At 36.9% G+C, this 288,358-nt stretch overlaps 4 protein-coding genes and 1 pseudogene across 10 annotated transcripts; 4 read left to right on the top strand and 1 right to left on the bottom strand.

Moving 5' to 3' along the window:
• The first annotated feature begins 6,648 nt into the window (after positions 1-6,648).
• On the top strand, positions 6,649-79,531 carry FAM81B (family with sequence similarity 81 member B). The gene is made up of 11 exons (XM_035291898.3): positions 6,649-6,785; positions 15,680-15,842; positions 18,734-18,798; positions 37,835-38,078; positions 41,734-41,787; positions 49,141-49,259; positions 57,176-57,305; positions 64,011-64,117; positions 75,327-75,462; positions 77,041-77,236; positions 79,239-79,531. Exons 1-11 carry the CDS (start codon positions 6,649-6,651, stop codon positions 79,370-79,372), a joined length of 1,485 nt encoding a protein of 494 aa, XP_035147789.3. The 3' UTR covers positions 79,373-79,531.
• LOC118148972 (RNA transcription, translation and transport factor protein pseudogene) lies at positions 68,027-69,801 on the top strand (annotated as a pseudogene).
• A 13,596-nt stretch (positions 79,532-93,127) lies between the features above and the next one.
• Positions 93,128-198,728, bottom strand: SKIC3 (SKI3 subunit of superkiller complex). 6 transcript variants are annotated; one of them, XR_013532223.1, is made up of 42 exons: positions 198,687-198,728; positions 192,459-192,529; positions 188,884-188,974; positions 172,085-172,228; positions 170,731-170,822; positions 170,262-170,337; positions 169,958-170,098; positions 166,112-166,210; positions 165,887-165,995; positions 155,875-156,015; positions 154,850-154,951; positions 153,882-154,021; positions 151,405-151,491; positions 151,214-151,317; positions 150,277-150,403; positions 149,477-149,656; positions 149,025-149,149; positions 147,847-148,100; positions 146,555-146,657; positions 142,973-143,149; positions 142,737-142,881; positions 142,494-142,572; positions 142,351-142,412; positions 142,176-142,232; positions 140,699-140,767; positions 139,229-139,303; positions 138,132-138,273; positions 135,192-135,285; positions 132,571-132,648; positions 129,679-129,803; positions 128,760-128,883; positions 124,029-124,250; positions 123,097-123,169; positions 120,697-120,750; positions 120,410-120,521; positions 117,011-117,139; positions 111,173-111,302; positions 108,916-109,074; positions 104,735-104,887; positions 99,256-99,386; positions 97,360-97,483; positions 93,128-93,920 (listed from the first exon to the last, which is right to left on the bottom strand). XR_013532223.1 is itself a non-coding variant. In XM_035291194.3 (42 exons), the coding sequence occupies exons 3-42, from the start codon at positions 188,971-188,973 to the stop codon at positions 93,846-93,848; spliced, it is 4,695 nt and encodes a 1,564-aa protein (XP_035147085.3). In that variant the 5' UTR covers position 188,974; positions 192,459-192,529; positions 198,687-198,728; the 3' UTR covers positions 93,128-93,845. The 6 variants fall into 6 exon arrangements, 2 of the variants coding, with proteins under 2 accessions (XP_035147085.3, XP_078221282.1); XM_035291194.3 differs by having other exon boundaries at positions 111,181-111,302; XR_013532225.1 differs by lacking the exon at positions 120,410-120,521.
• Positions 198,729-198,900: 172 nt separating this feature from the next.
• ARSK (arylsulfatase family member K) lies at positions 198,901-254,182 on the top strand. The gene is made up of 8 exons (XM_008991790.5): positions 198,901-199,156; positions 206,521-206,650; positions 208,420-208,579; positions 231,893-232,175; positions 235,913-236,084; positions 240,583-240,807; positions 249,551-249,775; positions 252,365-254,182. Exons 1-8 carry the CDS (start codon positions 199,031-199,033, stop codon positions 252,652-252,654), a joined length of 1,611 nt encoding a protein of 536 aa, XP_008990038.4. The 5' UTR covers positions 198,901-199,030; the 3' UTR covers positions 252,655-254,182.
• A 14,276-nt stretch (positions 254,183-268,458) lies between these two features.
• GPR150 (G protein-coupled receptor 150) lies at positions 268,459-270,525 on the top strand. Of its 2 annotated transcripts, XM_035291193.3 has the most exons (2): positions 268,459-269,530; positions 269,729-270,104. In XM_035291193.3, the coding sequence occupies exons 1-2, from the start codon at positions 268,658-268,660 to the stop codon at positions 269,963-269,965; spliced, it is 1,110 nt and encodes a 369-aa protein (XP_035147084.3). In that variant the 5' UTR covers positions 268,459-268,657; the 3' UTR covers positions 269,966-270,104. The 2 variants fall into 2 exon arrangements, with proteins under 2 accessions (XP_035147084.3, XP_008990037.4); XM_008991789.5 differs by having other exon boundaries at positions 268,459-270,525.
• The last annotated feature ends 17,833 nt before the right edge of the window (positions 270,526-288,358 follow it).

Genomic DNA, 288,358 nt, shown 5'->3' with positions numbered 1-288,358 from the left:
TCTTAGGAAGAGAGGGTTCCTCAGAAATAAGTTTTGTACAGAAGAATCATATATTTTAATGACGGGACAAAGGGGTATTCCCAGAGCACAGGAAAACTTCCCTCTTATGGCTCCCATTATTCTTTCACTTGATGAGACAAAACAGAGACAAAATTAACTTCTGTCCTAGAACCATTTGCCTAAATGTGTAGATGTCTAGGGCCAAAAATACATCCATTGATTTTTGGAATTAGAGTCTGTTTATATGCATTTCAAACAGATATTTCTGGACACCTTGAAGCACAGGTGCTTTTGTCAGCCTGGAGAGTTGGGGACACCAGTCTGCTACACAACAAAGATAGGATCTTCATTATTACAGCAGCAATCTAGGATGGCCGCCTACCACCAGCCTGGTCCTGGTGGGCTGATGTCTCAGGTATGCTGACTCAGGGTTTTTCAGAGCAGACTGCTAGGTCCACAAAGGCTTGCTCAGAGCCTCTCTGGCAAAAACTTCTTCACAGGAAAAAAGATTTTTGCAGCTAGAATAAATATTCCTACTGCCATATTTTAGAGATCCTGTAAACTAATTTAACAACAAGCACAGGTTTTACTGACCCCACAAAGGCCTATGATTTCTATACCTGGTGGCAACATAATAAATAAATAGCCTCAGGAGTAGTCATTGTCTTTGAATTGTTAGTTCACCTATCTTTGTACTGCATTTGCTATCACATGAGATTTTGTCTGGTTTTTAATCATTTTTTGTTTGTTTCACTCTGCACATGTGAATATGTGTGACAGACTCTGCCAAAGACAAATACATTTCTCCAGAGTATATTTTTCTCTTGCATTTTATTCCTTGAAAATTATCAAGGTCAGTATATCTTAATGCAATTGCACATGTTAATTTGGTTATTCAATTCATCTGGCTGTTATTAGCCAAAGCCGGATAAAGGGCAATGGGAGTTGAAGGCAGGAAATGAAATGGGAGGTAAGGGAGGTGGGATTTAATGTCATAGCTTGGCTACAATCCTGTGTCTGGGGAGATTTTGTTCAGAAGCAGGGAAGATAGAAGTGAAAAAGAGTACCTCACTGAGAGTTGGAAGAAGGGCTAGTAACAAGGTATAAATGCAAAGCAAAGAATGAAAGCAAATTGCTATTTGGCAAGGAAGAGGGACTTCACAGAGGCTGTGGTTTGGGAAAGATGGTCTTGGGAAAGATGCAGATGGTAATCAGGATCAGGGAAATTGTTTTGAAAGGAAAGATCTTCTCTAGCACCGCTACACTATATGAAAATTCATTTAAACACAGAATCTGAAACAGATGATGGATAGATGGGTGGATAAACAGAGAGACAGAGATAGAGATAATGACAGTTATAAAAATATAATAGCAATTTTAAGGACACCAAAGATGCCCCCTGGCCAAAATTATCTTCTCCATAGGTCTCAGGGATGCCATTTTAGAAATGGCATCTTGGAGAGATCCAAGATGGCTGATCACTAACAGCTCAGGATTGTAGTTCCCAGTGAAAGCTCAGAGAACGAGAGGACACCACACTTTCAGATGAATTTTCGTCACACACAGACCAGCAGATTTCTAGTGGAGGAGCCCCACGGGTCGCCAGCGCGACTCTTGTGGCTGGCGCAGCAGTTTTGCCGGCGCCTTGGTGCTGCAGCTCTTCATGCAGAGTAAACGGGACTGGTTCCCTTACTGACCGGTGTTTGGAACTCTGGGAAGGCAGAGTCACTTGTTGCGGACTCAAGAAGGAAGCCAGACCAGAGATCCCCAGGCAGAAGAGCATCATCAGTCTTATCGCTGCTATTTTGGCCGGCGCAGTGGGTTGCTTGAATCCCAGCACTGGGAATCAATAAATTGGACGTCAACTCAGAAACATAATTAGACAGGCAGTAATTGTATAGATGACAGATGAATAAATTTATAATAAAGGGAAAAAAACAGCCTAAGAAGGCCGAGCATACCCAAAATCAGAACCCCTCTCCCTCTACAGGGGATTGCAGTTCCTCATCAGCAACGGAACAAGCCCTGATGGAAAAGGACTGTGTTCCATTATCTGAAGTAGGCTTTAGAAGGTGGATAATATGAAACTTCTGGGAATTAAAAGAACTTGTTCTAACCCAATGTAAAGAAACTAAGAACTTTGAAAAAAGGTTTGACGAAATGCTGAAAAGAATAGACAATATAGAGAGGAATATAAATGAACTAACGAAGCTGAAAAATACAATACGAGAACTTAGTGAAATATGCACAAGTTTAAATAGCAGAATGGATCAAACAGAAGTAAGGATATCAGAGGTTGAAGACCAACTTAATGAAATAAAACGACAAGACAAGAATAGAGAAAAAAGGATGAAAAGGAATGAGCAAAGTCTCCAAGAAATATGGGACTATGTGAAAAGACCCAGTCTATGTATAATTGGTGTACCTGAATGTGATGGAGAGAATGAATCCAAGCTGGAAAATACTTTTCAGGATATTATCCAGGAAAATTTTCCCAATCTAGCAAAGCAGGACACTATTCAACCCCAGGTAATACAGAGAACACCACAAAGATATTCCTCAAGAAGAGCAACCCCAAGGCACATAATCATTAGATTCACCAGGATCAAAACAAAGGAGAAAAATACTAAGGGCAGCCAGAGAGAAAGGCCAGGTTACCCATAAAGGGAAGCCTATTAGACTTACAGCAGATCTCTCAGCGGAAACCCTACAAGCCAGAAGAGAGTGGGGGCCAATATTCAACATACCTAAAGAACAGATCTTTCAGCCTAGAATCTCATATCCTGCCAAACTAAGCTTCACAATTGAAGGAAAAATAAAATCTTTTATGAACAAGCAAGTACTCAGAGATTTTATTACCACCAGGCCTGCTTTACAAGAACTTCTGAAAGAAGCATTATACATAGAAACAAACAACCAGTATGAGCCTTTCTAAAAATATACCAAAAAGTAAAGAGCATCAACATAAAGAAGAATTTACATCAACGAATGGATAAAATAGCCAGTTAACATCAAATGGCAGTAACCCTAAATTTAAATCGACTAAATCTCCCAAAATCTAACGGTGTATCCAAAGATACACAAAGACTCAAAACAAAGGGTTGGAGAAAAATTTACCAACCAAATGGAGAGCAAAAATAAATAAATAAACAAAAAGCAGGAGTTGCAATTCTCACATTTGATAAAATAGATTTCAAAGCAACAAAGATACAGTGGTAAAAGGATCAATGTAACAATAAGAGATCTTAATACCCAGATACATAAGACCCATAATGAGATTTAGACTCAACGAGACAGAAAATTAATAAGGATATCCAGGACTTTAACTCAGATCCGGAACAAGTAAACTCAATAAATATTTATAGAGTTCTCCATTTTAAACACACAAAATATTGATCGGCCATTATTAATACCCATTTTTAGAATAAAGCAATATTCCTGTTCTCTCTCCCTCTTTTTCTTCCTCTTTCTTCCTCTTCTTCTCTCCTTTTTTTACTTTTCAACATCCTAGTTCCTCACCTCTACTCAATGCATTCCTCTGAACACCTGATTCCTTGTGATTCTCCCATCCCACTGAAACCTCCAAATAAATAAATAAATAAATAAATAATAAAATAAAATAAAATCACCAGAAGAGCTTTCAAACTGTATACTGTACCCATGACCAACACTATTTGTATTTTGGGGTGAGGCCCTAGGAATTTTTTCAGAAGCACCTAAGGTAATTCTAATATTCATCTTAGTGTAGACACCACTGCTCTGTTGAATCATATGATGCTCAATGTATCTTGCCTCATTGAGTCATACCTAACACTTGAACTTGGATTTAGGAAAATGAGGAGGAAAAATCACAAAGCACATGTTTTTTTTTTAATGTTGTGGTACTTTTTGGTATCTTAAATATAAAGAAGACATACTGTTTGTTGTTGTTATTAGAAAGCTTTTTTTAAAAATTGTACTTTAGGTTCTCGGGTACAGGTGCATATCATGCAGGATTGTTACACAGGTACATACATGGCAAGGTGGTTTGCTGCCTCCATCCCCCCATCACCTACATCTGGCATTTCTCCCCATATTATCCCTCCCCAACCTCCTCACCTCCTGCTAGCACCCCCGCCAACAGACCCCAGTGTGTGATGCTCCCCTCCCTGTGTCCATGTGTTCTCATTGTTCAACATGCACCTGTGAGTGAGAACATGCAGCATTGGATTTTCTGTTAAAAAAAAAAAAATTCTTTTCTTTGAGTTTTTTAGTGTATGGATCTCTGGATCCAAATGAACTTGTTTAGAAATCCATGGGGTGGGGCCTACAAATCTATGGTGTAAGAGGTTCTCCAGGTGAGTTTTACACACACTGTTTGAAATGCCTGGATGAAGGTAGTGTCCCTTGTCAGGTGTAAAGTCTATACTGAATTGATTAGATTCTTTCTAATAGACAACTGGCTGAAAACCAAACAGGAAAGAGAATACGACAACGAATTTTTGGTGATGAGAAGAGAGGGCTTCCCTCTCTCCAAGTGTCAGTGGAGGGTCCTCGGCAGTAGGAGCTCCTGGAAGTATCCTTAGGATTGATTTGTGGGGAAGGAGTCAAGCAATCATGAGTGCCATGTAGACTTTATAGACCTCCAGTCTGAACATATTTCAAAGTTCAGGTAAAAGGCCAAATCCTCCATAACTGATTGACCTGACCCCAGAGAGAAGTCACCTGTGCTTCTGAACTCCTCTGTAGAATTTGTCTACGCTTTTTTTTTTTTTTGAGACAGAGTCTTTCTCTGTCACCAGGCTGGAGCGCAATGGTGCAATCTCAGCTCACTGCATCCTCTGCCTCCCAGGTTCAAGTGATTCTTCTGTCTCAGCCTCCCGAGTAGCTGGGATTATAGGCATACATCACCATGCCCAGTTAATTTTTGTATTTTTAGTAGAGGCAGAGTTTCACCATGTTGGCCAGGATGGTCTCGATGTCTTGACCTCGTGATCTGCCCACCTTGGCCTCACAAAGTTCTGGAATTACAGGCATGAACCACTATGCCCAGCCAGAATTTGTCTGCACCTTTTAAGGACTAGGTAATGTATTCATTCTGTTAAAAATATTTATTGAGCACATACAATGTGCCAGACACATTGCAGGCATTGAGGCAGAGCAGTGAAATAAAAAGACACAAATTTTTACTCTTATGGAGCTTAGATTCTAGCAGGGGAAACAATTAAAAAGAAAAGTAAAATGTGTATTGACAGAGCAGAAGCATCACCATCTTGGACAAGCACTGCCATTTTAAAGTTCCCCTTGATCAAAAACCACCTAAATCCAACCCAAAGGGCATCAGCCTAATGGTTAATGTCAGCATGACCATTAACCACAAATGATATCTGCAACCAGAAACATTCCAACCCTAATACAAACCCCTCCCTGACCAGAGACAAGCCAGCCCCAATATAACCTCCCCTCCAACCAGAGAGATGTCAGCCCCAGGATAACTTCCCCTCTGACCAGAGACATTACAATTTCACAATAAACTTCTCCACACAGAAACATTCCAAGCCTGTGGTAATTTCTCTCACCTTGAACTCTTGATTACTCTTTGTATGAAAGAGTGCTCCTGACCAAATGCTCCTGAGAGGGCTCCAAAAGCCCCTCTCATACTTATTCTCCAAAATATACCCATATTGACTGTTGAGCCACTTTCTGTGTTTCTTAACTCTTTCTTTAACTCTTACATATATTAGGTAGGTAAACACTCAGAGGGAAATAGTAACAGGAAGTATGTGTCATATGAAAGGAAACAGTGGTTTTAGATAGCTGGGGGAGGGCTGTCTGAGAAAGTAACATTTAAGTAAAGTCCAGAAGCAAGTAAGGGGGTAAAGGGGGAATATCTAGGGAAAGTGCATTTAAGCAGAGGTAACAGCAAGGTCAAAGGCCCTGAGGCAAGGGCCTGCCAGTGTGCTCAAAGAATCATAAGGGGGCCACTGTGGCTGGAGGAAAGTAAGTAAGGGAAAGGGTAGCAGGAGATGGGATCAGCAGCTATGGAGGACCCTGTCACATCACCTCAGAAGGTTTTTCAGATCTTAGAAAAGTTTTGCCCTTTACTCTGAGCAAGATAGAAAATCTTGAAGGATTTTGAATACATGAGTTTCATATTCAGTCTTAACATTGACATCATTGACTATTTTGTTGAGAATAATTTATGAGAGGGGACAAGTTTGGTTTTAGAAAGCCATTGCAATAAGAAATGCATTAGAAAGACATTGCGATAATCCAGGGGAGAAAGAATGATGCCTTGGGCCAGCATAATGGTGGCTTGGACTAGCAGAGGAGGCAGCTAGAAACATCTGGATATATTTTAATGGTGGGGCAAACAAGTAGGACATGAGAGAAAGAGAGGGGTGAAGCAGGATTCCAAAGTTTGGGGCTTGAGCAAACCAGAAAAAGGCTATTGCCATTTACTGCAATGGGAAACACTATACAGGGGAGCAGGATTTTGGGGAAGAGGATCTGAAGGAACATCAGCTTATAGCCATTAGGTTGGGGGAGATCATCAAGGTAACAAGTGCAGAAGTCCAAGGATTGAGCTCTAGGGCATTTCAACATTCAGAAGTAGGTGAGAGATTCCCAAGGATGTGGGATTTTTCAGGAAAGGTCTAGGCAACTGAAATGATGGATCAACGACTCAGAAGTCAGGGATATGAACGAGAAATCCATGAAAAAAAGCAGCAGAAAAGTGGAAGAGAAGTAAAGGAAGAGTATCAGGGAGAAGACAGCTGTCAACTCTGTCAAAAGCTGCTAAGGGGGCAAGTAAGATGAGGACTGAGAATTAACCACTGGATTTACTGATAAACAGGTCAGAGGGGATCTTGACAAGAGAGCAGTATCAAGGGATAGATAGAAAGCCTCTACCCAGTGGCTCAGCATCAGGAGATTCTCTAGGACTTCTTTAAGAAGTATTTCAAGCACCTCTTAATTTAATGTATCAGTTGTGCTGAGATCATTGAGAAATGTAAGGAGAAATACAAGGATGGGGAAAAAAAAGCCCCTGTCCTCAAGAAACTTAATCTCTCTGTAGGGGAGAGGGTGAGCCCAGAGCTTGCTCTAAACCAAGGCAGCCAGGGCTACATTATATGGTCAAACAGTGTCATCATCCTGTGCTTCTCACGCTTCCTCAGACTTTCTTGGCTAAACCAAACCCTGATTAAATCCATCTCTCTGCTTACTCCTGCCTCTATCTGTACAGCAGAACATGGCTGGGGAAAACAGTGGTTCAAGAGCATCTTTGTCTACTTGGATTGCCCTAACAAAATACCAAACTGGCTGGCTTAAACAACAGAAACTCATTTTCTCACAGTTCTAAAGGCTCAGATGTCTAAAATCAAGGTACTGGCAGATTTGTTTCCTGGTGAGGCCCTCTTCCTGGCTTGCAGACCCTGCATCTTCACATGGCAGACGGCTAGCGATCTCTCTTTCTCCTTCCTTCTTTTTTATTTTTATTTTATTATTGTTTTTTGAGACAGGGTCTTGCTCTGTTACCCAGGAGAGACTGCAGTGGCGCAATCATAGCTCACTGCGGCTTTGACCTCCGAGGCTCAAGCAGTCCTCCCAGCTCAGCCTCAGCTGGGACTATAAGCACCCACTGCCACCATGCCCCGCTAACTTATTAAATTTTTTTGCAGCAATGAGGTCTCACTATGTTGTCCAGGCTGGTCTTGAACCCCTGGACTCAAGTGATCCTCCTGCTTCAGCCTCTTAAAGTGCTAGGATATAGGCATGACGGCGAGCCAGGATACCAAGACTCTTCTTCCTCCTCCTCCTACTTCTTTTAAGGCCACGGTTCTGTCAGACTGGGACCCCGCCCTATGACCTAATTTAAATACAACTACCTCAAAAAGGCCCTATCTCCACGTACAGTCACACTGGGGGTTAGGGCTTCAACATAAGAATGCAGAACACAAGGCCGGGCATGGTGGCTCAAGCCTATAATCCCAGCACTTTGGGAGGCCGAGGCGGGTGGATCACGAGGTCAAGAGATCAAGACCATCCTGGTCCACATGGTGAAACCCCGTCTCTACTAAAAATACAAGAAATTAGCTGGGCATGGTGGCGCGTGCCTGTAATCCCAGCTACTCAGGAGGCTGGGGCAGGAGAATTGCCTGAACCCAGGAGGCGGAGGTTGCGGTGAGCCGAGATCGCACCATTGCACTCCAGCCTGGGTAACAAGAGTGAAACTCCATCTCAAAAAAAAGAATGCAGAACACAATTTAGACTGTGGCAAAGATAGAAACTACAAAGAGAAAAATATAAGCAAGACTTCAGGGAATGTTTCTGTGCAGAAAAGGAACAAATTGAGTGATAGCTAGAAGGGGATATATTATAGGATCAAGAGAAGATTGTTTATTTGTTTTAAGGTGAGTGGGAGAAAAAATGTATGTTTACGTGCCAATGAGAATGAGCTAATTGAAAGGAAAGACAGGAAAATCCCTGGAGCAATGTCCTTGAATCGTTGAGAGGGAGTAAGATCTGAGGACCACTGGGCCATTGGCCCTAATTGAGGAGCACAGATGGTTCATCTGTTGAAACAAGAGGAGGCAGAATAATATATGGACACGGATGCACTAGATCATGGATAGATTTGGGGGTGGGGATGGAGCTTGTCAAAATTTCCTTCTGATTATTTCTGTTTTTTTGGAGAAGTAAAAAGGAAAGGTTAGCAGGTGACAGGGGAGTTGCTGGCAGTTTGAGGTCAGAGGAAAAGGCAAGAGAGTTATGTAGGCAAGTGGAAGAATGATTAACTAAGGAAATCTGATACTGTCATTGCCAGGAAGCGTTAAGGACCCACTTAAGGTTTGTGGGGGTGAATTTTGAGACCAGTCAACATAGTTGTATGTTTTCTCCCAGCCATGTTCTGCTGCAAAAATACAGGCAGAGTAAACAGAGAGATGGATTTAGGCTGAGTTTGGTTTAGCCAAGAAAGTTTGGGTTAGCCAAGGAGAAGAATGAGAAGCACAGGATGATGAAACTGTTTGACCATGTAATGTAGCCCTGGCTGCCTTGATTTAAGTCAGCTGTGAGCTCACCCCTCTCATCTACAGAGAAATGAAGTTTCTTGAGGAAAGGAGACTTTCAACATTTTCTTAATGTTCCCAGAACAATCAATGCCTTAAATTAGGAGATGCTGAGAATTGTTCTTAAATAAATGGTTCTAGAAATCTTAGAGAATACCCCGATGCTGAGTCAGTGGTAGAAGTTCCTAGAATGAGATCTGTGGCAACAGGAAACGGGCCAGTTACAAGCACTAGGAGATCGGCTGAAGCCATTCAGAAATAGTGCATGGAAACTGGCCTCTGGCTCCTTCCACAAGCAGGGCTTTTCACAGCTAAAGCACAAAGGCTTTCATTTATTCATTTAACAGCTATTGAGTCCCTACTAAGAAACCTACCTAGAAAATTCAATGAAACAAACATGGTTAGACCTAAGAGAACATGAGCTAATGTCTATTGAGTGTTTACTGTGCTCTAGCCCCTGTTTTAATAGCTTTACATGTCTGATTAATTTTCATAATCTTTTATTGCTATGGAATTATTAATATTGTGCTATTATCATCATCTATTTTAAAGGCGGAAGGCAGGATTATATCATTTTGCAAGACTATCCAGCTGGTAAGCAGCAGAGAGGAGAGATGAATTTGGCAGTCTGATGCCAGACTACCAAATTTCTAACTACTTTACCAGATGATCCATATCATCTCCCTCGAGACTAGAGAAGTTAATCACTCAGCTTGAGGGGAATGAAAATATGCCTTGCCTCAAAAATACCCCATTCACTGAAACAGCAACCCTAGTCTCTCCATTGGGTTCAAACATAGAATGGAACAGAATGGAAGTCAACCCCCCACACTTGAGTGGAATTCAGTATGGTGCATCCCAGGAGGAATGGTACGCAAGACTAAGAGTCAGCAGGCCGGAGGTCTGGTCAGTTTCACCAGTTTCTTCAGTGAGTCATTTGACTTCTCTGAACCTCCTTGTATTTTTATCTGTAAAATCAGGATATTCACACCTGTGCAGCCTCCCTTATAAGAATCGTGAGGTGAAACACAAAGAATGTCTCCTAAATATTAAGTACTAACCACATTAGAGATTATTAGAAGGCCAGAGAAGATAAAATCAGAATAGCACAAGGGAAGTTGAGAAGCTCTAAGGGAGACCCAAAGGATAGCTTATGAGCTCCTGAGACAACAGGTAGGAGGTGAGGCAAAAGTAAGAAAGGAAGCAAAGGGAGTTGAGGAGGACACAGCCTGCCAAGGACGACTGGCTGCTTTGGCCCATGGTTAGTTAAGGCCAGTTTAACAGAAGACACCCAAAGTACTGGCTGTCAGTGGCTCAAATACAGTTATGCATTGCTTGATAATGGTCAAACAATTGACAGGTTCTAAGAAATGTGTCAAGTGATTTCATCATTGTGTGATCGTCATAGAGAGCACTTACACAAACCTACATGGTTGGTAGGCTACCATATAGCCTACCAAACACCTAGGCTATATGGTATAGCCTATTGCTGTCACACCACTGCACTCCAGTCTGGGCAACAGAGCAAGACTCCATGCCAAAAAAAAAAAAGGGCAAAGGATCTAAATAGATATTTCTCAAAAGAAGGCATACAAATGGCCAACAGGTATATGAAAAAATGCTCAACTGCTCAACATCACTAATCATAAGGGAAATACAAGTCAAAACCACAATGAGATACCACCTCACCCCAGTTAGGATGCCTATTATCAAAAAGATAAAAGTTAACAAATGCTGATGAGAATGCAGGGAAAAGAGAACACTTATGCACTGTTGGTGGGCATGTGAATGAGTAGAGGCAATACGAAAATCACTGTAGAGGTTTCTCAAAAAACTAAACAGAGAACTAACATATGATCCAGCAGTCCCACTACTGGAAAGAAAATCAGTATATCAAAGGGACATCTGGATTACCACATTTACTGCAGTGCTATTCACAATAGCTGAGATATGGAATCAACCTAAATGTCCATCCATAGATGAATGGGTAAAGAAAATGTGGTTTATATGCCCAGTGGAATACTATTTAGCTATACAAAGGAATGAAATCCTGTCATTTGCAGCAATGTGGATGAGCCTAGAGGACATTATGTTAAGCAAAATAAGCCAAGAACAGAAAGATAAATACCTCATGTTCTTACCTACATGTGGCAGGAAAAAAAATTGAGCTCATGGAAATAGAGAACAGAATTGTGAGGCTGGGAAGGGCAGGGGGAGGAGAGAATGAGGAGACGGTATTAATGAAAACAAAATTACAGCTAGAAAGGAGACATGAGTTCTGGTGTTCTGCAGCACTGTAGGGTGAGAACCGTTAACTCTAATTTACTGTATATTTTCAAAAAGCTGAAAGAGAAGATTTTAAATGTTCACAACACAAAAAAATGATAAATCACTGAGGTGATGATATGCTAATCACCCTGATTTGGTCATTATACATTGTATATATGTATCTAAATATCACTCTGTATCCCATAAATATGTACAGTTATGTGTCAACTAAAAATAAAATAATAATAAAAAGTATAGTGTAGTAAATACATGAACCAGTAACATAGTTGTCTGTTATCATTAGCAACTATTATGCACTGTACATAACTGCACTTGCTATGCTTTTATACAACTGGCAGTGCATTCAGTTTGTTTACACCAGCATCACCACAAACATGTGAGTAATGCATTGCACTGGAATGTTATGATGGCCATAACATCACTAGGTAATAGGAATTTTTCTTCTTCACCAAAATCTTATGGGACCACCATCATATATGCAGTCTGTCATTGACAGTGCCTAACTGTACACTCCTTGTGTGAGTTAAAAGTGAGTACCCCTTTCTCAAGACTCTTTACTTTCATGTGAGAAAACTATCTTGACTTTCTTTGTTAAAATATTTTTTTGATATATACCCAAAAAATTTTTGTAACAAATATGAACATTCACAGTGTTACCATAAGCGTGGTGCCCCAGAGGGTTGTGTAGTGCACAACACATAATGTTTCTGTCTTAGATGACCCTCAACTCTGACTATCCCACATCATTGACCACCATGTCAAGATTATGTCTTTAGGTCTACATTAAACATATCATAGTATAAGGCCACTTTTAAGATTGAAATTGAACATTTTTAATTTCTGTGCTTTTATTAGCCCTAGAATAGGAAACATTTGAAGATTATGGGCTTCTGGGAAGGATTTTACTTACACATTTTAAACAAGTGGGAAGCTGTCTTAGTCCATTTTCTTCTGCTATAACAGAATACCATAATCTAGAGCCTGGCACGGTGGTTCACACCTGTAATCCCAGTAGTCTGGGAAGCTGAAGTGGGTGGATCACTTGAGGTTGGGAGTTCAAGACCAGCCTGGCCAACATAGTGAAATACCGTCTTTACTAAAAATACAAAAATTAGCCAGGCTTGGTGGTATATGCCTGTAGTCCCAGCTACTTGGGAGGCAGAGGCATGAGAATTGCTTGAACTTGAGAATCAGAGATTGCAGTGACCCCAAATCATACCACTGGACTCCATCCTGGGCAATAGAGTAAGACTCTCTCTCTCTCTCTCTCTCTCTCTCTCTCTCATATATATATATATATATTTATGTGTGTGTATGTGTGAATGTGTGTGTATACCATAGTCTGGGTATTTATTTGGCTCATGGTTCTGGAGGCTAGGAAAGGATAAATCTTTGTGTTACATCATAACATAGCAGAGGGAAATAGGCATGCAAGACAGAGAGAGAAACTAAGCCAAACTCATCCTTCTTATCAGGAGCCCACTCCTGGGATAACTAACTTATTCCCACAATAAGGGCTTTAATTCATTCATGAGGACACAACCCTCATTTCCTAATCACTTTTTAAAGCCTCCACCTCTTAATACTATTAGAATGGCAATTACATTTCAACGTAAGTTTTGGTGGAGACATTCAAACTAGAGCAGACATTAATAATATACATATATGTTATGTGTATTTTTGTGTTAAAATTGAATAGCCATTTATGTTTAGAGAAAAACATATTACAATTGTCCATTTTAGTAGGGCCCATTTTTCTAGCCAAATACCATGGATTAAAAGCTGAATTTAAGAAAAGAAAGAATCTCAAAAAGTTGTTAAGCAAGGTTAAATCCAGTTTTTCTTTCTCTCACAGACCTTGCGTATGTCTATTTCTTGGAAAATTGGCACCTTATGAAATAATCACTAATAATAGTTATCTTTTAGTGGATTCCTGGCATCGCCCTCAGCTGAGCACTGTAAGTACATTACTACATTTAATCCTCTCAGCCACCTTATGGGATCGATATTATTAGCTCATTTCACAGAGGAGAAAGCTGAGGCTTAAAGAAGTGATGTAATTTTGCTCCAAGTAAATAGCTGGTAGATTGAGGAGTCAGGGTTCCAACCCACTCTTTTGGAATCTGTAACCACCTGCTCTTAGTCACTGCTGTGTGTCAGTCTCCCTTGGCACAAGATAAAATGATGATTAGGGTAGTGTAATGAGCCTTTTGGACTGCTTGCAAACCAAACTACTGCATCTTTGAGTTTAAAGGGCTTAGTTTAGGACTAGGAGATATGCCACAGAAGCCAAAATCATGGGTGGCCTTTATCTGGGGGATAAAGTTTGTCACTCAGCATCCTGAATACTGTATGCCTTTAAACAAAGCAAATCTGATACCATAATGTGGACAATAACTTAGCCAAAGCATCATTTCTATATATGAAGGCCAAGTAGCATTAACAAACATGCAAATTCTAATTTTAAAATTCGGACATTTTAGAGCTAAAACAGTCCACTCCTTTTGGGCCAAGTAACTGAACAAAATCTTTCCCACAAAGGTGAAGTTCAGTATTTTTATTTCTTTAAAACTCTGACCCATGTCCTTTTTCATTAATGTTGCACTATCTGTGAGAGTCCCTTTGTGGCCCAGAAGAGTCAGTTTGCTCCCTAACACACTTAGAGAAAGATTTGGGAATACTGCAGCATATCATTTCCTCTTTGTGTAGCTTGATGATAACTGGTCTCTTTTCAAACTGTGAAGATGAAATCCGGAGAAGAGTATGAAATATCAGTTTAACAATGACCACTTCCTGCCCCATGAGACAAAGAAGTGAAGGGCTTAGTGATTTTTATGACGATGGGCACTACAGAAAATATTAAAAGCTTCTAAATCCCAGGGACTTCATGACTTTAATTGTGAGGGCCAGCCACATCGACATCACAGATCCTTCCTGCAGTCACAATGCTACTAAGTCACCCTTGGGAAGATGCCCCAGAATCAGAAAGATCTTAGTTAGGATGCAATTATGATTCCTTAGTACTCTGGCTTCCTGAGAAAAAATTTTAAAAATCACAGAGATTTTTTTTCAAAAATATCAAATCAACAAAAAATAAAGTGAAAAATCAAGCATCATGAATTCAGATACTTATGGACTATTCAAGGTCTCTAAATTTCTCCTACTTCACTACTTTTCTTATATTTATTTTTACATATAAACAATAAATCCCAATGAAGACCCTCAGAAGGTCTTCTTTGGTGCCATAGGGTAAGAACTTAAACAAATTTACGAGAAAAAGAAACACCATCAAAAAGTAAATGAAGGATATGAACAGACACTTCTCAAAAGAAGACATTTATGCAGTCAACAAACATGAAGAAAGCTAATCATCACTGGTCATTAGAGAAATGCAAATCAAAACCACAATGAGATGCCATCTCAGGCCAGTTAGAATAGCGATCATTAAAAAGTCAGGAAACAACAGATGCTGGAGAGGATGTGGAGAAATAGGAACACTTTTACACAGTTGGTGGGAGTGTAAATTAGTTCAGCCATTGTGGGTGACAGTGTGGTGATTCCTCGAAGATCTAGAACCAGAAATACCATTTGATCCAGCAATCCCATTACTGGGTATGTATCCAAAGGATTATAAATCATTCCACTGTAAAGACACATGCACACATATGTTTACTGCGGCACTGTTCACAATAGCAAAGACTTGAAAGCAACCCAAATGCCCATCTATGTTAGACTGGATAAAGAAAATGTGGCACACATATGCCATGGAATACTATGCAGCCATAAAAAAGGATGAGTTCATGTCCTTTGCAGGGACATGGATGAAGCTGGAAACCATTGTTCTCAGCAAACTAACACAGGAACAGAAAACCAACCACTGCATGTTCTCACTCATAAGTGGGAGTTGAACAATGAGAACACATGGACACAGGAAAGGGAACATCACATACCTGGGCCTACAGGGTGTGGGAGGCTAGGGAAGTGATAGCATTAGGAGAAAATAGCTAATGTAGATGACAGGTTGATGGACGCAGAAAACCACCTTGGTACGTGTATACCTATGTAACAAACCTGCACATTCTGCACATGTATCCTAGAACTTAAAGTATAATAAAAAAAATTATTCTCTATTATTTTAGAGTTGTTTGATCTTAACAAAGTTTCTAAATGTCTTATAGAATTATCTGTAAAGATATTTTTCTAGCTAACTATAGATGTTATGGGGGGGATGGGGGAGAATTGGGGTAAGAGAGGAAGGGGAAGTGTAAAACAAATTGAAAGCTTCCCTTTAAGGTAAGCCATATGTACAGAAACTGCCCTCAATTAAAAAAAATTCACAGCACTGCAGAAATTGCACTTGCCATAGATCCTGACCTGATTCAGCATTCTGGTTACCTAGATACGGATGTAAACAAAAGTGCCTCTCCAACTGTGACTGCGGAAGAACAGCCAGATGAACCTGATGGCCCTCTTCCTGGCTCAGCCAATGACCAAGAAAAGAAAGCAAGTACTTTTCAATCTTCACATTAAAATTAGAATACTTTGCTCAGCTTTTCTAAAGCTTAGAGTGCTTAGAGAGTTTAAGAAGTCCTGGAAGATTAGTTCTCACACATTTCCTGTTTGTTCTGTCTTGGCAAAATGACTGCTGACAACACAGCTGAAAAGAAAAATGGCCTCAATTTACAAATTCATTAATTAGACTGATTTTTAATACATGGGGCAAAAATGTTTTGAGTTAATCATGATGTATTTTTATGTAGATTCAAAAGGAACCATGATAAACTCAAGGTGCAGACTTTATCTCTAACATAAAAACAGTATAGCTAAATAGAATATTCCTTAGAATTTGTGATATTTCTCCATTAGCTAAAAAGAATATTTTTTAAAGTAAACAGTGTTTTTAGACTGTTTTTGTACTTCTCTTAACACCTTGTAATTTATATAACAAGAGGCAGATGCCGTGTCATGTTACATAAAGAACTAGCACAATATGAAACATTGATTTTCAGTAGGTATTATATAGGCTGTACCACATACGAGCTGTGGGACTTTGGAATGATTACTTAACCTCTCTGTTTCTTTTTCTGTAAAATGGGTGCATTAGGCTTATCATGCAAAGTTATTGTGGGTTTGAATGAGTCACTTAAGTAAGTGCTTAACAAGTAAGTAGGAAGGTCTATTGTATGATTATCATCATCATCTATATGATCTTGGGTAAGTCCAGTACTTCTCTGATCCTGAAAATCTTCACCTATAAAAAATAATCATCTTTATTTCTTTCCATAGTAAGGGTTTCAGCTACTTAAGGTAACTAATGTCATCCTTACACTAATGTAAAGGTAATGATACCACTTTGTAAGGCATCATGTCAAATAAAATTATGTCATATACAAAAAAGTATTTTGTAGCACATAAAACCAAAAAGCTATAACATATTAAAGTATTATTATGAAATGAATAAAAACTGATACATGAGAAAAAAATTCCCATAGTAGCCATCAAGTTGTTTGATTGTGAGACAATTTTTAAATATAATAACATGCTAGTTTGTAGGAATGAGGACAAAACAGAACTCCTATGCTTAATTAGCAAAGATATAAAATATAAATACTGTCTTAGATTAAAAGACAGTATTTAAATTAAACCCTAAAAATTACAATTAAAAATATGCACCAAAAGCCAACATTAATGGCTCTTGTTCTAGGTAGCAAAACTACAAGTGAGGATTTTATTCTGTATCTTTAACCATTTTATATTTTTCCAATATTCCTCCATTGTTGGGCTTAACATTTGTCACTTAAAAAGTGTGTGTTGTAGGTGTGCTTTTAAGAAGATGCTACTTATGGTCTTTCAAATAAGACTTAAAAATCAATAAAGTAAAAATAAAACATAAATTTAATTGTTACACTCCAGAAGGAGAAAGGAGTTAGTGCCTTTAGACACAGTATTCGTCTTACACTTTAATTCCACAAATACTTGGAGAGGGCTACTGTTTGCAAACCTATAAGGAAGTACCAATCTGGTTGCTGAGGAAATACCAGAAATAGACCCCCCCACAGACCAGAGGGAGCAGTGGAAAGGTGGCCAGGAAAGAACTGACAATGAAGTGGGTGAGGGTCTCAGAACCCAGTACTGTTCCAGTGGGAAACAGGAGTGAAAATGCCCCATGGCAGAAGGCATCAGGACCTCTGAGACTTAGGACCGTTTCCATAATGTGGGTACCTGAGTACCCAGTGAATCTGTAGATCCATTCTCTAGGGTAAGATGTAGCTTAGCAGCATCAGACCCATTGCAGACCCCATTCAGTAATGGGGGGAGGGTAAAGCTCTCTCCCCAGGGCTCACAGAAGCCTCCAGCTTGTGCTGCCTGCCCACCACCAAGAGGGCTGGGTCAGGAGAGACAGTCAGGCATTCTTTATTAGTGTCCTTGATAATGAACTTAACATTTTTTCTTTAAGTGTTTTTGGAGGATGGAAGTATCCAATTAAGTTTCTTAGAACTTAAGAAGTAGTAATTCCTTGGGCATTTGAAAAAGGAATGCTTTCTGTATGTGAGTCTTAGCCTATGCTGCCCACCGTTACAGTACACAGTAACATAAAGCAGGAAAAAATATCCTAGGAATACATTTTGTTAAAGTTTTTAACTGAGGTGGAATACCACTCATATTCTCCATATTGGCTCCAGTTCAGCAATAGGCTATTAAAATTAGGATCAATCTGTCTTATTTTTTAAACTTAAAAGAATATTAGAATTTAAGGCATTTTGGGGATACGCAAAACAGTGAGTACATTGGGTATCTTATTTCCTGTCATAAAAATGCTGCAAATTATCAACTTTCAGGAAAATAGAATTTTCTAGTAGTAGCATTTTATTGAATTAGAAGTTATCAGTTAAATGTACATGTGACCAGCTATACTTAATGTTAGTAAATTATGTATATGACTGTGCTCTAAATAATAATCTGATATCCAGGTACTTGGACAGGTTTGTTTTCTAGTTTAGAGGTTTGATTTTGAAAATGAGGTGTCTCTCCTTAGAAATCACAATGTTAGGAATCATTCACTCTGTGAAGACATGTTTAGTAACTGAGTCAATAATCATTAGATATTTCATTTAAAGATTATCTAAGAATAATTTATGGCTTTGGCTTTTCCAGAAAGGGTTTCTTGACTGATACCAAATCTATGAAATACAACTCTCTAGTATCTCCACAGAACTTAATTTTGGTTTTAGTCATTAGCAATACAAAGGGGGCATGCGTAAGATTAACTGGGCTGATTATCTGGTCGATGGTATATATTTTGTTTAAAATTAAAATACTTTAAAGATAAATTGGATAAAAGTAATCTGTAAAGAAACGGATGATATATTCTGAATCTGTAACGTTTGTTTTAGGTAAGACTATCTCCAGCCAAAATGTCAAGCAAGAATTCTGCAGATCTAGTTGAATATGTTGACAAGTAAGTGTGTAAATTACAACTAGTTTTAACTATTAACTGCATAACTGTGACAAATTTCACACGAAAAAAACCCTGCATTTAATTATTCAGTCAGAGACTAATGTGCCTGAAAGAGACCTTTAAGTTCTCTGCGTTCAGAAGAGACAAAATCGTGTCAGAAAGACAAACCTCCTGACCCTGCTCCTTTCTGATTGACAGAACACGCCGATTTAACTATCTTTTCTTTAAATTACCTCTATAGGTTCCCATAGATTTACATGAAAAGCAATGCAACATATTTTGTATTGCGACAATATCAAACATATATAGCTAACATGACTTCAAGTAAACCTGTTAACATTTCATGATAAAAACTCAGGAAATGTTGAAATGTATTTCATTAATCACCAGAAAATGTTTCTGCTGTTTACAGTGCCATACCTGGAGTTCACCCAGGAAAGGTGTACTGCAGAGAAACAACTCTGGGCACTTGGAAATAGAGTAACACACTATTAACACGTGCACATTGTCAAAAATACCCGAGAATGCCAGTTGATGAAGGTGGCATTGCAGAGGCAATGCATATCAATTTGAGTTGTTTTCTATTCTATATGTCAAAGCAGGATTTGGTCTAATGCTGCCATTCACGTTTTCAGGGCACTGGGGATTTAGTCTCAGTCCTTCTACTACTTTGCTGTGTGATGTTAGTCAGTCCCATAAAGTCTCTGAGCTTTAGTTTTTTCATTTAAAAAACAAAGAAGTTGGACTAGAAACTTCATAGAATTTACTGAAGCTTTGAAATAATTCTGATTTTAATAATCATGACTAAAGAAGAAAAAAATGGCCAAATGAATGAAATGAGCTTATTTGAAGAGAAAAATCTGAATACATATTAAACTTTGATTTTTTAAAAAAATTATCTTTAACAATTAAGATGATAAAATATCTTCACTAATTTTTACTTCATTTTTTCCACAAGAATTCCCCTGTCCCTTGGCCAGTGAAATTTAGTACATTCCAAACAGTTCAATCACAGCATCTCAGCCCCTTTTTTCATGTTCCCCATGACTTGTATTTGTTTATATAACTATGAGTCTAGAATTTAGAAAAAAATTAAACCAAGCATGGGGAAAATATGTTTTAAATGTTTAAAAAATGCAATATTTGGATAGATGACATTATTTTCTGAGTTGAGGACAATGAATGTAGTATGCACAAAAATAATTATTATAAATAAATATATTAGCTACCCTCATCTTCCAAGGAGAAATGGGAAACTTGTCCCTACCTGACTCTCTACATGACAAATGGAAAATAAAAGTCATTCTTCTGATCTGTCAAATTCTATTACAAACACACGTGGATTTCTTTAGCTCAAACTGGTGACCTACATTCCAGGAGATGAGAAAATAAATTCCTGGAAAATGGTAATAAACTAAAGCATTCTAAGATAAACTTTTTAGATTTCTTGGCTTTCAGATAAATTAAAATGAAGACAAAGAGGAAAGAATAGTCTGTAATGCAAAGCAAAAGCATGATAAAGATTACTTGACTCTAACATTTATTTCCACCTTGATCTCTCTCTTATCCCTTCTCTTACTATCTAAACTATATATCTAGAACTTTCTATTTATGACCTCACATTGTTAATTCTCTTCTGGTCTTTCTCTTCTCATCTCTCAGAAGAGGCTGCAAACTTCCTAAAGGCAGGCACTCTACGACCTTATGATTTTTGATACCCCTCCAGTAGTTTATCATGGTGTACTTGATGAACTATATTTGACAGACTTAATGGAGAATAACGGTAGAACAACTGAATCATTAGAGCTCTGCTTAAAGCAGCTGATTAACTGGAAAAGCAAAATCGCATTTGGGCATTTCGGTAATCACTGTGGACATTTTGAATTGATGTGTTTAATCCAATAAAATTAAAATAAAGAGCAATGGTTTTTAAAATAACTTCACTGGCTGGGCACAGTGGCTCACATCTATAATCCCAGCACTTTGGGAGGCCGAGGTGGGCAGATCACCTGAGATCAGAAGTTCAAGACCAACCTGGCCAAGATGGTGAAACCCCGTCTCTACTAAAAATGCAAAAATTAACCAAGTGTGGTAACACACACCTGTAATCCCAGCTACTCCGGAGGCTGAGGCAGGAGAATCACTTAAACTCGGGAGGTGGAGGTTGCAGTGAATGGAGATCACATCACTGCACTCCTGCTTGGGTGACAGAGTGAAACTCCATGTCTAAATAAATACATAAATACATGAAATAAAAAACCTCACCCTTCAACTCAAGTTTTCATTGGGTGACAACAAGTGGATTGACATGAAGAGTACTTAAGTAAGGGTCATTATCAACTCATTAAATGGGCTGAATATGTATTACAGGTTTTCAGAGGTTTGGTCTTAAAACCTATATGGGTATATTTACAAGTAATACTGTCAGCAAAGTATAACAACACAGAAAGTAAAAATCCAGGAACAAAAGAGGTAATTCCCAGCCAATGAAAAAGCTAGTGCTAGAGACATGCACGTTTAAGAGACAGGCAGATAGGGTGTGTTTTTACAAAGCCCTTCCTGCCTCAGACAGCTGGAGCAGCATCCAAGCATTATTAGTACTTGATAAATGTTAGGTCATAATAATCCATGGGACAGGGTGAGAAGGGATGCTTGCAGTCTTTGATAGGACAATTATGGTAACATTCTGTTAAAGGTAACAAATAATTCTGATTTCCACATGTGTTCATTGATTCACAATGAGCAGACATCCACTAATTTTATTACAGTGTATCCAATGCTCATTTAACTGAGCAGAAAAGTACCTAGAGCTTTTTTTTTCTGATTCTTCTGCTGCTGCAGTCGTGGAAGGAGCACTAAATGGAGACCAGGGCACCTCAGGCACTCTTGAATTTGCCTCTAAACAGCTATATGACCTTAAGAAAAAGAAAATTTCTTCCCTGGCAGTATCTGCCTGTGCTATAAAATGGGGTGGGGGGGTTCGAGTGATCAGTGATGAGCACCTGCTACTTCTCAACTCTGCCTGCAATTTCTCATCAACATTCTCCTATGAAATAAAGTAAGTGGTTAAGCTTTAGGAATGTACATTATTCTGCCATGGGATTTAATTTTTAATGGAAAATAAATTCTGCCCATAAGTATCTTTCTTTTCTTTAACTGACTCTCCTGGGGGTGGGGGAAGTTTTTCCCCATGGAAAAAAATATTTTCTAAGGTCTCTTTCATTCTTATAATTCTTTGATCTTCAAAAACTGGTTGTCACCTTTTACTTACTTAATATATATTTATTAAGCATGTGCTATGTGCCAAGAACATGCTAGGCACTTGAAGAGACACCTGTGAACAAGACAGACAAAGATTCTCAAATGTGAAAATAATTTGACAAGAAGCTCCCTCGGGGAGCTATCTTATAATGCGTTTGGAGCCATTCTAGCAGGAAGGAGAGAAATGAATTATTAGATAGCTAACCGGAGTAGGCTCATTAAGAAGTTGGCATTTGAGAAAAGACCAGGAAGTGAGGAATTTGGCCATGAGAACATCTGGGGGAAGAGCAAACTTTCTAAGGCAGGAACAGTTTTATGGTCACAGGAACAGAAAGCGGGCAAGGATGGCTGGAGTGAAAAGGAGGAAAATATAAATTTGAACTATGATAGCATCTGGGATTCTGTTTGACAGTCTCTGGAGAGAATGAATCCTGAGTTTTTGCTGCCCGTGGAGCCAGTTCCAACTTTCCTGAACAAAAAGGAGACCAAGGAAATAAGGTTTTATATTGGGGAGTTTTCCAGGCTGGGCTACAGCCAATATCTATCTCAGGAATTATCTCGAGTACATTTTGTGAAGATGGGGGTCTGGCTGACAGCCAAAGAACTGTATTTAAAATTTGGATACATAAAACTTTCAGCAAGTCAAATGGGCAAAATAATAAATGATTAATGACTTCCCTTCTTGAGTGGAATATGGAATTCAGGGTCTGAAAAAATTCATTTTCAAGCTTTTTCTTAGCACCATGGCAGACATTTTATTATTCTGTGATGCATTGCTTTTGTTGCTACATGATGAAGACAGATATTTCACATTACAATACATGAGAAAAGAAGACAAAACTCTGTTGGTAGAACTTTCTATGGATAGATCATGTGAGGTTGGATGGCACTGCTGTCAGCCACAGTGCAGTCTTTTACTCTCTCTCTTTCTCTTTTCATGCCCCCCGCCCACCTGTGATGGGCAAGGCTCTGCTGTGAGTGGACACAGTCACAGAAATTGGACATTACCCGTGGTGACCCCCAGTTAGTGAGGGCAGGGGCTGCCCAAATGATGTTTAGTCCCTCTCAGGAGGTTGTCTAGATTCTTGCCCCATTTGAGACCTTCTGCTCAAGTGTGAGAACTCCACTGAGGTCGGGCTGATGCGGATCTTAGTTCTCCAGAGCAGAGAGGGAGCCCTTTCCAAACTCTGGGCCTCTGAGAAGACCCTTAGGACTCCAAGAAGAGGTGTAAGCCAGGCAGGAAAGGTGAATTGGTGAAAAATTACATGATATTGGCAGCAAGTTACATATTAAGAAGCTGAGGGAAAGACATACCTTTCTCCTCTGAGAAAAGTGCAAATGTAACAGGAAGAGCCACTAACTAGCCTAAGCAAAGCTGCTGTGATAAAAGAGAAGGGGAGAGGTTAAAATGTTTCCCTGCTGTGTTACTGAGAGCTGCCAAGCTGGTTTCCTCCTAAGTAGAGACCAATTTTATTTATGCCACAGGGTAGTGGCAGGAATGCAATGAAAATGATACCTTGACTATAAGCACTAAATAGAAATAAGATAGTGTTGGAATAAATTCCCTACATTTCTTCTGGGCTAGGAACTCCCTGCCACAAACTGGGTGGCTTTAAACAATAGAAATGTGTGACCTCACAATTCTGGAGGTTGGAAGTCCAAAATCAAAGTGCCAGCAGAATTGGTTCCTTCTGAGGGCTCCGAGGGGAATCTGTTCTTTGTCTTCCGCCTAACATTTGGTGACTGCTGGGAGTCCCTGGCACTCCTTGGCTTGTAGATGTGCCACTCCAATCTCTGCCTCCATCTTCACATGGTGTCTCTCTGATTCTGTCTTCATTCAGCCATCTTCACATATATACATACATACATGCACACAAACACACACACACATACATACATATATATATACACACAAACACACATGCGTGCATGCACACACATACACATATAAACACACATAAATGCATACACATACATATATGTAGCCATCTTCATATACATACATACACCCATATGTACACACATACATACATACACACGCATGTAGCCATCTTCACACACACATACATATATACATACACACATACAGCCATCTTCACATTCATACACACATATACATACATACCGCCAATCTTCACATACACACATATATACATAGACACACATATATGCATACATACATACAGTCGTCTTCACAAATATACACACATACACACAGCCATGTTCACATCGACACCAGCCATGCTGGATTATGGGCCCCCCTCCTCCAGTAGGACCTCACCTTAACTAATTATATCTGCAAGACCCTGTTTCCAAATAAGGTCACATACTGAGATATTGAGCTTTAAGACTTCCACATTTCTTTTTGGGGAACACAGTTCAATCCATAACAGCATTTAATAATTATAAATAATTATAAGAACACACATGTATGACACTGTACAAGACATATTTATAAGGCATTGCAAAGTATTTCAGGTACGCATCCTTTAACTTGATCTCCTCAGCCAGGTGGGAGGGTCAGGAGTCATTCTCTCCACAGGACAGAAAGGGAGCCCTCTTCTGGGCAACCTCTGAGAAGTTGAAGGTAGCATGTGGCAGAGATAGAACTTGAACCCAGGTCTTCTGACTCTGAGTACAGAATTCTTTCCCCTGGATACTCACATTAAACACTCCCCCACCCCTACCCCCAGAGAGCTAGTTAATATGGGAAGGTATCTCAAGAGGGCCAAAATGCTACAGGAGCTCCCAACATCATCAAAACAATTGGCTACTGCAGTTTGCATATGCTTTACCTGTAAGTATGACCCAAACATCCACCCTGCCCTCACTGACAGAGGGACTTTATGTGGAAACTGTCAACCTCGATGCCACCACGTGAAGGAAAACCAATCATACCAGGCACAATACTCATTCTGCAATCTTATTTAAAAATTCTACCAAACATGAGCAGCCTGTCTCATAGAGCTCATCACTTTTCATTGGAAAAGAATCACAACTCGTTCTTTCTCCAGTCTCTTCTGAACTGTGCCACTAAATGGAGTTGTCTCTTTTTGGGCCCTTCCTGGTGCTCTGCGCTGGCCCAGCCTCTTGGCCTGGTGTATTTTCTCCTGGACAGGGCTCACCAGAACTCAAATTGCCTGCCTCACCCCCCAGAGCATTCAGCCCTACCTAAAACTCAGCAATGGAGGCTTCTCCGGCTACAAACATCCATCTGCCAGGATGGTTATAAACAAGCAACACAGCTACTATAGAAAATGTTTTTTTCTATTTCATCACTCCCCACACACACTCACAGATTATTTTTGTGAGGCATCAATATATTCTCTGAGATTTCACTTTAGATTTTTGTGTGTGTGGGACTCTGCACTCAGACTAACAAGTCATATATTAGATCTCATAAAAATGTTGAAATTTTTCTTCAGTATGCCTTTTTGTGTTCTAGAAAAGGGTTTAAATTTTCTAATTTGATGTCTGAGTATTACAGGTTGCCAAAATGGTTATCAGAATCTCCACAGTAAATTTAGGGCTCTATTCACAAGAACAGAACAGGCAGGGAAGTGAGAGGCTCCATGTACCGGCTGGTCTGCCAGCTACAGCACAGCTGGTGTAAGTCACACCGAATTACAGAAAAATAGAACTCAGAGTTTGTGGAAAATCTGTTCAGATTCAGTTGTCAGCTACATAATCAATGATCTAAGTGAAGCCCAAATCTCTTTCCGAAAAGGCCCCCTAGGAATTTTTCCTCCTGTGATTAGTGACTCCATCTGCAGTAGTCTGGAATATTCAGTTATTTCTTTCCTTTTATAGTTAAATCTAGTTATAGGTCCCACTGACATACAGAACATACTAAGAAAGCAGTGAGGTTCTTAAATTTACATCTTACTAGTAGGGAAATGCCTCTGTTTTTAACCCTTAGGAATACCTAATGATTTGAATAATGGCATTGTAAGGAATCTCTCTTAGAAAATTGAGACATGCTCCTGTGTTTGTTCTTCCACAGTTAATGTAGAAAGGTCAATTGGAAAACAATATTCTCTGTCCTTGTGGCAATGCAAATAGGGAAAAAATACAAGCTCTCTGTTGATCTTGCAGGAATCATGTAAATAAAACCAAACAGAGCCACCATTCCGTGCTTCATTAAAGGTTAGGAATTAGCAGTAATAATAAGACTCCAGTTAATAGTAAATCCCAGGCTTGAAAAGAAATTTCTAAAAGGAAAGTTCTCCACTTACATATAAAATAAATTTGTAATATAAACTTTAAAAATTAAGGAAAAGAAATAACTACAGTCCAGCATCTGCCTGCCGCTTCATGTCTCCATGGTTGCAGGCAAATAGCTTTGCATAGCAGTAGGTGCCAGCCTCCTAAGAGGCTTCCTTCAATGGACCAAGTAGCCACAACATTGAAATCAGTCCTGACAGGACGACAGACCTGCTAGCTTGGTGTGCCCCCTCATTGCCCTTTCTGGATACAATCTTGGCACTAGCCAATAGCACCTCACCCCACAAGAGTGAGGCACTGGGACCCTCCTAACCCCAGACATACAGCTGTATGGGATTGGTTTCACTGCTGCCCCACTCCTGCTACTGTGTACTTCTTACATATTGTCTCAGAACTTACAACCACACAGCAAAATAGGCCTTGTTTTCCCTGTTTGCAGATGAAGCAATTAGAACGCTTGGTTGGTAAGTGCCAGAGCCTGTGTTGCCTTCAGTCTATCTCGCTTTCCAACCTGCCAAGCTGCTTATGTCAACAGAATTTGCAAGCTCAGATTACATATTTCACTACTTCAGCACTTCATTATATATCCTGCCTTATATTATTCACTGATTCACATGACCAATCTTAAACCAATCAGTGGTGTTTAGTCTTTAGGGTACATTAGAATCACCTATGTCCTTGCTTAAAATGCATATTCTTACTCTCTCCACCTACCCTAAAATTGTGATTCAGTAGGTCTGTGTTAGCGTGCAGTAATCTGTATTTTAACAACTTCCCTCAGTCACCCTCCCCTGTGATACCAATTTAAGTATGATAAATACTGTATTAATCTAAGTGCCTTGAGGGACAGAGCCATTGTATATAAATATGTAGTATTACAGGTGTGGACTAGAGTAAATATTGTATATGAACTAGAGTAAATATTTAGTAAACACTTAATATATCTTTATTTTAAATGACATATTTATTGGTTAGTGACTAGATACAGATACAGTGCTTTCAGCTGCACGTAATAGAAGCACTAACCAAAAATGGTTTAAATGTAAGAATACTGATTAGCTAATACAACAAAAGAAAATCCAGAGTTTAGTAAACTTAGTAGCTTCAGAACATAATTAAGAAGCCAGGTGTTTTTTTATCCTTTCTTCCTGCCTTTTCGTTTTTCCTCATGAACACAAGATTGCTTTGGTAGTTCCAAGCATCATGCACAGACAGGACAACATTCAGCAAAGAAGAGGAAAGTTTCTTCTTGTGTATCCCTTCTTGAAGGCAAAGACACTTTACCCAGAAGCCCCATAGCAGGCTTCTCTTTGCATCTCATGAGCCAGAATTGCTTCACATGCTCTTACCATAACCAATTGCATCTCAATCCACAAGAATGGAATCATCACGATTAGTTTGCCCCCTCAGAAGGACTTGGGGGACAGGAAGGATGAACCAAGTCAGGCAGAAGTTGGGGGTGGCTCTTGGGAGGGTAACAACAGTATCTGCCATACTGAGAACATCTAGGAGAAAACAATTTCTGAATTTTGTGGGAAATGCAGCATAATGTATAAGTACAGTATCTGTACAGAACTGAAAACTAAGAGATCAAATAGCTTTGCTGGAAAATGTGGGCTGTAGATTGTCTAGAGGCCATAAAGCATCACTGGCTCCAAGAAAATAATGAGCAAATCTGCAGTCCACCACTAGGCTATGTGTCACCTTCAGCAGAGCCTGGCGTCTTCTTCCCTTTTGCCTCTGACTCATACATCCAATCCAGGGTAGCACTGTCAGCATGGTGGGGGTTTTAGAGAAATGAATTTTATATATGGTAGGTACCATTTGGTGATTTTCCAGAAGAACATTTTTGAACCAAATGAGTGGGAAATGGAATCTGACTAACAAAACCACTTGGCAAAGTTTTCTTTGCTCTTCAAATTTACAGGTGATAGAAAAGAAGAATCTCACTGAGTGTGCGAGTGTGTGTGCACATGTTACAAAAACAACTACCATTTTAATAAAAAATTCAATTTGAAAAAGAAAAAGAAAAGAAGAATCTCACCTAGGCTGAGACTATTTCATATTGCTCAAGAGAGTAAACTATGTCTTGAGGCTCCAACAAGCTGTGACTTTATAGAGTCTTTTTTTTTTTTTTGGTCTAGTTTTCCAACAACTGAGCCTTAAGGGAACAGTCTAGGTGGAGAAATCGGTCTGTCAATCAAGAAATATTTATTGACCACTTACTAGGTGCCATGCACTGTTCTCGGTGTTGGGGGACTGTGCAGAACAAGTTAGAAAGTGCCTATGTGGTTGAATGAGATAAATGGAGGGAAGAGTGGGAGGAGATGAAGTTAGAAGGGAGAGAGATAGGATTTTATTCTAAGAGAATGGATAAGCCATAGGAGGCTTTTAAGTAGTACCATTTACACTTTAGAAAGACCACTCTAGCTGCTGTATGGAGGATGTACTGTTTGTTAGGAGGCAAAAGTGGAAGAGATAATGGTGGCCAGGATCAAGAAAGGAAGAAAGAACTGGCTGGGCACAGTAGCTCATGTGTGTAATCCCAGCACTTTGGGAAGCTAAGGCAGGAAGATTTTGTGACCATCCTGGCCAACATGGTGAAATGCTGTCTCTACTAAAAACACAAAAATTAGCTGGGTGTGGTGGTGCATACCTGTAGTCCTAGTTACTCGGGAGGCTGAGGCAGGAGAATTGCTTGAACCTGGGAGATGGAGGTTGCGGTGAGTCAAAATCATGCCACTGCACTCCAGCCTGGTAATAGATTAGAGTGAGATTCTGTCTAAAAAAAACAGAGAAAGAACTAAGGAAACAGTGCATTTGGTGCTTAAGAACACTTCTGAGTGTTACTTCTGCAGCTACCCTATTAGGTCACATGAGTAGCATTAGTGTCCCCTGCTTATTGTTGGAATGATGAGAAAATGTGGGAGTTAATGTTAACATTTGATTTCAGAATCCATGAGTTTCAAATTGTGACCCTGACATCTCCAAGTTGTGTGACTATTCCTTGTTTTGTCTGGTAAATTTCCTCAATCTGGTCTTCCAAATCACTAATTCATTCTTTAGCTATTTCCCCTATTATATTTATCCCATCTTTTATTTTTTATTTAAATTATACTTTCCATACCTAATGTTTACTTGTTTACTTTTTATGTTTTCTCGTTTTTCTTATTTTACTAATACCTTCTGTTGTCTTCTCTCTTAATATGTTTATTAGCCTTTAAAAATTTCTGTGTACATTTTAATATTTTTCTTCTGTGGAAATCCATAATCTAGCAGGTTATTTGTAGGTTAATTACTTTTGAAAAGGCTGTGCTCCTCAAAAGTCCTGTTAGTTAGTTTAAAGGCTTCAAAAGGCCTTTAAACTCACTTTCCCCTGGGCACTTCAGACAGACCCTGCTCTCCAATTGAGGCTTATTAGCTCCAGTGAGTCCAGCAGTGGGGTAGGGATGAGCCCCAGGCACCAGAAAACTACTTCGGGTTCCACAAGATAACTTCTCCTGTCAGGTCTTCACCTTTTGCTTCCCAGGAAGAAGCAGGTTTAGGAGGGCAGTTGCTTTCCCACCCTGGAGGCATTTAGAAGTGGAACAATGTGGCAACAACTCCCCAAAGTCAGTTGTTTCCCAAGTTTGTGGTTATTATTACTTCTCCCACTCCCTACCAACTCAGGCCCTCTGCCCTGCCTGATCTTTCTTTAGAGGACACCTAGAACAGTTTGACATTTCACATGAGTCAGAGCAACTGGTCCCAAGGCAATAGAGAAGAAGAGCAGACTTACGTTGTTCCTCTTCCCCATTTTATCCTCCCACAGCCCTGCCAAGCTGTCTCTTGCCCCAGGCTAATGCAGCCATCTGACTCAGGTTGGGTTGCCCAGGGAATAGACTCTGAGATAGAGATTGGTAAATAGAAGGCTTATTGCAGAGCACACTGGGATCAACACCTGTGGAAAGGAAGGGAAAGGAGTGGAATTGGGCAGAAGGAATAGTTGAACTATATAAAGTTAGTTGAGCCAACTAACTTCAATTAGTTACATACGGATTTTATATATATTAGGTACCATGGCTCTAGTAGTTGAGCTTATGAAGACTTCAGCTAACTTGACAGGAAGTTCTGGAGCTGCGACAGCCCTTCAAAGTTGTTCGGTGTTAGAGTGAGCATGCTAGGCCTTTATACCTACACACTGTCCAATCACTGAATGAAGCTGCCCCAGAAAGTGGGCATGACCTTGACAAGGTAACACCCTTCACCAAGGCAGTTCCCAGAGAAAGCCAACAGCTGAGATCTGCCAGCTGGCAGCACTCCCAACAGTGGGGGGATAAGTCCTTCCTTCTTGAACAGGGAGCTGGGTGGCACATCACGGCATCCACAGCATCACCCACACATGCACCAGCTTAAAATACCCCCACTGCCCTAGGGGTTTTTCACTTTCTCCAAGTCCTCCAGGATTTTATGGGAGAGAGAGGATGGGAAGCCACATTAATTCAACATTTTTGTCAAAACCAGAGTCAGCCCAGGATTTTTTTTAACCTCTGAATAACTGCATAACTCATTTCCTTTCTTTCTGCACTTTGTCTCACATGAGCTGTCATATCCCTCTGGGGCCAATTTACTTTAGCTCTTATGTTCTAGCTAACCCTCAGTTCTGTGTCCCTTGTTGAAAGCTTCATTTTCCCAGGAGGCTGAAGCTGAGTGAGTCCTCTGAAGACCCAGCCAGAGACAAGCAGAGGTGTGCTGGCTGGCTCTGCAGAGACAACAGGACCCCTGGGCCTGGAGGATGGCAATATTTTCCATGGGACCAAAGTCCGCTCCGTGAGTCCCACAGAACCCCCCATCATTTCTCATGTCCTAAGCCCCCATCCCACAAGACAGTTGAAGTACTGGGATGTGGAAGGGGCCAAAGCGGGCAGAGGTGGTATGACTCTTCCTTTTGAAAGCTACCTAAATGATTCTAAAAATGCCTGTTCTCTATTACTTACACACACACACACACACACACACACACACACACACACACACACGCCAGCTCAGGTAATCTCATTTTCTTCATCCAAGTCTTCGACCACCATTTATGTCTCTAATAACATCCAAATCTGTAACTTCAGACACATTTCAGACTGTTCAAGGGGTATCTCCATATGGATACCATATACAAAATCTCAAATTTCTTTTCTTCCCCCTAAACCTAACTCTTTTTTGTTTGAATTTTCAGTCTTGATGAAGAGTGGCATCATACATTTAGCTCAAACCCAAAATATCAGAATCTCTCCCTCCTTCAGGATCATTTCCAATCTGTCTCAAAGTTCTATAACTTCTAGGTTCATAATATCAGTAACATCTATCCTCCCTCTTTATGTCCAAGATCACCACCTGAGTCTCAGACTTTCCTCATTTTTTCATGTACCTTACTGTACTGTTAGTTATCTATTGCAGTGTAGCAAAGTATCCCAAAACTCAGCAGCATAGAACAGCAAATATTTATCTTACAGTTTCTCAGGATCAGGAATTCTAGGATGGTTCACTCATATAGCTCTTGGTAGGACACCCCAGACTCTTGCTGGCTATTGCCAGGACTTTTCAGTTTCTCACCAGATGGACCTCTCCATAGGGCTATTCAATATGACAGTTGGCTTCCACCAAAATGAATGAGGGCGGGGAAAGAGAAAGAAAGAGAAGAGAAGGAGGGAGAGAGAGAGAGAGAGAGAGAGATGGAAAGGCAGAGGGAGAAGGAGAGGGAGAGGGATAGGGAGAGGGAGAGGGACGGGGAATCTGAATATCATAGGGTGAGGAGCAAACCACAAATACAGAAAGGCACAGCAAAACTAGCTTGCTTGCTTCTTCAAGAAGCTGATCTGTGAAGGGAAAGAGTAATATACTAATTCCAAGAGGGGCTATCAGGATTTTTATGTTTCTTTCCTCTTACATGAAATAGCCCTGGCCTTTGTCTTTTCCCGCTTTTTGACTTACTTTGTTTACTTTTCCTTGAACTTCTGACTCTTGTGTTCATCTTTGCCTTTAATCTGTGATTTCTTTGAGCCATTAGTAGGCAGCCCTCTCCTCAACATAGAAGTATCAGGTATTACATTTATATGCATCCAGAAATCATCCCACTTGTCTTATCAAAATAGCGGGTAAATTGAATAGGAAGCACATTCCAACGGTGATTTGGAGGCGGAGTTTGGAGGGGACCACTTCTCTGCATGTAATGTAGTGTGAACTCCAGGCCGCTTAGGCTTGAATACCGGTCCACCACTGTTAGCCGGGTAAAATCGGACAAGTTATTCAGACTTTTCAAGGCTCAGTTTCATTATCGTAAAAAATGGGGTAATATTAATAGATCCTTTATGTTATCATGAAGATTCAATAGATGAATCATTTAAAGTGCTAGCTACAAAGTCTGGCTTATATTAAATGCTCAAAGATATTAGCTATAACTGCTCGTAAAGTGCAGGAGTAGCGTATGGACGAGGTGGTAATACTTTTGATTGCTCAGTGATGTTTTCTTCCCTCTTTCTAATTCTCAGTTTCTAGAATTATGTTATCCCAAACAGTAGCCATGGGCCACATGTGCCTGTTGAGCACTTAAAATGTGGCCTGTCCAAATTGAGGGGTGTACAATACACACTGGACTTCAAAGACTCATTTTTAAAAAGAATGTAACATATTCCATTAAAAAGTTCACATTAATTACATGTTTTAATGACATTTTTTATATAATGGGTTAAATAAATTATATTGCTAAAATTAATGTCATCCGTTTTTGTTTTTTTGAGATGGAGTCTCACTCTGTCGCCCAGGCTGCAGTGCAGTATGTCAATCTTGGCTCATTGCAACTTCCACCTAGCAGGTTCAAACCATTCTTGTGCCTCAGCCTCCCAAGTGGCTGGAACTACAGGCATGTGGGAATATGTCTGGCTAATTTTTGTATTTTTAGTAGAGATGGGGTTTCATCATTTTGGCCAGGCTGGTCTCGAATTCCTGACCTCAAGTGATTGGCCCACCTCAGCCTCCCAAAGTGCTGGGATTACAGGTGCTGAGACACCATGCCTGGCCTGTCATTGGTTTTTAAAAAATGTTTCTTAATGTGGCTATTAGAGTTTAAAATTGTCTATAAGGTTTGCATTACATTTCTTTTGGGCAGTTTTGTAAAGATAAAATTGAGCTACTAAATTAGAAAGAAGTAATATATTTCTATATTTTCTTTATCTGCATAGAATGAGCCCCTCTTCTTCCTTTATGAGCCAACTGGTTTCTGTGGACCTTCATTGGCAGTTAATGCCTTGCTGTCGGCACACACTGATCCTTGTGACCAACCATCCATCACTAGGGTCATAATAATGATAACTGCCGCCAACTTTAGCCAGCTTCTGTGACTGTCCAAAGAAACTTAGTTGCAGATTAATCCTCAGACAGCAAACAACCAACAGGGAAGAAACAAACTTCTTATTTTTAAAATTCCTTTGCCAGAGATACTTGATATCAAATTGGAGAAAGTTGCAATGGCAAATAAAATAAAAATAAAAAGGAGAAAAATTGCATGTGGCAAATACCACCAGTAGTCAATCCTGTACACATTTTCTCCTTCCTCTTTGCTAATAAAAGTCCCAATTTTGTTTAAGGCTACAATGTACCTAGTTCAAAAAAACAAATGACGGTATAAGAGGTGGCCATACAACATAGCTTCAGCCAATGAAATACAAAAAAAAGTGTCACGGTGCATCTTTTAGAAAGGCTATCTTGATTTTTAAAAGGATGGGTGGGGACAAACTCAATGGATGCACACTTTTTTTTTTTCCCTTCTGTCTTTTCTATCTGGTACAGGGACACAATACTTCAAGGTGGAACAACAAGCTTGAGACCTGAGGGTAAATGTCACACACTATGAGTGGGCCAGGAAGCCAGAAGGAGCTGGGCACCCAATGACTTCCTTGGCCAGCTGCTCTGGCCCTGGGTCCATCTACCTCTCGACTTCCTGTTACAAGAGCCGAATAAACCCTACTTGTTTAAGTCACTCTCTTTGGGTTTCTGATAAACACAGCTAAACACAACCCCAGCTGAAACTTGCAGTCCAGAAAATGCTAGTGTTCACAATCTGGTCCTAAAATCTGCTATCCTAAGGACATTTTCACTTCCAAGAAAATTCGTCACTATTGGACTAAAGCAAATAGTTATTTTGGCTCATGCAATGAGAGTAAGCATGAATTATTTGGCCTAGGCTTCTTATGATCCAGCATACGTAACAGTCATCATTTTGAAAGATATATACTATACATCCATACATCTACTTAAGTATATAGATACAAATACATATTTTCAAGAAGGCAAGGGCTTTATCTATCTTGTTCATCATTTTATTCCCAGGCCCTAACAAAGGCCAAGTCCCCTTTTCCTTTTAAAGCTGACTTCTCTTCCCAGCGATATTCACAACATATGTTACTACCATTCAGAGGTAGCAACATGGAAGACATCCTAGGCTAAGTTACAGGAGACCTAGATCTAATCCTGGCTCTGCCAAATAAACAGTTCTGGGACATTGAAACATTTCTTCAAATAAAAACTCGTGCTGAAGTTCAATGTACTAAGCAGGTAAGATTGAAGAGAGAAAACCCACAGCCCCTTCTACTGGGTCATAGGATAATAAGAAATCCCCAAGAAACTTAATAGCATTGCAGACAAATTTAAAGTAAACTTCTAACTCAGTTACATAGATTTGAAGGAATGTTGCCATGTTCATGTATACAAAATGTGACTTGGTATGCGATCAGAAATCAGTGCACAGAGGCCTTTGGAAATGACCTGTATTTGGGAACTATATAACCAAGTGTTTTAGCACATAGGCTTTGGATGACCTAGGACCAGTTAATTATCCCATTAATGGGATTGATGATACTCCCAAAAAACACAATCCTGAATGCCATAATTAAAGTGTTGAAATCTCAAAAGATCAAAATTCCCAAAATATAATTCTGGAAAAAAATAATTTAAAAGACATTTATTTACATTTATAAAAGGAGATTTATTTGATTTACTTGTTTTCTGTCATATGAAAACATGACAGAACATTTCACAGGCCACTTTACACAATAAAATAGGCAATAGTAACATCTGCATTTTTACAAGAATGAACACATGGGTATACCAACAACAGGCACATGAGTATAATGTTATGAGCAGATGAACCGTATTCATAAATAAGTCAAAATTCAAAATGTATAAATACACAACACTATGATGGTAATTGTGCACACTTTATAACTGTAGACATCTGAAATACAATGACAGATAATCTAAGTCTTTTCATGAGACTGATCAAAAACTTCAGTGAGTCACCACGGCATATGCAATTGCCCAAAGAGCTGAGATCTTGAGAAATTTTATGTTTCACAAATGCAGATGTACAAAAAAGACATCTCTTCACTTATTGGGAAAGTTTCAACATTTTTACATACACGAAGCTTTTACACAAAGTCATTGTTGTGATGATGCACTTTTGTGGAGTCAAATTTGCAAAAAATGCATGAAACAAATTAGAACTTTCTAAAAGTCTTTATATAATTTATACTGCAATATTGCAAATGATGTGATGATGAAATACATATATAGCAAATTGTGAAAAGTAATAATAATGCTGACATTTAAAATAGTGGGGGAAAACCAGAAAGAAAATTCAACATTTGAAAAGGTGTATTACAGGGCTACATTATGAATAATTGTATGGAGGTAGTCCATAGAGCTGGCCAACTTTCACATTCATATTTTGAAGTCTTGCATGGCAATAAATTGCTAGTTTTTTTCTTTTAAGACATGGCTTTCCTTAGAGAACATGTTCATATTTCATTCATTTTTGACATAGCACTGCTCTTTTTGAAATTCTTCTATGATTCAATATACACCAACATAAGCATTCCCTATTAAATATTTCCATCTTTGCATAATTTTTCTATGCTGTTTTGGGTACACAGAAATTCATTCCACATGCACTCATATGCAGAAGCAATACTGATCATCAAATAGTCACATTATTGTGTGTCTTCTTATCTTACTATGTGCATAATTATATTTGAACCAGTTGGTAACTTTGCTGGCTTCTTCAGGCAAATGTGGCTTTAATTCATTAAAATCTCCTAAAATGTCATTAGCTGGGAGGAATTCCATGCAAACAAAGGAAGTATTTTTAAACCATATGGGGTGGCCAATTCACTTGTCTCAATTTTTCACCAAATGCCTTGGGCTGAATGACAAAAACAAATTTTACTGATGACACCTTGAGATTCACATTTAGAAGCCTTGATGGGAACTAATTCCAAATCTGTTATGGTTTGGGGATTCTACTGAAATCCATTTTCTTCCGCAAAGTCCACCAAATCTTCAAATAAGTGTTTATAAAGTGCTTTACTTTTTCCAGTCATTAACATATAAACAAGCGTAAGTTCAAGAATATTTCATGAATTGTATATAGTTGATAAGAAATATGGGGACAATTTTGAAAGTGCCATTCTTCAGCCAAAGTAAAGCATGCACTAGTTTGTGTATGTTAGATTTAGTGGCAAATATAGGAAGTCTGTCTTCTTTGACAGTCAAATCCCTAACTAAGAATATTTCACCATTCAGTGAGTTTCGGAACACTGGAGGAACCTCTATATCAGCAAGTGTCTGGTTCAGAAGGTTGCTCAGCTTGTGGAATTCTTTTTATTCTCTGATGAAGAGTGTTTTGGGAAGGCAAGCATGACACTATGTGTGAAGGGGCAGAAGTCATACATGATTGAATCATTTGGCAGGGGACTTTTTTTTTAATTTTTCACCTATGTTTTTATTCTGTGATTTTCAAAACACTCAGAACATTGAGGACAGATCCTTCTTGCATAGTGCACTCAGACTCACACACTAATCTCCTCTGGAAACACCCTCACAGATACACTGCTTTACCAGGTTCTAGGTATTCCTTAATGCAGTCAAGGGATTTTAGACTTCAGGAATTTCAGTGTTTGGGATTATGTCTTCTTGGTTATGATTGGTGCCATTCATGAACTACTTCCCCTATCTATAAAATTAGAATAATTTTGTTAGACAATATGAAAATGCACAATGTGAATCTCCAAGGGAGAGACATATGCAAGGTTTTCTAAATGTATTTGATGATAGAACTCTTTTGTGGTAGCCTATCCTCCTGACTGCTATTCCAGAACTCACACCTTGGAAAACTGTCACAGTCACTGTTGCATCTTTACAGTTATAAAAACTTAATTTTTTTCTAGATTAAAGTAGAATTTTAATAAGGGGTATATAAAGACGTCAGTCTTGGAAGAAGTCTTCTAACACCTTCTTTCATGAATCCCCCTAACTACCACCAATTGGCTTAAAGCATGAAAAGTACATCTGCTTCTCGGATGAGACATTCACCAAATTCTAACCATGGCAAGTGTTTAAAGTCCTATCAAACTTCTCACAGGGCAAAAAATAAAAGAGCAGAAGTAAGGATTCTAGTTCTGGTTCCCGGCTCCTCCAGCTCATTCTTGTAATGCCCCCGGTGCTTTCTTTTCCTTTTTCTGATCAGGAGTCATCCTTTTCTTCCTCACATTTCAAACGCCCAGAGAGGTCAGCTAGAAGATAGACTGAACAACCAGGAGCGTACTGTAGCTTTCCTCCTTGAACAAGCCTTCCGCATCAAGGAGGACATCTCTGCTTGTCTACAGGGGGCCCATGGCTTTCAGAAAGAAGAATTGCTCGCCAGGAAATTACTGGAAAGCCACATCCAGACCATCACCAGCATCGTCAAAAAACTCAGCCAAAACATTGAGGTAGTTCTCTGTTTTTACTTATTTAGTTATTGTATTTTGGTAGCATTGCTTGATAAAGATTATTAACCATCAGTGTCATTTTTCAAGTGCAGAAACATCACTGTTGCTTAAGTTTAGATAATTACATTTTAGTGGCCTGAGGGAAACAGTTCAATTTTTCAGCTGCTCATATATACCAAAAAGTAGAAGGAACATCTATTCGAGAAATATTTACTGTATATTTATTTTGTGACAACAAAGCCATTATATCAGACATTGTGCTAAGGTGCTTATGTTAGCATAAATCTCCAAGATTCTACTAATGTAATAATTTCAAATAGAGGTTGTCATGATGCATGTTGGTAATGTTCCATCGAATAGCCAGTGCAATCTGAGGCCAGTAATTTCTCTGGCCCCATCTTCTACCGTTCTTTCCTTCACTCTGGCCACACTGACCTCCCAGCTGTTCCGAGGGCATTCCAAACACGCTCTGGACTTGGGGCCTTTGCACTCATAATTCACTCTGGCTGGATCATCTTCCCCTAGATATTCCTATGCAATGTCCTTTATTCCTTCAGTTCTCTGTTCAAATACTACCTTATAAGAGAAGACTTGCTTGACATTTTATAAAATAGCACCACTCCCCACATGGTTTCAGTCTATCTTAAAGCCTGCTTTATTTTTTTGTCACATAGCACTCATTGCAAACTACCGTGGTCTATATTTGATTTGTTTGTTTTCTCTTTATAAGATATAATCTCTATAAAGGCAAAGGGTTTATTTTCTTCATGCTAAATCCCATATCCCAGACCAGACAACAGCACTATTGTAGCTAGCACCCTAAATATTTCTTAAATAGATGGGTGAATAAATAATTGATTTTTAAGACATTAAAGTAAAAATAGAGTTTCTCATCAAAAAAGAAAATTCTTTGTCTAAATCAAGATAAACATGCTTGTGCAACAGGTCTTTCAGAGTTGTTAAGGTGCGAACGTATGTGATTAATATGGGTTAACAACTTTCATGCAAGGGCTGCAGAGAATATACTTTAGGAAACTGACCCAAAACTTGCAGCGTTATCATGAGAATTGACCACAGTGCCCTCACAATACTTGTCTTTTTCTACTATCAGGGAGAATACTGGATTTGACTAAAATTATTAATTTATTTTTTATCTGCAGGGTTTAGCAGACCCGATTATACATCTGAGGCAGTGTAAAAAGTTTAAAAAACTCTCAGTGAACTTTTAAAAGGCATTTATTGGTATTTAGCCCATTTTGAATCGACCCCAATGCCTCAAAGGTCAATGCCACTCAAAAGGTAATTAGAAGTATTTCCATGCCTAATGAAGTATCATGAAAGTGACAAGAGGCAAGAAGCCCTGTGCCTTTTGAAATAACTAGAAAATTAAGTAAGTATAGCATAGTGCTAAAGTAAGATTCCAATTTAGGAGTTGAAACTTCCTGCTAATTGGAAAAGCCAACAACATTCTTAGAAACATCGAACTGTTTCTAAGAATATTCTATATTTTGATCTGGATTGTTATATAGTTGATTACACTACATTGGGTCAAGATCCGCCCAGATGTACACTTTGACTTGTTCATTCAATACATGTCAATATACCCCAGTAAAACACTATTAGCAATAAGAAGAAAGTCTCCAAACCTCTAGAAATCTTATTAACAGTTTATTTTCTTATAATAGTGGGTATCTTAGATTAGCTCTCTGAAAAAGGAAAAAAAAAATCCAAAACATTTTCTAAAATAAAAGACAAAGACAAAAACCTCAAAATACCTACAATCCTGTTAAGGGTTTGGCATATATGGGGAAATGAAAAGGACTGGTTTGAGTGTATGGAAAACTGAACTAGAAAATATATTAAAGGCTGTAGATAACATAGTTACATTATGAAGAAGAAACTGTTTGGGCTAACTTTAGTAAATAACTGTAAGCACTTTATAGAGAAATGGATGCTATTTAAGTATGTTAAAAGAAGCTAACCTCATTAACCAAGTCAGCCCATTTGCAAGTTGGCTAACCAAATCAATTCAAGTGTGAGCTAAAGCTTAACACAGGTCCTTAAAAGAAATGGTTTTTTTTTTTTTAATCTACCACAATTGCATCAGTTAAAGTGCTTATTTCTTTTTAAAAATCAAATGATTCCTTTTTTTTAAAGGAGGCAGTTGATTACAAGTTTTAAAATTAATTTATTTTTAACTCAAAGAAAATTTTATGTATAACATTGTTTTACTATGGGTTTTCTCCTCAACTTACAAAAGCAATACTTGTTCATCATAATTATTTTGAAAGTTCAGGAAAAAAATTTAAACTTGGGGAAAAATTATCTCACAATTCTACCACCAAATGGTGATCTCTACAAATACTGAAATGAATCTCCCTCTAGTCCTTCCAAGTATTCCATTTAGGAGACTGAGACTACGTTTGTAAGCATGATTTTTATTATAACATTCATCCTAAACTCTATCATATCTCATTAAAACCTCTTTGCATGGTGCATACACCATTATTTATTTAATTATTCTCCTAATGTCAAAATATCACTTTGGAGGGCTGAGGCAGTAGGATCAATTGAGCCCAAGAGTTCTAGACCAGCCTGGGTAAGTAACATAGTGAGACCCTGTCTCTACAAGAAAAAATAAATAATTAGTTGGGTGTGGTAGTGTACACCTATAGACACAGCTCCTTGGGAGGTTGAGGTGGGAGGATTACCTGAGCCCAGGAGTCAAGACTGCAGTGAGCTATGATCATGCCACTGCACTCCAGCCTGGGTGATGGAGTGAGACCCTCTCTCAAAATAAAAATAATTTTAAAAAGAAATATCTTTGTGCATAAATATGTATCTGCATTTGGATTATTTCCATCATATCTATTCTTGGAAGCGGAATTACTAAGGTATGAATACCGTGAAAGCTATTGATACATGTTGCCATAAAGTTTATACTAATTTACACTTTCATCAGCATTCTCTCAGTGCTTTTTTCACTTTATCTATGCCAGAATTGAAATGTATTACTTTAAGTTCTCTAACCTCATAGAACAGAAATAAAATTTTCTTCTTCTTAGTGAAAAAGTGTTGAATCCACTTTTTTAAGTGACTGTTCTAAAGTAACAATTTTGGCTGAGTGCTGTGGCTCACACCTGCACAGTGGTTTTGGAAGCTGAGTGGGGAGAACTGCTTGAGGCCAAGAGTTTGCGACCAGCTTGAGCATCAGAGCGATACTCTGTCTCTACCAAAATAATAATAATAATAATAATAATAAAGTGACAGTTTCATTTCCTCTGCTAATGATCTACTTGATCTATTTATGTCTTTTGTTAATTCATCTTTTTGGGTTTTAGTACTTTTTAATTTTTGTTGATTTGATGAGTTCTTTTATTTTACATATTAGAGATAATAACTGGTAATATGTTACTAAGTGTTTAACAATCAACAATCAGTTCTTTTCTACAGGAAAAAAAAAGCCTGGCTTGTAGTATTTGCCTATTTCTATGGTGCAAATACTCCTACTATGATTTCAAACAACCAGCAAGATGACACTGCCCACAAAGATGAGAAGAGGCGTACATAACCCACTTTCACAGACAGATGCAGGCTGCTTGCAGTACATCACTGAAACCCTTGGCAATAGCATATGTTATTAATGTTTTTCCAGTTTGCTTTTTTAGCCTTATTGTATTTACAGTGTTTTCACAAGTTTTACACTAAGGTAAATATTCAAATATTTTGCTTTGTAATTGCTCTCATTACTGTAGTCCCTGTTTATCCATGGTTTTACTTTCTGTGATTTCAAAAATTTCCAAAAATATTAAATGGAAGATCCCAGAAGCAAGTAATTCATAAGTTTTCAATTATATGCTGTTCTAAGTAGTGGGATGAAATCCTGCATATCCTGCTTCATCCCACCCACGGTGTGAATCATCCCTTTGTCCAGTGCATTCACACTGTCAACACTCCCTGCCTGTTAGTCACTCAGTAGCCTGTTGGTTATCAGATCAACTGTTGAGATGAGATTTCACAATACTCATGTTCAGGTAACCCTAATTTTACTTAATAATGCCCCAAAGCATAAAAGCAGTGATGCCGGCAATTCCACTATGGCAAGGAGAAGCCGTAAAGTGCTCTCTCTAAATGACAATGTTAAATTTCTCAACGTAATAAGGAAAAAAAATCATATGCTGAGCTTGCTAAAATGTATGATAAGAACAAATCTTCTATTCATGCAATTGTGAAAAAAGGAAAAAGAAATTCATGCTAGTTTTGATTTCTCACTTCAAACTTCAAGAGTTACAGCCACAGTGCATGTGATGTTACAGTGCACTGTTATAATTGTTCTATTTTTAGATATTGTTAATCTCTTACTGATAAGTAACTTGATCATAGGTATGTATGTAGGAAGAAACAATATATATAGGAGTCAGTACTATCTGAGGTTTTGGGAATCCACTGGGAGTCTTAGAACATATCTCTCTTGGATAAGTGGGGACTGCTGTACTTCTAAGGTTTTTTTTTCTAAAATCTATAATGATATATGAAATGAGGTAAGAATCTAAATTATTTTCTTTTTTTAAATTTATTTATTTTACTTTAGGTGCATACTATATCTGGCATTTCTCCCCATGTTATCCCTCCTCACTCTCCCCTCCCTCATTACCCCCCATTGTTTCTCCCCTACCCCCTTCAACTGTCCCCTGTGTGTGATGCTCCTCTCCCTGAGTCCACGTGTTCTCATTGTTCAACACCTACCTATGAGTGAGAACATATGGTGCTTGGCTTTCTGTTCTTGGGTCAGTTTGCTGTGAATGATGATTTCCAGACTCATTCAAGTCCCTACAAAGGACATGAACTCATTGTTTTTTATGGATGTGTAGTATTCCATGGTATATGTACCACATTTTCCCTGTCCAGTCTATCATTAATGGGCATTTGGGTTGGTTCCAGGTCTTTGCTATTGTAAACAGGGCTGCAATGAACATATGTGTGCATGTGTCTTTATAGTAGAATGATTTATAGTTCTTTGGGTATATACCCAATAGTGGGATTGCTGGGTCAAATGGAATTTCTATTTCTAGATCCTTGAGAAATTGCCACACTGTCTTCCACAATGGTTGAACTAATTTACACTCCCACCAACAGTGTAAAAGTGTTCCTATTTCTCCACATCCTCTCCAGCATCTGTTGTCTCCCAATTTTTTAATGATCGCCATTCTAACTGGTGTGAGATGGTATCTCAATGTGGTTTTGATTTGCATTTCTCTAATGACCAGTGATGATGAGCATGTTTTCATATGTTTGTTGGCCTCATATATGTCCTCTTTTAAAAAATGTCTGTTCATATCCTTCACCCACTATTGAATGGAGTTGTTTTTTTCTTGTATATGTGTTTTAGTTCTTCATAGATTCTGGATATTAGCCCTTTGTCAGATGGGTAGATTGCAAAAATTTTTTCCCATTCTGTTGGTTGCTGATTCACTCTAATGATGGTTTCTTTTGCTGTACAGAAGCTCTGGAGTTTAATTAGATCCCATTTGTCTATCCTGGCTTTTATTGCCATTGCTGTTGGTGTTTTAGTCATGAAGTCCTTGCTATACGTATGACCTGGATGGTTTTGCCTATGTTTTCTTCTAGTGTTTTTATGGTGTTAGGTTTTATGTTTAAATCTTCGACCCATCTTGAGTTAATTTTAGTGTATGGTGATAGGTAGGGGTCCAGTTTCTGCTTTCTGCACAATGCTAGCCAGTTTTCCCAACACCATTTATTAAATGTGGAGTCCTTTTCCCATTGCTTGTTTTTGCTGGGTTTGTCAAAGATCAGATGGTTGTAGATGTGTGGTGTTTCTTCTGGGGTCTCTGTTCTGGTACCAGTACCATGCTGTCTATGTCTCTGTTTTAGTACCAGTACCATGCTGTTTTGTTTACTGTAGCCTTGTAGTATAGTTTGAAGTCTGGCAGTGTGATGCCTCTGGCTTTGTTCCTTTTGCTTAGGATTGTCTTGGCGATGTGGGGTCTTTTGTGATTCCATATAAAGTTTAAGGTAGTTTTTTCCAGTTCTGTGAAGAAGGTCATTGGTAGCTTGATGGGGATAGCATTGAATCTGTAGATTACTTTGGGCAGTATGGCCATTTTCATGATATTGATTCTTCCTAACCATGAGCATGGGATGTTTATCCATCTGTTTGTGTCCTCTCTTATTTTGTTGAGCAGTGGTTTGTAGTTCTCCTTGAAGTGGTCCTTTACATCCTTTGTTAGTTGTATGCCTAGGTATTTTATTCTCTTTGTAGCAATTGTGAATGGGTGTTCGCTCTTGATTTGGCTCTCTGTCTGTCTGTTATTGGTATATAGGAATGCTAGTAATATTTGCACATTGATTTTTGTATCCTGAGACTTTGCTGAAGTTGCTTCTCAGTTTGAGAAGATTTTGGGCTGAGATGATGGGGTCTTCTAGATATATGATCATGTCATCTGCAAATAGAGATAATTTGACTTCCTCCTTTCTTAATCAAATATGCTTTATTTCTTTTTCTTGCCTGATTGTTGTGGCTAGAACTTCCAATACTATGTTGAATAGGAGTGGTGAGAGAGGGCATCCTTGTCTAGTGCCTGATTTCAAAGGGAAGTCTTCCAACTTTTGCCCATTCAGTATGATATTGGCTGTAGGTTTGTCATATATAGCTTTTATCATTTTATGATACGTTCCATCAATACCTAGTATATTGAGAGTTTTTAGCATGGAGGGCTGTTGAATTTTATCAAAGGGCTTCTCTGCATTTATTGAGATAATCATGTGGTTTTTGTCTTTGGTTCCGTTTATGCGATGGATTACATTTATGGATTTGGGTATGTTGAACCAGCCTTGCATCCCCAGGATGAAGCCTACTTGGTCGTGATGGATAAGCTTCTTGATGTGCTGTTGCAATCTGTTTGCCAGTATTTTACTGACGATTTTTGCATCGATGTTCATCATGGATATTGGCCTGAAGTTTTCTTTTTTCGTCGAGTCTCTGCCTGGTTTTGGTATCAGGATGATGTTGGTCTCATAAAATGAGTTAGGGAGGATTCCCTCCTTTTGTATTTTTGATACAGTTTCAGAAGGAATGGAACCAGCTCCTCTTTGTATGTCTGGTAGAATTTGGCTGTGAACCTGTCCGGACCTGGACTTTTTTGGTTGGCAGGCTAGTGATTGCTGCCTCTACTTTAGCCCTTGTTATTGGTCTATGCAGGGTTTCAGCTTCCTCCTGGTTTAGTGTTGGTAGAGAACAAGTGTCTAGGAATTTATCCATTTCTTCCTGGTTTACTGGTTTATGTGGGTAGAGCTGTTTGTAGTAATCTCCGATGGTAGTTTGTATTTCTGTGGGATCAGTGGTGATCGTTTTTTATTTCATCTATTTGATTCTTCTCCCTTTTCTTTTTTATTATTTGAGCTAGCAGTCTGTCTATTTTGTTGATCTTTTCAAAAAACCAGCTACTGGATTTACTGATTTTTTAAAGGGGTTTTTGGGTCTCTATCTCCTTCAGTTCTGCTCTGATCTTAGTAATCTCTTGTCTTCTGCTAGCTTTTGAGTTTTTTCGATCTTGCTCCTCTAGCTCTTTCAATTTTGATGATAGGGTGTTGACTTTGATCTTTCCTCTCTTCTCTGGTGGGCATTTATTGCTACAAATTTCCCTCTCGATACTGCTTTAAAGGTGTCCCAGAGATTCTGGTAAGTTTTGTCTTCATTCTGGTTGGTTTCAAAGAACATCTTCATTTCTGCCTTCATTTCATTGTTTATCCAGTCAACACTCAGAAGCAAGTTGTTCAGTTTCCAAGTGGTTGTGCGGGTTTGAGTGTGTTTCTTGAACCTGAGTTCTAGTCTGATTGTGCTGTGGTCTGATAGACTGTTTGTTAGGATTTCTGTTCTTTTGCATTTGCTGAGGAGTGATTTGCTTCCAATGATGTGGTCAGTTTTAGAGTAAGTGCAATGTGGTGCTGAGTAAAATGTATATTCTGTGGATTTGGGATGGAGCATTCTATATATGTCTATTAGATCTGCTTCGTCCAGCTCTGCATTCAAGTCCTGGATATCGTTGTTAATTTTCTGTCTCATTGATCTGTCTAATATTGACCGTGGAGTATTGAAGTCTCCCACTATTATTGTGTGGGAGTCTAAATCTCGTTTTAGGTCATTAAGAACCTGCTTTATGTATCTGGGTGCTCCTGTGTTGGGGGCGTATATATTTAGGATAGTTAGCTCTTCCTGTTGGATTGATCCTTTTACCATAATGTAATGTCCTTCTTTGTCTCTTTTGATCTTTGTTGGTTTGAAGTCCGTTTTATCAGAGACTAGGATTGCAACCCTGCTTTTTTTTCTTCTTGATTTGCTTGGTAAATCTTCCATCCCTTTATTTTGAGTCTATGTGTGTCTTTGTATGTGAGATGGGTTTCTTGAATACACCACACCGATGGATTCTATTTAATCCAGTTTGCCAATCTGTGTCTTTTGATTGGGGCATTTAGGCCATTTACATTCAATGTTAATATTGTTATGTGTGAATTTGATCCTGCCATTTTGTTACTGGCTGGTTTTCTTTCTCATTAGTTGACTCATTTTCTTCATTGCATTTTTGGTCTTTGCCAACTGGTTTACTTTTGCAGTGGCTGGTACTTGTTCCTTTAGATGCTTAGTGTTTCTTTCAGAAGCTCTTGTAGGGCAGGTCTGGTGGTAACAAAATCTCTCAATAATTGCTTGTCCATAAAGGATTTTATTTCTCCTTCACTTATGAAGCTTAGTTTGGCTGGATATGAGATTCTGGGTTGAAAATTCTTTTTTATAAGGATGTTTAATATCGGCCCCCACTGTCTTCTGGATTGTAGAGTTTCTGCTGAGAGATCCATGGTAAGTCTGATTGGCTTCCCTCTGTGGGTGACCTGACCTTTCTCTCTGGCTGCCCTTAGCATTTTTTCCTTCATTTCGACCCTGGTGAATCTGACAATTATGTGCCTTGGGGTTGCTCTTCTTGAGGAATATCTTTGTGGAGTTCTCTGTATTTCTTGAATTTGAAAATTGGACTGCCTTGCTAGGCTTGGGAAGTTCTTCTGGTTAATATCCTGGAGTGTGTTTTCCAGCTTGGATTCATTCTCCCTGTCATATTCAGGTACACCCATCAAGCATAGATTAGGTTTTTTCACATAATCCCATATTTGTTGGAGGCTTTGTTCATTTATTTTCACTGTCTTTTCTCTTGTATTGCCTTCTCTTTTTACTTCAATAAGTTGATATTCAATCTCTGATATCCTTTCTTCTGCTTGATCGACTCAGCTATTAAAAATTCTGTTTGCTTCACATAGTTCTTGTGCTGTGTTCTTCAACTCCATCAAGTCATTTATGTTCTTCTCTAAGATGGTTATTCCAGTTAGCATTTGGTGTAACCTTTTTTCAGGGTTTTTGGTTTCTTTGCATTGAGTTACAACGTGTTCCTTTAACTCTGAACAATTTGTTATTATCCATCTTCTGAATCCTGTTTCCGTCAATTCTTCACACTCCATCTCAGTCAAGTTGTGATTCTGTGTTGTTGAGGAGTCGTGGTTGGAGCTAGGAGATCTCTGGGTTTCTGCATCTCTTTCGCTGGGTGTTGTAAGTTGAGTTGTGTCTAACCTGCCATCTTGGATCCAAGCTCTAAATTAATTATTTTCTAAGTAACTAGAGACCCAACCCACTTGTGAAATTACTCCCCCATTGATTTGTGAGTCACATGTAGAACATATTCCTTTCTTACGCTTACCAAGATCTTCATGACATCACAGTTAGCTACATACCTTTACAACACTGATTTACTTATCCTTATTTTAGAAAATATTTTAGTATATCGTAGAGTAAGTTTCCTTTCATCACTATCTTTACCAAAATAGAAAACAAAATGCCTGCAAACACACAAAAAGACAAAGCCAAACTCTAGTTACTGTTTCTGACATTTTTACATCTTCAATTAAGGCTCTTTTGTCCTTGGGTTGTCTCAGTCTACCAGTTAAAACATGAGCAAGAGTCTATCTGTGGCCTTTGAAATTCCTATAATTTATTTGCTATAAAAATTTTTCCTTACCTAGTAAAATTCATAACCATAGTTTAAACATAAATTAGGACTTTGTCAGACATAATACTTAAGCTGGAATGTCTCCCCAAGTAACAGATTTGTGTTTTCCAAAGGCCTACACAGAACTCTCACTTTTTTCTTAATAAATACCAATTTCTTATATGTTTTCATTTTACATAGGAATTTATTTAAATGTCAAGTATAATATAATTTTTTCTATGGACAAACAGAATTTTTTTATTTTTAAATCAATACTTATAAATAGGTACCAAAAAATTAAAAACCACGGTTCTCAGGACCACTCAGCCTGGTAGTACAGGAAAGTTGGCTCAATTTCCAGAACACCAAAACACAATGAAAATGTGACTAACAATACTCATGGTCAAAATCTGGACATAAATGAGTCATAAATCTCTCATATTCTCTAAGAACTCTAGATAAACTCTTTTTCAATGTGTATGAAACAGATTGATTCAGATTTGCTTGCTTTGTATTAACTTCATTGTGGTTCTGATTCAATCCATGAAAATCTTGCCTGATGCCATACTGAAAAAAATCCTTTTATAAACTTATGGCACCAATTGTGAAATGCATTTTTGTGAAAAGCTTTTATGTCAATGATGGCCAATGGCAACTCATGACCATATTAACACAATGCATATGCTCTGTTTGGCCCATATAGTGTTTATAAAAGATCTTGAATAATATGCCAATATTGTTAATTTGAGCAATTTCATATAAAATCTGGATTTCTAGCTTTCTTTAAAACACTATTGGGACATCTTTCCCACCTGGCAATAATCAGCTAGAATCAAACCACTGCAGCTTCCGTCAGATAAATTAGCAGTGATCACTTCTCTCTGAGATAGGACTCTCATTCATTTACACCATCAGCCTAACTACAAAATGCATTCAATTAGGTAACCTCTGCTTTAAATGATGTTTCCTTATCATGTGTGATGAAAATTAATGGGATATTTAATTCAAAATGACAGATTTTAGAAGACCAAATAAGAGCTCGAGATCAGGCGACCACAGGAGCTAATTTTGCAGTACAGGAGATAAACCTCAAACACCTACAAGGAGTTGGAGATCTTCGAGGAAGAGTAGCCAGGTGAGAAGAAGCCTGTTGACTAATGTTTAACAGTCAATTCTTGGCCAGTGAATTCTCATTCCCAAACAAGTTCCATGTCATAGAAAAAAGATATTGTCTACACATTAAGCTAAACTAATGAGATGGCAATTGGGAAAGTGTACCACAGAACTTCGAATGCCTCATGCTACCTGTGAGATTCAAAGTTTCTATAAAGACCCCTTACACAGCTTGGTTCCAATGCAAGTGACCAGAGTTCTGTCTTTACAGCCTCAACTGTGCAAGTACCAACATCCATACACAGACACACCTTCACAACCATGTACAAAATCCCCATATGTGTCAAATGCTAATGAGTAAAACATTGAAAATATACGAGAATTATATTAAAGAGTCTAACAAAAGGGATTTACTGCCTAATGGATAAAGTTCTGAATAGCTCTTTTGTATAAGATTTCTAAATCAAAAGAATTAATGGCATGCAGTTCAGCAAGTATGTGTAGGTATTGAGAATGGCAGGACCACTCTGGTGGACACATCAAAGACGACCTGTGAATGGCTGACTGTGGACACCTTTCCCTCTCTACATCTTCTGCCAGTACCTCATTCCTCTCTCCTATAACACTCACATCTCCATCTGGTTGATCCACTTGGACGTGTTCATGACCAAATAGGAATTAGATAATTACTACCTAAGACAAAGCTCTCCTAGGGTATTTACCCATTTTATTTGACAAAAATGTATTAAGCACTGATCTTATGCCAGGTAGTGGTCTCCTTCCTATAGTTGTTCACAGTCTACCAGGGAAAACAAGCCGTGTCGATAGCCAATGAAGTGAATGCTGTACTAAAAGTCTGGGATGCTATGGAAATGTCCAAATCAGGCCCATGTGGAGGACAAGCTTCCAGGGGAGGTGACACTTGAGCTGAGTTTTGAAGGATTTATAACAGTTAACTAGACAAGAAAGGGTGAGAAAGATACTTTACCTGGAAGAACAGCATGTGCAGAAGAACTGAGGGAAAGATCACTGTGACATAGTCATGGGCTACCTGTGAGAATGGCATTTTAGTTATGATATTTTGCAGTAGGAATTTTGAGAAAGTTGGGAGATGGAGCCAGAGAAGCAGTCCAGACCTAAAATATGAGGGGTCTTGTAGGTTAAGGTAGAGTTTGAACTTTATGTAGAAGGTTATAAAGGACCATGGGGAGATTTTAAGTAAGGGAATAGTATATCATATTTTGTGACATTCTAGTTTTAGCTGAATTGCTAGGATACAAAAGAGGGTGTGGAGATCAGAGGAAGGCTATTGCATCAATCGAGGTGGGAAGTAGCAGGGCCTAAACCAAGGCACTAGTCATAAAAGCCCAAAGGAGGGGACAGACGACACAAGACACTAGGGAAATAGAATATACAGGATCAATGCATGAATAAACACGGAAGATGAATTAAGCAGGTGGAGGTCAAGGATATTCCACAGAGAAGGAAATTTGAAACAAAGCGCAGTTATAACAAGGAGGTGGAAAGAGACACAGGGAGTAATAATGTGTTTGGCTTCCATCATGTTGTATATGAGAAGTCATCAGACTATTAACTAGAATGGGCATGGAGTTCAAAGGGGAAGAAGGAAGGAGGTGTCAAGGATGCCCAGGTTTCTGGTTGGCCCACAACAGAAATGGCTTTGGGAAAGACTTTGTAGTTCTGGAGTGTGGCTTCATTCCTGTTAAAAATAAAAGATGCCATCTAGGAAATAATACGTATGGTTTAAAAACTCTCATCAGAGAAAAAAATAGCCATTGGCCAGTCCAGAGAATAAACATGTTAATTTATATTGTATATAAATATATAAATAGAAAAATATATATATAAATATATATTTCATTATTTAATATTTGATCAATACCAAAGAAGTTTTATAATATTTGGGTAAGTTATGAAACAAGATAAAACAAATACCAGCAAACCCACAACCCTATTTAGGTGTGCCAAGATTTTGCAAGAAGATAAAACCAAACATGGCTTCTTTGTTTGTTTCTTTTTTGAGACAGAGTCTCGCTCTGTCACCCTGGCTGGAGTGCAGTGGTGCAATCTTGGCTCACTGCAACCTCTGCCTCCCAGGTTCAGACAATTATCATGCCTCAGCCTCCTGAGTAGCCGGATTTACTGGTGCATGCCACCATGCTTGGCTTATTTCAAACATGTTTTAAATGAAATATAATTTGGTTCAATTTGGTGGTATGCTGATGACACTCCTACCAATTATTTCTTTCTGCAAACCACTTACAAACATATTTTATTTTTATAAATCCTGTTTTATTTGTAAGACAAAATAGCAAATGGATATGAAAGAAACTAAGAGATCAATGAAATTACATCAAGAAGATGTGCAATTCTTTTTGCTCTTGTTGCTTTTTGTTTACCTTCCCCTTCAGTCATAAGCAGTGATTTCAGGACAAGGTCTTAGTTTTCCTTGAAATGTCTCCCTTTTATGGAAAATTTCTGAAATCTATTTGGCAATCTGAGACAGAATTTGGCTAACAGCCATGAGACTTAAATTCACCCTCCCTCTCCTGTTTCTTTTCTGTGCTTTTGCCAGGCAAATGACTAATGGACAAGCTAAGGCAGATTGATTACTGTCTCTCCACATAGAGGGACCTCAATTCCAATGAGCATTTTGGCATAAGTAAAATTAAGTTGATTGTTTTAACATAATTGTTAGCAAATATTTTACTGCTTCATAAATCAAGCTTAATATTGAATAACTACAATGAGATTTGAATTTTACACCTTATTTTCTACGGCAATACATTGCAGTTTAAAAGTTAAGTGCTCCCAATAAGATGAGTTTCTCAAAGCTGCCAGCCTGCTTTTGACATCCCGTCCTTTATTTGATAGACTAGTATCAAGTGCAACAAAGGAAAAGGTGAGCATGCCAAGGGCACCCATTGGGATGGATGGGACTTACAATTCGTAGCATCAGTCAGAGGCCCACTCTCTAGGCCTCATGCGGCTCTTTAGGACTCCAGAACAAACCTACATGTGGGAGGGAAAAAAGATAAATTTTGTTAGCTTGTGATTAAAAGCAAAATCATGTTCTCTAAAGAAACATAGGTTAGGCACAATGGCTCACACCTGTAATCACAGCACTCTGGGAGACCAAGGTGGGGGGATCACAAGGTCAGGAGTTCGAGAGCAGCTTGGCCAACACGGTGAAACCCTGTCTCTACTAAAAAAAATACCAAAAAATTAGCTGGGCATGGTGACACATACCTGTAATCCCAGCTACTCAGGAGACTGAGCAGGAGAATTGCTTGAATATCAACTTTTGAAAATTTAAGAGAAGACATGCCTGCTTATATAGAGCAGAATAAAGACATTTTATTCCACTCTCTTACTTGAGACAATTCAATGTCAGTGAAAAATAAATGAAGGAAAACAAAAACTCCAACTTATTAATATATTATGGAAGCTGCTGCAGCCACTAAGCACAAACAGCACACTTACCAAATATTGTGACATTTGGACTGATACAGTCCTTCTCAGATTTTAAACATAATAATTTCCCACTAGTCAACAGTCATAATTTTGAGACACTGGCAAAATGGAATAGAGCAGCATTACCTAGAGGCTCGGGTGGGTCATTAGAGAGAGAGGACATGATGTCCCCTTAAAGATTCAGGTCAGCAACACCGAACAGCTGGGAGGTATAGCCAAAGATGCAACCATGTTTTTTATCATTTCTGTCATCTAGAACCTCCCTCCTTGCCTACTTACACCTGAGAGAAACTGGCTGAGGAGGGAGAGCGATTTGATACTGCAAGCCTGAATAGAGGATGAGATCTACCTGCCACCAAACACACTCACTGATCCTCTCCAGGTGGCCAGAAACATTCAAATATGTAATAGTGATTATTAGAATGCAGTCATGATTATGAATCACTTCCACTTTCATCCCCAGATAAACAGAAGACAGATAGATGACAGATCGACAGACAGATACTAGATAGATAAAAACATAGGCAAAAGACCAGCGAATACATTTCATGAAGGAATTACCAGAAAAGTATGGGAAGAGTTCAAACCAAAAGTTCTCCTGGTTTCAAAGAAATTAAGAATAAAAGAATTTTAATTTTTTTCAAAAAGGTTACTTGTAAACAGTCACATGTAATTTGGCCCTTCCAAAAGCTTCACTGAATCTACAGTAAAAATATTTTATCTTTAAAATATAAACCCATAAGGACAGGGGATATCAGCATAGAAGTCTTGGAACCTAGAAAGCAGATGGAAACATGAAAGCTGCCTTAGCAGAATTAAGGCCAATTTTAAAGTTGTAGGATAAGCTGAGAACAACCTGACTCTATGCAACAGAATTCTCAAAAGGCGTCAGGCCCTTGCCTCTAGGGAGGGGAACAAAGAGAGGCAGTGAGAGGAAGGGTCAGAAACCACCGTAGTTTATTATTAGCTTTTTAGTTATTACTAACTTTCAAATTACAGGCATGTTTTACCTTGATAAAATAAATAATAATTTTTAAAATAAGGTATAAAAAGCTTTCCCTCAAAAGAGACTATCAAATAACGAAAGGAGATAGATAAACTGGAATTGCTCATGGATAAAGTAAAAGAAAAAGTTAAGCTATTATGAAGATTAATATACTTTAGAAACTCCTAAAATAGAACAAATACAAACAAAAATAACAAGCTATAAAAAGTAAAAACATGAGTAAACCACACGAAATGAAAATAGATATTTTCCATATAAAAATGATTATAGAAAAATTGTTATATGATAGACAAGGAAAACTCATCCAACATAGAAATAATACAAGGCCCTAAAGAAGAAACAGAAATTCTTTCAAAAAAATTCATGAATATAAGAGAAGAAAGCTTTCTTGAAATAGAGATTTGAGTCTATAGATTGAAAGCAAAAACTGTGAGTGACCATGGAAAAAATTATATAAGAACAAGGAAACCAAGATATCCTGGTTGAAGTTGCTGAACAGCAAAGATAAAGACTCACACAGCATCCAGGTAGACAAAGCAAGTCTCATTTAAAGAAAGGAAAGAAATGTTATCACCTCAGACTTGTCCACCTCAGCCAATGCCAGAAAAGAATGGATTGACTGTTCCAAAAGAAAGAAAAACAATGTTATCTTAACTAAGTTACCTTTCAATTACAAGAGAAATTGGGCATTCTCAAGAACTTGAGAACTCTAGCACTCCTGAGCCCTGCTTTTAAAATCTGGATGACAAAATATGGCCAACCATGGAATTAACCAAAATAAGGATTTTAGAAAAGAAATCACGGTTTGAAAGGATTATCAATGAACATATAATGTACATATAGAGTGAACATTAAATAACCATAGGCATTCTAGTGAGAGAACACCATGCAAATGTCGTAAAATTTAGCATTTTAAAATTAGCAAATTACATTTTAAAATGTTGAAGGCACAAGTATATAAACATTTCTTTTCTCATTTTTTGGCATATGGTCGACAGACAATATCTAAAGTTAGTAATATCTAAAGTTGGTATTGAGATGGTAGTTGTGAAAAGTATTAACAATTCCAATCTATAATAGCTTTTTATAGCTTTCTTTTTTTAGAGAAAAATCTCTCTCATAGTGAAGAAATACATATCTGAAATTCAACAATTTCCTCATTTCTCACTAAGAAATTAACCTAAGAAGTTACCTTTTCCTAAAGTAAAATTAAATGTAACATTTTAAAGTTGATGAATATAATATAATCCCAGTATTCTAAATTATGTTTCTTTCTTCCTATCTCTGTATATACATATATATATACACACACATATTTTAAGTATATAATTATGAACAGAATGATAATCAAATATTAACAATGTTATTTTTAAGAGGGATTTGGAAAGACGTTAACTTTCCTCTTTGTTCTTTTAGGCATGAAATTTTTTGTAATGATCATGTACTATTTTAACAGAAACAATAAAATCATTCTAAAGAAGGAGTAGACAGAGGAACTCCTTTTGGAATATAAAGTGCAGCTTAGAAAAGCCGTGAATCAATCCTTGACTTCAACATGTGGGATTAAGCTGGTGGGTGGTTGGGGAGGTGAGAATGAACAGGCGGCAACTCTTGAGATGAGTAAATAAATCGTAGCTGCTAATCTTGTGTGGGTGCTCCCCCCTGTGTCAGGCACCGGCTAAATGCTTTGCATGCATCACCTCCTTCCATTCCTAAATAACCTCCCAATGTAACACTATTCTAGACAGCCACTTAACAGTTTTGAAGGATGAGCCCCCCAGAAGACACTATTCACATTGTCAACCATGTGTTTCTGGCACCCCTGGAGTTGTGTGGTAGACAAATTGTGCAACCATGGCATCATTACCCCTTTTTTTCAGATGAGGAAAACTGAAACTTGTAGGCCGTAAGAAGCTCGTCCCAGATCATAAACCTAGCAAGCAGCAGAAGCAGGATGCAAAGTGTCGTCTATCTGACACCAGAAACCACATTTTTAACCAGTAGCCTCCACTGCACAGGCCCTGCTGTCCCTGAAGATGGGAAACAAGAGAAGGATGGAAGGGAGATGGCACGAAGTGGTGGTCGCAGCAGCCACTCCTGAGTAGTCTTTGGGGGTTTTAAAGAATGTCCTCACATCAGGACATTCTAATTAACCAACAATAGAGGTGCCATTCTGACAATGACAGTTTGTATAGGCAAAGGTGTAAAACAGCTTCTGACCAGTAATTTTGTGCATACCATCCTGCTCCCCCATTCTTGATCAGATTAATTCCTAATTTTTTTTCCCAGCAGCTTCTTTACCCCCACACAGTCAACTTTAATGGTGTTGCTAAAGGAATACCTTTAGTATCCTTTTAAAGAAATGCTTAGGCAAAATTGTCATCTTGACTTACCTTTGCCTCAAATCTTTAGCACCAAAAACTTTAAGGAAAAAAGATTCATTCTGGGACCCTAAAAATGTTGATGTCATGAAGCACACAATATTTATAGCACTTCGTATGATAATATGAAAAAGTAGTCCTAATATTATTTGATGACAGTCAAAACAGTTGACAAATATCAAAATGATCCCAGATAACTCAGATATACAAAAGATAGTCTTTCAGTGCTCTTCAACCTCTCCTTCATGCCTATGTGAAAATATACAGAAGCTGACCACTAATACACTGTGCAATCTGCTGTCTCACAAGAGAGGTCATGGGTGATGGTAGTGGGATGTGGTTGTGTGTTTGCTTCATACTGGGAAGACAGTTAATCTTCAGCGCACCTCACTAGCTCCTTCTGACTAGACTTCCTTCGCTTAATTATCACATGCAACTTTATGGACCAAAGCTTCATTCATATGTTAGTGTGAATTGGTTTTGTCCTAATATGACAATGCCTGACTGAGACCATTCAAGGAACAGGAGTTTTGTTTGAGGTTAAGAGGGTGAAAAATTGGACAAGATGGATTGGAAGATTTTGGTTTGCCAGGACACCTTTTCTAGCCAAAGAAGAATTGATAGTCTGGGGGCCAAGAAAAGAGGATAAAGAGAGGAAAGTGGGTTTAGAATGTGATATAAAAGAGGAACACATTTTAATTTTGCCTAACCATAGGCAGCAGCCTATATTTCCAAAACATTAAAGTTTGTTATAACTCCTAAGACTAAGTTAATATCAAGCTGAAAATGTTAAAATTTCCCTCAATTTACCACAATAGCCCTCTGTAAACTATTTCCATTTCTATTCTGGTTTGGGCCAATGCATTCAACCTGGTTTCTCTCTCATCAGAAAGAGAGGAGAAAAATAAAGGAGATTCCTGAAAAAACTCATATCTACCAACTCATTCTTCAAATGACTTTAGAACTTCAGCCATCAAATGAGTGTGCGGTGTCTACTATAGTACTAAAAATGTTATAAAGATATTGAACTCACCCCAATTTCCATCTTGCCATTAGATGTGATTCAAGCATTGTCAAGCTTTCTGGAGACATTCACTTCATCAGGCAAGAGAACCGGCAAATTGAGAAAGTCATTCAAGAATTCATGCCCGCCCTGGAAACTCTTTCCAAGAACTTGGACATGAAGGTAACTGAAAATAGATGGGACTTATATTTTGTGTTACTGCAAGAAGTAAGTTCATTATACCTTATCAAAATGCCCAATCAGGTGCTAATTTTTTAAGAGAACTCTTCTTCCAAAGGGTTTAATTCTGACAGCTCACTCATATACACTGTGGGAACAGTCAATTCCATCAACGAATGTTTAATGTATGTCTGTTGTGTTCCAACACAGCCATCTACTCTAAGCATTCATTGCTTGAGTCCACCATTCCTGTTATTTTTTTTTTCTCTCTGGAAGTAGTAAAATTATTTTTACTCAAAGACTATGGAACCAAAGAATATAAACAAAAGAATGTCCCATGGAAGCTATTATTATTAAAAGTCCAACATAAATGTGAATTGTTTATGTTACATCCCTGCTTAAAACCCTGCAATAGGTTATATCGCTTATAAAATAACATGTAAGTCCTTTGATTGGTCTGGATTTTAAAAGCCATCTCTACACTGGCCCCTGCTTCTTGACTCACTCTTTATGCCCAGTGATACTGAGCTCCTCCCTGTAGGTAGGTCCCTACTCACACCAAGATATTACACATCTTCCCCTAGTTCATGCTAGTTTTCTTCCTGAAGCGTCTCTTTTTCATCTTCCCAGTCAATGGTTTCACTAAAGTAGAGCCCAATGCAAAGATTTCTGTGCTCCACTTTGTCACAAATCTTATGCAAAACAAGCACTTCTCTTCTCCTCTGAAGTCAGGAGGACTTATTCAGAATTCTCCTTCATTTTTCTCTGTCCTTTCTAATGAGAGAGAAACCAGGTTGAATATCTTGGCCCAAACCAGAGCAACAACTTGAAATAGTGTAGATGGGGATATTGTGGTAAATTGAGGGAAATTTTACATTTTCAGCTTGATATTAACTTAGTTATAGGAGTTATACCAAATTTGGGAAGAGCAAAGTAGAAATCCTCTGGACATTGGGAATATGAAAGTTTGTTGTTTGATCATTCGTTGGTGAGAGCCCGTTAGTCCAGAGGAGGTATTACTGAGCACAGAGTTTACTCCAGTCCCATCTCGTTCTCCTTATCTACCTCCTTCTCACCCATCTTATTAGGCCCAATAATTTTAAGTTCTCTTTGTTTTTCAATACACCCAATCATATCAACAACATATTATGGCAATTTTATCTCTGGTTTTCTGATTTAATTCTTAATCGCTTTTCTTAAAGTCTTGACCAGAAATTCCAGAACAATGCTAAATAAAAGTGGTCATAGAAGGCAGCCTCTCTGCTTCCTGATTATCCTGGAAATGTCTTTGCTGTTGGTAGCCGGCTATTGGTTTGAAATATTTTTTATTCGTATTAAGGAAGTATCCACTGATTCCGAATTTAGTTTTTTATAAGGATCAAATGTCTACTTTAGTCAAATGCCTTTTAGATATCAACAAATATCTAGAACCACCATATTGGTTGTTTTTTGGTTGGGGGATCGGTGTGTTGTTTGCTGATTTCTTTGATCTTCTAATGTGTTAATACATTTCCCAATACTGAAACATTCTTGCATTTCTGTAATGAAAGCTATACAGTTATTGCATAATAATTCAATATTTAATTTGGCATCAGGATTCAAAAGTGACATTTGACTATAATTCCTTACTCTTTCTGTTAATATATTTTTAAATATAACACATACATATAGCTCAAAAATCAAAACTACATAAGAAAATATAGACAGAATTTTTATTCCCACCCCTTAACCATTCATCACATTTTTTTTCACGATCCTCACAGGTAACCATTTTTATTAGTCTATTGTGGATGCATTCAGTATGCCCTTTGCAGATATGAGCAAATGCAAATACATATTTTTATTCCCCCTTTATTGCACAAAAGATAGTATGTATACATATATATATACACACACATATATATGGCTATGCCTTAAAAAAAACACTAAACAAATATATCCTGAAGATCTTTCCATGTTGTTACATGGAGACGTTCCTTATCCTTTTTTACAACTGTATACTCTTTCTTTGGATGTAATAATTCATTTAACCACTCTTGCATAGATGGATATTTGGGTTCTTTTAAACATTTTGCTCTTTCAAAAGATGCTACAATAAATAACCTTGCACATAGGTCATTTTGTATGTGTATAGATATATCTGTAGAATAAATATCCAGAAGTTGGATTCCTGGATCAAAAGATACATGTGTGTTGTTTTGAAAGATCTTGCCAAATTGCTTTCTAAACAGCTTTTACCTCATTGCACACCCACTAGCAATATGTAAAATGTCCTGTGTCTCCATTGCCTTGCCAATGCAGTGTTGTTCAACTACTGAATTTTGCCATTCTTATAGGAAAAAGGCAGTATCTCTTTGTTTTAATTGGCCATTTTTATTATGGAAGAAGTTGAGCATCTTTTCACATATTTAAGGGCCATTTGTATTTCTTTTTTGGTGAGCTATCTGTTCAGGTCTTTTGCCAACTTCTCTATTGGGCTTTTTTTCCTCTTTATCTCTAGGAGTTCTTTATATGTCAGGAAAATGAGCTGTTTTCTCTATGACATGAATTGAAAATACATTTCCCAGTTTGTCATAGGTCTTTGATTTTGACATGCACAAATAGTTCTCTAGTTGTAGCTGAATTTATCAGTTCTTTTGTGGCTTCTGGAATTTCAAATCAGTTAGAAAGAGCATCCCTACGCAAAGGCTTGAAAGAATCATGGCTTTATTGTTTATACATAAATCTTTGATCCATTTGTAGTTTTCCTAATATGTGTCTTAATTACTGTCTTAATTATTGAATCTTTATAGTGTTTTTATATCTGCTAGGGCTAGTTCTTTCCATTACTTTCTTTTCTCAGTTTTCCTGGTAAAACTAGTTGATTTTACCTATAAAATCAAACTATCTCGTTTCAGTAAATAAAGCAAATAAACTCTATTTTAATCTTTATTGAAATCATGTTAAATTTGTAAATAAATTTTAGAATTGATACAGTCATAATGCTGAGTGTTTTATCCAAGAATGTAGTGTGCTTCCCATTTGTTTGAGTTTGCTTTCATGTTCTTCAGGAGTATTTTCAAATACTGTAGACTGGGCATAATTTCTTATTAAATGTATTTTAAGATTTTATAATCTTTTTCTTTTTAGTTTATTGTAACGGGGCTTCAATATGCCTTCTAATTCATTGTTTGTTGTACATGATGAAGGTGATATTAATTTCATATTCTACAGTGAATTCTCTTGATTACAGTAATTTTTTAGTTTCCCTTCCCCTCTAGGAACACAATCATATGCTCTGTAAATGGTAATAGTTTTAGCTCATCTTTATTCATTTTCATATACATAATTTGTCTTTCTAATTGCTTTGACTAATAACCCCAAACAATGTTAGACAGTAGTGTGGGAATAGTGGACATCCTGGTCTTGTTCCTAATTTTAACAGAACTGTCTTCTGTTCCCCTTATGATGGGGGAAGTAAGTTTCCCTGTTAAGCATGTTTAATACCCAACTATTCCTATATTTTAAATATTTTTAGAAATAAAAAACAATTACTGAATTTTATTAAATACCTTTTTAGCATTTATGGAATGATGTGTTCTCTCCTGTTATACTAGTATTATTATTTCCTGTTATTAAACTATCCTTGTGTTTTCTAAAATAAATTACACTGATTATGATGTATTTTGTTGTTCTGCTGGATAATGCTGCTGACATTTTACTCAAGAATTTTGCATTAGTGCTTATGAGTGAAATTAATCTATTTTATGTGCTATTGTTTTCAGATTTTGGAGTCCCTGTTATGCAGACCTCAAAAATAATTGGAAAGATTTCCTTCTTTTTCTATGTTCTGAAATAGTTTAGAGTATTATAAGTATACTTTAAAGATTTGGTAGCTTTGCTTCTGATGTATTATCTGAGCTTGATGATTTGATGAGGAAGAAAGTTGTTTGATAGCTTTCATTTCTTACATTTTTTTTTCTTGAGACAAAGTGTCTTTCTGTTGATTAGCCTGCTTAAACTTTCTATCTTTTCAGGGTTAACTTTAGTAAATTGCTTTTTCTTGGGAAAAATATTTCTTTCTTTCAGATTTTGAATTTGCATAAAGTTATGCAAAATGCTTTTAGGATTGTTTTAATTCTCTGTGCTTTTATTTATTCTATTATTTTGTATATTTGTGCTTTTCTTTTTTTCCCCTTGATTAGTCTAGGTTTGCCTTAATTAGTTGTTCTACAATGAACCAATCCTTTTATGTATTTTTTTAGTTCTGCTTCTGTTATCTTTCTTAGCTCATCAATTTCACCATTTATCTATATTGCCTACAGTGTGTTCTGTTGCACATTTTAAAACGTTTTAAAACAACATGTATTTGTACTTTTTGCTGACATAAGCATTTATGGCTATGAATTTTTTCTGAGCATCCCTTTATTCTTTTTCCTAATATCCCCCAGAGTTTGACATGTAGTTTTCTCATTATTTCCTAGAAATTCTGCAATTGTGTGTGGTATTTTCCCTTAAATAGTTAAGAGGAGTTTATTAGTCTGTTCTTACACTGCTAATAAAGACATACCAAGACTGGGTAATTTATTTAAAAAAAGAAATGTAATGGACTTACAGTTCCACATGGCTGGTAAGGCCTCACAGTCATGGTGGAAGGTGAAGCAGGAGCAAAGGCATGTTTTACATGATGGCAGGCAAGAGAAGTGCCTAGCAAAAGAGGGAAAAGTCCCATATAAAACCATCAGATCTCATGAGAACTCACTATCATGAGAACAGCAGCATGGTAGAGGGGGGAGGTAACTGCCCCTTTGATTCAATTACCTCCCACAGGGTCCCTCTCACAACACATGGGGATTATGGGATACAAATCAAGATGAGATTTGGATAGGGAGACAGTCAAACAGTATCAGGGAAGTTTCCTTCCCACCCTCTGAGTTGAGGACTTTTTGTTTTCTTATGCTGGTATTCATTTTTAGTTTCATCTCATTGTAAGTAAACATTTTCATGTATACAAGTTTTAGTGTTTGGAATATTTTGAGGGTTGTTTTTGGTGGCTGGATAGTCCATTTTTGTACATGTTCTAAAATAATGTATATTCTGTATTTTTAGGGTACAGACTTTAATTAGTACCTATAGGGAATAACTTAATGGTTAAATCTTCTGATTCTTACTTATTTTTTAGTCTACTGCTATCTTGGATTGAGAGGTAAATTTAAGTCTCCTCTGGTTATCAGACATCCATTTCAGCTATAATTTCAGTTTTGAGAATGTTTTTGCTGTTATTTGGCTTACAGATATTCACAACTACTCTTTTTTCATTCATAATTTTAATACTTAAGTTTTCTCTTTTCATGTGTAGAGTAGAACAAACTTTGTCTATTATCCTTTCAAAAAACAGCCCTTGGATTTATACATCAATTCCATAGCTTTTTGTTTTTATTCATTTGGTTTTAAAATATTTGTATGTTAGTTTTTTCATTGCTGCCTTAACAAATTACCATAAACATAATGGTTTAAAACAACACAAATGCATTATCTCATGCTGCCTGTAGGTCAAAATTCAGGGGGCTTAGACTGGACCTCTACTCAGGGTCTCACAAGACAGAAATTGAGGTGTCTGCAGAGTTGTGTTTCTTTGGGGAGGCTTTGGAGATGATTCCTCTTCCAGGTTCATTCTAACTTTTGAATCCAGTTCCCTGCAGCTATAGGACTGAGGTCCTTGCAGGCTGTCAGCAAGGAGCTGTCTGTCAGCTCCTTGCTCCAGAGGCTGCCTACCTTCCTTCTTGTATTTTCCATGCCTATTATTGTATTTCAAATATTTCCATCTTTAGCCTGTTTTAAGTGTATGTTTCTCCTGTAAATAGCCACTCAAGTGCTATTGGTTGCCCATCCAACACTTACCTGTTAAAATCCTTCCATTACTCCCATTTCTTTCATAAGAACTCAGATTTTATTAAATGCCCACTCTTCTCCATACAACCATCTATATTAGGAGCTGCATTCTGTTTGACCAAAGCCAATCATGTAGTTTCATTCTCCTTAGCAGTGACTGGTTGAGACATGATTATGCGCTGCAATTCTGCATCTATTTTTTAATCCAGTTCTTTTACATAGAAGAATTTTCTCAGTGTTTCTGGCAATTTGGAAGTTACTCTAATCTTAAATTCTAAAACTGGAATTTGCTTTTTTCCTATCCTTAAATGCCCTAAGTGATTTCACTTGGGATTCACCTGTGCTCATGTCAGAATGCTATCTGGAAATCTTGGGCCAGTCATGTGTGTTTTCCTCAGAGCCTGACTGTGCATTTAAAGGTTTATTCAGCATTTGTTGAGCATTTACCATTGATCACCTAATGTGCACTGAGGATATGGTGGTAATAGCATACAGTATCTTGTATTGTAACTGGGGAAACAATAGAGAAGTAGAGATATAATCAGATTAACAGAATAATAAACAAACTAATGGAAATAGCATGTTTTTGTTATGTCATTAGATGGCCTATGATAAAAAAAAATATTCTAGATAACAGAATGGAACAACCCCTATTATCCTTTCCTTGAGGACATTGTAACTATAATACTCATTTGAACACAGGTCATTTTCAAGTGTAATTATGCTTTAGGTTCAAGTCTGTTTCCTGGCTCCTTAAGGAATGAAGTATATTAATGTGAATGCTGGTGATTTTGTTCATATACCCACACAAAAAAAACTCTCTTGTACTTTCACTAGGTGATGCAGCTCTTAGGAAAGATAGAGACTGCCAGTTCTGAGCAAACTTCAAATTTAAAGATGGTCCAGGGGGATTATCACCATGAAATGAACCTTTTGGAATTCAAGTAAGTGAATAGAAGATTTTAATTCTGTTAAGTACATTCCAAAGAGTTTTGCCTAATGAAAGCATTGGCATGAAATAAAAACCTATTCCAGGAATTTGAACCTGGCCAAGAAATAAAGCAGTGAACTAATGCAGAGAATATTCTACACTAAATTAACTTATATAATATTTATAATAAAAGAAGAATTATGAAGATTAGTCTTGTCACTTTGTTTGCACAATATCTCAACTGAATTGAAACATTTTTACCATTCAGGTGATTTTTACTTATTATAAATTGCATATTAAAATGTCTCAATGTAAAACACTATAGAAAATAATTTCATTCTCCAAGATTATCATATATTTTTAAAAACAATTTTGATATGCAAGCTTTTCCTTTAAGATTCTTTCCATATTATGCAGCCATAAAACAGGATGAGTTCATGTCCTTTGCAGGGACATGGATGAAGCTGGAAACCATGTTCTCAGCAAACTGACACAAAAACAGAAAACCAAACATCACATGTTCTCATTCATAAGTGGGTGTTGAACAATGAGAGCACATGGACACAGGGAGGGGAACATCACACACTGGGGCCTGTTGGGGGGGTAGAGGGACTAGCAGAGGAATAGCATTAGGAGAAATACGTAATGTAGATGATGGGGGGATGGATGCAGCAAACCACCATGGCACGCATATACCTTTGTAACAAACCTGCACGATCTGCACATGTACCCCAGAACTTAAAGTATAATAATAATAAAAAAAAGAGTCTTTCTAAGATCCTCTATTTACTCCTTTACATTATTTCTTTTTAAGACTGGTCTCTACCCCATCTTCAACTGAATATTTTTTCCCCCACTCAATGGAGGAAGCAGTAAAGAAGACAGAGCTCCACAAATGTTCAAATTACTAGCTTCCTTATTATCAAATCTCCCTTTTTTCTTTCAATGATCATCATTTCCCAGAGTCATGGTGCAGGCAGAGGGAAATTCTAGTTACTTGGATACTATTGTGCTGTCTCTTATGCTCTTATCCTTTTTCCTCTATGTCTCACACCATTTGGGTTTAATGCCCTGGTCAAATTTGGTATCCTGACAATACTCTACTTTCTCCATGTTTCCTCCATCGCTACTATATTTTATTAAATCTAAGTGCCATTGAATATAACATGCACCATTATAATTTTGTACCTGTAAGATATGCAGCTAACAATTAAACCATAGCATATCATCATTTAAAGATATCTCTTGATTTTGGAGATACTAAAATGGGAAATACGTGTGTCTTAGAAGTCGATGTAAAACAATAGTCATCACTAAAACTTGGACAAGCGGTTGTCCTGAGTAAACAGAAAATACTCTAAGAAAGCATTTATATGTTCTTAAATTCTAGCACAATGAGGGTGTTCAGTGAATAGCTGTGTGATACTAGATCTAATGTCTTTAGCTTGTAATTAAGATGACACTCTCCAAAGAAAAAGTAGAAAAGTAGTATGTTTCTAGACATAAAGACTAAGAATTGATCGTGTAGGGAAGGGATGGCATTGACACTGAAATGGAAGGCTGACTTAAAGGGATGAGGTTTATTAACAAGTGGAAAAGAGAGAAAAAGAAGATGCTTGAGATCAAGGGCTAACTGCTTCAGGACTAATGATGCTTATATTTTCTGTCTTTGGTATTGTGGGAATTTGGCTTATAGAAAGTCATCTAAGTAGTTAAATCTGAATCTGGACGCTTTTATAATAGTGTAAACTTGAATTTTTTTCTCACTTTAAGTAACGAAGTCTTAACATTTCAGTAGTATTACAGTAGGTGATAGTAAATCTAAAAACCATACTTTTCCTCAGGCAAATATTTATGAGACCTAATAATTCACTTAGTGATACAATTGACTCTTTTATATTTAAATTTTCTCCAATATTAAAAATTAACAATATGCATTAATTGTAACAAAAAAACAAAAATGAAAAAAGAGATTATCATCTCAGCTTTCTATTGTAATCAACGTTAACACCAGGGACGTATCCTTCCTCAATTTCCTCCTTGCTAATATAAACATATAACAGAGAAAGGATATGTATATATTATATGTATAGAAGCAGCATGGGTTTAAAAAATAATTTCTATACATATTACTCAATTATTTGATTTTTCTAATACATCCTGTGTGTCTCTCCAAATCAGTGAATATTATTCTAACTTTATTTTTCATAGCTATACGATCTTTTAACTTCTATATGTGCCATAATTAATACAACCATTTATCTTATTGCTGAATTGATTATTTCTAGTTTATGACCACCAAAAAAAAAACTAAAAAAGTATTATGTGTATATCCTTAGATATCCTTAAATACTGGCACTTTTTTTCTATAGGCAAGCTTCCTAGGTTAAAGAACATATAGGCCAGGCACGGTGGCTCATGCCTATTATCACAGCTCTTTGGGAGGCTGAGGCGGGTGGATCACAAGGTCAAGAGATCAAGACCATCCTGGTCAACAAGGTGAAACCCTGTCTCTACTAAAAATACAAAAATTAGCTGGGCATGGTGGTGCATGCCTGTAGTCTCAGCTACTCGGGAGGCTGAGGCAGGAGAATTGCTTGAACCCAGAAGGCGGAGGTTGCGGTGAGCCAAGATCATGCCATTGCACTCCAGTCTGGGTAACAACAGCAAAACTCCGTCTCAAAAAAAAAAGAAAATATATGTGTATGTATGTATGTATGTGTATATGTGTGTGTGTGTGTATATATATATATATATATATACACACACACACACATATACACATACATACATACATACATACACATATATATGTCTCTGCATTTTAACCAACAATGAATGTGTTCTCTTTTTAATCCTGGCCAAAGGATGAAAAAGCATTTGTTTTAATTTGCATTCCTTTTTCCATTTGAATTTTCTGTGAATTGCCTATTATTGTTTGTCAAATTTTGTATTGGGATTTTTGTCATTTTCTTATCAATTTGCAGGATTCTTTCATGTTAAAGATATTAATCATTTGAGTGAGATATGTATTGAAAATGTATTTTGCTCAAAGAGAGTAACACAGGGCTTTTTTATTTCAATCAGAGGACTTCTGTTTCAATCAAGAATACTGTATTTAGTTTTTAACAAGGTTAACTTTGAACAAAAATAAGAATAAGTAGTTCCACTACTTTAAAAAAAGTAAATTGCTGCTAATGTTGGGATTTTGAGGTACATATAAATCCAAAAATAAAGTAGATAGTGTATAGAATTTGCTTTTTTAAAGAAAGAACTGTCTCTGAATAAAGAGAATAACTTTTAAATAAAAACGTTGTAATAACATTAAAGGTTAAGTTTAGCCAGGCACGGTGGCACACACCTGTAGTCCCAGCTACTCAGGAGGTTGAGGCAAGGACGATCGCTTGAGCCCAGGAGTTCAGGTTACAATGCACTGTCATGGCACCACTGCACTCCAGCCTGGATGACAAAGCAAGACCCTGTTTCTAAAAAAGTCTTTTAACAAAGGTTAAAGTTAACCTTTGTTTGGCTTGAAGACCAGAAAACCAGATACTACAAGATTGAAGACAGAGGTAATTTAAGAAACACTCACAGCAGTGACTGGCCCAAGTTCTTTGAAAAGTATCTCAGACCAATGGAGAGAACAGAGGCCTCGGAAATAACACCACACACCTACAACCATCTGATCTTTGACAAACCTGATAAAAATAAACAATGGAGAAAGGATTTCCTATTTAATATATGGTGCTGGGAAAACTGGCTAGCCATATACAGAACATTGAAACTGGACCTCTTCCTTACACCTTATACAAAAATTAACTCAAGATAGATTAAAGACTTAAACATAAGACCTAAAACGATAAAAACCCTAGAAGAAAACCTAGGCAATACCATTCAGGACATAGGCATGGGCATAGACTCGATGAGTAAAACACCAAAAGCAATGGCAACAAAAGCCAAAATTGACAAATGGATCTAATTAAATAAAAGAGTTTCTGTATAGCAAAATAAACTATCATCAGAGTGAATAGGCAACCTACAGAACGGAAGAAAAATTTTACAATCTAGCCATCTGACAAAGGGCTAATATCCAGAATCTACAAAGAACTTAAATACATTTATAAGAAAAAAACAAAGAACCCCATCAAAAAGTGAGTGAAGGATGTGAACAGATACTTCTCAAAAGAAAACATTTATGTGGCCAAGAAACACCGGAAAAAAGCTCATCATCACTGGTCATTAGATAAATGCAAATCAAAACCACCACAATGAGATACCATCTCATGCCAGTCAGAATGGTGATCATTAAAAAATCAGGAAACAACAGATGCTGGAGAAGAATGTGGAAAAATAGGAATGCTTTTACATTGTTAGTGGGAGTGTAAATTAGTTCAACAATTATGGAAGATTCCTCAAGGTGGTGTGGTGATTCATAAATGTGGTGATTCCTCAAGGATCTAGAACCAGAAATACCATTTGACTCAGCAGTCCCGTTACTGGGTATATACCCAAAGGATTATAAATCATTCTACTATAAGGACACCTGCACATGCATATTTATTGTAGCACTGTTCACAATAGCAAAGACTTGGAACCAACCCAAATGCCCATCAGTGATAGACTGTTTAAAGAAAATGTGGCACATATACACCATGGAATACTATGCAGCCATAAAAAAGGATAAGTTTATATCCTTTGCAGGGACATGGAAGAAGCTGGAAACCATCATCTCAGCAAACTAACACTAGAACATAAAACCGAACACTGCATGTTCTCATATGTGGAAGTTGAACAATAAGAACACTTGTACACAGGGAGGGGAACATCACAAATCAGGGCCTGTTGGGGGCTGGGGGGCTGGGGGGAATAGCATTAGGAAAAATACCTAATGTAGATGACAGGTTGATGGCTGCAGTAAACCACCATGGCACGTGTATACCTGTGTAACAAACCTGCATGTTCTGTATATGTACCCCAGAACTTAAATTAAAAAAGAAGAAGAAGAAGAAGAAGAAAAGTGCCTGAGAGAGGTTGGCTGTCCTTTCAAGATTTAAGATCAGCAAGAAGCTATTGATAGCCTTCTTGGTTTAGCTGATAGGCTTAAATATGAATGGAGATAATGCTGAAAAATATAAGGACTTAGTACCTGATCATGCACAAACTGCTGTCAATGCAACAAAAAATACTGAAACCTTGATCAATCTGGATGTAAATAATCCTGATTTTAAGGCTGGTTTGATGGCTTTGGCTAACCTGCTTCAGATTCAATGTCATGATGATTATATGGTAAAGGTAAAGGCAATTTGCTTTTTGGCTCAGGAGCACCTGACATAGGATGCAGTTACCAAGGCAAATCAAACAAAAGAGGGCTTGCCTATTGCTTTAGATGAACATTTATTGGTTTTGACACAGGAGATGCAGTTCTTAATGAAGCTGCTCAAATTCTGTGATTGCTGCATAGAGAAGAGCTCAGAGAGCTACCGAGAAAAATTAATGAAGCCATAAGTAGCTGTTCAGACAATTATTGCTGATCTAAGAACAGACCACAGACTGGGAAAAGTTGAGAGATGAACACCTGACCTATTTAGCACAACTTCTTCCTGCCTATTTAGTACAACTTACCTATTAGTACAACTGGGAACCATGTATACTTCTGCCATGTTTGGAAATCAAATGTCACATTTTGGGGGGTGGAATCCCAGAAAAATGACTATGTTCTAGAGATTTACCACCATTGCTTTTTTCTTTAATAAAGTTTAGAAAAGTAGAAAAAAAACAACCCAGGAGAGCTGCTGCAGGCTGGGGCCACCTTCGACTCAGGATCCCTCTGTGGTTACCAGATGTCTGTCAATCAAGGAAAATGACCCAGGTGCCTTGAGGGTGGCAGAGAAGAGACAAACAATACTGAAAAAGTTTCCCCACACCTTATCTATACCCAGGTGTCTTGGCGGGGACCCCAGGAGCAAATGCCTTCAAAATGCAGAGGTAATTCCATCTCCACCACCACCGTCATTAGTAAATTGAAACCTGAGATGATGGCTTTCATGTCACCTCACTTGCCAAGATACAAAATAAAACCTGTCCAGACAGGTTGTCAAAATGGTACCAGTGGCTAAAACATACAAAGAGCCTTGGCTTCCATCACCACCATTCCTGGTGGCTGAGCACCAGAAACGCAGCTGCAGCACCTCAAAGTTTACACGCAAATTTTTCAAAATCAAAACAATGCGCCTGCAAATCAAAAAAAAAAAAAAAAAAAAGGTTAAATAGACAATCTTCCCATTTAGAAACATTTACAAATTCAAGTTTAATGGTCAACCAAACTTACATTGAACTTAAAAGCTACAATGTTTTCTGAGGATTTTCTAGTGAATTGATGGGATTTGGGCACTGATCACCAGATCCAACAAAGGACCCACACTGAACCCCTCCACTGTGACTCCTGCTCAGGTTCCTCCTTAGAGCTTCTGCTACGTAATGTCCTTAGCCAACTACTTAGAGCTTACATAGCAACAGTCTTGGCCATCAGGAAATAAAGCTGTCTTTTAACAAGGGTTTGTTTGGCCGGGGCAGCACTTACCAGTCACTCCCTAGATAGCGCTCTTACTGCTGACACTTGTTTAGTAGACCGTGATTTATATGAAAATAAAAAGTATTTGGTCAATGGGGCAAATGCATAGACCCAAATAAGATCATCCAACTTTGAAAACACTACCACAGTAGAAAGTTAAAAATTACCCAAGGTGGAGATATGCCACATTCAACTTTGTATCTTTAGCACCCAGCACATGGAAACACAAGTAGAAGTCAATGAATGAATGAAAGATTTCTGAGCACCTATATTATGTAAATTGTGTCTTAGAATATCCAAACGTAATCCTTGCCACTTACAGTTGGGAAGAAAAAACAGAAGTGAAAAGCTAAACACAGGAAAAGTAAAAGTTAAGACAAGGTTAAATGAGATTATCGTCAGGCAGAAATAATAAATATAGTAATTGTCATTTATGAATGCCTACCAACCACTAGTGCTGAAGATACTCAATGCATTCAGCTCTGCAGGGTGCGTCTTATTTACCCCTATCTTTTTTTTCTTTCATTCTCATCTGACATCCAGGAAATTTATCCCTATCTTAAATATTAGGAGATTTATAATCATGAAGATTAATTTGCCAAAATCACATAGCTAGAAAGTACCTGACTCTAAAGTTCAAATGGTTTTTATCAATTCATGGAGTCTCAATCTCACAATTCTATCTATTGTAAACTAATTCTGCCACAGAAATTTTAAAAAGGGAAAGACCAGATCTGCTTGGATGGCTGAGAAACAGGCTACGAATGTACTGGGATTTTAACACTTTGAAATAGCCAAGAAACAAGAGTCTTTCTATCAGAGTGGAAGTAGAATTGATTTTTAGTGTCACTAATTAGAAATCGTATAAAATTAAGAAGAAATTAGTTTGAGAGTTCTATCTATAGGTGTAAAGTCAGTAGAAAAATAACATGTCTTAGAATTTTTGGTTTCTGATGTGAAACTTAGAATCTTAGACTCAAACTCCAAAGAAATAATAGCATATGGTCTGTCTGAAGCTCTTTTTCAAATATGATTACAAAAAATAAATATATCTTCTGTTTATCAGCAAATGAAAGGCCACTAATTCTTTTTACATTCACACTTGGTCAAAGACCTATCTAAGTTCTTGAGAGCCTGCTAGCAGTAATAGTTTCCAAGAATTCAAACTCTTGGAAAACTTCGTTCAGTAGATGTTTTTAACGCAAGATACTGGGTTTGGGACATAAGTGTACTGGCAAAACTGGCCTGGGATGGAGTTACATCCTCATTTCTGTATGTCAGCCATGACCAAGCAAGGCAGACCCTGGCTGCCTTCACCACCAACCGCTCACCCAGCTCTCTTCCCTGTGCTCTACTATGCCTGTAGATCTTCATTCAGCTTTCCTTCACTCTTCTGTAACTTTCTCCCCTATAATTGCTCTTGGTGTATATTTTAACTTGATTAAATCAGCATAAACATTTAAAAACAAAAACATAAAGACAACCAATAGCCCTCATCATCCTAGTGAGGTCTCTAGCTATAATTTAAATGTCTGGCTCTTGTGTTTGAGGAAAAGGAAAGAAAAAGCTCCATCTAATCACCTATCTATCTACAGCTGATAGAAATACTCTTACGCCTATTGAAATAGAAGACTTGGGATCTAAAATGTAAATGTCATCTAAGATAGATTCATACTGCTGAGATTCTGTAAGTTCTATAATTAATGCATTTCTAAGTTCTGTAATTAATATATTATGGCAAATTATGTCCATTATGTCTGGGAAAAGCCTATGCAAAAAAAAAAAAGCGTTATACAAACATCTATTTTATTTATTCTTTTTATCTCTCAAGAAGACTGCTGATTCTAAAAGACTTCCAAATTTTAATAAACTACCAACAGAGTCCACCTTCTGAATGTTACTAGGAAAATTAATCCCCAACTGCAAGCAAATCTTGAATAAAAGGATCATAAGTAGTAATTCATTCTTTATGGCTTTAATTTCAGAATTTCAATTACTGATATGCCTTTCCAGAGATATTACATGGGCATATTTAATGGTTTCTTGGTTTTCAAAGGGATGTTAATATTGTATCAATGATAAAAGAGTGAATGCTCTCATTTATTTACTATACAGTAAAGGTGAGCACTGAAGGCTGGATTCTCAATTGTGAAGCTATTTCTTTACTGGCTCCCTTAGCTATGACTATTAATTAATGCTTCCACCACAGACAGGGAAAGGAAGATGAAAACCAAAGCAGATTAGATTTTGAAATAGTTTAACAAATCTGATTTGTTATTTGTCAGCAATGCTAATAAAAGATACTTAATGAGAAAGAATGGTCCATTTGTTCATTTAGCCAACAACAATTTATTGAGCACTTACTATATTCTAGGCATTGTTCACAGCCATCAACAATGCAAAATTCTTGCTTTCATGGAGCTTAAGTTTTAGTGGAGAAGATAGAACACAAATTAGTGTACACCAGATGGTGATGAAAATTTTGGAGAAAAATTAAGTAGGGTAAGAATAGGAAATTTCCAGTAAGTAGAAGGAATTCTATTTTTTTAAAGGTGGTGTATGAATGTAAATCTGAATGAAATGAAGGCAGGAGCCAATGGATATTCTGAGGAAGAATATTCCAGATAGAGAAAACAGTTGGACAAAATGAGGGAGTCTACATATTCAGTGGGTGGGCTTATTTGCCTGAGATCCAACAGCTGTTAACCAAGAGCACAGGTGATTGGGAATCATGAATAGACTAAGAACACTAATAGAAACCAATTTCATCTTCTTCAGTGCTGAGGTACTCAACAGTCAATCAAGATATGCTCATATCTATGTGAAAAATATCACCAGAGAGCCAAAAATAATGTGAGAATTCAGAGGACAAAGATCAGAATTTAGCTATCAGATTGTAACTCATATAACTATTGGAAAATGAACTTACATTTCTCATTCCTTGGTTTCATTATCTAAGTCAAGTTTTCTCAACCTCAGCACTATCGGTATTTCGGCTGCATCATTCTTTGTTGTGGGTCTCTCCTATGCATTGTAAGATGTTTAGAAGCATCCCTGGTGTCTACCCACCAGATGCCAGTAACACCTCTCAGTTGTGACAACCAAGATTGTCTCCAGACATTAGCAAATGTCCCCTGGGGGTGAGAAGCTGGGAGGGGGCAACTGCCCCCAGTTGAAAGCTATTAGCCTAAAAATAATGATTTCACAGAACTTGTATCTTCTAATTATTAGAGGAAGAGAGGCATGTACATGCAGTGTAAGTCCAGCATGACTTAAGCAATTAATTTCTGATGATAAACATTGCAAACTAAATTATCTGCATATAATTTTGCCTGAAAACATCAGAGCAATTATTACTTTATCTGTATCATACGTTGTAAGGTAGAATGAATGTTTTCAATAACAAACATTATTCTTGCCAACCTAATAGTTTACCTATTCTAAAAGGGAATTTTAAGCCAACATCTTATCATGAACAAGTCACATGCAGAAAATACATACAGAAACCACTCACAAGTCCTCTTCCTATCCCACCTCTTCCCAGTCCCATACCTCATTTAATTCACATTGGAATTTCCACTGAAACCTTCAGCCACTCTAGACTTTTCAACTGATGGTGTATGATTCCAACCCTTTTATCCACTTCCATTTTTTAAAATCCTTGATTCTCTGTTATTTAACACTTCTATGGTGCATCATCTTGATAGTCCCAAAGGTCCCTTCCTGTACCTCTTTTACTTCTGTTATTGCCCCACATGAGTCATTCAGGGCCTCTTTAAACACCCCCTAAAAAAATCCACTCACACAGACTCATTGGTAGAACTGGGACTTTATGGAAGATTTTGCCTGACAAAGGCAACCTAAAGTCCCCCTTGGCACCTTCCCAGGTTCTCTTGGGCCTTTCTCCCTCCACTCTCCTGCCTCTGACCTTTCTCTCCTCTGCTAAACAATGCAGGTCCTCTCTGCCCCTTCTCATCTCCCAGCCACACACTGGCACTTAGAGAGCAGGAATCAGCAAACTATCACCTTAGCCACATTTACCCACAGCTAAGAACAATTTCTATGCTTTCTAATAATTAAAAAAGAATTCTATTTCATGACATGTGAATATTACATATAGTTTGATTAGAATATAACCACACTCATTTCTTTATATATCATCTGTGGCTGCTTTCCCACTGCAATGGAACACCGAGTGGTTGCAACAGAGACCAAATGACCCACGATACCTATAATACTTACTATCTGGCGTTTGACTGACAACTCCCAGCATGAGTAATAGTTCCCACCCCAGTGAACTTTTCAAAGTATTTCCTCCACACACAACCAGTGAGCCCCAGGCCATGAGAGGAATTCTGCATGGATAACACTAAATTTCGGTGTAGCTGTGATTAGCTCCTAGCCAACAGAGCTCCTGTCACTGTGATGATGTATTTTAGGGTATGTAACAGTAGCTGGACTGAACTCAAGCTCAGGACAGGAACACAGAGTGTACTTACCTTGCCTCTCCACCTCCCACATCACCCCACAAATACTTGGCTAGGCACATGGAGTCTCATTGCCTCAAACAATGCCAACTTTTTCAACACTAATTTTTTGTTTTATGTTTAAATTCACTTATTAAAATGGAACAAAACATTTTTTCCCTTAGATTTAATTCACTTTCAAGTAATCTGTATGAAGAAGTTGAGAATAATAAAAAATGGACAGAAAACCAATTTATCAAATATAGAAAAGACCACCTGGGCCATATAAATGAATGTCTGAAGGTCCTACAGGAGAAACTGGTGAGGAGTTCTGTTATTTTGTGAAGTAAACACCTGCATGGTCCTTGTCTGGATAGTAATGAGTAACGGTCTGGGAGGTTGCACTTCCATATTTATGGTAATCCTCACTGCTTCAGTAACTTTTTTTTTTTAAGCACTACAACAGGAGTCCAGAGACCTGCCTTCTGGTCCTGTCTGCTACTCCCCAACTCTGCAAACCTGTGTTTCTCTGAGTGTGCTCTACTTGTACCAAAAGAATCTGAAGAGGTTTAAAAAAAAATACAGACTGCCATCCCAGACCTAGGGAGTCTGACTCTCTCGGGGCCTCCTCTGGGAGTCAGTGCTTCGTTATAGGCTCACTCCCTGGGTGATGTGCAGACAAGTCACTTCACTTTTCTGGAGATCTGTTAGTAGATTAAAAGTTTTCAAAACTCCTTTTTCAGATCAGACCATGTAGAGACAACCCAAGCTTTGGAGTGAGGCTACCAAGGTATATGAGAAGTATACTTATTTCAGGGGCCCCCTCTCCCACTGCAACCAGCACATCTTACCCAATGGGAAGGGCAGCACAGAGCCATGACTGTGGTAAATGACTGCCAGCCCTGAAGGTGATCAAAATAAGATGTTTTGAGAACTTGAGGTAGAGAGACTATAGGCAGAGGCAGCTCAGGAAATAATGTCCCCAGCTCCAACCTGAGTTTGTAAACAGCTGATAGAGTGTCAAAGGAGTCCAAGAGTTGGAGATAAACATAAAGCTTTATCACTGGTAAGGCTATCGAAGTATGTGTGGTGAGATCTGCGGCTGCCAGGTGGGCCTGCTAGCTCTTCACTCCTGAATTAGGCAGATTTCTTTACCAGTTATAGGCAGCACTAGGTTAACCATGGGGTCATCTTGCAGCCAGAAACCTCCTACCATAAGGAACACAGAGACCGGAATCCACCATTCCTGAGGCAGATGGGGCCAAAGAGAGGAGAACCAAAGTGGTCATACTTGCCATGCCCAGTTCCTGCTCCCAGATTCCCTGTGGAGAAGTGAGGAGAAAAGCAGCTAATTATCCTAAGGCTGCCTCTGCCCTCCCTACCTCGGTTACACATTAGAATCACCTGGAGAGTGTTTAAATCGTATCCGCTCTTGAGCTCCATCACAGACCAATTAAATCTGGATTTGATTGATTTAATTAAGTTCTGGGGGTGGGGCATAGTCCAGGTGATTCTAATAAGCTACTGGCATGGCAAGGGACTATTCTAGCTGAAGTCTGTCCACACAGAGGTATGATATTTGAGGGAGCATCTCCAGAGAGCTCAGAAAACGCGGTATCTAAAACGTCTTTGAAGATTAGACTAAAACACCAAATTCTCAAGACATTTCAGCCATGCTACAGCCCTTTTCTTTTATCCCATAACATGTTGAATTCCATAAACTACAAATGAACAGGGCCAAAGGGATTAACTCTCATGAACACAGTTTTAGATACAAAAAAACTTGGTTTGAATTTTCATGCTTAGCATGGAAAAATGAATGTTAAAAACATTTTCTCTAAGCTGAGGGGTAAATCCATGTAAGTTTTCTGAAGTTTTATCCCATAATCTCTTTTACAGGAAAAGTCTGAAAATAAAATGGAAGAAAAATTGCTGCAGCTTTCAAGCAAAGTAGAGAATTTCATTAACACACAAAAACAGGAAACACAACTAAGTAAAGTAAAGCATATGGAAAATAAATTGTCCAAAAAGATGGAACTAATGGAAAAGCAGATCTGGGGTGAATTAGAGACAATGCAGAATGAATATCAATCAGGTGAGCAGATACCTTTTATTAAGTAAAGAGTATCTGCCCTTTTCTGTTCAATCCCTCAGTCTTCCACTTTGAGCTAATGGCCAGGGATTAATCTTGTCTTTAGTGACATCCTTATGTATTTAATGCACTTTTGTAAATATCCTAAAGAATGTGAGTATTATACTGGAAGGAATACAAATAAACTTTCTTCATTCATACTTGGCAATGTTATAGCCCTGCCATTGGTGTGTGGGGTTTTTTTTGTTTGTTTGTTTTGTTGTCTCTCTCTAAGATCATAGAATCATGGAATTGTCAGACTTGGAAAATCCTTGGAGATACCCAAGATGTGACTTGTGGGTATGTTATGAAATTAGGGGCCTAAATCAAATGCCCTTCTCATTGAACTATAAGTAATGAGCTTGGACAGATGTCAGACTGGAGACCTGACCTTTAGAAGTGAGAAAGAGAGATGAATTAGCAGAGTCCAGTATAATGACTGCTTTTCTTTTAAAGAAGCTAATGGCAGCAGTGTCAAGCTGAGCTAACATCAAAGAGGATTAATTTGAAAGGCTCATCTAATTTGTCAAAGGGAAGGACATGGGATAGGTGCTGTAGAGCAGCCATCTGCCTTGAGTCATAATTCTGAGGGAATTACCAGGACTCAGAAGAGTTTCTTTACTAGAGAAAGCTCCAAGTCACTTTTTTCTAGATCTCAGAAAAATTCATGTGTAAATTCTACCAAATTTGGTCCTGTGTAGATACCTTGGAGGTACCTTGGGAGGACATGATGGTCTCTATCTGCCAGATGTTTCTGGCATATAAGTAGAGTTTGCTACCTGGAAATTCATCCTTCACAATACACCCACTCCCACCATCATATCAAAATAATGAATTATCTGGCCAGGAATCATGTCCCAAACTTAACTGGCCCTTCTTTTTTTTTTTTTTTTTTTTGAGGCAGAGTTTTGCTCTTGTTACCGAGGCTGGAGTGCAATGGCGCGATCTTGGCTCACCACAACCTCTGCCTCCTGGGTTCAGGCAATTCTCCTGCCTCAGCCTCCTGAGTAGCTGGGATTACAGGCACGCGCCACCATGCCCAGCTAATTTTTTTGTAATTTTTAGTAGAGACGGGGTTTCACCATGTTGACCAGGATGATCTCGATCTCTTGACCTCGTGATCCACCTGCCTCGGCCTCCCAAAGTGCTGGGATTATAGGCTTGAGCCACCGCACCCGGCCATCTGGCCCTTCTTTTAAAGGCCCTGCTTTGTTTAACTATCAGAGATTTAATTTTACTTATTCTACTAGTAAAACTTCAGGGTGAACTGGAAAAGAAATTTACCATCTACAAGTTCTTTCATTTTACTAAAGAGGAGTTCTAGAAAGTGGGAATTCCAAATTAATGGGTTGCTGCTTTATGCCTTTAATAAAAATGTGTTAAGAAATGACTATATGAAAGGCCCCAGTGAATAACAAAAAGGTTGTACCCTAAGACATTGAGGTTTGGTGTCTGTGGTCATAAGTGACTAGACATGCATAAGAGAGATACAAAGTGCCGGGAGAAAGGAGAGGAACAGGTGGCCACTCTTAGGTCCCTCAAATAGGTTACTTTCAGAGAAGTTTTAAAATCTCATCTGTGATCTTTACCTTCAATTTGGTAACCAGACTGAAAATGAAATCTTAAATCTCTTGTTAAAGCACACAGAAAGAAGAAAATATTTTAAATTTTATTCTTGCAATATAGAATTATGCAATATATTTGGGGAGAGGAGATGAAAAATAGTTAAATTTCATAGTGAAACTAGATAACCAGATACAAGTTGAAACACTATTGTGAATGGATTTTCATGACATACAAGAAATAGATTATGTACAATTTTAAGCTGGTCTTAATAGAATTTAATGTGCTTTCAATTAAATGATAATTATGGCAAGACTGCCAATTAGCCACTTTGGTTTTTTTTTTTTAATTTAAAGTTCTAATGTATTGTTTTAAGTATACCTATTCTTTTACCTTCCCACAGGATTTAAATCAATTCATGACTCTCTCAGCTTCCTCCAACAAATACAGAAAACAAAGATGGATTTAGAGAAATATAAAGTCCAGAAAGACCTGAAGAAATTACAGCGTAAGATAGTGGAACTCCAGGAAGTATAAATCTTTCCAATCATCTTTTTTTTCACCAGCCAATGGAGTGATTTGTTGGGAAAAGTTCTGAAGAAGGAAGTTAGTATCTCTGGGATGTTGACTGCTTCTAATGTCTCCTTTTAAGGAGATGAATGTACCAGGAAAACAATAAAGCAAAGAAGATTTCAATCTCTTGAATTTATCAACGAAAAAACTAAGAAATTTCTTCATCTATCTTCCTTTTTATATATTTAGCTACAAATAACAAAAGAGGAATCTATATAAGGTACATGAGTGAAGTAGGCCTGCTGTAGTGTATTAAAGAATTACAGGAGCTCTGGCAAATTGGAGAGCACTTACTCTGTCTAAAAATAATAGCTACTATGTAGCTACAGTTCATGACTAACATATATGTAATCCATTATTATCCAAACTTCCATTTTTCAAGAGAACTCTCTCCATTTTTTTTTTTTTTTTTTTTTTTTTGAGATGGAGTTTCGCTCTTGTTACCCAGACTGGAGTGCAATGGCGCAATCTTGGCTCACCGCAACCTCTGCCTTCTGGGTTCAGGCAATTCTCCTGCCTCAGCCTCCCGAGTAGCTGGGATTACAGGCACGTGCCACCATGCCCAGCTAATTTTTTGTATTTTTAGTAGAGACAGGGTTTCACCATGTTGACCAGGATGGTCTCGATCTCTTGACCTCGTGATCCACCCGCCTTGGCCTCCCAAAGTGCTGGGATTACAGGCTTGAGCCATCGTGCCCGGCCCTCTCTCCATTTTTAAGTGTTAGCAGCTAGTTCAAAATAGTTCTCAAACTATGAGAGACATGTCTGTAAAGCAGACATACTCAGTGGTCAATTTGCAACTTCTAATCTCAATGTTTTTAGCAAATCTAACTTATGCATATTTAAAATGCATAAGTTCTACCTGTACTCAATATGTACCACATTTCCCTTGTACTCAATATGTACCAGAATTATAAGCAATTAAAAGCCAACCCCTGCAAAATAAGAGAATACTACAGCTTCCATGAAAACATATCCAACATAATTTGACCTAGGTGCTAAATTCAGAAGTACTTCAAAAATGCTAGTTTCCTATACAATTAAAAATTGTTTAACTTTTCTAGATATAAATATTAAATGTAAAGCGTAATACTGAACAGGAAATTTATGAAAAATAAAAACGAACTATTCATAGTATGCACTCTGCTGTAACAAGGACTAATTTCTAATCGCAGAACTTTTGTAAGCTTGGAAAGGGGACTTTTGTTTCAGACTTAGGCTCCTTCCTTGGCTTAGGGAAAAATAGTGACAACCTCTCCCCTAATACAGAACAAGTTAACTTCCTAAGTAAATTTTTGACAAAATTCTATAATTTTTTAACTGTATGAAATATCTCCTTTTATTGCTATTAATAATCTACATGCAGCATCATTAAGTCTATAACTGAAGGGATTTACATAGCAGAATTTCATTTAAGAGTTTAAAATGCAAGTTTCAGTGATGATATTGTGTCCAATGAAAAAGTAGGAAATATTAAATAATGCAATAGTAAGTGTCCTTTGTAACCAAGTATCATGCTAAGACAAAGGGCTAATGTCCCAAGTAATACCAAATAACTCTTACAAGTGAGTAAGAAAATAACAAATCCATTTTTTTCAAAATGGGCAAAGGATACGAACAGGCAAACCATAGAATATAATAATATGAAAATATGAGAAGAAGCCCAACTTTACTGTTAAATAAATAAAAATTAAAGAAACACTTAGCTACTATTTTCAAGATTGGCAAAGATTAAAGTGATTGATAATATTGGGCTGGCAATGGTGGAGAAAAAGTGTACTCTCATACATTATTAGTGAGTCTATAAATTGGTACAGTGATTTAGATGGCAATTTGAAAATGTCTGTCAACATTTGACAATGTAAATATCTTTTGATCCTGCGATCCATGGCTAGAAATTTATATGACAGAGGGAAAAACTCCCAAAGTGTGCTAAGATATGTGAACAAGAATGCTCATTATAGCATTATTTGTTATAGTTAAAAAAGGAAAAAAAACTGTAATCCCAGCACTTTGGGAGGCCAAGGCGGGTGGATCACGAGGTCAACAGATTGAGACCATCCTGGTCAACATGGTGAAACCCCGTCTCTACTAAAAATTACAAAAAAATTAGCTGGGCATGGTGGCGCGTGCCTGTAATCCCAGCTACTCAGGAGGCTGAGGCAGGAGAATTGCCTGAACCCAGGGGGTGGAGGTTGCGGTGAGCCGAGATTGCACCATTGCACTCCAGCCTGGGTAACAAGAGCGAAACTCCGTCTCAAAAAAAAAAAAAAAAAAAAAAGAAACACCAAAACCAGAAAACATCCAAATATAAGGAATTGATTGACTAAATGGCATTAACCAGACCACTTCCCCCACCACCCAATGCTGGACAGCCCTTTAAAAAGAACACAGAAAGATGTCCAAGATACACTGTTAGGTGGGGAAAAAGCAAGTTTAAAAAACATATGAATATGATCCACTTTTGTCATAAAATTTTTAAATTAAGTTAAACATAATATGCATGTACTATATGCCAAGAAAGGTAACAAACTTAGTAGATTCTATTTTTAAAAAACTTCTGTTTTCTACATTGAGGATTTGTGAAAGCTTTTATACTTTTATATTTTTGTTTCTACTAAAATATTTTAAAACAAAAACAACAAACGTAATAGGCTGAAAGAGTAACTCTTTGTAATGAACTAAATAAATGATTGTAGAGTTAAATTAGAAATTAATACAGACCGAGAGTCAAATCATCTCACCCCTTTTTGCTCTATAGATATGGCTACAAAGGTAGAGAAGTTATACAGCAACTGAAAAAATATATATTTTCTCCTTGTAATTTAAAATGTTCCAAATTAGATTGTAGTTCAAGTAATATTGTAAGATCAGGCTAAAAGTTTTCCCAGAATAGATCTTTCATTGCTATTGGCCAGGAGAGTAACATGTGGGGTAATAGATCAAAGGATCAAAGAATCCTCTACCACTACTCTCCTACTTGGGATGCCAAGTTGAGGTATTCACAGGTTTGCAGAAACTCTGGATAGCCAAAGTAATATGCTTATTGAGCAAGTGGACCCAGGTATCTCAGAATCTAAAGCTTATTAAGTTTCAGTTTGTTATTGATGTACTGTCCTGGTGCCAGATAAGTCAGTACAGAAATCTATAAGAATATTCCTGGAAGCCACTGCTACATCAGGATTGCTAGTAGTAACTCCATACAGAAGTGACTGTGAACAACATGAATATATCCCTCTAATCCAAATGTATCCCCAACTCAACTTCTCTTTATCAACAGCCACTTCAACACCACCTGATATTAAGGGAAGCGGGAGCGAAAAGAGGCAAAGGTCTTAATCTGCGGTATTAATCAATTGTGTTTAAAATGTCTTACTTCTGCAAATTTGACAATGATCTTGTAAATACATGGCTAGTGCTCATGCAAGGGAGAGACTCTGAAGCTTAAGAGCCATTGTTTCACAGGAAATTAACCTCTGTTCAAGGGACCAGTGGAACACTGGGCCTCCTTCCCCTTGCATTTATTTTGACAGAGATCTAAAAAGATAAATACAATTCTCTTCCTAAAGAAGCTCAATATACATGGCACTTTATTCCATATAGAACAATATTCCTTAATCCTTTGGGAAATATCAGACATTTCTGCCCACAAATACAGGATGATTGAGCACTGGAGACTCTGCAGTCCAGATCCACGCTATAGACTTGAGGCATATGTTAACATATTCTCAGGTAGTTTTTACTTTAAGTACAGACACCATTTAAACAGTCTTGGATAGTTTAAGTGTCCTACTGCCCTTAAATTTCCTGTTGTTTCCTTCCTTTTATCAACACCTGCTCTTAGAAAACATAGGAGAAAAGACCCTTGACATCAGTCTTGACAATGACTTTTTGGATATAACACCAAAAACATAGGCAACAAAAGTAAACAAGTGGGACTACATCAAATTAGAAAGTTTCTGCACAGCAAAGGAAACAATGAAACTATGAAATAGGAGAAAATATTTGCAAACCATATCTGATGGGGAACTAGTATCTAAAAACATATAAGGAACTCAACAACTCAATAGGCAAAAACACAAATAACCTGATTAAAAAATGGGCAAAGGACCTGAATAGATGACATTTTTCCTAGAACAGATAAAAATAGCCTACAGATACATAAAAACTCAAATGATAACACGTGTTGGTGATGTAGAGAAAAGGGAACGCTTGTGCACTGTAAGTGGGATTGTAAATTGGTACAGCCATTAGGGAAACAATATGGAGGTTGTTCAAAAAACGAAAAACAAAGCTATGATCCTGCAATCCCACTTCTGGAAAATAAAGTGTAAACAGTATGTCAAAGAGATATTTGCACTCTATGTTTGCTCCAGCATTATTCATAATAGCCAAGATGTGGAAACCATCCAACAGATGAATGGATAAAAAAAACTGTCATCTAGGTATATACATATATATAGGTATATACATATATATACATATATAGCTATATACATATATATACATATATACAGGTATATACATATGTATATATATAGTGTAAACAGTATGTATGTATATATATATATATATATATATATATATATATATATATATATATATACAGACACACACACATATAATTCAAGCTTACAAAAGAAAGAAATCTTGCCATTTGTGACATGAGTGAGCTTAGAGGGCATTATGCTAAGTGAAATAAGCTAGGTCCAGAAAGTTAATACTGCACAGTCTCACTTAGAAATAAATGGAGGATGGAACAGTAGTTGCCAGAACTTAGAGAAATAAACAGAGAACAGAAGAGTAGTTGCCAGGGGCTGGGATTTGAGGTTAAATTGGGAGATTTTGGTCAAAGGATACAAACTTTAAAGTTATGATGAATAAATTCGGAGATCTAATGTACAGCATGGAGATCATATTTAATAATGTACTGTCAATTTGAAATGTGCTAAGAGAGTAGATCTTAAGTGTTCTTACCACACACGCAAAAACGGTAACTATGTGAGGTGATATATTAATTTGCTTGTGGTATCGAAATGTATATTAAAACCTACGTTGTATACTTGACATATGAATAATAGAAAATTTTAAATTTCCTTTTTGGGGAAACATTTATGAAGTTATTTATACTGAGGACTAAATGATAACATTCAAAGTTTTTTATTTCTGCATTAAAAATGAAGGACAAATCCCTCCCCTTCTGTCACACAGGTAACTGCTTTCTCAGCCCCATTGTGAGGTATATATGCTCACCATCTGTTAGGAGAGCAGCAAGGCCCAAGACCTTGGTCAAAGAAACAGCATTCCCAGAGTACTCTAGACATTAGCAGCTTTCCCATCTTCTAACTTTCCAGACATAGACTCTGTTCCATTGGCTTCACCCATAGTAGCAAGTAGCATCCCACAACACTAAGAAGGAAAAATTTGATCTTTAATATACACACACACACACACACACTGTTGCCTTACAAAGGAGATCTCCAAACTTTTTGTGAAGTATTACTTTTTCTATCTTTCCACATTCCACAAAACCATGGGCTAGGCACTATGGATAACAATACTGAACAACCTAAACACAAACCCTACCCTTAGGGAATTTATAGTCTAGTGGAAAAGACCAACAATTAAAATTGCAAATGCATAGGAAAGTAAAGAGTATAATGGGAGAACCAGAGAGAGGCATTTACCAGAAACACAGGGAATCAGGCAGAAGTTCTTCCAGAAAAAGGAATATCTAAATTGAGACCTCCAGTGTATAAGCAGACATGAGTCAAGGGAAAGACATGGGGGCTCAGGTGATCAGCCTGAGCAAAGGCCTGATGGCCAAAAGAGAATGGGATATGTGCCAGAAATTGCAAGCTCAATATGGTCAGAGCCTACATTGTGTGTTTGGGGAGGTGAGCAGAGAGACAAGGCTGGAGAAGTTAGGGAAAGTGCGGCATCTAATCACAAAAGGCTTTGTAACTCGTATTGAGAAACTTGGGCTTTATCTTAATGATCCAGAGTAGCCTTTAAAAGATCTAAAATAGGAGAGTGACAGATTTGCATTTTATAGAAAAATCCTTCTGGCTGCAGTGTAGGAAATACATTAGACGCAGTGTGGGAAGAAAATTTGGGTGGGAAAGGAGGGAAATAATACAGCAGAGCAGGGATAAAAAAATGTTTTAAACTAATTGATTGTGAGGCATCCATAGGACATCCAAATGGAGGTGTCCAGTGGTTAGTGAAAGAGCTGGGCCTGGAGCATAAGAAAAAGATCTGAACTGGGGATTTAGCTTTGGAAACCATTTCTCTGCTAAATGGTTACTGGAGTTATGGGGGAGGAAGATATTGCCTGGGTTAGGTGAGATAGGGGTCAGGGACATGAAGACTACGATGAGAAACAGAGACCAGGAACAACCTAATAATGAAGGAACAGCAGAAGAGTCCTGGGTGAGTATGGGGAGATGTGCAGCAGTAAAGTAGGAGAGGGAGTGTAATCATTTGATGGTTTCAGTGTTCCTTGGGAGTTCCTGCTGGTAGACAGTGTCAGTGATTAACTCGGAGTTCTACTAGTATTACTTCAAGACAACCAATTAGTTTTTCATTTATCGAAGAGGACCCTGACCTACAATGAAAACTTGAAATGGAGGTATTATGCAACTCAGTAAAGAACAGTAACAAATGCTTTCTTGAGTCCCCTTCCATGCCATAAAGTAAACATGCTGCATCTTCTCCAACGCAGAGAGGGTGGTGAGCCCTCCCTGAGAGAGGCAGGATGGTTGCCAAGAAAAGTATTGGGCTGTTTTGGCCTCTACCTAATTAGGCATTTCCCTTTTCAGATTAGAGTGACACACATTTGTTGTAAGGGTTTAATATTATGTCAAATCATTCCCTTGATATACAGTTACAAAAATTTCTGACTCCATAGACTAAATTTCTGTAACTCTGTTCTTTTGTAGTTTTGCTACTTCATTTCAGAAGATATTTACAAATGTGATGTTACAAATCAGAAATGATTGATGAACTCAGCAGTCCATCATAAACTGGGTCTTCAACAGCCTCAAAAGATGCAAACTGAGAAAACAGAAAAATAACCCGAACTTCTATGCTGAGAAGTCTTGAAGGGTCTTGTGGTCTAACAAGCTTGAGTTTAAACCCACTGGCACCACTCATTATCTGTGTGACTTTGGATATGGTCCTAATTTCAGAATCTCAATACCCTTATCTTAAAATGGAGATAACATTACCTATTCTGTAGGCTACTGAGGAGTTAGAAGAAACATTTATCGAGCTATCATCAGGTATTAGAGACGGCTCAGATGACTATCACCAAGGCACACAAAGATTAGATAACTTATGTAAGGTCATACCGCTAGTAAAAGTTGGGGCAAGATTTGAATTCACAAGAGCAGAGATCTTGTTTTTAAACATTATGCTATACTGTTTCTCTAAATATATGTAAACCATCTAATACTAGTGTCTGATACATAGCAGACATTGTACTTGATAAATGGTACTGATTAACAAAAGTAAAAAGAGCTTTTTATTTTTATGAGAAAAGAAAGACAAGTACACTGGTACACAAGTCCATGGTACACTGTCATGCAACTCTGATTCAGATTAGTATCTAAAAATACTTGAGCTTAAAAAAGGTCCTTTCACTATGTATGAGAAGAAATACCTTGGCTTGCAATAATTCTACCAATGGACAAAAGTAGGGGGAAGTACAAAATATAGATTTCTCCTAGAACAAATTATAATGAGGAACTATTCCTCTATTTTAAAAGCTCTTCTTTCAATTGTCTCTGGAGAGAGAGGCTAACAGCTGAAGAAACATTATGGACATTGACTGGAGGTACACAAGGTGCTGATGCTAATGTTCAGTGAAAGATATTTCCTCCAAAAGTCCTGGCCATCAAAGCAAACCCAATAGCCATTATAGCCAGGTAAAAGCCATTAGTACTCATCTAGCAGATGCTGCTACAAAAAAGTAATGTACTGTGTTCATAAAGCAAACATTCAGGACTGGACTTAAAAGGGGTAGGGCCCACATGGTATGGGACAAACCCCCAGCCCTGCAACCCAAGATGACTCTTATACTAAGGAATCCATCTAGTCTCTATGCCAAAATTCTATCACTTAGCACTTAACAGCTTTTAAGTATTCATAACACCAACATCAAATCTTCAAAAAATGCAGGATGTATAGATAGGTAGAGGAAAAAAGAAAAGAAGAATGAAGGAAAGAACATATATGTACCCATGAGCTTTTACCAACTATCTCCTCTGCAGGGATTAGTTGATAAAGAAAAAAAAGTAAGGTCCTTCGTACCTTAGACATGGGATGGCCAAAAGAAAGTTGATTTCTGGGAGAAGTTAGAAAAAGCCAAAGAGAAAACCAAGGGCTGGCATTTGTGATGTTATCAGGGATAAAAATGATTAAATGAAACAATAAGCTCAGTTCAGCAGGCTTATATCAACTTCAAAGTGTAACAAGAATGGAGTATTCTATTCTCTATTATTACCTAAGCTTAACTTTGCAAAGTTAATCCTCTGGAGGAGGTTCCCTTCTTCCTAAGTGTCCTCCTAGAATTCAGATAGTACCAAGAGGTAAATGGCAGCATCTGAACACAGGTTGGTAAGATAACTGAGTCAGTCTCAAAAGATACACATCTCAACTTTTTTACACTTCTTTGAGTTGACAGCAATCATTAACAACATTTGACAATAGTATTGGAAACTATCTTTGGGGCTAGATTCTGCTTGCCTAAGAATACTGATAACTTTAGAAAAGATAATCTGAGACTTCTTTAAAAGTTTTTTTCTTTTGGTCTATAAAATAAGAATAATAGTCACTATAAAGATAATGTGAAAATTAAATGAGGCAATAGTGTAAAGAGGTTGGCATGTGGTAGGCATTCCATCTATCCCTGGCTGCTGAAGGCCTCATGGGTAATGATTACTACCTCATAAGCATAAAAAGCTCCTCTCCTGAAGCAAATGGTTATCAAGATCCTTTGCAATACTAGATCTTATTTGGGCTTTCTTAGAAGCTACTTGACTAACATAAAAACTTTATGCTGCCTACGTATTTCCCAATATTCACAAATTATTCACCACTGTTTACTTAAATCTGGGTTCCATGACTTGATTCTTTATTCTGAATCTGTTTCTTAGAAAAACCTTCCAACCATATGCATAACGCTTGTTCTGAGGCACTGGAAAGCTGGCCTCAGGCAATTCAGAAACATATTTATTTCTACCTAATAGAAGCTGCTTATAACAATATAAATTTTACCTTTGTAGCAATGCTTTTTCTCTCTGCCTAACCTCCTCCTTCCACACAAAAAAAACCTTCTGTTTCATCTGGCTTTTCGCCTGTGCACAGACACACTTGGGTCCCAAACACAAGAAAAATTAGCACTGCCAGGAATGTGTATAGGCAAGAAAACATAACTCACTTTGTGAAGATCAAACCTGTACTTGTCTTTTATTCCACACCACTTAACTTCTTCACAGGCTGATTTCCAAACTTCCAAAGCTAGGATGTATACAAAGACTATTTGTAAAGTATTCTCCCTTTCTTTATCTATTAAATTGAACAAACTAAGATTAGAATTTTTAAACCACTCTATAGATGTTTCCCAGAAACACTTGATTGCTTGATACTAAAGTATGTAGGATTTCTTCCCTGGAGATTAATGACTATATTTTATATGATCAATGGGAAGGAAATAGCATTAAAAAGGCAAGGTCTTAGAAACTCAAGTTATTTGTCACCTGGGAGTCAGATAATAAAACAATGCGAATGTGGTATTTAATGTGGATAGTCTTTCTGTAAGAAGTATAACCTATTTGGCATATAGCAGGCACATGTAATTACTTTCAGCCATTCACAGATGCTGGCTTCCATTGAAGTATTCTCTGAATGTAGGACGGCTTTCCTTCCCAGAGTCTTAGCACCAAGAACCAAGACCAGTTTACCCACCTCTTTCTACAGTATACGTTTCTTGGCAAAGAGGTTCTACTGTAAGAAGGGCTCCTGTTCAGTGGAAACTAGAGTTGCGCTTCACAGGTGTTGCACCAAGCAGTTTATTTCAGTGTTTTGCTTCAGCTTACTTCTGACTTGGAAAACTTTGGTGACCTTAGAACAGAGTGTGGCCATTGGAAACCTAGCTCAAGGCCTATCTTACAAATTCAAATAAAAACTAAAGGCCGAGACTTATCTAGTCACATACCCATTTAATACTGAAACTCAGCTTGAAACATATCACTTAAGTTTTGTGAGTGTAATTTAACGTGGTTTATTTTAAAGAGAATTCGAGTGAAGTACTTAACAATGGTGTTGGTGATACTGCTGTAAGTAGTATGCTGGGTGACAGTAGTTCATACATTAGCTATTATACAAATGAACAACTACATTCCTTTTGTCACATCGTCACAAGCAGGGAATTAGGGTATGAATGTCTTTGTGGGCCATTATTCTGCCTACTATAAGAAAAAGCTGTAAGATAGGCATTTTGTTTTTATATCTACTCTATCTCCAGAAAAATTAATGTAATTTAAATGTTTTTATAATAAGCATTATAAACAGGGAAAGTATATGGTAAAGAATGAAGCCCAAATAAACTTTTTTTTTTACTGATTCAAACCCTTATGACATGACAGTTAAACAGTCCAGTGATATAACATGAAATCCAACCCTTGTTTAGGTGGATACTCCAACTTTAATCATCATTCTGTTGGCATCATTTCCCTTCCCTAAAACAAATAGCTATTTTCAACTCTAAGTTTATAATTAACAAGAAAAAATATTTCAAATGTATCATAACAACTCTTGTTAAAGAGATACTAACCTTAATTTTCCTACTTCAAAATATTTTGAAGTCTAAAGATAATTTAGCATTCATAAAAATATTATGGTTGTATAGTATGTTTATTTAGGTTGTATAGTATGTTTATTTAGGTTGTATAGTATGTTTATTTAGGTTGTATAGTATGTTTATTTTGAGTAGCAGTATTTAAAATATGCAGTATTTAAAATACTGCTACTCAAAAAGGTTCCAATTAAAAAAAAAACCCCACTATTGTAGCATAGGGACAGCTATTCACCATGAATGGTCTGGAGTTACAATAGATCTTATGAGACTAATTACATTTTCTAAACCAAAAATGGGGCGTGGGGCATATACTCTAAATGAGAGTTTTTGGACTTTGATTTCATCTGTATGATGGAATTCTATACAGAATAGAATTAGATAGAAATACTCATACATTAAGGGAACACAAAAATGTTCATCTGTATGAAAAGTCTTTAAATATACAAGTGGAAAAATTATTGTACCTGTATATAATATACAAATCTATCTTTTTAAAGTACAAAAACAGAAGCAAAACAAAACAAAACAAAAAAAACCTCAATTTATAACCAGCAGCTGAGTGCTATCCCTTCCAACAAGCAGCATGGCAGCCTGAGAAGTTTTCTAGCCATTAACAAGTAAAGTGAGTGAAAGGAAGACCTCTAGAGAGACAAGGGTTAACCTTGTCAAAACAAAGTTTCCACATGTTTTAATGTGCCAAGACAAAAATGGATCTGCAAGTCACATTCACTCATACTCCAAAATATGCTTCATTTTTGTGTTCCTGTAAAACTTTCCCAAAGCAGGTATCAAACTTTTTATTCAGCAACCAAATATGTATATTTCATATTCATATATTACAAACTAGTAAATATTTACCTGTTTTGTACTGTTTACAATAACCACCTTTTAATTCCCTTAATGTATGAGTATTTCTATCTAATCCTATTCTGTATAGAATTCCAAATTAAAGGAAGTCTGCCAATAGCTCCTTTTTGTAAAGTGAAAAGAGAGCAGGACATTTTAGATTACTTTCTCCTGACCAGAAATTAAAAGGGACACTTCATGAAAAATGACAAGTGACCCCCAAATAAACAGACTGTGTTTTAGAAGTTTACTTGGAAGCTGAAACATGTTTTCCTCATAGGAAATTATCAGATGCCAAACTAGTGTATAAACATCTAATTAATCAATAATAAAAAAATGGATAAAAATGGCAAAAAATTCACTACAATTCTCAAACAAAATATAACAAAAGTAATGAAATACTAATATGAATATTAAATACTGGTACTTCGGGACATCTAATTTCTCTAATTAAACTTATGTATGGGGCTGGGTGCAGTGGCTCCCGCCTGTAATACCAGCACTTTGGGAACCAAGCACTTTAGGAGGCCAAGGCGGGCGGATCACCTGAGGTCAGGACTTCAAGACCAGCCTGACCAACATAGAAAAACCCCATCTCTACTAAAAATACAAAAAATTAGCCAGGTGTGGGGCGCATGGTTGTGGTCCCAGCTACTCAGGAGGCTGAGGCAGAAGAATTCCTTGAACCCGGGAGGCAGAGGTTGCAGTGAGCTGAGATTGCACCACTGCACTCCAGCCTGGGCAACAAGAGCAAAATTCCATCTCAAAAAAACAAAAACAAAAACAAAAAACTAATTTATTAATTTCCAAAAGAAATTCTGGCCAATGTGTTAGAGTTTCTAGAATCTGATAACACTGATTCATGTCAAATCTCCTTTACATAGGCATGCTGTTTAACATCATTGACCTTTATTAATTAGTATTAAAAGACAATGTTAAGAACACTTAGTCTAGTTCTGGCACAAAGTAAGCTCTATAAAAATTATGTGAGTAGAAATGATCTGAGGCTCTGATCAAATTGGGTCACTGATCAAATTGGGTCACTGATCAAATTACCACTGGGTGGCAATTTGAGGAGAAGGCAATGAAAGTTAAGATAGAATGTGTGCATATAAACGCAAAAAAGACACTATCAACTCGGGTGTTTTTCCAACCCTCCAGTCTAGAAAACCTGAGTTTGAGGTCCCTGGAAGGCAGAATTTGGCAAGGGAGTCAAAAGGTTACCCCTTGATTATGGTCCTGAAGCAAAGGGCAATCTTGTGAAGCAAGTGGCACTCCAGAAAACAGAGGGCAAGAATTGAATACAAAGCATTTAGGTAGATGGAGCCAACCCATTCTGGAAGAAAAAGCTGACGTGTTTTCCTGAGGAAACAGGGGCCTGGGAACAAGGGCTACGCAGGCAGCCTTTTGAAGTGCATCTGTGGCTAAGTTTGTGGACCAGGTTGTTAAAATCACTGAATCAGTTTGACAGTTATGAAGGTAAGAAAGAAATGAGCAGAGAATGGCACGTGTTGAAACTTGCTAAGAAATAAAGGGAGGAATCATCATTGGAGTAATATAGTAGTTTGTAAATCTGAAGGAACATTAGGATTTCTTAGGCATACCTTTAAAATGCAGAGTCCTAGGCCTATCCCATCCTTAAAGATTCTGATTACATGGGTATGAATGCTTATAATGTTCAGCCAGATTTGGGAAACACCAGATTAAAATTCACTTCAATTATTAACCTCTGAAGTACAACTTAACTATAGAATATTATCAATTTATATTATCTTAAAAAGTAACATTCTGAAGCTGCTGGTTTAGAAAAGCCACATACATAAATCATATAACCACATATCTTCTGTACAATAAATAATATATGTATGTGTCTGAAAATACTTTTAAAATCACAAATCCAAAGTGACATAGTTTCTTCAAATATGTAGAGCTTAAAAAAATAGATAACTGTGCTTTCAAGTTTTAAAATATGAAATTTAGAAATTATCTCTGATATTGATACAACAAAAAAATAAGACACTGTATTCTGGTTTTATTTCAGAAAGTTCAAGTCTTTACATCATAACTGAAGGAATTGCATGATCAATTAAATATTATCAGCATTATTTTCCGTTAATGTTTTTAAATGCATTCACACACCTGAGAGTTCAGAATTATATAAACCTATCCATTAGAGTCTAGACTCATCAACATTTACATTATGTTTCTTCAACAGAATCTGAGATGAATCACTAGATAAATAAGTTACAAAATCATTTGAATTTTATGATGAGTCAGTTTGCTGAACTCTAGAATTCATAGCAGAAATTAAATCTTTGAATTTGATTTTCAATAAAAGAAAATTGTACACTGTGCTAATCTACTTTGCATATTACTTAAAAAATGGCTATTAAGGCTTTATTGTAAGGGATTATAGTAAGAGATATTCGATTGTGCACCATGCAAGATGCAGAAAATAATGGTTTAAAAATGATGTTTAGGCAATCAAGAGAATAATGGTTTTCCTTTCATTCTGGTCTTTCCAAATTAATTTTTTTTCTTTCAGATTAAAATCAGGTTTAGAGTTAATGAAAAATCGCATCACTAACTTAAAAACTTCAACTTCTTTAGATCCCTTTAGAAAAGGAATAAATATAGTTTAAAAAAAATGTTGCTTCAGAAAAAAGTCTTGATTCATTGCTTCATTCTTACAGCTTTTTCTTTGCTTCCTTACTATAAAATAATCCATTGTTATTGTGAGGACAATCTCTGATTCAGTTCCAATGCTCTTGCATCTCCATGGGTTTTGGCATTGTTTACCAGCACCTGTGGGAAATCACATACAGGAACATTAGTATTTTGTTTATTAACAATATCTGTATTTCGATTCATTGAAGCTGAGTAATCCAAGGGCGGCAGTCTTGAAAAGGCAGCATCAAACTACACCAGGAAAAGTGACTCTGTGCAATCTTTAGTCACTTCTTCAGATATTAATTGTTCAAACAAGGCTAACATCAGAGAGATGCACAATTTATTCGAAGCAGTATAGCTGCCAACATTTTGATTGCTATCTTTTTTGTTTTTTTTTTTTGAGACAGAGTCTTGCTCTGTCATCCAGGCTGGAGGGCAGTCATACAATCTCACTCAGCTCACTACAACCTCCACTTCCTGGGTTCAAGCAATTCTCCCACCTCAGCCTTCCAAATAGTTGGGATTAAGGTGCTCATCACCACACCTGGGTAATTTTTGTATTTTTAGTAGAGATGGGGCCAGGCAGGTCTCAAACTTCTGACCTCAAGTAATCTGCTGGCCTTGGTCTTGGTCTCCCAAAGTGCTGGGATTACAGGCATGAGCCACTGTGCCCAGCCTGATTCCTATCATTATAAAATCAAAGGTTTTGTTTGGTGGCTTTGTTTATAATACTGTCACCTCTAAACTCTTATCCAAAAAGACCACTTTATGCATAGAACTGTTCAAATGAAATTGCTCCCTTTTGAAACCACAGCTCAGGATCTAGGCTCTAGGTTCTAGGCTTTATCAGAACATTTCCATGATTTCACCAATTTCATAAACTAGAAGATTCAATTTCAGCTGATCATTCATACTAAAACATTTTTTGGTTGTTCACTGTCAAGCACTGTGAAGGGTCTGAGATTCTGCTCTATTTGCAAGCTAATAAGTTAGCCTGTCACAGTTCCATAGATACTGCCAAAGACACAGGACTCCTTAGGTTAAAAAGAAGAGTCATCATTACTCAAAGTATTGCAAACAGCATGAGCATCAACATATCTGCCTCTGTTCTTGTCCTCTCAGCCTGTGACGTGGATGGACTGATATAGTTTCTCACATATGTAGTCGGTTGCATTACAAGAAGGGAACCCCAAGCCTAGATGCTTAATCATTTATAATGGACAGGAATGTCTACGCTTTGTTCTGGAGGGAGATACTATCTCTGTCTTCTAAGGATGTTCACTATACAAATATCTTTGAAAAGACAGACTAGAACAAAGAGTAATCAGGCTTCCTACTCACAGAATTTTTAGGAATGCAAGAGATCCATGGTGAACTGTCTCTCAACATTCATAAATGTCTGCCTTTTTGGTTTGCAATATGTTGATTACAATGCCTTTCTCCAGGCACTGTTTTCTTTACTATTTCTTTAATGTTTTATGTTTCACCAAAAGGCAAACAGTATTTCAAAACGTTGTAGTACTGAAAAAGCTTTTCACTGATTTTCATCATGTTTTTAAAATTGTTGGCTAAAGTTATGACAATTTTAACCCAATACATTCGTATATTCTCTACATCATTCAAAATAATTTTGGATACATATATGTTTATATATTTAGATGCCAGAGCCATCCCATAAGAAGTAGAGTAGAAACTGTCACATGTATTTTATAGTAAAGGCAAGAAGAAGGCAAATAATTATTTTAAAGATAGTATGAACATTCTATTAGGAGTCTGTTACCTCTAACTCCATCCTATCTGCCTATTTGCCTCCACTGCAATGGCCACAAAAATACAACTAGCACCTAGAAGACCAAAGATGCTGCTAGATATCCAACATTGCACAGCACAGTACCCACCCTCAACCCACACCCAAGAAAAAACTGCATTCCACAATTTCAGTAGGTTGAGATCCCTGAAGATGAGAAACTGGGTTAAAAAGACTGTAAGAGGTGTATCATATTCTGAGTTCAGGAAATGAGAAATATAGGCAGGCAAAAACAGTATAATTGTGATAGTAATACAAGACCAGTGACAATTCATGCACATATATTCTCTCCTTTGGTTTGCCAGTTGGCCACTTTTACTTGCTTCTTGCTTAAATAAACTTAAAAACTTCAACTTCTTTAGATTCCCTTATTTAAAAAAGAAAAGGAATGAACAGCTACAGTTTTAAACAAATGTTGCTTTGGGAAAAAGTCTTGATTCGTTGCTTCAATCTTACAACTTTTTCTTTACTTCCTTACTATAAAATAATCCAGTGTTTACAAAAAAAAAACTGGATAAAATATTTTATCCATCCATTTATAAAGAAATAGCAAAGGTATATAAATGATATGAAAGACAGTGTAGTCAAGTCATTCCTTTCTGGCCAAAAAAGGGAATGAAAACACAATGACTTTTTACTGGTTTAGGTTGGGTTTAGAAGGTCATGTATTTGTATTGTAATAAACTTCACTAGGTAAGGGCCTTAGATCAGCAGTTTGCAACTTTTTATCAACCTCAGTTCATTAAATGGATAACTTTTAAACTTGTGATGTTCTCACTGGTTCAAAGATAAAGGCCTGCAATTAGACAAGCTCCCTAAAATTCTACCCTTCTCTTTTACTTAAAAAAGCTCATAGAAATGCATTAATGGAGAGAGATATAAAAATATCCTTGAATCTGTTATATTTTACAACTGAAAATAAAAAAGGAAATCTATTTGTTACCTAGGGTTAGCATCCAATTACTTATAACATGCTTCACAACTGATCATGACCCCAAGGTTGTTGGTACTTAAAAGTTTCAGATTTTGGAGCATTTGAGACTTTGGATTTTTAGATTAGGGATGCTCAACCTGTATAGCTTCCCCATATAAAGGCATTTGTACATATACAGGTTAAATTGACATTAAACTATTTTTAAACACAGGTTTTAACAATTCTGTCATTTATGCCAAGGGGCCCCAGCTTTTGATATTCTAATATTGAAAGGAGAATGTCATAACTAACCCTTGGTAAGATACAAACTATATATTTAACCTTCAAACAATGTGCATAAATATTTCTCTATTTTCTTTTGTTTTCTTTTTTTTTTTTTGAGACAGAGTTTCGCTCTTGTTACCCAAGCTGGAGTGCAATGGCGCAATCTTGGCTCACCGCAACCTCCGCCTCCTGGGTTCAGACAATTCTCCTGCCTCAGCCTCCTGAGTAGCTGGGATTACAGGCACGCGCCACCATGCCCAGCTAATTTTTTGTATCTTTAGTAGAGACGGGGTCTCACCACGTTGACCAGGTTGGTCTCGATCTCTTGACCTCGTGATCCACCCGCCTCGGCCTCCCAAAGTGCTGGGATTACAGGCTTGAGCCACCGTGCCCGGCCATATTTCTCTATCTTCAACAGATGCAACAGTAGACCTTGTAGTCTTCTGTTAGCCAAAAAATTATACACTCAGTTTTAAAAAATTCAATCATAAAAGTGAAGTAACTTTGAACAATAACTCTAAAACCCTTAGGTCAAAGATAAAGCACTTTAAATAAAATCAATGCCTTACATCAATAAGCTCATAGTCGTCTTTGGCATATAAGTGTCTCAGTAGGTACCAACGTGCAGTTGATACAATAGATTTGGGATAGCCAGGCTGATATACCACTCTCTCCAAAAGACGTCGTGTCTCTCTGGAAGAAAAGATACTTATATTTAGTCCAAAGCATGCAAATTACCGTATTTCCCATACTAATCTCACACATACATTATCTTTCTTATATTTTTGCAGATGTGATACCTGATTATGATTTTTTAATTCAGATAATAAGTAATAATAACGGTTAATATCTATTAAGTGTTTATCATGCCCTAGGTACTATGCTAAATGTTTATACATATAGTTGTATTTAATGTTCACAACCTTATTAGGTAGGTAGTTATTCCCATATGGCAGAGAAGTAAATCAAGGCTCATTCCAAAGAGAATAGGGAGACAGTCCCTATTTAATAAGCTACTTTGAGTGCTCTACCTCTAATCTTTTTGAAAAATAGGCAGAAACTAAATAAGTCACTAAATAACACAAAGATGATAAAGAGTGGAACAAGAAATATTCAACATTTACACTATAGGCTATGTATATCATATCAGGCTTTTAGTGCACGTTTTCAAGGATGTGTATGATAATGTGAACCCACATAATAGCAAGCTGATTTACAGCTGTGTTCTAATTTTTTCTTTCCTAATTCACTAACATTTATGACTCCAAAACTTCCATACTGCTAAAAATAACATAAACCATAGTATGTTCAGAACTGCTAAATCGAAGAATCTTCTAAGTAGCAATTAGTTTGAAGCAGGAACTAAATAACTTGTTTTGAAGATGCTTTTACAGAGGGATCACGTAGTGAGCACAGTGTTATTTTTCTTAGACTACATCTTTATTTGGGCTAGATTTTTAAAGGTGATACAAATTATGGGAGGTGTTAACAAAGATTACTGGAGTGGGAGGTGAAGGGGGTTTGTACACTCTAAGTTACCAACACTGAGGATGAGTAGAAGTAATTCATTAGGAAGTTTAAATTATAGCCTAAAACATTTCTTAGTAAAATTAGTCACCCACAAAAATGGCCCCAAATAAATAAATATTAATAAATAGTGCTGGAATTGCTAATCAGTCATAGGGTCTTAATCTTCCACCATCCCTATTTTGTGATGTGTCTCTTGCTACATATTTATATGTATTAACCTCCATTTCTACCATACCTATTCTATTCCAACGTGTGCTCCTCAATCACAGTTTTACTTACAAATGCTTTGGATTATATGTAATATACATTAGAACTAGATATTTTCAAAATCTTAAAGTATTCTTGCCTGTATTTTTTACCCATGTGATCTTTAAGTACTTTTCTTCAAATTTAAGTATACTTCAAATATAAATGTTTCCATAGTTTTTTTTATATTTTAATCAGAGCAGCTTTTGGATTTTCTAGATAGGAAACCACATCATTTATAAACAACATGTCTCTGTCTTTTCAATATTTATTACTTTTTTCATAGCTTATTACATTATCAAGAACTTCTGGCAATGCAGCCTTGAATTGGAGTCTTCTGGTTTTATTTGATTCTAGAACCCATATCACACAGTTGGCACCTCTTAACACAGTGAAGAACAAGAAAACTCCAAGGCCTTCTTCACAGGAAATGCTATCATGGCAAACCCCTGATATCCTATAAATACGTATCAAATTGCCTTTTTAAACAAATATAAAACTTTTTTTTCTCCCTTATTGGATTTCTGGAACCAGTCCTTCCAAAATAGATAAAAATATAGAAATACCCCCAAAGTTTGTTAAATTAGTCTGTTATAAAACTTTAAAGTTTATAGTCTTTCCTTGATTGTTTCCTAGAAGGATTTAAAGTGAAGAAGCATTTACAAAAAAAAGATGAAGATTCTTCATACCTTGCCCCCATTTTGCGGTTGAATTGTAACAAAGCTTGTACAAGAATAGCCAGTGGACAAAAGCAAAGTTTCAAGGCCTCAGTTGTAGCTTCTTGAACCAAAGATGGCCAGTGATCATTGGAAATGTTAGCCTATAAAAATATAAGACATATATTAACTCAAAGATATGGCATATTTACTTTAAAAGCATGCAATTCAGTTCTCATTATTGAGTACTTCTTTGTGCAAGTCACCATATAAATAATAGAAGGAGTATAATTACTACAAAATGATTTAAGATCTCATCCCTGCCCTTAAGGAGCTACAAAATGGGGTAGACTTGGATAAAGGAAGTTTTCAAACAGGAGGTATCATTTAAAAAACACTAACATATTTGTTCAAAGAAAATGCACTATTATACTAAAAAGGTGAATAAAATCTATCAATCTTGGTCTACCAAATATACAAAACTAAATTTAACATAATTGATTCTTTAACGTAGTGATAAATATAAAGCTCTACATTTCAAAAATTAACTAAGGAGAAAGGAAAGGCTGAAATAAAGTATTATAATAAATTCCCAATATAAAAAAGTACAAAACAGAGATAAAGGTGTTAAATCAAAATAATCAATACTAAAAACCTTTTAAATTTTTTACTTTATGGCAAAGATGTTAATGTATCGCTATCTTGGGTTACAAGCTTTATTCTCCTGTTAGGTACTGACTCAGAAATAACAAAGGTAAGTATTTCTGAAGAAACAGTAACAAACTAAAGTGATGAATACTTTAGTGAATTACGTAAAGAGAAAAAAATGCATTAAAAAGTTTCATTTAAAGAAAAATCTCCAATTTTGACCAAGAATTCATAACCACAAGTATCCAGAATACATTTTAATAAAGTCAATATAATGAGCCTATATATATGGTCTATTTCAAACACTAAATTATATAACAAAAATTAGAGCAATTATCTCTGAGTGCAGAGTTATCTATTGTGAAAATAGATAACAGAGGTTATGATGTATCTTCTATAAATAGTGAGACCTTGGGTATATCTGACAAAGAAAGTAAGGCAAGGCACATTCTAATACAATTATTCTTAATATATTTTTAAAACCAGTAACATAAAACTATCACTGCTTTTAATAATGTACTCTCTAAATTCTATGAAATCATATAAAACACTCTGTAAAGTTAGACCAAGGATGATTTTATAAGCAAAAAGTTACTATATATAAATGGCATGCTGAAAAAAGTGATTAGAATGCATTTCTATTTTCTTCTACTACCTCTTTAACACTTATTTGAGGGATACTTTTTCTCTGTCCCTGGATGTAAATTACATTAGGCCCTGTGAGTCTTATGCACATTTTTCTTACATTTATTCACAAATACAGTCTCAATTAGAATGTCCTTTTTTTCAACACTTCAGTCTTCACTGAAAGTAATATTTGTACATACTTCCCTGCCCCCACCCCCCTCCCAATTACCTCAGCTCCCAGGCTAGGTTATGGTTATAGACAGTTGCAGGTGGCTGGTTCCTCTTCCCCAGTACTCCCACCTCCCATTGCTAATTGTAGCTTCAGGCCTCTATTAAAATACTAGAAGTTTGCATTTAACTGGTGCCATTGTAAGGTGGTGCCAAGCTCTCCAGGGCTGACATACATTTAAAGCTCTTTTTCTCAACTGACTTTAGCAGAGACTCCCAACCTCATGCGTAGTCTCTCATCTGCAGCCCCAGCAACATAGCTATGGAGCTCAGTGCAAAATAAAGTGTAGGGCCCTTTGTTTACAAATTATCAAGAATTTCAAGATAGCAACTACAGAGCATAATATCAAGTATGACACCCTGTGTAACTGCAGAGGATGCATGCCTATGAAGCCAGCCCTGATCATCTGTAGTTCCACTAATTTAGCAAATGTATTCCATTCTTCTCACTCTCTCCACATTCTCTAGCAATGTAGAAACTTCCAGACCCTTCCAGATTCCCACTTGACAATTTTTGTTTTTCTTACAATTGCTTTTGGAGACTTAGCCAAAAATTCTTTGCCACGGCCAGTGTCAAAAAAGGTATTTTTAGAATTTCTTTTAGAATTTTAATAGTTTGAGGTCTTGCATTTATATCTTTAATCCATCTTGAGTTAGTCTGTATATATGCTGAAAGGTAAGGGTCTAATTTCATTCTTCTGCATATGACTAGCCAGTTGGCCCAGTACAATTTATTGAATAGGGAAGTCCTTTCTCCATTGCTTACTTTTGTCAGCCTTGTCAAAGATCAGATGGTTACAGGTGTACAGCTTTATTTCTGAGTTTTCTACTCTATTCCATTAGTCAATGTGTCTGTTTTTGTGCTAGTACCAATGAATTCCCTCTGCATTTGCTTGCCCTTCACTTATTTAGTTTAATTCGGTGGGATATGAAATTCTTGGTCAGAATTTCTTTTCATTAAGGATGCTTTGGAACAAGAAAAAAAAAGAAAGAAAAAAGGATGCTGAAAATAGGCACCAAACTCTTCTGCTTCTGGCTTGTAACATTTCTGCAGAGAGGTCTGCTGCTAGCCTGATTGGATTCTCTGTATGTGATTTGACCTTTCTCTAGCTGCCTTTAAGACTTCTTTTGCATTATCTTGGTAAATCTGATGACTGTGTGCCTTGGGGATGATCATCTTGTATAGTACATAGCTGGGGTTTTCTGTATTTCTTAGATTTGTATGTCAACCTCTTTAGCAAATTTAGGAAAATTTTTGTGGACTAATATACATTTCCAAGTTGCTTATCCTCTCTCAGGAATGCCAATGAGCCAATTAAGCCTCCTTTGTTTATAAATGACCCAATCTCAGGTATTTCTTTACAGCAGTGCAACAGACTAATACAGTTGGTGTTCCTTTAACTGTGGTATAAGTTGAGTATAGTCAGTTGGCTTCATTTCTTGATGCTTCCAAAGAGCCAGAGCTCTGTACAGGATCTTTACATGTAGGTAAATTCTTGCACTTGGTTTCAGGTGTATATATTAGCAAGATAATTTTTGGTGTTTTAGTTTGGGCTGCAATCCAGTAGAAAGTGCATAAGAGTAATGATAGGTACCTAGGCTAACACTTAGCTACATGGCTCTTTTATACTTCTTCATATTTGCAGGCATGTTCTTCAGTGGTGATGGCGGGGACAGGGTAGAAATGACCCCCTCATTAGGTCTGCTCTGGGGCCCAGGGGAAGCCCCCTCTGATCATTCCCGCCATGCCCACATTGCTTTTCTTAGCTGATTTGCATTGCAGGGTCCCCTTGTGCAGAGGCTATGACAGGGAGATATGCCAAAACCTCTCTGGACTGGCCTTGTAAGGGAGGCATGCCCCATTCTTGCTCTTGCCCAGCAACCCATATATCTCACCCTTCTCAGTTCTTGAGGATAGGGGCTCCTCCCCAACTCAAGTGCCAGCCATAGATCTCAGCTCCATACTCCCAAGCTGTATGCTGCAGCCCTGGGAACAATGGAATATCCCATGGCTCAGGGTTGAGTTCAGGTTGTACTGGAGGATCCTGTATGCTACTGCAATCTATCTTGATCTGATAACTCACTTTGGAATCTAGTATGTTAGCCAACCTGTCAGTTTTATATCCAGATCACATATTATCATATATACAGTAGTCTTCTATAAAAGTCTTATTTTAATATATCCATCTTCCCCATATTGCCAGCTGTTTACCATAGAAATATGGTATCCCCTTTATAATTATTGGATGTCAAATGTTTTTTCAAGAACAAATTGGATTGATAGTGCTTTAAGGTTTACAAAGGCACTTGTGAACATTATGTCATTATTCAAACAATGCCACAAGAAGGCAAAGTAGGTATTCTGATCTCCACTATTACAGAAAAAGAAAAGAGATTTAATCAGTTTAACTGGCTGAAGGTTTCACAGGTAGTTAATGGTAGAACCAGAACATAGGCTCTCAGAGAAAATACTTTTGTAGTGTTGTACTGGTACAGGTGGGGCAGGTGGGGGGGCAGGTATACATGGGTATTACTGAACTGTAAGCTAATTTCTTCATCTGTCAAATAAGGTTATTGTGACCATTAAATAAGTTAATAAGTGTAAAGCACTTATAATAGTACCTAGCACAGACCAAGTGCTATAGTTTGCTATTATTACAACTATTATTAATTTGTTCTATTCATGGTCAGATTTAATTTCCTAGCATTAATAAAAATCACCAAATAATATTGAAAAGTAACAAATAATAAGTTAGGGTAAAAGAGTGTCTATTTCTCCAGTTCACAAATTGAAAGGCACGTAATAGGTACTATGGGTGGCTTCTATGGCTCACCAGTTATCAAGGTCATAAAGATCTTTGTTATACGTAAATATGGGGCAAACAAAACAAAATAGTGAACTACAATTAGCTGGCCACATTATTATTTACCCATTCATTCACAACCATTTTATAGAGAACCTCCTATGCCCAAAGGCAGACTGACAGAGCAAGGAAGCAAGGATGAACAGAAATAAACTGACATAAAGCTCTTAAACGTGCTCTACAGCCATGGCACCAAAGCCAAAAAAAAAAAAAAAAAGTCCCAATTCTTATATTTCATTGTCAAAATGCCAAAAATGAATAACTAACATTCTCATAGGTTACTATGGTAAAAACATAGGGTACTTTAGGGCTCTCTAGGATAATTTCTTCTAACCCTATAAAACCAAAAGAATGACAGTTTAACTTTTAATTACAAAATAATAAGCATATGATGAAAAATCCAAACACTATCAAAAGATATAAAATAAAAAATTCTCTTTTACCATCCTTTAAAACCCCCAGTCGCCTTCTGCAAATAACTGCCATTATATATCTTATATATCTTTCCATATAATTATATCTTTGTGCTTTTAAGCATATGCACATACAAACACACATAGTATATTTAGAGATATACATCCTTAAAAATTTATACCACATATATGAACACTCCATTAGAATTATATCACATATCTTGTTCTGCAGTTTGCCCTCACTCCCACTTAAACATTTATCTTGACAAATTTTCTCTATCAGCATGTAAGACTTTCAGATTGATATACATAAATTGGTATCAGAAAATAGGTTGTCAAGTCATATTTTATTAGAAATCTGTTAGAGCATGTTGAATTGAAACGAGAATGACTGAAATGTTTACCATTAAACATTTTTGTCACAGTTGAGTAGCTAAATTTAATTCTCATACAATTTGTTTCACAAAGAAACAAAAATGTATATCTTACTATAATTCAACTTTTAAAACTGTAATCTTTTTTCCCCAAACATTGACAATGTTCTGCTGTAGTCTATAGATTTATGTTATTCTATGTCCATCAAGAACCCAAAATACAAAGTGTATCAAGAAGCCACACTAGAAGACAATGAAACAGCAGAAACTCAACAGAATATTACTATGTAAAAAGCCTTTATGTCAAAGAAAGATAAAAAATCAATTTTTCGTGATTGTAATTATAACATGATCTCACCATACAGACTTTTAATGCAAGCAGTGCTAGTCTCAACAGACTTGAGAGCTTCCCACTCCAACTGCCCTGTTGGGATGCCACTTGTAGACTCTTTCTGTAACACATCTCTGCAGCACTCATCATTCCTTGGGACTGATACACATGTGCCAGCCACTAAGAAACAAAAAGGGGAGAAGTAGGCAAAGGACTTCAGTTTACTATGCAGTCTGTTATCCCCACTTCCAACAAACACAATAAACTTTGAAGGAGCAAAGATTTTTTATTTAGTTATTGGTAAGTGCTGTGCCCAAAAAACAATTACAGGTCAAAAAAGGGTTGTCATATTGCCAATTCCTTTAGCAACAGTTGACTATTAGCAAATCGACTCCATTAATATGTAAAAATAGTAATATATAATGATCAAGTAGGGCTTATTCTAAGAAAGCAAAGTTGGCTTAATATTTGAAAATCAATATAATCCACCATATTAACAGAACAAAGAAAAAGATTTTCATATGCCATAAAAAAAGACTTAATAAAATTCAAGATTCATTATTTTTTAAGAAAAACTTCTCTTAGCATATTCAGAGTAGAATCTTCTTAATCTGAAAAAGATATTGATAAAGACCTATAGAAAACCCCATACTTAGTAACAAAACAGTCTGTGCTTTCCACCTGAGGTAAGAATAAGGCAAGAATGTTTACTTATCACCACTTTTAACTTGTATTAAAGGTTCCAGACAGTACAATAAAGCAAAACAATCAACAAAAAACCTTAATATGTAAATACTGGGAAGAAAAAGGTAAGAGTGCCATAACTTTCTAGGTACAAAATTCAAAACCAGTTAAAAGAATAAGTGAATTTCGCAAGGTGTTGAAAAGTCAACATATAAAAATCAACTGAATTTTTAAATGTTTGGAGATAATTTAAACACACATGTACACACAGAGAATGGAACAACAACAAAAATACTGAATACCTAGAAATAAATTTAACACTAAAGTATAAAAGACCTCTAGGTTGAAAAGTGTAAAACACTGCTGTGAAAAACTTAAAACTAATTAAATAGAAGAATATGCTACATTTGTGAACAGAAAATATTCAGTAGAGTATTACTTTGTCAATTGTCCCCAAATTAAACTGTAGATTCCAAACAATCTCAATTGAGATCCCAGCAGAGCTTTCTTGGGTAGGAATTAAAAATTTACAGTAGCTTATTTAACTTTGGTTTCAGTTATCTGTGGTACAATACAATAAAATACTCCGAGAGAAAGAGGGAGACCACATTCATATAACTTTTATTATAGTACACTGTTATAACTGTTTTATTATTGTTGTTGTTAATCTCTTACTGTGCCTAATTTATAAATTAAACTATCATAGGTATGTATGTATAGGAAAAAAACATTTGTGTGTGTGTGTGTGTGTGTGTGTTTGGGTACGGTTCATCACTATTTGCAGTTTCAGGCATCTATAGGGGTGTTGGGACATCTTCCCTGAAGATAAGGTGGGACTACTGTATTTGGAAATGCAAAAGACCTAAGACAAACTTGAAGGAAAACAAAAAGTTGGAGGTTTTAATATTAACCACATATCAAGACTAACTATAAAGCTATACTCAAGAATAAGAAAACAAACAAAAGAATAAACAAATAGACCAATGGAAAATAATAAGAAGGCCTGAACAACCCATACATACACAGCTGATTTACGATAAAGGCATCACCATAATTCCATGGGGACCAAATGATCTTTTCAAAGATTGGTACTATGTTAATTATGGATAAAAATAAACCTCAACTTCTGCAATATTCGCAAAGATTAACCCAGGATAAATTATAGACCTAAACATGAAAAGTAAAACAATAAAATTTCTAGAACAAAACATAAAAAAAAAAAACTTCATGAACCTAGAGTAAGCAAAAAGTCCTTAAATAGAATATCCCAATAAAGCATTAACCATAATCAGACTTCATTAGCATTAAAATCAAAAAATAACATTAATAAAGGCAGCCATAGATCTAAGAAAATATTTGCAAAATAAATATCCAAAAACGTGATTGGATTCAGGAAATACAATAAATTCCAATAATTCAATAAGTAAAAAAATGAAGAGCCCATTAAGAATTATGCAAAGCACTTTACACAGAGGATATCCAAAGGTTCAATAAGCATATAAAAAGTTGTTTGATGTCATTAGATATCAAGTAAACACAAGTTAAAACTACCACAAGATATTATTACCTACATATTCACCAAAATAGGGGGAAAAAACAGCAATCTAGCAACATCAGCACTTGGAATGCTCATGCACTGCTGGTACAAGTGTAAACTGGTATAACCATTTTAGATAACTCTTTGGCAGGATCTATTAAAGTAACCATACATACATGCTATGTCCCACCAAAAAGCATGTCCAAGGTTGGTCACAGCAGCATTATCCATACTAGCCACAATTTGGAAATGCCCAAATGCCCATAAATAGTACAATAAATAAATATTATAGTATGTTCATAAAATGAAATGAAAAAAACTATGGCTACATGAAACCACCAAAGGAATCTCACAGACATCCTGTTGAGTGAAAGCAACCAGATACAAAAGAGTAAACCACTGATATGAAGTTCAAAAACAGGAAAAACTAAATAGAAGTCAGAACAGAGGTTTTCCTTGTTTTGGGGTTGGGGGAGTGGAGCAAGGAGATCAACTGACAGTGGCCTGGGGGAGGGAGTTGGGTTGCTAGAACTGTTCTGTATCTTGATATGGGAGGTGTTAAACAGGCATATTTAATGAGTAGTACTTTTAAGATTTGTATACTTTATTCCTTGTGAATTATATAACACACACACACACAAGCGCGTGCATGCGCAATATCTTAAGACTACTTACTGATATGATTTGGCTGTGTCCCACCCAAATCTCATCTTGAATTCCCATGTGTTATAGGAGGAACCCAGTAGAAAGTAACTGAATCATGGGGGGTAGGTCTTTCCTGAGCTGTTTTTGTGATAGCGAATAAGTCTTACAAGATCTGATGCTTTTAAAAAGGGGGGTTTCCCTGCACAAGATCTCTTCTCTTGTCTGCTGCCATGTGAGACATGACTTCCACCTTCTACCATAATTATGAAGCCTCCCCAGCCATTAAAGAGTCCATTAAAACTCTTTTTTCTCTAAAGTGCCCAGTCTCAGGTATGTCTCTATCAGCAGTGTGAAAATGGACTAATACCCTTAAATTTTTCCTTTTTAGTTTGACAATTTATTTCTCCCTTTCATAACGAATATTAAATCATCAACATGAATTAAGTACTAAGGTCAACTAGATATTCTAAGGTCAACTAGATGTTTACCTTAAATCCTAAATCCCATATGGAAAACTTACTCTAAGAAAGGAGAAAAAAGAATTACAGTAAAAGGGAGGCTTAGTTTTCATAATCCAGTAATTTTATGCCAGATAATTTTTAAAAAATTATCTAAAGCAGTGATATCAAGAAGCTGATAGAATAAAAGATCAGAATATAAAACCAATTATTGTAAGATAAACTTCTATATCAAAAAGCCCCTTTGATACTTTCTCTGGGGCACATATAAATGCTTATTTATAATACTGACAAATAAAATGTTACATCTGTATTTAAATATAACAAATTAAATATATAATAAATATAACAAATTATAAAAAATAATTACATGCTTCCTTGTATTTTAATGACAATAAACACAAAGCTCACAGTGATCATTGTGCATTTGTTACTGTGGATAACCAAAGCCACCTGAAAGAGCAGATGATCTGTTAATTCAAGCATTAATCCTGAAAATAATTATTTCTAAAAGCACTAAATACAGGTTATCTGTAAAGTAGTTAGGGAGAAACTATACACATCCCCTCTAACGGCAGAGTTAAACACCATTATGGTACCCTTATTATAAAATGCCCATAACATAGCAACCCATATAAAAGACAGTCTTTTCATCACTGTTTTAAAGTGAGAAGATTTATAAAGCTTTAAATCATCATTGTAGCAGATCCTAAACTAGTATTAAACTTCCGTAGTTCCTCTAACCCTAATGCCTTTTACATCTTGAAACTGAGAGATAAAATGGTAAGACAGCAAACCAAATAAAGATGGAGCATAGACCTGACATTAACTAATACTATGAAGTGTTCTAATTGAGGAATCAAATAAGAAAGGAGAAAACTTACCTGCCAAGCTGGAACAGAGGTTGAGTTGGACATGACTGTTTTTTGTAGTTCTTCAAGTACAGCATCTGGGAGTGGCTTTTGTGACTCCAGGAGTGGTTTACACTGAACTTGTCTCAAAAGTAAGATAATGGCTGGCTGATCAGGGTTACTTTTTAAATACTAGAAATTAAATTCCAAATAGGAATACATCAAATAGGTTCTTAAATATTAAAAGTAAAAGGCATATTCTCCAAGTTGGGAAAATAAAATTCTGAATGTTTATACCTTTTCTTATTAAAGAATAAACAACAGCAAAAACTAAATAAACAAAACAATGAACAACTTGTAAATATCAAACTTTACATTTAAATAACTTTAAAATCAGTAATGCTATTATTATTGTAATGTACAATGTATTTCCCTTTGACTTAGTTTACTCTTAAGTGATATCCTGAAAAATTTAGGTTCTGAATGTAAGCAGATAGCTAAAGTAAGAAAACATAAAATTAAGTGAGAAGGCTATCACTATTCCATACTGGAATAAACTATACTGTGTAAGAAGAAAAGAGGTATGAATTTTTTCTTTCTTAACTTCTTAACAAAGATATATGTCTTTCTTCGAGACACAGCGTTTTCAAGTACTGCAAGTAAGAAAAATGACCTATTTTCCCATTTCCTTAAGCTACTATTTATTTCTTAAAATACTTACCTACATACATACATAAATGTATTATATATGCTTATATCCTGTGAGTGTGTATATATGTATATACGAAGAATTTCTGTATACAAGTCCTCCCACTATTGTTTTAAATATTTGTTTCTTTATTGTTTGTCTCTCAATAGCCTACTTTTCTACTTTTTACTCATCAGATCACAGTCTTAAATGTATTTCTAAAATTTATTTTATTGCTTTCTTCTAAGTAAGCGATTGGAAGAACAAACTGACAAGGAAAGGTTCATAAGGCATCATTTATTCTATTGGAGAGCACAGAGCAACTGTCAGTTTATGCTTAGTAAACACTTCCTGTATTTACTAAGCATAAATTGTCCTGTCAGTTTATGCTTAGTAAACATTTACAGTGTTTACTAAGCATAAATTGTCCTGAACTTACCTCAGATGGAATTCCTTAAATAAAAGAAAAAATGTATTACTCTGCTTTTCATAAAATTTGAGTCTATTCTTCCTTCTCTGTTAAATGTATACTGATCTTTCCAAAAACATTACACATATGAAACATGTTTCTAGGAAAAGTCATGTTCAAAACTCTCTTTAACAATTACATTATTTCTAAGTGCACTTTGGAAACTAATTTATTCATTCAGTAAACATTTATTGAGCCCCTATTATGCTTTAGGCAAGGTACTACACATTTATTCACAAAGCCTGAAGCATAGAGCCTATAATCCTGACATGTAAAAACAGACTACCGAGTAGGCTCCAGTCACCCACTTGACAATTTCCGCAGTCATTCTACGTGATCCAGAACTTTGGAAAACTGAAGAGATATTGGAAAATATAGCATTAAGAAGGAAGCAATCAGAAATCAAAGGAAAATGCTGCCTCTCTAATGGTATCCAAAAACAAATAAAAATTTGTTTTTAAAGACCTATAACACAAGAGCTTGAATCCCAGAGTCAGACAAATGTGAGTTTAAATCACAACTCTATCCATTCCTAATTGTGAGCTCCTGTGCACATTACTTATCCTCTTTAAACCCTTAGTTTTTCTCATCTGTAAAAATGAGGATAATAATAAATACCTATATCATGAGATTGTTGTGAAGTTCAAATACCAAATGCTAAATGCAGTGACTGGTTTGTGGCAAGTACAGTAATCAATAAATTTTGTTATCATAATTGTCATCACCACTACTACATGTTACTACATGTTCTTTAAATAACATGCTTTCCCCCCACTTTTTTTTTTGAGACAGGGTCTTGCTCTGTTTCCCAGACTGGAGTGTAGTGGCATGATCATGGCCCACCACAGCCTCAAATACCTGGGCTCAAGCAATTCTCCTTCCTCAGCCTCTCAAGTAGCAGGAACTACAGGAATAGATCACCAGGCCCAGCCAATGTGCAATTTTTTGCAGAGACAGCCTCTCGCTATGTTGCCCAGGCTGGTCTCAAACTCCTGGCTTCAAGTGATCCTCCCACCTCAATCTCCCAAAGTTCTGGGAATACAGAAGTGACCCACCACATCTGGCCTCACACATTCCATTTTTGAAGTTATTTTCCAAGTGAGATAAGAATCCATGAATTCCAATGCACACACCATAATACCTTTGTGCAGAGAGTTTCAGCTTCAGATATTCTTCCTGTGTCTATTAGACCAGTGACAGCTTGTGAGAGAGACCACTTTTCAAGAGACTGGTTGTAATCTTCAAAGAATTTTTTGTCTTTAACTGTAAACAAAAAATGCCAAAGTTACTTTCTTCTGCAATTTATAACGTGTTCTCAGAGGAGTAACTGGTTCCTAAAAAATTGCCATTAGACTTACCATCCACTCACAATTTTTAAGTTAATGTGCTACATGTACCATAGACTATCCTGACAAGACGCAGGTATCTGAGAAGTTTCATGGCAGGAGTATTTGTGGCTAAATAACTCAAAGCCTCATATAACTGTGACTTCTAAAGAAATAATAAAATAATTTGTTGAAAACATATAAAGATTTACTATAATATAATGAATGTAAAATAAGCTACACATTTTCAAACTATACAATTTGATGAGATTTGACATGTATATCAGTGAACCATCATCACAATCCAGATAATGAACATATTCAACATTATTAAAATTTTCCTCTTGCCCCTTTGTAATCACTTTTTTCCCCAACCTACTCCATCCTCCCTTCCTTGGCCTCTGTCCCCAGTTAGCTCCTAACATGTTTTCCGTCACATAGACCAATTTGCATTTCCACAAATTTCATCTAAGTAGAATCATGTAGTATAAATTCTGGCATCTTTCACAGGTGCTAATATGGCAAATTACATTCATTTTCAAATGTTACAATAACTTTGCCTTCCTGGGATACACCATAATTGATCATGATGTATTATCATAATTTTTATGTATTGTTGGATTTGAATTGCTAAAGTTTTGTTATGAATTTCTCCGTCTACATACACAAGCAATGTTGTTCTTTGCCTGGTTTTAGTATTAGGGTAATGCTGGCCTCATAGAAGATGTCAGAGGTATTATTATCTTAGATTTTCTGAAAGAATTTGAGTAGAATTGGTATTATTTTTCCTTAAATACTAGGTAAAATTCATTAGTAAGTGTTGCCTTCAAGATAGCTGATTAGATGCATTTGGTTCTCGCCTCGTCCATGGAAAGGAACCAAACGGCAAGTAGATAATCCATATATTATCAACTTCAAATATATTATCTAAGAAAGCATACTGGAAGTCAACAGAAAAGTGACAGGAAACACCAAAAGCAAGGAAGGAGAGGGCAGTGGCGTAGTATGCTCAGCTGGGATCAGCTAGGAGCCTAGAAAGGCTCCTGAAACGCAGGGAAAGGAAATAAGAGTCCCCTAACAGTCTACATTCCTGCCATAGACTCCAATAATTCTAGTCACAAGACAGCCCTATGACCCTTGCAGGCCCTAAAACTAACATAGGGAAGCATACAATAATGGCACTAGTCCAAAGTGGGAGCTCACGCTGAGTCCCACAAACCCCTGAGTCCTAAGCAGCTAAAGTGTGGCACTATTTTGAGAGCCCAGCCCTCTACCAGGCTGTGTCTTGACACACATCCCAAGAGCCCCTGTATCTCCACAGCCCTGAAGCTCCACTGATATTCCCTGCCCACAGCCACTGCTGCTGATTATCTACCAGCAGCAGTGGCTGTGGGCAGGGAATATCAGTGGAGCTGAGGGAATATGTTGGGGCTGAGGTGAGAGCCGCTGTCAGCCACCACGAGCTGCCGGTAAGGAGTAGCCATGCATATTCAAGTACCCTGAGAACAAATTTCACTGCCCTGCAGCTACCACTGCATTGGAATACAGCAGAGCTGAGGCATGACTGAAGCCTGCAACCCCCACCCCCAGCTGCCTATGGCTGCTCACACTGAAAGCAACCCCACTCTACCTAGTTGCAGGGTCACAATGCAGCAGTTGCTGCTTCCAACAAAGCATTTGCTGGCAGCCCAGCATCATTCTGCCGTGCCTATCACAGCCAAGGCCTGCATGCACCCCCAGGGAGCCTAAGGAAACGTCTACCTGGCCTGGCTCCATTCCCTAGAGTACCCAAGCATGCCCTCCTGGGGCCTGGGGACTGCTCAGCTCAGACCACCACCACTAACATTTGAGCACTCCTCTGGGATCTGAGGTCGGACCCTTCCAATGTGCTGCTAACACTGCAGGTGACACTCACTCACATGTACCATGTATGGGACTGGGGACTGGTACACGCAGTCCATTGCAGCCACCACCAATGCCAGTGTGGACTGCTTGGGTCCCAGAGGGCTGTCCCACTGCTACTGCCACCAACCATACCACGCCTGCTTCCCAGCGACTCAAGAACACTCACACCCACCCAGCCTAATTGTGATGGTGAATACTGAGTGTCAACTTGATTGGATTGAGGGATACGAAGTATTAATCCTGGGTGTGTCTGTGTGGTGTTGCCAAAAGAGATTAACATGTGAGTCAGTGGGCTGGGGAAGGCAGGTCCACCCTTAATCTGGTGGGCATAATATAATCAGCTTCCAGAGAATATAAAGCAGACAGAAAAACATGAAAATGAGAGACAGGCCTAGCCTCAGCCTACAGCTTTCTCCCATGCTGTATGCTTCCTGCCCTCAAACATCGGATTCTAAGTTCTTCACTTCTGGGACTGGGACTGGCTCTCCTTGCTCCTTAGCTTGCAGAGAGCCTATTGTCGGACCTTGTGAAAATGTAAGTTAATACTTAATAAACCCCCTTTTATATATATTCGTTCTTTCCCTGTATTATTTCTGTCCCTCTAAGAGAACCCTGACAAATACGCCAATGCTGCTGTCATTTCTGGCACCTGAACAATCCATCTATAAAGGCACAAGAATGGGCCTGCCTAAACCCACTAACACCAGTGTCACTGTACACTGCTCTGGCATCCAAGGACAGGCAAGCTTATACTGCTGCCACCACTGGGGCCCAAAGACTGGCCTACCTGGCATCCCAGGCCCCATCAAAACTTCACCAAGCCTACACTAACAAGTATATCCTAACACACCAAAGAAACCACAAATACCACAGATGCTGTCTACAACCAAAGAAACTGGAGATTACACTCAGAATATAAGCCGAAGTGACCTACCCAAACAACACCATGGATACATCTTCAGGAAAAATTGCTTCCCTACCAAAAAAATACAAAAATTGGAACTGACTGTTAGACTAGATGTGCATATATAAATGTAAGACAAAGGAAACAAGAAAAAGCAATGAAATATGATACCTCCAAAGGAACAGAATAATTCTATAGCAACAGATCTGAATCAAAAAGTTGTTTATGAAATCCTGGGGGAAAATTCAAAATACTGATAATAAAGCAGCTCAATAAGATACAAGAAGAGAATACTAAAAACCAGTACAAAGAAATCGGAAAAAGCAATTTAGGATACTAATAAAAAATTTAACAAAGAGATAGTTATCATAAGAAATAACCAAACAGAAATTCTAGAACTGAGGAATTCATTGAATGAAATATAAAACATATCTGAAAGCTTCAACAATAGAATAGATCAAGCAGAAGAGCCTCAGAACTTGAAGACAGGTCTTTAAATTACCTAGAAAGACAAAAATACAAAAGGATAAGCAAAGCTCACATGATATATGGGACACCATAAAGCACCCACATATTTAAATTTTCAGTATCCTAGAAGGCAAAAAAAAAAACAAAAACATAATTATTTCATTTAGAAAAACTATTTAATAAAATAATAGATGACAGTATCCCAATTCTAGCAAGAGATTTAGACATCTGAAAACATGAGGAAGCTTAGAGATCCACAATTATATACAATTTCAAAAGATGTTCTCCATGTTACACTATAGTTAACCTATCAAAAGTCAAAGACAAAAAGAAAATACTAAAAACAGCAAGAGAAAAGCATACTACTTATAAATGAACACCCATCTGACTAACAGCAGATTTGTCAGCACAAACCTTACAGGCCAGTAAAGAATAAGATAATATATCCAAACTGCTGAAAACAAAAAAAACTTTCAGCCAAGAAAACTATATCCAGCCAAGTTATCCTTCATAAATGAGGGAAAAATAAAGGTTTCTCAGACAAGTAAAAGCTGAATATCATTACTAGACCAGTCCTACAAGAAATGTGTAATGGAATCTGAGCTTGAACGAGAACAGACAACATTCACCGTCATGAAAACACATAAAAGTAAAAACTCACTGGTAAAGCAATTATACAAATGAGGAAGAGAAAGGAAACAGATGATACCAATACAGAAAACCATCAAAATACAGTAATATACCATAAAGAGAGAAAGAAATAAAGGATACACAAAAAATCAATTAATTAAACAACAGAAATAATACATCACACAACAATGGTAACCTTGAATGCAAATGAATTAAACTTTCCATTGAAACTATAGAGATTGGCTGAACGGTTTTAAAAAAAAAAAACCTAACCTATGCTGCCTGTACGAAACTAATCTCGCCTATATAGGCTGGATGTGGTGGCTCACACGTGTAATCCCAATATTTGGGAGGCCAAAACAGGAGGATTGCTTGAGCTTAGGAGTTTGAGACCAGCCTGGGCAACATAGCAAGACCTCATCTCTAAAAACAAAGTGTACCTATGACTTGGGAGGCTGAGGGAGGAGTATTACTTGAGCCCAGGAATTTGAGGCCAATCTGGACAACACAGCAAGACCTCATCTCTTAAAAAAAAAAAAAAAAAACAACTAAAATAATGATAACAGCAACATATTTGATTATGTGTGCTTATGTGTGTGTGGACGTTTATGTGTAAGCAAAAGAGCAAAGACATAAAGGACAATAATTAGGCTTGTTTTGTTATAAGGATTTGCACCATCCATTAAGTAGTATACTGTTAGGTGAAAATACAGTTGGATTAATTTTACATGTATATTGCAACCAATAAAAAAGGGCAACCAGTAAAAAAAAAGTAGAAAAGGAAATATAACTAACATGCTAACAAAGAAGAGAAAATAGCATCATATGAAAGGCATAATTAAAACTATAAAACACAGAAAAAGTTAGATAAAAATAGAAACAAAGAACGGGCAACAAATAGAAAATGATAAAATGTATGATAGATACTAATCCAGTTATATCAACAATCAGTTCATACACCTATAGTCTAAACATACCAATGAAAGTCAGAGATTGTCAATGTGAATAAAAACTAAAAATAGGTAGATTGTTCTTTCTTTTAATCTGAAGAACATGGCTTAACAATAACTATGCTATAGGTATTTCTGATTTCCTACTTAATAAATTCATTTTATTAAAATATTTCAATCTTATAAAAGACTCTATAATCTGTTACCATTAAACAAAAGCCTATTAATTTGTCCTAGTGGTCAAAAAGACAGGCAGTAATGATGCTTAACATTTACTAAAAAATGATTAATAACCAAAAATTAATTCAGTGAAAAGCTAATGTCCCAAGACAAAAGTAGGCTAATCTACTTATTAATATAAGTAGGTTAATCTATGTCACTTTTCAGTGAAGAAATTTATAGACTTACAAAACAATGTTAAGTAAATCTGATTATATTAACAGCTTACTCTGACCAAGATTCCCAGGAGGAATCACAAGACAGTTTCAACGCTGGTTTTAGTAAAGGACTCTTTCCACGTCACCTCTATCCTGAAATGCTGGTAAAGTCTCAAAGTAAGTAAATGCTACAAAAAAGAGATTTCAGCTAACAGAACCTACTGGGCTTTTAAGCTATCTAGAAGAGAAAAACATATATATGCTTATCAAACATCTGTACAAATATTATACTATGTATGGATTTTTAATGAATATATTTTTTATAACAATACATGCTGAAGCTGTTTGTATTCCTGATTTAATCATTTAAGAAATCTGAATTAAATGTATAGAGATGCTTTTTAAAACTTACTTGAAGCAGTAACAGCAGATAACAGTGCCAAGTATAAATCCATCCTCTTTGACTGAGTGTTGTTCACTAGGGCCAGTTTATCATCAGCATGATAGGCTGCCATTAGCCCAGCCCAGATAGCAGGGTCACCTAAAAACAGGAAATACACAATGGTAAGTCTTGTTAAAATCAACAGGTTGCTGAAAAACTATCAAAAATGAGAGTAAGAGTTTACAAGTTGAAAAAAAGTGTATCTAAAAAATAATTTCACTTTCTCAAAGGAAAATTAAACTGCCCTTGTTTTCAGAGACATTGCTACATTCATCTATAGAGATTTAACAATGTTTCCAAACATATCAGAGAATGAGAAACATCCTATTAAGTTCTTCTTTCATGGCTGGTTAGCTCAGCTGCCTAGAGTGCTGTATTACTGTGGAAAGGGCAATTAGATTCACTTTCACTGGATACCAAGGACAACTCTCACTCATCTTCATCACTTAGTAATCGTTGTTTTAAAGACTCTGTCCTAGGACAAGGAAGATAACACAATTTTCCAGTTCTTAAGAAAAGTTTAAGCCAAAGGAAAGGCTTACGATTTTAATGATATTCTAACAGGCAAGTATAAAAGTCATTTCATCATTCCAAGTGAAGCATTTATATGATTACATGTCCTTTATTCATTTGATCTTTCCTTCTTTCCTTCAACCTTGACAGCAGCTCCAGGGGAGGAGGAAGGAGGAAAGTCCAATAGCAGTGAGTTGGAAGGAAACTTTTTATGCCTAGAAAAGATTATGCATAAAGACTTCTCTATTTAAGAAAGTTAGTTATGAAAAAAAAATGTGAAGGAGATTTGGCATTTACAAGTTTTTTTTCTTTTCATTTGTTTGGTAGTTCATTTTTATAAATCTTATTTTGCCATTCACTTCAACATGTTAATATTTTAGTCCTGCTAGGCTTAAAAAACAAATAAATGCTTTTAAATTCTCACAAGGGAGTATTAGTTAACAATATAGTCACTTGATCATACTTTTTAGCTTTAGTTTTCTATTTTTTCTTATCTGACCACCCCACTCAGTATGTTTTCTATCAAATGTCTGAAATATATATCTACTTCAGTTATAGGTGACCAGTATTACTGCTAAAAGTAAAAATATCAACAAAATTACAAGAATCATTAAAATCTTATGCAGATCAAATACTTTTATAAAAAGTTAAATACATACCTCCATATTATGAAAAAATTTCTGCTCCAAATAATGACTATCTTATTTTAAGTAGCACAGACATAATCAAATTCCAAAATAAACAAATGGGGACCATTTTCTAAAATTTATGATGAACAATATAGAGAAAGGCACATGACAGCCTTAGATCTGGGTTTCAGGTCTAGCAATGCCACTAATTAATGTGTGGTAGTTCCTCCTTTAGGATTCATTTCCCTATAAAACAAGACAACTAAACCAGATAATAGCTGAGGTGCCATAGAGTCTTAAAGTCTATGATTCCAACAGAAGTGAACTCAATCTCTGAATATTAAATTAAGCCTAAGATTAAGGGGATAGCCTCTTTAGGGATCTTACAGTATTATATAGTTTGAATTTCTGATGGGAGAATGAACAATAGTTGGCAGCAATTTCTTCCATCACAATACAAAATAGTTACTGTTTCCATGAACTCTTCCCTAGATAATCATTAACCCAAATTTCCTATAAAATAAAGTGACTCTAAGATAATATATAAACAACAAACGTAAACATTTTAAAATAAAGCTTGCCAAAAATACCTCTTAGTATCACAGAAGCACTAATCTAGCAGAAATCAGATTTTTTTTCCATTCAATTCTAACTTCTTGGAATTATCTTTATATTCCTGACAAGACTCCCTGGAATAGCATCTGTGAAAACTGTACTTTGTTCATCTAAAGATCTACAAGGACTAGGGGTACAGCCACTACACATAACAACAATTATATTCATTTTCATTGGACTCTAAGGACAAGTCTCAAACAGGCACTCATCTTTACCACTCAGTCACTGTTTTAAGCGTCTCTGCTTCCTTAAGCATGTATTTATCTAGATAATCTGGGAACATCAGAGATCATTAGAGAGGACCTTATCTGGGCAGTCTCACTTTTCTAAAGTTTATGTTCTTACACAATCAAAAGCTAACAGATCTTTTATCATTCTGGATCCACAATAAGAATTCTTGAGAGTTAAATCTATCTAATATTTACTTGAGAACTCCAAAAATAAAAAACTTACCAAGATATACATATATAAATCAAAATGTTTAGTCTCTTTTTGTTCTATGTCAAAAGGAAAGAAAATATAAACAACAGAATATTGATTTTTTTAATTAGTTTACAAAATAATCCCTGAAATGTTAGATATTTTGCAGCTTAATGAGGATCTTTACAATTTATTGTGAAGATAATATTGAACTTGTTCTTTGTATAATTTCTTTCCCAACAGTGCTTAGCCAAAAGCAACAGCATTCTGATCTAACGCATTTGAAGAGTTGAAGGGGAATAAATTTAATGGTTTCTTTAGTATTTAAAATAATATTATATTGTTTAAAAATATACCTTATAACCCTATATTGCTAGACATTTCAGTCTTCTATGGCATTTTCCAAAAGCGGTAATGGAAGCATGCTTAAGTGACATTCCTCACTACCTTTGTGATCAACAGCCTACAGATGACACAATTAGCTCAGGTTGGGGCCATAACTGTGGCATTTCTAACAGTTACCACAGAACATACATCGCCATCCTTCAAAAAGCTACAGACACATAAAACTATCTAAATATGTTTGTTAAATAATTTAGTAGCTATAGGCAAAACTCTCTAAGCCATATTGATGCAAAATGGAAATCATTTTAAATTGTTTCTTGAAAATATATGTATAGTTCAGACTGTCAGTACAGGTAATAAAGTATCATTAAGACATTCCTTTAGGCCTCTTTCGATAATTGATACTCTCTTATCAGTAGCCAAAAGCAGATAATCAATAATACGCAAAATCTTGAAATATTTTCTTAAAATTTCCTTTTATCTTATTTCAGGGAAATATAAACTTTGCTCCTATAAACCACGAATGAATGCAAGATTGATAGAATCTAAATTAGTGAATATAAATGTACTGAATTATCACATGCACCTTGAAACTATGTAAATCTATGATGCATCAATTTTTAAAAGTCATTTCTGATGGTATGATATATTGTATTAAACACTTATATAGTGCATAACACTTTAATCACCCAAACTCCTGTTGTAGAAGATCTAAATTATGTACATTTTTGCCTGGTACAAATAATGCCAATAAAATATATATCGTGTGCAAGATTTTGCCTCCATTTAAAAAAATATGTTTTTAGAAAAAAAAAATTGGAATTAATGAAATAGATATTATATGCACCTGGAGAAAGGAGAGCTGCCTTCTGAATGGTCTTTAGTGCAATATTTTTTTCATCTTCTGCTGAACTGCTTCCCATAGCCAACTGATTTACTGTAGTATACAGTAATGCCTTCTACATAACAGAAAAGAAGTATGTTAGCCAATTTTCCTAATAGCTCCCTCTCTTTCAAACTGACTAAAAAGACTCTATTTGATATGATATGATCCCTAAGGCTATGAAAATTATTACTCCTTCATCAATATTATTTAATAAATTCAACATTTCCTTTGTACTATGGCAAACTAACCTTTCCGTGATTTGAGTCCAGAATATGAGCCACATTTCCTGCTACAACACCTCCCTAGAACAGAAAATATTGATGATTTATACACATGCAAAAACTTCCATGAAAAAGTAAAAATTAAGATTGATAAGACCTTGCCACTAAATCATTGGAAAGGTTCAGTTTTACCACATTTATAACTCCTAAACGTCTTAAAAGTATCAACTTATTATTACTGTTGGAAAAGACTAATATTCTTGTGAAAGGAAATCTTTTCTACTGTGACCAACTCTACTTTCAGAATACTCATTTGAAGGTTCAAAAGTTACATAATTTTGCCAACGAAATGTATACTTTTTCTAACAATATAAAAGATTATAAAGACTGGAAGAGACCGATCACAAACATAAACTAACATGGTTTACTACATGAAAATACCTAGTATTTTTAAAACTTCCATACTCTAGTAAAATAAAGTTCAAGGCACCACGAAGCTCATCATTGCTTCAATAATCAACTCAATACTAAAAATAAGAAAAATACGTGTAGCATCACTGAGTTTTAATAAGGTCAATTTGAAATCTGTAACTTTAAATAACTGCAGCTACTTCATACGGTTGTTGATTATAAAAATGCTGACAGCTGACACATAATAAAACACTTCATTCAGGTAATTTTGGAGTCTAATAACAATGGTCTTTCAGGTTCTTTGAGTCTACTCACTCACTAACAATAACTAAAAAAGTGAAATAAAACCCTGCTGCCCAAACTGCAGCTTGTGCATCTGCAGCATCCACACTCTCTAAGAGGTTGTTAGATGTGCAGAATATTGGGTCCCACCTCAGGCCTACAAAATTAGAATCTGCATTTTCACAAGATCACCAGATGACTTCAATTGCACATTAAAGTTGGAAAAGCACGGAGATAAAACATTTTAAAAATGTATTCTTAAATATACTAAATAACTGACAAGATATTAAGGACTTGCCAAGCCATAACTGAAAGGGAAAACTGAAATTCAGAGACAAGTGAGCAGGGAAGCTGCTTCTGCCATTTGCAAATGGCAACAATTTTTTTTTTTTTTTTTAAATGGAATCTTGTTCTGTCACCCAGGCTGGAGTGCAATGGCATGATCTCAGCTAACTGCAACCTCCACCTCCCGGGTTCAGGCAATTCTCCTGCCTCAGCCTCCTGAGTAGCTGGGACTACAGCCTAGCTAATTTTTGTATTTTTAGTAGAGACAGGGTTTCATCAAGTTAGCCAGAATGGTCACAAACTCCTGACCTGAGGTGATCTGCCTGCCTCGCCTCCCAAAGTGCTGGGATTACAGGCATGAGCCACTGCACCAAGCTCAAATGCTAACAAATTTTAATTTTAACCCTGAAGGATGTATGGGCTAGTAGGACAAAAATTAAGGCCCAGGTTCATACAAGGAGTAGAGTATAGAGGAAACCCACATCAGAATAAGCTGAAACCCCAAAAGACCACATCCTAAGGTTCAGGGTGAATTAGAACTAAGCCAAATCTCAAGAACTAGTAACCCAGGCATAAAGTAGCCTGGTTGGTCCAAAACTCCTAAGTTCTAAACTTTGTATAATATAGTCCCAGATTGGTGGACCTCCCAAGCACCCAGCAGAAGCAAGTACAAATTATTTCTATAGAAAGATACCTTAATTCTAGGCCTCAAATTATTCCTACAAATAATTTTCAAGTACACACAACTGGGTAAACAAAGAAACAAAGCCACCAAGAATGAAAATCAGTAAAAATAATGAACAAGACTCATAGACTTCAAACAAGTCTGTGGGTCTCACAGATTTCAGATATTGGAATTATTAGTGTGATAAGTGTTCAAAACATTAGCTATTACTATTATGTTTACCAACTAGTGAAGGCAACTATGGAGAGGATATATTAACCACAGAAGTTAGTAGAATACAAACTCCTGAAAATATCTGGCTGTTACGAACTAAAAGGGTATATAATGCTTTATAAAATGTCAATGACTTCATGTTTATAACTACATTTTTGTATACAGCAGTGTTCTAGTTCTTACTGCCTTATCTTTAAGAAGATTTTAAATAAAATTATCTTTTGGGATTCAAAAACACATAGCTAATGCTTACTATATGGCCATATTACATTACTTTATCCCACATCATTAACATAACCTGTATGTGTTCAAAAAGATCTTCCTACTTCTTTGTAGCTCCCACAACATCTAGAACACTGCAACTGTACATGGAAAAAACTCGGTATAATATTTGTTGAATGACTATTGGAGAATTTAGTTTATAACAGAACTCTCTTCATTGTGTAAATTATCTTTCAGAAAAATAATGCCTTGGTTTAAATGATCGTATTTACCACATCACAAGTCGGTTTATATCTTTTTGCTAGATTTGGAAACAAACATTTCTTTACCTTTGCATTTCGTTGAGCATACTGCGCAACAACTCGAGACAACAGAGACCAAAGAGCAGGGTCACCAGGGTTACTAAAGAGATCAGCAAAAGCAGCAGGCTTAGGCACAAGTTATTTTAACTACAAAATGTACGAACAACCAACAATTTATTAAGTTGAAAACCTTTTAGACATCTAAAACAAGTTCATATCAATTGTGCATGTTTGGTTGAAAACATACTTTATATCACCTATATACACCAATAGTCTTTATGAAAATAAGAAGAAATAAATCAACAATGAATGATTATAATCTCTTTGTGTTTGAACACAGTGTACAAAATTTCCTTAAAGAAAAGTTAAGAAAATTTATCCTAAAAATTATAGGATAAATAATATTGCATGGCAGGAAGATGACTAGTAATGAAAATGACATAAGGACTAAGCTATAAATAACAATTAAAAATGAACAATTAAAAATGAGCAAAGATTAATAAAAATGAACTATGAAAGGAAAAGAAACTACAGACACGACACTTCACTCTGAAAATAAATAGGAAAATTAACCACTGCTGCTAATGACAGCTTTCTTTTTCTCAAATTTTGAAGAAATTAATGAATGTTTAAATGGCTGAAAACTACTAAAGCCATCAATCTAGACAGTACCAGACAACAGACTAAGAATATTATAAACTTGGGAATTAAGAGCTTTAATAGCAAAACAAAGTTTGGCCTTAAATTGACTAAGGGCCGAACTTAGAATTGAATTTAAAAAAAATGCTTATAGTAAAATAATATATACAGTTACCTGGTCCTGTGTAAAATTTCATAGAGCCAGGTTTGGTTTTCAAATGTATATGCTTACCTTATTTTATAGTCTTAATAAAGTCCAAATGTCAAATGCAACCATATCAAATATAATTAGGTTCCAAGTTCACAAATACAAAATTTACCTGTGAACAGCTTTAGATGCTTGTCTTTGCACTGACACACTGCGGCCTTGGAGTGCATAGATGGCTGATGTAAGAAGGCATCTCTGATAATTACTGTCTTTGTGTTTGATGTGCTTCAGTAACTCATTAAGTGCTGCTTTTGACAGTGTAGCATCCTGCATTGCCAACCCTAGAGCACACAGGGCTTGAAGGCTTTCTGTGGTTGGTTCCTTTAAGATAGAACTGTAAACATATTTTAAAATTACCTATTAGTTATGACTAGAGTAGTCTTTATCTGTAACTATTTAAACATTATTTAGTATAAAAGGCAATTTACATTAAGATTCACTAAACTCAACTCAACTTTAAGATTAATATAAAAGCAAATTTCTTAGTGTTTAGAGACAGCAAATCCCCTGATTGTCTGAAGCAGTTAAAAGCCCCAGTGACTCTTTCACAGAGCAACAAAAGCCAAACTTATTTTTCGGTCATTATATTTAAGTTATATGGTTTGGATCTGTGTCCCCGCCCAAATCTCATGTTGAATTGTAATCCTTCAGTGTTGGCGGTGGGGTCTAGTGGGAGGTGACTGGATCAGGAAGCTGAGTTCTCATGAGTAGTTTAGTGAATAGTGAATGGTTTACTGTATAGTTAATTCTCATGTGATGTGGTGTGCAGCACCTCCCCTCTCTCTCTGTCTTCCTCCCGCTCTGGCCATGTAAGGTATGCCTGGTTCCCCTTCACTTCCTGCCATGATTATAAGTTTCTTGAGGCTGCCCCAGAGCCAAGGCTGCCCCAGAACTGCGGCTGCCCCAGAGCCTATGCTGCCATACTTCCTGTACAGGCTGCAGGATCTTCAGCCAATTAAACCTCTTTTCTCTAAATTACCCAGTCTCAGGTATTTCTTTAGCAGTGTGAAAACTAATACACTAAGCTTTAGAAACAAATATAAATTAGTTTCTTTGAGTTTCAGTAATTAGGTAAGTAATTAGGACAATTTTGCTAAAATGTTGAGTTTCAATAAAATCTTAGAAGGTATGAATAATAAAAACTCTTCAATTAAAATATGATTTTTATCATTCTGATAAAGCTTTGTCTTATTTACTCTATGGTATTGAAACCAGCACTTTACATAATAAGTACAAATTGTTTCTATATCAACTGTACTTCAAATTAGTATTTTTATAATATAAGAAGAATTTACATTTTATAGGTAAACATCTAGCATCTTTTTTTTCCTCTTTCAACTATAAAATCTGACTTAGCCTTACAGAGGAAAGGTCATTAATGTTTAGGAATCCTTGTTAATTTAAATAAATGAAATCTTAGCTCTCCAGTAACAATGAAACTTACACTAATTGTTGTGAATTTTATGCTGTAATAAAAATAAAGGAATTTTTTTTAAAAACCTCAACTTTTTAAATGGTTTTTTTTATGTGCAAGTAATGAACAGGTGTTGTACCCATAAATGTTACTTTCCAAAAACAGGAGCTTTATAAAAGAAAACCACATAATAACTTTTAAAAGGTACTGGGATTCCTCTGCTTCTAGATCATTGCTAGGCTAGAAAAATAATTTGCTCTACCAGGAATCACAAGTTATAAGTGAGAATTCTCCAAAGTGGAAATTCTGGAGTGTGGTATCATTCCAGACGAAGTTCTCATGCCCAACATCCACAACTACCTATCAGAGGATTAAACCAGGTCAAAACAGTCCAGCATAATTAGGCTTCATCAAACAATGTCATTATACTCTTTTAAGATGCAAATAAACCAAAACAGGAAACACTAAAATCAATATAATATTTGACACTGTCATAGAAACTGTGAGTTCCTTTTTGTATCCCCCATTCTATAACATCAATAAAAGGAATATTTTACTCAAAGACTATATTATTTTATACATCATTAGCCATGAATTTTTGCCATTAGTTATTATACAAATGCTGCCTAGTGCCATTATCCAAATAGCATAACTATTTTTATGTCCACAATTCACTTCTATAGTTTAAGTAGAATTTTCATGATTTATGTAAGTACATCTATCAGTGAAGATTTAACACTGAGATGTAATCTAACATCTGTAATATCTGATGTTTTGTAGATGGCAATGTAGGAAAGATATATTTTAATCGCTTTTCATTTAAGTGACCTTATGTAAAAAATACACTAATAATTTAGCAGTTCCAAGTTTTAAACAATGCTCATTGAAATATAACAGAAATATTTATCACATTATAAAATGTCACACATCTACCACTAAGTCTTTGGACAATTTTTTTTTTGGGGGGGGCTTACTTTATTATTTTTTTTAATGGATTGGAGGTTTCAGTGGGACGGGAGAATCACAAGAAATCAGGTGTTCAGAGGAATGTAATGAGTAGAGGTGAGGAACTAGGATGTTGAAAAGTAAAAAAAGGAGAGAAGGAGAGAAAGAAAGAGGAAGAAAAAGAGGGAGAGAGAACAGAAATATTGCTTGATTCCAAAAATGGGTATTAATAATGGCTGATCAATATTCCGTGTATTCAAAATGGAGAACTCTATAAATATTCATTGAGTTTACTTGTTCCGGATCTGAGTTGAAGTCCTGGTTGCTTTGAAATCTTTTTTATCAAATGTGAGAATTGCAACTCCTGCTTTTTGTTTATTTATTTATTTTTGCTCTCCATTTGGTTGGTAAATCTTTCTCCAAACCCTTGTTTTGAGTCTTTGTGTATCTTTGGATATACCATTAGGTTTTGGCTGTATCTTTTGATTGGGGGATTTAGTCGATCTAAATTTAGGGTTACTGTCATTTTATATTTCATTTTGACAAACAGGTATGAAATTGTAAATTTTCTGAGGCAGCTCTGAAGTAAATATCTTAAAAGTATCTATAGTAACTCTTTTTACAATAAAAGTTAATACATATGCGGCCAAAAATGGAAGTATGTCAGTGTCACATCTAGCAAATAACCACACTGCTAACGGGTACAACTAAAAAAGCAAATAGTAAAATATAAATTTCAATACTGATTTAAAAAAAAGAAATTCTAATTTGTGCTTTGCTCAAAGGAAAAAAAACCACCTACTTTAATACTTAATAATAAACAATCTTAATTATTACCGAAATGACTACATTCTAATATTAGACAAATGCGGTAAATGCTCAATACCTGTATGTTGTTTTTTAGCATTTTCTAGGGATTTTACACATGGTTACTTATTATCATAAACTCTGTAAAGTTGATAACCACATTTTTTCCCCTTAAATAATGAACTTAATCATATTCCCCTTAAATCAGTGTCTAGGACACTGCTCAGTTTCCAACCTATGAATGCCAAAGCAACAGCAATACAGATTAAGTAACTGAACTTTTCATAGAAAGAAGATCAAACAAAAGAATACCAACAGGCAGAGATGGAAGCAGTTGGTAGTGTCAAGTTTGGATGAAGACATGCAGAAAATCAAAAACAAAGGGAGAAACATAAAAAAACAAAAAACCTAAGCTTGACTCCAACAACATAAAACACAGGGGTAAAGATTTTTTTTTTTTTTTGCAAATGACTTGGTGACAAGAAGGAGAAAAGGAAAGATTATATTGTTATTTTTTTCCCCACTTCCATTTACTATCTTAAGCAGTAACCAAAGGCTAATCTAACACCTCTACTATGGGGTTATTTTTGCCCTTGATAACTTCAGTAATCATTAGTATCTATGATTCTTGTCACCAAGTCATTTGCAAATTTAAGTTCTCAGAACATGTTATATATAACCACAGATACATGTTATAAGGATATATCCATGTAAAGTGACACGATTTTCTTTAAAATTGATTGGTTTTTCCTAACCAGCAAAGATGAAGAAAAAAAATTGCTTATTTATTAGACAAGGAAATGACTGTAATGACACAGGATAAGACAAAGGCATCACATCAAATGAACAAATGTGAAGTTTATCCTATAGAACTGGTTCTCAACCAGTACTATATAACCATCTCCATCCCCCCACCTTTGGAGATGGGGTAGTTACAGAGGCAATTTTTTTTGTTGTAGTCACAATGACTGAGGAGTGCTAATATTAGCACTTAATGGGTGGAAGGTAAGAATATAAGCTTTTTGCAATGGGAGAATATCTCTGTACCATGAGGATTAGTACCACTCAAAAATACAAATAAAACACTCAGTGAGACCACTATTCAATAGCATACATTAATCACTTCTGCTTATGAAGGGATTAAAGCCAATTTTCTAAAAAAAAACTAATCTTTAAGAAGTTAAAAAATACTACATAAGTAGCCAAAAATAGCACAGGTCATTATTTTATTAACTTATTCCAAAAACACAGAAATAGTTTTAAGTTTTGTTACACATTTTTAAAAAGATTCACCTTTAAATGAACATTTTAACAGGTTACCTTGAAAAGGAAAGAAAAAAATATCTCTTTTGGAATCCAAGAAGCCAAAAAACAAGGCTTCATTATAACTATCTTCATTAAAATTTTAAGATACTACTTATCGGGTGATCAGTTACTCTTTCAAAAAAAACAAATATGCAACAGAGTATAGGGCAGTTTTGAAGGATTGAGTAGATCCAGGGCTAAGAATTAAATCACAAGCTGTGGCTCCACCTGTGACTATCAATTCAGAACCAGGTGAGCCCAATCCCTTAAAAGTTCCTAAAATATTAAGAACTTCATTTTACATTGCTCCAAATTTCAACCCAAATATTTAAGTATCTGGACATGTTAAGTGCTGATGTCAACTACACATACCATTTAAATAGCAGTGTCTTGGCTACATCCATTTTTCCTTGTTTATATTCAGTTATTGCCAGAGCTGTCAAGATATGGGCTTTGTCTTGCTCCGATTCAACGATAGACAAGGCTCTCTCATAGGCTGATACGTAAAATTGAAAACAAACAAAACAGTATAAAAGCCATTCTGATCGATGAAGCATGAGATTTTTCCTTTCCTAATCCTATTTTTCAGAAAGGTCTAAATACAGTTATAACTTTGTATTCTCCTGTTCTCAAGCAGATAGAATAAACATTTATAATAATCGAACTTGTTTTCACTGTTCCAATGTGATTCTGAAATATCATTAGGATTATTACATGACAATCTCTAACTTCTTTCAGAATCTATACGGCGATCTAGGTCACTGTCTTTAAGAGCCAGCTTGGGCCAGAGCAGACGCCTGGAGCCACTGAGTATCACCAAAATTCCCATGTGCAGCCCAGCAACTCCATCAAGCAGTAGATACTTAAATGCTCTCTATACATGTGGGCTAAGCTCATATATGTGAAAATGCATCATTTAACAGGTTTGGAGAAATCAAAATCGATTAGCAGCAATGGTTGAGGTCTTTATTTATCAGAAATATCTAAGTAGTAAATACTTGCTTTCAAATGCCAAGTCACACATCTGCCACAAGTGATCTTCGGCCTCAGTTTCCTCATCTGTATCATGAACACTTAGCTCATGACAGAATTATAAAGACTGTTCATCATAATAACATTCTAAATGAGGAAACAGATAAAACGTGCCTAGTATAGCTCCTGACTCCTAGTCGGATTTTAATAAACATTGCAACCCCCACCTCATCTAATTATTACATCATAATCTTATCATGATTAAACTCAACTCTAAAAAAGTAAGATGTGTCCTTTAGCTTCAGAGCAACATACTTACCTTTGCTACTCTCTTTATAAAGCCCCTTCATGAATAAAGCCAATGCAAAACCTGTGATGTCTTCTAACTCTTCAAGGGGTGTTGACTTAAAAGCCTGGATAGCTTTATCATATTCACAAATGGAACTAAGAAGTAAAACACAACTTATTTTTAATATCAAAAGTAATTCTGACATGTATCGTCAAATTACTGAGATATAATTACACCAAACTGGGACAGGCACAATGGCTCACTCCTATAATCCCAGCACTTTGGGAGGCCGAGGCAGGTGGATCACAAGGTCAGGAGTTCAAGACCAGCCTGGCCAACATAGTGAAACCCTGTCTCTACTAAAAATACAAATATTAGCCAGGCATGGTGGCACATGCCTATAATCCCAGCTACTCAGGAGGCTGAGGCAGGAGAACTGCTTGAACTCGGGAGGCAGAAGTTGCAGTGAGCTGAGATTGCACCACTGTACTCCAGCCTGGGCAAGACAGAGCAAGACTCTGTCAAGAAAAAAAAAAATTACACTGTTTGCTTTGATAATTTCATGTGTACTTCTTTTTTAATAGTGACAATTCAGTAAGCTATAATAAATTAGTGTTAAAGCTGTAGAAAGGAGTTTAAATAGAAGGCATATCGCAAATAGGATGTACTGGGGGATTTAATTTCATATTTTGCTTCTTTCAAGTTAAGTGTGAAAATGATCATTTCTAGTAAATTACAAAGTGTCTCTCTTTTTTAAATAAACTGTAATTAAAATTCCAAACTATAAAAGTAATTTCAAGTTTATATGGAACTCTAATTTTTTAAGCCTGACACTTTTACTTAGTTAAGTATTAACCTATGAGTATGGTTCTAGCATCTTTGCCAAGCTTAACAAGTCATAAAATGCCTAGTCAGAATCAAACCTATGTTTTGTGTAAACTGTTTATCTGCACTTTTTTTTCTTTTTTGGTGTCACACAGACACATTAAAATTCTACAAACAAAACATTATTCATTTTTGTGTTTAAAAGGGAGGAGGCTGGGCATGGTAGCTCACACATGTAATCCCAGCACTTTGGGAAGCTGAGATGGCCTGACCACTTGGGGTCAGGAGCTCGAGACCAGTCTGGCCAACATGATGAAACTCCGTCTCTACTAAAAAAATGCAAAAATTAACTGGGCATGGTGGCAGGTGCCTGTAATCCCAGCTACTGGGAAGGCTGAGGCAGGAGAATCACTTTGAACCTGGGAGGTGGAGGTTGCAGTGAGCTGAGATCATGCCACTTCACTCCAGCCTGGGCAATAAGAGCGAAACTGTTTTTTTTTTAAGTCGGGGGTTGGGGGATATAAACTGTTATACTAAAGTGCAGTACTTATTAATAACAGAAAAATAACTTGTTTTTGCATAGATAAAAGAAACATATATAAGTTCAACTGCCATCATTTGAAGAGAAACACTATCTATATATTTGAGATTCTTCTTTCTGGTATCCATCACTATAACCTGAATCTGTTTTTATTTTTAACGTGTTGTGAAAATCTTTTTATAAAATCTTTTTAATCTTGGAGAATATGAATGAGGGCTAAAAATATAGGCAACCTTCACTTCTAAATAAATTTTATAAAGGTGAAAGAATTTATAAAATCAATACTCAAATTTTGATAAAGGAAAGAGGACTACCTTAGATTGTTTATGGATACATAACACATATATTAAAAAGTGTTCTTTAAATGAATACTATCTTCTAAGATATGCAAGCCTTTGTGGAGAAAATAATGGAATTAGAGAAGGGAATGTGGGGGCTTCAACAAATTTATCTGAAACTTTTTCTTTGAAAAAGTAACCTGAAGCAAGCTGACAGAATTTTAAGACATAATTTAGTGACTTTTCATTAAATTATGCCATTACTTACTGCATGTTCGTACATTTCATACATTTCATAACAAAAACAAAATAAAAAAAACCAGATAATCTGTTTTCAATGGAAGGTATATATTTTCTTCTAAAATACTTACATTAGTACTTAGATTATATAAAACATCAAAACTAAAAAGAAAGATACTTTATTCCATATAATGTATCTATTCTCTGCTTCAACAAAACCTTGGAACTGACAGCTCTATCAATTTTTAAATTTTTTTTCAACTTTTAAATATTAACAGTTTAAAATAATTGAAAGGAGAGGCTGTCAGAACAGTACAATTTTCCAATTCTTGATATAATTCAATTACACAGTTATAAAAGAAAATAACTGGCTACCTAAGGTCTATCGTGTAGCTCCTTGAAAGATGTAGCACTAATCCTAAAACATCAAAGTATAGTTTTAACAACAGTTTTCAAACTGGACCATTCAACTTTTGGGCAGCTCTAAACTTGAGGAATGCCTTAACTTAAATCAAAAACCTTCCTCTTAAAATACTTCTATTCTCTGGTCCTAGTTCTACCCTCTAAAACAATTGATTCTTTACCTTTCTTTCATTCATTCTCTTTTAGAGTCAGAAGTCTCCGTAAAACTGAGGAAAGATATAGAGCTCCTTCTTCCATCCCCAAATGGTACTCACGCAACAACTTCTGTGTACTATTTCAAAGGGGTTACCAGACCCCAAATGTTCATCCCCAGTTTAAGAATATATTACAAATAAGAATAAATCTAATTCCTCTTTCAATGAAATAGGCTTCTAGTATTAGAGACATCTACTATCTCTCTTCCAAATGTTCTCATCTCCAGTCAACAAACCGTGAGTTCTAAATCTGCTCTATATAAAGCATACTAAGGTTAGTTATCATACAGAGCCTGTTTCTATAGAAATTATGCATCCTACATGTTCCACTACTCTGGGAACTAGTCAGTATATCATCAGTCCCATAGCTTTCACCAGAAAAATACAATCGACAGAATTAACAGAGAAAAACTATGCTTACCATAATAATCTGCCATAATTTCTTACTGCAACATTATAAGTATCTTGGTCTTCTGCAGTCTGTAACAACAAAATTGCCCTTAAAAAAAAAAAGTATTTTAATTTATCTCTGTGCAACAGCATTCTGTTACCTTTCTCTTTAGCTGAATCCATATATTTTTTTGTTCATTTAATTCTACGAATTCTTCAGTGCTAGTTATAATAGCTTATTCACATTTTATTAAGTTGGTACCAGTAAAGCACTTATATATATTTAGATTTTAGACTGTCAGGAAAATAACATCTAAATGACCTCTTAGTAAGCAAAATCATTTATTACATTTAAGTTCTAAATATTCCAAAAATCTAATATGGAAAATGACTATGTCACAGTTTATAATTTTGACATATTTGGAGTTTATAGAAAATACTCTTGAAACTATTTATATATTAGTAGTTTGAGTTAGGAAGCCAGGAAATGGAATGTTGTCATGTGCCCTTGCTTGTACATAAAGAAAAATATTTAAAGAATATTGAGTTGAGGGAAGGGGACTAGCCATTAGAAGTCCCTCGAGGACAGGAATAAATAACCTGCTGACAACCCATATTTCTTTCTCATGCTCAGTTCCCAATGGGCAAGCAGGGAAATGTCTTAATGACTAAAAAGAATATTTAACAAGATTCTTGGTTTTTCCTTCCCACTTAAAGAGGACTGGTTCCAGAGAAATAGCCAAGAAAGGCTGTTTATCTCCCTGATTAAAAGGATGAAATGCATGAAAACCAAGCATTTGCTAGAGAAGCCTAAAGACAGTATTGCAGAGATGAAAAACTCTACCCCTATTTTGATTTATGCCTAATTTCTGGTTTCAACCGTCAAATATTTGTTTAAAGCAGAAAACAGCAGTGATGATCAGTCAAGAAAGTTGTACATGCCCAAGTGACTGTGGAGATGCCATTTTGAGCCTAAGGTGTAACCAATGTTAGATTCACAATATCTGCAATAATGATATGTACCAAAAAAAAAAATTGTGAATACCCTAGCTGCCTAATTTTCTCTGTTTAAAAATCTTGCACACTGTTGCAGTCTGTCATATTTATACAGTTTACTGTTACGTTTGCTGGCTTTGAAAAAAGCAAAATAGTGGTTTTTCATATACATTTCTTTTCATATACTTCTTTCCATACATACTTGGGAAAATAACTTCTTGATTACATAGGCTCCAGTACCATCTAGTGATTACTCCTCTGAACTACGGAGAGAATTATAAAAGGATATGGCAAAGCATTTGGGACACCTCAATTATTTTTTACCTGACAAGGTTTCTTGTAAATATTTATTTAGATTCAGGGCAATAATGTACCTCAGAGGTTAGGCAACCAGGTCTTTTTCCTTTCCATCTAGTAGTTGGTGATGAGATCAACAGTTACTTTCTATCACCTATCCATTAATTTACACAGAAATTTATATAGACTTCATTTCCTACCACTCTCCAGCTACTCATTCCATTCTAGCACATCGGCTTTCTTATTTTATAAACATGCCAAATCCACTCCTGTTTTGGAGAACTTGCTCTTGCTGTTTCTTCTGCCTTGAATGGTCCTGCCCAGATAAACAAGTGGCTTGTGGCCTCAGTTCACGAAGTCAGGCCTCAACTGCCTCCTTAGTAAATCTATCCATTCTTAAACTCACCTGAAATGTCACCTCCTGCCCTACATTCTTTGGCCCTTTACCCTGCTTAAATTTTCTTTCTTAGCAATTATCATCATCACAGATACTTATTAGCTTATCGTGTCTCTTCTGCCACAGAACACAAACTCCATGAGAATAGGGCCTTTGTCATTTTTATTTACTGCAAAATAGACAGTACAACAGCACTGCTTGGCACATAGCAGTCAACAAATATTTGTTAAATGAGTAAATACATAGCAGGTATTAAAGTCATTCAAACAAATACATCATAATGTTCTCAATTCTTGTCTCACTGAACACATGCTTAAATCTCATAAAGCTAGACAAGTTTACAAAAGACAGACTTTTCTAAAAATCTGAGAAGTTTTTTTTTTTGTTTTTTCTTTCTTTTCTATCAGTTTCTCTTTCTTAATTTCTCCACCCCACCTCCTTAGGATGAGCAACAGAAACCAAAATATAGATGAAAATTTGGGACTACATCTTTTCACCTTCTAAGATGTAATAATAGCATACAATGAAAGATTAGGAAAGGAGTCAGAACAATTATTTAGTATCTTCTTCCTGAGAATGAAACTAACATTTGTCAGTTAACTGACAAGGATTACACCGCAATTGATATAAGACTTTGCTCCTTAGTTCAGCTAAAACCAGGTCCTTGTCACACAACTAGGAAAAGTTAGGCATGCAGACACACTGAAGGGTGAGGGAATGGATTTACTGGGTGAAAAGGAAAAAGAAAAAAATCCTCAGCAAAGCAAGAGGGGTTCATAGTATCAGGCCCCATATCACAGATTGATTCCAGGCCACGCACACAAGAATTGAAGAGGCCAGCCTCCTCCCTGCCTGCAAACGGTGTTGTTTCCCTGGCTTCACCCCGTTCTCCCAGTGCACAGGCCAGAGATTCTCCAGGAGCCCTCTCCCTCCTCCATCTATCACTATTAAGTGTACTTTACCTTTGGTATGCATTTGCTGCTTCCTTTTTCAGTTGCAGATGTTCATTTAAGTAACCCAACATTGTGAAAGCTGGAGCATAATTCTGAATTCTTTCTAGAAACAGAGAAATATCTTCATTTTATATACGCATACTGAAGGTATTAACAAAATACTAGTTTTGTTTTCAGTATTTTCAGTATCTTAAATACCAGATTACCTCTTGAGATCACTCACACTGTTAAGAAGAGTGACATGATTTTATCTTGAATACAATACGTCAGTAAAAAGTTTAATAACTCTTCAAAATTGCTGAATAATGTTTAGTAGTTATATATAATTGCTAGTTATATTTTAGAATTTAAATATTTTCATGCCCAAAAGTATAATAAGTTGAAATTATAGTTCTTGTTAAAACCAGTCATGAGGTTTATAAAGAAATTCAATTCTTTGGCTAATCACTTAAGCCTTACTGTGATTAAATTAAGCGATAATTTTTCTTGGTGGTTCTGTTTCAACATATATGCATTTAAAAAAAATAATAGTACTGTTCACTAGAAACAGAAGGTAAGTTTGGTATTTACATTGCAGTATTTTGAAATTTTAATGTCAAAAAACTTGTATCTGAAACCATTTCAAAATTATAACAGACAGTGACAGAGATCTGACCTAACTAAGTCCATCTTGCTTCTAACCTCCTTGCTGTCCTCGTTCATTCCTGGGCACAGGCTAAACTAACTTTGGGAGGAACTTGGTTTGAAACAAAGATGACAGCAACCCTCTCCCAAAACAAACCCCCTTCTAGCCTGGGACTAGACTGCCTTTGCAGGACTAACAAATTAGTCAAAAGATTAGAAATATGGCTGGGCGCGGTGGCTCACGCCTATAATCACAGCACTTTGGGAGGCTGAGGCAGGTGTATCACGAGGTCAAAAGATCAAGACCATCCTGGTCAACATGGTGAAACCACGTCTCTACTAAAAATACAAAAAAAAGTATCTGGGCATGGTGGCACCCGCCTGTAGTCCCAGCTACTCAGGAGGCTGAGACAGGAGAATTGATTGAACCCAGAAGGCGGAGGTTGCGGTGAGCTGAGATCGCGCCATTGCACTCCAGCCTGGGTAACAAGAGCTGGAAACTCCATCTCAAAAAAAAAAAAAGAAATTATGGTTTAGGAGTCAGGCCTCTGGAGGCTGCAAGATTCTGAACTTCCCCAAATTGCTCCTGGGAATAACACTACTATCCTAAAACCTAAAATACATGCTTGAGATGTTTTGCAAAACCTGCACTGGATGGATCAGCCGGCATCACCCAGATTGATAAACTGGCTCATCTGATCTTGTGGCCACTACCCAGGAACTGACTCTGGGCTAGAGGACAGCTTCAACTCCCTATGATTTCATCTCCCACCCAACCAATCAGCACTCCTCACTCACTGCCCACCTACAACCATCCACCAAATTATCCTTAAAAATGCTGATTCCCCAAATGCTCACTTGGGGAGACTGATTTTGGTAATAATAAAACTCTAGTCCTCCGCACAGTCAGCTCCGCATGAATTACTCTTTTTCTACTGTAATTCTCATCTTGATAAATTGGCCTTGTCTAGGCAGTGGACAAAGTGAACCCATTGGGTGATTACATATCTACGAAGGTACAATTTAGAAAAAGAAATACATCTGATCTAATCTACTTAAAAGTAGTAGTGGAAAAAAAAAAGTAGTAGTGGAAAGTAAGCCTTCAAATCCTTTAAATTATTTAACAAAGTACAGTGTAACTATATCTTACGTGACTGTTTGTTAGGTTCTAATATCAATGACTAAGGTTAAAATCACATAAAGTTACTCTTGAAAAATCCTTAAAGTCACAAAAGAAAGAGTCAATAAAACTGAGTCAAAATAAGCATGAGGAGATCCATGCTTTCACATGCCATACCCACTCTAAGGCAAACCGCCCCCCAAATGCTGATGTTTGTAAATTAATTGTCTACTCTATTGCCTCAGGCTAAATGTATGCAGAGTGCCACAATCCCCACAATATCTACAGTGAGGTATTTTCTCTCCAGTTTTTCACAATTTGTCTTATTCTTTATATTATTTGACTGTCAATTTTACTGTTTTCAGTATTCCTGCTTAAACTCCTTGCTTCTTTATCAGTATTTTGCCAAAAGTTAATGCAACTAACATTTCTTGAGCATCTAGGATATGCCAGGCACTCGGCATAACATTTCGTACAAATCATCTTACTTAAACACTAAGCAGTACTTTCCTGTTGAGAATTTTGGTAGCATGCCCAAGGTTTCAATCAAACCTACTAAGTGGTGGAGTAGAGATTAAAACCCAATGGTAGTTTTATTTTAAAAGACAGGAAATTATAATAGATGGTTAATAAAACTTCACTATTCTGTCAACTTCCTAAACTTAAACATATGTTTCCAATATCTTCAAGAACAATTAGCTGTTAAGGGGGGAAGCTAAAGACACTGGGTTTAGCACTTCATTTATATTATCTCATCTAGTTCTCACAACTCTACAATCCAGGTATTGTTATATCCAGTACTCAAAGAGTAAACAGAAGTTAAGGGAGGTAAAACACTTGGCCTAATACTGCAGAGAAAGTAAAAAGTAAACACAGAACAGCAGTAACTGTTCTAGTGTATAGTGAAGAGTGCATTAAAGCCTAATACACTCTCCATTATAACAGAGAAATTACTTTTATCCTATCATTAGGTAATAATTTTCATCTTTCTTCAAAAGCCTTTATTAACATTTACAAAGTAAAGACTGCTTTGCCATTGCAAAAAGAAGGCAAATTCATGTTTTTCTAAAAAAACACCAATATTTAATTTGAAATGAACTGATTTTAAAAATTACTTCAATTATTTTAAAACTGATTTTAAAAATTACTTTAAATTATTTCAATAGTTATTCAATTATCTTGCTATTATGTAACAGGTAACTTACCTACATATTTATTCAAAACAACTTGTGCTGCTGGAATAGCATTCATCTGGAGGATGTTGTACTGATACAGCTCTGTTTCTCTGTTGCTTTTATCTTGCAATGTTGTGCAGACCCAATATGCATAACCTAATGCTCCTTCGGTCTTTAAAAAAAAGCCAATGTTAACAAGTTAACATAGGATAATAAATATGACCATAAAAATTAAAATAAGAAAACAATGCACTTCAATACAATAAATATCCCATCACAGTCTTCTTTAAGTCAACTGTTAAAAGTACCTTTAAAGGAAGGGTCATTATGATAAAACACAGAGCTAAGAACCTATTGAAATTACTTGTTCCAATCCTAACTGGAAAAATCAAATGGGATAAAATGCAGAAAACAGAGCCTCGCCTGATGGGTTGACTTTCCCCTCCTCAGCACCATTGCCAAAGGTCAAACCAAAACAACAACAACAACAAAATACTAAAACATTTTCATAATAATCTAGAAAGGCCTTCCATGCCTACTCCTTATCTCATGTCTATTTTTTTCCTGGAGTCTCAGTTTCTAGTCTATTAATATATGACCACTACTGCATCTATTAAATCTCAATGTCATTTCTTCACCAGCTCTTGAAAGCTGTACGAAAAAAAAAAATGGAAGTTCTTTAATGCCAGACAACTAATCTGTTTCTAAGAAAGAATAAAAACAACTGATGTCATTAACATCTAATACCACTATCTATTCATGTTCTTTTTCTTTTTCTTAGAGACAGACTCTTGCTCTGCTGCCCAGGCTGGAGTGCAGTGGTGTGATCATAGCTCACTGTAACCTGAAACTCCAGGGCTGAAGCGATCCTCCTGCCTCAGCCTCCTGAGTAGCTAGGTCTACAGATGTACACAATCATGCCTGGCTAATTTAAAAAAAATTTTTAAGAGACAGGGTCTTGCTATGTCATCTAGGGTGGCCTCAAGAAATCCTCCTGCCTTGGCATCCCAAATCACTGGAATTATAGGTGTAAGCTGCTATGTCTAGCCAAATACCTACTCATTCCCTTAATAAGGATAATACTTTTCTCATTTATGAAGCTTCAAGAACAATGTTTATATTCTTACATGCATATTGAGTTCTGTAGTGTGCCTGAAGAGATCCATCGTGTCATAACTTCCAACTGTCTCAGCAATAAGAGCCTTTAAAAGGGGGGGAAAAAAACAGACTCTTAATGTGTTTAAAAGAAAATAATAATGACAACAATAATAAATGAAACTGTTTAGAAGAACCAAAGGTTTACTAGCTGTGCTTAATAGCAAAGTTAACTTTTTACTTCTATTGTTACTATTTTAACTAAATCTACCAGTTACCTATTAAAATAAATTATTTTTAAAACCAAAAATACCTTTAAAATAAAAATTAAAAAGTGATTCTGATAATGATCTAAGATCTACTGACCTAGAGTAGTACTACTCAAAGTGAGGTCCCTTGGACCAGCCTCACAATCATCACGTGGGAGGAGTTAGCATGCAAATTCTTGGGGCTCCCTGGGTTCAATGCTGACATAGAGGTTAGCATAGCAATGCCACAACTCCCAGATGCTACCACAGTGAATGGGAACAGGAGTTTGCCTTGCTATCTCTGCTTGCTTCACCAATTAACTAGAATTAGACCCTCTCAAAAGTATAATAAAAGATCTCTAAATCCCAAGTAAAAATTTTCTGATATGGGTGATTCTCCTACTCTCTGAATCAAAGCAACTAGTAACTAGGTATCCTGATTACTATTTGGCAGTACAAAAATCAAAATTTGGAGGAGGAGAGAATACTTATCAACAAGTGACAAATCAGATACAGAGATTTTACAGAAACATAATATTCAAAGTGATCTTTGTAAATGTGCATTTTCTGTAAATGTAGTTAAACAATAGAGTTCTGGGTTTACTTTTTCAGCACAGGAATGTCAGATTGGTAAGTGTTCAAAGGCCACCCCCAAATCAGAGTTAAATCCTTACAAGTTATGTGGCCTCAGGAATCACACTTAGGATCTCTGAGTTTCTATTTCCAGAACTTTATTATGAGAGTATAACATCAACCATATCTCAAATAATTGATGATAGATTAACTGAAATCATATCTACAAAGAGCTAAGCACAGTGAGTGGCACAAAGTAAGACTTCAAATGCTGGCCGGGCGCGGTGGTTCAAGCCTGTAATCCCAGCTCTTTGGGAGGCCAAGGCGGGTGGATCACGAGGTCAAGTGATCAAGACCATCCTGGTCAACATGGTGAAACCCCGTCTCTACTAAAAATACAAAAAATTAGCTGGGCATGGTGGCACGTGCCTGTAATCCCAGCTACTTGGGAGGCTGAGGCAGGAGAATTGCCTGAACCCAGGAGGTGGAGGTTGTGGTGAGCCGAGATCGAGCCATTGCACTCCAGCCTGGGTAACAAGAGGGAAACTCCGTTACTTCAAAAAAAAAAAAAAAAAAAAAAGACTTCAGATGCTGTCCATTACCATTATTATCATTGTTATGCATATTAATCAGTTATTTATATCAACAGGCTTATTAGTAACTATATGTTATATATCTTACTTGTCCAATCCAGCACATTAAATAAGATGGATCAAGGGACTGGGCCATTTTGAAAGCTTCATGAGCTTGCTAGGAAAAAAAGGCAAAAAATATTACAGCAAGCCATTTTATAACTTATTAAACTGCTTATGTTTAAAAAGCATAAAATAAGAGAATAGGTCAAACCTGTCACAATAAATATGTATGAACACAAAATTTCACTGTTTAAGCATAATTAGCAATGCTTAAAGCAGTGTTTTGCTACTAAGTTCTAGAACACTCCTAGGTACAACAGATTTCTCCCCAGGTTAGGAGTTCTGAACCCCAGTAAAAGGACAATATAGGTGTCTACCTTATAGTCTGCAGAACTTTTAAACAACCAATCATGCATCCATCAGCTAGGCATAGGTTTGAAGGCAATGATTAAACAAGGCTACCTATTCCTCTCTCTTTTAGCTTAACTGGGAGGATAAGAACTCACAACTAATGAAGTCTTAACCAATGAAGTCCTAGACATGTATTACATCTTCTGCTAGAGAAGGAGTGAACAACAATATAATTCTGCATTAAACAATCAGGAAACTTCAAAAATACCTAACTTGGACACATCAACTTGCATGCCTTTTTTTTTCTGCTACAGAAAATAACTATTTTATACTACTTTCTCAACAATCTATGTATGGCAGGAAACAGTCTTATTTTTCTTATTTTTAAGTTCATGGGCAACAATTCTCCCATGCCACAAGCACATCCATAGCTTACTATGACATTGCTTCATTTAAATTTTTAAAAAATATGTTCACATATTTTAAAATCCAAATTAATATTTTCTCTTAATGTATTTATAATTTTTTTTGCAGTGACTTAATGTATCCTTGAGAATAGTGCAAAAACTTTTCGGGATGAGATTCAATATATTGGCTGTAACACAAAACAGTTCAGACATGGTATTATCTATAAATTTGTGGAAACATTCCAAACATGTCCTATAAAAATGATCCCAGTCACTTTAGTTGTAATTGCCTAATGTATAACTGCTCAAGTATGACAAATGACACTTGAAATTTAAAGAGATTAATACCTGCTAAAGCCAAAAGTAAATCACCCAAGCAAAGATTAAATTTAAGCTGCTAGAGAGTACTGTCTCCCTTGCAATCATCCACTCCACCTCCAACACTCTACACAGGACTTCTTACATGTGTACAGATTAAAACAATGCTGAATTGATTCAGAATAGAATTGTTTTAATCTCTAAATGAAAAAACCAACATAATCATAAAACCAGAAGTTTCTTGAGGGTCAGAAAAAGGAAAATAAATCTTACACATTAATTATTTGACATAAATTGCATCACATCAATTAACTAGTATACTGGAGAGCATACTGACTAGATAGCAACATGCAAAAATATTTTTCCCCAAGAAGCTGAGCTATTGAGGAAATAATACTATAGAAAACATTCTTTGTTTTAAATATGACAGACAGGCAATATATTTACCTCAATATTTTCATTTGTGAGGTATAACACTCCCAAGTTGGTCCATGCAACAGCATTCTAAAAAACACATATATATATTTTTTCTTAAAATAGGTCCCTTGTCTACTTGAAAGTCTCAGAAAATTAGAAATTCTAAATTATGAAGTTCTTTTTCATAGACACATAGAATACTCACAATTTGTTCTGACTGGATTGATTTGATGAAACAGTGCTGAGCAAGGGCATAATTTCCAATACCTGAAAAACACAGAACTTGATGAAACTGAACTTTGTTTGAAATACACAATCTTCTAAAAATATTGAAGTGTTAATTCTCACCACTGTAACATGCAACCACACCAAGAGCATTCCAGTATAAGTGATTATTACTGTCGAGTCTCACTGCTTTTTTCAGACACTGAAAAGAAGTTAAATAGATTACTTTTTATTTCTTGGAATAGCAGCATGTATATCAATATATATGTGGTTTTATGTGAAAAAACTATTTACTTCTACTAAAACATCTTTGAGAAAAGCACTTAGTGTTTTTAAAAGTTTGTAAAAAATTTATTTAAACCATACATTTAAAGATTTCTCCAGCAGCTCCTTAAGATCATTCATATTGCTGCCTGTTTCTGCTAGATGTTGTGCTTGGCGATAATAATTAATCCCAAGATCACACCACGTATTAGATGTAGACATCAGTTTTAATGCATGACCATAGCACCTATGGAAATATGAAAGTGAATGTTATGTTTTTTTGCTACAATGCCTTAATTCAATTTGAATGTCATTAACTGGCAATCTTTGCAAATTACCTTCCTCCAAGGTGGAGGAGCTCATTTTTCTTTAATACTTGTTTTTCTTCTTTCTGACCTAGAAGGACTCCTAAAACATTAACATTCACTTTAGATGGTGAGACAGCATAAAGACAGGTGCAAGCATCCCCAGCTAGCTTCCAGAGGCAGGACACATCCGCTCGATGCTGTAGAGCACTAAAAAAGAAACAGTGTGATTCTTATAAATTATTTGTAAAAAGCATGGAGTTTATCTCCGATTATTACTCGAAACAAAAAACTGTACACTGAACACTGCAAATGCTTTACAAGCTTCCTCCTAACTGAATTATATCATATCACCTCCCTAATAGGAAAGAAGAAAAGGAAGAAGGGAAGGAAGAAGGGATTATTTAAGTGCCAGAAATTTTGTGGACACTTTTTTATTATTCTTCACCATTTTTATTAGACGTAGAAGCAATCACATAAATAAGTAAGTTTTCCAGGACCAATTTTATTATTACAATGTTAAAACTGTGCTTTTTGTGTTTGTTTAAGCACTGACCAAGGCAATAAAGTTTGTAACTCTCTTACAATTGACAATTGTAAACTCAGGTTTTTTTATTTTAGGTCTTCCCTCATGCTGTGTAGTTTTGACTATGTTCTCACAAAGTTCATGAGTTGGGAACTCAATCTCCAGGGCAACAATGTTGAGAAGTAGAACCTTTAAGAAGTGATTATGTCATGAGGGTTCTGCACTCCTAAATGGATTAATACTGTTATTGAAGGAATGGGTTAGTTGTCACAGGAGTGAGATCCTGATAGAAGAATAGGTTCAGTCCCATTTTTTTTTTCTCTTGCATTCTGTCCTTCTGCCATAGGATGACCCTTACCAGATGCCAGCACCATGCTCCTGGACTTCCCAGCCCCCAAAACCAAGCCAAATAAACTTCTATTGTTTGTAAATTAACCAGTCTGGTATTCTGTTATGGCAGCAAAAAATTGATGAAGACACCCCAATAAAATGTACCAAATGTATTTGGTAGGGTCTGAAAGATTTCTATAAATTTTATTTTTTAATTGGCATAATAATTATACATACTCATGGGGTACAGAGAGATTTTTGATACTATACAATGTATTGTGATCAGATCAGGATAATTAGCATATTAATCATCTCAAACATTTATCATTTCTTTGTGTTAGGAATGTTCAATATCCTCCTTCTAGCTATTTGAAACTATATATTATTAACTACAGTCATCCTATAGTGCTACAGAACACTGGAACTTATTCCTCCTATCTAGCCATAATTTTGTGTCCTTTAACAAAAATCTCCCATGTCTCCCTTCTCCCTAACCTTTCCAGCTTCTAGTGTCCTCTGTTCTACTTTTTACTTCTATGAGATCAATTTTTTTCAGCTTCCACATTTGAGTAAGAACATTTGGTGCTTAACTTTCTGTTCCTGGCTTATTTCACTTAACATAATGTCTTTCAGTTCCATCCATGTTGCCTTAAATGATAGGATTTCATTCTTTTTTATGGCTGAATAGTATTTCATTGTATATAAATACTACATTTTCTTTATCCATTCATCTGTTGTTGAATATCTAGGTTCATTCCATATCTTGACTATTGTGAAAAGTGCTGCAATAAACATGAGTACAGATGTCTTTTTGACATAATGATTTCCTTTCCTTTGGATAAATTCCCAGTAGTGGGATTGCTGGATCATATGGTAGTTCTACTTGCAGTTTTTGAGAAAAATCCATACTGTTCTCCACAGTGGCTATACTAGTTTGCATTCCCACAAACCATATAAGAATTCTCTCTTCTTCACATCCTCACCAGCCTTTATTTTTTTGTCTTTTTGATAACAGACATCCTAACTCGGGTGAGATGGTACCTCACTGTGGTTTTGATTTGCATTTTCCTGATGATCGGCGATGCTGAATAACAAAAATCTAAACATGAAAATCTGAAGAACCATATTAATAGAAACAAGAGCAGACTGAATGAACAAGTTCAAAAAGCAAAGAGAAATATTAATTATGGTGACAGAGGGCAATTCCTTTTAAAATGAGAAAAACTTCAGCTATACAGTTCTCTTCATTTTTCTCTTCTTGAGATCTTATAAATAAAACATGGCAATTTTTTGCCATGCCTCAATAATCAGCTATCACAAGCTGCTATGTTACTGGCAGATGGATAAGCAGATGGAACATTTTTCATAGTCTTTTCTACTCATGGAGTCCAGCCAAAAATCATTTTCCAATGTCTTCCTTAAAAATAATATTAATTATTGTGGTCATGACTAAAAGCCCACTGAGAATAAGAAGGAAGGGCAATACTATTTGGAGTTCCTTTGTCTAAATATCTTTGCAAATGTTCTAAAATTGAAAGCAAAAAATGAGAAAAGAGAGGGAAAAAAGTGAAACAGACGTCATTTTAACAGCCTAAATTCTTACTTACTTTTAAGTTCAATAAAAAAAATCTATAAAGTTAAGTAACTTGTATCACCCTTACACAATAATTGTGATAGCATTAACTCCTTCTAAGTCTAGAAGTAAATATACACTTGGAGATTATAATTGTTTTATATGCCACCTTCTAATGGGTTGTGTTACATGTTATCCAGAATAATATTCTTAGGCTCAGAAAGGCAGTATTTATGACTAAGGTACTGTCACCCAAAGGTTCGCGTTTACTCTTAAATACCAGTTCAAATAAAGCATACCCTTTACATGGTAACTTTCTCTTTAGAAAAAATTACATTATGTGAGACTTGAAAAGCAGCAATAAAATTCAGTGAGATAAAAAAGCGTTAGGTTGTATTCACAAGGAATGTGGGGAAAAAACAAACAAAAAGGTTAGGTTTTCATTTCATATTTGGTTTACATGAAAAGCAATTCTGGAGCAACCAATAAATAGAAAACAGAGGAGAAACAAAGCAGGAAAAGAGGGGAAGTAAAAGAAAGATGTTTAAGAGTTACAAAAAAATTCAAATGCACATCTAACTTGTGGACGTTTGGAAGTTATCTACCAGAGATAACACTTTTTCTGACCTAACCAATGAATTTACAGTTGTATAAAATGCCCGATCTACTCAAAATTTTCTGATTCCTTTCCTGTTATTAGACACATCACTTTTTTCCTACACAGTTTCTCTTCAGGAGCAATCAGATTGTCATTTCTCCTTACCTTCAAGACCTACTAATAATCCTACTATTGGGTCTCACCACTGAATGTAAAGCATATTGACCACCTGAAGCCCTATTTCCCTATTGGTTCCAATTAAAGATATTTATTTCCAGGCCTACTGAAAGAGAACACTAACACATGGTGTCAGAGCTGCTGTTCCAGTAGCTGACTGCTCCTTCCTTCCTATTCTTTCCTATGCATCCAGCCAGCCACTACTAAGAGCAGAAGAAATTATATGTTTCCCCAAATGCAAAATTAATACAACATGTATGTCATAGAATTAATTGGCTTGTCTGTTATTCTTTATGTTTGACATTCTGCATAATTGCTGTATCTAGCAGAATACATAACATAATCTTCTATATTTGGCTTCATTATAATATTACAAAAATAAATACAATAAATAATAAGAATAATACTAACCAAGTAAAATATTCCAGTGCTTTTTCTATGTAGTCTACAGCTTTTCCATCAAGATAATCAACTAGAGCTGCTTTTGCCATCAGAAGATGGCATTCACCCAAACCTAAAATCAGGTAAGTTTGTCACTGTTATTAAAACACATAAAACACTTAAAATGAATTTCAAATACATTTATTGGTGTTATTTTAAAGCACTTTCCAGAAAATAAAACTTAATGGAATGTTATAAAATTATCTTAGAGCATGATCCTACATTCATTTAATAAGAAATTCAAATGGAAGAGTTCTATTGGAGTAAACATGCACTAGAAGTTCTGAAAAAGCTATCTATGGAACCCAAGAATTTCCTTAACTTTGGGCAAGTTACTCACCTCCTAAAACCTTGGCTACAAAAATAGAGATATTATCTATATGTTGCTCTCCATCATATTACTACTTATTAACCACTGTGAAACAAGCTATGATCTTTTTATATTACAATCTGTATAGCAAACTATAAGAATTAAATGAAATAGTAATTTCCTAAAGCGCCTAGTAAAGATTTCATAAATGTGAGTTCTCCTTCTCTTGAGGAAAGAGTTTTACAAAATTAAAAAAAAAAGTTTCAGGCATTAAGTTATATGTAATTTACAATATACTATTTATGTTGTCTATGTGCTCACTTCTGCAGCACATACACCAAAACTAAAATGATAAAAAGAAGATTAGCATGGCTAAGGAGGGTTGAAACAATTTGTAAAGTTTTTTTAAAAAGCCAAAAGAAGGAAACGGAGGAGAGAAAGCATACATAAGGAGCTTCAGGCTTTTTTAAAAGATCAAATATAATCATTAAAAATGTAGATTATACATGGATGGTGGTATTTTATATTACCAAAACTAACTTAGATAACTATAAAACAATGCAAGTTGTCTCTAAAATTAAAAAAAAATAATTTAATGAGTCTGTAGAACTTACAGAGTAATTATAGGGATTAAGATATTCTGGGGATAATGAATTATGAACGTAAAAGAAGGGAAACACGTTTTAGAGATAGTTTTTTAGATCTAACAGTTATACTATTTGTCTAAAAGTTAAATCTCTATCATATTACTATTTGTTAATTTATGAAACAAGATTTGATCTTTTTATATTCAAATCTATATAACCTATACTGTAAGAGGTTCATATTGGATGCTTGATGCTGACTAAAGAAGTCCTTTTCAAGTTATTAAATATATTTAGGTAAGAAATCTACTCAAGGATTTTATACTTAAGGATCATAAAAGTCAAAGGAGCTATTAAAAAGAAATTACCTTTTAAAGCAGGCACATAATCTTCTGTCTTTTTAATGATCACCTGGTACTGAGCTACAGCCTCCTTATATTTGCCTAGGATTTGCTGTATTGCTGCAACCTTAAACACACTGTATGTCGATTCTGGGTTCAGCTCACTGGCTTTCGAGAAAGATTTCAAGGCTGTTGTGTAGCCTCCTCTGCTTAAGTAGGCCTCTCCTAATGATTCCCAACAATTGAAGTCCTTTGGGTCTGCTCTTAATGCTGCCTGTAAACTAAAATTTCAGAAAAACGTAAGAGAACTAAAAGTTATAGAACTATCTCCAAATCTGAAAAAAATAAAATAAAATAAAATAATTCAACTGAATCATACATGTCCGTGGCTTCTTCTACTTATAAAAGTGCTATTTAAAGCAGGTAAATCTGTTCCTTTTGTGATTAATTTTTTTAATTCTAATAAATGTGATTTTAATTTCAGAATAAATAAAAATAAAATGCTTTTTTGTTTTTGAAAAAGTGCTGAACAAAATTTCTTTTTCTTGATTATCTCAAAGAACTCGAGTTTTCTATACTACCAGGACAGGTGACCATCTCAGTTTGCCTCATCAGTCCATAATACCCCACCTGCAATCCTTTTACTAAACAGAAATACCACAGTTAAAATACAGAAATAGGCATGCTTTAAATATCTGATCAAATTCCATTTTCGTGAAAATGCCTATACTCTAGATACTAACATAAACCAGAAACAACTTTATCTTTATTCAAATACATTAATTTACATTTAAGTACTGTTCAAATCAAATGACTCAAATGGATCATATACGAGCTGCTCCAAATGCCCTTCAAGCTGTCAAATGTCTCCCTTGCCAAAAACAATGTATGTGAGCAGAACAAAGATATGTGCCTCAGCTTTTCATCACTAAAATGTCTATTGAGAATCTACTATACATATTTATGAAGACTTCAATTCACTAAACTGGCTATCTCCTCAAAAACAGCACATTGTTTAAACCATCTCTGCAATTCCACTGCCCTGCAGACAATAAACACCAATTGATCATAATTTTGTTATTTCTTCTCTCAAAATACAACCTGTAAGAGACAATTTGTAAAGTTCATTTGGGGTATAAATAACGCTTAATTTAAGGAATGATTATGCTTGTCTAACATCGTTCAAATACAATAAGGTGCCTTACTCAGCCACTGCTTGAGAATGCTGACCAGCTTTCAAATAGTACAGTCCTCGCCTAAGCCAGGCCCATTTTGCCGTTCCAGCACTTGCCTTTTGAGTTACTGTTGTTAGGATAGCTAAAGCAGTTTCCTAATAATAAGAAAATACTAATATTAGATACATTCAATATTATAAAAAGACAGAACACTCATGTAAAATACACAAATATATTTTCATTTCCCGCTTCTGATTTTTTTAATTTACACTGGTAGACGCTAAACTACAGTTTCAACAGTAAGTGGTTAGTAATTTAATATCTGCCAATAGAAAAAAACTTTACTTATAGATGTAAAAATATTTCTATTGCACCTCCAGAAAAAGAAACTAATAACTTTCAAGTATACATATATAAAAATATTTTTATTTATATACTCAAGGATAAAAAAACAAAAAGGCAAATGTGGTTATTAGACATACCATATCTTCAAGCTCCACACTTAGGTCAACCGCTGCAGCTCCAGATTCAGCATCAGTGTCATCTAATTCAAAGGCTTTCCTATAACATCCACGAGCTCTGTTTTTATCTCCCACTACATCTCTGTAATAATGACCTAAATAGCAGAAAACTTTGCCCATATATGTATCCAGTCTTGCAGCCTTTGAAATAAATATTGACAATACCAGAACATCAAAAGTTCATTTAATATCTTAAACAATACAGAAGATACACAGATTAAAGAAGGAAATAACTTCACTAAACATAGAAAAATATGCCAAAAAATCCTTTAATGTAAGATTTAAAACAGGAAAGCTGTCCCTTACTGCTTACAGAAAGTAAATGGAAGTATAAAAATATTTTCTTTTTTGGTAAAGGAAATGTAAAATTAGAGCTGTTATTGAATTAATCTGCTCTGATGAGTCAAGATAAGAATGTTAGACTTAGAGATGTCAAACATCAAAAAAAAACAGGACTTTAAACATCTAACTTGTATGCTCATAAAAATACAGCGGAAATTACCTAAAAAGTGTTGTCTATCAGAGATAATTATGTCTCATTTTCTACAACACATGCTTTTTAATAAGTAACATTAACATTTTGTATTTTAATTTTTTCCTTGAAAACCCATGTAACACCATCACAAAACCTTATGTAGGAAAGATAAAGCACCAAAAACAGGTCAGTAAAAAGTAACTGTAGGTAACAAACTTACATGATTATTATTTATAATTTTATAATGCCATTTCAACTAAGAATTGAATTGTAGCACTTGCTTTACCTTCAGAAAGTGGGTAAGAGCCTTTGTTTTATCTTTTCTTGTCTCTTCACCCATGAACCAGTATGTTAATCCCAGTTGGTAATGATATTCCGCAACTTCAGTATCTTTCTCAAGAGCTCTCTGAAAACTAAGTCACCAAAGGGTAATAAAAAGAAATAGTAAAATAAATACACACACACACACACACACACACACACACACACACACACACACTGTAGGAGACTCCTAGTTGGAACAATCAAAGTTTGAGTGATTCAGAGGTGCCAAATTAGAAACAAATCATCACTTCAGGATTTATGTTATCATAAGGAAAAAAGTGATTTGTTTTTGAAGAGGAGCTTTAAAAAAGCACCGTGGTCTTTTAGTACTACCATGTGCTAAGTGTTCAGACTATGCTGAACATTACAACTGCTTAGTGAACATTATAATCAGCTAATTAGATTTTTTTTTTTTTAGTCCGAGTCTTGCTCTGTCAACCAGGCTGGAGTACAGTGGAACAATCCTGACTCACTGCAACTTCTACCTCCCAGGTTCAAGCAATTTTCAGGCCTCAGCCTCCTCAATAGCTGGAACTACAGGCATGTGCCACCATGCCCAGCTAATTTTTGTATTTTTAGTAGAGACAGGGGTTCGTCATGCTGCCCAGGCTGGTCTTGAACTCCTGGGCTCACGTAATCACCTGCCTTGGCCTCTCAAAGTGCTGGGATTACAGGTGTGAGCCACCATACCTGGCCAAGAACGGCTAATTAGATTTGAGATCCATTATATAATTTTTTATAACTACTGTGCTACATGCTAAACATTTCTCAAAAATACTAAAACTTAAAGCCCACAAAGATCAAATTCATACAAAATCAAGCCTACTCATTTTGAATTTTTGAGAAATACAAAAAAACTAAGATGTTCATGGTTCTATGACCAATCTATATATCCTTACCATTTTTCTGCTTGTAGATAGTCCTTTTTGGTGAAATGAATCAAACCCTCAAGGGCATGAACTTCAGCTAAGTCAGGGTAAGAAGAGAGAAGGTCTTCCATAATCTATAAAATAGATACCTGTCAATTCTATACCCAAATAATAATGACTTTTAACTAAAAAAAATGCTCCCTTTGAATAAAAAAGCCAACCTTTGCAGCTTCATCTAATGAACCTTTGTTCTGATAGGCCAAGCTTTTGAGAACCAAAAGGCCTGGGATATTATCTGCATCGGAAACCTAGAAAACAATTGCAACAGACTGCTATAAATCTCCTTCAACACAACCACAGCAATGTTTGCTTTAATTAAAAAATGAACACAGAAAAGCAGGGTCCTAATAGAATAAAAAAATAGAGGTCTTGATTTCTATCACTACTAACCCATCTTCACTCTTTATAACATTTTTATTAGGGAAAAATCTCATATACATAAAAAAATTACAGAAACTAATATAATAAACCCACATGTGCCCATCATCCAGCTACAAAATCACACTCATAGGCAATCATTTTTAAATCTAAACCTCCACCAATTTTACCACATTCCTGTTCAGATTATTTTGACACAAATCCCAGATATTTTAACTTTTTATCTGTAATACTTCAGTATCTATATCTAAAAGTTCATTTCTAAATTACATTACCACAATACCATTATCATACCTAAACAAAACCAACAATAAATCCTTAACGCTATCAAGTTTCCCAGTTGTCTCATAAAATATCTGAACAATTTTTAAAATCAAAATCCAAATAAGATACATACATTTCCACTGACTAATATGCCTTAAGTCTCTTTTAATCAATAAGATCCCCCTCCTTCTCTTTTTTTTCTTCCTTACAATTTAACTGTTAAAAAATATGGTCTATTTGTCACAGTTTCTCAGAGTCTGGATTTTGCAAAATGTGTTCTCAAGGTGTTTAACATGTTCCTTGGTTCCCTGTATTTCCAGGATATTAGAAGTTGGGTTTAGAAGCTTGCTCTGATTCAGGTTTGAAGATTCCCAAGGATACTTCAGGTGTACTTGCACTTAGTTGGGTCTGATTGCCTTTTTTTTTGAGACAGAGTCTCGCTTCAACACCCAGGCTAGAGTGCAATGGCATGATCTTGATTCACTGCAACCTCTGCTTCCTAGGTTCAAGCGATTGTCCTGCCTCAGCCTCCCAAGTAGCTAGGATTACAGGTGTGCACCACCAGTCCTGACTAACTTTTTATATTTTTAGTAGAGATGGGGCTTCGCCGTATTGACCAGGCTGGTCTCAAACTCCTGACCGCAATTGATACACCCACCTTGGCCTCCCAAAGTGTTGGGATTAGAGGTTTGAGCCACTGTGCCTGGCCTGATAGTTTTTCTTTTTGTGATGGTAGCAGACATTAACCTTTGATGCCTAGATCTACTAATTCATTGGGGATTCCAAAATGGCAATTTTCTGTCATCTTCTCTTATTAAATGGAATACTTCAACAAAGACAAATTTCTTCTACCCTCATTATTTCACTATCCTGAGGAATAATTCAGATAGAAAAGGCAGGATAAACGCCTTTATTCTTCACAGTTGGGTTCTTAGCACTCCCCCAAAGATTTGTTTTCTTGAGGACATTTGATGATTTTTTGTTTTCTGTATCATCATGAACATAGCTTTAACAGATTTGACAATCTGACGTATTTCAACATAGCACATCAGCTAGTACCCTCTTTAGCTAGTAAGAATCTCTTCATGCTAGCTCTTGAGCCTTTTTGCAGTCTGAGCACTTTTATAGTTTCTTGCTTTCTAGCATGACAAGGTGTTCTCAGCTCATCTTGTACATTTTCTATCTCAGACCTGGACTCTGCTAAACTAGCAGAGTCCAAAAACTTTTCATTTTGTTTTTTTGTGAAAACATTATTTGAAGAACTTTATAAAACATTCAAACAAAACAAATGACTGGCAGGATGGCAAAAGAAAAACAAGAAAATATTAATTCTTTAAGGATGCTGACAACGGTTCTGATTTAAAATAATATTATTATATACAAAGCCCTTTGAAAGATACAAAACTAAACTTTTTTGAAAAACTCAATTTTAATTTTAGACCAGTAGAAGTCTTTACCTGACAAAAATCTTTAGGACACAATGTTAAAATTCATAATTTACCAGTTATGTTTTTTTTTTTCAGAATGGAATTTCAAATTGTTTGAACCCCAAAAACAAGGAAATTGATTTCATTATGTAATATCAATCGTTTTTTGAATGAAGCAAATAAACAACATTCTCTACCATGAAGCTATTAGTGTTCTTAATTATTCTTGTCAAATCCGCAGAACATTTCCTGGAGGAAAAAATTTAGAATCTCAAATTAATAATAATCAAGTAGTAATAACCTAAGAGGGCAAAGGAAGAAAGGAGAATAAGTTCTAGAACTAAAGAAAGAAACAGTCTTATATGATGAGTACTTAAGTCCTTAATCAAAAGGCAAACAAATAAAATTAGAAGTTCCCAAATACATGAATGTCTTATAAAAGTGCAGATGTGGTAAATTCATACCTCTAACATAAAATCTGTATAAGTAAATATTTGTGGTAGGCAGAGAAGGGTTGTTACCTGGTTATTGGAAACTAACCAAAGTTGAAGAAAACTTGGTAAGACTACCTGATCAAGAGTACGAATTGCTTCCTCTGAAGATTCATAATCTGAAAGTTTAATCAAAGCCTCTGTTTTCAAACGAAGACAAAGATTCCTCTGGTAAAGACTGCCACCAGACGCACCATGGTTATCTATGATGTTCAGAGCTGACAAAATTAGAGGTATCCAAATGAAGACAGGCATATTACTTCAGTTTTTTTTTACTTTTTAAAGGATGACATATAATGAATTGCAGATACAATAAGCATAAATTTTCAAAACAATATACCTGAAGAATAACTCAAAGCTAAATATAAATTATTCCCTGAATTCCTTATGGAAAGACCTGAATTTAAAACAGAACATACCTGAATTTAAAACCTCTATCTTCACACAATCTATAATGAAACTGAACATCCTAAAAAAAAGACAATGGCTATCTATATCTGCTAAACAATAAAGGTTAGCCCATAACCAAAGCACCTATAACAAATGACAGGAATTAAGGATACTGGAAGGGGAAAGTAGCTGAATTAGAATGCACCAAGGTGAACCATTTCTCAGTCACAGAGGGCCAGCTGTCAGGTGGGTCAGAAACTGAACCACTTTCGTGATTTCCTATCCCCACTCCTCACCCTGTCACATTCAGATATGCTCCAAGATGCCTAAGGTTTCCCCTTGCTATAACAGAGAAATTAAGAACACATGTATCTTGGACACACCAGAAACTTTCTTGTTATAAAGACAGAGGACCCAAGCCTAAACTGACTATATCAATATTTCATATGCAGGAAAATTTTGCTAAATATTCATTGTCAGTTTAAAAACAAATACGCTAGTAGATATGCATGCAGACTTTTATTTAACCTCAGTGAAATTAAAATTAGCATTTTAAAATACAAAATATAGCATTTTGGTTTTTAAAATCACTGTCTTTGTCCTTTAAAATAAAAACAAATTAGGTTATGTGTCAACCCAAAAAGTATCAAAAATACCTTGACTACATGAAAAAATAGCTTCTTTAGGTCTATGTATTTTGACTTGGGCTTCTGCCAGATGAAGCCATCCAGTTGTGCAGAGAGGGCTTTCCTTTAACCCTAAAAGGATAAAAACAACCACAAAAACCAATGTTTCTGAGACTACACAGATGAATGGCACCACCGCCTACTCTCAGATTCCTCCCCTGTTCATCTCTTGTATCAGCTACAAAGTCACACTGATTCCCTGCCCCAATTAATTCCCCTCCATACATTTTTCTCCATCTCTACCAACACCACTTCAGTTCAGACCTCCACCACCTTTATCCCACATTACTCCAAGTGCCTGGCATCCACCCCAATTCATTCTCTACACTGTAGCCAGAATATTTCTAAAAATACAAATCAGATTATAGAATTCCCTGCTAAAAATCTTTTACTGATTGCCCACTGTTGTTAGGATAATGTAAAACTCCTTACCAAGGTTTTGCTAGGTCCCTCTACAATCTCACTTCTTGTCCCCCCTGTACACACATTTCATTCTCAAACCCCTGTCAACCTGTAATTTTCTGAAGAACAGTTTTCCTCTTAGCTCAGGCTATTTCACAGATTCATCTCTGCCTAAAATGTTCCTCTCATTCCCTCCATCCACCTACCTGGCTTGTATTTGCCATTCAGATCTACAATTTGAATGTAGGTTCTTCCAGAAACATCATACCTAATAAGATTAAGTTAAAGCCTAGGTTCCTAAGGCATGTACATCTACATATCTATCTTTCTATTTATTTAACAAAACATATAGATATCCCTATTTTACAAATTAAAACACTGACATACAGAAAGCTTAATTAACTTTTCTGAGGTCTTAAAATTAGTGATTAGCAGAGTCAGAATTCAAACCCAAGCAGAGTCCAAGGCATGCAGGTACATTTTTTCCCCTTCCACCTTAGATATATATTCCTTAAAGGAAGGCTCAAAGAAAAATGCGTACTGACTGAATAATAATTATACTTCATGTTACATGCCATACACTGTACATTTACCTTCTGTTAGGTTCCTAATAGCATCTTCATACTTTTTGTCTTGTAATGCTTTAATGCCTAAGCCAATGAGGCCTGGACCACTTTTTGAATCCATTTCTAATAATCTACAACAATACTGCTGTCCCTCATCAGTAAGATTTCCTGGAATTAAAAGAAATGGTTATTAGTATACATATATCAAGTTTCTAAATGCCAAAACCCATATTCTTAAATCTCAAAAGCTGCCTTTATATTCTTATGCATCCTTCACCACAATGCTGATTCCAGAAATTCAAAACTTAAATAGACCAGAAAATGCAGAAAATATTAACATTTCATTTAAAAATTATGCTTTTTCATCTTCTTACATATTGGAAATAGAAACCACTTTAGAACTTCAGAGAAGAAACTTGCTACTTGCCAGTAGCCTAAGCCATATGACCTACTTCTTGCCAGCTGTAACAATTTTGGTTTTAAATGCAGATGCCCTTGCCAAAGCAGAGTATCTTTCATCAAGTTCTCCATGCACTGCTAGAGGCATGGCAGTCAGATCCAGTGGACTCTTCCAGCATCCAACGATCACAAGATGGGCAGGTTACTCATCAGGACACCGCACAAAGACTTAGTCACATTCCTCTTAAGTCTACAAGTTCACCAGCACATTTCCACATTTTTCTAACACTATCTTTTTCTATATAAGTGAATCATGACTCTTATGAAATAGTCATCCAATGCCTACATTTATTTTATTCTCAAATTTATTTTGGTAAAAGTTTAGAAAACATTATGTATTTTGTAATATTTCCATTTCTTCCAATCTCAATCCAAGAAAATCATAAAAACAAACAAACAATGGTAATTTCTGTTTTTAGAATAAATGGCGAATAGCATTCACAACTTTAATAAAGTCATTTAATCACTTAGGAGAATTCTTAAAAAGATAGACTTGAAGCAGTAAATATGGGAAACAAAAATAACTCCTGAAATAAAGACCCAATGCTTTAACAAGTACATAAAACATATAAGCCCAAACTACATGTAGAACCACTGTTTCAGTCACAAATGTCAAAGGTAAATTAGTTGCATAATTCCACTTAGCTCATATATTTCAAATTTTTGAAAATCATTTGCACACCAATGTATAATTCATTAGTAATATGTTATATACTGATTCAGAAATCCAAGTTAGCACCAAAAATTAAAAAAAAATTCATAATGGCTAAAGAGTTAAAACTTCAGTACTGTTTGGCAAAAATGAAAACAAATTGGAAGAAATACTGCTTTGATTAGTAAGCCAGTAAAAAAGACACAAGTCTGCTACTATTATGCTTCTAGGCATGAACTTCCTGTCAATATGTTCTCACCACTGCTTCCATAAATATGAATTCCAAAATTAGATATGCCTACTTCCCTACATCCTATATCCTCCCAAGCAAACTAGCGGCTTTTCCCCTTTTGATCCAGTGGTATTGTCTAAAATAGACACTGTCTGAACTATCAGAATCACTTGGAAGACTTGTTAAAACACAGTCTGCTGAGCCTTATCCCTGAATTTTATGGTTCAGTAGCTCTGGTTAGGACCTAAGAATTTGTATTTCTAAGAAGTAGCCAGGTGATGCTGATGCTACTGGTTCAGGGATAATACTTAAAGACCACAGGTCTACAATATTTGTTAATACCATATGCCAACTTTATTATTAGTCTTATAACATGGATATTCTGCCTTTATTGCCTCTGTGGCTAAATGGTAACCTCTGGAGAGTAGAGACCAGCATCATATCTGAGATACATGGTAGATGTTCATGAAATTTTGTGATAATCCTTTAGAAATACTATCATGAATTGATGTTAAAAAGTCTTAGTCTGTTCATAGGTAACAGCTGAAAATTACTATAAAAAATTAAATATCTTCACCATCCTAATAAAAAAGCTACCAAATTCTTACCTTTTGTCTCTACTTATCCGAGTCTAAACATTCTTCCTCCATAGAAACATAATTTATGACAGACTACCTTGACTACACAAACTGCCTATATTACAGTAAATGTACCTTGGATGAAAATAGGGGAAAAAATGCATCTTTCCAATGATCATCCATAGTTAGGGAACCTTAAATAACACACAGGTAAACAAAGTGTGGGTTGGTACATGAACACAGTTTTCAAAAGGCCAAAAGGCTAAGATGAACATAAACAACTTTTAAAACAAGAAAACCTCCTAACATATTTGCTTTGCTAAAGCCTGGGAGCATCACAATAAAAACAAAATAAGATCTGGGGAGACCATACTCCTGTTTGGCCCTGGGTAACAATTCTCTGCATATGACCAAGTGGCACTGAGAGGAATTTTCTATAGTGTTCCCAAAACTAGCAACAGTAATAACAAAACTAATGATCCTTGCATAAAGAAATAAAGAATATTTCAGCTTCAACTCCCAATCCTTCTCTTCTTCATACTTACTCTTGTTGAGAATGCTGGCTAAATAAATACCTCGGTGGAGGACAAAAACAGAGGAAATGGATTTCATTGCTTTTGAACAGAAAATCATGTACTTATCTGCTCTTCTTAACATTTAAAGGATTCTAAGGTTCTAGATTTAACAACTTTAAAACAGTCAGACAGTATTATTTTTATTTCTCAAAAAAGCAAGCCAAATTTGGGGCTGATGAAGGCTAAAATTCCAAGGGTAGAGGGTATTCTGAAGAAGTCCATGTTGGATGATAAGTCATAACTATGCAATTCTGTTTCTTAAAGTTTACTACAGAAACACTGTCAATTTAATAAAAAAAAATTCATTTCTGACATCCCAAAGAAACTGATCAATACTATCTAATTTTTCTTTTAAATAAACCTAGCTTGAGAGGTGAAGAAAAAAAAAATGTACAATTTGGTGGCATTAATATCTTTATTTTCACCTGGATTTTCTAATAGTTTTAAAGCACAAAATCTGAAAGCAGCTCTTTTCTGCTTGAATTTGAAAAACCAAGCTTTCTTATCCTCCCCCATTTCAGCAACAAAGCAAAATAAGAGAAATAAAAAAGATCATTTAGCATGAAAAAAAACATTTCAACAGATGACAACCGTGAAAGCCATTCACTATTTGCTATATGAAGGTTTAAAAACTGAGTCATTTTGAAAATGAATATTCAATTCTCAACAGGCAAAACAGGACAAAGTAGAATGAAATATATTTGTCTTCTGCGGAAGAGAACCCAGTGATTAACTGCTGTGAAGTAGCAAATTGTGCAGACATTGAAGCACTTTGTGGGAGAGTGGCTCAGACTTCAAAGACCTTACAGATTCTCAGAAGTTCTTCACATACTGAAAGTTTGGTTTAGAGGAGCAATAAAAAGAAAAAAAGAAAAAATTAGGCATAGCTTCCTACTATCCTGCATTAACTGTTGAACTTCCACCCAAAGAATACTACTTTACCTTGAAATGTACCTAAACCTTAATTGTTCAATTCCACAAATTCCTGCAATCAACAATTCAGAAGGGAAAGAGCACTTCCCTGGTTTTACTACATTTACACTCCTTTTTTGCCGTGATACAGACCTGCTTTCCTTTCCATTCCGCACAATACCAATCTAGAACCTTATCCAAAAATAATCTTTTTCATTTAAACCAAGACACGTTCAAATCATCAGTATAATCCCTTCACTATCTCTTTATGAGAGTACTTTGTCAACTACTGAATTTATGTGCAAAACTCTGTAGACTATTTGTTGATCCTATTTTTTCTATCATTTCGTAGGCTTTTTGGAATATAAGAACAAGTCTACATTATAAGTACATTTCTGCTTATTGAGAAAGCATTCTGTCAGTTCTCAGAAAATTTCAAAATATTCACTGTGTCATTTGGCATGTGAGCAAGCCAAGACTGAGAGAATGGTGCAAACCATAAATAGCTGAACAAGAAATAGAGAGAAAAGAGTGAACACCAGCCAATAATTTTTCAATAGCAACAGGAACAGCAGAATAGGGGAAAAGAATTGATACCGGGGCCATATGATAAAGAAAACCAGCCTACTTATCTTTGGGACACACTGAGTATTATATTAAAATTGGAAGAAACTGGATGATTTTGGAACTAAGCTTCCTATTAGAGAAAAAGAAAATCATAAGGCTTCATAAGTATGCTCCTTGTGTTTGGTGCATCTCATCCTCCGCAGTCTCAATGCTACACTCCTAATGTTAACTAACTAACCTACTAACTCTTTCTTCTTAAAACACTCCTGCCAGGCAGCTATTGCAGTTCTTCTCCCTCCCCTCTAAAAGCTTACTAATCCCTTGTCTTCTGCTAGGTTTTGAGTTTTTTTGATCTTGCTCCTCTAGCTCTTTCAATTTTGACGATACGGTGTCAATTTCGGATCTCTTCATTCTCCTCATATGGGCACTTATTGCTATGTATTTTCCTCTAGAGACTGCTTTAAATGTGTCCCAGAGATTCTGGCATGTTGTGTTTTCATTCTCATTGGTTTCGAAGAACTTCTTTATTTCTGTCTTCATTTCATTGTTTATCCAGTCAACATTCAAGTGCCAGTTGTTCAGTTTCCATGAAGCTGTGCAGTTCTGAGTTGGTTTCTGAATTCTGAGTTCTAATTTGATTGCACTATGGTCTGAGAGACTGTTTGTTATGATTTCAGTTGTTTTGCATTTGCTGAGGAGTGATTTACTTCCAATTATATGGTCAATTTTAGAGTAGGTGTGATGTGGTGCTAAGAAGAGTGTATATTCTGTGGATTTGGGATGGAGAGTTCTGTAGATGTCTATCAGGTTTGCTTGTTCCAGGTCTGAGTTCAAGCCCTGGATATCCTTGTTGATTTTCTGTCTGGTTGATCTGTCTAATATTGACAAGAAATAACTAAGATCAGAGCAGAACTGAAGGAGATAGAGACACGAAAAACCCTTCAAAAAATCAATAAATCCAAGAGCTGGTTTTTTGAAAAGATCACCAAAATAGACACACCACTAGCCAGATTGATAAAAAAGAAAAGAGAGAACAACCAAATAGATGCAATAAAAAATGATAAAGGGGAAATCACAACAGACTCTACAGAAATTCAAACCATCATCAGAGAATATTACAAACAACTCTATGCACATAAACTAGTAAACCTGGAAGAAATGGATAAATTCCTGGACTCCTGTGTCCTCCCAAGCTTAAACCAGGAGGAAGCTGAAACTATGAATAGACCAAAAACAAGGTCTGAAGTCGAGGCAGCAATTAAGAGCCTACCACACAAAAAAAGCCCAGGTCCAGATGGGTTCACAGCCGAATTCTACCAGACACACAAAGAGGAGCTGGTACCATTCCTTCTGAAACTATTCCAAATAATCCAAAAAGAGGGAATCCTTCCCAAATCATTTTATGAGACCAACATCATCCTGATACCAAAACCCGGCAGAGACGCAACAAGAAAAGAAAACTTCAGGCCAATATCCATGATGAACATAGATGCAAAAATCTTCAATAAAATATTGGCAAGCCGATCGCAACAGCAAATAAAAAAACTTATCCATCATGATCAAGTAGGATTCATCCCGGGGATGCAAGGCTGGTTCAACATACGCAAGTCTATCAACGTAATTCACCACATCAACAGAACCAAAAACAAAAACCACATGACTATCTCAATTGACCCAGAGAAGGCATTTGACAAAATTCAACAGCCCTTTATGCTAAAAACCCTCAATAAATTCGGTATCGATGGAACGTATCTCAAAGTAATAAAAGCTATTTATGACAAACCAACAGCCAATATCATACTGAATGGGCAAAAACTGGAAGCACTCCCTTTGAAATCCGGCACTAGACAAGGATGCCCTCTTTCACTACTCCTATTCAATATAGTACTGGAAGTTCTAGCCAGAGCAATCAGGCAAGTAAAAGAAATAAAGGGCATTCAAATAGGAAAGGTGGAAGCCAAATTGTCTCTGTTTGCAGACGACATGATAGTATACCTAGAAGACCCCATCGCCTCAGCCCAAAAACTCCTGAAACTGATAAGCAACTTCAGCAAAGTCTCAGGATATAAAATCAATGTGCAAAAATCACAAGCATTCCTCTACACCAATAACAAACTTAAAGAAAGCCAAATCAAGAATGAAACTGCCATTCACAATTGCTACAAAAAGAATAAAATACCTAGGAATACAACTCACAACGAACGTAAGGGACCTCTTCAAGGAAAACTACAAACCTGTGCTCAACGAAATAAGAGAGGACACAAACAGATGGAGAAACATGCCATGTTAATGGTCAGGAAGAAATAATATCGTGAAAATGGCTATACTGCCCAAAGTAATTTACAGAATCAACACTATATCCATCAAGCTACCATTGACTTTCTTCACAGAACTGGAAAAAACCACCATGAACTTCATATGGAACCAAAAGAGAGCCCGCATAGCCAAGTCAATTCTAAGCAAAAAGAACACAGCGGGGGGCATCACACTACCGGATTTCAAACTATACTACAAGGCTACAGTAATCAAAACAGCATGGTACTGGTACCAAAACAGAGATATAGACCAAAGGAACAGAACAGAGGCACCAGAGGCAACACAACATATCTACAACCATACAATCTTTGATAAACCTGACAAAAACAAGTAATGGGGAAAGGAGTCCCTGTTTAATAAATGGTGTTGGGAAAACTGGCTAGCCATGTGCAGAAAGCAGAAACTGGACCCCTTCCTGACACCTTACACCAAAATTAACTCCAGATGGATTAAAGACTTAAACATAAGACCTGGCACCATAAAAACCCTAGAAGAAAATCTAGGCAAAACCATCCAGGACATAGGAGTAGGCAAGGACTTCATGAACAAAACACCAAAAGCATTGGCAACAAAAGCCAAAATAGACAAACGGGACCTAATCAAACTCCACAGCTTCTGCACGGCAAAAGAAACAGTCACTAGAGTGAATCGGCAACCAACAGAATGGGAAAAAATTGTTGCAGTTTACCCATCTGACAAAGGGCTGATATCCAGAATTTACAAAGAGCTCAAACAGATTTACAGGAAAAAAACAAACAAGCCCATTCAAAAATGGGCAATGGATATGAACAGACACTTTACAAAAGAAGACATATATGAGGCCAACAATCATATGAAAAAATGCTCATCATCACTGGTCATCAGAGAGATGCAAATCAAAACCACATTGAGATACCATCTCACTCCAGTTAGAATGGCGATCATTAAAAAATCTGGAGACAACAGATGCTGGAGAGGATGTGGAGAAAAAGGAACACTTTTACACTGTTGGTGGGAGTGTAAATTAGTTCAACCATTGTGGAAGACAGTGTGGCAATTCCTCAAGGCCTTAGAAATAGAAATTCCATTTGACCCAGCAATCCCATTGCTGGGTATATATCCAAAGGACTATAAATCGTTCCACTATAAGGACACATGCACACGAATGTTCATTGCAGCACTGTTTACAATAGCAAAGACCTGGAACAAACCCAAATGCCCATCGATGATAGACTGGATTGGGAAAATGTGGCACATATACACCATGGAATATTATGCAGCAATCAGAAATGATGAGTTCGTGTCATTTGTAGGGACATGGATGAATCTGGAGAACATCATTCTCAGCAAACTGACACAAGAACAGAAAATGAAATACTGCATATTCTCACTCATAGGAGGGTGATGAAAAATGAGAACACATGGACACAGGGAGGGGAGTACTAAACACTGGGGTCTATTGGGGGAAAAGGGGAGGGCCAGCGGAGGGGGAGCTGGGGAGGGATAGCCTGGGGAGAAATGCCAAATGTGGGTGAAGGGGAGAAAGGAAGCAAAACACACTGCCATGTGTGTACCTATGCAACTGTCTTGCACGTTCTGCACATGTACCCCGAAACCTAAAATGCAATAAAAAATTAAAAAAAAAAAAAAGATTACTAATCCCTCTGCAGGCTTCATTTTCTCATCCTGCAACTCCCTAATGCAGTTAGTCGAGTTCACTTTCCTTTGTGTAACTGCTAACCACTTTTTCCCATTCTTGCCCATCACTGTAATCTAAGCTCTAATTTAATCACTTTGATTTAAAAAAAAGCCTTATCATAATCATAAACTCAGTTGGCTCAATTTGTCAAGACAGACCATAATAATGTGCTCTGAAATGCTCTTTCCCTGTCTTCTGTGCTGCTTCTCCTTAGAGCCCACCTTCGTCTCTGACCTCATCCCTTTTCTTTCCTCCCTTCCTCTTTTTTATCTCTTTCCCTCCAAGCCAGCCAGCACTGCCCACAGCACAGTTCTCAGCATTTTTTCCTTTTAGTCCTCCTCTGATGGCAACCATTCCACTTCCTTTTCACCTACAGGCAAATGATTTTCAAACCATATGTCTAGCCTTAGTATTGATCTCTCATCTGCAAACCACTGATGGGCATTTCTCATTGACTGCCCCATTAACATCTCCTCTCAGAAACCTATATTTCTTACAAATCATCATGCCATATTGGGCCAATTTTTCAGGAGAGATGAAAGTTAAAATTGATTTTTCTTTCCCTTTACCTCTAAGAAATAACTTTCATTTTTTCATTCATCTGTACCTTTCTATCATCACTGTCATACTCCTAGTTCCTTCAATCCTAGTATCACTATGTCTACTCGAACTAGTTCACCTTCTATACAGTCTGTCCTACACACCATGTTAGTTTAAGACTTTATAATCCCCTCACTATACTTTTTACTTTCTCTTTCTTCTTATGGTAATAAAAGGTACTCTCCTAAGTCTATCTTTGACTTAGTTAAAGTAAGGCAAAGGGCATCTGCTTGTCACCAAAAAATCCAGAGCTGAAGGTAACAGCATTTTTTTATTCAGACACCAGGAAAAAAAAAAGAAAGTAAAAGAGAACTTAAAAGGAGAATTAAAGTGAGGAGAACTGAGATAGGTGCAATGGTCATTTTCTCCCAATGAATTTTCCTTCACAATTATCTCTAGCAGTAGTTTCCAACCCTTCTTTTACTATAACACATGTGAGGGTCATTCACACAAAAAGCCGTCTCATGTATATACTCATTTAGCAACAAAGTGAAAAAAATTAAATGGATTAGTAAAGCTCTGCAATAATTGACAATCACTACCGCACTGTTGTATGTACTAATATTTTTATTTCAGTGACTAACTTCTGTGAACTTGTTCACCTCAAAAGAATACAAGAAAAAAATTAGGATTAATAAAAAAAAAGAAATCTGACAAACACAGACACCGACAAAAAGGAAAGAGGCTGGTGGGAAAAACCAATATAGCCAACCTCTTATAAACTGGTAGAGTACCAGCCCTATATAGAACATATCCACAGCCACAGATTTGCCAACTCCCAGCAAGCTAGTTGTCATCACGTCCCTCTTCTCCCCAAAGTACATAAAAATGCAAGAGCACGAAGTACATACAGAGATAAATTCTCCCACTTGAAGATGCTCTATTTCATTAAAAACTAGATAATTCAGGAATTTAATTACTTTATAATATTACAGTATTCATAACACTGTTCTTATGACACTATGACATAACATCAACACTGAAGCAGCTAAACTTTGCAAAAATCCTTTCCGTGATATTCATAGCTCTGTGTAATACAGACTGACCTATTTAGCCAAAATATTATTTATTGTAGTTCTTTATTCCACTATAGCAAGCAAACCAATTTTACCATTCCTAAAAAATGCTCCTAGCTCCACATCTCTGTTCATGCCAGCTGGAATACGTTTCCCCCACTCCTGCTTATCTAGTATCTATAAAAAATTCAAGACCCCTTCCAATTCCCAGCATCAAAAAAATTTCACTGATCAATAGTAAATCTGGAAACTCATAATTCTTCTGTATTACTGTACTTTCCTATATTTATTCGTCTTTTCATGTACACAAAGAGTACACATTGTACTTCCTTTTATGTCCAGAAACACAGAAACAACACCTTAAACATGGTAGGCACTAAAACATTTTTTGATTAACAATATCACTCATACAATCATATACCTCTAAGACACATCATAATAAAGAATAAATTACCTGATTCAATTAAATGCAAACAAAGCACTTCTAATGGATACTGTACAGTAGGATAGATGTTTATCATTCCTTCACAGGCCTTCTTTAATCTAGCAGTCTCATGTGGAAACTTGAAAATATAAAAGCAAAAGACACTACATTCTAGTAGTTGTAAAATGTATTTGTGAACACCTTCTTAATTAGAAATACATACATGTCACATTAGAGATTTAAAAATCAACTTACTTTGGATAAACTGTGAATGAAATGCCTATAAAGTATCTGGTGATCTTCACTAGGAATGTTATCTGATAATCCCAGTGCCTTCTCAAAAGCAGTTAAAAGCTGAAACAAATAAAAAAGCTATCATCTATATCATACTTAAATGACAAATGATTAAATGTATAAGACCCTCTTACACGAACTACGCCTTCAATTAGCTGCAAATGTATTCTCCAGTCTGACCCTGACAACTTCAATGAGGAAAAAAATGTATATGTAAGTTTTGGAATGCGTTCTAACTCCAACTGGACAGCAAACTGTACTGAACTGGTAAGTAACAACTGCACATTAATAACATTAACTTAACAAAACACACTTGCAAGTGCTTGCTGTCTTCTACAAAGCATTCCACCAGAGAATAGTTCTATATGCTAGTATAGCTACTACTGCTCACATATCATTTTTAAAACATCTCTTCTGAAAGCACTAGCACATTCTTTGAAATATCTTCAATGACAACAAATCTTCAACCTTTAAAAAATATTTATAAAATTAGGTGATACTTTTGGTAAAAGAAAAGCAGAGATATGACTGAACTGTAATGAAATCACTTGTCTTATGCAGTTTTAACTGACTTTGAAGAACATTCCATCACTTCTTTTTTGCAGTACTAACTGACTCTGAAGAACATTCCAACACTTTTCTTAAAGTCAGTATTTACTGACTTTGAAGGCCAAGAGGCCTTCTAAATATGTCTTGAATAAAAACAGCAATACTAGAATCCACAGCAAATGGTATAAAGCCCTTCAGACCACACATTTGGCTACATGTTTTGTATTTTTAAAATGAATACTCATGACTTACTACCAAAAATCCATAAAGCAGTTCAATATCTCAAATTTTGTTTGGAAAGTATGGTATAAAGTCTACATAAATAAGTAAAATGTTACTGCCCTGATAAAGTTAATAATCTTACAAATAAGGAAACATAGCTCAAAATGGTCTAGCACAGAAGATTTTTAAAAACAGTAATAAAATTATTCCAAATGAAAAATGTGATACATTTTTTTTCTAAATACTCAGTAATTAATGTAACAATAAATCCCCAATCCTTTATCTATTATTACCAGTTAGAAATCAATTCTTAAAATCATAAGTATAATTAATTCTCTCTCATGGAAGAGGGTAGGAAAGACAATTCAAAAAGTTATTTTACTTATTTTGGAATGTGTTTGGTATTCTGGTAACCTACCCTATTTTAAGGAAAATAATGAAGCTATTTTATGATATTACACAATTTAAGAGAAACTGGTAAACTACCTAATTTTGTCACTGCTCATTTTTTTCCACAACTGAATCTGTGCACAGATAAATCATGTTGTTGCGTATACACACACACACACACACACACACACAAACACAAATCTTATTCTCACATTTTTATCCCCAGCTCTTAGGACCCTGCCTGACACATAGTAGGTTGTCAAGAAATATTTGCTGAATAAACAAATTAATGAGTAAACAAATAAACACATTTACAAAGAAATGAACTTCCTATCCTACATAGAGCCTGTATTTGTGACTGCTCAATTTTTTCCACGACCGCATCTATGCATATATAAATCACATTTTCACACAAAAAGTAGACTTTTTTTTATCTGCAGCTCTTAGGACACTGCCTGAAACATAATAGGTAGTCAATAAATACTTTCTGAATAAAGAAACAGATTAATGAGTGAACAAATGAACACATATACAAAGAAATGAACTTCCTATCCTATATACAGCCTATATTTATTTAAAAATTCCACTCAATTTAACAAGTGTACATTAAGTAGCTATTTACTATAATAAGAAATTAAACTGACTTTTAAACTTACAAATAAAAAAATGATATATTTTCCAAAGTGCTTCAAAACCAATTTATTTTTTTGTCTTTCAAAAAATCTTTTCAATTACTTTAAAATCTGTACAATATAAGACTTTTTTTTTCTAGATGTAAATACTCTAAACAGTGGAATTGTTAAAATTCAAAGTAATTCAGTACTCTTAGTTCAGAAGTATAAAGAAACACACCTTTAAAGGTACAACTTTTTAGACACCATAGCAGTTTTGTGAAAGCCAATTTTCAGTTTCTTTTTTTACAGTGATTAAGTTACTGATTTATTGAGGATTCTTATCAACACCAGAGAATGAAATTCTGATACACTGAGAACCAGTTCCACACTATCCAGACTCCGTATGAGACTATAGGCCAATAATTATTATAGGCCAATAATTCTGACTTTATCTAAAAGAGCCTCTACGAATTTAAAATTATACATTTACAAAATACCTAGTCTAACATACAGTCTTTTTTTTTTGAGCATCCATTGAATTATCATTGAATGTCCTATTTCCAATGTAACTCATGGACTACTATCCAGAATCTACAAGGAACTCAAAAAATTAGCAAGTAAAAAGACCAACAATTCCATTCAAAAGTGGGCTAAGGACATGAATAGACAATTCTCAAAAGAAGATATACAAATGGCCAAAAAACATATGAAAAAATGCTCAACATCACTAATTAGGGGAATGTAAATCAAAACCACAATGTGATACACCTTACTCCTGAAAGAATGGCCATAATAAAAAAAATTAAAAAACAATAGATGTTGGTGCAGATATGATAAAAAGGAAACACTTCTATACTGCTGATGGGAGTGTAAACTAGTACAACTATGGAAAACAGTGTGGAGACTCCTTAAAGAACCAAAAGTAGACCAGGCGTGGTAGTTTATGCCTGTAATCCCTGCACTTTGGGAGGCTGAAGTGGGCAGATCACTTGAGGTCAGGAGTTCAAGACCAGCACAGCTAACATGGTGAAACCCTGTCTCTACTGAAAATACAACAATTAGCCAGGCATTGTGGCACATGCCTATAATCCCAGCTACTTGTGAGGCTGAGGTAGGAGAACTGCTTAAACCTAGGAGGCAGAGGTTGCAGTGAGCCGAGATCGTGCCACTGCATGCCAGCCTGGGCAAAACAGTGAGACTCTGCCTCAAAAAAAAAAAAGAACTAAAAGTAGAATACCATTTGATCCAGCAATCCCTCTACTGGGTATCTACCCAGAGAAAAAGAAGTCATTATACAAAAAAGATACTTGCACATGCATGTTAGCAGCACAAGTCACAACTGCGAAAATACAGAACCAGGACAAATGCCCATCAATCAATGAGTGGATAAAGAAATTGTGATACACACACACACACACACACAATGGAACAGTAAGCAGCCATAAAAAGGAATGAATTAATGGCATTCACAGCAACCTGGATGAAACTGGAGACTATTATTCTAAGTGTAGTAACTGAGGAATGAAAAACCAAACATCGTATGTTCTCACTCATAAGCCAACATACAACAAGAACATTGTATGTTCTCACTATAAGCTAGGAGTACACAAAGGCATAAGAATAATACAATGGACTTTGGGGACCCAAGGGAAAAGGTGGGAGGAGAGTGAGGGATAAAAGACTGTAAATTGGGTTCAGTGTACACTGTTTGGGTAATGGGTGCACCAAAATCTCACAATTCACTACTAAAGAACTTACTCATGTAACCAAATACTACTTGTTCCCCAAAAACCTAAAAAAAAATTTTTTTAACTCAATAAAAAGAAACAAACCCAATAAAAAAATGAGCCAAGATACAAACAGACACTTCACCAAAGAAAAGACACAGACGCAAATAAACATGTGAAAAGACACTCAACATTATTAGGGAAATGGAAATTAAAATGACAATAATCAATTATGTTTCCAGTTTCTAAATTCAATTAGATGATCAATTTTCAAGAACAAACTTGAGGAATAAATGAGTCAATACCAATTGCTGGGTTTCATTATTCTGGTCCTCTGTACTTTCAGCCAGGAACTGAGTCAACTTTCTCCATAGTTGATGAAGCTCTTGGTTGTCTGCGCCTTCTTCCTGCCGTGTCTTTATCAACTTGTGCCATGTTCGAGCCACCTATTAAAGAAGGAGATTTTAAATGATTATTTTATCCAAAATATAAAAATGTCAAAATGTAAGACCTGTAAATAAAAATATTTTTAACCTGTTAATACATAAAAATAGCAAAAGCATAGAACCCCATCTATTATTAAAAGAAGAGAGATAATCATTCACCAACCTCTAGGTGTTTCTTTTCTTGGTAATATAGATCCACTAGTTTCTTGCAGACATCACACCACTTCTGTTTGTCAACACTTAGAAGAAAACAAAACACACACACACACAAAAGGATTTTGAATCTGATTAATAAAAATAACCAAGGACTTAATAAACTAAAATTTAAGTATTCCATTAACAATTTCAGGTACTATTTTAAATTAGAACATATCTTCTTTCATACTACAGTAAAATTTTCTAAAATAAGCTCCTAATAAAAAACAAGTTTAAGAAATATTGTCTTCCATTATATTATCTGAAAATAATACTGGAGTTCTAAAATTAGTCAGTCCTCTTACTAATAATGTTTGATTCTATTTCAATCACAAATGATTCTGTGACAAATGTATGAATACTTCTATGTGAATTTTAATCAGTTTATTAAAATTCCAGCTTTGAAAGAAACTGGACTTTCCTCATACATTTCTCACCTTTCATAAAGATCCAGGAGCTTTTGGTAAACAGCAGGTAAGTCATCCTTAGCATTTATGTGATTACATTTCTCATACAAGTTTGCCAACCCCTAAAAGAAGAGGTAGTCGTGATTATTCTTTTTCCAAAAGCATTTGCTATTCTCACATTCATTTATTTTGCTAAATAATATGATAAACTATAAAGATTATTTATGAAAAAAGATTATTATAATTTGCAAATGAAATGATATATCTGGGATTTGCCTCTAAATATAAAAACTGGAGGTTGGAGGACACAGGTAAATTGAATATTGTTGAGTCTGCATGACAGAAATAAAGGGGATTGTTATACCATGCCCTTTTCTTTTGAAAATTCATTTTAAGTGTTTCACAATAATAAACACTTTTAATGGCTATTCTACAATCTTACCATCTAAAAGGACAATGTGACACTATTTATTTTAATTTCAGCATATATTTTAAACTATTTTATTGATATATCATTGACATATAAAATTGTTTATTTTTAAACTATACAACTTGATGTTTTGATATATGTATACATTGTGAAATGACCAACACAGTCAAGCTAACTAGCATAACCATTCTACAGTTACCATTGGTGGAGGAGGTGTTGCGAAAATTTAATTTTAAGATTTATGTGATACTACCTTTATGATATGGTCAAAAAAAAATTAAGTAGTCTGTGAAAATTGTCATTTTTGCTTCAAAGAAAGATTAGCTATCCTAAACCACTCAGTATACTATAAAAGCAGCCATTTCTCGAAATGTGTTACCAGATATCCTCGAGTTCTTATTCACATGAACCTGAGACAAACAGGTCCATACCTCCAGAGCCTACCACATCCTATTAATCAGTCTCAAAGGTGTGACTGAGTTACCAAATGAAGTTGTTAAACATGAAAAAGTTGGAGAATCTAAGCAAAAACATTAAGATCACTAAATAAAAAAAAAAGAATTTAATTTGCACTCAAAAATAGAAACATTAACATTTTTATTCTTTTATTTTTAGGAAACATTAAAAAACATCTTTCCTCAGTAAGCATAAATAATAAAATTGCAGATAAGTCTTTTACATGCGCATGTCACTAAGATAGAGATTGATATTTGAGTGCTCACATTTAGAAATCATCCATTAGGCAGGATGTTAAATAGTGTTAACAAACATCCTTTGCACCACTTTTTTTCTAAAACTAACATTTAGGTTTAGAAAACCAATAAATTTTTAAATTTTTTCTTACATGGGGCAAATGTAGGTTTAAATGCTTAGCTTAATGTTGGTATCTGTATTTTGAAAAATGCAAAAATAAAAATCCATTCCAATACAGAAAAAAATTTTTTTTCTACTTACCTGCCAAGCTAGTAATTGGTCTGGCTCTAATTCAGCAGCTTTTTTATAGGCACCCTGGGCCTGATCAGGTTGTTCTAGTTCAGCTGCAGCAACACCAATAAAAACCCAGGCATTATAGTTATTTTTCTCCTGTTTTAACACTGTCTGATTAAAAAAAAAATTAAAAGAACAGATAATTAAATTTTGGAAGCAAATGAACTAACAATAACAGAAAGTCTACTTATGAGTCAGGAAATCTGTGTCTACCACTAACAGGGCAACCTTCAGAATGTCATTTAACCTATCTGCTTTCAGTTTCCTCAGGGAAAGAAAAAGTTGGACTGTATGAGTGACCATAATGGCTTTGAAATATGAAGGATTTTTTTTTAATGCTGCCCAAGTGATACTGATACCTCCACCAAATGTCTCCCTATGCTCTTTGACAATACTAGGTATATAAATAGTAACTACTCAATCATCCTGCCTGTCTCCATACTGCTACCAGTCAAATTCACAAAACCGTTCTCCATCTCATTTCACTTAATCCAATTCTCACATTTTCCTTTACCACGATAGTTTCCCCATATTAGACACATGGATTTTTCTTGAGATTATAAGCTAAGAAAGTAGACACCCCAATGTGACTATACCAAATATGTTCAAAATAAGTAGTGTTTAGAATGTTTAAACAACATCTGCCAAGTGGAATAAAAATTATATGTAGAGATACTGCTTTCAGAAATAACAACTACTTGCTAAGGTAAAATAAAATAGCTTGAAGCCATTAGCAAATATGTTTTAGGTGAAGACAAACAAAACCAATAACTAAAATGAAATTAGCCTCTTAAGGTTTTTACTTATTCTAGAGAAAATAAGAACATTTTCATGAGTTGAACCAGTCAGATTATTAGACTTAAGTGCATCCACATAACACTTCTAATAATCTGTCCCTAATATGCAGTACAAGCTCCATTCTATCTGTGAACACACTGATTACACAAATTGGGTCATTCTTGTCACCTAAGTCAGAGTAAAGGGAGCACCAGGGGGAAAGGCACTCAGGGCTCAGAACACCTGCTCCAAGAATTAAATTTTCCAAAAGCCCAGCTGTTGACAGGGCCTGCTGTAACCCTAAGACCAGTTTTCCCCAGCAGCTGCCATGACTCTAAGCTAATTTTACCTACTATTTCTAGTACTAATGAGCTTTCTTTCCAAATAATACATAACATTTTTCTTTCCAATAAAATGGCCAGCCTTCTCTTTGTCTTTCAGATATACAAAAGACCACTTAACTTGTGTGTATATGCCTCAAATTGCAATTCTTGCTTCCCAAAATAAAACATTTAATTTAGATATTCATTTATTTATTTTGACTTCAAAATAATAATGTTGCCTCCTAACAAAACACAACAATGATGTCAGTACCAAAGTTAAGCTCTAAACACTGGGGCCTTATTAGTGCTTATGTTCCCAACACCAGGTACAATGGCTGGCACTTAACTGCTGAACGAAATGCCATTACCCAACCAGCAAGTACCAACTAACTGCCTGATGACCAGGTTTTCAGAATCTGAAATGGATGTTTAAGAAAATAATTACCAACAATGTGGATAAAGCAAGTATGAGACTCTGAAAAAACATAGAGAAAAAAGTACCTAACTGTACAAACTGGAGAAGACTTTCCTGAAGGGATACTCATACCATGTGATAAAGCGCCATCACTGTCAGACAAGGTGATGATCAGACAAAACCACAGCAAAGACAACATTCCTTTCCTTAAAAATTCATTTAGTCTCAACCAAGATTCTGGGTTACTACACATTAGTAATCAGGCATTTATAACTGATTAGTTAGCCATTTGCATTTTCTAATTAGGTCTCGCTAGTATAAATTTTGAACTATTTGGTGGAACTCAAATCTGAATTTTGCAGAAAGTCTACAGAAAAAAGACAGCTACAGTGGTGCTGTATATAATAACTGAAAAAGATTCATGTGCATCAATTAGATAAACCTAGTGCTGAAGGAAACAGTCCCTCTTCCCTTCTTGTACTCCATCCACAACCTGTCTCCACTTGGAACACACTGCCCACCTTCTTCTGTATCAGGATTAGTACTATCATGGCCTGCATCTCTGCTGGGCTCCATCAGTCACCACCAGAAATGTAAATCTCACAAGGGTATCCTTTATCTGTTTACTTCTTGTCTCATCCTCATATTGCCATGTATATGACCCAGTCCAATTCCCTCCCTACCACTCTCTTAAATTCTTCATTGTGCCCTCTGGAACTCCCAATCTGGATCAGCCAAGTTCCCTCCATATTTCCAACCTTTCTTTTAACCACAACAAGTTCTGCCTCAGTGAAAACGTGGCTAATTCCTCTATAGATCCTACAGGTTGCAGTTGGCTTCTTTTACATTTCACCTGCCATAGGCCTAAGAGGTAAGAAACAGCTTCTTTGCTCACACTGTCACCTACAGTCCTTTTCTGCTCCTTCCTCCTTCAACAACCCTATTACCTTCGAAGCCTCAACCTATACAACTACACTACTAAAAAGAGCCTTCTTGTTGCTACAATCTACCAACTTCCTAACTCCCCTTTCCTTCAGTGAAAATTCTGTATCCTTCTTTTCCACCTCAATGCCTGCATTCATTCTAACATTCACGTTGATGTCCCACTGAACACTGAGGCCTCTCAGTTATGTGTTCTCCACACTAATCACCCATCCAAAATCTAAATTTCCAGCATGGTACTATTCTGCTCCTCTCCTACCATCCCAGTTCAATTACTGTAGTAGTCCCATGGTAAAAAATATTTAACCTTTGATTTCTCTAATTTTTTTTGTCTTCTTTTTATTGCATTTTAGGTTTTGGGGTACATGTGAAGAACATGCAAGATTGTTGCATAGGTACACACATAGCAGTGTGATTTGCTGCCTTCCTCCCCATCACCTATATCCGGCTATCTCTCCCCAACTCACCACCCCCTGCTGTCCCTCCCCTATTTCCCCGACAGACCCCAGTGTATGATGCTCCCGTCCCTGTGTCCATGTGTTCTCATTGTTCAACACCCACCTATGAGTGAGAACATGCAATGTTTGATTTTCTCTTCTTGTGTCAGTTTGCTGAGAATGATGGTTTCCAGGTTCATCCATGTCCCTACAAAGGACACTAACTCATCAATTTTTGTGGCTGCATAGTATTCCATGGTGTGTATGTGCCACATTTTCCCTGTCCAGTCTATCATCGATGGGCATTTGGGTTGGTTCCAGGTCTTTGCTATTGTAAACAGTGCTGCAATGAACATTCGTGTGCATGTGTCCTTATATTAGAACAATTTATAATCCTTTGGATATATACCCAGTAATGGGATTGCTGGGTAAACTGGAATTTCTATTTCTAGGTCCTTGAGGAATCACCACATTGTCTTCCACAATGGTTGAACTAATTTACACTCCCACCAACAGTGTAAAAGTGTTCCTAATTCTCCATATCGTCTCCAGCATCTGTTGTTTCCAGACTTTTTAACAATCACCATTCTAACCGGTGTGAGACAGTATCTCAATGTAGTTTTGATTTGCATTTCTCTAATGACCAGTGATGATGAGCATTTTTTCATATGTTTACTGGCCTCATGTATGTCTTCTTTTGTAAAATGTCTGTTCATATCCTTCACCCACTTTTGAATGGGCTTGTTTGTTTTTTTTCTTGTAAATCTGTTTTAGTTCTTTGTAGATTCTGGTTATTAGCCCTTCGTCAGATGGGTAGATTGCAAAAAATTGTTTCCCATTCTGTTGGTTGGCAATTCACTCTAATGACAGTTTCTTTTGCTGTGCAGAAGCTGTGGAGTTTGATTAGGTCCCATTTGCCTATTTTGGCTTTTGTTGCCAATGCTTTTGGTGTTTTGGTCATGAAGTCCTTGCCTATGCCTATGTCCTGAATGGTTTTGCCTAGATTTTCTTCTAGGGTTTTTAGGGTGTTAGGTCTTATGTTTAAGTCTTTAATCCATCTGGAGTTAATTTTAATGTAAGGTATCAGGAAGGGGTCCAGTTTCTGCTTTCTGCACATGGCTGGCCAGTTTTCCCAATATCATTTATTAAACAGGGAATCCTTTCCCCTTGTTTTTGTCAGGTTTGTCAAAGATCAGAGGGTTGTAGACATGTGGTGTTGCCTCCAAGGCCTTGTTCTGTTCCATTGGTCTGTATTTCTGTTTTAGTACCAGTATCACACTGTTTTGATTACTGTAGCCTTGTAGTATAGTTTGAAGTCAGGTAGCGTGATGTCTCTAGCTTTGTTTTTTTTTTTTTTTTTTTTTGCTTAGAATTGTCTTGGCTATGCAGGCTCTCTTTTGGTTCCATATGAAGTTTAAGGTGCTTTTTTCCAGTTCTGTGAAGAAGGTCATTGGTAGCTCGATGGGGACAGCATTGATTCTGTAAATTACTTTGGGCAGTATGGCCATTTTCATGATATTGATTCTTCCTAACCATGAGCATGGAATGTTCCTCCATCTGTTTGTGTCCTCTCTTATTTTGTTGAGCAGTGGTTTGTAGGTCTCCTTGAAGAGGTCTTTTATGTTCCCTGTTGGTTGTATTCCTAGGTATTTTATTCTCTTTGTAGCAATTGTGAATGGGTGTTTGTTCTTGATTTGGTTCTCTTTAAGTCTGTTATTGGTGTGTAGGAATGCTTGTGATTTTTGCACATCGATTTTGTATCCTGAGACTTTGCTAAAGTTGCTTATCAGTTTCAGGAGATTTTGGGCTGAGACGATGAGGTCGTTTAAATATACAATCATGTCATCTGCAAATAGAGACAATTTGACTTCCTCCTTTCCTATTTAAATATCCATTATTTCTTTTTCTTGACTGAAGGCTCTGGCTAGAACTTTCAATACTATATTGAATAGGAGTGGTGAGAGAGGGCATCCTTGTCTAGTGCCAGATTTCAAAGGGAATGCTTCCAGTTTTTGCCCATTCAGTATGATATTGGCTGTTGGTTTGTCATAAATAGCTTTTATTATTTTGAGATATGTTCCATCAGTATCTAGTTTATTGAGGGTCTTTAGCATAAAGGGCTGCTGAATTTTGTCAAAGGCCTTCTCTGCATCAATTGAGATAATCATGTGGTTTCATCTCTGGTTCTGTTTATGTGGTGAACTACATTTATAGACTTGCGTATGTTGAACCACCCTTGCATCCCTGGGATGAAGACTACTTGATCATGGTAAATAAGCTTTTTGATGTGCTGTTGCAATCAGTTTGCCAGTATTTTATTGAAGATTTTTGCATCTATGTTCATCATGGACATTGGCCTGAAGTTTTCTTTTCTTGCTGAATCTCTGTCAGGTTTTGGTATCAGGATAATGTTGGTCTCATAAAATGATTTGGGAAGAATTCCCTCTTTTTATATTGTCTGGAATAGTTTCAGAAGGAATGGTACCAATTCCTCTTTGTATGTCTGTTAGAATTCAGCTGTGAATCCAACGGGACATTGGCTTTTTTGGGGTGGTAGGCTCTTAATTGCTGCCTCAACTTCTGCCCTTATTATTGGTCTATTCAGGGTTTCGATTTTCTTCATGGTTTAGGCTTGGGAGAATGCAAGTGTCCAGGAATTGATCCATTTCTTCCAGGTTTACTAGTTTATGTGCATAGAATTGTTTTCAATAATCTGTGACGATGGTTTGTATTTCTGTGCCATCTGTGGTGATATCCCCTTTATCATTTTTTATTGCATCTTTTTGATTATTCTCTCTTTTCTTTTTTATTAATCTGGCAAGTGGTCCGTCTATTTTGTTAATCTTTTCCAAAACCCAGCTCCTGGATTTATTGACTTTTTGGAGGATTTTTTGTGTCTATCTCCTTCAGTTCTGCTCTGATCTTAGTTATTTCTTGTCTTCTGCTAGGTTTTGAGGTTTTTTTTAATCTTTCTCCCATAGCTCTTTCAATTTTGATGACAGGGTGTCAATTTTAGATCTTTCCTTGCTTTTCATGTGGGCATTTATTGCTACATATTTTCCTCTAGGCACTGCTTTAAATGTGTCCCAGAGATTCTGGTATTCTGTGTCTTCATTCTCATTGGTTTAGAAGAACATCTTTACTTTTGCCTTCATTTCATTGTTTATCCAGTCAACACTCAAGAGCTAGTTGTTCAGTTTCCATGAAGCTGTGCAGTTCTGAGTTAGTTTCTGAATTCTGAGTTCTAACTTGATTGCACAGTGGTCTGAGAGACTGTTTGTTATAATTTCTGTTCTTTTGCATTTGATGAGGAGTGATTTACTTCTAATTATGTGGTCAGTTTTAGAGTAGGTGTGATGTGCTGCTGAGAAAAATGTATATTCTGTGGATTTGGGGTGGAGAGTTCTGTAAATGTCTATTAGGTTTGCTTGGTCCAGATCTGAGTTCAAGTCCTGGATATCCTTGTTTATTTTCTATCTCATTGATGTGTCTAATATTGACAAGGGGGTGTTAAAGTCTCCCGCTATTATTGTGTGTGAGTCTCAGTTTCTTTGTAAGTCATTTAGAACTTGCTTTATGTATCTGCATGCTCCTGCATTGGGTGCGTATATATTTAGGATCGTTAGCTCTTCTTATTGCATTGATCCTTTTACCATTATGTAATGTCCTTCTTTGTCTCTTTTGATCTTTGTTGCTTTAAAGTCTAGTTTATCAGAGACAAGAATTGCAACTCCTGCTTTTTATGCTCTCCATTTGCTTGGTAAATCTTCCTCCATCCCGTTATTTTGAGCCTTTGTGTATCCTTGCATGTGAGTTGGGTTTCCTGGATATAGCACACTGATGGGTTTTGGTTTCTTATCCAATTTGCCAGTCTGTGTCTTTTGATTGGGGCATTTAGCCCACTTAAATTTAGGGTTAATATTGTTATGTGTGAATTTGATCCTGCCATTTTGATTCTAGCTGGCTGTTTTGCCCATTAGGTGATGCAGTTTCTTCATTGTGTCAATGTTCTTTACCATTTGGTACGTTTTTGGAGTGGCTGGTACTGGTTGTTCCTTTCTATGTTTATTGCTTCTTTCAGGAGCTCTTGTAAAGCAGGCCTGGTGGTGATGAAATATCTGAGTAATTGCTTGTTCATAAAGGATTTTATTTCTCCTTGACTTATGGTCGATATGAAATTCTGGGTTGAAAGCTCTTTTCTCTAAGGATGTTGAATATTGGCCCCCACTCTCTTCTGGCTTGTAGGGTTTCTGCTGAGAGATCCACTATGAGTCTGATGGGCTTACCTTTGTGGGTAACCTGACTTTTCTCTCTGGCTGCCCTTGGCATTTTCTACTTCATTTCAACCCTGGTTGGAATGATTGATTATGTGCCCTGGATGACCTGACCTTTCTCTCTGGCTGTTATTGGCATTTTCTCTTTCATTTCAACCCTGGTTGAATCTGACAATTATGTGCCTTGGGGTTGCTCTTCTTGAGAAATATCTTTGCAGTGTTCTCTGTATTTCCTAGACTTCAATATTGGCCTGCCTTGCTACGTTGGAGGAGTTTTCCTGAAGACTGTTTTCCAGCTTGGATTCATTCTCTCCGTGACATTCTGGTACTCCTATTAAATGTAGATGAGGTCTTTTCACATAGTCCCATACTTCTAGAGACTTTGTTCATTCCTTTTTACTCTTTATTCTCTAATCTTGCCTTCTCGTTTTATTTCATTGAGTTGATCTTTGACCTCTAATGTCCTTTCTTCTGCTTGATCAATTCAGCTGCTGAAACTTGTGCATGCTTTGTGAAGTTCTCATGTTGTATTTTTCAGCTCCATCAATTCACTTATATTCCTCTCTAAGCTGTTTACTCTTTTTTCTTTTTTTTTAAATTTTTTATTGCATTTTAGGTTTTGGGATACATGTGCAGAACATGCAACACAGTTGCATAGGTACACACATGGCAGTGTGTTTTGCTTCCTTTCTCCCCTTCACCCACATTTGGCATTTCTCCCCAGGCTATTCCTCCCCAGCTCCCCCACCCCCCATTGGCCCTCCCCTTTTCCCACCAACAGACCCCAGTGTTTAGTACTCCCCTCCCTGTGTCCATGTGTTCTCATTTTTCATCACCCCCCTTTGAGTGAGAATATGCGGTTTTTCATTTTCTGTTCTTGTGTAAGTTTGCTGAGAATGATGCTCTCCAGGTTCATCAATGTCCCTACAAACGACACGAACTCATCATTTCTCATTGCAGCATAATATTCCATGGTGTATATGTGCCACATTTTCCCAATCCAGTCTATCATCAATGGGCATCTGGGTTGGTTCCAGGTCTTTGCTATGGTAAACAGTGCTGCAACGAACATTCGTGTGCATGTGTCCTTATAGGAGAACGATTTATACTCCTTTGGATATATACCCAGTAATGGGATTGCTGGGTCAAATGGAATTTCTATTTCTAAGGCCTTGAGGAATCGCCACACTATCTTCCACAATGGTTGAACTAATTTACACTCCCACCAACAGTGTAAAAGTGTTCCTTTTTCTCCACATCCTCTCCAGCATCTGTTGTCTCCAGATTTTTTAATGATCACCATTCTAACTGGAGTGAGATGGTATCTCAATGTGGTTTTGATTTGCATCTCTCTGATGACCAGTGATGATGAGCATTTTTTCATATGATTGTTGGCCTCATATATGTCTTCTTTTGTAAAGTGACTGTTCATATCCTTTGCCCATTTTTGAATGGGCTTGTTTGTTTTTTTCCAGTAAATCTGCTTGAGCTCTTTGTAAATTCTGGATATCAGCCCTTTGTCAGATGGGTAAACTGCAACAATTTTTTCCCATTCTGTTGGTTGCCGATTCACTCTAGTGACTGTTTCTTTTGCTGTGCAGAAGCTGTGGAGTTTGATTAGGTCCCATTTGTCTATTTTGGCTTTTGTGGCCAATGCTTTTGGTGTTTTGTTCATGAAGTCCTTGCCTACTCCTATGTCCTGGATGGTTTTGCCTAGATTTTCTTCTAGGGTTTTTATGGTGCCAGGTCTTATGTTTAAGTCTTTAATCCATCTGGAGTTAATTTTAGTGTAAGGTGTCAGGAAGGGGTCCAGTTTCTGCTCTCTGCACATGGCTAGCCAGTTTTCCCAACACCATTTATTAAACAGGGAATCCTTTCCCCATTGCTTGTTCTTGTCAGGTTTATCAAAGACTGTATGGTTGTAGATATGTTGTGTTGCCTCCGGTGCCTCTGTTTTGTTCCATTGGTCTATATCTCTATTTTGGCATGCTGTTTTGATTACTGTAGCCTTGTAGTATAGTTTGAAATTCGGTAGTATGATGCCTCCCGCTGTGTTCTTTTTGCTTAGAATTGACTTGGCTATGCGGGCTCTCTTTTGGTTCCATATGAAGTTCATGGTGGTGTTTTCCAGTTCTGTGAAGAAAGTCAATGGTAGCTTGATGGGGATAGCATTGATTCTGTAAATTACTTTGGGCAGTATAGTCATTTTCACGATATTAATTCTTCCTAACCATGAACATGGAATGTTTCTCCATCTCTTTGTGTCCTCTCTTATTTCGTTGAGCAGTGGTTTGTAGTTTTCCTTGAAGAGGTCCCTTACATTTCTTGTGAGTTGTATTCCTACGTATTTTATTCTTTTGTGGCAATTGTGAATGGCAGCTCGTTCTTGATTTGGCTTTCTTTAAGCCTGCTATTGGTGTAGAGGAAGGCTTGTGATTTTTGCACATTGATTTTATATCCTGAGACTTTGCTGAAGTTGCTTATCAGTTTCAGGAGTTTTTGGGCTGAGGCGATGGGGTCTTCTAGGTATACTATCATGTCGTCTGCAAACAGAGACAATTTGGCTTCCACCTTTCCTATTTGAATGCCCTTTATTTCTTTTTCTTGCCTGATTGCTCTGGCTAGAACTTCCAGTACTATATTGAATAGGAGTGGTGAAAGAGGCCATCATTGTCTAGTGCCAGATTTCAAAGGGAATGCTTCCAGTTTTTGCCCATTCAGTATGATATTGGCTGTTGGTTTGTCATAAATAGCTTTTATTACTTTGAGATACGTTCCATCGATACCGAGTTTATTGAGGGTTTTTAGCATAAAGGGCTGTTGAATTTTGTCGAATGCCTTCTCTGCATCAATTGAGATAATCATGTGGTTTTTGCTTTTGGTTCTGTTGATGTGGTGAATTACATTTATAGACTTGCGTATGTTGAACCAGCCTTGCATCCCCGGGATGAATCCTACTTGATCATGATGGATAAGTTTTTTGATTTGCTATTGCGATCGACTTGCCAATATTTTATTGAAGATTTTTGCATCTATGTTCATCATAGATATTGGCCTGAAGTTTTCTTTTCTTGTTGCGTCTCTGCCGGGTTTTGGTATCAGGATGATGTTGGTCTCATAAAATGATTTGGGAAGGATTCCCTCTTTTTGGATTATTTGGAATAGTTTCTGAAGGAATGGTACCAGCTCCTCTTTATGTGTCTGGTAGAATTCGGCTGTGAACCCATCTGGACCTGGGCTTTTTTTGTGTGGTAGGCTCTTAATTGCTGCCTTGACTTCAGACCTTGTTATTGGTCTATTCATAGTTTCAGCTTCCTCCTGGTTTAGGCTTGGGAGAACACAGGAGTCCAGGAATTTATCCATTTCTTTCAGGTTTACTAGTTTATGTGCATAGAGTTGTTTGTAATATTCTCTGACGATGGTTTGAGTTTCTGTGGAATCTGTTGTGATTTCCCCTTTATCATTTTTTATTGCATCTATTTGGTTGTTCTCTCTTTCCTTTTTTATCAATCTGGCTAGTGGTGTGTCTATTTTGGTGATCTTTTCAAAAAACCAGCTCTTGGATTTATTGATTTTTTGAAGGGTTTTTCATGTCTCTATCTCCTTCAGTTCAGCTCTGATCTTAGTTATTTTTTATCTTCTGCTAGGTTTTCAGTTTTTTTTGATCTTGCTCCTCTAGCTCTTTCAATTTTGACGATAGGGTGTCAATTTTGGATCTCTCCATTCTCCTCATATGGGCACTTATTGCTATATATTTTACTCTAGAGACTGCTTAAATATGTCCCAGGGATTCTGGCACGTTGTGTCTTCGTTCTCGTTGGTTTTGAAGAACTTCCTTATGTCTGCCTTTATTTCATTGTTTATCCAGTCAGCATTCAAGAGCTAGTTGTTCAGTTTCCATGAAGCTGTGTGGTTCTGGGTTGGTTTTTGTATTCTGAGCTCTAACTTGATTGCTCTATGGTCTGAGAGGCTGTTTGTTATGATTTCAGTTGTTTTGCATTTGCTGAGGAGTGATTTACTTCCAATTATGTGGTCAATTTTAGAGTAGGTGTGATGTGGTGCTAAGAAGAATGTATATTCTGTGGATTTGGGGTGGAGAGTTCTGTAAATGTCTATTAGGTTTGCTTGGTCCAGGTCTGAGTTCAAGCCCTGGATATCCTTGTTGATCTTCTATCTGGTTGATCTGTCTATTATTGACAGTGGAGTGTTAAAGTCTCCCACTATTATTGTGTGGGAGTCTAAGTATCTTTGTAAGTCATTAAGAACTTGCCTTATGTATCTGGGTGCTCCTGTATTGGGTCCATGTATGTTTAGGATTGTTAGCTCTTCTTGTTGTATCGATCCTTTTACCATTATGTAATTACCTTCTTTGTCTGTTTTGATCTTTGTTGCTTTAAAGTCTATTTTATCAGAGATGAGAATTGCAACTACAGCTTTTTTTTTGCTCTCCATTTGCTTGGTAAATCTTCCTCCATCCCTTTATTTTGAGCCTTTGTGTATCCTTGCATGTGAGATGGGTTTCCTGGATACAGAACACTGATGGGTTTTGGTTTCTTATCCAATTTGCCAGTCTGTGTGTTTTGATTGGTGCATTTAGTCCATTTACATTTAGGGTTAATATTGTTATGCGTGAATTTGATACTGCCATTTTGATGCTAGCTGGCTGTTTTGCCCGTTAGTTGATGTAGATTCTTCATTATGTTGATGCTCTTTAACATTTAGTGTGATTTTGGAATGGCTGGTACTGGTTGTTCCTTTCTATGTGTAGTGCCTCTTTCAGGAGCTCTTGTAAAGCAGGCCTGGTGGTGACAAAATCTCTGAGTACTTGCTTGTTTGCAAAGGATTTTATTTTTCCTTCACTTCTGAAGCTCAATTTTAGCTGGATATGAAATTCTGGGTTGAAAGTTCTTTTCTTTATGATGTTGAATATTGGCCCCCACTCTCTTCTGGCTTGTAGAGTTTCTGCTGAGAGATCTGCTGTGAGTCTGATGGCATTCCCTTTGTGGGTGACCCGACCTTTCTCTCTGGCTGCCCTTAGTATTTTCTCCTTTATTTCAACCCTGGTGATTCTGATGATTATGTGCCTTGGGGTTGCTCTTCTTGCGGAATATCTTTGTGGTGTTCTCTGTATTTCCTGCATTTGAGTGTTGGCCTGTCTTGCTAGGTGGGGGAAATTTTCCTGGATAATATCCTGAAGAGTATTTTCCAGCTTGGATTCATTCTCTTCGTCACATTCTGGTACACCTGTCAAATGTAGGTTAGGTCTCTTCACATAGTCCCACATTTCTTGGAGACTTTGTTCATTCCTTTTTGCGCTTTTTTCTCTAATCTTGGTTTCTCATTTTATTTCATTGAGTTGATCTTCGACTTCTGATATTCTTTCTTCTGCTTGGTCAATTCGGCTATTGAAACTTGTGCGTGCTTCGCGAAGTTCTTGTATTGTGTTTTTCAGCTCCTTCAATTCATTCATATTCCTCTCTAAGTTATCCATTCTTGTTATCATTTCCTCAAATCTTTTTTCAAGGTTCTTAGTTTCTTTGCATTTATTTAAAACATGTTCTTTTAGCTCACAAGTTTCTCATTATCCACCTTCTGAAGTCTAATTCCGTCATTTCATCAAAGTCATTCTCTGTCCAGCTTTGTTCCCTTCCTGGTGAGGAGTTTTGGTCCTTTGTAGGAGTCGCGGTGTTCTGCTTTTGGGTGTTTTCCTCCTTTTCGCGCTGGTTTCTTCCCATCTTTGTGGATTTATCCACCTGTCGTCTGAGTAGTTGCTGACTTTTCGATTGGGTCTCTGAGTGGACGCCCAGATTGTTGAAGATGAAGTATTTCTGTTACTTGGTTTTCCTTCTACCAGTCTAGCCCCTCCACTGTACGACTGCTGAGGTCCACTCCAGGCCCTTCTTGTCTAGGGAGCACCTATAGTGGCTGTGGAACAGTGAGAGATGCTACCAGTTTCTTTTTCTGCTATCTTTGTCCCAGAATGATACCTGCCAAATGTCAGTCTTTTGGATATAGAGGGGTCAGGGAGCTGCTTGAGGAGACAGTCTGTACTTTATAGGAGCTCAAGTGCTGATCTGTGAGCTCTGTTGTTCATTCAGGGCTGTTAGACTGCTACATTTAATTCTGCTGCAGCAGAACTCATGAAAAAAACACCCTTTTTTTCTTAGATGCTCTGTCTCGGGGGGTTGGGGCTTTCTTTATGTGTCTGTTGTGCTGTCCTGCCCAGCTAGGAGGCAGTCTAGTCACTATTTGCCTGTCGAGGCTCCGCCTGCTGGTGTGAGGTCCGCCCTGTTGCTGCAGGCTCTGCCCTGCTGCTGCGGTCTCCGCCCTGCTGCCACGGGTATGCCCTGTGGCGGAGTCTCTCTGTTGTGGCAGGTTGCCTCACCAACGGCAGGCTGCGTCAGCAATGGGAGTTTACCTCAGTAGGGGCAGGTTGCCTCAGTAATGGCAAACGCCCCTCCCCAACTGAGCGGCACTGTCCTGGGTTCAGCTGTGCCTACAGCGAAACTCTCCACCCGGAGCGTTTGGAATCGCAGTTTTGTTTGTCCCACTGCCCTGGCCCAAATGCCATTTCCCTGGAATCTCCTAGCCTGGCTCATTGTCCAAGTCCCGTTCAATCAGATGGATATGCCAATCTGCCCTCTCAAGTCTCAGACTGCCGGTTCAACAGGGCACCCGGACCAGTGCGCTTTGTGCAGAGCGCTGTGGAGCACTGCTGCGCTGCAGCACCGGCCGCCAGCTGCACCAGCCAAAACCGCTTTGCTGGCGTCCCACGTCTCTTTCATACCTGGGAATTTCCCTGTTCTGTGGGCAACAAAGATCCATCTGGAAATGCGGCCCTGACTCATCCTCCGCGCGTTCACCAAGAGCTTCAATCCTGGGTTGTTCTCACCACGCCATCTTGAGTCGGTCTCCCCTTTTTAGCTGTTTACTCTTGTTAGCATTTCGTCAAATCTTTTTTCAAGGTTCTTAGTTTCTTTGCATTGGGTTAGAACATGTTCTTTTAGCTCAGAGAAGTTTCTTATTACCTACTTTCTGAAGTCTGATTCTGTCAATTCATTGCACTGATTCTCCATCCAGCCTTGTTCCCTTGCTAGTGGGGTGTCGTGATCCCTTGGAGGAGGAGAGGCATTCTGGTTTCGGGTGTTTTCATCCTTTTTGCGCTGGTTACTTCCCATCTTTGTGGATTTATCCACCTGTCATCTTTGTAGTTGTTGCCTTCAAATTGGGTCTCTAAGTAGACGTCCAGTTTGTTGATGATAAAGTTATTTCCTTCTGTTTCTTAGTTTTCCTTCTAACATTCAGGCCCCTCTGCCGTAGGATTTCTGAGGTTCATTCCAGGCCCTGCTTGCCTGGGGATCACCTGCAGCAGCTGCAGAACAGTAAGGGTTGCTGCCAGTTTCTTCTTCTGCTATCTTTGTCCCAGAAGGATACCTGCCAGATGTCAGTCTGAGCTCTCCTTTATGAGGTGACTTTGGATATATGGGGGTGAGGGAGCTGCTTGAGGAGACAGTCTGTCCTTTATAGGAGCTCAACTGCTAAGCTGTGAGCTCCGTTGTTCATTCAGAGCTGCTGGGCAGGTATGTTTAAGTCTGCTGCAAGAACTCATAAACACCTTTTTTTCCCCCAGGTGCTCTGTCTTGGGGAATTAGGGCTTTATTTATAAGTTTCTGTTGTGCTGTTGCCTTTTTTCAGGGCTGCCCTGCCCAGCAAGGAGGCAGCCTACTCACAGTCTGCCTGCAGAGGCTTTGCTGAGCTGCTGTGGGCTCTGCCCAGCTGCCGTGTGAATCTCCCTGCAGTCCTGTTTATACAGGTATAGTTAGAACTGCCTTGGCAGTGGCAGCCCACCTCTGTAATGGCGGACTCTCTCTGTAATGGCGGGCTGCCTTGGCAATGGTGGGCTGCCTCAGCAATGGCGAACTACCTCCGTAGTGATGGACTGCCTCGGTAATGGCAGACACCCCTCCCCCACAGAGCTGGATCATCCTGGATTCAGCTGTGCTTGCTGTGAAACTCTCAATCTTGAGTGTTTCAGATTGCTGTTTTTTTGTGATAGTGGGACCAGCTGAGCCTGATCACCTGGCTCCCTGCCTCAGACCCCCTTTTTTTTTTTTTTTCAGTTGAACAGGTGACTCTGTCTCCCAGGTGTTCCAGTTGCCTGTTGAAAAGGCGCCAGGATCTGTGTGATTTCCCCTGCGGCGACTGACTGCACTGACTGAAACAGCCACGCTGAGATTCGTGGCATTTTTTTGCCCAGGACTCTCCTGGCCTGGCTCCCTGTTTCAGTCCCCTTTTTTATCAGTTGAATGGGCGACTCCGTCTCCCAGGAGCTGTCACCAGCTAAGACAGCTCCTGGACCTGTGTATTTTGTGCGGAGACCCACCGCGCTGGCCAAAACAGCCACGCTGGCGAACCGTGGGGCTTCTCTGCCTAGGAATCTCCTGGTCTATGGGCAATAAAAATCCGTCTGGAAATGCCACGTCCACTCAACCTCTGTGCTTTTGCTGGGAGCTGAAATCCTCAGCGGCTCCTAATCAGCCATCTTGGATCTGTCCTCTCTAATTTTTTTTTTACCTTAACCCCTTTTTCCATTGCCTATCAGCCCACTTCTCATTCCTCCTTACCCAGCTCAGACTGTAGGACTCATCACTGTCCTCACTCCCTTGTCATCACATCCTCAACTCCTTTGCATGTCTTTCCTCTCATCTCTCTCTTCATCCATAGTTGAACCCCATCATTCCCATCTCCAAACCTGAGAAGCTAAATAAGAAGAGAGAAAACTACAATGGAGTTCACTAATTTCGCTTTAATAGCTTGAAACTTCAAATGGGCAATCACTAGCACTGGCTAATCTTTCCAGTCCTTACTAGCTAGTTTGTTTTTCCATGAGGGGAAAAAAAAAAAAGAAAGAAAGAAACTATTTCATACCTTCTTTTATCTCAAACCTCCTAACCAACTCTTCTCCCAGTTTCATCTTATACCTCACCATGAAAATAAAAGCCATTAGAGAAGAAAGCTCTTCCCACCACCAAATCTGCAAGCCTAACACTGTGTGGATCGGCACCTATGTTCTCTCCTGTCAAGATGGAAAAAGGGTTAAAGAGCCCCCTCAAGCTCTGGATCCCATTGTGTCTCTCATCCACTGATGACTTCACTCCTCCTACTACCCTCTGTCTCTCCCCCAAGATCAATTTCTCCCTCTGAATAGAAGCATTGCCATCAGCATAAAAATGAGCCTTATAATCTTGATCCTCTCATCCACAAACCAAACAGAATTAGAACACTTATATGTCATTAAACAATGAAAACTTTAAGATACAGCAGTATTCCATGATACAACTATCAAAAGACATTTATAGGATATTCAGGTTTTAAGAACTTGGCTTTGATAAGTTACCAATACAGAGAAAATTAAGTTTGGCAGTGGTTGTTTATCCTGCTAATTGGGTGTTAAAAGTCCAACCATTCTAATGGTTCTACTAAATGGGCCTTACCACTTTTGTTGTGTTTGGACAGTAAATAATTTACATATTACAAATCAATAATGTTTATGAATGGGTAACATACTTTTACTGTGGAAGAAAAAAATACTGGTTACCTTACAATGTTTCAAAGCTTCTTTATATTCTTTGTTTCTGATTGCATCTCGAGCACTTTTTAGAGCAGTCTTCACTTCCTTGCTGGACATTCTGTCAAGGCAGAAAGCTTGAGTGAATCTACAGTCATATCTACCCAACCGTAAAGTTTCCAACAAACTTAGCCATCTGAAAAGGGAACTTGGAAAAGGAAAAGACTCCTTCCATCTGGAACAGTCTTCCCTCTAGCATATACTCAGTTTATTCCCTTTCAGATTTGTACTCAGAGTCACTTCCTCACATCAGTGAAACCTTCCCTCCACATGCTATTTAACATTTTAATCTTGCCATCCCACTACTCTCAATGACCCAGTATTTCCTGAACCCCCTCTATAGCTTTATTTTTCTTCAAAGCATTTGTCACATGTAATATACTATATATTCTACTTATTTATCCTATTTATTTTCTGTCCCAACCCACAAGAACGTAAGTTCCATGTAGGCAAGAATTTTTTTTCACTGCCTCATCCCCCAGACCTAGTATCTTACAAATTATAGATGATCAATTAGTAAGTGTTGAAATTGAGTTACATTTGATTTACATTCATTCTCCATATATTTTGGCTAAAATGCAAATGATCTTGTTGATCAGGACTCCAAACACATCCCTATCTCAATCCAACTCTATTCTAAGTAAGACCCAGTAGAATAAGCCCAAGTCACAGATAAAAAGCACTAACACAAATAATTTCAGTGACTGTGATATCAAAGTTTAAGAAAGCATGATTTTAATGCTAGTGGCTGTGATATATATAAATCAGGATATTAACTTTTTTCACAATAAGGACACTGTAGGATTATTACCTGTACTTTCTCTAAAGAAAAACAATATTTAAACTTGAATGGAAGCAATGGATAATACAAAAGGGTTGTACACCAATTTCAGCCATAAAAATATATTTTAATTAGTAACAAAGTATTTCTTCATTTAATTTTAAGATACATTAATTTTAAATAAATTGGCATATTTTAAGATTTCACAACTTACTCTGGCTTACCTGCTAACAAGTCAAATTCAATCATACTGAAAATGACTGAAAAAAATAAACATTTGTATTTTCTGTCAGCTCCTCTAATCTCATAGAAAGGTAAAACAAAGTTGTGGTAAATATTAAGTACTTATTGACTCCAGATGTTCAAGGGAGCAAAATATATCAAAAAGATGAATCACTGACATGTTACACTGAAAGTCAAACAGAGGGCATGTATACAGCCTTTTATATCCAAAGAAGCAGCTAACACAGAAATATGAGACCAAAGAAGTCTGAGAAGTGAGATATATATTTTTTAATCTTTTTGGCTTAAAAAATGTTGGCATTCAAAATAATAAAAAAATTAAGGTACCATAAAATCACTTTATCTACGACTAGAAGCAGATCCCCTAATCAGGCAGATAAGTAACTTTTTTTGCCTACTTACAACAATTATATAATTTAAAGCACCATATTTCCTATGTTCTTGCTTTAGAAACTACTACTACCTTATCTGAAATTATCTTGATACATATTTATAGATACAGAACAATTTTTTTGTAGTTTGCAAATCTTGATTGGAGTTAGATAACAAATTTCAGCGCTGATTTCACAATTAATTTTCTCAAACCAGTTTCCTTTGGTTTAAAAAAAAAAACCCTGCAGACTATAAAGAAGAAAACAACATCAAGGATGATGACAACTGATGTAGATCAATAAAAAGAGATCAACTGATCTAGATCAAAAAGATGATGACAACTGATCTAAATCATTAAGTAAAAATATTTTTTTACCCGAGTAAAAAAATCAAAAGATTTCCAAGTTAAAAAGGAAAAAAAAGTCTCAAATTAAAAACAACAGAAGAGTACAACCATTACATAAGGAGGAAGTTCACCATCTCTTTTATCACCCAACATTTCAGAGGGCATGTATACAAATAAGGTAGAAACAACCCTACTAAACTACATGCAGCCCCCAAGCTATTTGGTGTGCATGACATAAAAAAAAAAAAAAGAATATAATCTAAATCAAGAGAAAGACTTTGATAATAAATGCTAAACTAAGAGTAATGAGTGGAAGTGCAATAGGAATTCAGAGAAGGAAAGGTGTATGGCGTGATGTAATTAATGGCTATTATTAATAGAAGATGACAAGACTTAAGAATGGAGGGAAGAAGAAAAATTGCTCTACTCAGAGGCAAACGCATTAGCAAAGTGAGAGAAGTAGGAACGAGTTGTGGGAAGTATAGGTAATGTGAGAAAACCAGCCTGATTGGATCAGAAGGGACCTATTAAAGAACAGAAGAAAATTAGGTTGGGTAGGTAAAGTAGAGCCTCAGATTACTGATCCTGAAAGTCAAACAGACAAGTTTGGACTTAAATACACCAGCAAATAGGAAGCCATTAGGAATTTTTAAGTAGGTATTTTTAAAGACCACTATATAGAAACAAACACCATTTTTCTCTTGGTAGCCAATTTTAATATTAAATATCCTTCAATATCTGTATGTCTCCATATGTAATTACAATTCTTCATGCTACAATAGAATCCTCTTTTCTTCTCTTCCAACTCCTTCTTCATTTGATGCAACATTTAGCATAAAAAGCTAGCAAGAGGTCCTCTCTCACTCATACATATACACATATGTATGTATGTAAGTTTCAGAAGGTTAATTTTTAAAAAGATAAAATAATCCGTCCCTTTTCAATCCTAAAAACTTCTACTTCCTTTTTTTTTTTGAGGGGAAACGTCCATTCACCAATGTTCTTTTTTTTTTTTTTCCATTCGCCAATTTTCTAAACAAATACTTACTGAGATCCAACCATCTACTCTAGGTACCACTCAAACCCATTTTCCTTCCAAGAGTAAAAACCTACTATCCAAAATGATTCCATGTAACCTCATACTCCTCTGTTTTGGATATTTCTCTTGATTGTAAGGATTTCTAACACTTCAAAGAGATGTCTAGCTCTCTTGCAAGAGAGAAATGTCTTTATTATTCTTCCACATCACAACTTCCTATTAATTCTTTCCTCTTATACCTCTCCTCCCACTTTTCTTATTTAAAAAAAGCCAATCTCAACTGGCTTTTTTTAAATAAGAGCATTCATTTTGTACATTTTCACTCAAGTTTTTCTACTACCAGTGCAAAATATTTTTATCCAACATAAATCAAGCATGAAAAGTTGCAACGATTGCACTTAAAAAGGGTTAGAAAGTGACAGCCATGCCATAAAGGCAACGATATTCCTCAAAGAAAGCATATATAGGTAAGTGTACTGATATGTCCTACTCCAGTTGAGGCTATGAAACCTTAAATAATAGTCCAATATGCTCAAAGATTCCACAAAGCCAACAACAATAATAGTAATGATAATGACAATGGAAGCTAATTACAGAAAAAAAATAGCTTTAAATCTAATAACAAAAGGTATTTGGTGATGACCCATAGTCTGACATTAAAAACAAAAAGATGCCATTATCTCTTTCCTCTGAAAGAAACAAGTAAAAACAATCATTAACTAAAAATAGATTCGAATTTATTATTTAGCATTCTAGACACTTACCTTTTATCTATTATTACCACCTCTATATTCTTCCTGAATTCAATTTCAGATTGTTCCTTAAGCGTTTTCACCTAAATTAAATAAAAACAACTATGAGAAAGTCATATAAAAAGGATGACACCCACAACCCCAAACCTTCTGAACTTTTTAATGCATCAGATTCAATTTTCATAATTTATAATTTAAAAGATGAGAAATAATTATGTACAATTTTTAGTATTTTTTATATTTCCGAGAGACACTAACCTTAATCTCCAAATTTCTGAATTGGTCTAAACTATATTCCTAAGGCTTCAGATGATAAAATGAAACTTCTATAAGAGATCAGAAGGATTTTGAAAAACCATTTCAGAAACCCAAAATATACTGATGTCAATATAAAAAAATGGAGCCAAAAAAGACTCTCTACTATTTCTGTGCCATTTTTGCTATGAATCAAGGACATCTATGGACAACTAAGCATATTTATTTACACCCAATTTGCAGCCTAATTATATTAAAATAACACTTTGTTTTAAGGAACATAAGGAGTATATAATTATAGTTTATAATCTAATGAAAACAGAGAAAAAATTTTAATGTTAATAATGCATTTAAATAGTCATTAAAAATAGTAACACAACTAACTACACATCTACAAATTCCAAGGATATTTTGATAGCATCTCTGAAGTGGCTTCTGTCAAACAAAAAATAATCTAGAGTGCTCCCTGGAGAGAATGGAGGCACTTTTGAAAAGCTGAATAAAGTGGAAAAAAAAATGCTAGGAGGTAAACAATGTAGGCGAGGTAGGTAGGGATGAACAAAGAATAAAAAGTTCACTAAACCAAAGCAGTCATTAATGATCTACTTAAATAGAAATGTCAGTTCAACAGTAAAAAGTCTTACTAGTAAGAAAAGCAAGTCTGGTAATCCAAACAACGTTTAAGAAAGTAAGATAAAAGTTAAAAAAGAAAAGGTACGAACCTATTTCACTGGCTTCTTGAGCCCTGGTAACACTTGGCTGCCCTCCTCCTCACCCAATCTAGTTTTATTACTCAGTTACTTCAACTCTGTGCTTACAAAACACCCTAGATCCTGTCAGCCCCTTCACTCTGTCACATCCACCCACCAAGGCATACCCTAGTTGAGAGTGAGCTTAGGAAATCAAATGGATCTAGGATCAAAGCCATTAGACCTTGGGCACCTGACTTCATTTCACCAAGCCCATTTCCTCATTGGTAAAGTAAGAATTACATCACTACCCTGATAAATACATAGATGGAGTGCTTGGACATAATCTACACTAATAATCTCCTATCTACTGTTATTCTCTCAATAAACTTCACTATTTGCCATTCCTAAAATGGCTAGTGTGATAACTCAGTGGTTATTATAAACTGTCTCTACACATTCAAAATCCTCAACCCTCTCTGCAACCTACTCCTTCCTTGCTCTCATGAAGTAAACTTCTTATCAATACAAATGGCCCCTGACTTACAAATGGTTCAACTTACAATTTTTTGACTTAATGATGGGCTTGTCAGAGTATTAAATGCATTTTGACTTATGATATTTTCAAGTTAAAATGGGTTTATGGGGTGTAACTCCATAAGTCAAGAAGCATCTGTATTCCTCAAAAGACAGCTGTCATCAGACATGAGTATCCTCTTCAAATTCATTACTACACTACATAAATACTAGAGGACAGCCTACAACAGAGATCATTCCCTCCTCCAAACCACTTATTAACTGAGCCACTCAACTGAAACATAACAAATATTATTTTCATTATCCTCTATAGACATATCCTGTCTCCCAATTCAATAAATTCTTAGATGCAGGTCTTAAATTTTCAGAGCTTCTTATATACCCAACACTTACTGAATAATACATATTCAATAAATAACTAATGATATTCCAGCTTCCACAGCTTACTAGTGTTAACAAAAAAATGAATGACAGATGGAAGTGTCTCAATCAGCAGAGGTTTATTGAGCTATACTTTGAGAACACGTCTGGGAAAAATAAGACATCAAAGCATCTGTGACTCACATTTTCCAAGGAGGGCTTTGAGAACTCAGTATTCTAGGGCAGAGCATGCAGGAGGGAAAAAATGGGGGGAAGAAAGTAGGCAGTAAGGCATAGGGTTATATTCTCCTGAGGCTCTAATTAGAGCTCAATAAATCTACCTTCTACATAAGACAAGGTAAACATCTGAAAAGAGGGAGAAAAGAGTCAATTATGCAACCACGTCAGGGTAGGTGTAAGAGTGATTGATCTCATCTTATCCTGGTTCTGTACCTGGGGTGATAAGCTTGCAATCGACATTTTCAGTGTGAGATTTAACAGAACTTAATTTCAGGAGTTACATTTAGGTTGCAGACCCAAGATTACGATTGGCATATGCTTGTTTTATAAGAGAATATGTATCTTGAAAGATTTAGGAGCCTGCAAGGAATTTCCTTGTAAGCAATTGGGGAGGAGGCCATCTGAAGAAGTATATGGCCTTTTGTCATTGTGGGAACCTAGCTTATGTGTAAGACTATGACCTAACATTGTGAAATTACAAACTATCTGTTTAGGGGAAAAGAATGGCAGTGTTGCATGACTCACATCCCAAGTTTAACCTTCCCCTTGTCATAGTGAGTTTGGGAGCCTTAAGAGTTTTATTTTCTTTTACACCATCAAAAGGCTTGTTAATGTTTTGATACTAGTTTACATTACTTTTTAAAATCACCCCTCCCAGTCTTCTACCTGTACATCTTTGCTTCTCCCATTTACCCTGTCTACCCTCGCTTCTGTCTACTCACATGTCACACATACTTCAAGGCCAAATTCAACTGTTAAGCATATAGCCTTCCCAGACCAAACTCACACTAGTCTGAATTTATAGCATTTATTATCTATACTAACACTTCCAAAAACGTATTCCAAGAAACACTAATATGCTTAAATGTGTTAATGAGTGGCCTAGTCAGTTTGTGAATATTATAGGCTGTATCTCTCAGTCTTTCAAAGTCACAAGGCAAATTATCTTTTTAAAGCCTCTGAGAATTCCTATAATGAAGACCCAAAGTTAATTTAACCCAGCAATTCTAAAACTTCTGTGATGATGGAACATTTATTTCAGTGAAAACCAATTAACATTTGGAAGTACACAAGCATTCTCCAAAGTACAATTCGGGATTATAGTTTTTGTTTTTTGATTATTTAGCATTAACTATACTTTTTGATACCTTTCACGTGGCTATTAAACTTACAGATGTTTATGTCTGTCTGTGTGTCTCCAAAAATTAGACTGGAGGTTCCCTGGGAGCAGAGACTATTTCTAGTTCCTTTTTTTCTTCCCTACAGTGTCTGGTACAATGCAGATGTGAGGACAATACTAAATTTATTCCACACCATCACAAGCTGCACCCTTAGTCTCCTTTTCTTAAAGCAGAATATGGTGTTGCAGGTATTCTGGACATGAAAAAAACTACAGAGAATTAAAACCTAGATCAAGACTCTTTTATTAAACATCTTTCTGAACCACTGAGTATTTAACTCAAGCAACCCATCTCTAACTTAAAAATTTATAACTGATGACTTAAGCATACATGTTTGTAATGGAGCCTTTTAAGGGCTGAGTTATGTCCTCCAAAAATTCACATATTGAAACCCTAACCCCTCAGAATGTGACAGTATTTGGAGACAGGACCTTTTAGAGGTAATGAAGGTTAAATGAGGTGATATGGGTAGGCCCATCCAATCTGTTGACCTTAAAAGAAGAAACCTGGGCACACACACAAACACAAGGGATGTATATGCCTAAAGGAAAGACCATGTAAGGTCCTAGAGAAAAGGTAGCCAAATGCGAGCCAAGGAGAGAGAGACCTCCAAAAACAACAAAGATCTTGGCTTTCCAGCCTCCAGAATTATGAGAAAATGAATTTCTGTTGCTTAAACCAGGCAGTTTGTGGTATTTTGTTATGGCAGCCCTTGCAGACTAACAGAGATGCCCTACCTTCACTGTAACACAGACACGTGCATGCGCACATACAAAAGTACCTTTTCTGAGAGCATAAGTTACTGATTAGCAAAAATGTTGTATGTTCACAAAAGAGTAATCAAAACAATAAACCTGAAATTACATGAGAACTAGCTGAAGAAACTGGGAACTAGAAAAAACATAAATGGTGGAGAGGGAGTTGGGGGAAGGACTGTTGAAAGGGAGAGATTATCCATGTAAAAGTGAAGAAAAATGAACTAATGTATGGTTAAAAATAGAGGAATTTCAACTTAAAATAGGAACTTTTAATAATTAGACCTGTATAAATGTGGGATGAGGTGTGCAAATGGAAGGGTTTCCCATCACTGGAGATGAAAAACCACAGGCTAGGCAATTCCCTTAGCAGGAATGTTTTAGGATAAACTGAATTCAGATGGGAAGTAGGACTAGAAGCCTCTTAGATTCTTCCAGCACAATGTCTCTAAGGCTCTAAAATATCTGTCTTGCTCCAACCCACTGCAGCACCTTCTCCTATTGACACTGCCAAGGGGAGAAAGAAGAAAAAGATGTATTCTTGTAATCCTGTCATCATCTCTGATGTTATGTCCTGTGGAAACAAGGCCGTAGAGAGTAAGTACAGTTTATGGAATCAGCCACAAAGTTAAATATAACCTTTATGAATTTAAATGTCAGTCAACCTTGTCTCTATGGTAGAAATATGTCCTATATTCCAAATTAACTCAAAACAAATTTGTATTTATAAAGGAACCCACTTGTATCACCTTCCATGCTGTATTATTTCACGTATGCTAGGTTTTGCTTCCCTGAAATCTAACCTCATGTAAACCGAGACTACTGTTTAGGTTTGTTTTGTTTTGTTTTGTTTTTTTGAGATAGAGTTTTGCTCTTGTTGCCCAGGCTGGAGTGCAATAGTGTGATCTCAGTTCACTGCAACCTCCACCTCCTGGGTTCAAGCAATTCTCTTTCCTCAACCTCCCTAGTAGCTGGGATTACAGATGCCTGCCACCACGCCCAGCTACTTTTTGTATTTTTATAGAGATGGAGTTTCACCATGTTGGCCAAACTGGTCTTGTACTCGTGACTTTAGGTGATCCATCTGCCTAGGCCTCCCAAAGTACTGGGATTACAGGCACAAGTCACAGTGTACTGCTCCATTTATTTTGCACGCTCCCGGAGATCTTTATCATGCTGCTTGAGTAACAATTCCGCTATACTAACAAACTCGGTAGACTCATGAAATTTAGTAATTAACTTCAGACAAAGCACTTAGTTACAGCACAGACTGAATTTCCAGTCGTGCTCATACCAGTTACCTGTGTAAACTCAGGTGAGTCATTTAACCTCTCCAAACCTGTTTTCCTATCTGCAATATGGTGAAAGTGAAGATTATGAAAAATATTACATATAAAAGTACCTGGCATGATCACTAAATTCTTAGTATTATGCTCAGCACCTAATTGCCATGTGAGTATTAAATAAATAAATCTGTTCCTTATTACAATTATCTTATGCAAAAAAACCTGCCAGATATTAGTATTCAGTTGACTTATGTTAAATAAGTACTATAACTTCTCTCTTTACTGTCAGAATATTAAAACTACTAGTGTGATGTGCAAATTATATACCTGAAACTATGACACTGCAATTGGAATTTGGCTTTGAGACAGAAATCTGCTTTTTCCAGAAATCTCAAAGGAATTCAACAGTCAGACGAGATCGGTTTTTATTCTGCAGCAAAACAATGGTATTCCGAACCTACGTCAACTAACTGAACACGTCGCAGAGCCCAACATTTACCCCTCCTGTTTCGTTTCTCTCCTTTGCTCTCTGAAGGAAAGGAACAGTCATGCTTTCTCCCCGCCGATAGCCTGAAACTTCTTACTAGGCCCGGCTCCTCACCCCATGGAAGCACAGTAATTCCTGACTGCACCAGGTAAGAGAAACAAGATGAGACAGGCTACAGACTTCCTTGGGGAAGGTATTCGAGGGGCTCTAAGGTATCTACGGCGGACTTGAGGCGGTCCACCCAGGCCCCACAAGGAACCGCCCTATTCAACTTAAGTGACAGCCGCGCCGCCACCTCATCACCGCCCAGTTCACGCTCTCGCCCAACACTCAGCCACGCTTGAGCGGCCCAAAACGAACAGCCCCAGCCCCGATTTTTTCTTTTCTCTAAGTACCATTTCAGTTGCCTTTAGGCTCCCTTGTGCAAAAGTGACAGATATCCGAACCCACCTGGTACAGATGCTACCCTTCTACGAACGCCGGGTCTGGAGTGAGAGCGCATGCGCCTTTCCCCAGGCATCAGTCACGTAACTGGAAGTGGCCAGGTTCTGATTTGCTCGGTATTTGATGAAAAGGTCTTAACGTGGGTAAAAGCTGGGACTTCTCTGTTGCGCATGTGCACGATCTCAGCCTGATGGGAGTTGTAGTTTTGAAGGTGAAGCTCGGCGTTGCTATCAGGAAACCAAACTGCTTGCTTCGGGAGTTGTTAGCTGTCCCCGCCCCGCTCTCCTCTGCAGAGAACGCCAGAGGGAGGCGGCTGGCCCAACGTCGGGCTCTCAGAACCGCAACCCGTGATGCTACTGCTATGGGTGTCGGTGGTCGCAGCCTCGGCGCTGGGGGCACCGGCCCCCGGAGCAGGGGAGCAGGGGCGTGGAGCAGCCAAAGCCCCCAACGTGGTACTGGTCGTGAGCGACTCCTTTGTAAGTACCGCGAGGCAAGGAGGGTCGCCCCGCTAGGGACCGGCGACCTCACCGCCACCTCCTATGCTGCAGGCTTTGTGGAGCAGAACCTGAGACATTTTCAAACACCTTTTACCCCGATGCAAAGAAAGAAATACATTTTATATGAGGCCCCGTGTACTCACACATACACCACATACCTATGCAAGCATATAAAACAATAATAAGTGAAACACTGAAAACATCTTTGCATATCTTTTCTTTTTTAATACTGACAAATATTTTAGAAAGATAAAAATAAATTATTTTACCACTACTAATGAACTTTGTAGTCTATACCCCTGTTTGGTTTAATTGTGTGGTAAAATAACATTCTGCATCTCCATAAAAGCATGTTAGCTTTCCAAAAGTCACTTCCCAGTTCACTTTAAGATTGCAGGAATTCATGTTTGGGTGAGAAGTGAAGTTTATTACCCAGGTTTGTGATAATCCTGTTAGTTCTGATTTAAATTGAATCGTTGATAAAACTTGATCCACTCCCCCGTATTCCAGAGAAATTGTGTGTGTGTGTGTGTGTATGTGTGTGTGTGTGTTGGTAATGTGGCTGAATCCTAAACTTAAAGAGTTTTTGAAACTTTTCCAAGCCAAAGGTGCTACTGTCAACCTTACCCGATGCTTTTAGTATGATCGATGTTTTCAAAAGTGCTGCTTAGTCAATTGTTTGGTTATTAATTGTAATATTAGTTTATTATCACTTGGTGTTACTGTGGTCATATAGATGTTGGTGTTAAGCATATCTGGTACTAAAGAGTGTTTGTAATCATTACGTTGTATTTCCTTTCTTATAAATAGATCAACCCCTGATTATTAAAATTACATAGTCTAGATGTGCTCATGGGATTTTTTGAAAATAATACTTAAAGTTACCTTTGTGATTTAAACCTAGAGCATGGGCAGTACTGGAAATTGACTAGATGACATTTTATTAAGGAGTGGTCTTGTAATCAAAGATAAAGGAAGCAGGATTGTGCAGAGGAGAAGCAGAATTTTGTTGCTATCTTATGAATGACAGTTCTCAAACTAAGATGGTGCTTCAGAGCTGCTTTCCAGTTGGAGGGAGGGGAACAGACCTTTCTACCTGCATGTTGGATGACCGCTGGTTGTGGGCTGCTCCTAGAATGGGGCATGATGTTGGACAAGGCAGCTGTCTTCAGCAGAGGCAACTGCCCATTCCTAAAAGGGAATCACATGTTGTGTGGAACTTCCAAAGATAACTGAGAGATTTAGATTTATTTTTTTAGTATTGTATGGATGCATAAATTTTTCTATATTTGTGCTTAAATTTTTTGTATTTGCATACTTATTATTATTCAAACTGTCCTATCTTTGGCCAGTGGAAGCCCCTTCAGGTTGTTCTGAGTCCTTTTGACCCATCCCCATTAGTATTTGACAGCTTGCTTTAACAGAGTTCCATGTCCACAATGCATACTTCCTGTCCCACCTTGTATTTAGAGACCGAAATCTGAGTGTTAGGGTTTTCATTGCATCTTGATCTTTCTAGTGGACAAATCTAGAAAGTACATATATTTTAGAAAGAGAAAAATAAATTGTGAGAGCATACTGATACTTTCCATTTAAATTTAAGATTGTGAGTTTATTCTTTGATTTTTATACTTGTATCTTTTTGTCTTATGCCAAGTATTTTGGTCTAACTACATTAATACAATTACTTATTTGCTGTATCCAAACATATAATATGTATATATCAATGTGTTTGAAAATAAGACAGTAACATTACTAGAAATAATGATAGCTCTGAGTGCAGCTTACAGTTTCTTTGAAGTTTTGCTGTAGGTATATTCAACTATATAGTAAAAATATTGGTCTTTAAGCTTAAAATAATTCCTCTCTCCATGATTATACCAGTTTATTATTATTAGATTATTAGTGAGATTATATACAGTTAGATTCTTGACACTGATTTATCATTTCTAAAACTCTGCAAGCTGATGAGTTGATAGGGCAGTTGAGCTGATAATAATTGTGGGAAGAAAATAGCACATTGGTTTTACTTTTAGAATAGCAAAACAAGAAGCTTTGCAGACCAACTCCCAAGAAAATAACCAAAACAAATGAAAACTCTTTTTTAAACTATAAATAAAAACTATTAAATAGTTGAAACATTTAAAATGTCTGGAAATTGTCCTAAGGGCATACACCAAATGAAGAAACATTTATTCAAGAAAATCTACTAAAACTTGGTAAGAATGCCAAGAAGAGTCTGTGTCAGTGGACTATGGCTTTGACAGAGGTTTCACTTAGGTGGGTGTGTCCAAGAAGATAGGACTCCTCCCCTCAGCTCCCAATCACCAGTTATCATATCTCACCAGATAGGACAGGCTGTGAGGCTTTCTCATCTTCTCCTAGAGGTTAAATTCCTAGTGAACAAATGAAAAGTTGAGGGCTCCCTTACTTCAGTCAGCCCCCACTTTCAGGACAAAGCTTTATGCCAGGTTCAGAAGGCTGAGAATACTAGTACCCTAATTGCTGTGGCCCTAGCTCTCTAGTAGGACTGAGGTTCCATACCAGGAGAGACAAGGTGAGAAAACCAAACAAGCTTCTGCAAAGTAAGCAGAATGGAGGAATAAGGATTCGAGCAGAAATAAAATAAACAGAGGATGGAAAAATAGTAGAGAAAATCAATGAGACCAAAAATTGGTTCTTAGAAAAAATCAGAAAAATTGACAAACCTTAGCTATACCAACCAAGAAAAAAGACAAAAGAGCTAGATTACTAAAATCATGAAAGAGAATGGGTACATTACCTTAAGAAATAAAAGAATTACAAGGGAATACTTACATAAAACAACTGTATGTCAACAAATCAGGTAACTTAAATGAAATGGACAAATTGCTAGGAAGGCACAAACTACTGAAACTGAATCAAGAAGAAATAGACAATCTGAATAGACCTATAAGAAGTAAAGAGAGTGCAGAATATCTTTTGGGGACGATGAGAACATTCTAAAATCAACTATGGGTAATAGTTGCACAACTTTCTGAATATACTAAAAACGACTGGATTGCACACTTTAAATGATGAGCTGTTTAGTGTGTGAATTATATCTTAATAAACCCTTTTTTAAAAAAGGCCAGGCGTAGTGACTCACACCTGTAATCCAAGCACTTTGGGAGGCCAAGGCGAGCAGATCACCTGAGGTCAGAAGTTTGAGACCAGTCTGGTCAACATGGAGAAACTCCATCTCTACTAAAAATACAAAATTAGCCAGGTGTGATGGCACATGCCTATAATCCCAGCTACTCAGGAGGCTGAGGCAGGGGAATCACTTGAACCTGGGAGGTGGATGTTGCGGTGAACTGAGATCACACCATTGCACTCCAGCCTGGGCAACAAGAGCAAAACTCCATCTCAAAAAAAAAAGAAAAGAAAAAGAAAGAATACAAAAATTAACCAGGCATGGTGGTGTCCCAGATACTCAGGAGGCTGAGGCAGGAGAATCACTTGAACCTAGGAGGTGGAAGTTGCAGTGAGCTGAGATTATGCCACTGCACTCCAGCCTTGGTGACAGGGTGAGACTCTGTCTCAAAAAAAAATTAAATAATTAATTAAATAAATAAATAATAGAAAACAAGCATCTCTTCCTGGGCGGTAAAGGACATAGGCATCTTTTCATCCCCACTGCTACTCCTACCTCTACTCCCTGCCACTGCATCTGTGTCAGTTTTAGTTTTGGTGAGGTTTCAGGAGTGGCAGGGGAGAGCAGGTACAGGAATGTATGCTACAGAGTCTAGTAAGAGTCTCATTCAGTCTGATGGACAGATCTGGGAGGAACACTATAAGCAGTCTTGCCATGCTAACATGGCAAATTAAAGTTATTGTTACATTCTTTCATTAGGATGATGCATTCAAATCTAAACTTCTCTGATTCTGCCTGGCCCTTAATGATAAGGAACCAAGTACAAGTCATAGTTCAGAAGGAGCAATCAAAATCACAAAATCATATCTACTTAAAGGCTCACCCATCCCAAGGGGAAAAAATGTGTGGACCCATGAGAATTAACTAACGAGAGCAGAACACAGCAACTAAAGGCAGTTGGTACCATTTCTATCACTTTTATGCAGAAAGCCAATTAATGAGTCATTTTTATTTCTTAAATGCCCAATTTGTTTGAACCATAGGAATGGCCTTGAGAAAATTGAAATGGGCTATGAGTAAATTATAGACATTACCCCAAAAGCCACTCTGCAAGATTTTCTCTCCCAACCAAATTTGACAGAACTGTGTTTTCACTTATAAATGGCTATACATTGTAAACCACATTAACATACTATGAAAAACTTACTTTCTCTGTTTTTCATCAACCAGCTGTGTTAAGATCCCTTTCAGTTCAGAATTAACTATTCTATGGACCATTTCCCATTGATACCATCATCAGCAGTACTAGTACTAGCCTAGTTTTTAAATGATTTGTTAGTACGTAAAAACTACATGAAGTTAAAAACCAAAACTTCTAGAAATTTTTAAAATATTTTCTCTAATAACATTTTGGTCTTCATTTATATGAAGCATTATTGATATTTTTGACATTGAGAATATGTATATCATAATTGAAATATTTCCTAAGAACCTATGTAGATACACATTTTGCTATTGATATACTTAATCCAGTTTATTAAGCTTTGCAAAACTATACTGTTGAATTTTTTAGCATAAATTTGTCTTTTTTAAATTGAACAAACCTCTAGATTAATGATTCATTTCATTTCATTCACCAAATATTTGAATTCCCCTGCCTTATGTATATCTCAGGCAGTAATCTTGACATAGATCACCTTTCACTGATGGAATTGTTGGGAACTTTCTCATGTGGGGCAGTTGCCCCCTCCTTTCTTGGTTATTTCTGTCATTCTATACTTTAGAGAGTCCTGCTTTCTAGCCTGATTTTGATACAGATGATGTTCCTGTGCTTGTCATAGAAATGAGTCCCGAAGTCACTAATATTGATTTTAATCTGATACATTAGTTATTGATATGCTGCAGTAGCCATTTGCAATGGTAGTTACACCAATTTGAACCTAGCCTGCAGGACCTGCAGTCTAAGTCCCAGTATTTGAATTATATAGCATTTTAAGACAGTTCTACCTTGTGACCTCCTGCTCCATCCCCCAGCCAGATAAGCCTGGGTGGCTAGGTTGTCTAGATTCTAAGCAGTGGCCACAAATTGTTATCTCCCCATGTCCAAAAGATGGTAAGCATGAGATATTTAGACATTTGGAATTTGTGAGGATAAATTTCTGAGCATTCAAATGTAAGGGCTTAAAGCAATTCTCATGAGGGAGGGCTATGCACTTTTTTTTTTCTTTTTTCTGATATGGAGTCTAACTCTGTCCCTCATGCTGGAGTGCAGTGGTACCATCTCAGCTCACTGCAACTTCTCCTTCCTGGATTCAAGTGATTCTTCTGCCTCAGCCTCCCAAGTAGCTGGGATCACAGGCGCCCAACACCACGCCTGGCTAATTTTTGTATTTTTAGTAGAGATGAGGTTTCACCATGTTGGCCAGGCTGGCCTTGAACTCCTGACTTTAGGTGATCCGCCTGCCTCAGCTTCCTGAAGTGCTGAGATTACAGGCATGAGCCACTGCACCTGTCCACTATGCACATGTGTCTTCAGCTTTCTAGCTCATCATTGAGGAAATCAGTAGTTATCTGCTTAGCATTCAATGATTACTCTTGCTGGAAGTGGTAATTTATTTTGACATAAAACATGCATAATTTTCTCATCTTAAAAAAGAACTGACTTTAATCCCACATTTTCTTCCAGCTAACACACCATTCTCTAATATCCATCCCATTTTTTCTGTTTTGCTTTGCAAAATAACTTCTTAGAAGAGCTTTCTTTCTTCCCCCTGCTGCCTCCCTTTCTTGCCTCCCATTCCTTCCCCTTTCCGGTTTAGCTGTTTATCTTTACCACCCATTGAAAGTGCTCTTGTCAAGGTCACCAGCTGTCTTCATACTGCCAATTCCAAATGAGGCATTTCTGGCTTCATTTCAGGTGCATTCTTAACACAGCAGATGTTACTGCTTTCTTGGCATACTGTCTTCTCTCAGCTGTCATGGCACTTGGTCTCCTCGCATTTTCCTCCATTGGCCATTCATTCTTTCTCAGTTTCCCATGCTGCTTTCTCCTCTTAGATTCCTTCACAGCTTCTTCTAGACCCCTTTATTTCCTTTCCTTTCCCTTTCTCCCTAAAAGGTTTTATTTAGTCTCACAGTTTTCAAACCATGAATAAGCTAAATACTCCCAAGTTTTATTTCACCAAGATAGACTTTGAACTCCAGATTCCTGTCTGTATCCAACGGCCTGCTTTGTATCTCTATTTGGAAATCTCAGATATCTCAAGGGTTTAGATATACTCTATATTTTGGGTTGGCTCATGTTTTAAACTGTAATTTATTTATTATTATGTTGAAACCATATAATAGATAAAACTCCAGGACTGGAATATTCTTTTTTCTGTCTTTTCTCTTTACCAAGGTGAATTTTTCAATTCCTAGTTCATCTCCAAAATGCATATCTCCAGCCCAAACATTTTCTAATCTTCAGACTCATTTATCAAGCTGACTAATTTTTTTGTAGAAATGGGGTCTCGCATGTTGCTCAGGCTGGTTTCTAACTCCAGAGCTCAAGCTATTCTCCCACCTCAGCCTCCCAAAGTGCTGGGATTACAGGGATGGGCCACCACATTCCACACCAGCTGCCTAATTGATATCGCCACTTCCAACTCACAGATATCTCAAACTTTGTATGTCTCTTAAATTCTTTGAATAGCTGGATCTTGCTCATTCTTTATGTCTCATACATCCTAGAGAAGGCTTCTCTGTCCACACTGTCTAATGTAGGTCTCTCTTGTCCTTCTGTATCTCAGATTTTTTTCAAATCGCACATCATAATTTGTAATTATTTGTGGTTTATTTGCCAATATACTTTTGCCTTTCCCACTAGACTGTAAGCTTCATGGGGGCAAGGACTCTGTTTTATTCACCATTGCATCCTCAGATTTTGCACAGTAACTGGCACATAGTTAAGTGTTAAGTAAATACTTAGTTCATCATCCCCCAAAAGAACTTTCCAGGAAGTCCTTTATTTACTGTATTCAAATGAATCCAGGTGTAACAGTGCATTGAATTCTAGATATTCATGTTCCAGATACTGGGAACACTCTCTGTACTCGTTTTGTTTTTACCTTTTGAGGATTATTAAAATCATACTGAAGTCTTTTGTCATTGTAAATTTTATGGTTAAAGAAAACCATTTTCTTCTTTGGTAATACAATCAGTGCTAATTAAATTTCTTTATTGCCAGGATGGAAGGTTAACATTTCATCCAGGAAGTCAGGTAGTGAAACTTCCTTTTATCAACTTTATGAAGGCACGTGGGACTTCCTTTCTGAATGCCTACACAAACTCTCCAATCTGTTGCCCATCACGTGCAGGTATGAACATCCTTAATGTGAATGGAAGAAAGTGGCTACACACTGAAAATATATTCACGATTTAAAAGATTATACCTAAAAGTAGAATAGTTTCTTATATTTCACCTCATTAAAACTTCTTGAATATAAAAGATGTGCATTTTAAGGTATATATTGGCTTTGGGGGTTGTTCAAATTGTAATGAATTTTTCAAGAGTAGGAATTTTTATCATTTGGAATGGTGTCTAGTTCATGTGTTACTATTTCATTTCCTTTTGACTGGGGATTAACAATATTTTTTCCATCCATGCAAATGAGGGAGTACTCATATTTCCTAAAAGAGTTCTGTTTCCAGGGAAAATTTTCAGGAACCATACAGGTAATTGGGAGGACTTCTATGAACATTAGCATATATCATAAAGTATTACAACTTATATTCAGATTTACCTGAATTTTTTATTATTTCAGATTACATACTTTACCTCTTTCTTTCAGTCTCAATTCACTTTTATTCTAAGTCAGATAGTTCACTTTTATAATAATAATTTAACAAATAGGCATAGTTTTAGTGGCAGAATGTCAATGACATTAAGCCATGAATAATTAACAAATAGGAAAAACTGCCATTTTTATAAATTTATCTATTGTATGATAGTTGTTTTCCTTTTTTCCTATTTTCTGGTTTATGATTGTTGCCTTGGAATCCATAAACTCAGTGATTTGGTTTGTCTGTAAATGAGATGATTTTCTCTGTGATTTGAGTTACAACTTTTTTCACCTGTATTTTCAACACTATCAACTATATTATTACCAGTGATTAAAAAGGAAATTAAACTATATTGTAAATGGTATTTCAATAATGAAGGCCCAGGCATATTAAAAAACAGTTTTGTTAACTGTAAACTAGAATGAGCAGTGGGCTTGGGCAAAACAATGACCTGGATGCTAATCCTCAATGTACCATGTCAAGGAAGTCACTCAGTCTTCTTATCTGCAAATTGCTGTGTGTACTGTGTACCTCACAGGGTTGTTCTGAGCATCACATTAAATAATGAGAAAGTGGCCAATGAACTCTAGAGGTCTCAAAAATGTTAGATGTTGTTTTTCCTGGAAGAAGTATATTCTGAAGAGCAAATATAACAAGGTTAAATAATTTATCAAAGGCTACTCAGTAACTGGTGTTATTGGGATTCAAACCCAGGTAATCTCCTATTCCACTTCTCAGAAAACATCTTGCTAGATGAAAAAAGAAAGCTGACTCTAACTTTCTATTTATGTACCAGAATGGGAAAAGGAAAAAAGCATTTATTGACTAAACAATCATAGTTGTACAAAATGAGAGATGAGGCATAGCACACTTAGAGTTTTGCAAAGTCAGCAAAAGGACAGGGAATAAGGGAAGAGCCGATGATATTGAGGAAATGAGATCTATATTTTAATTGACTGATTTAGAAACTTAACCAATAAATACTTAGTGGTTATTTTTATGATTGAAAGAGTCCTCTAGTTACACAGGATTTATATTTAATTTCAGCTATATTTACCTTAAGTAACTTAACCTCTAAGCAGTAGTCAACTCATCTGTGAAATGGAAATGGTAACTCCCCACAGAGTATCTACCTGATAAAATGAGATAACAGTCAGGAATATTTGGTAAAGCACCTAATCTGGGTACGTCTTATTGCAAAGCATGAGCTCTACACTAGTGGACTGCTCTCTCAGAGTAATTGTCTTAACAGTCAAATTGTTAAGCTTCACCTTAATCCCAATTCCTTTTTTTTTTTTCTCAGCAATGTGGAGTGGTCTCTTCACTCACTTAACAGAATCTTGGAATAATTTTAAGGGTCTAGATTCAAATTATACAACATGGATGGATGTCATGGAAAGGCATGGCTACCGAACACAGAAATTTGGGAAACTAGACTATACTTCAGGACATCACTCCATCAGGTAAAAATAAAACAAAAATAGTCTTCATGAACTGCCCTCTGCCATAGCATATGCATGTAATCTTTTTGACTTTAATTTTTTAATTTTTCCACTAAGGTGAAAGTAAATCTCTTAATCCCTTGATTGTGTTAATTAGGCTGAAATTTTAGCTTTCTTTAATCTTCCTGAAACATTAAAATTGCTAATATACTAGTGATTTTGTTTTTCTTAAACATTAAAGGTTTATAATGTTTAGCCCATGCTTTATTTTCATTGAATTTCCTTTATATAATGGCTACTGTATTATTAATTTTAAAATCATAGCCTTCTTGCTACTTTCCTTGGTCAGTTCCCTCCAACTTGAGTCTATTGTAACCGTTTTTTTTCTTTCATTTTACTAAGTCCTCAAAAACCAGGCGGCCAAGCATAGTGGTTAAGAGCAGAGGTCAAGAATCCGATTGTCTACTTTGAATTATAGTTTCTGTTTATTACTAGCATTGTAGTAGTCTGATCTTGGACACATTGTCTAGATGTAGACACTGTAATTTCTTTGCTGTGAGGATTAAATGTATCACTAAGTTCAGAAAAGAGCTAACTTAGGAGGCCTGAGACTGCTATACTTAGAAAGGCCTGCTTGCAAGGTTGGCCCTTGTCTGGTATCTGGGAACTTAGATTTCAGAAGTATTCCTACTATTCCTTAATTGATAAGAGTGGCCTATTATGTGCCTGGAGCATTTGTATAGTGTGGCTTATGCCAATTACTAGCTTTCCTTCCAGGAGTCTGGAATTTTGGCCTGTGCTAAGCAGAGGGTGCTTATGTAGTCAGCACCCCCACCAAAAAAACTTGGGTTCTGATTCTTTATTGAGCAGAAACAACACTTCACATGTGTTGTCACAATTTGATGGTGGAAAAATTAGGTCCTCAGCACCCCCACCAAAAAAACCTGGGTTCTGATTCTCTAATGAGCAGAAACAACACTTCACATGTGTTGTCACAATTTGACGGTGGAAGAATTAGGTCCTCTGCGACTCCGTCTGGAAGCTTGTGCCTCGTTTCTTCCGAACTTTGTCTTAAGCATCTTTTTCCTGATTTCACTGCATATCCTTTTATGTAATAAATTATTGCCATGAATGCAGCTATATTCTGAGTCCTGCAATTCCTCCTACTGAACTTGGGTGTGGTCTTGGAACCCCCCAACACTTATGACCCCCAACACAAATACATATTAGGGATTAGAGTCCCTCTTTCTTACCCAGGCAAATGCTAATCGAAGGTTATTGGTAATGGTTGTTGTGATGGTGATAATACTATTGATGATGATAAATAATAAAAAAAAATTAAGGTAACAAAAATAGTGATGAATGTAGTAGGTTGAATAATGCTCTCCCAAATTTCATGACCACCTAGAAAGAACTTCAGAATGTGGCCTTATTGGAAAATAGACCCTGTTTGCAGATGTAATTAGTAAGGATCTCAAGATGAAATCATGACTGCTGTCATTATTAGAAGAGGAACAAGGACATAAGCACACATAAAAGAAAACAATGGGAAGACAGAAGCAGAGATAGTGATGCAGGTGCAAGCCAAAGAAGGAGAAACTGCCAGGAGCCACCATAAGTTAAGAAGAGGCAAGGAAAAATTCTGCCAGAGCCTTCGGAGGCTCCTTGATTTTAGACTTAACAGCTTCCAGAACTGTGGGAGAACAGATTCCTGTTGTTTTAAGCCACACAATTTGTAATAATTTATTCTGACAGTTCTAGGAAATGAATACAGTGAGCTTCAGGTAAACAGACACTAAAATAATCTAGAATAATCTGAACATTAATATTGCTCTCCTGGTTACTGTTAAATTTCTTTCCTTTTCCGTCCTCCAAAATCTGAGAGAAAGCAGTACGGGACATGCAGAAGCCATCCTGACATTCCTATTCTTTACTCTGTCTTCTAATGCATTTTCAAATGTAGTCAGTTTTACTGCTGAATTATTTCTCCAATTTATTCACATCTCACCATCTCCACCAAGCTACTCTCATCTCTTGCCTAAGCTATTAAAATGGACTTCTACCTGGACTCTTCTTACTGTATTTCTATAGGCAGCCAGAATGATCTTTCTTAAATGTATGTCTGATTACATGACACACTTGCTTAAAATCCTTCAATGGTTTCTCTCTGCAGGTTAGTTAAAATCCCAAATCTACAACATGATTTATGAGACCCTACATGATCTAGCCCCTGCCTACCCCCAGTATCATTTCACACCACTTTCTCCATCCCTCAGTATATATCTGGTCTTTTAAAACTTTCCTTAACATGTGTTTTGCTACTTCTAGACTATTGTATGAGCTAGTATCTCTGTGCAAAATCCTGTTCCCCTACTCTGCCCTGCTAATATCAGAAAGAAAGGGCCGGAGAGGAGGTACCTGTAGGAGGAGGAGCACAGGCTTTGTGTCTGTCAGAGCAGTGAGATGCCCAGCTTCTCTGCTTACCAGGCTTGTAACCTTGGGCAAGTTATTTGATATTGAGTGTCAATGTTCTGTAAGAATTATTGGACAAGTTACTTGGCATTAAGTGTCAGTGTTCTGTAAGTTATCTGTAAGAATTAATGATACCAACCTCATTGAATGACTGTGTTTTATATGAGTTGAAAGATATTATATAAGGATTAAGTGGAATAACATAAAATATTTAGCAGTGCCTGGCATAGAGTAAGCATTTACTCAACGGAAAGATAATTATTATGAAAATGGCTTAACCCGAATTGCAGTCTAACATTTATATAACCATCTTTTCTTTTTTGAGATGGAGTCTTGCTCTGTTGCCCAGGCTGGAGTATAACAGTGCAGTCTTGGCTCACTGCCACCTCTGCCTCTCAAGCGATTCTCCTGCCTCAGCCTCCCTAGTAGCTGGGATTATAGGAGTGTGCCACCACACCTGGCTAATTTTTGTATTTTTAGTAGAGACGGCATTTCACCATGTTGGTCAGGCTGGTCCCAAACCCCTGACCTTGTGATCTGCCTGCCTTGGCCTCCTCAGCCTCCCAAAGTGCTGGAATTACAGGTGTGAGCCACCATGCCCAGCCATAACCATCATGTTTCTAAAGTGCTTTGCATTGCTAGTTACCTTATGGAGTTTCACAAATTTTTCTTTAAAATCTTTCTCTTTTTTAGAATGTAAGCCCAATCTAAAGTAAGATAATAACTTATCTTGTTTATTGTTTTTAATAAAAATTATCTAGGATTCAATGCCATATATTCCCTGTAACTTTTATTCTTATATGTGACATGATTAAAATATGACCCAACTTTTATTCTACAGAAGGATAATTATCCATGGAGAGCAAGGACTTTAATCTCTCTCTCTCTCTGCTTTATTCCCATTTGCCAGCATAGTACCAGTACATTGTAGGTTCACAATTAAATTTTTGATGAATGAATGAATGAAAAAGTTATTTTGAAGTACCTACAGTTTATTATTTGATAAACATTGATATTCTGTGTAACACAGGATCATATCACTTGTTCATTATCAGTATTTTATATATATCTGCAACTAACAGATGATATCCTAGTTTTTTTAACTTTTTTTTTTTTGAGACGGTGTTTCGCTCTTGTTACCCAGGCTGGAGTGCAATGGCGCGATCTGGGTTCACTGCAACCTCCACCTCCTGGGTTCAGGCAATTCTCCTGCCTCAGCCTCCTGAGTAGCTGGGATTACAGGCATGCACCACCATGCCCAGCTAGTTTTCTGTATTTTCAGTAGAGACGGGGTTTCATCATGTTGACCAGGATAGTCTCGATCTCTTGACCTCGTGATCCACCTGCCTCGGCCTCCCAAAGTGCTGGGATTACAGGCTTGAGCCACCACACCCGGCTTTAACTTTTTAAATATTAATATTTAGAAGTTCTTTCTTTGTCACATGGAATTCTAAAATCAGTAGGGGAAAAAACCACTTAGATGTTGATATTTTGGGGATGTCAAAGATGGTTTTCAGGGCAGTACTTGCTTAAAGCATATTTTCGTGTACTCACAATCTCATCAGAGCTTAGGAAATTGGAATAAGCCACCAGGAATATTTTTATGAGTGCTGTATATACCCACACAGACATTTGGCTGACAAGTAGGTTAAGGTTGCTGCTAATAGCATGTCTGAAGGTTATATGAATTATAGCACATTATTTTCCAGTGCAAACTTAAAAACAGGTCTCAGAACAAAACATGGTCTCTCAACATCAAATTTCATAAATAGGGGCATTTGGTGTTGTTGATAGATTGACCTTCAAAATCAAAATGTAAGTTATTATAACTCTTTATTATTGAAACTGGCCATTTTTGAACCTGCTTGTATTTTCAGCCAAAATTATAGGTTTCTTTATTATTATAATACATTCATCTGTCTTTTTTCGGCGCCAGTGATGCTACCAATTTAGGAACACTAATCCAGTTAAGTGTCCCTTATTATATATAACATACCACACCATACTAGGATCTCTATGGGCTGCACAGTTGTTTCATCTGTACAGTTGTTAAAGAGATACAGGTAGTATTACTCATAAAGATGCCATTTGCTGATGATAAGACCTTGGGCAGTAATTTATCTGCTTAGAATCCCAGTTTAGTCTAATGAGCTTTTCCTAGATGACTTCAGAAGTTCTTCTACTCTGAAATTCTATAGCTTCAATGGAGTACAGTTAAGTGGTTTATCAATTTCTGATACTCATCTGTCCCTTGCATTATATGTATTGTGTTATACTGGATCCAAATTCAAATTTGCTATGTCTTCTTAGCCACTGAAAGAAAACTTTTGTATTTAATTCATAGGGTATTTTTATTATGTTTGCTTTCCTATATATTCCCAATATCTAAAATAGTGGTTTTCAACTGAGGGCAGTCACTCTCCCTGCCATACCCCTCCACCTCCACCCCTTGGTACCAAGAGGACATTTGACAATGTCTGGAGACATTTTTGGTGTTAACATCGGGGTTATTTTGCTGGCATCTTGTGGGTAGAAGCCAGGGTTGTGGCTAAACAGTCTATAATGCACAAAACAGCCCCTTTTCTCACAAAGAAACATCAAGTCCAAAATGTCTTAAGTATAGAGATTGAGAAAACATGTCTAAAACTAGATATTTTATGCTCATCAGCATGGGTCTTAGGAATGTCACACTTAAAATTATTGGCTACCTTTTAAATATCTATTCTTCTATATTCTAAGGGATCAGATCCAGTTGACACTACATCAATTTTTTTAGAATAAAACAAAGAAAATTTATAGAATTGTGTATAGAAAGTGTATAGAATTAGGAGGTAATTTGAAAATTTTTAAAACTCAATTTCTAACATCAGTATAATACAAAATTTAATATTAAGTAGAATTTCTTGAAGTACTAAGACTAGAAGATGATCCTTATTTAAGTTACAAAAGTAGAATCAGGTATTTGTAATATCCTCTAAGCTAGTCTTTTTGAGCAGCTACTATGTACCAGACTTCATTTTTAGATGATGCAAATACACTAGTAATCATAACACAAAAATCTCCAGTGTCATGGAACTTACATTCTAATGTTATAAGAAGAGAAATTAAACAAGCTGCTGTGTTGTTTTTCCTAGATTCTGTCTTGTTGAAAATCTAAAATCAAATCCTCTGTCATTTCATCCTGCCATTGCAATTATGCATGTTGTCTGATCATGTAGGTTAATACTTTTCTAAACCAAGTCAAAATAAGCAATATCTTTAATTGATATGGGTGCATAATAAGTGTATATACTTAGGGAGTACAGGAGTTATTTTGATACAGGCATATAATGTGTGATGAAAACATTAGGGTAAATGAAGTATTCACCCCCTCAAAGCACTTGTCCTTTGTGTTACAAACAATCCAATTATACTCTTTTAGTCATTTAAAAATACACAATTAAATGATTATTGACCATAGTCACCCTGTTTTATTTTCAAATATTAGATCTTATTCATTCTATATTTTTGTACCCATTAATCATTCCCACTGTCCCTACTCCAACTATTCTGCCCAGCCTTTGGTAAACCATCATTCTGCTGTCTGTCTCCATAAGTTCAACTGTTTAATTTTTAGCTCCCACAAATAAATGAGAACATGTGAAATTTGCTTTTCTGTGCCTGGTTTATGTCACTTAACATAGTGACCTCCAGTTCTATCCGTGTTGTTGCAAATGACTGAATCTTATTCTTTTTTATAGCTGAATAGTACTCTATTGTGTATTAGTACCACATTTTCTTTACCCATTTGTCTATTAATGGATATTTTGGTTGCTTACAAATCCTGGCTATTGTGACTAGTGCTGTAATCAACATGGAAGTGCAGATATCTCTTTGATACACAGATTTTCTTTCTTTTGGGTGTATATCTAACGGTGAGATTACTGGATCATATGGCAGCCCTATTAGTATTTTGAGGAACCTCCAAATTGTTCATCATGCTAGTTATACTAATTTATATCCCCACCAACAGTTGTACGAGGGTTCCCTTTGCTCCATATCCTTGCCAGCATTTGTTATTGCCTGACTTTTGGATAAAATCCATTTTAGCTGAGATAGTATCTCATTATAGTTTTGATTTACATTTCTCTAATGATCAGTGTTGATCATTAGAGATCATTAAACAGGTAAATATGAGCATCTTTTCATATATCTGTTTGCCATTTGTATGTCTTCTTTTAGGAAATGTCTGTTCAGATCTTTTGTCTGTAATCAGATTATTAGATTTTTGTCCCGTAAAGTTCTTTGAGCTCCTTATATATTCTGATTATAAATATCTTATCAAATGTATAGTTTTCAAATGTTTTCTCCCATCTGTGGATTGTGTCTTCACTTTTTTTATTGTTTCCCTTGTGCAAAGCTTTTTAACTTGATGTGCTCCCATTTGTCTATTTTTATTTTAGTTGCCTGTGTTTGTGGGGTATTACTCAAGAAATATTTGTCCAGACCAGTGTCCTAGAAAGTTTCCCCAATGTTTTATTTTTGTCATTTCATAGCTTGAGGTCTCAGATTTAAGTCTTTAATCCATTTTGATTTGATTTTTAATGTGGTACGAGATAGGGATCTAATTTCATTCTTCTGCATATGGATATCATTTTCCCAACACCATTTATTAAAGAGACTATCCTTCCCCCAATATACGTTCTTGGCACCTCTGTTGAAAATGAGTTCACCATAGGTATATGGAGTTGTTTCTGGGTTCTCTCTTTCATTGGTCTTATGTATCTGTTTTTATGCCAGTACCATGCTATTTTGGTTACAAAAGCTCTGTAGTATAATTTGAAGGCAGGTAATGTGATTCCTCCAATTTTGTTCTTTTTGCTCAGGACAGCTTGGGCTACTCTGGGTTTGTTTTGTTTTTGTGGTTCCATATAAATTTTAGGATTGTTTTTTCTATTTTTATGAACAGTGTTATTGGTATTTTGATATGTATTGCATTGAATCTGTAGATTGCTTTCAGTAGTATGGACATTTTAACATTATTGATTCTTTCAATCCATGAATATGGAAATATGGAACCACTTTTCAGTTTTTTGTGTCCTCTCAATTGCTTTTATCAATCTTTAGTCGTGTTTATTGTAGAGATCTTTTACTTCTTTAGTTAATTCCTAAGTACTTTTTGTAGCTGCTACTTTCTTCATTTCTGAAGGTTTCCCTCATGGGATGGGATTACGTTCTTCATTTCTTTTTCAATTTGTTTGCTACTGGCATGTAGAAATGCTACTGATCTTTGTATGTTAATTTCATGTACTGCAACTTTACTGAACTTATAATCTCTAATAGTATTTTGGTGGAGTTTTTAGGTTTTTCCAAATGAAAGAGCACATAATCTGTAAACAAGAATAATTTGACTTCTTCCTTTTCAATTTTGATGCCCTTTATTTCTTTCTCTTTTCTGATTAGCTAGGACTCCCAGTACTATGTTGAATAACAGTGGTGACAGTGGGCATTCTCGTTGTGTTCCAGATTATAGAGGAAGGCCTTTCAGTTTTTCTTATTCAGTAATATACTACTGTGGGTTTGTTGTACGTGTCTTTATGTTGAGGTATGTTCCTTCTATACCCAGTATTTTTTGTGGTGGTAGGGGATCATAAAGGATGCTGAATTTTATTAAAAGTTTTTTCACCATCAGTTGAAATGATCATGTGGTGGTTTTTATCCTTCATTTTGTTGATACGATGTATCACAGTGATTGATTTGCATATGTTGAACCATCCTTGCATCCCTGGGATAAATCCTACTTGGTTATGATCAATGATCTTTTTAATCTGTTGTTGAATTCAGTTTGCTAGTATTTTGTTGAGGATTTTGGCATCAATGTTCAACAGTGATATTCACTTGTAGTTTTCTTTTTTGATGTATCTTTGTCTGGTTTGGGTATATGTATTGCACTGAATCTGATCTTGTAGAATGAGTTCAGAAGTATTCCCTTCTCTATGTTTTTGGAATAGTTTGGGTAGCATTGTTGTTCATTCTTCTTTAAATGTTAGGTAAAATTCATCAGTAAGCCATTGGGTCCTGGATTTTTCTTTGCTGGGAGACTTTTTATTGTAGCTCTAACTCATTACTTGTTATCAGGCTTTGGATTTCTTTATAGTTTAATCTTGGCAGGTTTTATGTTTCTGGGAATTTATTACTTTTCATGTTTCCAATTTATTGGCATATAGTTGCTCACAGTAGTCTTTAATGATCTTTGATTTTTTTCTACAGTATCAGTTGTAATGCCTTTTTCATGTCTCATTTTATTTATTTGGGTCTTCTCTCTTTTTTTTCTTAGTGTGGCTAAAGGTTTGCCCATTTTGTTTATCTGTTTGTAAAGCCAACTTTTCATTTTGTTGATCTTTTGTATTTTTTTATTATTTAAATTTTATTTATTTCTTCTCTGATGTATATTATTTTTTTCTTCTATTAATTTTGGGTTTTGTTTGCTTTTGCTTTTCTAGTTCTTTAAAATGAATTATTAGGTTATTTTAAGTTTTTCTACTTTTTTTTATGTAGGCACTTAGAGCTATAAACTTCACTCTTAGTACTGTTTTTGCTGTATCCCATAAGTTTTGGTATGTTTTCTTCCTTCCTTCTTTTCTTTTCTCTCTCTTTTTTTTTTTTTTTTTGACAGACTCTTGCTGTGTCATCCAGGCTGGAATGTGGTGCCACAATCTCAGCTCACTGCAACCTTCACCTCCCAGGCTCAAGTGATTCTTGTGCCTGTAGTGCCAGCCTCACAAGTAGCTGGGACTACAGGCACACACCACCATGCCCAGCTAATTTTTGCATTTTTGGTAGAGGCAGTGTTTCATCATTTTGGCGAGGCTGGCCTTGAACTACTGACTTCAAGTGATCTGCCAGCCTTGGCCTCTCAGAGTGCTGGGATTACAGATGTGAGCCACCTTGCCCAGCCCAGCTATGTTATGTTTTCATTATCATTTGTTTCAATAAATTTTTAAATTGCTTTCTTAATTTTTTCATTGACCCACTGGTTATTCAGGAGCATATTATTTAATTTCCATGTGTTTATATAGTTTCCCAAATTCCTCTTGTTGTTGACTTCTAGTTTTATTCCATTGTGGTCAGAGAAAATACTAGATATAATTTCAATGTTTTTAAATATTTTTTGAATGTTTTAAGGCTTGTTTTGTGACATAACATATGGTCTATCCTGGAGAATGATCCATGTCTTGAGAAGAATGTGTATTCTGCAGCTATTGGGTGAAATGTTCTGTAAACACCTATTAGTTCTATTTAGTCTATAGTGCAGATGAAATTCAATGTTTCTTTGTTGATTTTCTGTCTGGAAGATCTGTCCAAAGCTGAAAGTGGATTGTCGAAGTCTCCAGATATTATTATATTGAGGTCTATCTTTCTCTTTAGCTCTAATAATATTTGCTCTATATGTCTAGGTGCTCCACTGTTGGGTACATATATATTTATAATTGTTACATCATCTTGCTGCATTGGCCCCTTTATCATTATATAATGAATTTCTTTTTCTCTTTTTATGGTTTTTATCTTTAAATCTATTTTTGTCTAAGTATAGCTACTCCTGCTTTTTTTTTCTTTCCGTTGGCATGGAATATCTTTTTCCAGCCCTTTATTTTCAGTTTATGTATGTCTGTATAGATGAAGTGTGTTTCTTGTGGGCAACACATCATTGGGTCTTTATTTTTTTTTTTTAAATCCATTCAAATAGCTCCCTCTGTGGGTGTCAGCTGAGTCCTGCCTGGTGTTGCTTTCCACTGTGACAGGTAGCACTGAGTTCCAATGCAAGGTACCACAATCAACTGTGCTCTCCTCCTGAGTGCACAGATTCTCTCTCCATGCCATGCAGCCACTCCTGAGGTAATGCAGGGGGTGGTGTGAGCAATTCAAGACTGTCTTTCTTACCCTCTTCGGTCCCTCCTTTAGTGATATAAAGTTAAAACCATGTCCTGTGGTTGCTTACCTGATTTTTGGTTCTGATGAAGGTGCTTTTTTGTGTAGATAATTGTTAAATTTGGTGTTCCAGGGAAGAAGATTGGTGGAAGCTTCTATTTGGCCATCTTGCTCTGCCTCCATCTCCACAATAGGCAATGTTTAATCTTCTGAAACAAATGAAAAATGAAGGCCTACTTCCAAAATAAGAGAACTGCTGTGAATAAAACTCTTCAGCACAAGCCTCTTGGCTAACAGCAAATGGTAGCAAATCATAGGCTGCTGACACTACTCTTCCTGACCTAACAGGCCTCCAGATCAGCAGCAAAGGCTTTCTAAATTGAACGAGACTGATTAAGAGAATCAACAGAACTCAGAACAGTGACCATAGTGCACCCTTCAGCCCCTCTTAATTCTGCAGCCTAATGAGTTAGCCCATGTTCATCTCATCCATTGCTATTATTTTATAGTCTAAGATCACATATACCTCTAGATCAGTCTTCTTCATACTGAAGAGGAATTTATTATTTTTTTCTTATACTGAAGAAAGATATTCATTATGTCAGTTACTTTAGTATTTTTTTTAGAATTCTTCATCTTATTACCTTTATTTAAATTCAATATTTAGAAAAACATACATTATTCTGGGTGCACTCTCAGCATGATATTTTCTGGCAGTGGAAGAACTTGATTTCTTTTTTTTTTATCCAGAACCTTTACTTGTGATGACTAGGAAATTCTTGGCTGAAGCAGCCTCATAGGCCATCTTCAGATTGCTGACAACCATAACTCCTACATCAGTTTCTTGAAACACAAGTGATAGCTCTGAGCCTATAACCTCACTACAATTCTTGGATTTTTCCCATCTAATTAGTAAAGTTTATTATATTATGTTTAGCTGCCCATAATGAAGTTGATCTCCTTTTGCATATTATAATTGATAATAAAACATTGTGTTACAGTTTTAATGGCAAAGATTTTTTCCTAATGGAATATATTTTCTCTTAATGGTAAATATTTTGAAACAAGGTCTTGCTCTTTCACCCAGGCTGGAGTGCAGTGGTATGACCATACCTCACTATAGCATCATGCTCTTGGGCTCAAGCAATCCTCCCCTCTCAGCCTCCTGAGTAATTGGGGTTACGGGTACAAGCCACCACACCTGCAGTAGTGTACACTTTTTAGAAAGTGAATTTTAAAATTAAAAATGTTTTAAATTAGATGGACTCCAATAGAAATAGAATATCAGTAGGCTCAAATGGAGGACAGGAAGATGAAACTTCTTTTTTTTTTCTTTTTTTTTGAGACGGAGTTTTGCTCTTGTTACCCAGGCTGGAGTGCAATGGCGCAATCTCGGCTCACCACAACATCTGCCTCCTGGGTTCAGGCAATCCTCCTGCCTCAGCCTCCCAAGTAGCTGGGATTACGGGTGCGCACCACCATGCCCAGCATACAATAATTGTTTGTATTTTGAGTAGAGACGGGGTTTCACCATGTTGACCAGGATGGTCTCGATCTCTTGACCTCGTGATCCACCTGCCTCGGCCTCCCAAAGTGCTGGGATTACAGGCTTGAGCCACCGAGGAAGGCAAAACTTATATACAAAGACATCCAAATCAAAAAGAAATACCTGAGACTGGGGAATTTATAAAGAAAAGAGGTTCAATTGGCTCACAGTTCTGCAAGCTCTACAGAAAACATAGCAGCTTCTGCTTGGCTTCTGGAGAGACCTCAGGAAACTTACAATTATGGCAGAAGGCAAAGGGGAAGCAGGCATGTCTTACAAGGACAGATCAGGAGCAAGAGAGATATGCAGGATGTACTACACACTTTATACAACAAAATCTCATTACAACTCCCTCACTATCATGAGAACAGCCCTGAGGGCATGATGCTAAACCATTCATGAAAGATCCACCCCCATGATCTAATTACCTCCCACCATGCCCCACCTCCAACACTGGAAATCACAATTCAATGAGATTTGGTGGGGACACATATCCAAACCATATCAGACTTGAATAACAAGTGAGGCAGGTGTCAGAAAATAACTTGCATGTTTCATTGAATAAGCTGGATTTGAATCTCCATAAAGTAAAAATACTGCTACTTACTAATAATAACCTTGGGATTGTTCTGCTGTATTCTTCTCATCCTTGAACATATTTTTTTGCCCTCTGATCAACTCTTATTATTTTAGGTATACTTTTTGGAACCTATGTAATTTCTTGATTTATCTAATTTGCTATTCCTTAGAGGTTTCCCTGTTTTCCTCTAAGAAGTCTTCCCATCCTTCCAGTTGGCTCTGTTATTGACCACAGTCCATTGCAGTTAGCAATAAAGAATCTGGCTTTTAGCACCTCTTTTTCTGGTATGTGGCTAGGGTGCAAAGTTTCAAAAATAAGGCACTTACAGTATAAGGAATATAAGAATTTTCATACTTCTCAGACTTCTTTTACAAGTCTAAAGAGGAATGTTAAAATATCTAAAAGTACACAGGTAAACTAGCATTCGTAATATTAAAAATGAATTAACAACTGCAAGTATACCTACCATACCCCACATTTAACTTAAGGAAGAATGGAATGTATTTTAAAAAGAAAACATTTTAAGTGAAAAAAATATTTCTCAAGCATATGAAATAATTAAAAATTGATGTCTGTCAATGAAAGAAAAACAAAACTAATAGCATGTACAAAAACTCAAAAAAGGACTATCTAATCAGTATGACAGCAAATAATATAATAACCCAGAATAGTGGCTTACTTTCATAATTATAGTCCTGTGTTACTGATTTAAGACTTATCAAAAAAAAAAAACCCAAAAACCTGGGCAATGCTAAACCAAATGGATGTGCGCATGTGCACGTGCGCGCGCGTGTGTGTGTGTGTGTGCGTGTGTGTGTGTGTGTGTGTGTGTGTCTTAAAGAGAAAGCTTCATCTGTTAGGAAAATTCAGCTTTCTTTCTTTTCTTTTCTTCTTCTTTTTTTTTTTTTTTTTAAGACAGAGTTTCACTCTTACTGTGCAGGCTGGAGCAAGTCGCACAATCTCAGCTTACTGCAACCCCCACCTTTCAGGTTCAAGTGATTCTCCTGCCTCAGCCTCCCAAGTAGCTCAGATTACAGGCACCTGCCACCACACCTGGCTAATTTTTTTGTATTTTTAGTAGAGACAGTGTTTTGCCTTGTTAGCCAGGCTGTTCTCGAACTCCTGACCTCAGGTGATCCACTCACCTCAGCCTTCCAAAGTGCTGGGATTATAGGTGTGAACCGCCATACCCAGCCAAATATTCCGCTTTCTAAAATGATTGGTCCCACATGACTTTAGTGGAGTTCATTTTGTATCTGTGGCAAAAGGTACTTCCTGCTTCAGACATACAGCTTTCATAAAACATTTTAGGATTCAAGTATGTATTTTCATGAAATATTTATTTGTTACTACTTTTGTTAAAAGTTTATGAATATCTTAAGTATAAAATATTTAATAAATGTTTAAAAATTGTTTAGCTGAGAATTAAACAGATACTTTTGTTTATTTGTTTGTTTTTGAGACAGAGTCTCACTCTGTCACCAGGATGGAGTGCGATGGGGTGATCTCGGCTCACTGCAACCTCCAACTCCTGGGTTCAAGCAATTCTCCTGCCTCAGCTTCCTGAATAGCTGGGACTACAGGCACATGCCACCATGCCCAGCTAATTTTTGTATTTTTAGTAGAGACAGGGTTTTACCATGTTGGCCAGGATGCTCTTGATTGCTTGACCTCGTGATCCACCTACATATACATATAATATTATGAAGGAATTAAATCTGGTAGAAAGTATTTAATGGCCTTGGACAAATAAAATATATGAAATTCAGTAATTTTTTAAAAAATTATAAAACTGTGATCAACATCTTTTTTAAAAAATGTACACATGTATTTCACATACCAGATAAAAATGGGATACACCAAAATATTACAGTGGTTATCTCATTGCAGTAGAATTAGTAATTTTGGGGGGTTTTTTGCTAATGTTTTTGTAAATTTTCTCTTTTTTTTTTTTTTTTTTTGAGGCAGAGTCTTGCCCTGTGGCCCAGGCTGGAGGGCAGTATAGCATGATCTTGGCTCACTGCAGCCTCATCTCCTGCAGTCAAGGGATTCTCCTTCTTCATCCTCCCAAGTAGCTGGGATTACAGGCACATGCCACCAGTTAATTTTGGTATTTTTAGTAGATATGGAGTTTCACCAACCATGCTGGTCAGGCTTGTCTCGAACTCCTGACCTCAAGTGATCCACACACCTTGGCCTCCCAAAGTTCTGGGATAACAGGTGTGAGCCACTGCACCCAGCATGTTTTCTGTAATTTTCTAATGATCTTAAAAAATAATTATTGGAGAAGGAGAACTGGAGGAAAGATTATAGAGATGATAAATTCCTTCAAAACTAACCAAGACATAATTTCTCATGACCTTCAAGAGACATCTAATTTTGACAATTCAAAGAGATTAAAGAATAGAATTTAGACTTTGTTTTAGGATTGGCCTAAAAATAAACCTGAATGTGACTGCTCTCAAAGACAAAACCTTTAGTTTTTATAATCAGACATTACAGAGGTTTGAATTCCAATAGAATCACAACAGATACTATGTACCTATGTAAAATTTTTTAAATGAATGAGCAGTTGTAGGTAATGTAGGCCTACCTGAGAAAGCTGAATATTGAGAAGTTGATTGAACATTTAATGGGGATTTGACTAAAGTGAGTTTTCTTAAAATTTTCACTGTTATGCCCCACACTTTCTTTTTTTTTTTGAGATAGTATTTTACTCTTATTGGTCAGGCTGGAGTGCAGTGCACAGTTTCAGCTCACTATAACCTCTGCTTTTCAGGTAGCTAGGATTACAGGAATGCACCACTACACCCAGCTCATTTTGTGTTTTTAGTAGAGATGCAGTTTCTCCATGTTGATCAGGCTGCTCTCAAACTCCTAACTCAGGTGATTCACCCACCTCGGCCTCCCAGAGTGCTGGGATTACAGATATGAGCCACTGCACCTGGGTTACTTTCTTATGTGTGAAAACTCTGGTTCGAATGTAGCCTTGGCTCGGAGTGGTAGCTCACACCTGTAATCCTAGTACTTTGGGAGGCTGAGACGGGGGGATCACTTAAGGTCAGTACCATCATGGCCTGGTTGAGGTTGATCAGCCTGGCCAACATGGAGAAACCACACCTCTACTAAAAATACAAAAATTAGCCAGGTTTGGTGGCATGCGCCTGTAATCCTAGCTAGTCAGGAGGCTGAGGCAGGAGAATCACTCGAACCTGGGAGTTAGAGGTTTCAGTGAGCTGAGACCGCACCACTGTACTCCAGCCTGGATGACATAAGTGAGACTGTATCTAAAAAAAAAAATCAGTCTTTTCAAACTCTGAAAGTATGGTTATATGGGTTTTATAAATCCAAATTCTTTCCCTTTCACCTTTTATAGACTCTAAAATTACCTTTTTCACTAGAGAAAATGGCAAACCCATTTTGGTATAATAGTATAAAGTTAGGTGGAAGTATCAGTACTCATAAGAAATGGAGAAGTGTGACAGCAAAACTGTTCCAGATGATACGTAAAATTGCTGGGGCCCAGCATGGTGGCTCACGACTGTAATCCCAGCACTTTGGGAGGCCGAGGCAGGTAGATCACATGAGGTCAGGAGTTCAAGACTATGGTGAAACCCTGTCTCTACTAAAAATACAAATTAGCTAGATGTAGTGGCAGATGCCTGTAGTCCCAGCTACAAGGGAGGCTGAGGCACAAGAATTGCTTAAACTGGGAGGTGGAAGTTGCAGTGAGCCAAGATCGCACTATTGCACTCCAGCCTAGGCAACAGAGAAAGACCCTGTTTCAGAAAAAAAAAATGTTTTTGTTTGGGAGAATAGTCACTTGAGTCCACATATGTAAGATTGGAGGTTGTGCTGGGTAGGGAAAATGTGATCATAATATAAGGATTTGCATGCAGTGAAAGAGGATTTTGATTACTACCCAAAACAGAAGCTGTAGTTACACTAGTCTCAAGTTGTAGAACTGGGGAGTAATTCCAAATCCAGCACAGCTTTTCCCTCAGTAGCAGGCATTAAAGGAACTTTCTTCTAGTTCTCTGTTACCAACATGACTCATGACTTCTGCTTCTCTGCTCTGGGTCTTCTCAGCCATATCACTTCCAATCCTGACTTTGACCTGCCATAACCTTTTTGGTTCAAGTTTCATCTCCTTTGTAACTCTTTCTCTACCTCACAGCTACATCTTAAAAACCACCAGTTACTGGATTATTTTCTTTCTAAATTTAAACTCTGTAAATAGGGATAATAGGCCTAACTTACATTTCATGCAAGACTCCATCGTTAAGTGCTGACCATGGTAAGTGCTAGTGCTTCGGTTAGGTGCCCACAGCCAGCCAGTCGACAGCCTAGAAAAGGAGTTAAATCCTACGTAATGTGGCCAGCTAATTCACTCCTTCAGCAAGAGCTACAGATATGGCGATGTGTCTGCTGCAATGACTGCTTAGTAAACTCTGTTAACAGCAGGTTACCTGGGAATAACCCACCCACTCTGTTTTTTCAGATTTGATGGCATTTTGTTTGGGTTACATTTTCTGTTTAATATTGAAAAGCAAAGGTTTACAAAAATTGTAAATGTTATAATCTAGTTGGTATGTTAAATTGCTTTAAAAGCATAAGAAATCCCCTTTTGGATGTAAAATGGTGAATGTGATCTAAACCATTGCTAGAGTCGTAGCTGAGGTATTTTTTTACAGTTGTTTTTTCTGTAAAGTAGCATTTGGCATTTATTTTTTAAAGTTCAATAGTAGGAGGGTTTATGTCTGAGTGAATATGAGATGGAAATACCTATTTGTTAGCTTAGTAAGTCGCATTAAGCACCTGAATGGCCAATGTCTTTCTTGTGGTAGGTATTCATTGTTTCTTTAATTGAATCAAAAAGTTGCCTCTATTTGACTCAGATTACAATAAACATGTATACTCTGTCAAGGGCTATAGTCATTGTCACCTAGGAATTCAAAGTTGTAAATATGAGTGCCTCCACAATGATGAATTTACCAGCAGACTAGAAAATGGCTAGGTGAGATTTCACAAGATGAAATCTCTGAATACTCACCTCTACACACATACACATACAAAACTTTTATTTGAAATATATTTACTATTATTATCATATAACCAATATAATTTGTGATGTAATTAATATTACTGTTTAGTAGAGAAAAGTTGGTGATTTTCATTATATTTACAAAGAAATTCATGAATAAAAGATTAAGGGGGCACCGGCTACTGTAATTTCACCAAAAAATGAAATGGTTAGAATTAATAAAACTAATAAATATAAAAGCCTACATATATTGAGCATTTAAATAATGTATGTTGAAAAATGATGTTCCAACCTGCATTTGCCAGGATAGATGTGATTCATTCAACTAAAACAGACTTTTGTTGTTGTTGTTTTGTTTTGTTTTTGTTTTTTGCATTAAGTGTTTATTGCTCATTGATCTTGAATCATCTGTTAAGATTTTGCCTTAGCTAGGTTCACTTGCATTTCTATACTTGGCTGGCTGTTAACTGATCAAAGCTGGCCTCAGCTAAAAGGAATGGGGCAATTTGAATCTGCTCTGTGTCTCATCTTCCAGCAGGCTAGCCAACGTATATTCTCAAGTTGAGGGCAGTGGTGCAGGAGCACAAGAGAAAACACACAGGTCTCTCAAGATGCAGTCTTACAGGACAAATGTGTTACTCAGTCTGTGGTCAAAGCAAGTCACATGAGGTAGAGAAAGATACTTATTTTTGGGGGAGCCATTCCAATGTCACATGGCAAAAGGTAGAGGTGAAAGAAGGGTGAATGATGGAGGCATTACTAAATCTACAGGTTACCTAATGGGTTAGAGATAGAAAAAAAGACAGACCCAGGCCTCTTGTTCCACCTCTACACAGATGCCTTTTACATCATTTCTAGAGAATACCAATTTGAAACAGATTGGTGTTTTTTTGAGTGATCATATGTAATGAAGATGGATAGATGGATGACAGCCTTGTAAGTCCTTTTAAAAATCATGTGTGTCTGTCTCTAATTTGAGAGAAGAGCTTTTTTTTTTTTTTTTTTTTTAAAGAGATGAGGTCTCACTTTGTCACCTCGGCTGGAGTAAAGTAGCAGGCTCGTAGCTCACTGCAGCCTCAAACTCTGGAGCATAAGTGATTCCCCCCTGCTCACTCAGCCTCCCAAGTAGCTAGGACAATAGGCACATACTATCATGCTACCATGCCCAACTAAATTTTTCTTTTTCTTTTTTTTTTTTTTTTTGGGAGAGACAAGATCTCATTATGTTGCCCTGGCTGGTCTCAAACTCACGGGCTCAAGTAATCCTCCCACCTCAGCTTCCCAAAGCCCTGGGATTACAGGTGTGAGCCACCACACCAAGTCCAGAAAAGAGCATTTAATGGGAATGAATATAGATTCCTTTTTCTCTTACAGAATTTATTAGGTAGATGCAGAAATTTTCAAGGGCATTTTTCAGAATCATCATTTTTCCAGTGTTTTGTTTATGAGACTAATCAGAAACACATTACCTGCTACAATCCCATCAATAACAATGAGAAAAAGAGAGAGACCACAGAATTCTAAGTCATGTTTAGATATTTAGTCATGTTCAGTAGACTTTTAAGAAGCTGAGGTTTACGTTTAGGCTCCTACTTCATGTTGAAAGAAAACTGTCACGTTCTCATCATCAATTTTAATGTATAGTTTTTGAGATATAATTGTTACTATATAAACTAATCCTTTGCTACCTGTAAACTGATTGTATCCAATGTTTTAGCAGTAGAATTTGGCACACTGGCACAGAAAACCCACACAGTAATGGCAAATATACAAATTTATGTAGTAACTACTTTACAATGTGTTAAGTAGTTTTATTTTTCATTTGTATTAGTGAGAAGTTTCTTGTTAAAAGTAACTAATTAAACTGCTGATTGTTGGATAGGATATTTGGCTATCACCTGTTTTCTGAAATTGAACCAAGGTAGAATAATTCTATTTATAGGCTACTGTGGAAGCTTCATTTTAATTACCCTGACTAAAATTTGAGGATTTTTGCAGAAAAAAATTCTTAAACTGTGGATCTCAAAACTTAATATACATATAAATGACTTGGGCATCTTATTAAATGCCCTTTGTGATTCGGTGAATCTAGGATGGTGTATTAGTTTGTTCTTATGCTGCTGATAAAGACATACCCAAGACTGGGTAATTTGTAAAGAAAAATAATTAATGGACTCACAGTTCCACATGACTTGGGAGGCCTCACAGTCTTGGTGGAAGGCAAAAGGCACGTCTTACCTGGTGGCAGGTAAGAGAGAATAAAAACCAAGCAAAAGGGGAAACCCTTTATAAAACCATCAGATTTCATGAGACTTGTTCACTACCACGAGACCAGTATGGGGGAAACTGCCCCCTTGATCCAATTATGATTTTCACGAGGTCCCTCCCATAACATGTGGGCACTATGGGAGCTCCCAAGAGCTGCTGATGCTGCCTGTCCATGGACCACACTTGAAGCAGCAAGGATATAAAGAACTGGACCTCTGGTGGAGGTAGGGCAAGGTGTAATTAATTATGAATGTCTTTATCAGAAATCTGTGATTATTATTTGTATACCTTTGAGAAGAAAAGGCCCTCTTAGATTTCTATAAAGAGTTGAAGTAGACATTGGGCCACTTAAGAGGGGCATGATATAAAGAAACATTGAAGCCTCTCTAAGTTTATAGAGAACAATCTTCTTTGAGATAGGTACACTCCAGACCTGAGCTCCTACCTGAGGATAGATTAGAGTGGTCTCTTCCACTGCACACTGTATGTTATGAGAAAATGAGAATGAAAAAGGTAAATAACATCTTACTATTATTATGACAATAGTTTTGACCTCATGGGCTCACTGAGAGTGTCTGTTGAATCCTCAGAGCTCCCTGTACTACACTTTGAGAAATGCCAGCATAGAGGAAACTATACATTGTATAGCTGTGCTTATATTGTGAGCAACAGGGTAAATTTATATTGATAACAGCCATGGAATCATAACATATCTGAGTCACAGTTAGTTTTGGATCCTCCTCATTGATACAAGCTCTTTTCAATTGTCCTGGTTGAAACCATACTCTTGGTATTCTGGACAAAATACATAGAAATAGAATGGAAATAAATTGGCTCAAAATATCCCCAGTGGTTAAGTTAACAGAAAATTTATATTTGGAAGAAGTTATAGCCATTACTGGTGGGGGGGTGAAGACAACATTTAGGATGATGAGACAAAGAAGTAGGTCTGAGCATATGATTGAAAGATATGATTTCCAGGTGCAACAGTTTAGCCTGAATAAGAGACTATCACTCTTGTGAGAAGGGGCTGATAGAGAGAAATATAACGTCAAAAGATACAATAAAAGAAAAAATAATACAAATATAATAGTATTATTATAATTGTAATAGATTAGGAAGTTGCATATTCATATTCTCATTCCATGTTTTAGTCATTGAACTTAGTGACCTAGAAGATACCTTGAGCCAGAAAGAGGGACTTTCTGGACTAAGAATTGCAGCTCTTGTAGCAGCCAACTGATTAGGCTGCATCTACTGCTCTTATTGTGCTTAATGATGGCCCAGGAAGGGTTGCTGGTCCAGGGAGTAGTGGAAGTAAAATGGAGAGTCGTTGATTATAATTATTGTTTTGAATACATTAAAAAGTGCTAAATGATTTTAAAGTACTGTAGTATATTCATCTACCAAATACATCACTTTATACTCTTGTTTTTCCTCGCTAAGTTGCAAAGAAATACATTGTTATTTTGCACTTTAGGCACAGTGAACATGGGTCAACTAATGTTCTTTCAACTAAAAGAAATGAAAAACACTGGGAAAGGAACCTCTTACCTTTAACTATAATCTTGTCCTGCTGCCTTAGCAATGCTTGAAATCATTTGTTATAACTCTACTTACATACCAGCAGTCATGGGAATCATGCCAAACCCATACTTATGAAAAGACAAGAAAGGATACCACTAAGATAAGAGAGAAAATCACATATTATTTAGAAGACAAAATAAACCAAGTTCGAAATCTGGCCATAATGATTAGAGTAGGCCAAAATTAACTCTCTTCAAGCCATTTTACCCTTAAGGGGACCTTGGTTAAAACAATCTCAGGAACACAGACAATTTTAAAAAATAGGGAGAAGGCATAAATTTATTACCAGAAAGGGTAAATGATGTCACACTTAATCACTGCTGTGGCAAAAGATGCAGCAAGCTGGTTTCAATATAGCCATCTTTCAAGGTTAGAAAATCTTTCCTTGAGATGGTCTAGACCCACTCATGGTCCAGACTACATTGTAAAGTCCACTAGTTAGGTCGGTTAGCACAATCAGGGCAATAGTCCTACCTGAGTTAATTCAAACAGTGCCAACTAATTAGGTTGTATTAAAAGCTTGCTTATTGTAATAGTTTCCCAGCCATATTTTCTCATGTAATACTCTCTGACTGAAAAGAAAGCACTTTGGTTCCTAAACATACTATATAAATCTCAGTATCCTATTCCTCCTTCTTTCAAAATCTGAGTTCTCCCAATCATACTGCTGGTGTTATAAACCCCTAAAATTCCACTTCTGCAACAATACTAATAGTCACATATAGTAAGATTTTAACTATGACTTAAGCAAAAGACAAGAAGCCAATGTCAGATTGTTTTGATAGTGTGATGAATACCTAACTTTCTATTTTAGGGCTTCCCATCTGTTGGAATTAATTGGAATCTGTTAGATAGATGTAATTCTGCAGAAAATATGCTTTCCATTATTTTTATCAAAGCATATTGAATATCTACAAAGAAAAATGAATTTTTATGATAGCTATTTAAATTTCTTTACCTGTATTCAGAAGGCAAGGCATAAAATTTTTCTATTTTAACTTATATATGGGTTGTTAGTCATGTTGTATGGATTGCAATTTCTCTCAAGTGGAGTATTATGTTTTAATATAAAATATTTTTTATTTGTGAGTTGGTACCTGGATTTAAAAAACACTTTTCTCAATTGATAGAGAACTTCAGAGGTATTTATCTCAACTGAAACTTAAAAAGCAAACTTCCTAGAAATGCCCAGGACTGCTTTCTAAACAATTGTGTCAGCTACATATACTTAGACCTGGATTGAGAAAAATCAAGAAGTCTGATAAAATAGACTAGAGATTTAGGGAAAGTGAATTGTTTGTTTGTTTTTTTGAGAAAGTGGATTAATTGGATCTTTTAACTTGTAAATCAGTAATAAAGAAAATATCTCTGGTTTATAATGGATATGAAATTTGTATCACTATTAGCTTAGATGGCTCAGATTATGGTTAAAATTTTTCTTTTAAGAAGAAACAATAGAGCTGGAAACAATTTAAAAACTGAAACGTCAGCAACACATGAAATATACATGGTAGGTATATTTTTAAAAATATAAATATTTAGCGATAAAAATAAATTATAGTAGGTTTGGTTAGGAATAATATCTTCTAAGAGAAAAAAAGAAAATGCTAGAAAATTCAGTAAATAAGGAGAAATACTAGAAATCTGAAACATTTTGTTTAAATATCTTGCTGTAAGAAAAGATAACCCTTCTACATAATCTCTCAGTTTTTAAGAACACGTAAGTGAATAATTGATTCTTTGCTTTTTTCTATTATTTAATTTGTAATCTCAATAACTTCCTTTCTGAGCTCTAATATAGTTATTCTGAACATTTACAAGATTGAGTCTAAAATTTTTTTGCCATGTCGTTTTCTCAGTGTATGCTTTAGTACATTTTTAAAACTTTTTAATATACCTAACACTATACCTGTCTTTTTGCTCCCTCAGTAATCGTGTAGAAGCATGGACAAGAGATGTTGCTTTCTTACTCAGACAAGAAGGCAGGCCCATGGTTAATCTTATCCCTAATAGGACTAAAGTGAGAGTGATGGAAAAGGATTGGGAGAATACAGACAAAGCAGTGAATTGGTTAAGAAAAGAAGCAATTAATTACACTGAACCATTTGTTCTTTACTTGGGATTAAATTTGCCACACGCTTACCCTTCACCATCTTTTGGAGAAAACTTTGGATCTTCAACATTTCACACATCTCTTTATTGGCTTGAAAAAGTAAGTAACTACATTGTGTGGGCTCGAAGTAAATTTATATATGTGGCTTATTGGTATTTACCTATTGTTTCATTTAATTATCACTTTTAAAGAAAAATTTGAAAATTGTATATTCAAACTTGACCAATACCTGGTTCAGTAAAAAGTAGAAGGACAATTTTAAAGAAATAACATAAGCGTTAAAAGTCAGAAACCTACTTCTGGATTGAATACATTTGCCAAGGATATGTCTATAAAAAGAGAAACTAAAAGGCATTCTCTTAGAAATGTAGGCCGTCCTCACTTTGCACATTTCACCAGATTGTGAAAATGACCATGCAAGCTGAAACCATATAAAACAACCTTCACAAATGGGAAAAACGACCATTTTCTGGAACCTTTAAAAATATTTGTCAAAATATTTAAATTGTTAAATATTTTAAAAATGTTTTAAAGAATATTTTTGGTTAAAACTGGAAAAAGAAAAAATAAACTAATATTTATGTAGTACACTATAATGAAAACACTAGAAACATTGAGAATTAAAGTGAGGATTTTTTTGGTTAAAAAAAAAAACTTACCGGTAGATTGTAGAGTGCTTGTCTTCTCTTCATAAAACTTACGATACAAAGAAAGCATCTTCTCCAAGACTTGGCAAATTGTCATTGTTTCCTTCTAAATTTGCATTACTTTCCAACATTTTAACTTTTGCACTCTCAATGTAATGATATATCTCCAAGTTCCTTTAATGTGAAAATTTTTGCCATTGTCACTTTCTGTGGGACATCTTTATCCTTCACAAACTTCCTCATTTATGGTAGTAAGTGTGCCCTCACTAAGTTCCTCTGGCTACATATCTAGTGTCTCTGGAATGACAGCAGTGTCAGCATTTCCAGGTCAGCTGCTTCTTCTATAACTTCATTTACATTTGATTCAAATTTCACTTCCAGCCTTGTCACTTTTCCTTTTTTTACTGTATGTTCATCTTTGTTGACTTCTTTTCATTACTTCTTTTTATAAAGTGTCACATTAATTTATCACTAGGATACAGGTACATGCTTTCTTGTCTGTACTTGTACCAGATAGCTAATCACTGACATACTTTAAAAGAAACAACATGATTAGTCACGGAATGCCATACATTATCTGTTGTATACTCAGTGATTTATACTAAAAAGCTAGCAGCATATCAGTGTGAAAGTTTGTACTTTTTGCAATTATTCACAGTTAACATACCCTGGGAACTAAAGTTTACCAGGTTAACTTTGTTAGGGGACTGATATTTTTTAACAAAACTGTGATAACTGAAATTCATGCTTATCAAACAACATGATGCATGGTCTACCTGTATTTTGAAATGTGTAGTCTTAAATCAATTTTAAGTTACTTTAAAAACTAATCAGTTAATTCAACTAAAAAGCTTCTGCACAGCAAAATGATAATAAGCAGCAGCAGAGTAAACAACCCACAGGGTGTGAGAAAATCTTCACAAGCTATACCTCTGACAAAGGACTGATATCCAGAACCTACCAGGAACTCAAACAGATTAGCAAGAAAAAAAAAATCCCATCAAAAAGTGGGCTAACAACATGAATAGGGCCAGGTGCTGTGGCTCATGCCTGTAATCCCAGCACTTTGGAAGACTGAGACAGGTGGATCACCTGAGGTCAGGAGTTCGAGACCAGCCTGACCGACACAGTGAAACCCCATCTCTACTAAAAATACAACAATTAGCTGGACATGGTGGTGTGCGCCTGTAATCCCAGCTACTCAGGAGGCTGAGGCAGGTGAATTGTTTGAACCCGGGACGCGGAGGTTGCAGTGAGCTGAGATCACACCATTGCGCTGCACTCCAGCCGGGGCAATAAGAGCAAAACTCCATCTCAAAAAAAAAGGACATGAATAGACAATTCTCAAAAGATATACACATGGCCAACAAATATATGAGAAAATGCTCAACATCACTAATGATCAGGGAAATGCAAATTAGAACCACAATGTGATTCCACCTTATTCCTACAACAATGGCCATTATAAAAAAAAATTTTTTTTAAATAGATATTGGGGGAGATGTGGGATGTGGTGAAAGGAAACAATTTTACACTGCTGGTGGGAATGTAAACTAGTGCAACCATTATGGAAAACAGAGTGAAGATTCCTTAGCTAAAAGTAGAGCTACCATCTGATCCAGCAATCCCATTATGTGGTATCTACTCAGAGGAAAAGAAATAATTATATGAAAAAGATACTTGCACATGCATGTTTATAGCTGCACAATTCAAAATTGCAAAAATATGGAACCAGCCCAAATGCCCATCAGTCAACCAGTGGATAAAGAAATTATGGTATATATACCATGAAATACTACTCAGCCATAAAAAGAAATGAAATAATATAATTCACAGCAACCTGGATGGAATTGGAGACCATTATTCTAAGGGAAGTGACTTAGGAATGGAAAATCAAACATCATATGTTCTCACTCATAAGTGAGAGCTAAGCTATAAGGACTCAGAGGCATAAGAATGATACAGTGGACTTTGGGACTGTTCGAGGGGAAGGTGGGTGGAGGTGAGGGATAAAAGACTACACATTGGGTACAGTGTATACTGCTTGGATGATGGGTACACCAAAATTTCAGAAATCACCTTAAAGAATTTATTTGTACAACTAAGCACCACCTTGTCCCCAAAAATCTGTGGAAATAAAAAAAATTTTTTAAACTAATCAGAAACACTATTTAGTCCATCCCATTTTAAAGAAAATAATATCAGTGTTTTAGATACTTTATATCTTCTTTAAAAGTTCTAAGTGGCTTCATCTTCAAAATTTTGTCTGGAATTAGTACTAGCCAAATGAAATGAGTTCAATTACTTTCAACCAAATATTAAGTAAATGTTTGACCTTTTTGAAAGTTACATGACTAAAACATATATATGAATTAAAGATCTAGTCCTAATTGTTTATTTACCAACACTAAAAGTAAGCATTTATGTGTATTAAAAAGTCATATTTGTTTTTTACAAGTGCTTTACTACCTCACTAGGTATTGGGATTTTTACTAGAGAATTATTGGAGAAAAAGAGTCCCATAGTCTTACATTGTTGATTCTGAAGTTTTGGTCACATGACTATATATTAAAGTGCTTGGATACTTTTCTGGACTAGTATATACTGTCTAATATAGCTCATGTTTTTCATTGTCCTGTATAATTTTTAAAAATCTTACCACTATTTCATGATGTGTATATAGATATTGATATATACCTTTTGTTGTTATGAAAGTATTAACAATCTGTTCCTAATTTATGTATTGATTTACTATTTATTTACATATTTCAGACTTTTTTTTTTTTTTGAGATGAAGTCACACTCTGTCACTCAGGCTGGAGTGCAGTGGCATGATCTCAGCTCACTGCAACCTCAGCCTCCCAGGTTCAAGTGATTCTCCTGCCTCAGCCTCCCAAGTAGCTGGGACTACAGGTGCCTGCCACCACGCCTGGCTAATTTTTGTATTTTTAGTAGCAATGGGATTTCATCATATTGGCCAGGCTGGTCTGGAACTCTGCAGCTTGTGATCCTCCCACCTCAGCCTCCCAAAGTGCTGGGATTACAGGTGTGAGGCACCACTTCCCACCCAGACATTCTTTTCTACTCTTCTAAGTAATTTCACATTGTTGATTTCACCATACATACTAATTTGAGGAAAGAAATAGTACTATTTTGCTAGCATAACTATGTTTTTTCTCCCCTTTTTAGGTGTCTCATGATGACATCAAAATCCCAAAGTGGTCGCCTTTGTCAGAAATGCACCCTGTAGATTATTACTCTTCTTATACAAAAAACTGCACTGGAAGATTTACAGAAAAAGAAATAAAAAATATTAGAGCATTTTACTATGCTATGTGTGCTGAGACAGATGCCATGCTTGGTAGGTGGTATAATTAATAAGCAATTACATGAAGAAAAAGTATAATATTTTTCCAACAATCAGTGATCATGCTGTTTGGTGACTTGCATGAACAGCCTCAGATATTTCTTACAAGAGTTGCTTATAACTATAGGAATCTTGACACTTATGAAAACTGGATAACTTGCATTATTGAGAGAATGAAAAACTCTTTATATCTTAATTATTCATAAATTCTCAGATTCATAAATGCTCAGATTTATTCATACATAAAGAAAGGGTCACAGAAGGCTATCATCTACTTGAAATGCTTTACTGTCCTTAAACAGGAATTAGTTTTCAGCCAAACAAAGTTACATGTGTGATGGGTAACTGTAAGGCAGCTTAGTTTCCTAGAGATGATAAAGTTTACTTGTAGAATCCTGTGACTCCCCCAAACTTATAATTACTTCTCCCCAGTCCCTTTAGAGCACGGTTTAACTAAAGTTTCTCCATGTATATTCTGGTCCAGAATCATACTGATTTTTTTTTTCCTCATTCAAGCAAGACCCAACTCACAACTAAACCTGCCTCCATTATATGACTCTCAAGAATATTTATCCTGTTCACTTACAGAGCTATGGAAGTTTCCAGTTCAAGTGTGTAAAAACTCTGGTTTAAAAATCTGTTTTATCACAAAAGTTATTTTCATAAAGTAATGTCATTCATCTTGCTGCACTTAGGAATGAGGCATAATTATACTAGTGAAGTTACAGGTAGCACCTCTTCTGTACAGAGTAAACTTTGGGAGTGACAAGTGAATGGTTTTTGTTCAAAAAAATTCATTGGGTAAAAATAGAAAAGTATACAGCAAGAAGCAAAAAGGCCATATGGACAAATTATAATATAGCAAATATAAAAATGTATTGGCCAGGGGTGGTGGCTCATGCTGGTAATCCCAGAACTTTGGGAGGTCAAGGCAGGTAGATCACCTGAGGTCAGGAGTTTGAGACCAGCCTGGCCAACATGGCAAAACCCTGTCTCTACTAAAAATACAAAAATTAGCCAGGTGTGATTGCATGCACCTGTGATCCTAGCTACTTGGGAGGCTAGGCAGGAGAATTGCTTGAACCCAGGAGACAGAGGTTGCAGTGAGCCAAGATTGCACCACTGCACTCCAGCCTGGGTGACAGAACAAGACTACATCTCAAAAAAAAAAAAGTAAGGACTCATAAGGACTTTCCCAGTACTCAATGCAAATAAGATTTTAAGTAATTTTCTTCAGTCATACACCTGTATATCTGTCAAATTGTCTTTCATTGATATTCTCTGATGTTACAGAATGTTCTCCTGTTTGCATGCTAGAAATTGCATTTGAAAGTTTATAGCCATTCATTCTTCCATATCTACTAAAATGAAAGAATGTTGCTGTAGGGAGTGTGGAAATATTACTCTTGAAGTCTCTTCAGAGAAGATAAAAATGTGGCAACTTGCTTACTTAAAGTTACAAAGTTTATGGAATATATTTTATCTTAATTTTTAAATGTATACTCCTCTTATCACCAAATAGTATTTAATACTGTTCATTGGGTTTGTGAACAAACATTTAGTACCTACTACCTGTCAGGCACTATGTTGGCACTGCAGGCATAGAGTATGTTGAATACTATTAAGAAATCACCAATTAATTAAAGAAATTCTAGGCTTTTCCCACCTCAGGGTCTTATATTTTCTGTTCCATCTGCCTAGAACACCCTTCACTTTGCTTTCTACATGACTGGCTTATTCTGTCATTAGCTCTCAGCTCAGTTGTTACCTCCTCAGGGATGTCTTTCCCTACCACTGTAACTCAGTGTGCCAGCTCCATCATTCTGCTTACTTTATATCTTGTCGTGTTGTTTACATAGTGATACTAATTATTGCATCTGTTTACCATCGTCTCCCTTGAAGAACACAAGCTTCATGAGGGCAGAGACATTCTTTTATTTTTATTTTTAAGTTCCAGAGTACATGTGCAGGATGTGCAGGTAAACGTGTGCCATAGTGATTTGCTGAACCTATCAACCCATCACCTAGGTATTAAGCCCTGCCTGCATTAGCTAGTTTTCCTAATGCTCTCCCTTCCCCAGCAGGCCCTAGTGTGTGTTGTTCCCCTCCATGTGTCCATGTGTTCTCATTGTTCAGCTCCCACTTATAAATGAGAACATGCAGTGTTTGCTTTGCATTCATTTGCTGAAGATAACAGCTTCCACCTCTATCCATGTCCCTGCAAAGAACCTGATCTTATTCCTGTTTATGGCTGCATAGTATTTCATGGTGTATATGTACCACATTTTCTTTATTCAGTCTATTGTTGATGAGCATTTGGATTGGTTCCATGTCTTTGCTATTGTGAATAGTGCTGCAGTGAACACATGTGTGCATGTATCTTTGTAATAGAATGATTTATATCCCTTTGGGTATATATACCCAGTAATGGGATTGCTTGATCAAATGGCATTTCTGGTTCTAAATTTTTGAGGAATTGCCACTGTCTTCCACAATGGTTGAACTAATTTACATTCCCACCAACAGGGTAAAAGCATTCCTATTTCTCCACAACCTCTCCAACATCTGTTGTTTCTTAACTTAATAATTATCATTCTGACTGGCATGAGATGGTGTCTCATTGTGGTTTTGATTTACATTTCTCTAATGATCAGTGATGTTGAGCTTTTTAAAAATATGTTTGTTGGCCCCATGAATGTCTTCTTTTGAGAAGTTCCATTTATGTCCTTTGCCCACTTTTAAATGGGGTTGTTTGGTTTTTTCTTTTATGTTTGTTTTATTTCCTTGCAGCTCATGGATATTAAACCTTTGTCAGATGGATAGATTGCAAAAATTTTCTCCCATTCTGTAGGTTGGCTGTTCACTCAGATGACAATTTCTTTTGCTGTGCAGAAGCTCTTTCATTTAATTAGATTCCATTTGTCAATTTTTGCTTCTGTAGCAATTGCTTCTGGTGATTTTGTCATGAAATCTTTGCCTGTGTGTATGTCCTGAATGGTATTGCCTAGATTTTCTTCTAGGGGTTTTTATAGTTTTAAATTTTACATTTAAGTCTTTCATCCTTCTTATTCAACATTGCATCCTTGGTGCTTAGCATTGTATCCATAGTGCTTGACACATAGTAAGCACTGGGTAAACAATTATTGAATGAGCATACATGCTAAGAATTACAGTATGTTGTTGTAACTACAGTAATATACAAGTTGTAGGCATCCTGAAGAACAGAGTGATTTACTGTACCTAGAAGAGCAGGGAACGATGCCTTGCCAGAGATAATGCATGTTTGAGCTGGCTCATAAAGGAAGAATGAAAATTTGTCAAGTAGACTGTGGGAGAAAGGGCATTTACCATAGATGGCAGAGTATATGCAGAGGCAAGAAAGTGTAAACTAATGTGGTGTGTATTTAGGGGGTGCTGAGCAGGTTAGGATTGCTGAAAAGTAAAGGTAGCTGAGGGTGCTAAGTGTGGAGAGTGGACAGGGGCCTTGCTTGTTATGCTAAAGAATTCAACAATGGGCAGCTATGAAAAAGTTGTAAGCAGGGATATGACACAATCAAGTGATTAGGTAATTTAGAAAGAGAGACACCAGAATAGTACAAGGAGAGGAAAGAGTAGTGACAAGACCGATCAGGAAGTAATTCCAGTTGTCTAGTTGAAAAATCAAGAGGGTCTCAACGCTGTGAATAAGTTTATAGAGCAGTGAATGTCAATCCTGACTACACTTCAGAATCTGTAGGTTTTTAAATTAATATACACTCTTCTACTCAGATGCAGGAACTGCCAAAATAGGGATGACTCCTCTGGCCTGTGCTTTCCTGTGATTCTCTTAATTACAGTAGGAGGAAGTTTGAGAACACTGGTCAGGAACTGGTCAGAGGAATTTTACTCTCTCATTATTCCCTATCTAAGAAGATGCTAAATCAAACTTGTATACTGTCTCTCCTGCTTCCAGCCCTTCTTCAAAGGTGGAATTTCCATAATCCTCAGCCAACTTTATGAGCATGATCTAGTGATTGCTTAGAGATTTGGGAGAAAAAGTAGCAGAGAAGAGGAGTTCTGACTGCTCTTACCACTTCTTGTTGCACAGAAACTGTGGGTTAGAGGTAACGTCAGTGTTTTTATCATCTGAGATCTGTAAAGTGCTGATATCTAACTGATCTTTCTTTTCTCATGCAAGGCACTAAGGGGAAGATTTTTCCCCCATTCTCTGATAGAAACATAGAAAGGAAGCCAGCATAATCTCCAGATGAACAGCTTTGAGCAAGAGTTACCAAGGGTATTATGTTTTCTTCTTCCTCCCTAGTCAGTTGAGGAGCAAGCCGTAGACAGACTCTGTCAACTTGAAACTTAACTTGAGAACAGTAGGTAATATTCAGATGTTAAGAAGCATAGTGACAAACTCTTACAGGGTAGAGTTGTTATAAACTTAATGCGAGAGAATAAAACATGAACTGAAAGCTACTTAATAGGTTTATCTTGATTTCTGTTGTAGGTGAAATTATTTTGGCCCTTCGTCAGTTAGATCTTCTTCAGAAAACTATTGTCATATACTCCTCAGACCATGGAGAGCTGGCCATGGAACATCGGCAGTTTTATAAAATGAGCATGTATGAAGCTAGTGCGCATGTTCCACTTTTGATGATGGGACCAGGAATTAAAGCCAACCTACAAGTATCAAATGTCATTTCTCTTGTGGATATTTACCCTACCATGCTTGGTAAGTAATGCAGTTCTGTAACAATTTATTTGTAATAATGCTGAAGAATGCAACTGAAGAGGTCAGTCAGTCTTTTAGTTAGTAGTCAGAGCCCCTGCTGACTTGTTTATAAAGCTGGGCAACTCATTTAACTGTGAGTCCAACTGTACTCTGAAGAATGAAGAGACTGCTTTTCATGTTCCTGTGGCCTTCACTTATTATAGTCATTTTCCCTTCAAAAGATTTGTATTCAGGATGTGACTATAAGCCATGTAGGACATTCAGTTTCATAACTTTACAGATATGATTTGTACATCATTGGATTCTCTACCACCACCTCCCTAAAATGTAAGCATTTTCTTTCTGAACTATTCTATCCACATTGAAACTAGTATGAACATATTCCTCTTCAGACTCTTTAGATAGTTCTGTACTATTTGCTTTACTAGCTTCTTAACGTCGACAAGCATAGCCATATGTCTAGAAAAGCAACATATGAATAAGGGTAGTTAGCAGTTTTTGTTGAAGATACTAGAATAACGACATAATCAAATTTGAAGGAAATCATAGAGAACTAACTATGTTAGTTTCTGTCTAATTCAGCAGAATACTTTAAATTCATTAGCATTTAAACACTAGTCTCTGTTCTAAGACACTGTCAATTGCAAAAAGTTCCATCAATTCATGAATTTTGGTGAAGGAAAAATAATAACACAAGATACATTCTCTAATTTCAGAAATATTAAAATGTGAAAGAAAGATGCATCTTAAAGTCAAAGAAATCAGAGTTCTTTTTACCCCCTTCCTTCTGCCTCAAGTTCTTCCCTTCATTTAACTAAATTTGTTTAGAGTTCATTTACACCAGGGTCCTTTCCTTTTCTCTTTTATTTCACATCCCTTCTCATATAATTGAACATACTTATTTCCAGTTTCTTGAATTTTTAATCTCTTCTGTTTCTTAGTCATCATCTGCTGGTTTCCCTTTATCTCTAAATAATGTTCACACTTAGCCATATCTTGGCCACTTTCTCATTCCATTAGTTTCAATCTGATCACTATTACTTTTCCTCATTTCTGTGTTTTTTAAAGAAGCTTATATATAATTATGTATATTTGTGTCTCTGTTATTAACATCTTTAGAGTTTTATCAATATATGCCTATATTCTTTACACTTTCCTTCCTTGATTTTTCCTCATGTAGAACTCTTCCTACCCTCCCCATTCCCCAAAAAAAATCTTCCTTGGGTCATCTTTGCTTGACTTTTTAGCCTCATTCTGTTTTCCAGAGGTATAGTAACTAGAACTGCAAAAAAGTATTGTAAAAGATTATGGAAAGCTGGGGTGATTCTCCATTTTCCCCTCAATATATTTCATAGTGATAGTTGGCATTTTATCTATTTGATTCTAGCAGCTAAATAGTTTAATATTGTTAGAGAGTTGTTTACGATGAGCCCTATTCAATTCTTAGACTTTCTGTCATCATATATGTTAGTTAATTAAAATGCACAGTTTAAATCATTTCTCTTTAAACATTATTTTATATTTGCCCACAATGCAAATTTTGTACTCTACAATCTTAAGAAGATACCATTATTCTTGACATCATAAAAGTTAAAGGTCATCAGCAAACTGGCAGATTTTATACTGTATTTAACAGGTCACGTAAGAAAATGCTAAATAAAATTTGTTAGAATGGGGAAATTCTCATGCATTTACCTAGAAGGGCACCTACCTATCACTGCCTAATTCACGTTACTTGCTAATAAGAATTTCTCTAGCTAAGACAATACTGTCCCAGAAACTTCTCTACATTCTGTCCCAACTATTCTGGAAATGATATAAATTCCCTGCAACTGTAGGTTTTTTCCCTGCAATTCGTCAATTATTATAATTTTCTAAAACTATAGTTTTATATAGGTTTTTATTTTTCATAGGATCCTTGGTAATAGACTCCTTCCAAGTCACATTTTCCTGCAGAATATATTTTATTAACAGCGTTTAGATCATGTGTTGACTAGTAAAGGAACTAAAGTCAAAAATAAATCTCCCCAATTCTAAACTGTAAAATTAACATCTTCATGGCTTAGCAGAGTTTATAATGTGTTTCACAATAAATATTTTTATTATCAGAAGGAAGAAAGCTATATTTCAATGATTTTTTTACTTGGGGAAGAGCAAGTGGAGAATACCTATGGATGGGTCTTTATATAAAACACTGAAACATTCTGTTAACCAGACGTTAACCAGTGATAAGGTAGAAAGAGAAAGATGCAACAAGAAGGAGCTTTATGCTGGAGCCAGGAGACAACACTGTAACACAATTATTTACTTAAACTAATCTTTTTATAAGTGATAAAGGCTTCATATTCATAGAGCTCTTATAAATCTGTAAGAAAAAGAGGAATACCTTATTAACAGATTGATAAAAAAAATAAGCAACTCACAACAGAAAATAGATGCAAATGGCCAATATATTTTTAAAGAGTCAAAGTCAGTAGTCATAAAAACATTAAAACCGGAAAATGTTTTTCTTTCACATATAAAGTTTGCAAAGGTTAAAGGGAGATAGAAAATCTTATATTAGAAATAGTCCTCATATACTGCTACTGGGAATATAGACTGATACAAATGTTCTGTAGGCAAATGTGGCATTACATTTCAAATTTCTTAGAAATGTGCATACGTTTTGACCTAGATGTCCTAATTTTAGGAAATAACCTGTAGATATACACATATGTTTATTTCCATGGATATTTATGACCTTGTTAAGAAGTCGAAACAACAGGAATATCTGGTAGTAATGGATTAGAAAAAAATAGTCAATTCTAATGCAAATCAAAACCACAATGAGATATCATCTCACAATAGTCAGAATAGCAATTATTAAAAAGTCAGAAAATGACAGATGTTGGTGTGGCTGCAGAGAAAGGAGAACACTTATACACTAGGAGAACACTTACACACTATTGGTAGGAACATAAATTAGTTCAGCCAGTGTGGGAAGCAGTTGGAGATTTCTCAAAGAACTTAAAACAGAGCTACCACTGGACCCGGGAAGCCCATTACTGGGTCTATACCAAAAAAATATAAATCATTCTACCGAAAAGACATGCACTTGCAGCACTATTCACAATAGTAAAGGCATGGAATCAAACTAGGTGTTGAACTGAATAAAGAAAATGTGGCACATATACACCATGGAATACTACAAAGCCATAAAAAATGAATGGCAGCAACACGAATGGAGCTGGAGGCTATTATCCTAACAAAATTAACACAGTAACAGAAAACCAAATCCCAGATGTTCTCACTTATAAGTGCGAACTAAACATTGGTTACTCGTGGACATAAAAACCGCAACAAGAAGCACTGGGGACTGACTACTAGAAGGGCGACAGAGGGAGGGAAGAAGGGGGCCGGAGGTTGAAAAACTGTTGAGCACTGTGCTCAGTACCTGGGCGATGCCATCGCTCCCACCCCAAACCTCAGCATCAACTAATATACCCAGGGAACAAACTTGCACATGTACCCACTGAATCTGAAACGCTGAAAAAAAAATAGTCAATTAATTTTAAAAAGTGAAATATGTGAAAATTGCCCCCATATATTAAAAAGAAAGTGAGGGCTTTAAAATTGTACAAACTGATTTTTTTTGTTTTGTTTGCTTTTTAGATATTGTATCCATCCGATTTACTGTCTAAATTAGCACATTTTTAGAGTACTGTTTACAGTTACACCAGCATTAACAGGTAGTTAAAGGAACAGGCTGTTCCTTTTTTAGCAGCCTTAGGAGCCAACAAAGCAAAGAAAATTCTGATGGTCTTCGTTTAATCTGATGGATCATTCAACCTTTTAAGATAAAATTCCTCAGTGCTGGAAGAGTTTAAAGCTACTCTATTAGTAATTAACTCTAAAATTAGACCTGTGAGACAGTATGTTCTACTTTCCTCTGCTTAATAAACAAACTTTTACATATTTTGATAAACATCTGCAAAGGACTTACTTTGTTCTAACCAATTAGAAGCTTAAAATAGATATAAGCCAGTATCTATTCTAGAGCTCTCAAAGTCCTTTCTTTTTTAGTTTAGCTGTAGCTGTATTATTTTGTATGAATCCCTTTACACACACACAGGAGAATCTTATAAAGAAAAATTATATAAAGAGAAAAATTTGTTTTGAAATTGATTTTTCAAGGATAAACTTTGCTTATAGTATATTTGAGTTTTAAAATACTTGAGTCTTCTGGAAACTAAAAGTGAAATTAAAATCCTGCAATGTCTGTTAAACAGAAATAAACACTTCTGGTATCAAAAAAAAAAAAAATCTCAAGCCAAAACCTCAAGTGATACTTCCTCCTCCCTTCCATTCTATGGACCTTAGAAATGTATAAAAGATGGTTATCCAGAAAACCATCAATAGAAAGCTATTCAATAGGAAAAACCAATTGGGATTCCTGTTTTAGTAAACCTACCTTACTTTAAAGAGTCTGTTGAAATTTAAGATGCTACAATGCTTTATTTAAAAGTTTGAATTTACAACTCATTTGTAGAAGTTATTTTAAGAGTGGCTTTTTAAAATAAAATATTTTATGATAAAGCAGGAAGAATATGCTTAGTTTATTTGTGCTTATGGGTCAGATAAACTAATTCTATCACTAGAATGATATAATACATTATCATTTCCTAATAGCAGCAGAAAAATGACATCTATGAATAGGAATTCTTTGTAATATTAATAATAAAGTTGATATTATTTCTGAGATTATTACTTAAAAATTTCGTCCCAAAATATTTTCTTCTCTAATACCTAGTACCAGCATTCTTTAGCTCAGTGAGTACTAAGTGTCTCATTTTGTAGTTAAAATTGTTTTGAACTTATTTTCATGTGAATTGTTTTCTAATAGTCTTTCTGTAAAACACCTGCTTTTCTCCACTTTAAAGATAAGTCTAGATTTTTAAAATTTTGAGAATGTATTTATATAAAAATGCAGTTATAGTTAAAAGACTATTTCATATCTAGTGATTTAAATCGCACAACCCTTCTTGTTACAGGATCTTAGTGGAAGCCTGGGGGTTGGCAGGTGTTTTACATAGATTCTTAATGTTTTTATTGGCTGAGAAATACTATGAAGTTGACTAACTACAGTAAGGCAAGTCTTATGGTATAGCATTAAACAATACAGAGATTATAAGGTCAGACTAATTTCAAACCCCTCTTCACTCATTACCAACTGGGTGACCTTGGGCAGTTACTCAACATGTCTGGTCTTCCAATTTTCTCATCTGTAAAAAGGGGGGATAGGCCAGGCATGATGACTCACACCTGTACTCCCAGTACTTTGGGAGGTCCAGGTGGGCAGATCATTTGAAGTCAAGAGTTCAAGACCAGCCTGGCCAACATGGTGAAACCTATCTCTGTACAAAAATCAGCTGAGTGTGGTGTATTATCCCAGCTACTCAGGAAGCTGAGGCAGGAAGATCGCTTGAACCTGGGAGACAGAGGTTGAAGTAAGGCAAGATTGTGCCATTACACTATAGCCTGGGTGACAGAGTGAGACTCTGTCTCAAAAAGAAAAAAAAAGCTGGGGGGCGACGGGGGTCCAAAGTGGCTCCCGCCGGAGGTCATGGCGCTCGCGAAGGCGAGGTCATCAGTTCAAGGCTAACCTGAGCAACCTCATAAGCTCAAACTGATTGGCAAAAAAAAAAAAAAAGCCGGGGGGGATAATAGTGGCTATTTCATAGCTCAGAACAATGTCTGGAACATGGTAAACAATTAAATGTGAGATATGGTTATCGTGAATGTGTTTCATTCTTCTTAGGTATGCTCTAAAAAATGTGTATATTAGTTTGCGTCATTGCCATACCAATTGAATCCCTTAGGTAGTGCTATTGTCAGGAAGAATTATAATGTCATCTCTCTTCAGGAGATCATCACACATATCCAGGTCTGCATTTTTATTATTTGTTTACTTGTTTTACATTTAAGTCACTCTTTCTTGAGAACCCTGTAGTTACTTGTGGTCTTTGCTTATACTGCTGCAAAAGATGAAACTTGCTCAAAGTGGAGTCAGAGTTAACAGGTTTACCAGGAGAAATAAATATGAAAAATGATTTTAAACAAAAAATCAAACAGCTCTTTGAAAAGCAGTCTAAGCTAAAGTGCTTTTAAGGAAATTATTGATAACTATAGGAATAATGAAAACCCAATTTTCTGAGGCACAGAAAAACTAATAAATACCTGAAGTATTTATTAAACATTATGGATATTTAACAGGGTGTTTATCAATTTTCAAAGATATTTTATTCTATCAGTAATAGACTGGAATCCTAAGTTCTCATTATCTCTTGGATTCCTGCAATAGCTTCCTAACTGTCTCTGACGCTCTGCCCTTATCCACTGTTAGTCAATTCACCATTCTGTAGTTAGTGTCAGACTGTCATACTTCTCTCCTCAAAACCCTCTACTGATTTCCCGTTTCACCTAGAGTAAAAATTCAGAGTCTTTAATTGGGCTTTGAGAGTCCAACATGATCTCTTCTCTTCCCCAACTCATCTCTTATTTTATCCCTTATTTACTCTGCTCCAGCCAAACAGGCCTGCTTGGTGTTTGGGGAATAAACCAAGTAGGTTCCTGCCTTGGGGACTGTACACTTCCTATTCCCCTGGAGGAATGCCCTCTCCTCAGATAACTGTAGGGCTCACTCTAGCCTTTCCTCAGGACGCTGTCTAAATGTGACCTCTCAGAGAGGCTTTCCCTGACCACCCTGTATAACACAGCACATCCCACATGCCTGCCATCACTCTCTATCTCCCTTACCCTGCTTTCTTCTCCATTGCACTGCCACCATCTGACACAGCTGTTTCTGTCTGCCCACATTAGAATGTTAGCTTTAGAAGAGCTTTTCTGCCTTGTCCAATATTGTTTCCCTACAACTAGAAAAGCACTTGGCTTGCTGAATGAATTTTAAAAATGAGCACTTGAATGGACTCTTACCCCAGTTGACTACTGACTTCTCAAAATACAGGAGCATCATACGTTTCTTAGTCTTCCAAGCTTCCTTAGGAAAATTAAGAATGGTTCTAAAGTAAGGTATGTCTAAGTATTAAAGGTCATTAAAATGCTGAATACAAGAATGTCCCATAGCCATGAGTATGTGCCAGTGTTCCTGCCCCCCAGCCTTCCTTAAGGGCTACTCTCTCCTCCCGTGCCTCGCTGGTGGTGCCTCCTGGTAGCCCACACACAGATCATGCTTACCCAGCCTCCTCCCCCGCAGCCTTCTTTCCACTGCTTACAGTAACTAGTCTTTCTGTCTTGGAGCACAGCTAGTTTCACCCAGTCAACCATTTTCTCTCGGGCGCCTCCTCTTTAACCTCTTTCTTCTCTTTTTGTTTTTAACCAGTTATCTCTGAAATACTTCTCTCTCCTTTCTTTCCTATTTGTGAACCAAAAAAGCCACTAATTTTGGTTGGCAGAAAATTAATACTTGTGATAGTCCTCTTCCAAGGAAAATGGAAGATACAATTTTTTAAAGTTACATATGAAATAATATATATATATTTTAAAGTTATATATGAAATTATATATATTATGTATATATATAATATATACATAATATATTATGAATACATAATATATATTATGAATACATAATATATAAATAATATATATAATTTCATATATATATGAAATAATCTTCAGATTTATAGTGGTTTTTGTCTACTTCCCTATTATCCTTTAATTAACCTGTTTTTGTTAAAGAGAGTCAAGTTGAATTAATGTTCTTATTCAATTTTGTTTCATTTCTAACATTAAAGATATAATTCTGTTTTTCATTGGAAATATTTATACATAAAATATGAACATTGAAACCAGGAAAGGGGTGAGGAAGACAACTACAGACTCATTTTGGAACAACCCTGATTACCGAGACATAATTAATAGTAAGTTTTCTATAGGAAGAGGGAAGCTTGAGGTCCAAGTACCTTGAAAGCAATTTTTAAAATACAAGCTATTTTTCAGTTGGACATTTCTCATGCTATTGTTTTATATGTCTATATTGGATAAGTTAAAAATTAGTTTCCTTTTATAAATATAATCCACAATTCCTGAAAGTGTGTTTTTAAAAATGCTAGTCCCTCGATATGCTACTTGAGAGTTCAAAAAGCTCAGTTATCAAATAACTTTGGTGCATATGGTATCCTATATACCACTCCTGAAGGTTTATCATATACATCAGCAGCAAATTTACATCAACAACAAATTTATGTATCTAATTTTGTTTAACTATTATTTTGCAAACATATGTAATTACTAAACCCCTTTCTTGTGTAAGTCTTGTTAATAGCTCATGGAAGAAACTTGGAGAAACAAGTGATTATTTAATCATTCAGAGAAAAAAGGACTAGTGATATTAACTACTATTTGTTGAAGGCTCCTATCTACCAGGCATTATTCTCCGAGTTCTCAGAATTTTACACAAAGTATCCTATTTAAATCCATCATGAACCTAATAAATACAAGTACTATGGCCACCCCTTTCTTACAGATGAGGAAACTGAGGTTGAGATAAGTAAATGACTTGCTCAAATTCACATGGCCTGTGGAATAAGCATGTGAATCTTGATAATCTGTTTACAAATTACATATGCAATCTGGTCTCCATGGCACTTAATGGTATGAAAAAATGTGAAAGATGTCATTTGTGAGTGTTCAGCTAATAAAAGAATGAGCTTTTAAAAAATATTTTGTTACTTTTGTTACATAGATATTGCTGGAATTCCTCTGCCTCAGAACCTGAGTGGATACTCATTGTTGCCATTATCATCAGAAACATTTATGAATGAACATGAAGTCAAAAACCTACATCCACCCTGGATTCTGAGTGAATTCCATGGGTGTAATGTGAATGCTTCCACTTACATGCTTCGAACTAACCACTGGAAGTATATAGCCTACTCAGATGGCACTTCAGTATTGCCGCAACTCTTTGGTAAATCTGTTAATATATTTTAAGTGTAATATTATGTGTAATGAACTGCCCTATGTAACATTGCTCAAGATATCCAATAATCCTTATTAAATAAATGAATATCTGCTACTTCTCATGCTGGGACAATCTACAAAAGTTTGCCATGTGAGGAACAGCTTCTTTGCAGATCAGCAGTTGAATCTCAGAGAAAGTGTCCTAAGGCTTTTGATCTGGGTCTCATGACTGAAACCAGTTTTCCCTGATAAGGGTGTCTTTCAGTACTCATGACTATCTTTCCCAACATTGTGCCTCATTATTCTGAAGGATTAACACCTATCTTATGAAGCCTGACATTTTACATGTACTATTTAATGTTCACCACAACCCCACAAGATAGCACCATTATTCTCATTTTATAGAGGAGACTATGAGTCAGAGAAATTTGGATACCTGTGTGAGGTCGCACAGCTAAGAAGTAGCAGAACTGAGATTTCAACAAAGGTGTGACTGCAAAAGTGATGGTACTTACACTTTATAAAAATGTCTGCCCGCTTCACTACTCTATGAATTAATTTTTAAATACATTATTAGATTTAGGGTTTTACTTATTCTTTGTTCCCATTTAGTACATAAAATATATGCCAAAGCTATTAGTAATATTCATTTCTCCCTAAAGCGCCTTCCCAGTTACAAATAGCAAAATTATTATTAAAATAATACTTTAGAGGCCAGACTAGCCAACCCCCTTCACTTTCTTGGGTTGAAAGGAAGTCTTGCCAGGCGTGGTGGCTCATACCTGTAATCCCAGCACTATGGGAAGCTGAGGCAGGCGGATCACCTGAGGTCAGGAGTTCAAGAGCAGCCTGACCAACATGGTGAAACCCTGTCTCTAATTAAAAATAAAAAAATAAAAATGAAAATAAAGAAAAGGAAGTCTTTACATTTTCATCCTGACAAGTAATGGGCATTGCTTGCTTGTTCATTGGCCATTGTCAAATGAAATTTATGGGAGGCCATTGTTTTGAACTGAGTTTCTATACCAGGGCCAACAGACCAGATCAAGCCAGAATGGGGTCACTGGCAGTAGGTGCCTCATAAACAAACTGAACTTTAGAACAGGCCACTTAAAAAAAACACAAGAAAGAATCATAATAACAAATCAAAAGGTCTCAGTTTACCTGAAAACCAGGGGACCTGAAAGTCCCCTCTGTTTTTAGTGGATAAAGAAGTACCACTATAATAACAAATCTGCTTTTTCTTCCATTTTTCTGGGGCTTTTTCATCAGCCATTTTCTGCCTATGAAGCCCCCCCCCCACCACTCAGCTCATCAGAATGCCTTTTCTAAATCTTTAGATGGGATGCTGCCCAATTCATGAACCACTAAATAAAAGCCAATTTGATCTTTAAATTTGTTGAAATTTTGTTTTTTATACCATGTTCTACCAAAAAAACTGATGTGACCATCAAAATGTCAGAGGGAGAAGCAGCCTTTTCTGTATTTTTTAGGACTTATTGCTTCCCTTTCCTAAAGACATACCTTCTGAAGTTACCTAGCAAAGTCACAAATCTGTGAAGGGGCCTAATGTACTCAAACAGGCCCATAGAGCTATTTCCCTCAACATACAGTGTTCATTTACTATCTGAAGTTAATTGTCATAAGATCTTGCAGTGGCTCACGCCTGTAATCCCAGCACTTTGGGAGGCCGAGGCAGGTGGATCACGAGGTCAAGAGATCAAGACCATCCTGGTCAACATGGTGAAACCCCGTCTCTACTAAAAATACAGAAAATTAGCTGGGCATGGTGGCGCATGCCTGTAATCCCAGCTACTGGGGAGGCTAAGGCAGGAGAATTGCCTGAACCCAGGAGGCGGAGGTTGCGGTGAGCCGAGATCGTGCCATTACACTCCAGCCTGGGAAACAAGAGCAAAACTCCGTCTCAGAAAAAAAAAAAGATCTCTGACTTGCTGTTTTTCCAATTACCTTGGTATCCTGGTTATATCCCTGTCTTCCCACACCATATGTAAAAAGTATGTTTATAGATCTGAAATATTTATCATTATTTTCTTGCTGGCAGTGATTGAGAAGTTTTTATTTCCATGGCTGTTTGTTCAAATGGACAGTACTGATGCATGTAACTTTCAACACTCCAAGCATAAGATACTAATATATAAAGAAAACTGGGACTAAGTGAAGTTGCAAGAACATGACTTGTCTATATAAAGAATTCGTAGAAAGTTTGAGGCTCTTGAAATGGTACACTATAAGCATTACTATATTCATTTCGCCTGTCGAAGTAGGCAGGACGTCAAAAACAGGAAGAATTTGTTCTAAACCAGCTTACTAATGATAAACGTTTGACTTTTATCAAGAATAGATAAGAAAAAAAATGGGATAGCTGGACAATGGTAGGAAGGAGGGAAATTTGGGTATATGATAGGGTGTTTAACTCCTGGTATGTTATTTTACCATTTATTCTGTCCATTTTATTACAGTATAAGGAATTGAAAATTTTTTTTAAAATCGAATACATTACCTGTCATAATGACATTCTAAAAAAAATTTTACCAGATCACTATTTTGACAGATATTTAATTTTTTCTTCTTTCAGATCTTTCCTCAGATCCAGATGAATTAACAAACGTTGCTGTAAAATTTCCAGAAATTACTTATTCTTTGGATCAGAAGCTTCGTTCCATTATAAACTACCCTAAAGTTTCTGCCTCTGTCCACCAGTATAATAAAGAGCAGTTTATCAAGTGGAAACAAAGTATAGGACAGAATTATTCAAAAGTTATAGCAAACCTTAGGTGGCATCAGGATTGGCAGAAAGAACCAAGAAAGTATGAAAATGCAGTCGACCAGTGGCTTAAAACCCATGCGAATCTAAGAGCAGTTTGAACAAAAAGTTTAAAAATAATGTTCTAGAGCTACATATAAATATAGTAATTATGTATTTTAAATGTAACAATTTTGGTACCAATTTTTTATTACTTTAAAGAATGTATATTTTAATACAAAATGCCAATGATTATAAAATTACATATTTTCAAAAATGATTATTATTATTATTATTTTGAGACGGAGTCTTGCTCTTGTTACCCAGGCTGGAGTGCAGTGGCACGATCTCAGCTCACCACAACCTCCACCTCCTGGGTTCAAGCAATTCTTCTGCCTCAGCCTCCTGAGTAGCTGGGATTACAGGCACGCGCCACCATGCCCAGCTAATTTTTTGTAATTTTTGTAGAGACGGGGTTTCACCATGTTGGCCAGGATGGTCTCCATCTCTTGACCTCGGGATCCACCCGCCTCAGCCTCCCAAGGTGCTGGGATTACAGGCATGAGCCACCGCACCCGGCCGTCAAAAATGATTATTATGTAGACCTTTGTACAACTTCTAACAATTTAGTGGGAGTATCAAAAAGATTGAAGCAAATACTGTAAAAGTTCTGTTTCTTTAAATAATAGAGAATATAAAATATTTTAATAATAGTAATATGAATCATAAAATAGTTGTGCGGTGAGCATCTGATGGTGCTTGACAAGTTATTTATATTGGATGGGATAGTTTGGATGTATTTGATGGAAATATTTGGGGTATTTAACAGGACATAAACTCTGGATGTACCTGATTTTATGACTTTTTTTTTTAATAGGTAATATATAAGCAGGGTAAAGCTTCAAATGGTACAAAAGGGTTAACAGTGAGCATGAAGACTCTGTCCTGTTCCTCTTCCCTGACATGCAGTTCCCCCTCCAAGAAGCAAGTGCTGAAACCACTTGCTTATGCATTATTTTAGAGATTGGCCACAAATTTATAAAAAAGTGTATATATTCCTTTCCCCCTTCACAAATGGTAACATACTGTGCACATTGTTCTGCATGTTGCTTCTTTTTCCATTTTTTTCCCACTTACCCGTAGATACCCAGAGGTGAAATTACTGAGTCAAGACTATTTTTAGCAAAATTACACTAGATACTACAAACTACCTCTAAAGAAGGTATACCAACTGGTAATCTCACCATCAATGCATGTCTTCTTATCCTTTTCCAACCTAATTGATGAAAATATTCTATTTTTATTTTTCTTGTGAGTAAGGTAGATCGTATTTTCATGTATTTAACAGCCATTGGAATCTGTTTTGCCATGACCTTTCCTATTTCTATTCTTTGCCTATTTTTCTGTTGGTTGTTGGTCTTTCTTTTGTATTACAGGCATGGTTTAGGTATTAGCTCTTTGTAAGAGATTCTGCAAATATTTTCTTTCCAGTTTGTCATAGTCATTTGTCTTTGGACTTTGTTCTGGTATTTTTTGATATATAGAAACTCTATTTTTATGTAAACATTTACAAATCTTTGTACCCCATAAATATATACAATTATGATTAGTCATTTTTAAAATAATGTTAATAAAAATTTGTAAATCTTTGCTTTGTGGCTTTTGGGATTTTGTATCATATTTACAGTAGCCCTCTCCACTTACCTTCTTTCAGAGTTTTATTTTTCGTCTTCGGATCTTTGACTCAGCTGGAATGTATTAAACATAGTAGAAATCTAACTTTAGGTGTTTTTTTAATGCCTTCCCATTGACCTTTAATTGAGCAAACTGTCTCTTGTCCCATTGATAAAAATGTCACTTCATCATATAATACCTTTGGTTGGATATGTTTTTTTCCCCCATTGATTTGCAATGCCATTTTTATCTATACCAAAGTCCCATTTAACACTTTATTTTCCACTGGGCCATTCTATTTTTTGTTTCTGCTTTGCTTTGCTTTTTTTTGTTTTTGAGACAGGGTCTTGCCCTGTCACCCAGGCTGGAGTGCAGTGAACAATGACTGCTGACTGTTCTCCTCAATCTCACAGGCTCAGATGATCCTCCCACCTTAGCCTTATTAGTAGCTGGGACCGCAGGCACATGCCACAAAACCCAGCTAATTTTTAAAATTTTTATAGAGACAGGATTTCACTATGTTGCCCACTCCTGAACTCAAGAAACCTGCCTGCCTCAGCCTCACAAAGTGCTGGGATTACAGGCATGAACCACCACACGCAGCCAGACCAGTCTATTTTGTTTATTAGTCTGGTAGACAGTATCTGGTAGGACTAGTCCCTTTGCAATAGTTTTCTTTTTTCAGAATTGTTCTCCCTAGCAACACTTGATTTTTCCATACAAATTTAGAATAAGTTTGTGTAGTTACAAAAATGGAAAGCCCTGTTGGCCTTTTTAATGAAATCATTAAATGTATAGCCTATTTTAGAGAGAAATTAATTTTTTATGATAGTCATTCTAAAGAATTAGTATGTTTTCCCCTTTATTCATGTCTTCTTTTATATCCCTCAATAGTAGTCTAAGTTTTCTTCATATAGATGAATTTCTCGGTAAAAATTTTTGAAAAGTAGAGACTTATTTATTTAAAAAAATATCACCTAGACCTACCCTACACCAGTTGATTAGAGCTTCCGAGAGAGCCTGGGCCTGCCATGCTATTATTATTGTCTTGTTTGTCAGTTCCTCCAGCCATGATTCTAATGTGTAGCCAGTGGTGGGTTTATTCCCAGTTTTCTCATTTATTGTAATTTTAGGTGAATTTTCCTTCCAATATATCCTCTTAGGGAAGATCTTGTTGCTTTTATGTGCACTCCATTTCTACATATGTGTTTTGTGTTGAACCACTTCATTGTAATAGTTTTTCAAGTGATATATTATTTTCCAAGTAATATCTTATCTGCAAATAATTTTACCTTATACTTTCTCAAACTGTCTTTGAAGTTTTCTTCATGAGCTCATCTCCTTTATTTGTTTATTGTTCTTCAATTAATTTATATGAGCTTACCTTTGTAACTATTTTATGAATTTCTGAGAAATAATTTTACTTTTGAATATATCTGATTTTATTACATATGTATATACAAATACAAACACACATTCTGAAGTGAAACTCTTAAAAAGAAAGGCTGAATATTAGATCAAGATTAAAATTAAACTATCCAAATCCACCATCCATCTCCTAATTAAGCCTAAAGAACACAAGTAGCTAAAGTATGTGTATATATGCTAATAATGGAGAGAAAAGCAATAGTAAAAGAAATGTGGTCCCGAAAACAGGCTTGTGAAGATAAATCTACCTCATTCTACCCAAACCCTTTGAGATGCATTTATTGTAAGAATTTACCAAGTATCTACCATGTTTTAAGCATATTAAGTGTAGGATCATAATTAGGTACAATTGAATATTCAGGACAATATCTAATTCAGAATGGTATCTCACAATCATGAAAACAGAAAATTAAGAAAAACTTGAAAAATCAAGACAATTATCTAATGCCGGAATCTGAGAGGAACTGACACTAATTAGAAGCTGAAATGAGAATAACCTTTGGGCTTCCGTTTTTACTACCTCCACTACTAAGTTCTTGTTCTAATCTACCATGGTCTGTACTTGGAATTTTGCGGTAGACTCCTAAGGTCTCCATGAGTCTGTCCTTGACTTTCTTCAGTCTATTCTCAACAGCAGCCAGGGTGATCCTGTCAAAATATCACAGATCACATCCTTGGATACTCAAAGCCCCCACTGGTTTCCCATCTTTTTCTGTAAAAGCCAGAGTCATTACAATAACCTATGGGTCCCAAATAATCTGGTAGCATGTTCTCTCTAAGACTGCTTCTCCACCCATACTGCTACCTGATTCACTGTGCTCCAGCCATGTGCCTGCCTGTTGCTTTTCAGACACACCAGGCAGGCACCACCAAGACCTTTGCACTTGTCAATTTTTTTTCTGCCTGGAGTGCAGTTCTTCCTTCTGATTTTTTTCATGGCTCACTGTTATTTCCGTGAGATCATGGCTCACCTTCTCAGAAGGACTTTCCTGCTTTATTTTTTCTCCATAGAAGTCATTACCATTTAATTTAGTGTGTGTTTTACATAATTGCTTTTGTGCTGTCTTTTACCCCTCCTGACCCTACTAGAATAAAAGCTTCAAACAGGCATGACATTTTGTCCCTTTTTTCTATAAAGTATCTCAAATGCCTAACACATAAGAGAAGCTTAGTCTAGACTTGTTGAATTAATTTACTGGGAATTATAGTTTTTCAACTATCACATTGCTTTAGAAAACCAACACATTTAGGCTGCAGCAGGGTGGGGAGAAAAGGGAGTAGCCTTCTTCTTTTTTTTTGTTTGAAATGCAGTCTCACTCTGTCACTCATGCTAATGTGCAGTGGCTTGATCTCAGCTCACTGCTGCAACCTCCACCTTTTGGGTTCAAGTGATTCTCCTGCCTCAGCCTCCCAGATAGCTAGGACTACAGGCATGCACCATCACACCCAGCTAATTTTTATATTTTTAGTACAATCAGTGTTTCGCCATGTTAGCCAGGCTGGTCTTGAACTCCTGACCTCAGTCAATCTGCCCGCCTTGGCCTCCCAAACTGCTGGGATTACAGGCGTGAGCAACCACACCTGGCCAAGGGAGTAGCATTCTAGAAATAGTAAACTGTAGGACAAAGAGCTAACAAATAGGCTCTATCCCCCTTTGTTTTATTTTTTTTAAATCAACACATAATTGTACCTATTTATGGACTACAGTATATTTCCATACATTTATATAATGTGTAATGATCAGAGTAATTAGCATACCAATTACCTCAAACACTGATCATTTATTTGTGTTGGGCACATTCAAAATCTGTTTTTCTTGCTATTTGAAAATGTATAATAAATTATTAATTACAGTCACCCCATAGTACTATAGAACACTAGAATGTATTAGTCCTATCATGCCATACTTTTGTATTCATTCGCCAATCTTCAGTTATTCCTCTCTCCCCTTACCTGTCCACCTCTATTAACCACTATTTTACTCTCTACCTCCATGAGATCAACACTTTTTTTAGCTTCTACATATGAATGAGAACATGCAGTATTTATCTTTCTGTGCCTGGCTCATTTCACTTAACATAATGTTCTTCAAGCTCATCTATGTTGCTGCAAATGATAGAATTTCATTCTTTTTATGGCTAAATAGTATTCCATCATGTATATATATATATACCGCATTTGCTTTATCCATTCCTCTGCTGATGGACACGGGTTGATTCCATACCCTGGCTATTATGAATAGTGCTGCAGTAAACATGGGGTGCATGTATCCCTTTGATATGCTGATTTCTTTTCCTTTGGATACTTACATAATAATGGAGTTGCTGGATCAGACGATAGTTCTATTTTTAGATTTTTGAGGAACCACTATACTGTTTTCACAATAGCTGAAGTAATTTACATTCCCACTAACAGTGTATGAGTTCCCCTTTCTCCTCATCCTTTCTAGTATTTGTTATTTTTTGACCTTTAGATAAAAACCATTCTAACTGGAGTGAGATTATGCCTCATGGGGATTTTATCTTTTTGTATTACATAAAGGCTAGATACTAAATATTTTAGGCTTTGTGAGCCATATGGTCTCTTTCACAACACTCATTCTGCTGTTGAAGTGTGAAAACAGCAACACAATATGTAAACAAATGAGCATGGCTTCGTTCCATAAAATTTTGTTTACAAAAATGCAGGATATGACTTGTGGGCTATAGTTTTCTCAATGCTAGGTTAGAACAGTTTCCAACTTTGCTGCAAATTGGAATCACCTGAGGATGTTTTAAAAACATTATTGCCTGGCTCCTACCCTAAATTACAGGAGTTTTAAAAGCTTCCCAGTCTGTAATCCCAGAGCATTGGGAGGCCAAGGCAGGCAGATCACCTGAGGTCAGGAGTTTGAGACCAGCCTGGCCATCATGGAGGAACCCTATCTCTACTAAAATACAAAAATTAGCCAGGCCTGGTGGCACATGCCTGTAATCCCAGCCACTCAGGAGACTGAGGCAAGATGCAGGAGGCAGAGTGAGCTGACATCATGCCACTGCACTCCAGCCTGGGCAACAGAGCGAGACTCTGTCTCAAAAAAAAAAAGATAAATAAAAATGCTTCCCAGGTGATTCTAAGGTACAGCAAAATCTGGGAACCAATGGTCTGGAACCTTGTTATTCAAACTACCATCCTAAGAAAAGAAGCATTCACATCAACTAGGAGCCTTAGCTTTTTTTGTTTTTTAATGGATTTTGTATTCTTTCTACTGCTTGTGGTTGTGGTTTTTCAATTTATTAGACCCAGAAGATCCTAGTAAAAACTACTAGAATAGATGAAATTTGTTAAATGGTTGCATATACAAAAATGAATAGGCAGTCGCGGTGGCTCAAGCCTGTAATCCTAACACTTTGGGAGGCCCAGGCAGGTGGATCACCTGAGGTCAGGAGTTTGAGACCAGCCTGGCCAACATGATGAAACCCCCATCTCTACTAAAAATACAAAAAATTAGCTGGGCATGGGGGCAGGTGCCTGTAATCCCAGCCACTTGGGAAGCTGAGGCAGGAGAATTGCTTGAACTCAGGAGGTGGAGCTTGTAGTGAGATGAGATCATGCAATTAATTGCACTCCAGCCTGTGCAACAAGAGTGAGACTCCACCACAAAAAAAAAAAAAGTTAACACATATCTGTAAGAGGAATCGCTAGGTAAAAACAGAAATTAGAGAAAATATTACATTCATGTTATCCTACACATATTTATTTATGTACTTATTTATTTTTGATACAGGGTCTTACTTTACCACTCAGGTTGGAATGCAGTGATGCAAACACAGCTTACTCACTGAAGTCTCAACCTCCTGCGCTCAAGTGATTCTCCTGCCTCAGCCCCCTGAGTAGCTGGGACCACAGCTGTGCATCACCATGCCTGGCTAATTTTTAAGTTTTTTGTAGAGAGGAGGGTCTCACCATGTTGGTCAGGCTGGAAAATATTTAAATTTTAATGAGAGGTATACAAACTTCGATTTTAAAAACTGGAAAGTTCTATTAAGTATATAAACAAAATATGAATATGGAATGACAGCATGTTCTTGGATGGGAACATCTAATTTCAAAATGTCACTTCTCCAAAATTAATGTATAAATTTTGTGCAATCCTGATTTTATTGTAGAAGAGAGATATTTTTGTTAGATTTTTAAAAATTGAATTAAATGGTCTTGACAGTTTTTATGGACAAAAGAATGTCATAAAATGATGGGAAAATAATATCAAGGGTGGATTAATATTACTGGCTATTAAAACATACTATAAAACACTGAATCAAACAAAGAACTTGGTAATGAGGGGCCATGAAGCAAAAAAGAGATAACAAAAACTAGGTCGAAGAAGCTCATGTGGAAAACAAATCATCTAAGCCTATGTTAGAACTATTATCCCCCTTCTTCACTGGACATACACATTTGTGTGTGTACATGTGTATATTGTTTACAATTATGTGCATTATTTACAACAACAACAATAATAATAGGTAGAATTTGTACCCCAAAAAAAGATTTTTTTGAGACAGGCTCTCACTCTGTCACTCAGGCTGGAATGCAGTGGTGCAATCATCCCACTGCAGCCTTCAATCTTCCAGGCTCAAGCAATCCTTCCACCTGAGCCTCCAAAGTAGCCAGGACTATAGGTATGTGCCATCATGCCTGCTTAATTTTTTTTAATTTTTGTAGAAATGGGTCTCCCTATGTTGCCTAAGCTGGTCTCAAACTCCAGGACTCACATCCTTCTGTCTCAGCCTCCCAAAGTGCTCAGACTACAAGCATGAGCCACTGATCCAGGCCTAACCTTTTTTTTTTTTTTTTTTTTTAGCATTAAAAATCTGAATCTTAAATAATTCTTGGGTCAAAAAATTATCATTACATGCTATCTTAAAAGTAATAAAAGTGAGAAAATTTAGAACAGTCATTCAGGATGGCATAGCTACAGACAAAAATAAGAACATTTAGAAAAATATATGATACAACCAAAACTATACTCAGAAGAATATTCTTAGCCTTAAACTTTTTATTATTAAAGAAATTTTAAAAACTGTTCAACTTTAAAAGTTAGAAAAAATATGCATAAATGTTGCTATATTTACAGTGAAGTTTTGATATCCTTAAATAGTGATTTGAGAATTGTATTTCTACTTAGGATAGACAAAGATGCAAGGGAATATGGCTCCCTTGTTAACAACCACCACCAAAAAAAAAAATAAAGCCAGAAAATCTACGAAATCAAAACTTTTCTTAAGCCTATCAGAGAAAGGAGATTGCCAGGCAACAGATGAACTGAATTGGAAAACGGGGCAAGCACCTCCAAGGACAGGTGGGACCTTTGACAGAACGTGGGGGAAAACTAGAAGCCAAAAATGGGTAAAAAAGCAACTGATATTTTGACATATACTTATAGGCCAAATGCATGTGAAAATAACAGTAGAACCTCTGGGACCCCCCCCCCCACCCACCCATGGTGTGCCCACTGACTAACCAGCTTTCTTACATGGACTCCGTCTGGTACTTAACAAGAAAGATTAGAAGCAAAGAACAAGACCTGATGGAGCCCCCTTAGTGGGATGGGTGTACAGACAGAGAGTGGCTTCCTCTTGAGGACAAACACAAAACCCAGGACTTATTATCATACAAAGCGAAACACATCTGCCACTGGGGCAGGATCAGAAAACCCTCTCACCCCAAGTCCTCAGCAAAAGGTCAGCTGTCACTGGGAGGGGGAGATTACAGCAAAAGCTATCACTGCTGGGGAAGATGAAAAAACTTAATCATGCCCAGAATCTTTGTTACAAAGCAAAGGTTTCTTACAAAAGGTATAGTATCAGGAAACTTGCTCTTGAAAGTTACAAGACAAAACTCGGCTGCCATAGAGGGAAGGGACAAGATTATGGAGAAACTCCCACACTTGAGCCTCAGGCCCCCAGGGTCCGGGTAAGATGAAGGCTGGAACAGAAAGGCCAAGAAAGCTACCCTGCCCCCATCATGGGCAACAGCACAGGACTTCTGGGAGAGGGGCAGAAGCCTGCAGAGAAACATCCCTGTCCCCTCCCCCAGTCTGGTAGCCAAGTGTGAAGGGCCAGCTGAAAGTTGAGGATGGAGCAGGAACACTGAAGAAAGCCTTCTAGTCTCTTAGGCCTCACAGGAAATGCAAGATGTCAGTATGGAGGAATTTGAAGTCAGTAGTATAATAATGATAACTATAGCAACAACAAAACCTAAACCTAGCTCAACTATTGATTAGATTTACTCAGTTGTTCACCCTGGTAGCCTGATGGGTGAAGTGGCATGGCCATTTTCAGAAGTAAACACTATTTGCATCAGTCACTCTTATTCTTTTATATATAATGTCTGGCATTCAGTAAAATTTATAAGGCAAAAGAATAAAAAAGCTAATTTTCAATTTTCAAAAGCAGTAAACAGAACCAGACTGAGACATGGCCCAGAGGTTGAAACTGTCAAAGTCACTTTAAAATGCTATGATTAATACGTTAAAGGATATACTGGAAAATGTGGACAAAATGCATGAACATATACAGAATTTCAGCAGAGATAGAAACGATTAAATAGAATAAATTGGGCCCTGCACAGTGGCTCAAACCTGTAATCCCAGCACTTTGGGAGGCTGAGGCAGGCAGATCACGAGGTCAGGAGATTGAGACCATCTTGGCCAACACTGTGAAATCCCATCTCTACTAAAAATATATAAATTAGCTGGGTGTGGTGGTGCACACTTGTCATCTCAGCTACTCAGGATGCTGAGGCAGGAACCTCTCAAACCTGGGAGGCGGAGATTGCAGTGAGCTGAGATCGTGCCACCGTACTCCAGCTCAGTGACAGAGTGAGACTCCATCTCAAAAAAAAAAAAAGAGAGAGGATACACTGGAAATGAAAGACATGCTATTATGGATGAGGAATTCTTTCTACTACCTTACCAGCAAACTATACATAGAAGAAAGAATTAGTGAGCTTGAATACAAGTTAGAGTAGAAAAATTTCAAAAGGCGACAAGCCCCTCTGAGGAGAGCTGGAACAGAGAGGGGAAAAAAAGAGAAAAAGAAAGAGTGGAGAAAGAGCATCCTAGAGCTGCAGGACAGTATGAAATGCTGTAATATATGTGTAATTCCAGTCACAGAAGGAGAATATAGAGAGATAAAGTGTCAGAAGAAATAACTGAAAAGATAATTGCTGAGAATTTTTTAAAATTAATAAAAGACAACAAATCACCAACCTAAATGTTTAGAGAAGCCCCAGCAGAATATATAAAAAGGGCTGGGCATGTTGGCTCATGCCTGTAAGCCCATCACTTTAGAAGGCATACCTGGGCAGATCACCCGAGTCCAGGAGTTCGAGACCAGCCTGGCCAAAAAGGCAAAACCTCATCTCTATTAAAAATACAAAAATTAGCTGGGCGTGGTGGCATGCAACTTTAGTCCCAACTACTCGGGAGGCTGAGGCAGGAGAATTGCTTGAAACTGGGAGGCAGAGGTTGCAGTGAGCCAAGATCGCACCACTGCACTCCAGCCTGGCACCTGGTGACAGAGTAAGACTCTGTCTCAAAAAATACATATATATAAAATAATATAATAAAATAAAATACCCAGGCATGGTGACACTCACCTGTAATCCCAGCTACTCAGGAGGCTGAGGCAGATGAATCATTTGAACCCAAGAGGTGGAGGTTGCAGTTAGCCAAGATCACACAACTGCACTCAAGCCTGGGCAACAGAGCAAGACTCTATCTCAAACAAATAAACAAACAACTCATCCTAGAATGCTATATGCCCAGTAAAAATGTCTTTCAAAAATGTGGGTGAAATAGAAACTTTATAACACAAAAAATAAAAAAGAAAAAGAAAACTAAAAGAATGTGTTGCCAGCAGTTCTGAACTACAAGAAATGTTAAGGGACATTCTTTAAGCAGAAGGAATATGATCCCAAATGAGAAACTGCATCTACACAAAGGGAGAAACTAGAAAACTCACATTAATGGTGGGAATGGTGGGAATGGCACAGTCTCTGCATAAAAAAGTTTGGCAGTTCCTCAAAAAAGTTAAACATAGAATTCACATATGACCCAGCAATTTCACTCCTAGGAATATACTCTAGAGAATTGAAACAGGTATTCACAGAAAAACTTGTATACAAATATTCATAACAGAATTATTCACTGTCATGAAAACAATAAAAATGGAAACAGCCAAAAATGGAAACCCAAATATCCATCAGCTGATGAGTGAATAAACAAAATTTGGTGTATTCACCTAACGAAATATTATTTAACCATAAATAAGGAAATACTGTTAAATGCTACAATGTGGATGAAATTTAAAAACATTATTCAAAGCAAAGAAACCAGAAACAAAAGCCATGTCATATGGCTACATTTCTATACAATGTCAAGAATAAGCAAATCCATAGAGTCAAAGGAGACTAGTGGTTTCCAGTGGCTAGGAGAAGAAAAGAATGTGTGTAGGTTTATTTGGGGAATGATTTAAAAGTTCTGGAATTAGATAGTGGTGGTAGTTGCACAAACTTGTAAATATACTAAAAAGCACTGAGTTGCATACTTTAAAATTCTAGATTTTATGGTATATAACTTATATCTCGATTTTTAAAATGAAGAAATAATGAAATGTCTGCATCTATGAGAGTGACAGAAGCTGATGATGGGACTATGGGGGAAAAGACACACACATTGCTTGAGTCCCTTGTGGAGGATAACTCAGTACCACATGTTAAAATGCCTTAAAAATGTGTGTGCTCTGCCTTAGCAATTCCAATTACAGAATTTTATCATGAGGGAATAATTGAATGCATGTGCTAGGATGTAGGTGAAGAGATGTTCTTCACAGAATTATTTATAAAGTGAAAATGAGAAAACCTTTGTCTAAAAATAGGGAGCTATTTAAATAACTGTAATCCATTCATCCATTCAACATTAAACAGATAATTATATCATATTTTCACTGACATGGGAAGCTATTCAAATACAGTCTTAGGTGAAATGAAAGCACACTGTTGTATGCAGTGTGATCTATTTCTATGATATATAGATCTAGTCATTATAGTTTGAAGTATATATCACTATTAATGACAGTTTTCTCTGAGCGGTATGTCAAATATTTTTTGTATGTGAATATGTATTATCTAATTTTTCTGCAATTAACATGTACTACTTAATTAAAAACTATTGAATTTTCAAAACATATATGTCAAGCTTAATAACATCTATATTGAGACAAAGTGTCATTATGCATCCCTGAAATGATACACTGATGACAGTATTACCTATGTAATATTTCTGCCAAAAGAGTCAAATCCAAATTTAATTACGTGGAAACAAATACAATTTTAAGGACATTCTGCTAAACATGTGTCATGGACTTTTGAAATGTCAGCATCCTAAAAAGAAAAAGAAAGGCTGGGAGGCTGTTTAGATAAAGACCACCAAATAAGTATTACAATTAAATACAATTCATTATCTTCTATTATGCCCAAAACATTGGATAAAAATAAACCTATAGAAAAACACATTTTATAAAATTGGTTAGAAAAAAGAGAAGAATAATAAGCTTCTAGAAAGAAAAAAACAATGATCGCATCTAAGCAAATCATGAATCAGATGGCTTAAGTCTTTTCAACACAAACACTGCCTTTTTGTGTTGGATGGAGCACTGCCTTCAAAATTCAGAAGGAAAAGATTTTCAAAACTAGGATTCCAAACCCAGACAAATAATCAGTTTATTTGGCAATAGGGTAGAATAAAGAAATTTGCAGACATGTAGGATCTCAAATAGCTACCCTCTCTCAATAAGTCACTGAAACATGCTTTCCTCCCAAGCAAGAAAATAAACCAGGAAAGGAAAAAAAAAAATTAAACCAGAAAACAAGAGAGCCAGCATAAGTGAAAGGAATTCCTAGGATGATGCTGACATGAGATTCCAGGATGACCGCTGTCCCAGAGGTCAACATGTTCGGACAGAATCTGCATGACTCGAATAATGAGTACAATGAGGTCTCTCACCACTTAGTTCTCAGGCTTTGTACAACCTTTAAGCCTTATGAAATATTAGATGATGTGTTCTACCAAAAAGGAAGAAATCAAGGAAAAAGGCCAGAGATCCAAGAAACAGGAACTACAACCCAAGAGAAAGGCAGAAAGTTTCAACGATAACAACAAATAGAGGTCTGCAGATGGTAGTTCTGCAGCAGGCCTAGGGAGAAATTAGCCCAAATAAGAGAAAAATGAAAATCTCTGGTAAAGTGGTTTCTATTAAAATAAAATTGGAGCTGCTATATTACATTATGAAACTGACCTTGTAGAAACTGTATGGGGGGACTATTTGAGAGTACAAGAAGAATTGGCTATGACAACAATGAAAAGTAAGAAAAGGCAATTGTTAACTTTAAGAAAAACAAAAAATATATTCACAATATACAACACTCAACTATGAATATTTTCATTTCATAATAAGATAAATGCCAAATACAAGTCTAACCTAAATTACAGTATTGTTCTAATGGTATGGGAAATGGAAACAGTGTGAGAGATAAGTCTTTATCTAATAAGAAGTTAACAGATAATATATCTATTTGTTAAATCAATAAATAGCATTACACACATATTATGTACTATCATGAATTAAGCAAATGTCAGAAGAAAGAGCAAATAAAGTCTAAATTTGTTCCCACTAGAAAGAGGAAATAAAGAAGTAGAGATGTATGGGACAAGGGAACTCTTGATGTTATCAGCCTTCTTAGTTCCATTTGACTTTCAAAACTATGTGCATGTATAATTTTAATAAGAATTAGTTTAGGCCAGGCACAGTGGCTCATGCCTATAATCCCAGCACTTTGGGAGCCTGAGGTGGGAAGACTGCTTGAGACCAGGAGTTTAAAACTAGCCTGGGCAACATGGTGAACTCCAATCTCTACAAAAAAATACAAAAATTAGTTGGGTATGGTGGTATGTGCCTGTAGTCCCAGCTACTCAGGAGGCTGGGGTGAGAGAATCACCTGAGCCCAGGAAGTTGAAGCTGCAGTGAGCTATGATCATGCCACTTCATTCCAGCCTGGGCAACAGAGTGAGACCTTGTCTCAAAAAGTAAAAAAAGAATTAGTTGAAAATCGATTTTTTATCAGATCTTATCAAAGTTCTGTGAAATGTAATTTCACTGTAGTCATTTTGAAATGCTAATATATAAGAGCATTTCAACAAATTTGAGACAAATTATAGACTGTTTTGAGAAATACTGAAATGATATTGGCTAGGAAAATCACTGAATGATGAACATTGCTTAGAGAAGGCTGCCTGGAAGAAGTGCATTATAAACTGGGATGATGTGTGTGCACAGAAATAGGCTTTGGACAAAAACTTCTAAAGGGTGAGCATGAAAATCAAACCAGGATTTTAGATTTTCCCCAAGAACAGTAATTCCTATGTCTCCACAGAGCTTCCTTGGGCTCCTCTGGACAATACCGGCATAGTATGAAAGGAATTTTTTCTTAGGTGATGGATTTATAGTCAAGGCAAGAATTTATGCTCGAAGTTATCTGAAATGCATCATATATCCACTAATTCGTCAACTCAACACATACTCAGTGGTAACTACAATGTGTCAGACCAGAGAAAGGCTCCACAGAGATGATGATGAAACTAACCAAGGTTTCTGGCCAAAGGACAACAGCTTGGGACATGAGATTCCTACAGCAGCTGGCAGGACTATCATGGAACCCACCAAGTCTTCCTGTGCCATAAATCTTAAAGTTCCAAATGTTTTCTTAGACTGGGAATGTGAACTCCAGGAAACACCCATATCTCTCTGGCCCCCAGACCAGGAAGTACAGGAAATTCTTTCACCCTGATTAACGTGGAGGGTGCATAAAAATGCAAATTGATGCTTCCAACAGAAAAAGTAAAATTTGTTTGTCAGAAGGCAAGGCTGAAATGAAAGCAGCAACATTTAATCTAAACCATTTCCTGAGACTTGGATTTCTTTTTTAAAAAAATTGGCCGCCTTATCACTTTCTTAGTCACCTTTTCTCTAGGCTTATTGGAGGCGTATCCCCTCCTAGCAACTTCCCATCTGCTGGAAAACAGAATCAAGAGAATGAGGAGTGTGATGACACATCCTTCACTGGATGAAAATATTAGGGGAAAAGCAACAAATGCACTACCATTTGCATAAAACCTATTAATGCCCTCTTCAGACTAATGAAATGAATTTTACATCACCAAGAAAGCAGCTGTGATCCACTGCATCTTGTAATGAGAATTATTTGGAACGATCTACAAACCACTGCCACTCCTAGAAGCAACATCATTGACTTCAGTACTCTCTAATTAAAATACTTTCATTCTTGGACAGAGAAGAAGTATCTTGATCCAAATTCAGCTAATAGGTCTCTTTGCTCAAAACGCTGTTAGCTTTCTTGTGTTTCTGCTCCTGCCCGATCCATGGCATTTCAAACCTTTATTTAAAAATCAAAACTAACGTCTTCTCTATTTTTTTTTCCTATTGGCAATCACATTGGGGTGGTGGTGGAGTGTGGTACAATCTCAGTCAAGAGGTCCCCTCTTGTGTGGGCACTGGGATAACACTGGCCTTATACAATGGCCAAGCAAAGCAGACTTCTGTCCTGCTGTGCTTTACAAGTAAAGCCCGTGGCTTCCGCGAGGGTAGCGTCGGGGGCCGCTGCAGAGATTGGAAGAGGATCCGCCAGGAATGGGAGGGAAGACGCGGAGAAGGTGGAGAATAGGAATCATGTGTGTTCCTCGAGTGTACAACCCACATTTGAGTGACAAATGACGAAGACAATCGACAAAAACAACTAAGCGCAAAACCGACTGATCCATCTCCCTCTCTGTGCGTGTGCCTTTTCAACTAACTTTGGGAACTCATAGACCCAGCTTGGCTTTCCCCGAGCCGCCTCGTCTCCACTTTGGTTTCCCGCGTCCTGCCCGCCCTCTTCGGTGCCTCCTCTTCCTCCCGGGCAAGGATGGAGGATCTCTTTAGACCCTCAATTCCGCCGCCGGCGCCCAACCTCTCCGTGCCCATCCTACTGGGCTGGGGTCTCAATCTGACTTTGGGGCAGGGAGCCCCCACCCCCGGGCCGCCCAGCCGCCGCGTCCGCCTGGTGTTCCTGGGGGTCATCCTAGTGGTGGCGGTGGCGGGCAACGCCACTGTGCTGTGCCGCCTGTGCGGCGGCGGCGGGCCCTGGGCAGGCCCTAAGCGTCGCAAGATGGACTTCCTGCTGGTACAGCTGGCCCTGGCGGACCTGTACGCGTGCGGGGGCACGGCGCTGTCGCAGCTGGCCTGGGAACTGCTGGGCGAGCCCCGCGCGGGCACAGGCGACCTGGCGTGCCGCTTCCTGCAGCTGCTGCAGGCTTCGGGGCGGGGCGCCTCGGCCCACCTCGTGGTGCTCATCGCCCTCGAGCGCCATCGCGCTATGCATCGACCGCACGCGCGGCGGCTGCCCGCGCGCACCCTCGCCGCCCTGGGCTGGCTGCTGGCGCTGCTGCTGGCGCTGCCCCCCACCTTCGTGGTGCGCGGGGGATCCCCCTCTCCACTGTCGCCTCTGCCGCCGCCGCTGCCGTCCCCGCAGCCCGGCACGCCCCCGGCCGCCCGCGCCTGGCCAGGGGAGCGTCGCTGCCGCGGGATCTTCGCGTCCCTGCCACGCTGGCACCTGCAGGTCTACGCGCTCTACGAGTCCGTCGCGGGCTTCGCAGCGCCTGTCGCGGTCCTGGGCGTCGCTTGCGGCCACCTACTCTCCGTCTGGTGGCGGCGCCGGCCGCAGGCCCCCGCAGATGCAGCGCCCTGGTCGGCGAGTCCTGGCCAAGCCCCGGCGCCCAGCGCGTTGCCCCGCGCCAAGGTGCAGAGCCTGAAGATGAGCCTGCTGCTGGCGCTGCTGTTCGTGGGCTGCGAGCTGCCCTACTTTGCCGCCCGGCTGGCGAACGCGTTGTCGTCCGGGCCCGCGGGAGACTGGGAGGCAGAGGGCCTATCGGCGGCGCTGCGCGTCGTGGGGATGGTCAACAGCGCTCTCAATCCCTTCGTCTACCTCTTCTTCCAGGCGGGCGACTGCCGGCTCCGGCGACTACTGTGGAGGCGCCTGGGCTCGCTCTGCTGCGCGCTGCAGGGGGGCGCGGAGGATGAGGAGGGGCCCAGGGGCCACCAGGCGCTCCACCGCCAACGCTGGCCCCACCCTCATTATCACCATGCTCGGCGGGAACTGCTAGACGATGGCGGCTTGCGCCCACCCCCTCCGCGCCCCAGACCCCTGCCCTGCTCCTGCGAAAGCGCCTTCTAGGTGCTCAACGCTGAGAGACGACGGGTCAACTATCGCTGAGATGCAACCTCCAGGGAATTCGAGGCCTACCAGGTTCTGTCCAGATCACAAGGGGCAGGAGAGTCTGTGAGAGTGACACTGAAGTTGTCCCCTTCCTCCACTCTCCTATTCCCTTGTCATGTTTACATTTCCCTACGCTCTTCCAGTTTCTCTTCTTCCCTACAGTTCCTCTCACATCTCCCCATTTGGAAACAGCGAGCCAATGGGAAGTTGTAAAAACAAAGACAGTTATTTTTGCAGTTTTCTTTTATGCATTTATAGTGCTCTGGATAAGACAACTTATTTTTGCTAAATTACTCAACTTTTATTATTTGCTGTGTTATCATCTGTACTTATTTTGAATCTTGCTTAAATCAAATGTACCTTCAGCACCTGCAATTTGCCTTTTCTTTCCAGGAGGAAAAGCCCTACATTGCTCTCCCTGGGGAGTTTGAGAATTATACCAGTGCTGTCAGAAATGTAATCATGCTGTCATTTCAGAATCACAGAGTATTTGTAAAATAAAAACCTTTCCCACGGAACAATTGGGACTTTTTTTTTTTTCTTTTTAACATGGTAATGTATTTTCTCAGAAGAAAATCAGTGTGGCCTTTATTTCCAGTCAAGTTTCCACTTCAACAGAAGCTGAGATTGTAGGAAGGAAACATAAAAACATAAAAGCTTTCAGATATACTTGGTTTTTGTAGGAAATCATCCCTGTTCCCCCAGGTGCCTCTAAAGCTGTAATGCTATGCCCAGATGGAGCTTCTGGGTACAAAGTCCCCAGCAAACCAGAGAAGGGAAGCTTCAAGGTGGTACATATGGGTGGGGGTCAATGTCCCAGATGGAGCCTCAAGGAGATTTGTAGCTAGGAAGGAAGTCAAAATCTCAAAATGCTGCATACGTATGTAAAACTCTCTTGTTTTTTTTTTGTTTTTTTTTTTTTTTTTTAATGAACTCAATGCCTATTGGTGTGAATTGCTGAGAACATGGTCAAGGAGGGGATTTGATCAGTAACTATAGGTCCAGCCCTATAGGGTTCTGAGAGCCCCTCCCTCCTGGTGCAGAGACGAGAAATTGTAGAAATAAAAGACTCAGACACAGAGATAGAAAAAAGAGAGTTTGGGCTTGGGGGGCCACTGCCAACCAAAATGCGGAGTCCTGCAGTGGCACGGAGTGTCTACACACTCTTTACTGAGTACAAAGCAGTGGGCAGGGAAAGTAGGGGTAATGGTGGTCAGTGATAGGATCAGGTAAATCACGTGTCTTGGAGATAGGGGGCCCAGGACTCTCAATAGCCGAGATGGGGAGAAAATCTAATGCGTCAGCACTCTTTGCATATTTGTTAGAAATGTCAAGCACATTAATTAATTCTTATCTTCTGAGAAAAAGAGAAACCAAGTGCAGAAGCAGAGCGTGAGAGTGGACATTGAACCTGACCACTGAGGCACAGCATCACATAGAGACAGTTAAGCCCCCAGATGTCTGCAGGTCTCCCTGACAGCCGTCAGGCTTTGCCACAAGAGCTTGGAGAAGCGGAGTTTTCTCCTAACTTCCCTAGGAAGTTGAGGTCTTGACCATTTCGGACATCTCCTTCCCTAGCTGGCTAAACAGTGGGCGCTTTCACAGCACTAGCGCTGCTGCACAACCGAGGTGCCCTCCAGCAGCCCTTATGCGGGTGTGACAGAGGGCTAAGAGCATCTTGCCTTAGGATCATTTTGTTCATGTTGCCACCTCAGTTCCATGCTTCATAACCCAATAGTCATTAGTAAAAGGAAAGGTTATATTGAGTATATATCTTTATGATTATAAGTAACTATAAGATTATATATGATTATATAAAGGAATGACTATGTGCCTACATTTCTAATTATTTTCGAAATCAATATTTATATGGGAACAGGCTGAGGCTTCAGACCCTTGCCACGGCACTTGCAGGGTTTCCCCCCCACAAGTAACCTTTTCCTCTCAAATGTTCTTGATTCTAGACAGAAGTGGCAGCACTTATGAACAATATATCCATGTGTTTATCAGTGACTTTTATGTGATGATCTAAAGCTTTCCATCACAGTGTTTCTTATTCGTGCACAAATGCAGGTCTAAGATGCAGAAAGGGCAAATGATTGTTTAAAGCTATTTGTAGAGCCAATGCTGTCTGAGGGCTATTTTGTTCACTAATATATTCCAAATGCTTAAGCAATGCTTGACATGTAATAGGCTATCAATATATATTGGTTGAATAATTCATCGTATGAGTCAGAAAGAGATAGAATAGATAAAAGATATGTGAAAGAAAATCTTTACTAAGCTTGGTTTACCTTTCTCCAAAATTTTGACAACAGATGCTATGGAGTTGTAGGTTTTCCTTCCCCTCTTTGCTCCTTCTTACCTAACTATTGAGGATGCAATAGTCTGCAAAATACCAGGAATAAATCAGACAAAGAGAGGATACAGTTGTCTTCATGAACCCAAGTCTGGATTATAGCATTATTTACTCATTAATAAACATTTATTACCTGCTTATGTTATGCCTGTTAATAAGCTAGGCATTGGAGATGCTAAGATGAATAGGCACATTTTCCCCTCAAAGACGTATAGTGAAATGTAGGAAACAATCTGACAATTACACTGCAGTGTCACCTGTGTCGTAGCAGGGGATTCCAGTCAGTGTACTGGAAGCACTGAAGAGAATCTGACAGTCTTGGGGGACTATGCGGGGACATTAGGAAAGACTCGCCAAAAGAGGCTATTGAAGACTGGTTTGGGGGTGACCTTTCAGGTCAGGAAAGGTGTTCTAGGCAATGGGAATAGCACTGTAAAGCGTAGGGGAGACAGAACATAGCATAGTCAAGTAATGACAATAGCTTTAGGGTGTGTTTGGGGTCTGACCTAATGAGATATGTGGTCAGAGAAATTCAGCCTGGATCCAGTGAAGACAGGTTGGTGTGCTAAGCCAAGAAAGCAAAAAATAATAAATAGATAAATAAATAGCCTTTGAAGAATTTAATCAGAGTTCTAATATGAGCAATTTTGAATTTTACAAAGATCATCTCAATGATGGCATGAAGGATCAACAAATAAAAGGGCGAGAGAGAATTATTAGAGGCAGAAATCAAGGCAGAATCAGAGTCTTCAAAATATGATTCCTAATGTTGGACACTTTCAATACTCTCAACTGAGATAATAAATTTAAAGCAGCTGAGCCATGTTTTCCATTTTCTGCCATTAAGACTACCCTAACAGAAAAGCTGATTCAGCTGGCTACAATTTATTATTTCATATGACAGTAAGTCCAGTCGTAGGGCTGGCCAGAGTTGATTAAGTAAGTAGCTCAACTCCATAATCAAGAGCTGTGATGGTTAATTTTATGTGTCAACTTGACTGGGTTAAGGGATGCTCACATAGCGGGTAAAACATCATTTTTGGGTGTGCCTACGAGGGCGTTTCCGGAAGAAATTAACATTCGAATCAGTAGACTGAGTGAAGATCGATCCTCACCAGAGTTGGCAGGCATGATCCAACCTGCTGAGGGCCCACCCAAATAGAACAAAAAGACAGTGGAAGGGTGAATCCTCTCTTTCTCTCTCTTCTTGGGCTGGGACACCCATCTTCTCTTGCCTTTGGACAGTTTGCTCCTTTTCTTGGGCCTTCAAACTCCAGGATTTATATCAGCAACACAAACTCCACAACCCCATTCTCAGGCCTTCAGACTCAGACTAAATTTTACCACCAGGTTTCTTGGTTCTCCAGCTTGCAGAGAGCGTATGGTAGAAACTTTTGGCCTTCATGGTCACATGAGCCAATATTCACAATACATCTCCTCTTGTATATCTATATACATGCTATTGGTTCTGTTTCTCTGGAGCCGCCTCACTCATCCAAGGACTCAGATCCTTTTCTTCTTTCCAGTCTGCCATTTTGAGTTGTGAACTTGACATTCAGGCCAGTTCCCCTTGAGGTCACAAAACGGCTGCTCCAGTTCCAGGCATCACATTCAAATGTGACAGTGTCCAGAAGAAGAAGGATTTTCTCTTTCTTGTATCCTTTACAGAAATAAAAAAACATGTCTCAGAAGTCCGCAACAGGCTCTCCTAAATGGCTCATTTGCCAGAACTATATCACATGTCCATCATTGCAAGAGAAATGGGGCCACCATGATTGGCTTGAACATGGAACTGAGCATATAAATTGTGTGGAGGGAGGGATGAGAAAACTGAAGCTCTACAGTAAAGAAAGAAGAGGAAATGCTTGTGAAAAATGCAAGACTAAAACTTTTAAACTATTTAAAAAGTGTTATCTAGATTGGTTTTTTAAATACAATGGGGTATTCAGCTGACTGCTACCTAGAAATTTTAAGAATTCTTCATCTGGGTTGGAAACATAGAATACCAACTCAAGAAGTTAATTTGAAATACAATTAAACTACTGTTTTTCTAGATTTTATATAGTTAAGCCAACTTATATGGAAATGCTTCTCTTCCATAAGTAAGAAACTTGCTCTAAGTTTAACCAAATCTGAAACTTGAATATATATCTAGATGACTTGGTTCCCATCCCTTTGATGGGATTTGTAGGTTAGAAAATTTGAGACATTCCCTCAGGATGGCCATCCTACCGATGTTGACCCTAGGAATCTGCATTTTTACAGGTAACCTAGAGATTCAGCTGTGTCCTAGCCAAGGAGACCCCTGAAGGTTATTCAGATTTAGAATCTTGCTAGGTAGAACATCACACAGCAAAGGCAAATACACAGGTTGACCCTGAAACTGCCCTCTTTTCTGGGTTTCACAAAGCTAGGAAATGATTAGAAGAGAAACTAGATCTACATACTTGCGGTTTGGAAGAAATCAAAGTTGTCCTATAAAATAAACTATTCCTCTATTCTGTATATTTTTTGGAGTTAGATTTTAACCAAACTGCTGCACGCAGGACTTCAGGGAGCACTTTCCTTATAGATAAGATGTGAACATCACCAGCAGAGTTGAGCAATGTGGTGGTCCTGATTTTATTAAACTTTAAAGACTAAATGTAAAGAACTCTATATCTTTGAAAAAACTCAGTAACATACAGCCAAAATAAGTAAATATGATGTAATTTTAAATGGAAAGAACGCAGAAAACATCCAGGAGTTTAAATAAACCACTAGTGATTAGCTATAAACAACATACAAAAAACAGAATCATCTGGCTCATTTGTGGAAGACAGATTTAAAGCATTTTTTTCTAAGGAATATCCTAAGAAACACAAATGATGTTAGAAAATTTGAGGAGTTTCCCTTCTATTCCTAAAAGTGTTCTGACTTGCTCAAAGGGAAAATATTATAATAAAAATAATGGCCTTGTTAAATTAAAAAGATATTTTGCTGAGTTGAAAGGCAATATAATATAGTGAAAAGAGTAGAATATTCAGAGTCTACAAACCCGAACTTGACTTTCATCTCTACAGTTAGTAGCTGTGTGACTTTAGGTGGTTTGCTGAGTATTTTTGCGTCTTGGTTTTCTCATCAAGAAAATAAAAGTTAATACTTTGTCCTTCGTAGGATAATGTATGTAAAATGCTTGATTGGGTTAAGGTGGGGGGAATCTTGGTTTATTTCTTCAGATTCCCTCCCTACATGATAGCTATGGTTATTTCTAACACTGGGCTATGAGGGATAAAAGTCCAGTTGAATAATATTACATGAAGAAAAGCAACACATCTTAGAGCCTTGTCATGGAAGATTAATGCAGCAATGGTAGTATTTAAAAGCAGGGAGTTGGGCTTCACAGAAGGAATAGCAGGCATTGTTCATTGCCTTCCTAGCATTTATTTCTCCTTTTCTGACAGTTCTCAGATTCTTCTGAGAATGTCTATACCTTCTATAAACAGTCAGCACTTTGAGAAAACCCCAGTACTCGCCAACTCCGAGACTGTGACTTGATTAGTCTATGCCATTGGAGTATTTCATCCCTCTCACCACCATATGTTGCTCAGGAATGGTCATGGGATGCAACAAAGGCCAACGAAAGTAAGGGAGGATTTTCAGGGAATCTAGGAAGGAACCTCTTATCTCTTCTAGGAGAGCCATAGAAGTTAGCATGTTCAATGGCTCTCCACATTAAAGGTAAATGAGGGAGCATGTAACCCTAATGGCTGCTGGCAGCTACTTCTCACCAAGGGAAGGCAGCCACAAAATGAAGTCAACATTGTGGATATGGTAGAGTAGAAAGATGAAAAGAACTTAGGTCCTTAATGACCTCACCGTGTTGACAGACCAAACACCACTGAAGCCTGGCTATTGGATGTCCGAGGAAATTAGCCAATACAAGTTCTTATTGCTTAAAGCAGTTGAGTTGAATTTTTTTGTTATTTGTAGCACCAAGCAATCTCTAACTGAAGTAGAGCTTGGCAAGAAAAAGAGAGTCCCATTTTAGCCTATTGCATAATGGCTTATGTTCTTCATCAGAAAAATAGGAATATTCTAAATGTACTTTTATTTAGTCCATCAACCAGTATGTATTGAGGCACTGCACTGGACATTGTGTTGGGCACAATGAGGCAAATCAGAGAAAAGCAGAGTTATAACTCTCACGTTTTAAAAACTATGTATTCTACAACAAACCACTATTTTTATGGTAGCACTTTGTTGAGAAACCTCAATCTACAAGTATTATTATTATTTTTTAGAGACAGGGTCTCACTCTGTCACTCAGGCTGGAATGTGGTGGGGCAATCATAGCATACTTCTGCCTTGAACTCCTGGGCTCAAGCAATGCTTCAACCTCAGCCTCCTGAGTACCTGGGATTTCAAGCATGAACCACTGTGCCTGGCTTCAACCTACAATTATTAATGTTACAGAATGTTGTTTGCAAACTCTTTTATTGGTAATTTTATTAAGTTATTAATTCAATCAAGTCATTTGATGTTTATAAAGATTCATCCTATGCAAAGTGCTATATGAACTTTATTATATATATCACTTACCACAGATATGTTTTATTTAAAATGTAGCTTTTGAATGAAAACTTAGGACCAACTATTGTTATTATCCTGCCCTTTTCCATGGGTAGATTGGAAAGTGACAATAACAAAATGTGATGGGGTAGGGTATTAGTTCATTCTCATATGCTATAAAGAAATACCTGAGGCTTCGTAATTTATAAAGAAAAGAGGTTTAATTGCCTCACAGTTCTGCAGGCTGTACAGAGAGCACAGTGGCTTCTTCTTCTGGGGAAACCTCAGGAAACTTATAATCATTGAAGAAGGCAAAGGAGAAGCAGTTACATCTTACATGACTGGAGCACGAGCAAGAGAGAGAGTTGGGGAGGTACTGCACTTTTAAACAACCAGATTTCATGAGAACTCATTCACTACACAGTACCAATGAGGGATGGTACTAAATCATTCATGAGAACTCTGCCACCGTGATCCAATAACTTCCTACCAGGCCTCACCTCCAACATTGAGAAATACAACTCAACATGAGATATGGTGGGAACACAGATACAAACCGTATCATTCCACCCCTGTCCTCTCCAAATCTTATGTCTTTCTCTCATTGGAAAATACAATCATGCCTTCCCAACAGCCCCCCCAGTCTTAACTCATTCAAGCATTAACTCAAAAGTCTAAAGTCTCATCTGAGATAAGGCCAGTTCCTTCTGCCTAATTTAAAACTAATACTCTAACATCGTGATTAAAAGAACTAGAGGAGCAATATCAAACAAATTCAAAAGCTAGCAGAAGACAAGAAATAACTAAGATCAGAGCAGAACTGAAGGAGATAAAGACACAAAATCACTTCAAAAAAGCCAATGAATCCAGGAGCTGGTTTTTGAAAAGACCAACAAAATACATAGACATCTAGCCAGACTAATAAAGAGAGAAGAATCAAATAGATGCAATAAAAAAATGATAAAGGGGATATCATCACCAATCCCACAGAAATACAAACTACTATCAGAGAATACTATAAACACCTCTATGCACATAAACCAGTAAATCGAGAAGAAATGGATAAATTCTGGGACACTTTACACCCTCCCAAGACTAAACCAGGAAGAAGTTGAATACCTGAATAGACCAATAACAAGGTCTGAAATTGAGGCAGTAATTAATAGCCTACCAACCAAAAAAAGCCCAGGACCAGATGGGTTCAGAGCCAAATTCTACCAAAGGTACAAAGAGAAGCTGGTACCATTTCTTCTAAAAACTATTCTAAGCAACATAAAAAGAGGGAATCCTCCCTAATTCATTTTATGACACCAACATCATCCTGATAGCAAAACCTGGGAGAGACACAACTAAAACAGAAAATTTCAGGCCAATATGCATGATGAACTTTGATGTGAAAATCTTCAATAAAATACTGGCAAACTGAATCTAACAGCACATCAAAAAGCTTATCCATCACAATCAAGTCAGCTTCATCCCTGGGATGCAAGGCTGGTTCAAAATATGCAAATCTATAAATGTAATCCATCACATAAACAGAACCAAAGATAAAAATCACATGATTATCTCAATAAATGCAGAGAAGGCCTTCAACAAAATTTAACAGCCCTTTATGCTAAAAACTCTCAATAAATTAGGTATCGATAGAACATATCTCAAAATAATAAGAGCTATTTATGACCAACCCACAGCCAATATCATATGGAATGGGCAAAACTGGAAGCATACCCTTTGAAAACTGGCACAAGAGAAGGATGCCTTCTCTCATCACTGCTATTCAACAAAGTATTGGAAGTCTGACCAGGGCAATCAGGCAATAAAAAGAAACAAAGCGTATTCAACTAGGAAAAGTGGAGGTCAAATTGTCTCTATTTGCAGGTGACATTATTGTATATTTGGAAGACCGCATCGTTTCAGCCCAAAAATCTCCTTAAGCTGTTAGGCAACTTCAGCAAAGTCTCAGGATAAAAAACCAATGTGCAAGAATCACAAGCCTTCCTATACACAAATAGACAAACAGAGAGTCAAATCATGAGTAAACTCCCATTCACAACTGCTACAAAGAGAATAAAATACATAGGAATACAACTAACAAGGAATGTGAAGGACCTTTTCAAGGAGAACTATAAACCACTGCTCAAAAAAATAAGAGAGGACACAAACAGATGGAAAAACATTCCACGCTCATGGTTAGGAAGAATCAATATTATGAAAATGGCCATACTGCCCAAAGTAATTTATAGATTCAATGCTATCCACTTCAAGCTACCATTTACTTTCTGCACAGAATTGGAAAAAAACACCTTAAATTTTATATGAAACCAGAAAAGAACCTGCATAGCCAAGACAATCCTAAGTGAAAAAAACAAAGCTGGAGGCATTACACTACCTGACTTCAAACTATACTACAAGACTACAGTAATCAAAACAGCATGGAACTGGTATCAAAACAGCATGGTACTGGTCCTAAAACAAAGATATAGACCAATGGAACAGAACAGAGGCCTCAGAAGGAATGCCACACATCTACAATCATCTGATCTTTGATAAACCTGACAAAAACAAGCAATGGGGAAAGGATTCCCTATTTGATAAATGGTATTGGGAAAACTGGCTAACCATAGGCAGAAAGCTGAAACTGGATTCCTTCCTTACACCTTTTATAAAAATTAACTCCAGATGGATTGAAGAATGAAACATAAGACCTAACACCATAAAAACTCTAGAAGAAAACCTAGGCAGTAACATTCAGGACATAGGCATGTGCAAGGACTTTTATACTAAAACACCAAAAGCAATGGCACCAAAAGTCAAAATAGACAAATGGGATCTAATTAAACTAAAGAGCTTCTGCACAACAAAAGAAACTACCATTAGAGTGAACTGGCAACCAATAGAATGGGAAAATTTTTTTTGCAATTTACCCATTTGACAAAGGGCTAATATGCAGAATGCACAAAGTACTTAAACAAATTTACAAGAAAAATACAACTCCATCAAAAAGTGGGCAAAGGATATGAACAGACACTTCTCAAAGAAGACATTTATGCAACCAACAAACATATGAAAAAAAGCTGATCATCACTGGTCATTAGAGATATGCAAGTCAAAACCACATTTAGATACTATCTCACACCAGTTAGAATGGCAATCATTAAAAAGTCAGGAAACAACAGATGCTGGAGAGAATGTGGAGAAATAGGGTTGCTTTTACACTGTTGGTGGGAGTGCAAATTAGTTCAACCATTGTGGAAGACAGTGTGGTGATTCCTTAAGGATCTAGAAATATAAATACCATTTGACCCAGCAATCCCATTACTGGGTACATACCCAAAGGATTATAAGTCATTCTATTACAAAGACACATGTACATGTATGTTTACTGCAGCACTGTTCACAATAGCAATGACTTGGAACCAACTCAAATGTCCATCCATGATAGACTGGATAAAGAAAATGTGGCACATATACACCATGGAATACTATGCAGCCATAAAAAGGATGAGTTCGTGTCCTTTGCAGGGACATGGATGAAGCTGGAAACCATCATTCTCAGCAAGCTGACACAAGAACAGAAAACCAAACACCAAATATTCTTACTCATAAGTGGGTGTTGAACAATGAAAATACATGGACACAAGGAGGGGAACATCATACACCAAAGCCTGTCAGGGGTGCGGGGTTAGGGGAGGGATAGCATGAGGAGAAATACCTAATGTAGATGAACGGGTGATGGATGCAGCAAACCACCATGGCACATGTACACCTATGTAACAAACCTGCACATTCTGCACATGTATCCCAGAACTTAAAGTATAATAAAAAGTAATAATAGTAATTCCTTTGCTTTGCTTCTACAGTCACCCTATAAAGTGATTCCCCTTAAACCCCTTCAGAAGAGCCATGAGCCACTGCCAGTTTGGAGCTGCCTGACTCATCATGAATCACTGTCTGCCCAACTAAACTTTAAAACTGTAAATACCTTTTAACATAATCCTAATGGCTTAAATTTGTTAAATGATTTCTATGAAGCTGGTATAAGCTTGGCATTTACAATCATAAACTAACTTAATCTTCATAACAACCTGAAAGGTATGTATCATGATCATCTCCAGTTTACAAATAAGGATACAGATAAACAAATGGGGCTACAGATAACTTGCTCAGTCTGTGTTATATGCTTCCCCACCCTTCTCTGAAAGATAATAGCCAAGAAGTCAATTGTATCTTAAGATATAGGTCTTGCTTTACAACACTCTAAGTCAGCCAGGACACACAGTGGGAGAGTATTGGATAAAACATGGCTACCTGAAGAGCAAAATGCATTTTAGAAAAACAGTATACAATTATGTTAAGAAATTTTTATCACTTCAACCCCCAAACAATCCAAGTAAGTGATTCATTTGCTGGAAATGGAGAAGAATGTCAGCTGTCTACCAAAATCCATTATCCCTTTCTTATGCACTGCTTGGCCTAGAGACTACATTTCCCAGCCTACTTTTTGCTTAGCTATAGCTTCATGGCTCAGTTCTCAGAAATGGGATATGAGCAAAAGTGACCTGTGTGTCTTCCAGGCTTGGGCTCCTCCATGTTCCCTTTCCCTTTCCTGTTGGCCAGAACACATGCTATGATAGTCATACAATGTGGCAGCAACTCAGATTCAACCATGCAGATGAGGACAGTGTGCTAGTGCTAGAGTAGTAGCCAGGCAGACAAGAAAATGGCAGGAGAGGTCCCCCTGCCAGGAATGTCAGGTGAAAATCAGTTGATAGGTAGTTGTTGTCTCTCTAAAATAATAATTGGAAACAACCACCAGGGAAAGGCAGTCTCTTATTAGATAGAAAACACCTGAAACTGGTGATCAGCAGCTTCCTGAAAAAGTTCTCAGGAGTTGGGCAAGTGGGCTAAAGCACATGCACTAAGATAAAATGGGGAGTTTAACTGCTATATGACCTTCCTCTAGGAACACTTGACTGGTAAGGGAAAAATGCCTCAAATGAGCATGCACACAACTTCAGTAAACACACTGCACATGCTGACAGCTTGCCCCAAGGCAAAAATCAGGGGAGAAGAAATGCAAACCTCAGAACCATGACGATGTATAGAAACCCCAAATCAACTGTTGAACACATTTGGATCTCTCAAATTGCCCACTCTGCCCTTTTCCATGTGTACTTTACTTCCTTTTGTTCCCGCTCTGAAACTTTTTAATAAACTTTCATTCCTGCTTTAAAATTAAATTTCTCTCAGCCTCTCACTCTGCCTTATGCCCCTTGGCAGAATTCTTTCCTTTAAGGAGGCAAGAATTGAGTTGCTACAGATCCATACAGATTTGCCACTGCTAACACTGGGAGCTAGCAGAGTAACAACATGAAAGGATTCTGGATTACTGCAGGATTTTGTAAGGTGGAGACAATCTGAACTGGCAAGATTACATGAGACAGAAATGCTTTTATATCTTCTTTAAGTCACTGACTTCTGTGGGTCTCTTTATTACAACAGATTTACCTTTTCTTTCTTTTTTTTTTTTTCTTTGAGACAGTGTTGCTTAGGGTGGAGTACAGTGGCACCATCTCAGCTCACTGCAGCCTCAACTTCCCAGGCTTAGGTGATTCTCCTGACTTAGCCTCCCAAGTAGCTGTAACCATGGTCATATGCCACCATGACCAGCTAATTTTTGTATTTTTTTGTAGAGGGAGTTTTGCCATGTTGTCCAGGCTGGTCTCAGCCTCTGGGCTCAAGCAATCCTCCCACCTCAACCTTCCAAACTGCTAGGATTATAGGCATGAGCCACCATGCCAGGCCTTAGATTAGCTTTCATCTCAAATAATATTCTAAGGTGTTAAATTCAACAAGTGTATGGCTTTGTTCCTCAGTGTTTTATTCCAGGGGCCCTGTGTTTCCAGGGTAGGTTGGTGTGAATTCAGGTGGATCCTTGTCTACAATGTGAAACTCCTCAGAGGTGAGGTTGCCTGTATCCAAATCATGCCTGTGGGATATGTCTTATATTTGCCCCCAAGGAATCTATTTAACCTCAGGAGACACCGTGGTTTTTTTTTTTTTTTTTTTTTTCATCTAAAAGCTGGGAATATTAAAGAAACCTCATGTGTACAGATATCAGTTCAGGAGCAGGCATCAGAAATGTGGCAGGCTCTGTATTGCCCATGTTAACAGCCATTACTCTCCTGCCCTGCTAATAAACCCTGATTTTATTCAGGATTAACCTGTTCCAGCTATCTGTTGTGTAGCACAGTATCCCAAACTTTTTGGTATAAAATAACCACCATTTTATTATGCCCATGGATTCTGTGGAGGAGTTCAGATGGAGTACAGCAGACTGGCTTGTTTTTGTGCCATGATACATGGACTTTTGGCAGGGAAGACTGAAATGGTTATGGCTGGAATCACCTAGGAGCTTCTTCACTCATATGTCCAATGCCTGGGCCGGGCTATTCAAAAGCTGGGCTTATCAGGAGCTATTGACCAGAACACCTCCACATGGACATCCATGTGGCTTTGGTTTTTTCACTGCATGGTGGCCTTGGAGGAGTCAAATTTCTAAGTTCCCAAGAGCAAGTATCCTAGTGAACAAGTTAGAAGCTGCCTGGCTTCATATCACCTTAACTTAAAAGTCACCTGGCATTACCTCTTCTGTACTCTTGGTTGAAGTAATTACAAATCAGCCCAGACTCAAAGGCAGGGAACATGCACCCTACTTTCTCATAGAAGGAGTGTCAAAGAATTTGCTGTCATAGGTTAAAGCTACCACATCAACCCTTAGAATTAAAATGCTTATTTAAAAAGTAATTCCTGACCATCTCTTCTCACCTTGAGACTGTAAGTAGTTTTTACTGAAGATTTCAAATATGGTAGACAGGACTGAAGGACTGCCAAGAGGCACTCTTCAAGGGCTTATTTGCATAAGGGACCTTCAGGTCAAGATTTCATCCTAAGGGAAAACAAAATAGAAACAGATAAGACAAGGACCCCAGATTAGAGGAATAAGTGAGTCGGAATCAGTTCTATGTCTGTTGGTCAAATTGTGCCCATCCAGATCCACCTTGGTATCTCCCTTGAGTGTTTTAGTAAAATATCTACAGAACCCCAGGAAAAGAGAGACACAAAAGCCATCACACACATGACACTACCTGCATTTATCAAGCTATCTTTGGAGGAATTTAAAAAAAAGCTAGTATTCCCTGAGTGGTGAATTTGGGCTGGAATGACTAACTAGATGCTTTAATAAAATAAGTTTTTGCAGCCAGACTTACAGGGCTAAGGAAACACAGATTACAGCTAAAATTTATATTGTAAAGTACAAAAAGCAGGATACTTTATCCTATAAACAGCTGCAAAATTTCATAAAGATTAAATGGGCAGTTATAATAATAATGAAAGAACAGTGGTCATATTAATTACAGTTCTTAATTCTATGATTTCATCAAAGTGATGAGGAAAATGCTCTTTTAAATGTTTTTACTATTACCATCACTGTTATTTGGCTATTTGAAGAACACAATGCTTTTTTTTTTTTAAGTCACAAAAAATACTGATATTGATACATTGAAATTTTGTTCTGAAACTGGAAATTTCAAATTCAATAACTTTTTAAAATTCAAGAAATAGAGATGGAGTTTTGCATGTTGCCCAGGCTAGTCTAAGGATCCACCTGCCTCAGCTTCCAAAAGTGCTGGGATTACAGGCATGAGCCACCACACTTGGCCCAAGTTTTGTGACTCTCGAAGGGGAAAATCAAAGAGTTTTCTATCTCTTCCTAATATAATTCAGGGCTTGCTTAGTTGTCACGAACAAAAGTCCACTCAACCTGACTTCAACCAAAAGGAGATTTATAGGTTCTTGAAGTCAAAAGGTCCAAGAACATAAAATAGCTTCAGGCAGAGCTGGATCCAGCTGCAGAAAATATGTCATCAGGAATCCATTGCTCCCTATCTCTCAGGTCTCCTTTGCTCTGGCTTGGCTTCACTGTTAGGCTACCTCCCTAGTGACAAAGGGGCTTCCAACAGCACATACGACCAGGTTCACGAAGCCAACAGAAAGGGAGTGCCTTGTTTCACATAATTTCAGCCAAAAATCTAGAATTGACTGCATTGAATTGGGTGCATGGTCAGATGTGGGTCATGTGCACACTCTTTTTATATAAAAGGGTGGGGGTAATGATGTATATGTGGTTCACATGGACCACGTGGAAGAAGTGTTGCCCAAGAAGAATTCCCTAAAAAATATTTACCAGAAAAAAAGAGAAAGTAAATTACATTAAAGTCAACTATACAGCCCCAAATCTCCACTGAAGGAAATAAAATGATACACATTTATAAGTACTATGGATTCAGATTAAGATGATAAATAATAATTTTATTAACCTTATTCTGTATACTTTGCATCAATTATGCCTGCAAATTTTTCTTCATAACTCTTCCTGAATGTGCCTAAGTGATTATTATTTCATGTAGTTCTTTAAGCACAGAAGTATACAGATGATTAAATCATTAACCTGGATCATCATCCTTGAGGTTATACTAAGAGAAACATTTTGGGAAATGCCTACTAGACATTCAGGAATCATTGTGCAAGCTCTGACCTTCATCTGTCTGGTCAATGAAGTCACACCACTATGTTAAGAGCATTAGACCTGTTCTTTCAGAGTTATTGAGATGCATTTTTAAAGTGCATTTCGAATTTTCAAGATTTTTATTTTTCACTTAGCATTTATCATTATTGTATATTTTTAAATATAGCTACTAAGAGCTTGCCCTAGTCCCAGAGTGTAGTCTAAGAAGCAGAAGATGCTTCAATATTGATGTTATTACAAGTGAGAAAAAGAGTTTCATAGTCAAATGTTTGGAACACTAGGTTAAATAGTCTTCTTTTTCTTTAACTTCTTATTATAATGTTACAGAAAAGCTAAGGTGACACAAAGAACACCCACATATAAACCACTAAAATTCCGCAGTTGTTAACATTTTGCCGTCTTATATATATAGTTGCTGGTGGTGGTAAATGACTTGAAAATCAGTCGCAGACTCATGATAACATGGCACTGTGCCTCCAAATACTTGGGCATGCATCTCCTAAGACATTCTTACATAACCACAGAAGCTAACACTTAAGAAAATTAACAATAATTTTCTCTAATACCATCTAATACCCAGTCCATGTTCAACTTTTGTCTTTTGTTTTCAATATAACTTGATTTATTGTTCAATACAGATTTTTTTCTTTTGAACCAAAATCTAATTAGAGTTCACACACTGCGTTTGATTGTTATGTCTGTTTAGTCCCTTTTATTTTAAAACAGTCTTCCTGACTTTTTGAAAAAGAGTATTGTGTTTTTAATGAGACCAAGCCAGTTGTCCCACATTCTGGATTTTTCTGAATATTTTCCCATGACATCTTCTCATTTATTCTTCCCTTCTCAACCAGGTTTCTTTACAGCGGTACCTCTCAGAGCCTTTAATAGGTCAACGGGCAAAATTACTCTACAAATGGACACCTCGAGCAGCCTCTGCCATCTTCACAATAATCTTTCTTTGGGAATTGTTCACACCTTAAACAGACACACACACACACACACACACACACACACACACACAGCCCCCAGCAGTCACACATAGACTTTGTAACCCCATCTTCCTGGCTAGTTCGTTAGAGCCACCCTCTTAAAGACTAGGGCAAATATGACAAATGGTTACAGAATTTGGACAGTTTTAAGGGAGGAGAAGACTAGAAAAATCTGGATAAGATACTAAGGGTTTTTAGATGAGTTCAAAAGTGATACAGTTGTTGTAATTGCAGATACTGGAGATGCCTGCACCTTGAGGAAACAGGCAAAAGAAATGTGTTGAGACGGGCTCTAGAAAAGGCACAGCCAAGATGACATATATTAAAGTAGAGCCAGGCTAGACAATAAGGGCAAATACAGTTCTGGGTTAGAGGTTGGTCTAACGGAAAGTTATCTCCCATTAGGGTCATCCAACTAAACAAAATTTTGTTTGCACAGGCTGTTTTAGGAAGGCCAAGGAGAAACAAAGCCAAGGCTAGAAAGCAAAGAGAAAGTGAAAGGAAGGAAGGAAGGAAGGAAGGAAGGAAGCAAGGAAGGAAGGGAGGGAGGGAGGGAGGGAAGAAGGCAGGGAGGGAGGGAGGAAGGCAGGGAGGGAGGGAGGAAAGAAGGGAGGGAAGGAGGGAGGAAAGAAGGGAGGGAGGGAGGCAGGCAGGCAGGCATTCAGTTTTGGCAAACAGTGCATGTAGCAGAGAAAGAAAGAGATCAGTTTAACGAGCAGGTTACACTGTTAGAAACGTAGCTGAGCCTTCCTAAAAGGAATAGGGGCACAGCAGAGCAAACAAAGCACTGAGGACACATGCGACCATGCAAATCTTAGGATATTTAAGACCTGCAGAAAAGTAGTATCTTAAAGAGCATGTGGCAGAGGTACTATTTCTCCCTCAAACTTGAGGAACCAGATTCAGAAGCATCAACAGCAGTCAGAAATATGCTGCAAGAGATACCACAGGTGGAGTAAGTGTGCGAGATACTGAGTAATCATCCTCAAGAAGCAGACTGCATGAACTTACACAATTCCATAAGAAGGGGATGTGAAGTCAGCTACTGTGTTCAGGACTTAAAATTCTGCCCACAAGTGATGTGGAGAACTTGACACTAAATAATAGAGCCCAGGCTCAATGAAGCACACACATGCCAGAAACACCAGCCCTAGCAGTGTTAGATGGAAACACGCATGCCTTACCCTTTGATTTTCGTGTGAAGCGACTTTAATTTGACTCCAACTCCTGGACTCTCTCCTCTGTTGGTGCTAGAGGGGCCCAGTTAAAAATGAAAAAACAATGTTTAAAAGACAAAAACCAAAAACATCGTATCTGGGCTCTAAACTAATGTCTAGGGGGAAATTGAGGTTCAAAGATTAAATCCTCTTGCAAGATAAAGCCCAAGGATACCAAAATCTGAAGGGTCAAAGTTTGAAAATCAAAATTGTCTGCACTTGTACAAGAAAATCAAAGTTCCTCCTATTTCTGGTTCTGCACAGCCTCAGCTGAGGGGCTCCTGCAGCCTTCAGCGGCCGCAGTTACAGTCTATCTCTGAAGTTGTACTTGGTTAGTTCACATTTTCTGATAAGCCTCACTCTTTTAAAGAGTTAAAAGTGTTAGCAGAAACCAGAACGTTATTGCAGCACTAGCCTCTTACCTACCTACCAAAGTTAGGAAGCAAACCATTTCCTGTTCCTGGAGCAATTGCCAAATAAAGACATGCTTCTAGAACCCAAAAACTCTAGCATAGGCTTAGGACCTGAGAGGAGAGAATCTATGTCTCAACTTTCTCAGGGTGGCTGTCAGTCAGTCAGTGCAGACAATTCAAATCTATATCCTGCACAGGTAAACTCATTTGTGAGAAACCTTTTCATAAGAGG

The sequence above is a fragment of the Callithrix jacchus genome, chromosome 2 (assembly GCF_049354715.1).
Source record: "Callithrix jacchus isolate 240 chromosome 2, calJac240_pri, whole genome shotgun sequence".
Classification (NCBI taxonomy): domain Eukaryota; kingdom Metazoa; phylum Chordata; class Mammalia; order Primates; family Cebidae; genus Callithrix; species Callithrix jacchus.
The sequence above is the reverse complement of the archived record's forward strand: the minus strand, read 5'-3'. Positions and strand labels throughout refer to the sequence as shown.

Coding starts and splice junctions, on each gene's coding strand:
- FAM81B (XM_035291898.3), top strand. CDS start 6,649: ATGATGGATCAACGACTCAGAAGTCAGGGATATGAACGAGAAATCCAT. Junction 38,079..41,733: donor AACTCAGCCAAAACATTGAG/GTAGTTCTCTGT, acceptor ATGTTTTTCCAG/TTTGCTTTTTTAGCCTTATT. Junction 77,237..79,238: donor GCAGAATGAATATCAATCAG/GTGAGCAGATAC, acceptor ACCTTCCCACAG/GATTTAAATCAATTCATGAC.
- SKIC3 (XM_035291194.3), bottom strand. CDS start 188,973: ATGTCCAGCAAGGAAGTGAAGACTGCTCTAAAAAGTGCTCGAGATGCA. Junction 170,338..170,730: donor CTCCTGGATCTTTATGAAAG/GTGAGAAATGTA, acceptor TTTTCTTCTAAG/TGTTGACAAACAGAAGTGGT. Junction 170,099..170,261: donor AAGAAAAGAAACACCTAGAG/GTTGGTGAATGA, acceptor CTTCTTTAATAG/GTGGCTCGAACATGGCACAA.
- ARSK (XM_008991790.5), top strand. CDS start 199,031: ATGCTACTGCTATGGGTGTCGGTGGTCGCAGCCTCGGCGCTGGGGGCA. Junction 199,157..206,520: donor TGGTCGTGAGCGACTCCTTT/GTAAGTACCGCG, acceptor CTTTATTGCCAG/GATGGAAGGTTAACATTTCA. Junction 206,651..208,419: donor CTGTTGCCCATCACGTGCAG/GTATGAACATCC, acceptor TTTTTTTCTCAG/CAATGTGGAGTGGTCTCTTC.
- GPR150 (XM_008991789.5), top strand. CDS start 268,658: ATGGAGGATCTCTTTAGACCCTCAATTCCGCCGCCGGCGCCCAACCTC.